Source organism: Leuresthes tenuis, unplaced genomic scaffold (genome assembly GCF_036924035.1).
Source record: "Leuresthes tenuis unplaced genomic scaffold, fLeuTen1.0.hap1 SCAF_5, whole genome shotgun sequence".
NCBI lineage: Eukaryota > Metazoa > Chordata > Actinopteri > Atheriniformes > Atherinopsidae > Leuresthes > Leuresthes tenuis.
In genome coordinates this window covers 30,299,290-30,543,082 of record NW_027325359.1, presented here as the reverse complement: position 1 = coordinate 30,543,082, position 243,793 = coordinate 30,299,290, and the positions used below count along the sequence as shown (strand labels likewise).

The window sequence follows — 243,793 nt, the reverse complement described above, 5'->3', positions numbered from 1 at the left end:
AGGTCCTTTTCCTGGTCCTTAAGTGGGAGGTAACAGCACACCCTGATTTTGGCAGGAGAAAAAAAATGCAGGAAGACTGCAGTCTGAGTGAAGTTCTTCATATATTTGAAATACACATATCACACATATAATGGCAGAATGTTGATGAAAGTAAAGAAACCTGTAAGAATAAGAGATCATCTTGGTATGACAGGTGTTTATTTAATTCAGTGCAATAACATTTCTATCTAAATACTGCCAATTCACAACAAAAGGACATCTCAAGCCATTAGAGGAACATAAGATAAGGTAAATTACTTATCATACGAATCGAAAACACTTTATGTCACCAAAAACTAACCTAAAACCTAAATAAATGCATGTAATCCCTCTGTTAGAGAAGCGTGCATTTTGTCAGATGGCTGCTGTTGTTATTGTGTCACTAGATGCCAGTGTTGAGTCACATTAAAACAGGCAGCACATAAAAGTTACTCTCTTAGCTTTCACTCCTATGTTGTTTGGCATTTTTGTTGTAGACTCTCACTCCCCCATCTCTTACCTGAGATACAATGAAGAAGTTCTCAGGTAAGTGAAGTGACAAAAAAACTTTACAGGTCTGCAAAGTTCATGCCCTGAAATCTAAATGATCCTGCTAATTATTGACATTACCTCCTCCTGGTATTTGGACACTTACAAGTGTATTTGGAGCAAAAACGTGTTTATGATCCCGTCTTTGTCTTCAGTTTAAGACCTCAGTAAGCCTGAATCAAAAGGATATAAACACATTATTATTTAATATGAAAACTATTTACTGTGACTGTTTATTGGTATTGTACTTTTTAAAAAGTAACTTAAAAATCAATGTCACAAACAATAGTTTGAATTGTCAGGGCGAAATCATTGATTCAAACTGACTATTGGGGAAGGAAACACGAGCGCACGAGTTACGAGGAGCTCGTGAAGGCATCGTGCCTATCACATGGCAGGTGATATAGTTGAGGGCGCTCGCGCTTTATTACGACGAACACACAGAGTACAGGCGAGAGACAACTGTACATACTGGTCGGACAAGCTTTCTGTGAGTCACCGCCATGCCTCCTCGATCTTTTGCGTCAACTTTATTTTAACGTGTCTTCCACGAGCAGAAATTGCAGGATTTGTCCCGATAACGCTTCAGAGGAGTCGCATATTGTAAGTAATATGACTGCGAAAAGCAAATTACAGTGGAAGTTTCTCTAATAGCTACTGTGGTTGGAAAAAGTCATTTGAATTTGAGAATTGTAATGCCGCGTTAAAAACAAACAAACAAACAAAAAAAAACAGGTTAATTGTTGCTGGATTTAAAGAAGCGCATCAGACAAGTTCATGAAGCTGCTTTTCGAACTGAATTATTGGCTATCCTTGAAATTTACTTGTGATATTAGAAATTTAAAGGCTGTTAAAGCTGCTTTCTGTCTCTTATTTGTGGGTAAGTTTGTGGTTGGGTGGCTATTGCGCACTAGGAGAAATTATGTGGGATTAGACTTAAAGCGTCCAAATCTGTAAATGTGGAGTTTATCCAGTCACTTTACGTTACATCGTTTAATTGGAAGTGATATTGTGTAACATCTTACTGGCACATATAGATATACTGCAGCAATTTTGGCTTGTGTACACCCTCCAGCAAAGAAAACATTGTACTTTTTATTGTGACGGCGGTGTTTCTCCGCTTGCTCAGTCATGTGCTGTCAGCTCGGAGCGATTAAATGATGTTTAGTCGCACTGACACATGCTGTGTTAATGCAGATCATCAATTTCTGACAGCATGTGTAAACGGAGGAGGGAGGGGGAGAAAGAGGGGCTGCTGATCTGCTAATAGCAGAATATCAAGGCTGATGTGTGGCTCCCCCCTGCTTAAGCATCTGCTGCATCTAATGTTGGAGATCGAGAACACACACACACACACACACACATCACAGAAGGCCGACTTGAGAGAGCTGAAGGAGCCTCCTCTCAGTGAATACAGCAGGCCGGTGCCTCTTTTCTGTTGCAAATCTCATTTAAAAGGGAGTGAGTTGAAAGGCATCATTGCCACTGACGACAGTGAATTCATTAATGCAGCTCCGCTGGCACTTGGGTGGCATTACCACTTAAAAATCAGAGGAAATAAAAAAACAAAAAAAACAAAAACAAAACTGGAGCCACGGTGAAGAGGCCATTGATTTAAAAAAAAATCCCTAAATGGTAAAAAAAAAAAATGGTAGTTATAAAAGCGTTTACTTTGACAGAAGCATTCAGCGGCCTGTGGAGTAGGTTTTATGACTGGGCCATCCATATGCAGGCGCAGTAGATTAGCAGATGATGGCACTCATCCCTGTGATCAAAGCAGCCTGTTTAATTCCAAGGGCGTTCATTTTCTCTGTAGCCGCACAGTATCAGATGATTGCTCTGCCATCTTAACTACTGTTGCTCCTCACAAGTGTAGTTCACTGGGGGTAATCCACTGGTGTTCACGACGAGGAGAGACGCAGAAAAAGATGGAGAGACGTTGGCGAGAGTAAGGCAGAGGGATAGCAGTGAGAGAGGGATGGTAAGAAAAGCAGAAGAAATAATCCTCTGTTTGCTAACAGAGTGGAAGAAAAGATGGAGACAAAAAGAGAAAATGAACAAAAAAATGAAATAGATATAGTTTATTTGAGGTTATCTATGGTTGGCTGTCAAGGGAGGAAAGGAAATTAGAAAACGGTGGCAGAGACTAGCCGAGGATAGATGCTGTAGTTCCACTGCTGCCTGAAAGGAAATAAAAGAAGAAGTCGGTGCTTCTTGGCTGTTATGGTTTCCAGGAGAATGAAGCAGAATACTGTGAAAGTGAAGAAAAGGATTTAACTTTGTGTCTTTCAGACCTCACTTTGCATACGCTATTTGACTGTCTGCCACTGTAACCCAGAGCAGAAGCGTGCAAGGGATGATTTAAAGCTTTTTACATGTGAGAAAAGAAAGCAGAGTGCTGGTGGGAAGGCCACCGGTGTGTAAAATTATACATAAAATAATGTATCATAGTGAAGTGTCGTGGAACTTTGCAGAAGCTTTTAATCCCCCTGTGGAGCGCTGTCACTGTGTTGCCTGAGCTGCCTGTGTGGGACTTCTGGAGATCACTGAAAAGAATAAACGAAGAGGGAGAATTAAAAGGTTCCACCTGATCCTGTAGAGGAGACTTAGTTGCATAGAATTTGTCCTTATGGGAACTGGCACTAAGGAAATGTTTGACCTGTAAAGTGAACTTTGAGTTGTCTCTGATCTGCCAGCTGTTTGGATTCAGAAAAGAGGAGGCGTTCTTCAACACAGCTAAAATAAATGTAGATATATTAATGTTCCAAACTGAGTGAAATGACTCAGAAATATCTAATAGACAGTGAAATTCTCTAAAAGCTCAGGAGAGGTGCTTCTGCGCTTCATTTCTTACCTCCCTTAGCAGAGGATGCACTGGATCATCCTTTAGGAAACGGAAGGAGATAATTCTGTCTCACAGTTCCTTGGAGCAGCAACATTTAAAGAGACACGGCTATTTTCATACAGTCATACTCTCTGGGATTCATGTAGATAAATGTGTTGTTGTGAGAAGTCAGACTTAACGCAGCTCGGTCTACAATCTACATCTTCATGCCTGCTTCTTTGTCAGGACACAAACGGTTATACTGTTAGGTATGAGGAAGGGATGGTGGAAGATGCAGATTTGAGGCCATTAATGTAAGGTTAAGAAAGGCAAGTTTGTTAAATTAAAAAACAAGGTGATTCCAAATGCTTTACAGAGACATTAAAACAGTATAAATAAAAAGCATGATTTAAAATTTAAACAAAAGGAAAGAAATAAGAACAATAGATCAAATCAGAACAATAAAGATAAGATTGAATAAAAATGTAATAAAATTATATATGAAAGATAAGAATAAATAAACTGATAAAAATGTAAACATTGATAAAATCAGTAGTTAAAATGATGACGTTTTGAAACTCAAGCTCATTTGGAGCTTTATTCAAATGCAGCTGAAAATAGATGAGGGTTTCAGCTGATCTGAGGCTTTCTGGGAGTTTGTTCCAGACATGTGGAGCATAGAAGCTGAATGCAGCTTCTCCATGTCTGGTTCTGACTCTGGGAACTGATAAAAAACCGGATCCAGATGACCTGAGGGGTCTGGAAGGTTCATACTGGGTCAGGAGGTCACGGGTGTATTTTGGTCCTTGACCATTCAGAGCTTTATAGACCAGCATCAGAACTTTAAAGTCTATCCTCTGATGGACAGGCAGCCAGGGTAAAAACCTCAGAGCTGGACTGATGTGGTCCACTTTTGTAAGAGTCCTGCACAGTGTTTTCCCATCATTGCACTTTTCTGCTTCTTTCCCACTTATAAGTTATTACTTTTCTACTTCTTTTTCACCACAAGTAGGACCGAAGGTTCATGGTCGAGTCTAAAAACACATTGTTAGACAATCTACAGCCTGACAGCTTATACATTCTACTGTGACATCACTACATTTTGGACACATGAACATACCTGTTACATGTTTTCTGGTGGCTGCTTAAAACCTTCTAATTTATCAACCAAACCACACAGGATGAAGTCTCATGTGTAGTTTTTGTGGTTCATCTTTTGAACAGTTGTTTTCTGCATTGCAGCTTAGTGTAAGTGGTGTTCAGATCCTCTTTGCATTGTTGTTTTATTTTTTTGTAAGAGGTTGTCGATTACCTAAAAGTACTTATTTGACCTCATGACGTCTTCCTTCGAGGTTGAATTAAAGACATTTTTACCTTGCATAGAGTGTAGAGCAGAGTCTTTCCACCCTGAGAGGTACAACTGCAGGCAAAATCCACTTGCTGCTGATTCTGAACTACTTTAGTGGTTATTTACTTTGTGTGAAACTAATATTAAGACTGAAAGACCTCCATAACATCAGATCAAATGTGACATGTGAGGTTGGTCCTGCAGAAGCGCGTTACGTTTGTTTCATGGTTGTAGTTATAGTCAATAACCAATATCCCATAGACGGTGACGTCACCCACTGGTAAGTGAACTGAAGTGTGAAGTTTGGCATTAGGTTGTCACCTTCTCAGTGAGTCCGCACCATTTATACGGCAGTGCAATGAGCACCTCACTGAGAACTGTGCACACCATTTAAACAGTGTATCAGCCGGCACATGGGCCACATGCACTGCTCAGATCTAATAGTGCAAGCAGCATCTTGACCCACTCCGATCATACGGTTGATACAAATATAGTTTATTGGATGCCAAACAACAAGATGATATCAAGTGCATGAATAAAATCAGTGACTCTGCTGAATATCTTTCATTCCAGGCTGTATATTACCAGCAGACTTGTATTATTTTTCTCTGTGGTACAAATCTTATCAATGATTAATGACAAAATAATCATTAATCACCTGCAGTAATTGTCATTACTTCCAGTCAGCTCATGCACTGGTGAAGACAAGAGGAAGGGACCTGTTTTTTAGATCTGGAAGTGACCGTATTTGGACAAAAAGGTGGAGTTGGGGAGTAATCCTTGAAAGCTTATTGATAGTATGTATGTATCATTGAGGATGAATATTTATAAAGAAAATGGCCCTCTGGCACACTGATCAGAAGGAGTGAGTCTATCAAATTAAACTTTCGTAACTTGGAGGAAAGTTTTATTTTCTTCTTTTTTAATGAGAGAAGATCATGTTGCTCCATCTTTTGCTGTTGGGTGGTACAGTTTCTTTAACACGAGCTGGTTGAGGTCCACGTCTGTCGCTGTATCTCAATGTATGAACGCCGCTTAGGCAACACATTTTCTAATGCAGCTAACTCGCATTTCGGCTCTGGTTGTATTTACTCATCTCACTGGAAGCCATTTGTTTGGATGGAATGGAGGGACATTAGCTGCGCTGTTAACATAAAAGTGGAGATAAAAGCTTCTGTTATTTAATTTAGTTTCCATCAGTTCTTGCTCTGCAAAAACAGGGAAAGACTATGACTGTTGAATGACGTAGGACTTTTAAAGCTGAGCCAGCACGCATCATAGTTAATGTCCACTTTTCTGCATTATTGAAAGTAAGAACTGACTTTCAAAGGTCAGTGTAAACACTGCACAGCCAAAGCTGGCAAAAAACAAGTTATTTTGTTAACCATATTCAAAATTCAGTATATAAGCTGATTAATAATTGAGTTACTTTGTCAGTATTTGGTGGTTTAGTTGCATCCACACTAACACCCACAACACACTTGGTTTTGCCCTGAGAACTGGGAATGTGAGCATCTCTGAAGACAAAAAATCTCAGTCTGACTTGTCAGAAACGATGTCAAACCAACCAGCTGAGGCGCAGAGGAGAGAGGAGGTGAAGATGGAGGGCGGTATGAGGATGATTAAAGGAATGAGGGGAGCAGAGAACCCATGAAAGTGGAAAACGCGGATGTACAGTTTGAGAAAAGAGAGTAAGCGATCAGTGCTGGATTATTAGTGAGCGGAATGAAGTGGGAGGACACTTTGACAGCAGAGTTGCATATTAAGGTAATTATTTGTGGATAGAAACACACATTGGAGCATCATTGTTTTCTTATTTCACACTGCATTGCAGAAGTGGTTGAAATCTCTTGTTAAACGTGCCACCATTCTGCAGCGAGTGAATTAGTCAAACTTTTAGAAGGTCTCTTTGACCATCGTCCTTTAGCATCCTCAGTGAATCACCACGCAGGAAGTTGTTACTTTAGGAAAAACGAGTTCAAAAATCAACTTGGTGTCCTACGTCAACATAAAGTGAGCATCTTCAGATGTTTGTATGATGACATATGCGTATCTTCTCATTTCTTTAAGTAGTCTTGAGGAATAGTTCTCCGAGCTTCTTGAAGGACATTCCAAAGCTCTTCTTCAGATCCAAACAGCTTGAATAAGGGAAACTGGACTTCTTCTTGGATCTTGAAAACATTTCACGTCTCATATGAAAGGCTTCTTCAGTTCTAAACTAGTTGGTGGGGAGTATCGGCTTATAAACAGTAGAGGGGCTGAACCACCCGACCAACGTGGGGGTTGTTTAAGTCATTCTTACCTATAAGCTGTTTACCTGACTGAATGAGCAAGTTTGAGTGAAATGAGTGAAAAAACAGCCGATATCTAAAGAAAACTGTTTGAGAGACCTTCATAAAGTCTGGAAAATGCTGCTCAAGACCACTTTAAAAGATTTAAAGATTGTCAGACTCATTGGAAGCAAATCATGAATAAATGAGGGGAGGATTAAGGCTTTTTACTCAATTTAACTCACTGATTAATCAGTTGTACAGAGTTAAATCTAATGGAGCTGGAACATTTCTGCAAACTCCAGCTGGTTTGGGAGAGAGATGGGTCTGACTTGGTGTTCAGGAAGAAGTGTTTGTTTGTGTTGTTTTCTTCTCAGTTAGTGTGAGGACAGTGGTGGGGGTCAGTGTCTCCTCTCACAACTTTCCTGTACCCTAACACTATCAGAGCTGTGTGGGCCTGTGCAAACTACAGCTGTTTTCACACATGCTTTAAATGTTCTAGATGTGTTCTGTAGAGGTGATGAAAACGCAACTATCCACAGTATTTGTTCCAAACTTGTGATTTTCCACCCAAACTGCCAGAAAAATGTATTGCAGACAATGTGCTTACGAAGCAGCTTTTTTTCCGTTTGCAGGTAAAAGTATTCTTCACTTGTTCGTATTATACATGCGTGTTAGGACACGTGTTGCACTGTTGTGACAAGTAGCTTCATCTGCCATTCTTGACATTTTGTAAACAAAACGGAGATTTCCAAACCTGCACTTATTGTGTCACAACCTGCCTCCTGGGCCCTCCCTTGTGATTCACACTGAGAGTGAAGCTGCCGAAGAAAAACTCCCAGAGGAAAGAATATGTGTGAAGAGCAACTGTAGAAAGAGTCGTTTGATAAATCTTCATTTGGAAATAACCCATGTTTGTTTTACATCTTTACCATATGATCATCAATAATAAGTTTGTTTTTTTTTAACAATATTTTGGATTTCTAGAGAAAATAACTTAGTTACAGTGTGGTAAGGATTTGTGTTCTGTTTGCATGAATTACTGGCTCTGTGCAATATTAAATTAATATCTGGGTGTTTTTTTTTTTCTTTTTTAAAGTGTGATTGGGAGTCACAGAGGGACAAATTTTCATCATCTTAAACCACCGAAACATTAAATGTCATAGGTTTGAGTGAAATCAGCTTCATATTTGAATCGGGATCAGACAGATGTTTACTTCTTCACTATTTTCTCAGCTGAAGAAGGTCCGTGTTGCCATCTGACGGGTCAGCCTATCCTGCCGCTGGTCAGCTGCAGGTCTAATTCCAAAATACCAGCACATTTAAATCTTTGCAAATAGAATGCTACAAGTCTGACGCAAATCCCGGTGGACACAGAAGTACCCCACTTTGAAAAAACTCAATTATCGCTTAAAGAAGCTAACTCAGTTTGATTATTATAAGATGTATGTAGATGCATTGCTGTCTTTTCCAAAAAAATGGTGTGTTTCTATCTCTGCTTCTGTGCAGTGCAGATATAATCCTTATCTCAGCTCAGCGAACACCAGTATGAATAATCACTCCAAGAAACCTGGCCAAAGTCAGCATTTTAGCTGGATTTTATTTCAGCGCATTATGTGTCGCAGCTCTATCTTCTGTACCGCCAGAGTTTCCGATACGTGCTGCTTATACTGCAAGGCTGACCTCTGTGCTCGATTGTACGATGAACTTTGCTTCACATCTTTGTGTTATTGTTTAAATCAGGATGCGTTCACAAACGCACAAAAGGAAGAGTCATTTTCTTAAAGGGTGTTGTGATTCGGTACAGTTTTTGTCTTCATGCGTCAATTATCAGGGAAATTATGGGTTGTCAATGCACAAAAAGAAGTTTAATATCAGGCCCTGTGACTTGTTTTTCTGGTTTAAATGTGTTGAGACTGTGGTTCACACGATGCTCCCTCAAAACAAAATGGGGGTGAAAGTCAAATATGTTTTTAGTCCAACCCAAACAGATGGAGTTTCGTTTGTGGCTGTGATGTGATGCACAGGATTGTGTCTGCCTTAAAAGACAAATACACACACATCCCATGCTTCTGCGACTGTAACATTATCCTGTAATGTGATCGGTCACTGCTCTCCTCCAGATAGCTTGTTTGGAGGTTGTGACTCTGTAACCTTAGTCTCCCGTAGTCAAGGCGCCGTCCTCTGATGTGTAGCACTTCACTGTTTCGCCCAGCTCAACAGGCTTGACGGTCATTGTGAAGATAGCAGTTCTTACCACCCAGGTTGTGTTTTCACACTCAGTGGAAAATCTTTCTTTTTCGCTTGAATTTGGAAGGAGGGGGATGACAGTTGACTGCACTCACAAGGCTGCTGGCCAGAATCAGTGAGCCTCACGTGAATCCGCTGCCAAAGCACAGACATTTCAAGGTGTCTGCTGGTTTGCTCCGTTGGGGCTCCAGAACCAGGTGGCACAGGCTTTTACCATCATTGTTAATTTAGAAGAAAGCCACACTTATTTTCTTGTGTGATCTTCCCCCTGAACAAGACATTTGGCTTTGCATTTTAACTGGAAAAGAAGTTGATTGATCAGTTTTTGGGGTCATTATACTTGTCATTAGGTGTCCGACACAGTCTGGGATGCTTCGCCAAGTCTGAGAATGAGCTTGTTTTTGCTAACAAGAGGCAAAATAAAATCAGCATTGATGTGCTTCTTTTTAAGCATTTTGATTTGTATTTATACTTATATTTTGAATCTAGCAGTCATTCTATTGAAAATACTGAAATATTCCAACAGCTTTCAAACATCTCTTGCTTAGGCCTTGGAATTAAAGTTCATCTGCATGTTGATGATGCTCTGACTTCTACTGTGGCGCACATGTAAGCTTATTGTTTTAATGTTTTTGGTTATTTGGCATTACATTTGGTGCCAGGAGGATAAATCTTACTGACTTTCATGATAGCCTTACACGAACTTTAGCAACACGAGAACCACTTTTTCATGTCTTGAGTGAAATACCCAGAAAAGTTTTGAGTAGATTTCCGTGAAATTTGGCACTCCCACTGATGCCCTCCTCAGGTTCATATTTAATTTGTGTTTAGTATTTATTTGGCTAACATTCATCATCAGTAAGTAATGCCCTGGGATATTTTCATGCACTTACCCAAATGAGCCAGTTATTGTTACCCTTTCCTCTTAGATTTAAAATTTCCGTTGCTGTTTGGTTAAATTAAGGCACTAAAACTACATGGTTTGGTTCAGGAAAACATCATGATTTGGGAGAAAATGTCTTCTTTCCGCACTGGTTGTCGAGCTTTTGGTCGTGGAGGGTTAGGTGACAGCGGGGGTCGTATCGGGGTTTTTGCAATGTACTTTTTGCTTGTATTAAAATAGTCATATTCAGATATTTATTATGAAACTCTATCAATATTTACCTTAGAAGCAACAAAATGTCTACTTTCCTCTCCCTCTTGCATTCAGCTCTATGTCAGCTGTCGAATTATCTCTGGTTTATTCTACTGCTAAGTGAAAGGACTGTGGTTTAGTAGTCCCTAATTAGCTGTCCCTAAATTTGGAGCGCTTTCCTATCATGATAATTATGGTAATGCAGGATACAAGGTGTTACTTCTCTGTGACAAGGAGGGGGACGGTCTGCCACAGGAAGAAATTAGGTGCTTTATTTGGAAAAAAAAAGAGAAAAGAAGTTGAAAGGGGCTAAAATGTTGGTAAAATGTTGATGTTGGTGACATTGTTCCTCCTGCACTTTATGTATTGATTCAGTTTAAGTGTATAAACTGAAACAAGTGTATTGAAAAATTAATCATTCATATACAGAAAGTAGCCGGACTAAAGCAAAGCTAATATTTTTAATGATGCACCTCACCAAAATAAGTTTTACAGTGAACGTTTGTGCCTTTTTTATCTAACAAACGTGGAGGAAAATGTTGTCACTTGTTACAAACTGTATATGTACAGACACACGCATAACGCACATGTCAAAGGAAACCCAGAAAAGTTCTGCAGCGGCCCGACAGCTCTGGTTGGAAACAGTCTACAAAAATAAAAGCTAGCTGCAGAGTTTCAGCTGTGGAAACTCTTGCAGTTGTGCTTTAATAGCTTACATTTTAGTATCATCTCAGTCTTAAAGGTACACGGTAGAGCCCTGCGCGGGACTGTTTTCTTCATCCCGCTAAATTTCTGACCACTACCGCCCGCACCCGCCCTACTGGTAGGAACTTCTGAGGCAAACGGATGCACGTCACTCGTAGCTCACATAGAAAAGTATGATTGGCTTGAAACTTGTCACATGGAAATGGAAATGCCTTCAGGGCTCACAGAAAAATCAGTTGCGACAGGCTGATTACAACAGATTAAAACCACACATTCAGAGAATGGTCAAATTATCATATATTTGGCCTTTTTGGGGATTATTGATCGTACATCGTACACAGGGCAAAATCATCATACAAATACGATAATTATCGTACACGTGACCTGGCAACACTGACTCCCGATTCCTTTTTTTTTTTTTTTGCCGCCCGCGCCTGCCCACAGCAAAGTTCATACAGCCCGCTCCCGCGAGATTTGAGTTGGGTCTCGCGGGACCCGACGGGACCCAAGCCCAATGCAGCCCTCTAATACACGGGTGAAAAAATATCATCCTGGGGACTGAATGTTTCCTGACCGTCCAATTTATGTCTCATTCACAGTGTTGAACAGAGACCAAACAAAATGCCACTTTTGCTCCCAACCTGCTGAAAACATTGTAGTGAAAGCCATTAACGGACACCTTAAATCTCATGTGTTTGCTTGGTTCAGTTCTTTATATTAGTTCTTTGATTAGACCTAAAATGTCATACCTGAAAAATAGCACATTTCACCATGAATTCGGCTCACAGTACCAATAATGAGCTCCAGTGCCAACTGCTGAAAAGGTAATTCTTACAAAATCAACTTTAGTGTTAAAGGTTCAGGTACTCATAATGTCTTATGCCTTTTTAGAAACTTCAGTGTTACTTTAATACTGTCCTTTGTCCACTTATTTTCTGCTATGAGACAATGAATTGCTACCTTGTCACAGTACTTAAGCAGCTAATTTAGATGAGGACTTAATTTGTGTTAATACATAACAACATGCTTTGGTATAAGTTCCTCTTTGTGGTAAATAGTTTTTCTCATAACAACCAGAAGAGGTGTTTTCCCTTTTTAATATCGGTGTGTGTATGGATGTAATTGCATGTACACACACCTGTCAACAGCCTTGAAGGTTCGTGTTTCAGTTTGTCCCATCATGCTTTGCTCTGTCATCTCATCAGCTTCACTGCATACGGCAGAATGAGTCCACAAGCTAACTGCGCAGTTTCCTATTGGCCTTTTCTGTTGCCAGCGAAGTGCTGATTGGTTAGTTGCAGCTGTCACACGAGGCTGAGTGTCTTTAACATGTATGTATTAAGTGGTGTTGACACGTTGTTTTTGCAGCTCTGGCTTGCTGACTCTGGTCTTCGAGGCCTTTGAGTGCTCTGCTGGTTGCTGCCCCCGAGGCCATGTCAGACCTTCAGAGCAACGTGGAAATGAAACACGAGCTTCCTACAGAGTGACAAAACTCTGCAGATGTTCTTCCAGGTGTTGCTCCAAAGGAACTCTTTACTCTTTTTTTTTCTTTTTTTTTCTTTTGTTCCAGGCCAACATTTGGACAGAGTCACGAAAGGAACGCACAAGACATGCTTTTGTATGGTCATCCAGCTTGTTATGTATTAGGGGAAAGAATTTGTGTAACCAGGCCACCATCCGGTGATTATTTAAGTAGTAAAAATAAACAAAAAAGAGCCTCAAACACCAGTCAGTTAAAAAGGAGAACAAATTGATCTTGTGTTGCATCTCGTCGAAGAGATGGGAAAGTTTTCCAAGAATGAACCACCACCCTGTCTCTGCTCAAAGTTTGTGTTATGCAGCTACTTTATGCATCTCATGGTTTGCTTTATCGCTGTTTGGGCTTGAATTGTTTGTGTGTGTGTGCTTCGTTGATGTGTTTTGGAAGCTGTTTCTGGAACCAAGCTAAACAGACACACCCTATTGTTTGTAAGGCCCTGTTTTTATGGCATTCAGATTAATGCCAGAAATGAGGAATGCACAGAAATGATGTAGTAATGAGGTTTGTGTTTTCTTGAACATGGTTCTAAGAATGTTGTGGCTAACTTTTCTCCTGCACACGGCTGCTTTACCGGCCCTAAAAAGAAAACACTGGGATGACACAAGTGACTCAGCTGACGCTGTAGAAGGATTAGTTTTAAAGCTAGAAAACTTCAGTGAGACAAGTGGTGCTCTGCATGAAGATCTAACATTATGCAACTACTTGAAGGCACTTTTTGCTTTTTAATGGTTTAAAAGCTTCTAAGAAACAGAAGTTGTTGTATATGAGGCTGCGAGTGGTTAATTTGGTTTTATATCTCACAAACAGTTGAGATCTTTGACATTCAGGGGATAGAGATTGTGTCACAGTTGTATGTAATGAAATTCTTGTTTGTACTGTGAATTTACTTATTTCTTGAGCCAGAGAGTCTCTAAATGGACTCATAAACCATAAGCAAACACCAGTAAGTAGCTCTTCCTACTGAATACACTCAAAATGTGTTTAACAGATAAGGGATCAAAAAGAGACTAACTCCAATCTTAAGAGGCACTGCGGTAGAGAAATATAACTAATGGAAGCTGTGATTATTTTTACACTCTATTCATTTGACAGAACTTGTTTATGGCGTATAGGCCAATATGCAGTTTCATAGTAAGCTGGTTTGCATCGATGCTCAGAAAACACGTTGCTAATACTATTCAAACTTTATCATTCACCAGAATGATGTGGTCCAGGGCTTGCTTCCATCACTCCTGGGACGCTGGATACTTTGAATTTTTTAAGCTAATATCCATGTGATGGTTCTTCTCTTCATGGAAAACTTCCTCGGTTTCGCCTGCAGGCAGGAAAACGACAAGGAGACAAAAACACTTAGGGTTAGTGCACCAGCAGCAATAACAGAAGTTACTTCAATAAAGGTGCTTCACACCTGCCAGCCACTGTTGCACACTGCATGCAACAGATCATTCAAACTGAATAAACCGCGCACACGGACTGTGCACATTAGCACCGCTGCTGCTTTGTGTGTCCATCCGTTGATTTAGTTCCGATTTGTGCTGCGTCTCACCTCGCAAAAAACGCCGAAACAAATTGTTACAGAAATGCCCCATAGAGCACATTCAGTCTCCTTCAGGTTAACGGCACGTCGGAAAGGAGCTGGAAGCATTGTGCCGCCACACTTGGGAATTTTACTTGCCTCATATTTCGAACTCAACTCAACCTCAGTGAGAATCCACCCACTAGAGACTTGAATGCCTGGAAAATCAAGTTGAGATTTGAAAGAAAAAGCTGGGGAGACTCAACTCTGTGGCTCATAAATATTGAAAAATGCTCAACTGAATGTGCAGCAGGTTGTACGTTTTGGAGCGCTGCTAAACTGTCCTGAATAATTACCAACAAAATGTTGGCAGTGTCGCCTTAAGCTAATGCATCATTTTAATTGATTCATATGATTTAAATGAGCTTTTCTCTTTTTAAATCATCATGTGCACACATTTAAAAGTATAACTCTAAGATTTCTCTAAAGAGCTCTCCAGAAATTTGAGCCTTGACTTGAACTTGGTCCAAAAGATAAAAATAGCGCTGGTTTATTATTGCAGATGCATATTTGTCTTGGAGTGCAAACGGCAAGCCCCATAAACACAATTTAGTTTTCAGAGAAAAGAAGTGCTAAATGAAAGCTTGCATTGGGTTACAGAAGCCAGATGGGGGAACACATGACTTGGGTTCCTTTGTGATGCAACAGTAGAACCAGACATAAAACAATGTGCCCTTTTTGTTTTTGCTCCTCTCCGTACCGTGGACCTCCATCAGGAAGATGTATTTTAATCTCTAGAGAATTTAACTTCTCTAATACATACATAATGTACTTTATCAAGCGTCACACATCAGCCACGCAGCTGGAACAAAATCATGCTCTGTTCATACAGCTGCAGGAGTCACGTTACAACCATTCTGCTCAATGAATTTACAACCAAATATTTAATCACCCCTTGAGTTGACAAGCCCGAGGTTTAAAATGTCATCAGGAAGAGGAACAATGCAGAACTTGAGAGCCGGCTGTGCTCACGTGACTCTTACAGTGTTCTGTCTGACCAGCCTGCTTTCACTGCTGCTGCTCTGCAGCACTCTGCATCTGTGTGTGAATGTGCGTGACAAGGCCTGACGACATCTCTTGTCCAAGTCATTTTTCCCTGGTCATCATGCTCGACACTCGCACAGCCAACATCATGCAAGATGCAAGCGTTGCCATGAACTACAAACCACCAAACTACTGAGCCAGCGAGCTCCTGTGTTGAGACGGAAGATCTAAACATAGTTTGTGTACAGATAAGCCCTGACTTTGGGCTTCATCAGACAGTTTGTCATTGTTCTATAGACATTATTTACTTAGAAAATATAGAACCTGTGTAAATAAAGAAAATGCAAAAACTATGGACTGCTTTTTTTTCTTCCCTGTGTAACTTGACTATTTTTTTTTAAAAAGGTGGCATGAATAACACATCAGGCAATACAAACTGTTGCAGGCCTCAGGACAATATACACGCTGCTCCCACGCGGTTCAGGAAGGGTTTAAAGTACATGAAATTGAATTCAAGGTGTTATCCTCCATGTTTCTCAGTTCTCAGGAGTTTAAAAGAACATGCCCTAACCTGTCAGTATTATTTGGCAGTATGAGAGCGATTAGGCGGGTTTAATGTTGTGGCTAATCGGTTTGTTTTTGCTCTTAATACTTGCATCGGTTACGGTGGTAGGAAGGAAAGAAATGGGTGAAAAACGGTTTCAGATGCACCGAGAGAAGGAAGGGGGAGAAGAGAGGTAGATTTTCAGGCTGAACTCAAGGACAGAACAGGGAGCATCCTCAAATGTCAGTGGTCCTGTCGCATTGATGTTAATTGCTGAAGAATCTGGTGTTTCTTGTTGGCTCAACGCACACACACATAGTTGTATTCACCCTGTGTGACAGCAGGGCCCGGGGGGCTTAGGTCTGGCCTCTAGCTGGTGACACTAATCCAAACAGGCTAAGCCAAATGAGGAGAACGGTAAACTCTCACACACCTCTTTCCCTCTTGCTGTTTGTGTGTGTCTTGTTCTCTTTTTTCTTCCTCTATGTTAATGTTTAACTGCACCTGTCAGCAGTACAGGTTCACAAGCACTCCTGCTTTTCCTGCCCTCAGCGGCTCTCAGATGACCCTCTGGAAGGTTTTAGTGATGTGCAACGTCAAAATTTTCAAGGCTCGAGATTTCCCACTTTGCAAAACACTGTCAGAAATATGACAAGTAGTTGCAACTTTATATTTAATCCTGACTTTCTCTCTCTGTGCTACTGGTAAGTCGAGGAGAAATGTTTGACTTGACCTTTTTCATTTTAAGTTTTGGTCAGGCAGTGGCTGCTATAATGTGTTACTCTTACATAACTGTAAGTACCTCTTCTTTTGAGTAGACTCATCATTTGCATACATTATGCATGCTTTGTCCAAAGCCTGTACTTATGCAAACACCCTGGGATGATGTTTCCAAGCTTCCGGTCTTGTTCGGCAAATTGGTGAACAAACTGCACATTTGCTTTACTTTAACTGTTACTTTTAACTGTCCAGCACAAAGTTTCCCTTATTTTCCCTTATATTTTACTTATAATCAATGGTCAACCTATCTTTCATTTGCATTAAGAGTAAAACTGTTGTACACACGTCTGTAGAAGATAGTCAGAATAGATTATTGAATTTGATTAGCAACAGGTTCTCAAAAACTGTTTTTTTATTTTATTTTGATGAATACGTCTTGAGTTCCAAGTTTAATGGGCCTCTTTACACTGCACAGAAGTTTGTTTTATATCAACATTAATCTCTCAGAGCTCTTTCCTCCAGTAGCAACGATGGTCCTGATAAATGCTTTGATACTTAAAGAAACACAAAAACTAAACTGTTTCTCTATTTAATCCTTGTTTTCCCTTTTAAATGAACACACTCACCAAACGAGTTCCTCTCGTTCTGTTAATCTTCTGAATTGAGGATTTTTCTCTGACTTGTTCATCTCCAAAGTAGTTAGCAGAGATGCAGTTAAGATGGAATAAGTTTGTGTTGTATTGCATGTCAATTTGAGTTTGTGCCGAGTCGTTTCTGTGTGTTGGATGAATTCAAACTGTTTTCTTTTCACAGTTCAACATGGCAGCTCTTCTTTCACATTGCTGTAGGTCGTTGCATGTTGTAGTCATTTCTCTCCCTTCTGCAGACGGGTTAGCTTACTTGTTCCTTAAAATTGCTGCTATACAGCTCTCGCTTGTGTTTAATGCTCAAAGTTTGTAGTTCAGTTGACAAACTGTTCAGGTCACAGAGAGAGCAACGTGCTACTTTTCTCTGCTGCATCGCGCTCATCTTCTAAACTTTAGTCCCACTGTCACCAAAAGGTTTGCCATCTGGAGCGCCGCCTTTTCCCTAATAAGGATAAGACTACTGAATTAAACTTTATTTGATTGTAAGTCAAGCATGTTTTGGTTTTCGTACGGCTTTCCAGACAAATCAAAGAATTTCCAGTTTCTCTGGAAATCCATGGTGGACATTTTTCATTGTTTTCTGATCATTTTTCAAAGATTTTTCTTGATTCATTGGAAAATACTTGCAGATTAACTAAAGTTGAAGCCTCTGTGAAAGTCGAGCTGATACAGATGTTCTCTTTTTGATGATTTAACGCTGAAATAGGGGATATTTCACAGTAAAGCAAGTTAATGTGATATTATGACAAGACCCTACACTGAACATTCACAACAAAAATATGCAGTCTTTTACCACTTAAAATATTAACCTAAATTCATATGTTTCACCTCTATTAGTTCGTATATCAAAATGATTTGCTTGCTTCAGTATGTTCTTTATTTGCTGTATTTTGCTAAAGTGTTCTGGAAATGACAAACTTGCAGAATTGTACATGTTTTTAAAACAATTATAATCCACTGTGTTGGGTGCCATGTTCACATTGCTGTGTTTTGAATCAAAACAGTAATACAGCAGCATTTATTCTGTTAATGTGTCCAGACTTACTGCTACTTTTGTCATGTTAAGCTGTTCTGGGTAATTTAGCCAAGCTTAGCTGGAAAGTTCATACTAATTAGTTCAGGGAAATTGTATTATGTGTCATAGTTACGGTCTTTGCTTTAATAATCATCCCAAATTGTTTCGTTTACACACTTTTATTTTTCCCCTCTACAGCCGCTCTGCCTCTGAGACATTTGTAGAGCACAAGCCACAATCTGGACTCAATTAGTTGTCAAAGCAACATCTTTAGCAGAGATTCTCTGGAGTTGGCACCAGGGAAATTAATCTGAAACGGAGTGTTTCGCTGACTTGTGGCCCAGTTGTGTGTCTGTGTGTCTCCATCCTCTTCTGATTACAGTAAGTCAGCTTGATGATTAGTAATAAGCTGTGCTTATGATACCAGTCAAAGTGTCTTACATCAATCCGCTCTGTGTCAACTCTTGTGAGCTCTGCTGTTTGCTTTTGTTGGAGGGCGCTCTGCCATGTGGGTGAAACCTTTTAACCCTGTCTCTTTATAGTTGATCTCGTCTTCACTTGGCTCTGACTCTTCTTCTCTGTCTTTCTATCTCTGTATTCTAATTTCTCTCATTGTATGAATAATGGTGTAGACTTGTTAGTGCTTATTCTAAAAATGGATTTCATTAGTCTGGAAAGTTGCCTAAAATCCAAAGTTTGGCAGTTAAATACCACTGGATAAATGGAGTTTTGGCCTTTTTGATGATGTGGAAACCTGTTCAGGGTGTAACCCGCCTGTTGCCCGATGGTGGCTGGATGGTCTCCTGCCCGTGACCCTGAATCAGGTTAAATGAGTTTAGAAAACTGGTGGGTTCTCACCTTCCCATTTGCTCTATTTCCATTTCCAAGTTTTTCATTAAACCTGCACTTAATGTAACGCAGCACAGAGACTCAAGCTAGGTTCACACTTCAGGCAAAAGTGGCCCAAATCTGATTTTTCTTTTTGCCCATTTGTGACCTATATCTGGACAGTCTGAGCAGCACAAATCAGACCCAGACCACCTTAAAATGTGGTCCTAAATCTGATGCATATTTGATGTTTTTCCTGTCGCATTTCATCCAATTTTTATGTCACTGAAGTGAGACGGGTGCCACAACTATGCACCAGAGGAGGCAGGATGTGGCAAAATCAAATGTAAACGATGGGCAAAACAAGCATGGCAGACACCATCACGCATCATTAAAATTTGTGCTTTCTTTTTTCTCGACCCTCTTCTTCCCTTTATCACTTGGTCATAATTTCATCAGCTCTGATTGTACAACAACTTCAGAACTGATGCACACACGCTGACATGTGGAGCCTCCATATTTCCTTATGTAAACACAGCGTGTTGCGTCTTCTTCTATGCTTGTGGGTCACTTTATGGCCGTAGACTGTTCAAACTGAGGGCGGTTGCATTTAAATTATAATATGAACAACCACGCAAAAAAAAAGCCTTTGGCTGTCTTGAATATTTTCATGGCCCCATAGGTTTATATTAAGCGATCATAGTTTATTATTTTATCTTAGTTTCTGAGAAGAAGCTGTTTTTCTTTTAATTTTGAAGCATGTATGGGTCTAAATACTGCAGTAGAGAAGTGCTTTTGGTGCACCTGCTATGGAAAGCAAGTTTGAAAGATAATTCCCTTCAGTGTTTGCTTACTTGACAGAATTTTAAGCCTTTTCTTTAAGATCTTTCTTGCTTAAAAAAGTAGTTTACCTCCAAAATTTTATATGCTCAAGCTTGTAGCATCTATTAAAGAACCAAATACTTTGCAACACGGCCCAGAAATGCTCCAGTATTTATGTGATGTACAGTGTTCTTGGTAGGAAAATTGAAGGACTTCTCCCTACTTTGAACCTGCGAGTTAAATTCAAGTCATTCATTACGCTGGCTTTTGACCATAAAAAAAGCTTCAGCTCACACAACAAAAAAAGGCACACTTCTTCTCCAGGTGTACTCCACTGATCTTTTCTGTTTGTTCCCTTGAGCGAGTTGTTACACTAATGATCTCTGCAGTCAGGCAGCTCAGCAACTGAGATGACAAGAATGTGGAGGTTAAAGATACCTGCCAGGTGTGAAGGTGGGCATACTGAATCAACAGCAGGCCTGTCAACTCTCCTTCAGGCTGCTGCTTTGAGTTAAAAGGTATACAGTCAAGGTTTATAACCATGTGACTGAAATTCCATGAAGATACTCTAATTAATGGCTGCTGAAGCACACCAGTCCAGAGTCCTACAGATCTGGGCATGTTTTACAGACATGTTAAAAGCTTATTCGTAACCACAACAAAGAGGCGAAAAGTGTGTGCCCACATCTACGAGTGGCTACGCAGTGTATTTTATAGGTATTCCCATCCATTCTCACAGTTTTCATAACAAAACTTGCTATTATGAACCTGTTCGTATACAATCAGAATGTTGACTGGGGTCTTTCAACTTTTAGGCTTTGCCTCTTGAATGTTCCTGGTGTACAAAAGATGTACTTATAAATATCAGGAAATCCCATTTCTAGCCAGGTGTTGATGTACATTCTCTAAAAATTCATTGGTATGTCACAAAGATCCCTGTTGAGACCAACATCCTTTGATTAAATATGATATTCACTTGCTGTACTCCTAATCCCATGGCTAGTGGAGGCAGCCATGTTGAATATGGTGCCTCTCAGGAGGGGTGTCTACATCGTCTAGATGGAGCAGTAACGTAGGTGCATACCCTCTATTTGGGTTCACCTGCTTCTCAGGGTTATCTACTTTAATGGGAAAAAGTGTAAATAATCAGTTTCTATTCTCCTGTTCTTTCCTTTTACACTTATTTTTGGTTTAGCTCAGGATGTTGACCAGTATCGGATGTGAATGACCAACTCACCATTAGCTCAGGATATTGCTTTCTTCTCTTTGCTGTTGTTACCTTTTATATAAGTTTACCCAACTTTTTATTTATACATTTGCCTCATTTTTGATATATTGATATATATATATTTTTGACAGTAAACACCACAAAGCTTCTGACAGCCAGGAAACGGATTCCAAATAATATTTAAATGTTGACACTGCAGCTTGTTAACCACATGATGATCACTGACTGGAAGTCATGTGATGTGTTGTGTTATGGCTCATTATCCTCACTCTGAGGATAAAATAGATTACAGCAATGAGCGCAGAAATCAACTGGACTGACCAGAACGCAGGCAAAGGAAAAAGACAGCTAATTTGAGCAAATTTCACCGAGAGAGCTGAGCAGAGTAGAACAGAGGTGAATAAAATGGGACAAAAAAGAGCAGAGAAGTTCAGTTCAGAGCAGAGCTGGGAGTCACAAACGAAAATATCCCAGCAGCCGTGAATCAGCCACAGTTCATAGATCGCACTCGTACATGAGAGCAGATAATCCAACCAGCGTTAAAATTCACAGACTTAGCTCTGAGGTTATGCTTTTGTGTAGCTTTTCTCTTTCTTATCGGTCTATGTGTGAGGCTGGCTGTGAGCATGAGAAGAGAAAAGCCTACTTATATTGACATGATCTTACTAAGAAAAAAAGTTATGCTTCTTACTGTCTTGATTAAGCAGTTACTGTACTATGTAGTAATGCCAGTGGAGGCTTAGCTGTCTCAGCAGTGAGGAAAGATGTGACATGATCTCTTTGTAATGGATTTTAATTCAGTACTTTGTCAAAAGCACATTGCTTGAGTGCTAATCTTCACATGGTTGACTCTAATGGAAAATCAAAACATTTACTTAGCTGTAAGCATAATCGCCATCATGTGGGCAACAGTTCGACTCTCAGTTTTCATCCTGCCTTAACTGGCTGTTTTAATCCCTTGAAAGTGCAGGTGACAGGTCATCATCTTTCCAACAATGTGTCGCATGTGCAGACACTCACACACGAGACCTGTGTTCATCAGATTCATGCAGAAAACTGCAAAGATCATTTTACCGTTCGGTGATCACAGCAGCTACAGTCGATACTAGGGCTGAGCGATTATATTGATACTGCGATATATATATATATATATATATATATATTGATGTTTTGTTTGTTTCCCGATAAAGTATCGATTTTTCAGCCGCAAGTATTGATTTTTAATTTATTTATTTTTTTAGCAAACTTCATTGAAAATTCAGACGTTACAATTAGTGAAAACACAGAACATTAACATAATACAAAACAATGCCAAGGGAGTCACGTTATACAAAACAGTGATAAATTGGTTCATAAAAATGTATATCAAGTGCATAGTTCAGTGGTTTTGAAGGCTTTTCTGTTTATAGAATGTAGGATTGTTGTAATGTATTCTTTGAGCTCAAAAATTAAAAAAGATGGTTTGTGATTAGAGAATTTGGATTTGTGAATATGGTATTTAGCAAGTAAAACAAGCAGGTTGATGATGTAATATTCACAACATAAACATGAGTCTGCGTACTCTGAAGACATGTTTGTGACATGTTTGTTTGTTTCCGTTTGTCTGGCGGTGTTGTCCTTCCGGTTCAAAGGACGGACCACCAGTCCAATCAGCAACGATTCATGTCAAATCACACTGTCCCTTTAAAATCTTTCAGAAAATGATGTGTATTAAATCGTATCGAATCGTTGGCTGAATGCCGTGTATCGTATCGTGAGATTTGTATGTCGCTACAGCCCTAGTCGACACCAGTAACAATTAAAACAGAAATTACGCCTCTTGGTCATCCACTCGTCCACTGATCAACATGTTCCCTTCAAAGACGTCCAACTACCCAGGATCCTGACAATCCAGTTCAGTAAGAAATTTAGCTCAAACAGTTGTTTCCTCAATATATTCCCACAGATTGCTGTTCCATAATTTTAAATGAACCAGCAGTAGTGCCTAATCAATCTTGTATTCTCTCCTATAAGTCAGTTTGACATTAAAACATTCTTGATACCGTGATTTCAAAACCTTGCTTTTGATTGACATCTAACTTGAGACAAAAAGAGCTTCCGTGTTGTGTCCACAGGCTACAATAGCCACCGCAAGCCTGTGTCACAACAAAGTGCATGGCCCATAACTGAGCTTAGGGGCAGCCGATGCATCAAACAGCCGACTCTGAAAATGTGGATGTACCGTTTGCACGTGTAACTTTAAATGACCAACGAGAAAAGTCCAGTGTAAAGCAATATAGCTGCAGCAAGTCCTTTGTATGTAACGGATAGTTTCCGAGGTTGGAAATAAAACTTGAGGCAACAACCTGGGGTGTGCTCGTGTGTTCAACAACGGGCAGGTGTTTACAAAAATAAAGTCGTACGTACATTTTTTTTTGTTTGTTTTCAATATCTGTCACTCTGTCCCAGTCATGGTTAAAGTGATTCTGGCTATTTGGGGAAAAAAAACATTTAGAGTTCTGGCTTTGAAAAGAGACCAAAATCAAGGATTTACTCTGTATGGTTCAGGAACAGCTCTCATTTTACTTTGGGTAGTAGGTCATAGATCGGCATTTGAGGAAAGTTTTGCTGGAATGAGAGAGGTTTAATCGACCAGATCTCAGAGAAATATGTGAAATAAGCACAATTACTTAAGCATTACATTGTACTGCCATGTAATGAGTTAAAATGACATGTTGTGCTCAGGTCACCGTGGAGCTACGAAGCAGGATGGTCTGATCGAATTACCAGGACTTCTTCCAATTAATGTAGCACGTAAAGAAGTCAGAAGAGCTTTTCACCTTCCTTAAAACTGGATTTGAACACATTTTGTCCCTAAACAAGGTAAAGTGGTGCTAAGAGGTTGCATCGTGGTGAGAAGTGATTCTGCTAACTCAGGATGTGCATATGCTCGCACACTAACTCTTTATTTTTATTCATTCCTAACCTTTATTTATGCAGGGAGACCATTTGAATACGACCTCTATTATTCGATGCTGCTAGGACGTATTAACAATAAAACTGAAAGTACAAACGGCAGTAAATCCGAATTCAGTGTGATGTTTTAGGTAATCTTAAACATAATGTCTTCCAACAGGTATTTAAACTTGTTCAATGGTATTAAGATAGCCATTTATTTAAATCCTTCCACTTCTGAGCTGCATAAAAGTAAAAGTGGATTAAAGTTTTGTACTGAAATGGTGGCTCCTAAGGTTGATATTATTATTGGATCCCAGTGAATTTTACTGTCTTTAAAGTGCCTCGAGGTGACATTTATTTTGATTAGGCACTGTATGAGTAAAACTTAATTGAACTGATATAATTCTGGAAACTACTACAGTGTGAATTGGATAAATAGTTCCGTTGAGATGTGATTAAACCAGTTTAATTATAGAAAATACAACAATTCGCTCTAAATCACCATTTATAAACCTAAGATCAGAATGATACGACACGTCGAGGGAAATTTACTCCATACAAGCTGATTTGGTATTTACTTTATTCTTATTTTGGAGGGTTGGACAGAAGATTAGGCTGATGCCTTAATTTGGTCACAATCAAATCTATGTTTTTGTCCAACTGATGTTCTATTTTAAGATCATCTCGAGCCTGGAGGTGAAAAAAGGAGGGGGGAGGAGACTGGGAGTGAAGCAGCAGACATACAATTTTGTTTTCTCTTCTTACATCCACAAACGGTAAATTGAACAGATCCCTTGATATGATTGTATACCGGCACTGGCAGATGTTTGATGTCATCACAGGGCATATTGGGTAATAGTTCTGAATGAGTATGTTGAAGCACTGGCCGGCTGACTGGACCAGTCTACCTACTGTTAAGTTCAGCATTAGCAGATGCTAATTGTTTTGGGGAGGCGAGGCAGTAGTGTTGATTTCTGAAAACAAATCTGCTTGGCCTGCAGGTTGCTGGATTAGAGGATCTTTAGTTAGAAGCTTATCCCACTTAAAGCAGGGGGCAGGGGGTGTTTGTATAGATTGTGTGTGTGATAAGGTTCTGCAGAAAGCTGCTGTCATTGTGTTGTCATTTAACTGCTCGGTCAAAACTACCCTGGAAACACGTTTGACTTGTTTGCTTAGTTGACAGTTTGCAGTGTAGTGAGTTGCAAATGTAGTTGGTTTCAGAAAGAGTTTCACAATTCATGCATCTGGAACCTGAAGGCTTTTTGACTGCTGTAGCTATGAAAGTAGATTTTTGTATAGAGTGCAACTGTAAACTGAAGGAAATCTCTTTGGCTCAGGAGGGAACTGTCGACACTGAGGCGGGTGTTGATGTGTGCAACAGGTCTCATAATGTCATGTTTGACAAACTAGTTTGTCAAGAGTGTAATCTTTATGGGAAAGGTGTGTCTGTTTTCTGACAACCAAACCATGAATGAGAAATCAAGGAACATGAACAGTGTAATTTAATCTTGGGAGGATGATTCTTGTGTCCAGAATCTAGATTAATTACGGTTTAACCACCGTCTATACTTGGTTGCTCTTTTTAACAACATATGAATGCAATTCACAAGTCACAAAGTCAAAAACTGAGATAGCAGCAAATGACTAGTTTTATGTGTGGAAATAGAGCAGTTTAAAGATAATCTGACGAGATAATGCAATCTCCTTCTATGTGTGTTCATTGTATTCTTTGCTCATGTGCTTTGTGTTATGGCAGTTGGTTTGCCTGCACAAACTTCCAGATTTGGATAAAACATCCTACAAAGAGAAGAATAAGACCAAAGTCAACTTTATTTTATCCAAGAAACAGAGATCTATGAGCTGTTTGGAGGATTTAAAGTTAGGTTGTACTATTGGATTTGGCTCTTGTTTTGCTCTAGATTAATATCATACACCTGAGATTAGTATGGTCAAAAGGAATGGAATTTATTCTGGAAGTCAAAGTGAACCTCATGTTTTGATAAGCATGTTTTCTCATGAAAATGGTCGATCTGTTGTATCTCTTTTATCTTTCAGTTGGTACCTCCTTTTGTTTTAGAGCCTCATTGTGACTCACTGTGTTCGGTAAATTTGAGTTTTCTTCTTTTAAGGATGCACTCACCATTATCCTCTCACAATTCTTTATTGGATCCATTTCCAAGCTGTTTCAACTTGAGACTCTGTAGAACTGGTTTCTTTGTGATGGCTCTCTGGCTCGTCATTATGTCAGTTTAAACCTCTCTTCCAGTACATGCCTGAACCTCCATCTTATGTATTCTGAATTTCTGTAGTGGAGCAGAGGGTAGTGATACAGTTTATCTACAAAGATCATCTGCAATCTGATGTCTTAATATCACTAGTTTAGTCAAAAAATATTTTTTGTTAATGCAATTTGCAGAGTTAAATTCAAGCTTGTCAATGTCAGCTTTATTTATATAGCACATTTAAAGGCCAATGGCCAGCCAAAGTGCTTTACAGGATAAAATAATCAGCAGCAATAAACAATACAAGAAAAAGTAGAACAACAAACAAGCAAAAACATTAAAGCAGTGAAAGGCAAACCGATAAAAGATCCAATACAGGCGACTCAGGGCTCTGGAGGGTCGATGCACATTTATAAGGTTGGATAAGTATTCTGGGGCCAGTCCATACAGAGATCAATTCTGTACCTAACCGGAAGCCAGTGAAGAGAGGAAAGCACCGGCGTTATATGCCCATGTTTCTTTGTCCTGGTTAGGAGACGGGCTGCTGCATTCTGCACAAGCTGTAGACGGTTTAGCTGCAATTAGCTGCAATAATCTAAACGCGAAGAGATAAAAGCATGCGTTACCTTTTCAAGATGAGCCCCTCTTAGATAGGGTTGGACTTTAGCTAGAAGCCGAAGATGAGAGAAACTAGCCTTAACCACAGAGCTCACCTGCTTGTCCAATTTAAACGCCCCATCGGTAATTACACCAAGGTTTCTGGCCTGGGAACCTATGTAAGGTACTAGTGGGCCAAGGGAGCTGGCAAGGACCTGGACCAGGTCAGGGCGAACAAATAGCACAATCTCTGTTTTGTTTTCATTTCATTTTAAGAAGTTTAGGTCCATCCATGTTTTAATGGCCGTCATGCAATTAAACACAGCATGAAGGGATTCCTTTAAGCTTCTCTCTTTAATCGACCAGATTAGAAGCCACTCTGGCTCGTGACTATTTAAACATCGTGGTCACAGCGTTTTTATTGGTCTGATTGGCTCCTGTAGTCCAGCCCCTTGATGTAAGCAGTTCTTTGTTCTGGTCCAGCACAGAGTTGAAGCTACTGTAGTACTAATTTCACAGGTTTTGAGACAGAGGTTTTATGGTCGAAACAGAAAAAGTTGGTTCGAAGTTTGGCTCCGTCTCTGAACCAGCACTGGTCTCTGAGTGTAGCCCACTCTGCATGAATTGGTGTACCCGCCCGGGTCAGGTGTCATGTTTACATCACAGCTGGTCAAAGCTGTAGGTTAAATATCCCAGACTACTGCGCTGCACTGTGCTGTTGGTGGGTTTTTACCCAGTGTCAAAGAGCGTAAGAAATGCATGGCTGAGGAACGTCAAAGTGAAAGCTGAAGCATGTTTAATATATTTAAAACCATCCCAGTAATCCATCCCAGGTCACCAGGAAACACTCAAACACAGCAACGACAACACACACCACCGTATTTCTACACTCATGGTTGTAGTTAATGTGCAGTTCAGCAGACAGTGGACAGGATTGTTGCACTTTGCAGCCTGTCCTCTCAGCTCTGTGCTGCAACAGGACAATAATCTCAGTATCAGCACCTTCACATACATGCAGTCTCACTATAAAACTGCAATTTCTCTTCTTGCACACTCTCACACATAGAGGACATAAAGGCGACGTTGTTCTGTTGAGGTCAACTGTTGTCACAGTGCTGTTAAACAGAGTCCGTCTGTCATAATGTGACTGAATGGCGCTCTCACCATCCGTCTCAAGAACACTGATAATATGGAGGCATTTGTAATGATAAACAATAGAATTACCATGCTTCTCTTAAACATAAACACGAGTACACCGAGGAAAGCTTTGGATTAGAAATCACGAGTCGTAGCATCAGCATGTGACTTTAATTCTGTAAACTGTGTTTTGTGTACTGTCAGCATCAGCCTTCATGATGAAGTCGGAGTTCTGCTAATGTAGATTAACGTTAGTCAGCTTTGTAGGGGGTTCATTCTCTCCAGGCGTCTGTACATTACATCACCATCCGTCCACTTGATTTGCACATTTTGACATCTGTTTGTCGGTAAGTCAGCATGACAGAGAGATGAAGGCCTTGAAGGAGCAATGACAGAGGAGGGATGACAGAAAGGAGGATTGGCAGGGTGAAAAGGAGGAAACTAGGAATTGCAGAAGTTTGAGGGGCAGCCAGAAGTAAAGATGACGGCTGAAGAGTCAATCCTGCTTCGAGGGATAAAGAATGCATGTGTGTGTTTTTATGAGCTGTTTCTGCATTTTCTCCTGGTTTTATGTTCACTTTGTTGTCTGACGGTGTTTAAAGAAAGAAAATGTTTCTATGTTGTATATTCACAAAAATAGAATAATTAGATTAACACTGTGATACATTGTAGGGAAATCCTCAAAATGTAACAATAGCATGACTTGTTGCATAAAACAGATTTTAATTTGATTCATATTAAAGGGACATATGAATATCAGTGGACTTTATGGTCCCCTGTTGGTGAGAAGTGACGAATGCAGCATCAGTAGAACCGAATGCTTGTCTTTTATTTTTAAAGGGACAGTTCACTCTAAATCAAATACTGATATTTTACCCCAGTCTGTGTTGAGTTTCTACAATTGTCCTCAAAGTTCCAAAAAATACATTTGAAAAATTCTATTTAGTGTCTTATTTTGACAGCGTTTTGCATCATGTGCATCTGTGCAATATAATAGCTCATGATTACCGAAAATATACTGATATCAGCACAAGAAGGCAGTTAAACACAAAAGGCGTGTATCTGAGGTATGCTGCCTGTTGCAGGCGGGTGCGCCTACATTTATAAAGTGAATAAACGATTATTACAATAAAATATTGAAATATGTTTAATATGATATTAATAGCCTATGATATTGAAATATTACCATGTTTAGTTGAGCTGTGATATTCAAACTGTTGTTTGCAAATTTAGCATTCGACTTTTTTCCCGCCATCTCTTTTGGTAAAATTCGGCCAAACTGCCGATGTCTTTGACATGGATGGTAGAGGAGGACTCACTGTAAATGAAACGCTCAAAATAAAAATAAATATTCAGCAAACCACCGGACATTGAATAACGTGGACGTTCTTCAATCTACCTGTCTCCAGCGGGTTAGGCTAATCCAAAATAGTGAAAACAAGGGGGGTGTTCTCTGAAGACAGACTGTGCTCTGAAAACATCCCCATTAGCACTTGGTGCTTTCCTCCTCGTGAAATTAACCATAGACTGTATGAAATTAACACGGTAAAAAATCGACCAATCAGAATTTTGGTCGACCAGTTGACTAGGACTTTACAAGCCTAGATTTAAAGTACACCCAGAGGAAAGAGGAGTGAGGAGGCTTGCTGGAGGAGCTAAAAACAAGGATAAATTGGTGGAGTTTCTGCTCATCATTCTCAACCCTGTAAATGCCATCTACCAGGTGTTTTGGCTTCATGTCAGTCAGTCACCTCCCAATTTCTCATACATCTAAAGGCATCTTTAAAAAAATCAATTAAAAGTAAAGAAAGTACAACTGTTGGAAATGGGATGAAAACACAAACCACGTCTAAAAAATAAACCAGATAAGCTTGAACGGTGTGTTCATATTTATGTATGAATGATGTACTTCCTGTAAAACTCCTCCTTGTGCTATTCCTGCAGTGTTGTGGTGTCATTTCTTTGGAGGCAAGGTCTCAGTTTAGGATGTAGAGCTAATTAAAATTGAATGTAAACCTTTTCCACAAACACCCTGAAATCTCATTTGACAGTAATGATTGATTACAGGCAGAAAAGAAGAAGTTCCTACATGAAACTGGCACCACAGAGTTGGTGCATCTCTGTGGCCTAACTGTCTGTTTAAGTAATCTGAGTCATTGGCTGGTCACTAACCTAAATGACGACATGTAACGTGGTATTGATGAAAAATGTCACCCTGCATCACTTTATCCGACTTTTGCTTCACTATAATATACAAAGTGAGACATGCTGCTGCCGCCATCAAATTCTAGATAAGTTCATATTTTTTCATGAAATAGGAAACTGTGACTCGTTTTCTATTGTGAACATCGTCCCAAGCTTTTTGGATTTAGGTTGCATGTTACAGTCACTCCTGCAAAACAAATGTGAGGGAATAAAATGAAAGAATTTCCACCTGTTTTTGTGTTTATTTAGTTTTTTCCTCCTGAGTATTAGATCTTCAAAGCCCATTGAAAGTTACTGAGCAAATGTGTTGCATTATGCGTATTGGATTACATCTCTACTGCTGCTTTATCTCGCCCCAGAGCAGCAGAGTGGCGTGCATAAAGCTGATGTGAGACCAAGGGGCCGTTTTTTAAAAGAATTAAAAAAGTTTTCTGTAAATCCCGCAGTTTCATCTGTTTACTAAACACCACGTTAAAATGAAATGTACAGTAAGGTGCTAATATACACAACTGTCATTTTCTCTTTTAAGATCAGAGTCTGATGCTTCCTGCCATCACCATGGAAACGGAGGCGAGTCACATGCTGGAAGCAGCACTGGAGCAGATGGACGACATCATTGCAGGTAAGAGCCACTGGCAGCAGGTATTGGCGCTGTACAATTAACTTAATATTAACACTGCATGCCGTATTGAAGACTATTCATTGATTTTTGGCAGGTACTGAGAGTTTTCTGGTGTCCTTTATGTATCAGTAGTAGTTGTAGCAGTAGCAGGTGGTGTTGTTATTCATCTCCTTCACATTCTTCTTCCTCTTCCTTCTTCTGCTGTGCCTTGGCCCAGTTTCAAATTGAATGTACACATGCAGGAGTAATTATACTCCCTACCATTTTATCTGGGCGTGTCAGTCCGACTTTTAATTTAAGTTGGTCAAATTTGAGTTGTTCTAACTTGTTTACATGCATTTTAAAAATCGTGCTTTAGTTGGGCTGACACAATAATTAGATTTTATTTCTGACGTCATGTCAGCAAAGTAAAATATGGTTGTATTATATTAGCCTCTGTCTCATGTGGGAAAATGAATATGTATTTCATACAGACAGAAGCTGCAATGATGTGTTCACTGTTGATTCATCTTTATTTTTAATCTATGGAAAGTTAGGAAATAGAAGAAGAACTTACAAAAGGTCAGGATCATGTCATCAGATTTTTCTTTTTGTCGGGTAAACTGAGGCTAAAACCTCAAAAGGAAGTGATGAAAAGCTTTCCACAAACTAATCAATGGATTCTTTCTGACTTTTGGGTCATTGTGGAATTTTATCGATGTTTCAGTCTACGATAAACCCAAGCCGAGAAAAATAAACAGAGTTAGAGTTATACAGTTAGATTGATTTAACATAACTAACCTCAAAAACCTGTAACTGCTTTAAAATGTATATGATTGGCTGATTTAAAGCATTTTAACTAGGAATCTAAACTAGGAATTATTGTCAGAATCAGAATCCGATAAGTAATCTTTGTCTATACCTACTGAAATTCATTGAAGTCCAACATCAGAGGAATGTCTGAAATCTCTTGTTTTATATCGTTTGGAGATAATATTGTGTGACAATACTTCACTGGAATGTCTGTTATTTATTTTTCAACATTTGGATTTAGAGCCACAGCATTTCATCAGATGTGACTAGCCTCTGGTAGTGTGTGAAAGAAGGTGAATGAGACACAAACGGCTGTGTAAAGCTCTACATTATTGCAATCATTATAACTGTCGTTTCTATTTGGGCCCATTTGTACTTGTTCCATGTCAGATTTCTTCAAACCAAAGTGTCGATCAAAGGATTAAAGGAAAGAGGTGGATTCATGACACAAGATAAACCAAGAGTATGTACATGTACTGCTTTACTTTAGGTGATCTCAATTAGTCTCAAAACATTGGTATTGAAATTATGATTATGATGATCATATGATGATCGGTGAAGACATATAATGCACAGTGTCAGGATAGTGAAAGTCATTTTGGTTTGGCTTCCACCTTCATGTTTGTTCATATGCTCTGGTTTTACTTCAGGCTTTACTCCCACGGTCAAATGGAAAATGTTAGATTGACTCAAACTTCAACAGCAGGTTAATAAGTGGCAAACTAGTGTGGTTCCCACTGTGACACTGGCTCATTTTCCGTGTGCTTTTGTACGTATAACTAGGGTTGTGTTTGCTGCAGTCCTTTCAGCCTTGAATAAACAGGATTTAACTAACAGCGGGGTGAAATATGGGACAACATCTGCAGCATCTGTGCAGTCACACAGAGGAAGATAAAGAGAGTTCCCTTAACTGAAGAGTTAAAATCTTTGCAGTTTTTGTTGTGTATGCACACAATGCACTGCTGCATTGAGTGTATTGTAACACCAGCCTCACAATTAGAGCTGAAACATTTTTCATGTTCCCGTATTTTTGGTGGTTCCAGTTTGTTCAGCATACATTATGTTAAACTGGCAGGTGAACTGATTTGGAGTGTTTCATTGCAGTTGAGTCCACAATCTTTTTTGCAGATTTTTCTAATGGCAGAAGTTTCCAGTTCGGGTTCACAGATGCCACCACCGCCGCTGCTGCTGTTTGTCAAAAATACGCTGAGCTCTGAGTGCTCTGAGTTTGCTATTCCGGCTCTCGCTGACCGCAGATAGAAATACATTAAAAATCCCATTAGCGATAACATCAGCCAATCACTAACAAGGAAATTAGAGCCACTTATCAACAGAATTTAGACATGTTGGTCATATTACATTCCATGATCAAGAGAGGTTTTTGGGTATGGATCTTGTGGGAATATAAACGAAAGCTTTCCACTTGTTTTTGATGTTTGTGTTCTTGTTAATAGAACCGAAGCAGTGCTTCCATTTACTGCTTCCATCTAGAGCAGTCACTCCAAGCCTATGTCAGACTTTTATGTAACATGATACCGATTGAAATCAACACTGAAATACAAACTCAAATGACCTCTTCCTCCGTTTCAGAGTTAAACTGCTGTATCTACATACTGTACCTCTAGAATTAGGGGTTTTAAAAGGCATGACGTTCAAGAGTAAGACGAGAATACAATCAATCACTGGCAGAAAACTGCTGCTGCATAACAAAACATTTAAGAGTTTTCTGGTGTTCCCATATTTCTCTTTCTTACCTGGATTTTATCTCAGAGGTTACTGAATACTGGATCCAATATTTACTTCATCTCAAGCTTTTCCAGTTGAGTTCAGTTATCTTACACCCATCAGTCACGACATTAGAACAACCCACCTGGTATTACATGCACTGTGTGTCCCTTTTGCTGCTGGAACATCACTAACCCATCATAGCATGGATACAGGTCAGCAACAGCATCTTGGAGTCTGGCTGAACAGTCTGAGAAAAACAAGAAAATCAGTTAATGCTGTTTGTGTGTATTTGCACATCTCTGTCCATGTTAACCTTAACCTCAACCAGCACAGCGATGTTTGCATTTGTCTCATTCTCTCTTGTTAAAGACCACAGATCTTTTGTGCAAGCTCTGTAAATTCATTGTTCAATCTTGTGTAGTTGCAATTCTCTGCCAGGTTAAATAGTCTTCATGTGTAGACTTCACATAATCCACATGTGTAGCTTTCGTCTCGGGCTTTGTTGATCAGAGGCTGTTGTAAGATATTTTTGCTGAAGTATTCATTTTGGACTTAATTTACAGTGCGAAAACATTGTATTATGTGGCTGTTTTTGAGAGCTGTGATTAGTTGAGTGGATCCAGATGTGTGTTAGTGTGAGCCTACAGTGTAAGTGTGAATGCCAGGGCAATTATCCAGGTGACACATGGACATTTTAGAAATTTTCAAGAGGACGTATGGCTATGATTAAATCCAGCTTTCCTAGCATTCTAAGCTCCATTCTAAGGTGTCCTTTAAATGTGCCGTTGACAGACTGTACAGATTCACTTCGCGGTTTTGCCACATTTCAGCTTAAAGAATGTTATTTTGATAAGTAATTGTCCACTCCTTCATTATGTTCTCTTAGGTTCGAAAGCAGCAGCGATGGAGTTTTCCAGCAGCATGTATGACCTGGGTTCTCCTGTCAGCGCTGGTCCGCTGCAGGTCGTTCAATTAGCTGAGGACCTCAAACTGGCTTTGGAGCTTCAGCCCAACCAGGAAGAGAGAGACGGCCTCAGAGCGCAGCTTCCAACGGAAACAGCACAGGCTCTCATCGACTGGCTTCAGAATGGAACTGTGAGTACATTGTGTGCTTTACTTTGACATTACAAGTAATTCCAGTGTTATAAAAGGTCATCCGCTGCCTAAGCAGTGTTTATAAACCAACCTGCAGTTATGTCAGATAGGCTTGTGACTCTTACATAAACTGCATAACATTAAGTGTGTAACGAGTTTGGTTCTAGCCTGTTTGATAACATTTTTGACATTTCCTGCTGTGAAATGCAGCTGAAAATGAGCATCATGAAGAATGTTTTCTTGTTGGAATGAAGCACTATTAGGTTTCCTCCCAAGTACAGAATATTTTTTTTTTTTTTTTTAAAAGCCAACTCTTCAGGTGCTTTTTTGGGATAATTGGTGCATGCTTGTACCATTTTAACGACATTTTTCGGACAGGCATATGAATTTCTGATGCAGAGCCTATCATTGTAATTTATCAGCGACATTGTAGTCACTGATAAATTGTTGGGCATTACAGAGGCATCACTCTCTTTTGGTCGAGGGATTCAGCAACACTCGCAGCTTAATTAGCCTAATTTTGCAATATTTATCATAAAATTGTCAGAATTTTGTTAGCGGAGGTGCTCTTTATTTCAGATGAGGCAGGGTTACTGCATTTTAAGGAAAGGTGGTGGTTTTAGTGACATAACATGCTGACTGTAACCATCTGAACTCTCTTGACTCATTTTCTGAGAAACTATGGTGAGGCAAAAAGCCTTCTCTGGAGACATTAGCTGCGTTTCCATCATGGTGAAGGTCATTTCCATCAGATTACACATTAGGCTAGTTTCCATTAACTGGCATGCTGTAAGAAAACTGCTGTCAGCGGGTGGTGGTGTTGGCTAGGCTGGTTGTAACAAACAGAGAAGTAATCCCAAACACAGGATTTTGTGATGCTGTCCAATTATTATATAGTGAGAATTTATGTACCTTGTATACAGTGTATGCAAAATATCTCACAATACACCATGAAAAGTAGTTTATGATCAATGGTCCCAATGAATCGATGCCAAAGTGCAAAATGCTGATAATCAAGTCAACATGCAGCTGCTCTTGCAAATGTAAGCAGTTTCCTGTTTACACTTTTAAGATATTTACCAGTTTCATAGCATTTGTAAATGCTAAATTAATATCACAATTATATATTATATATTAAAGTATATTAATGTTGTGTAAGCTAATAAATGATCTTTTTACTGCAGGCACAAGACAAATGCAGACGTTTTGGCACAAAAATAATGTGTCAACAGCTCAAAGTATTAAGCATTTTATTTATTTGGGGAAAAAAGCTCAAATATACTCTGTAAATAACTAGAATAGATCCCGGTATTTGTGCACATTAGTACTGGCCGGGTGCGTTGAGTTGTGTGACAGCAGGGATGTCAGTCACTGTGCAGAGATAATAAACTGAGCAGTGTGCTTAAGCGCTCTTTCATTATGAGCCCGCTGTCATCCTCCATTATCATCCTCTACATACAACTCCCTAAGTAGTCAGAAGGGAAACGGAGGATGAAAACACAAAGGAAAAACAGTCACATGGGCCATACATGAAAGGAAAAACTGAAAGAGGTCTTAAGGAATTCTTTTCAGCTGCGTATGCTGTGAGTATTCAACATGTTTGTTGTCAAGGGGCAGAAACAGATGATCAGTGGTGTGAGTAACAGTTAGTGCATCGGAACTGATTCACGCTGGGCATTTCCATTTCTCCTATCTAACCACAATTCTTCTTTAAAGGCACCTCAAACAAGAGTACAATCTTTTTGCACAACTGAGGAAGTTTTCTTGACTCTTGCTAAAGTGCAGCTTAACGACGTGCGTCAAAAAGCATTGATGGAAAGCAGCTTTGTGTTCGGTTTGTCTTCTCTGGGCTACTGTAGAAACATGGCAGTGCAAAACAACAGATTTAATGGACCTGCTCATGGTTTTGAGGTAACAAGAATGCAATCAGTCTTATTGTTTTGTTATTCTAAACTAATGAAGACATCTTATATTCCTTTACCTATACGCTACACTCAGAGTGTAGCGTATAGGTAAGCATACTCTAAGATATGCTCTACTAGTGGTACATATATGTGCATCTCAAGCAGCTTAGCTATGTTTTGTTTGAAATGAAAGTTGAATGCAACACATAAACTGAGATTGGAAAATAAAGCAATGGTATAATCTCCCTGTTAAAAAAAGCTAATTACTACTTGAATTGGTGTAGATCTCGACCTGCTAGATGGCGCCAGATACTACAGTTCATCCTGAAATGACGATGAATTTTGGCGCCAGATTATTCCAATGTGGACAAAACAGATGGACAGAGACAGCAATCTACAGAGCAACCCTGATCCAAGGGCGAAATAATAAAGGAAAACCTCTCAAATTTCCTCTCACATGGTATGATGCTCAGGGAACAATAACACGAGGTTAGAATGGCTGCCAGTTATTAGCAGACAGTTTTCTCGGATGATTTTTAAGGCTGACAGAGATGAAAAGAGTCCTTTTGTCTGGTATTTTGAATGGTCTCAAAGCTAAATTTAAAATATGTGGTGGCAAAACATTTAATATAATTTATCCTGTGTTAAATAAACCAAACTAATTGAACATATTCTACAGATAGGAGGCCTCGTTTACATATGAGGAAAAGATTCAATTCAAGTTTTCTTGGTTGATGTTTTTGGTGCTTGTTTGTAAAGACAGAAAAAAAGACAAATGGACTCAAAATATACTGAATATGTCTGGATAAACCAGCAAGACTATTCAACAGTAACATCCTCAGAGTCAGACAGATGGTTTATAAATAAGCTCATTTTAAATGTGCTGTGAAACTCACACAGTCCTAAGAGATTACACAGATCTGTTACAAACTGTACTGTACAAACTGAACAAAAGTTACATTTACTCCAACTCGGATCAGTATGGAATGCCTAAAAATGGACCAAAATATTCACTTTCATGTTCTGGAACTGGACAGCCTCTGAGACATGAAATCCAACTCGCAATATGTGAACACGAAGAACCGGGTGGTCTATGTTTAAAGGTTTGTTTTAGCTGGAAATGTTTCTTTCAGGGTCGGGGTTATTCACAACACATTAGCAAGTGGAGGCTGGACTCGTATGTTCATTCAGCAGTGAACAGAGCGCCGGTTCGGTTTTACTCCAGCATGAGTTGGCTTTCATTAGTGTGTCTTATAATTTCTCTCAAGGGGAAACGGAAACCTGAATCCTTTCTTATGTATTTGTTTCTTTAAGATTTCTTCATGTTTCCATATAGCATAGACATTATTTTATCATGAATAGACTGCCTGAGTCTTAAAACTAAATAGATGTTCAAGTAGAATTTCTTTTTAAGTAAAGCACAAATGTTTTGGGATTTTGTCTGAGGGACATCTCATAACTCTGAAGTAATCCATCATCTGGTGTTTTTTGCAGTGCAGGAGCGGCTGCAGTGGGTCAGACGGGGTTAGCTCAGAGGTCAGAGGGAGCACAGAGGAATTTGGATGCTGTGCTACAGAACAGCTATTCTCTGCTGCTCACATTTGGCACGTCTCTGTGAGGATGAACTCAGCGCTCACTTGTTTTCTATCCCAGTCTTACACTGTCATTCTGTTTTTTTACTTGCCTGCTTTCTTGGAGACAATAAAAAACATACACTGCATGGTCACCACCTGGAGTTGACTTAAAACCTCCCTGTTGAAAAGTACTGCAGTGATTAATTAATGGTTAGTTATTTAACCCATATTTATGCGGTTTGTAGCTTCTCGTTCCTTAAACAACCATGTCAAGTCAAATTATCGGTGTGCATCAAGCAACCAAAACAACAAATAAGACTGCTGAACTACTAAAACTGAATTAAGAACTGTCCGATGCATAATGAAAACCTGGAGGGATACTGGTGACGCTGGTATAGTCAGACCTTTATGTAGGACAGGGATGTCCAAAGTCGCTCCTCGAGGGCCGCTGTGGCTAAAACCTGCAGGACAACGGCCCTCGAGGACCAGATGTGGACATCCAATGATGTAGGAGAAAACAAACCTCTTTACAAGCACGTAGCACAACGCAGGATGGGCAGCTCTCCAGATCAAGACTCAGCATTTCACTTCTGAGGAGAAGGGGTACACATTTTAAACAGAGAAGACGGATGGAAGCCATCCGTGTTAAACTGGAAAAACAACTATAAACAGAGGAGGTGACCTTGGGTGTCACCTACCAAACCGTTAGAATCCAGCTTTGATTCTCCTCCTCAGACAGCTCCACGGCCATTCACACCTTGGATTTTGTTACCTAAATATGTTGGTCTGGCAAGTTAACAAAAAAAAAAAAAAAAAAAAACCTTCACAGGTGACAGTTGACCAAACAACCCAAATAATGGTCAGGTGAGTCGGTGACCTCAATGACTTTCAGAGTGTAAATGTTCTTTAAACGGCTGGTAAACTCCCCACCAGGCCGTTGTGAAATTGATTAAAAAAACCTAGAAACACCCAGATGTTGCATCAGTTTTAATGGATTATATTCATTCATCTTAAATTAATTTATCATATTTACACACTGTGATAATAGTAATGATGATAATTATAAAACCAATTATTCCACTGCAGTTTATTTGATTTATTACCATTTTTTTAAATACTTTTTACTAAATCACTTTAATGATTCTGTAACATCTGCAACATTTTGAGTTGGGACATTAATTAAAGTTAATTGAAAATCATGTGGAGATGAGCAATTTTGCAACTTGTTGTCCCACAGTGAGACTTAAATCTGCCTCATCACCGTCTTTCTAGCATTATTTTGCATTTAAACTGGAGCTACAGGTTTTTTTTTTGTTTTTTTTTGTTTTTAGTAAAGGAAATATGGAAGGGAACAAGTGGAGGGGGTTAGTGTGTGTTTTCCTCAGAGACACCATTTCAACTTGACCATTATCAACTTCCTGCCCTGAGTTCCCTCCCTCACACTGTCTGTCTGTCCTGTGTGGTCTCGCAGTCATTAGAACTTCTCTGTTTACGTCAACTTTTACCTCTTTTTCTCTTCACGCTTTCTTTCACCCTCTAGTGTTTCCTTCCCCACTCTCATACACTCTGCACACATGGGCACCCGCCCTTGACTCTCTAATGTGAGTCTGTTTTGTACATGTAAATGAGATCGTTTTGTACTTAAACACTCTCTGGCAGCAGGGCTGGATTTCTCAGGACTGTTACTGAAAGGTAAGATCAAACTGCTCCAACAAGCTGAAAGTATTTCTGGAAGTCTTCAGTGCGCTTTCTGCTGAAATCACTGACACACAGTTGTGCTGCTGGAGGTTGTTTGTTGCTGTTGCTGAGGTTTGTCCTGCAGAGGCTGCTGTTTTCTGCTCAGAGACCAGCTTTGAGTTGTACTTACAATGATGGAGACGGTAGAAGAGGCTGAAATGGGAGAGTGGATCTTAAATCTCACTCGGCGCTCCTGCATTGTTTCAACAGCAGATGTCTCACATGTTGCTCTCACTCGCTGGTTATCCCTCCCTCCTTTTTTGAGTATTATTTGGAATACTTTCTTGTTTCTTGGCCTCTCTTATTTCCTGCTATGTTCTACCATACAGTCTCAGTGTTCGAGTTCAGTGCACGAGATGCGGTTTTTTCTTTATTTTTCTGTAAAATGGACTTCATTGTGCTGGTGAGATGTCATACACAGCACATACCTGAAGTTTTAAATCTTTGCCTCTTCTTGAGCTATGTGTCTGATTTGTTTGAATTATTTGTTAATATTAAGTCTTTTTATGCCTCTTTTGAGAGTTGACAGAAGAGAGATGACGGGAAACAACTGTGATCGGGATTATAAGCAAGGCTCCAAAGCCTCGCTTGGACTTGGGATGTCTTTATTAGGAGATTAGTCTAAATCTACAGTAAAAATCAAACAACATACCTTTTTTACATCTCATGCAAACATTTTGAAAATTCAGCCTTCCTACAATTTAATCTTTGACGGTAGAATGAATCAGAACAGAAAAATGTCAAACTTGGGAATTTTTCCAAAGTGTTCTGCAAATCTTGCAGTTACATCAAATAAATAAACAAAATTAGTAGCTTTTCTCCTAATACAGTTTACTCCTATTGAACCAGCTGAATCACTGTCAGCATTAATTAAAGCCATTTTATTATGATATAACCACCTCTGGCGGTGCTTTTCCAGACATTCTGCCAACAGTTTGTGGGAGATGATATCAGTTTAAGAAATTCCTGATATCTCAGACTGAAAATGGAGTTCAGCGCAGAGAACATTCACATTCGTTCCACATTGAGACGTATAATTAAGGTTGTAACAGTGTTACAGGCTTGCTACATAATGTTCAGGAAAGGTCAGCTGGGGTTGGGTTAAGCAGCAGAAACTCTTACACAAAAGTAGGTCTGCGATTCGTGCTTGGATTTAGTGGTTGTAAAAAATCTGCTTTTAAAAGAAAACTCAACAACATTTATTTCTAGAAACAAATCCCCGTTAGACTGAATAATCCTCAAAAGCTCGGTCAACTGTTTCCAAAGGGACTGTGCAGAGGAAAGCTGCCCGTGCACACATTTCAAAAGCAAATAAACAAAAGCCTGGCAGATTATCAAGGCATCTAAAAAGTAAGCCAGGCTGCTCCCTCTTGTATTCTTCACGTTCACCTTCTCCTCCCTGCTGACCTAGAGGAACAGGATCAAAGATTCTCTGCAATTAGTGTGCACCCTGTGGGCTTCTCTTCAGGGAATACATAAGTGAAACACACACATTCACAGATGCACACATGTAACACACACAGGAAGTTGCAATGTCTTGTGACTGCTGCTCAGTACTACTGACCCAGAGATGTTGTCTTAAATGAGCTCGTGTTCCAAACTAAGTTGAACATTTGGTGCAGTGTGTGTGTGTTTTGGCTGTCGCTGTTGCAGCCAGGGCTCTGCAAAGTGAGACCTTACTGTTGTCGTGTGTCATGGTGCTCATCTACTTTTCATGCCTTCCTTTAGCATACATTGATCACAGATCCAAATGTATCCTCATGTAGTCATGTTTGCATGACGTTTTGAAGACTGAACAACATCTTTTAAAGGCGACCAATAAATGTCATGTCCAATACATTATATCCAATACAATTCACTCCTTAAAATAGTTTTGGTCTTCACTAGTTCCTCAAAGTTGTGATTGCAAAGAACAACCAGACAAAAACCTGAACCATTGTAGCTACCAGTCCAGTTAAATAGATGGTTAAATGAAGAGAAATGTTTCTGAAATGTTTGTCCATTTTTCTTTGGCCGATGTTTTAACATCACCTGTCAGTGTTTGCAATGGCAGCTGGGAAAACAGACCACAGCTGCGAACATGCATGTCACTCTGTGTGGCACATGGAGCTGTTTATGCCTAAAATTAAACTGAAGGAAACAATCTGTGGGCTCGCCCTTTGGTTCAGAATAAAGAACAAGATTAAACATCACTGTCAATGCAGTGGCTTAATTAAATGATTTAAAGCAACTGTAACCTGGCCTATAAAAGCATCCAGTTTGATGTGGTCAGAAGGCAATTTCTGGAGACATATTACTCCCTTTTTTCCCCCCTAAAGACTGACACAATTTCCTGAGGTATTCATGAAATGTCTGTGACATCGCTTTGGCCAAAATACCTCAGAACTGCAGCGCAACAGCTTCCTTTTTAATCAAAATAAAGCTTTCCTCCATCACATAACGGCTCCTTACACCCTTCAATCCCCAGTGTTTTGGTTACATTTATTTTAAAGGTTAGCATTAAGAAACCATTGCTCGTGCTCAGGAATAGATATTGAATTATAGAGATGTTTTGATGCAATAAATTGGATTATAATTGGCATGAATTGGACTATTTCTTTAAAGTGCTTTGAGATGACAGTTATTGTGATTTGGCGCAGTAGTATGTATATATGTATGTATGTATGTATATAAAAGAATGGATCGAATTAAGACCTGTTTTATAAATTGGCTTTTTCCCCCCTGATGTTTACATCGTGATGCTGCATGGACAAAATGTAAAATTGGGGAAACTCCCAACTGGAAAAAAAGATGAAGGAACACTAGTAAAAAACGTTTAATTTCCTTGTTGGGATAAAAACAAGCTCATTTCTTTCTTAAGGGATTATAAAGCTGCTTATGGATGGAAAAAATGCTGTTAAAAACAAAGCCCAAAAAGAGAAAAACAACTCATCCAGCACCGTAGCTACTACAATAAAAATGTGTGTATGTGAAGTGTTACAGGAGAGGACAAACATCATGTTTGCACCTCATGTACACGACCACGTGACAAAATGTGTCATTTAAGGTAATCAGATTTACACTAGAGAAAAAACTTGATGTGAATAGGCTCCAGTGTTATATTTGTTACTTGAGTGCATGCGTGTGAATGAACCTGTCATTCAGACAAATGGCTGGCATTGTTTTAGTGAACGCTTTCGTAAGATATACAGGAAATGGGAATCTGGGATAATGGGTTTAAACATGATCAGAACAGAGACACACAGATGGGGAGCAGAGACAGGAGAGTCCTGCAGACTGTGTTTGAAGTCTTCCAGCAACGTGACTTTAACTTAATTAAAAGAGAGCACAGAGAAAAGGGAGATAACCTGGTGTGTTTTCACATTTGAGCTTTGTTCGTGCCTCTGACATGAGATGGGCCAAGATTTAGGCACAAACAGATGACAGAGAAAGAAGGAAAAAAACAAAAAAAAACTCCCTCCACCCCCTTCCTTTCTGGACTCGGCCATTTGGCTGTAACACGGACTTCAGCAGAGAGAAGAAAGAAGAGGGGGGAAACTCGAGTGGGGAAAGAGAAGGGATAAATGAGAGTCCACTGAAAAGAAGGATTGAATTAGTTTGAAAGTGATTAACGTGGAGAGTAAAGAGGGAAAAGGGGAAGAAAACGGTGGTAGTCAAGAGGGAAAGCAAAGAGAAGTAGAGGAGGAGGAGGAGGGGGACGAAGCTGGGGGGAGTTGTCCCTCTTTGGAGGCAGAGATCGTAAAAGTCCTCCTCCACAGCTGTGACCATCGCAGACACACACTTGCATGACAGCACTCACATGCCACAGCAGTTTGTGACTCCATTCTTACTTTGTAAGTTGTAAACACACACACTCTCTCTCTCTCACACACACACACACACACGGTCTGACAGAGTCCGACAAAAGTGCCAGAAAACAGGCAGGGCAGCGATGGGCTGGGAGCATGGAGACTCCCATTGATTTCTACAGGCACTTCTCCTGGCTGAAAAAGGTGAGCTCTGAGGATTTGTCTCCTTTTATGTTTTTGACTTTCATGTCTGTCCATGTCGTGCATTCCTTCCCTCGGATTGATGGCAGGGAGGAGGGGTGCTGTTAGATGCAAGAGGGAAAAGCGCAGTTTAACGGGAAAGGGAAAACTCCTCTGTCCCTGTGAGATAAATGTTGATCTGCTTTAGATGCGTGTCATTGTCCTTCTCTTATTGTGTTATTTCCTGGCAACGGTCTATTTTCTGATGTAATTTCCCATAGCTCAAGAGCTAAACTGCTTCTCAAGTTATGGTGTTATTGAGGCATGCATCACAAGGATTGTGTTATCAGATTAGATGCATTATCCATCAGCTGATGGTTGTTAACAAAACAGTGGCTGATACTGCAGGATTTAATCAGAGATGCAAGAGTTCATCTGTGGTCAAAGCTAACTGATAGAAGAATAAGACTCTTAAGTTTGAACTGCGTGTTGCAATGTTATTTCGTGCAATCAGAGTTTTGTTGATATCAAGTGTCCGAAGTCTGCTGCTGTCTTTTTATTAAATGTCTTTTAAACTGACCTTTCATCCAACATCCACCAACAGTTGTGGATATTAGCAGTCCTCAGAAAAAGCACCGGTAGGAAATAAGTCAAATTATGCTTCACATGGATTAGATCAGAACAACAAATCTGATGTTTGGTTAAAGGTTTTGCTGTTTTCTTTCTTGCTGCTTACAGTGCTCATGTCCCTGAAAGTCTTTCTGTTTTAAAAAAAAAAACACTTATTCTGCTGCAGGCAGCACTTTCTGTCTCTAAATTGACCCACTTAGTTATTACCAAAATCTTCCTCCATCAGTCATCTTTTGCTACATTTCCGTTTCCCCAATATCTAATTTTTGGAGCCTGCGGAGCAGATTTGGTGCCGTTTCCAGCAAGGACTCAAAGATTGGACGTATGCTGACACATCAGATTAATAGAGTGAAGTTCTTAAAGACATCTCTGAGTGTTTTATGGCTGAGCTCTTCTGATTCAGTGGATGGATTTAGTGCCTCTAACTTGATAGAAATAGAAAGCACCAGTATAATTTGTCATAAAAACAAATCTGAGTGAGTTCTGCACATGTACAGTCATACACATGAGTTAGTTGTCTTGATGAAGAGGCCATAAAGACCCCTTCAATAACCAACAAAAATGTCAAGCGATCGTAAAACAAAACTATGCGGTTCAGGGCTGGAAACCAAAGCAATGACCTGCAGTGGTTCCGTCCCCGGGTGCTAGGTCAGTTTCAGGCCCAGAAATGTTCAAAACAAAAGTGAATTTACTTGAAAACTAGTCAGAAACACATAGTTTGAAGGTTCACAAACTTCTCTAGTGTTGCTTTAAGGAGTATTTTCTTATGATTAACATGAAGCAGCAGAGAATATGTAAACAAAAACAAAAAAAACCAGCTCTGTGATTCGTGGTTGTCGTACTGCACGATTAAACATGCAGATTAACAGTCATAAAGTGCCTGTATGTTTGTGTGTGATCCACTTATCACTGGTCGTGCATTTCTTGACACAATCATATTATGGACGCGTGTCTTTATTATGCTTACGAAAAGCATAAATCATTAAATTATAAGAGCAGCTTAAAGGACTTTGCATGTACAGCACTTCTCAGTAAGATTTGTTGGTACAAAAATATTAGTTTCTTCAAACTAATATTACTTTCATATAAATAAACACTTTAAAATCCAAGTGGAATGATGATCTTTAATGTGAAAAGGCGAGTTTGTTCTCCCTACGCCAGGGATTGCAATATAAACTACAAAGATAAGTTCGTGGAAGAAAATTGAGTGGACACGAAAAAGGCAGTTGCATCATCGATGGACCGTAGTTTACTTTGTTGAATGTGTTGAAGCTGAGATAACTCAGCACAACGTCTTTAAATCCTAATGTGTTACGTGTCAAACCATAATAAAAATAATCATGTGGTCTTTAAACAGGTCCTGGAATTGGCTAAATACAGCAGCACATGACTTCATAATTCATGAGAACAAAGCACAAGACTTCTGGAATAATGTCCTTTGGACAGACCAGACCAAAGTGGAGATGTTTGCTCATCATGCACAGCAGCACGTTTGGAGGAAACCAAACACAGCATATCAGCACAAACACCTCATACCAGCTGTCAAGCACGGTGGTGGAGGGCTGATGATGTGGGCTTGTTCTGCAGCCACAGGACCTGGGCACCTTGCAGTCATTGAGTCCACCATGAACTCCTCTGGATACCAAAGTATTCTAGAGTCAAATGTGAGGCCATCTGTCCCACAGCTAAAGCTTGTTTCTACATTTTGTCGTAGTTTTTGTTCATGAAATAAGGACACAGTGTCGCTGTTCTGTTCATCTGAGGTTGTATTTACCTCATTCTAACATCTGTTAGGGAGGATTTTTTAATGCTCCGATATGTAAAAACCTTAGAACTCAAAGTGGCATAACTTTTGCTAATCTTTACACCTCAACTCGATCATGAGGTTATTTATTTGTGTAAGACTGTGTGGAAACTCATGTTCAAGTCATGTTCATGTCCTTTAAAAACAGAGAAATTCAAGTGTGTTTGTTTGTACATTTTGCTTCTGGCAGAGTTAACTTGTATAGCTTTCCTTTATGGTTGAAATCAATCTTTTCCAATTCATAAAATGAATGCAGCATTACAAACAAATGCCATTATTTTACATGAACCTCGTCTGTGGAAACGGGCAACGAAGCTGGAGTTTGGAATATACAGAAAAAATCCAGAACTAAATTTCCCAAACCTGGTGGAAGTTATTCAGGGAATTGTTCCATTTTTCATTTGCATTGCTGTAAATGCAGCCTGTATTCAGTGGTTTCACCTCCATTTCCTGTAAAAGAAGTCTGCGTAAACTAGTTATCACATACTGCTCACACACGTCTGTGTTTGTCTTGTGGTTTTCATGAATGATAAGTTAGAACAGTGAACATCTGTGTGTATCATTAGTTATCCTGTTTATAGCACGCCACAGTGCTCTGTGATTAATTATGGGGAGAACATGCTACATTCTAAAGACAATCAATTAATCCTGAATGCCACTGAATCACCTTCAGATTCCCTTCCCACACTCTCTGGGGCTGTGGACTGTCAAGCTGTGCAGACATAAAATTGAATTGGACCAGCCTTTAAATTGGATTTAGAGACACAATGGTGTGACTAGAGACTGCCTCCGCTAATGTGTTGCACACACCGCTGCAGTGCAGCATCTAATAAACACACACTGCTGTTGTTTTAGGAGCAAAAAGGTAAAAATTTAAACACAAAATTATTAAATCTGGTTTTGGATGTGACCTCACTTTGAGTTTAAGTGAAAGTATAAATGGGTGTTTCGTACAGAAGTAAAATACAGGACACTTTGGAGCAGAGCAATGACACATTTTTTATTGAAATCATTAAAAGTAGGTGGTGTGCTGCATGTTGTCATAGATTCTTAGACACTGGGATCATTAAACTGTACTGTAGGAGTCCCACCCGCTCCTCTGACGTGCACGTTTACCCACACAAATGGTAAACCACATGTGCACATTATCACAGAGCAAGTCGAGCCCTTTATGATCAAAGGGTAAGGAACAATCAGGCGAGGTAGAACTGAACATAACAGCTTTACACACACCATTCCCACACTATATGTAAATGATTGTATGGACCAAAGTCAACCACAGTTGGGCCTCGTCCCAGTCCTAATTTTGGCTCTACACGTCCGTTCTGCAGAGGTAGAGTGCCCCTTTAAAGGAGTGATGGTCAGTTAGTCAACCAAATGGCCCCCAAAGTCCTGGTTGAAACACTACAGGGGACAACTCCTTGATCCCTAAAAGAAAAGGAGCACCTTGGGGTAGAGCCAAGGGGACTATTTGTGCTTTATTATTTTTTTTAGTAAACTTGTGATAATTAGCCACAGCTATTCATTAAGTCTGGCTGCTCTGCTTTTGTTGGAGGATCTTGCAGATGCATTTGCAGTCTGACGGTTTCAGTTCTTTTTAGTCTCGTTTATAATTAGTTTGTTTGTGCATGATTACAGAACTTACACCTGCAATCCATCACATTTAATCTCATTCTATGTCAATCTTGCATTCAGTGAAAATACGGCACACCACCTTTGTTGGTTTCACAGGCATGTTTGATTTTTAATAAAAGTTCAATGCTCACGCTACCACAGCTGTGGTTTTTTTTTTTAGAGCGAGCAAAGACATTATACATATAGAAAAACTGCTCAGAAACTAGTCTTAGTTCTTCCTAGACATACTTGGAGTAAGATGTTTAATCCTTCATGACCTCCACTAAATATTTAGTAATGATTCATCTGTTATGGTAATGCAGCATGTTCCCTTGTTTAGGTTTAGGTTTAGACTGAAGCATGTTTCTAAAAGCATTTCCACCTAATTTTCAGAGAAAGGGCTCGTAAAATAAAGTGAGTCATTATAGTTGGTCACCACAGGAAATGACACATACGTCCACAGTAGGAGTTCCCTTTGTTAGGAGCAAGTTCTGTAAGATTTCAATGGAAATACCCTAAGCATTTACAGCTTAGATACCAGCTAATTTCAGGGAGTTATTAAGAAATGACAGGATCTACAACAAGTTTGCATTGTTCACCCTAACTTTCCTCCTTTCACTCCATCTCCTTCCCTCCATTCTCAGAAACTCCTCAAAGCGATGACAGACGGATAGAAACAGACTGCCCTGGTTTCCTTTATCAGCCCATTCAAGTGCTGTTTCACCACTTTGAAATGGCCGTGTTTCTCTGCAGTCTGATGGAAAAATCTGATTACAGCAGATTTCCCACTGGAATGACATTCCAGAAGTCATGCTCTAACATAAATGCAAGCCTAAATTTTGAGTTAGCGAGACTTTTAGAAAGTCTGAAGAAAGGAAGACGGTCTGAGAGTTTCTGGTCCCGTTTTTCAGCACTCAGTTTACAGTCTGATAATAGGTTTAGTGCATCCATATGGTCACACCAGGTGGCCCAGTCTGTGTACATCCTCAGCTCTCAGACAAAAAGGCCTTAAAATCAGAGTGCAATTCTTAATGATCTGTCCGTGTTCTTAATAAACGAGAACAGAGCTGGTTTGTAAGTTTTGCTATACTGTGTAGAGGCAATCTTGGACTTGAAGCTTGTCCTGCCGTTCCCACAGTTGATCTTTATGCAGCATCTGATAAGAGATTAAGATAAAAGCTTGAAGCAGAGATGTTTACATTCCTTTTAAAACTGGGTCATAGCGGCGATAGCAGAAATGTCCATCTTCTTGCAAGAAACAGTTATATCTACATTGCACTAGATGGATATTTCAGGCACCAGGTTTTCTATTCTCTCCCAGACTTTCAAGCATATTTAAGATATGTTGTGGAATGGATTATCGGGGGGAGCAAATGATTGTCCCCCATAAATGCTGTTGTGGGTGTTTTTGTTCATTTAGGGCCAGCAGCAAAAACCTGCTTTGACTTATTATCACCTGAAGTATGAAGTCAGTATAGCGAACATGTTTGCCAACATTTCCCCTTTTACACGTCCAGCTAACGTGAAGCAACCTCACCTCTGATTTGGAGTGCTTCCACAGTTTAAACTCCTGAGGGACTTATTTAATTATATTCACCCGCATGTTGCTAACTTAATGTTTTCTGCCTCTTAATGATGTGCAGGTACCTGCCTGCTGCAGGAAATGTAAAGCAAATAGTTCTTACGGCTGAGGGAAAACGGTGTTGAGTGATCATTTTCTGATCCCTGGTTAATGTCTATTTTCTGTATTTATGATGCATCATATTTGTGTACCTTTCGAGCTTATTTAGTTTTTCTTTGGAGCATGAAAATAACTCTGTACACAAATTTCCTTCACTGTGCTTATTTGGCATGGAAAAGGATGTCATGTTCTGTACATTTAATGCATCTGGTTTAGAGAGTGATGTGTTCGCACTTCAGCTTAAAGGAAAGGCTAATCTTAGCTACTGCAGACCATGAACATTTGTAGTCTTGTGTGTAGTTTGCTAGAGTTGCAAACTAGAAATGTGAAGGGTTTTTCTCAGGTTTAAAGCTGAGAGAAGCAGAAAAACAATGTGTCCAGCACTAAGAGCATCTTAGTGAACAGAAAGAGTCCAGAAGTCAGGAGCTTTAGACACAGACATTCAAAAATGGCATAATCTGGCTCTTTACAGAGAGATGGAAACTATTCAGACAACTGTTCATTTGAAATTGCTCTGCGTGACTTTCATTGTCACTTCCTGAGTATTTGAACATATAATTTGCCTCAATAGCTGCAGGGAATTAAAAAGAAAGTGGCAAAAGCTCCAGTCCAAGAGGAAATCTCTCTTTACTGTGCATTTTCTATTAGAAAGCATTTTTCCTTTTTGACAGAGCCTGACACAGCCGATTCTCCCACTGAGACTTCAGAAATATATCCTTATCTGTTTACATGAGGGATGTTTTCTTTGACTGGATGGAAATGGAGTGATGGTGTGAAAGTGACTTTTTTTTTTTTTTTTACAAGCTTCAGTGACAGTGTGGGGCTATTTCTAGATAAATGGGACTCAGATGATGTTTAGTAAGTCTGTATCATGTGCTTTGTAATGTTAAAAAAGAGAAAAAGGGTGGTGAAGGAGCTCCTGACGCCGGAGTCGACAGTCTTTCCCAAAATAACCCTGAACGTTGAGTAAAAAGAAGATTATTGGGACACAGTTTTTTAAAGGTTGAATCTTCAATATTCTCACTCTTGTTTATTTATTCAGTTGATGGTAACAGGATGGTCAGTGGGAGTCCACTCCATAAGTGGCTGTTTAACACTTTGAAAGAAAGAGTGAAGCCCCAAAAGTAAAAATAAAATCACAGCTGTATGAAAGTCCTCTGAATGACAGGGGTCGTACAGAAAAGTCCCAGTTCTGACAACCATAAAATAAGACTGAATCGATTGATCCGATGCACCTGTTTTACACCTCCTGTGTGTCTTTAAGCTCCACGTTAATCTGTCGGTTTCTTTGTCCTTGGTTTGTCCAGGTGAACATCTGTTCTCCAGCCAACAATGAAACCTATCAAGAACGACTGCTTCGACTAGAGGGAGACAAGGAGTCTCTGGTGCTACAGGTCAGAGCTGACTTTTCCCCCTCATTTCACTCATAATAAACATTTTCTCCAGATTTTAAAAGTGATCCTGCATTGCAAAGTCAGTGTTTAAAAATCACAGATACACTCAGCTCTCAGTGTGCTTTTAACTTTTCTTTTTGTTTTACTTTGACTGCTTTTAGTGCTTCTAAAGACAGTTTATAGGAGCCAAATAACCCTTTCCTTTGACGATAGTTGTTCGAAAGTAAAAGCAAATCTGTTCAAGTTTCAATACCTGCTATGAGTAAATGAGCCATGCGTTTGTGTGAAAGTATTTTTGCCGCACTGGAAAAACATCACGGCTTCTGGTCTGTAATCCTGGGACTTGAGATGTTTTGTGTTGTTTCATAACAAAACGTGCCCGGACACCTTCAGATCGGTGCGAGCGTGAGTTCACTGGTGACTTCAACATCAAGGCTGCAGTGGTAAAGCAGATGATTATACGTCTCCGCACTGTGATGCCAACAGGTCGTCTCTGTTTTCAGATCAGTTTAATAGCTAGTTCAGACTGCTGTGACTTCCACGATCTGTCTTTAAATTCCTCATACTTAATTTGCTGTTATCAAGCTGCCCCTCAGGCTCTTTTTGCCTGCAGGAGTGTTTGTTTTACACTCCGCCTAACCCCATGTGCGTGGTTGTATTTTTTTTTTTCCATGTCTTGTACTATTGCACCACCCTCCTGGACGACCCTGGTCCATAAAGCTATTATAAGATCAACATCCCACCCCCCGTCCAGCTCTTATGCACACGCCTACTTGTTATGCTTATGTGACATCAGCCGTGATTGGTTGATATCCAAGGTGACCGGGGCTTCTTTTTCCTGACTGTGAATTTAATTGGCTGTTGACATGTGGTTTTTTGCTTACTTTCTCTTCACCTGCCGCTGCTTCAGGATTGAAGTGTAGTCTTTCTTCAGTGTGTGTGTTTGTGCCAGCAGATGCACAGTTTGTGGTTAGCAGCTAACTTCCCAGTAGCCCAGTAGAGAATTCTCACTTCTAGTTGTGTGTGGAGCTCAGAGAAGGTAAGAAACTATCATCTAAACTTCCTTTCCACAGCAGTACATATCACAGTCATGTTGTTTTGGTCTTCACTTAATTTTTGATATAAAGAAATGTACACACACATTGCAGATATACTGTGGCATTCGTATTCTTGGTGCTCGGCACACACAGGATCTCAGATGTAACTCATTCACATACTTGCTCATTCATTTACTCACTCGCTTGCGGTTCATTGTTAGGAAGGGCAGTCAGCTGGATCACTCACTCAGCAACGAAACATGTCCATGTCTTCTTTGTATTCTGGATTTTGATGCATGTTGCACTTAAAGGTTGGGGAGAAGTTGTTCTCAGTCAGTTGCTGTGAAACCTGATGTGGCTGCAGGGCTAAAAATCTGAGAAATTACAGCGAATCAGCTGTTGATGGAATCTAAGAGGACTTTTAGTGTGTGTGTGTGTGTGTGTGTGTGTTTTTGGCACGGGGTGAATGTGTTGTCAGGGTGATTATAGTAAATGTGAAATGCATTCCTGAGTGACAGGCTGTTGAGTAAATGTGTGCTGCTGTGGAGTGTAGGTATGCCATGATGATTGTGGGTATTTAGTGTAATTTTTAGTTTCTTGGGTTTCTTTTCCCGCATCAATTCATTGAACACTCTGTCTGCATGTCCTGATTGAGATTGTCTTTGATTATCTTTGTTTCCTACCAGGTGAGCGTCCTGACAGACCAGGTGGAGGCACAGGGGGAGAAAATCAGAGACCTGGAGAGTTCTTTGGAGGAGCACCGGCAGAAACTGGCCTCCACTGAGGAGATGCTGCAACAGGTAAATCACATCTGAAAATCTAAAGCTGTGCATTTGAACGCTTTTGACTTGGATAAAAAAAAATGTCAGAATGTTAAAAACTGCTGAATCAAATATCTGAACGATGCTATAGCGACCTGCAGCTGACTAATCGGCAACAATGCCACGAGGAGTGCTTTCTTCTTCCAAACACATCGTCTATCCTTGAGGTTGAACTGTAAAGCTGACAGCTATGTTGACATATATTTTTAAAAAAACACTTGGTGTGAGTTTATCTGAACAAGTCTCCTGCTTTTCTTCCTGTTTTGATTCATTTTTGGCCATTTAAGCAGTGGAATGAACAGTGTGGGTGTGAAATCAGTGTGGGTGCACCGAACAAATGAGGAGCCACTTAAAACTATGCTCCATATGAAATATTCCCTGACAAGAGTAAAGTCAGCTGTGATACCAGCAGAAGCAGAAAAGGTAACCATGTCCAGAAATACTGAAAAAACAAACAGCTTTATTTGGGCTGCACACAGCACAACACCGCAGTGTTTACTCATGAAACTTTCGAGGCAGCTGGATTCTCACAAGATCACAATCACGAAAGAATCCAGACCAGGCTTCAGGCTTTGTGTTTGTGGTTCAGTCCCAAAGATTCACACCAATCTGTGTCCTGTGCTGACGACTGTGGTAGGTTTTAGATGTTAATAGTGGAGGGAAGCAGTGAAAACAACTTTAAAGCTTGAATAAGCTGTAGAGTTCGTGTAGAAGATTGGAACAAATCGAATGGAAGCATTTACTGATCCAGAAGGCTAATGGCTGATTTTCTTTTCCTTCAATAAGGTCGATGATTATGGATGTGAGAGTGCTTTTATTCTGTTGAAATGCTTGTAGGATAAGTTATATCAGCACCATAGAACATAAAAAAGAGACAACACTGAAGGCTTTTCTGAGTGGACTTAATATTTTCACTCCTTTATAAACTGGCTTAAATTAGTATGAGGCTAGTCTGTTAAGATTAACATTTAGCCTCTTTCCAACCCTTTCCATTAACAATTTCAAGCATGATTGTGTATAAAACCATAGGATGCATTAGGATATTAACCGGATTTTATATTTATTCAGCCTTTCTGTACAGTCTCTTAATAAAAGATTTAATGTACTCACAATAGCAGCACTAATGCTCACCCGAAGATTTTCCACAGAAAAGGAATACGCTCTCTTACAGTGTTTCCCAGTCCTGGACTCACTGGACTTCCCTCCATCACATATGATTCAAATTAATTGATCACCTCATCAGCTTATCATCAAGTTCTGCAGAAGCCTGTTAATGACCCATTACCCTGAGCTAGGTGTGTTAATGCTGAATGACATCTGAAATATGCTGGGTAGTGCTTCACTGTTTGAATAAAAACCTAAAGAGCCTTAAAGATAGGTACACAAGTTCCAACTTGCAGACACCTAATCAACCATACTTCCATACATGCAAACACATGTAAACCAGAAACTCAAAGTAATGAAATGGAAAGCTAAGCTATAAAAATGAACGTTTGGTAGTCGTTTAAAAGGAACCACTGTTTCAGCTGGCCTGATCTGCTGAGGAAGGCTGTTCCAAAGTCTGGGCGCCACAACCTCAAAAGCTTGATCGCCTCTGGTTTTAAAGTGAGGGCATGAAACAATGAGCAGACCTCGATCAGACGATCTGAGAAGTCGACGGCAGTGATGAGGTCTCAGGAGCTCTGATATGTAAGCAGGGGCCTGTCCGCGTAAGCTGAAAGATGTCCAGCCTCTTCTGTTCAATAACTGAACATGAAAGTTGGGGCTGCGATTAATTATCTCCTTTCTTTAAAGATGGTCCAGCGTTTCGTATTTCCTAACCTTTCAAAACAGAAAAATGCTATTTGACCAGACCTGCCAGAAATCCAATCAATCAATGATTAAGTGTTGTAATCCCCTCAAACTGCATCCTTAAAGTATCTCCTCCCTAAAGGATTGTAGTGTTATTATCAGTAATATGACAACTCTGCTTCTGAGTGTTCACTTTATTTAAAGTTTGAGAGATGGAGTTTAGCATTTTAGCAACTAAATTACATTATTAAGACTTTGATGATAATTAAAAACAAAATTATATGAGCTGACTGACAAAAGTGCTACTTGATGTAGTGGTTTTAATTTTAATCTGACCTCAGTATGAGTGTTGTCAAACAGGATGTCCGTGTGAAGGAGCCGTTGAGGAGGTGTAAGCTGTGACTGTAAATGAATAAATAAAGGTGTGGTGGAGCGTTTTATTGAGTGTCCCAGTTTGACTTGACACAGCAGAACTCCTCTGACTCATATCCCCTTTTCAGTTGGGTGGTGTATGTGACACAGGCAGGTCAAAGCTTAACATTACTCAATGTTTTTTTTAAATGTTAGTATGTTTTATGGGTAAATTTAGACTAATCTTCTGATTAAGGTGACCTTTTGGGATAAAGAATCAGACCTTTTCGACTAGCAGTGTTGTCCCAGCTCGCTTAAGCAGCTGATGTAACCAATAGGTGAGAATTTTAAGGAAAAACCTAAACTGTTTACATCTACACCGAGGTAAACTGCTGGCTGTCATCCTGTGCATTTTTGTGGCATTGTTTGGATCCACTTGTCCACTTATGATGAAGAAAAAAAAACAGTGCCCCCATGTATTGGGTAGTATGTAAAGGATGAGAATAATATGCTATGGCCTTCGCAGTAACCTGAAATAATTGAACACCTATGGGAAATTCTAGACCAGCATGTTAGACACCATCATAATCAAAACACCTAATGGGTGAATATAGTTTTGGAAAACAACGTTCCATCCCTCAATTTTTAGTTTCAGAGACCTGTATAATAGTGTCAATGTGATCCCCAACATATTAAAGTCCCACTGCAGCAATTATTAACCCACTGAGAACACTTAAGTTCTCCAAATGTAGCATTTTAAAGTTTTTGCCATGAAAAAAAACCCTCTAATGGCCTTAAAATTGTTGTAATCTAGCCCCGCCCACATCTCCACCCGACATGAAATCGGTGATGCTCACTGAGCAGATGCTGTGTCAGAGATTTTTTTATTTTTTATGTTTATGTATTTAGCAGACGTTTTTATCCTAAGCGACTTACAAATTTTTATAACTGTTTAGTGACAAATGTAGCAACCTTTTGGAGAAACTTAAGCAACTTGAAATTAACAAAACTGCCAATATTGGCATCACGATTGATTGTCTGTTGTTTCTAAACAGAATAGTAGCAGGCAGGACACTGCTTTAACTTAAGTGGGTGGTGGTTATTTCAGATGATGTTCTGCTTATTAAATCAAGATTAATTTGTTAGAGCTGAGCAGCAATGCGTTCAAATGGATCACGGCCCAACAATTAGTCTCAATGAACCGCTTATATCAGTCTAAATTTAGACCCATTTTGCTCTCTGACAACGTGGAGAGAAATAAATGTGAGTGAGAGCAGATTTATTGAGAATTTGGCTGATTTGTAAGGATTACACGTGCGAACAGTGAGAAACGAACACATGTAGAGCGCTGGAACAAATGTCGTCTAGCTGTAATTTGTCACAGACTACATACAAAAGTACTTGAGCAAAAATATGTGATAAATAAGTTCATTATTCATAGTTTATGAAATAATTTCAGACACAAACTGATAAAAATAAAATCCTTAAATGTCTCAGAAACTGCATTTCATAAAAAAGATTCTCTGAAGAAATGTCTAAAATACACATTTGAATGGAATCCCAGTGTTGAAGCGCATTTCTTTACTTCTGCTGGGTCAACGTTGCCCCCCCACTGCAGACAACACATCCCACTTCTTCTTAACGGCCAGTATAAAGTCATGAGAATCACTAACTGTCTTCAAGTTGTTCCAGTTGTTTTTCGTGACGTCACCAATGAAGTAAACTCTTCAGTTCTGCCAGGCTGGGTAGAAAAAGATCACGACCCCGAGTGCCACAGAATCAGCCCTCTGTTTAGACTCCTCAACGGGCTCTTTGTCCTCCTTATCGTCAACACCGAGAATAAAAAAGGCCACATCTCAGAAAGTAAAAGCCCCACCAGGGCTGATGCGTTTCTGTTTTATAACACAGCAGTTAAAACGGTCTCCGATCATGTAGAAAACATGAAAAAAGATGTTAAAGGAATAAAAATAAAGTGCTTCTTGGTCATGTGGTCACAGCTGCTTTTTCAGTATGCAACATCTTAGACTGACGAGATTGCTTTGATTACAAGATTCATGACTTGTTTGTTTGAAGGCTTTTCCTGGCTTTAGCTGCACTGATTTGCAGCTGCTTTGCTGGCTTGGGATTGTGTGTTTGTGAAAAACATGCCCCCCCCCCCATATAGCTGTTAATGACCGCTGGTCAAATAACTAACGTGATATGAGATGTTTTGTAAAGAGAGTCGAAGGTGGGGTGTGGAGGCAGATAACGGTTGTTTGTGTCTGTGGTCTGGTATTCTGTTGTCTTTTCGTGAAATCTCCTCAGTCTTTCTGAGGATGACTGAAGGATTTAAAACGTGGCGACATGTCTGCTCCTGCAGCTCCTCCTTCTGTGTGTGGAGACACCTATCACAACACTGTTAGGAGGATAATCCTGGTTTAATCACATTGGGGACATGATGTGTCCATGATAAACGACTGTATCCCAGTTTGTGCATGCAGACTGCATGCTGTTTGTGTGGGCTTGTATTCAGTTTAGGGTGATTTGGAAACCTCTGCCCAAAGACCACAGATAGAAGATGTCCTAGTGCATTTACAGTCATGCTTCTTATTCATTTGCACCATCCCAGTTATTTACGCAGGTGCCTGAGATGTTTCCAGAGGTGGAGCCAGTAAATCTTTCACTGAGAGCCTTATCCTCATTAGGGTGGCACATAACTGATGTCTCACTCTTGTTTTTCCTGTGCGGATTGTAGTTTTTGGTTTAAAGTCATTTTTTATTACTTAAGTAATCTAGAACCCTTGGTTGAACAAATGAGATCAGGAGGAGTTTCTAATGTTAAGCTTTCTAGAATTAAATAATTTCGCAATTCTTTTATATGCCTGTTGTTTCGTCGTTGCAAATCTTTTGCTTTGGGCTCAGATGTGGGTTGGAACTGCAGTTTCTTTGGAGCATTAAAGTATTCTTTTGAATGTTTCTTTTCCCGAGTTTTGCTTTTAGTCTCTATAAAGCTGTTTGTTTGTGTAGCACTTTTTATTGAAACTAAATGTAGCACAAAGTCTGATTGTTAAAATAGAACTTTCTAGGTGCAGCTCCTAAATGCAGCCCTTTGAAGGACTTTTCTACCCGTTTTTAACCAAAGCAGTTCCAATACTGGTGTTACAGTCATTTTTAAGTTGATTCTAGCTAAGAAGCTGTTCAGTTTTCCACAGCCAGAGAGCCACAACCTCATTACGTAACTTTAAACATCTCTTCAATACATGTTTGACCTTCCCTGCACTTGAGGTGCAGTAAAGTGCAGGAAGAATTAACAGAATACAGAGTTTGTCTCATTTTTCTGGCAAATGAGAGCCTTGATATCACACGTTTATTTTATTAACAGCAGCTTGTATTTGTGAACGCCAGCTGGTGAGTAACTAAGATTTTTAACTGCTGACCTTATTAAAATACCTATTAAAAATGTCAATAAATGTAGCTGCAAACACTGTTTTAAAAGCTCTCACAGACATGCCTGACCAAATTCAAACACTAACCAGCAGGAAAATGAGAGAAACACTGAGCACATGTTGTCCCACTGCCTAATTTTTCTATTGTCCTCTCTTAAATTAGGCAGACGAAGTGCTATCGTGGTTCTGGAATTGCAAACATGGCAATGGCAACATTTTAGTTGGTTTGTGTCGGTAATCCCGCCCCAGCCCTCGATGGAAGCAGTTCTTTGCTCTGACCCAGCAAAGAGTTTGTCCCAGTGTAGCACCAGTGTTTGGGTGGTGGAGGTTGTGCTTTGGTGCTCGAAACAGAAAAAACTGGAACTGCTTTATGAAGTGACGACTTTCAAACGGTTAACTTTGCTGTCCTGAAACTGTTAAAGTCTTAATTTAACTTGACTTGTTGCACTGCATAGTATTTGTTGGGAAACCAGCATTCATAGGTCAAAATTTCATCACTTTTTTTCCCTTTATCTTCAAAGTGAGATGCTTCTGTTACCTCAGAGGCTACACAAATGAGCGTCAGCATTCAGAAACCCACACAAGATGTTTACATAAATTCCAGTTTCTTTCCCAGTTTCCAGCCAGAGAAATTGTGTTCTCATGTCCCAAATCATTCAATGAGAAAGAAAGAAAGAAGAAAACCTCTTCAGCCATGCAGCACAGCGCTTCAGGACTGCTGCTTGTCAGTTATACAGCAACTAATGTGATGTGAAATAGTCCTTAGTAAGCACACACACAGACACGCAAACATACAGTGTACAGTGAACTCATGCCAGTGGCGATCCACCCACATATGTAGTCATACCATGACTGCATGTCCCACGGTCGTCACTGAAGCTGCTCTACATGGTTTACAGTGTTATATTAGTGTCGTGTCACCCACAGCACACGTTCTCACGCATATGTGGGTAAAGTCACAGTCATTTTCTTTCAATGTCTCCACACATTCATCAGAAAAGTATCAGCTTAACGTTCTCAATCCAGGTCATCATGTAAGAGTTTAATGGTCCAGCAGTTTACTTAATGACTACATTTGAACTCATTTCTGCTTCCTGTTCACAAATCCAAAGTGCAAACATAAAGCACCAAAGATGCTGATATCAGAACCGTTTGAATTCGGTCTTTAATTTTGAATTTCTTTCCCCGTCTGAATAGATTTTTCTTGCATAATTGGACACGCATATAAAAATGTATGAGGAACTAATCTCAGATTATGTACGTAATAATACTCCCTTTTATTTCCAGCTTCATGTAAGGACGATTTAATCCAAATGCGTACGTTATGATTAATTTTGGCCGAGGAAAAGGGGGTCAGATTAAAAAACAACACATTCAGGTGGAAGAGTGGACTGAGAATGACTGAAAAAGCAGCTAATGTCCGAAGAAAAACTTTCAGAAAGTCTGGAAAATGATTGCTTATGACCATTTAAATAGAAACAATATATAAAGAATTGAGACTTTTGCACATTAATCTATGTTTTTGCTTCTTTTTTTACTAAATGCAATCAGAGCTGGGATTAACTACTCAGATGCCTCTGAATACTGTTCGGTAATTTCCAGGTGGTTATTTTATCAATGACATTCTTTTCTCCAGGTTCAGGCTCCCCTGTCTGTCACAGTTAGCCCAACTCCATTTTGGAGACGATTCCTTTTTTTAAAAAAAAAGATCTAGAAACGCTCTAATGGAGATGACAACTTGTCACGTGTTGCTCTCCTAATTAAGGGAAGGCAAATGTCGGGCAGCTGAGCTGTGATAAATTGCCTCTAAAGATTGCAGCTTATCCCTCTGAAAGTGACACCGGTGTTGGATTGCAAAGTGACAGTCAGCTGCTTTAACGAAGCAGATTTTGAGTGGTTGTGTGTGGCTGCTAAGCTGAGCTGGAGTGATTATAGGGTTTTAGTTGTCTGTCTGTCCGGTCGTGGTGTTGACTAAATTTGTTACCATATGCTGTTGCCACACAGGGAGGGTTGACATCTGTCTGTGATCAGAGAGTTGACTTCTATGGCTTTAATCTGGATAAGAAACATTAACACGAAATGTATTTGTAGTTTTTTGTTTTTAGGTGGATCTTTGCGTTTCTTTTTCTTTTACCACAGACATTGCAGATGATATCACGCGTCTTAATGAGATTAGTAATTGTGACTTTTCCAGTCAAGCAACCTGGCTGACACATTAAGGATGAACTGATATAACTTCTGTTATCCTCAGACTTGTGCATTGGTCCAATAATTTATCATTTATTTCTGAAACACTGGTGAGCTTTCCATCAGCTGTGCTAAACCTTGTGCTCAGCCTTGTCTGGTTAGTTCATGTCGACTTTTGTATTTAGCTCAAAGAATCCATGTGGCCAAATATAGTCCCATGTGGTCGTCAGGCTGCGGGCTTTGATGTTTGTTTCACGTTGTGTTGCATTACATTCAGGTCACATTAAGTGTGCTCCACTGGCTGTTGTATGATGTATTGAGTCTCCTTGTGTTGATATCTTGAGATTGTTGGTGCACAATTATCATAGTCACAACTGCAAATGGATGCATTCATGTGAAGCAGTAAGAGCTAAATCTGGTCAAACAATCGGTAAAGAAGCAAGTGTTTGGTGTGTCGGGATGTTTGAGATGTTTAATAGGAGGTTTTTCAGATGAGATCAGTTTCCAGTACATTCCTAAAGACAGAGAGGGACGTACCTCTGGTATGATTAAAGGGTATTTTTAAACCTAGACCTTATTTCTGGCATGAAATACGTTTATCTACTCACCGAGAACAGTTTGGTGAAAGTCGGCGTCCTTCGGAAGATATTTAGATTCCTCGAGATCCATATAACGGAGTGAATGGGACATAAACGATGTAGCCTCTAAATAAGGCATTATTTGTCTTTATTTCACCAATACTTGAAGACGAACGAACGAATGAATGAAAGCGTACTATTGCACTGTTAGCTCATAGCTGCTGTGTTATTGGTAGCTATCGGGGGGCTTATAGAGGGCTTTTTACACACTCGTCTACTGGGATGACGTCATCGACGTGCGCTGCTGCAGCACCGTTTATTTACTCCTTTCTCTGTGACAGTCGGCTAACTTCACACGAAGTTTGCTACTGATAGTTTTGTGCAACATGGCAGGATATTTATCAGATTTTGACGACGTGGATGACAACTTTGAGTAAGATGGACGTCCTTACCGGAGTGAATGAGCTGTGCTGCAGCGGCAGGCGTCGATGAAATTACCCAGTAAGCAAACTTTAGTGACCTGGGTTTAATTCTGGCAGCCATTTGAAGCTACTAGGGTTTAGTGAGTAGCAGAGTTAATTTTCTCTTTAATCATTCATGCATCATGAAGAAAAGTCCACAAACCACTTGTACTAATCGCACAAGCAAAGTCTGTTGATGATGAATGATCATTTTTGTTGTATTGGTATCATCTGTCTGGGAATGGAGAAAACAAAGGTGGTGATCTTGGTTCCTATTTGTCTTGAAGATCACCTCAAAAATCGTTGCACAATACGATCGTGCAACTTAAAGACGTAGTGTCATATTGAAATCTTTCCAAAGAGTGAGGCAGGTGAATTAATTTCACATTTTCTTAAAATAAGTGACATCGAACTCAGCGGTCTAATGCTTACCTTCACCAAGGCTGACTGGATACAGATCCAGATCAAGATTTAATGACTTCTAAGCTTGGCCACGCCTACTACTACTAAATCCATTCATAACTTTATTGGTAATCCTATTAACAATGAGCCAAGCTGACAAATTGGCAACCATAAAACCTGCATAGTGGAAGTAAGAATCACCAGATGGAAGGAAATGTCTTTTGATTAACATTTTTCTTTAGGTTTTCTTAAGGATGAATAAAGTAAGTGTTTGTTTGTTGTAGTTTAATAAATCGGGAATAAATATTTTTTTTTATATATAAAATGACCAAAAAGAGTGATGAAGGTCACTTGGCACCACTTGGATGTGATTTATGTGCAAAATGTTGGCAGATTCGTTAGATTAGAACAAGACGATTGATGTTAGAAGTTTCAGAGTCGATGCACAACAAGTCAAGTTCCAGTCCAGAAAAGAAGAAGTAGAATTGGAAGCAGTTTAGATGAGGATCTGAAAGTAAGTGAGAGTTGGTAAAGAGCTGTTAGTCAGAACCAAACATTCTTCATGTCACGCGGGTCCATGTTCTTTATCTTTTTCTTTTTTAGACATGCTTTCTTTTTCTCTCTCCCATACCAAAGAAGCAGAGGGATATATTAATAGAGTCAGCAGTGCGTCTGTAGTGTGTGTGAGTGTGTATATTTAGCTTCATGGGGTCTGGGTCCCCAGCCGGACTGCTCGGTTAGTGTGGGAAGAACATTGTGTTGAGTGGAGTCGCCTGCTTGCTTACTTCTCACTGCGTTGATCTCGGATATCTGCATGTATGACATTTTCTCTTTCTGTGGATTGTAAAAGCAGCTCCAGTGTTGTTTTCCCATGTATAGCATCCAATCCACTGAGTGTGTTTTTTTTTTATTTCCCAGGAGCTGATTAGCAGAACCTCTCTGGAGACTCAGAAGCTGGATCTGATGGATGAGGTGTCCTACCTCAAACTGAAGCTGGTCAGCATGGAGGAGAATCACAGCAACACACACCCGCAGGATCCCACAGACGCAAAGCAGAACAAAGCAGAGGTATGGGATGTCAACAAGCTGCCCGACTCATTCAAAGAGAGAAAAAACTGCTTCTTACTTTGGCGTAGCGATTAACGACGTAAGGTATTTCTTTTATTTAACATTTGCTAAGCAAAGATCCCTGATGCATTTACCTTTAAAAACAAAAAAGATTCATTACAATGTGCAAGCATAAAGCTGCAGAATTTACCTGTCTAAAAACACCAGCTCTACACCGTCAGTGTTGAACAACACACAACTGATGGTTTTAGTGTTGGACGACATGTCATATGTTGTCTTAACATGAGATCAAGATTACTATATTTCATTTAGTTATTCTTTTCACATCTTTGCGTGGATTATGTTTTTAAGGTCATTTTTTACATTTTCTGAAGTTGAGACTGCCGCTGAACAGATACGCAGCTAATTTAACTGATTACTTGGTAAGCTCAAGCTTTAAAGCCTTGTGTTTCACGTCACTATCTTGGTGTTTTTGAAACTGGAGGTTACTCCCGACAGGTGAATCTAACTGAGAACCGTTGAAACTTTACATAATGTTAGCAAATTGTAATGTAATCCAAATGTTATCATTGTTTTGTGAGTATTTACCATGCCGGTGTGAGCATGAAACACAAAGCACTGCAGATACACTAGTCTAATTCCTCTTTATTTAATATTTCTCAGCTCTGATGCTCTTTTGGGTGGGTTTATCCCTGTTTATATATTAGCACGCATGCTAAAAAAGTGGCTATTGTCATGTTTGTCCTGCTTTCAAAACAATAAATGGATTATTTAGGGATGCACGGGTCTGCTTTTGGGACTTTCAGGCATGCTTTATAAGGGTTTATGTAATTCATCTGTCTGACTTCTGTGCTTTTACTGTCTCAGAGCCAGAAAGGAACACTAACAACATTCACCACTGTCTTCTGTGGTCTCAGTTAGCCACCACAACCAAAATAGATTTTTTTTTCCCCGTACATGGAACAATCCCTTTTTAGTATTTTTGGACAGATTGAGAAAAAAGTTTTGGTCAAATGATATTCAGATGTGTGCATGTTTTAAAAAAAAAAAACAACTATAAGCCAGATCGTCCTTTTAACTCTTCCTGGTCTTTGTTCATGTTTTACAGCACTGTGACATGAGTTTCAGCTGCCTGTTCCAGGTTAAACAGGGATGTAATGCTCTGTGGATGTCGTTGCCATTTATGTGTAAATTCTAGCATTTCTCAAGCCTCTTCTTAAAAGGTTACAGCTGAAAGAAAACACTTGACCTCCTGTGTGGCAGCTAACGTCTCTCCCAGGAGTTGGCTGACAGAAACAACATTTAATGTGCAGAATGTAGTGTATGCAATGAAGGAAGTGGCACAAACTATCCTCATCTCCTGCCGGTGTGACTCACCTGTTCGTTGGTGGCAGATGGTCCCACTACGGAGGAGTGTGATTGGTGGAATGTGTGTTTGATGTTAACCGGGTCTGTCCACATGTCTGTTATCAGCCTGAAGGTTGTCAGCTGCTCACGGTGGAGGCAACAACTAATTAACGCACAAAAAACATCATAAGGAAAAAACAAATGATTACACAAAGGCTTTGGATGCTCCCCCTAACACACAACTATAATATGTAAAGTTAAATAAGCTCCTTTTTGTTTTTAAACTAAATCACAAAGCAGCTTAATAGGTTTGTCATGTTAGGAGCATTGGGAGAGCTGGTTTAATCAGACTGTGCATCGTGTTTAGTTGATCAGGTAATCCAACAACCCAACTAACCAGCTCACAGACATTTTCACACTTTAGGTCCTTCTGGTAATTACAGGAATAACAAGTTTTAAAATATAATATTATTACGAGATGAATTTTGATCAAATTTGTAGATAATAATGCACAAGATATCTAGCATATTCCAGTTTGCTGCCATTTTATTTACAAAAATACGTTGTTTTCCTGGTCAAGTGGACGGATAAAAATCATTGGAGGAACGGAGATGCTCTGTATTGGTTTGTGTGCCATTAGTCCCCTGAAGCACCTTTCACTCATGCACTGCTTTTTATGTCTCTGATGGCAACTGAACAGGTCTATGACCTGTGTAAATTCCCCCCTGGTGCTTTCCTGTAACATTTAGTGATGGTAATCTGACTAGATTGAACCTGGTAACTTATCTTTTTCAACACAGCACAAGTCTGAACTGCTGCAGGGACAGAAATGCACAGCAGTTGCAGTTCAGCGGAATTCTTCCTGTTCAAACCTTCCCCCTCTGTAGTCTTACCTAAAATTAGCAGCACTTAGTTGTTTTCTTTCACTCAATCTGATCCAAAAGAACCAGAGAAAACAGTTGAAAGCTTCTTCTTTTATATCAGTCAGTATGGCTGCAAATGTACGGTTGAGCTGAGCAGTGTTAGACTTAGTTGTTTGGACCACTTGTCAAAGTAAACATGCGTGGGAGTTATTAACTGAGGTATGTCCGACGTTGCGACACTGTGTACTGTGTGTGGGGGGGAGGGGTACATTCAAGACATTCTGCTGCTTCCAACTGTCTCCGTGTGAGTTCATCATATATGTACGCATAGCTGAATTCTCTCCACAGACGCTGTCTCTAAGTTACCTTATATTTTTCAGATGACACTGTGGTTATGAAAGCAGGATTTTATTAGAGCGGCGCAACAGTGTGGAAATCGGTTAACCAACCACAGGTTGACTCATAGTCTGAATGGGCTGATTTTCAGTCACAATTACAGCTGGCATGTTTACAATAAGTTTCGGTGCAATCTGTTGGTTTCCTTAGCTAGGATATTGTTTTTTGAATTGGCTCAATATGAATGAATTGGATTATTTTGAAATTAATTAATTGGATTTCATTGGATTATGATTACAATTAATTAAATTCCAATTTTCTTGAATTGGACTAAATTATTTAAGTGCCTTGAGATGACAATTGTAATTTGGCGCTATATAAATAAAACTGAATTGAATTGAATTTAGCTAAGAGCAGCTTTATTAGGAATTTAGCTGCATTAATATTTACAGTTTTTACAAAATTGTGCAAAAACAGGCCCATTTAAGTCTGGTTAAGTGTATTTATGTAGAGTTAGTCTGTGTTAGTCTGATTTTGTACGATTTCTGTCAGACTAACATGTCAGTATACATTTAAAAGTGCAGTTTTGGTCACACTAACTGAATAATTTGTTGTATTTGTCGTGTAAAGGTGCTGGCTGCCATCGTTTGCCATTGATGGCAGCTATCATTGCACTGATATGATTTTTTTTATGGTTAAACATAGACTTTGAAAAGTATGGGGAAGATGTGCTCACAGGAAGTTTTTCTCAACAGCTATTATTGTAGTACAACACTGACTGTTCAACATGCTTAAACATGTAGAAAAGGGATATTTTCACCAATTTCATTATGTTTTAAACAACCACTGCATGCTGATGTCAGACTGGGAATCTAATGCAGCAACAGGGCTTTTTCTTTAACAGGCACGTCTGACGAACGTTACAGTGGAAGTGACCGATTACTGTAGGTCTAAATGTTACGTATCCCATGTGAAAGAGGCTGTAATGTAAGTATAAACTACAGTGAATTTAATGAAGAGAAGGAACAAGCTTACGCTGTCAGATCGTGAGGAAGGAGATTGTTTCTAATACCTTCAAAGTTACTTCAGCAAGAGAAAAAGTGATGAAAGAGCGAGAGTGTATTTTAAGGGGTTCAGAGTGTTTATCGTCTGGTTCTTTGGGCCAAGCATAACAGAAGGAAAAACTGTTTTTGTTTTTTATGAGAAACTGTCGAAACCAAAACTGCAGCCTGTTGATACAGTTGTCACCTTTCAGGTTTGGTTTTCCCACTAAACCAATCAACAAATCACACACATGCAGGGCTTTCCCACAGCTCTTTGCCAGCACTAAGTCAAATGATACAGTAACATTCAAACTTTAATCAGGTGATGAAGGATCTGTCCAGCTGTCCTGAACCATCTGTCACCCAGATAATAAACAGAGATAGTGAAAACATGCCCCCACTCCATCCTAATGTGCTGGCAGAGGTAACAATGAAATGTGTTGCAGCTCTGAAACAAGCCAGAATGCATCAAACGGTCTCTCCAGACAGTTTCAACAACACCCTGCAGATGGCCTGCCACACTGACATCAAACTACATAAAATACCCTCCTTAAAAAGTGTTCACTACATCCTACGTGTTAGCCAGCTGATGCATTTGCCACATGAGCCAAGTACATTCTGCTGAAACTGTGCTGTATTTGACCTTTTATAGAGTTGTGTTCAGCTACAAAGGCGCATACTTTTGTGTAAAAACTGACATTTCAGTCCATATTGTCTGAAATTTGTGGGCTTGTGTGTTTTCTGCCTCTCAGATTGCACCCACACACAGTGTTTCATGTTAATGTTAAAGGGCTTTCAGCATTTTATCCGGTGATACTCCCAAAATGGATGATGATAAACTTCAGTACTATGTTTTTCCCTTCAGACTGGATGCACAGCAGCTGTCTTCCAACCTGTCAAGATGATCATATAGAGTGAAAGGCTTTGTGCAGTGTGTTTCTACATCAGTGACAGAAGAAGCAGTCAGACTAAGATCTTGTGTTTCTAACTGACAGAATACACAAATAATGACGCTTACGCAAATCTGCTCCAGCCAAGTCAAGATGAGCAGTCTTTGCTTGTCTTCACTAGTTTCTCTGTGTGCACTTTGTTCATTGTGACACCCAGCTGCTCCCCGCTGGCACGACAGACACCAAAGCTGCTCTCGAGATGAGATTTCTCTGTATGTGTGTAAAGCTATCAGAGGGAAAACCGGCCCGAACAAACACAATAGAGCATTTTTGACATGCAGGGGCCCATACTGTGCGCACACGTGGATAGTGTGATAAGCATCAGCAGACAGCGAAGCAGGAAAAGAATAAAAAGGAGGATGGAAAAGGAAGAAAGAGGTAACGTGAAAGATGGTTAGGACGGATAGGAAGATCAAAGTGTCGAGACAAAGTGAACATGCAGGAGATTCACAAATGCAAATCCTGTGGGATGAAACCGTCGGCGATGTCTGATGCTATGACCTGGTGACAGTAAAAAGGAGAGTAATCTCAGCAGTTGATTTCAGACTTTCTCATCCACTGCATCACATTTTAGAAATTAAACAACTGGCCACCTCATCTCATGATAATTATCTAATGACAAAGTTTAACTGGTAAAAAGGTGTCTGATCTGATGGAGGAGATTGACCATCCTTGTTGTTTCCCCCCCAAATTCTTTTAGAAGTAACTCAAGATGGTCTAAAACTCACTCGCACATTAAAGGAGAGTTTACCACTGAGCTGTTCCCACAAAGGTGGTCCCTTTATCAGATTTCAGACTCAAGGCCACCTGAGTCGTTATTTGTTGAGGTAATAAGTAGCAGTAGTTTTCTTGGACAGGCGTCCCTCAGCTTGAAGACCCCCCCACCACCACCTCCCACAAAACAACATAATTCCCCCCTCTGTGGTGTTTTCAGCTGCAGGTCATAAGGAGATGTTTTCACTGATCTTGTTAAGTAAAATCCAACATGTCCGACGTAGAGCTGTGGCGTTTTACTCTCGCCAGGTTAAGATGGGAGCTGACTGTGGTCTACGTTGTTGTAAGCTGTGTGTGTGTGTGTGCGGTTAGTAACAGCTGTGAGGCTCCGGTTGGCTGGCAGGAGGAATGACAAACATCCATTCTGAGCATTCCTGGGGGCCAAACACTTTCACCTCAGGAAACCACACACGCACACACTCAAACTCGTACCTTAAAATACTAAAACAGCTTTTCAGGAACAGGGGTTTCAGTTTGATTTTTTTTTAAAATTTAGTTTGACTTTACACGATGGTGTATTGTGACTTTTTTTTAAATAAATCAGTTACATGCTTGCTTCTGTTCCTGAATGTCTAAAAGTAGGGTGATGATTTGTGTCGAGACCAAACTTGGCTGGAATTCGCATTTACTTTTAAAGACTTTAGATTTAAAAGTGCGTCCGCCATCTATTTGCAACTCTTCAGAGGCTGGTATTATCTGGTAGCAGCCAGCAGCCGTTTGTGTGACGAAACAAACTACAAAACCTGTGAAAAATCCTCCTCAGCTAGAATTTTAAAGGCTTCCTCCGAATAAAAGTTTTCCTTGTCAACAAGCAGTCGATATTCATCGAAATTAGTCGACTACTTGTTATGATATGATCAGTGGCGTGCACAGACTTTTTGAAGGGTAGTGATGGAAAGAAAAAAAAAAGGGGCATATATAGTGCGTCCTCGCCACTGTAGAGGGCATTTTAACAGGTGTTTTGGCTCCTAAGAGGACATTTTAGCGAGTTTTGGTCCGCGAGAGGGCACTTTAACATGGTTTTGGCTCCCGAGGGGGCACTTGAGGGCACTTTAGCATACGTTTTTCAACAATTGGACCACAAGCAGGGGATGACAGCCCCCCTGCCCACCCCCCGTGCACGCCACTGGATATGATATATTCGGGGTTTTCCACACAGTGTTAGCTCCTCTTTCTGGATCAACATGACCAGGGTGAAGGACTGCTCCTTGAATTACACAGTCACCACCTACATTCAGCAACTTTTAGTTTTCAGACCCATTTAGCATGTTTTTCTCCCAAAAAAAAAGAACCTAACACTGTGTCAAATGTTTTAGAAAAGCCTGATTACTTTCCTTGTAAGACTTGAAGCACAGAGGGATACTTCTATCAGTGCATATGTAGTGATCATCAAACAAACCCGCTTCTAAGTTTAGGGGCAGCTAATTTGACCAAGTAAAACTCGACCACAGAATGCTCTGTGCGGCAGAATGAACAAGACCGTGAAAGGGTGAAAAATCAAATGAATATCAAAACTATCAGTTAAATAGGAATATTGGCAAAAAGTACCAACTTGTTCCAGCTCCCAATGAAAACTAAGATTTCCAAAGTTTAGTCGATCATTAAGAGGCCTTTTAACGATACAGATGCAATTACAATGAGTTGATTGATCTGGAAGCTGAGAGCTTCTTCTCAAGATCACAAGTTGACTATTCTATTATCTCAAGATAATATCGCTTGTTTTCACTTTTTTATATCTTGAGAAATCTACCTTTTGTTCTTAAAGTAACATGTTCACGACGCTGGTTAAAATACGTTTTCACCGGAGCAGCAGATTGAACTTACTGAGAGTGGAGCAGTAAAGAAGATGATAAAACTCTGGGATGATATAGCGGTGCTGCAGCAATTGTTATGAAGATTACATTTTAAATCCAAGATTAAATGTTCAATATTCAAGAGGCTTTTATTACCTTTGCAGAACATGAGGTGCATGAAAGGTCCCAGTGAGCAGCGATGAAATTATCTTTTATTTCAGTCTGTTTTTGAAAAATCAAAAATACAGTGAATTAAAAAATAAGAATATATGTAAAAGAGGTGCAAGTAGTTATATATGTGTTATATAATATGTGGTCAGGTATTGATGGTATGAGATAAAATATTCAGAATTACTGCACATAATACTTTTGTTGCAAATGAAAGGAGCAAAAGAAAAGGTAGAGGCATCTGTCTATAAATACGAGAGTTATTGGACGTGAAAGAGTCTTTAACATGTGGCAGAAGATGCCTTTAAAACAGCTTAAAAATGACAGTTGGTCCAAAACATACAGCCCATCTGTAACCCTCCGTGTCCAGTTTTAACTGACATGTTTGTGTCCTCAATGCTGTCTCCACTGACCCCCGAATAATCTGAAGCGAATGTATCCCTGGTGTCCCGACAGTTGTCACATGGCACCAGCGGAGGGAAGGGGTAGAAAGACTTGCATCGTCTTCATTTCCACACTTGAACACGTTATTCCAGCATTGTGACACACGAGGTCGCCACCACAACTCATTTTATACCACAAAATGTAATTATTGAGTTACCAGATTACATGAATGTAAAAAAGTATTTGTTGTTGTTTAGGAAAGTTACTTTGGTTCCCTCAGTGGTGTGTAATGGGTTGTTCAGTCCTGTTTTTTCCAGTACTCTCATCCTCAAATTCAGCAATTCCTTTTCTCTTTTGGTGTTTTTTTTTTTCCATTTTGCCACGATGAGAACATCCATTGCTCTGTACTGACTTGATTAACAAATAGGTCCGTGACTGATTCTCTTCTCAAACATAGATTTCATTTATTTCTCTTTTCTTCTCCTCATCTCACGTCTTCTGCCACCTGTCATTTGTCTTCCGTCCCTGCCAGTGTGTGGTAAATTTCATCAGTGAGCTCCAGGAGCAGATGTGCAAGTTTCAGGAGGAGATCAGCACTCGCATCCAGGAGAAACGGGCCCTCGAGGAGAAGGAGGCCCAGCAGGGGGAGCTCGGAGGACGCCCAGCTCAGGGCTGCAGTCCTCCAGTGGGGTTAGCGGCCTCAGAACTGAGCCTGTCTGGCCCCAATTCCTGGAAACACAAGGGAGGACAGACTGTGCACGTAGGGAGACTTGATGGATGAACTCGTCTTACCCTCCTTCCCCATCATTCCTTCTCTTCTTCTCCTCTCCCCTTTTAACCAGTCCACACACCACCCGGTATTTGGAATTTTCCACAGAATCAAACTAACAACCTCTCTTGTAGTGTGTGTGCAGAGTTTCTCTGTGTGTACTGCAGGATTTTGGGGTCATGTTCTGCTCTGGTTCTTGCAGAAATTAAGATTTTTGATTGGTTTTCCAAATGCTTCCACACATTTGAGGAGTTTACTGACTTATGCAGTACGATATTTGTGTCTGTTTGAGCATTGATGCTGAGATATCTTGCTCCTCAAGTATTTGGAACATATTTCAACCTGATTTGGGTTTGTCCTTTCAAATTTTTTTTTTTTTTTGGGGGGGGGGTGAGCATTGTGTTTTTATTGGACTTAATGTGGTTTGTTTGCATGACAGGTGTTCCTCCATTTACTAACAAAGTTTGTCTGCTTCCTCCTACTCTGATCAGGTGGATGGGTCATGTAACAATAAGTAATCGTTTACAATGTTTCCCTCAGACAGCGATAATGCTTTGCTGGCAGATTTGCAACCTGGACACCTTCCAGCTGTGTTCTGGGTTCATCCTTTTCCTGGCTCTTGATAACTGCACGCTGTGGTGTCTGTTTCAGGAGGATCATGTTTCCTATATTAACCACTGTTATGTCCAGCCCTGGAGACCTTTATAACTGCGCTGAATATGAACCTGATGTTTGAATACCCTCCCATTCATATTTTAGCATGCTTACAGTCCCGTGCTGTAGATAAACCTCCAGTTGATTCTGATATTTTGAGACGGTGAACTAATTTTCATTGATAAATCTGACATTTAACCAACTAAAAGTTACTGTGTTTTGGTTTGTCTGCAGGATTTGGTACAAGAAGTTAAGCAGCTAAGGGGCAAAGTGGAGGAGCTGGAGGGAGAGAGGAGCCAATTTGAGAGGAAACTCAGAGCCACCGAGGTATGCAGAGTAACTCTGAACCATTTACACACATCATATGTTGTGTGTTCTGCGAGGAAATGTAGGAAAAGGAACACATTTTTCCCTTATTATCATTGTCGCAGAGCTCAGCGATGGAAACGTGGCTGCGTGCTAATGTACAACGTGCATAGCTTTAGAAGAAAAACAGCTGCAGGGCTTGTGTGGTCTCATTAGACCAGATTTCTTTCAGAGCTTAGATATTAATGTAGGGTAATGTGGCCAATCTGAAAAAGAAACCCTGGAATGATGTAAAGGGACTGCAAACAGTAAAGTTTCTTCATGAACACGATCCCCGTTACAGGTTTTCACCGTAAAACACGGCATGTTAAAGAATGTTTCCAACAAACCGAACAGAAATGTTACAACAGTACATTTAGCAGAGTGTTCACATACTGTTAAAGAAACACATTTGGAGGAAATATCTCAAGTCTGCCAGGTTTTCAGAAAAGAAGTTGATACCCTGGAGGTTTCAATTAAAAGCAAACAAATAGTCCCACTTTTAAGGGTTTTCTTTTATGAGATGAAAAAATAAGACAGTCAGATTATATTTTCTGTATCTTTGGACAAAGCCAGACTAGTTGTTTGCTCATGCTTTAAATCTTAATATCAAACAAAGCTAAGTAGGCCACTAACTATGACATAGTCCACATGAACGTGGGTATTTTTACTTCCTCACTACACAGCATCATTAAAAAAAATAAAATAAATCTCCATCCATACAGAAATGCAAAGAACGATAAGAACAACAAAAAAAAATAACACAATTCCCTGTTTTATGGACCTAATATGGACATAACTACCCAAATCAAGTGTCTTGGTATTGCAAAAGCGGTTATGCATCATCTCCCCTCACCTGCTAAATAGTTCACTGCTCACATAACTTGTGGAGAGCATCATTAACTTATTACAGTTAGTGTTCCCCTCGGCTCGTTCAAAAGATTATCTTTTCACTTCATTACATAAGTAGCGAGATGTTTCTGGTCTCATCCGTGTTCCCGCAACTCACTGAGGAGACTGCGTTTCTAAATTAGAGTGCGTATGTATTCTCTTCATTACGGTAATATATTAAAGCAAGCTTTTCTATCCGTGAAGTTGAGAGGTTTTCCTTTTGTCGATACTCCCTCTTGAAAATAAATCACTAAAATGGTCTAACAAAAGGTCCTAAATGCTCAGGTTTCAGTAACCAAAGGAGCCTCCTCTTGGCACATGATTATGTTTAAGTTATCTGAGCATTCAGAGGGCCAACATAACAAGTATCTGACTGATGAAGAGGGAAAATATATTGTAAATGTGCTGACAGTTATGTCATTCTGCACTTTGTTCTCAAAGTTTATTTAACAGCTAGTTGTCCAACTGTGTCTTGTCCATATTTGGCTATGCTGATGGAAATATTAATTAATAATATTTTATTATATTAATATTAATATTAATTTTCTCATGCAAGTCTGTGCAAGTAACCAGGTCACAAGGTGTGAGCTCTAAAACGTTACAAATCATACACTCGAAAGCTGGTTTCTGTGTTCCTTATGTAAAACATTTCCACTTAGAAGTGGGACAAAAACTAATGAAAGTGCAGGAGTATAAAAGTAGAGTTTATTGCACGTGACAAAACTATTTTTAATCAAAAAGGTTGTATGAACAACTGAGGTGAGGTGAGAAAATTAAAAGGGCAGTTAAAGCAATTACCAACCTGCTCTGACCTGCAGTTGTCATGTTTTCATAGCAGAAGGTGATAAAGTGGTTAATTAGAGAAACATTTAGGCAGTCTGCCACATAATTTACTGTTATTGTCATTTAATTTCTATGCTTCTTACTGATTTAACCTTAAATGGCAGATTGTAAAGACTTGTTTCCTGTTGTGTGCATCTCTGTTAAGATACTGCTTTTAATAATTCTATCCACATGTCTAAATAACTTGAAGTGGTACGTTTAATTTTTTTAAAGTAAAGTGTTTTACATTGGTTAATTCAAAGGAAGTCAAACTGCTGTTTCTTCTTCTGTGTTTACAACGCTTCCTTCCTCCTCTCTTCCTCTCCGTATCCTCTCTTCTTCTATTAACCCCTCTCTGCGGCTTACTCTCTTCACTTGTTTTTCCGCTCTTCTTTTCTCTCCACATCTCTGACTCTCATCATTACCCTCTTCCTGTCTGCCTCTCTCTAGCTCTCTATCTCTTACTCTCTCCATGTGTGTTACCAGTCGCTCATGACCCAGCTGTCCAGCCTCAAGCTGACTGTGGAGCACACACAGCTGGAGAAGCAGCACTGGGAGGAGCGCTGGCGGAGCGCACAGGTGCCTCCTCTTCCTCCTGCTCTTCCTTCTTGTCGCTGCCCTGTGTTTGGTGTCTTTCCTCTGATTAGTACACTTCCTTTCCAACTCTGTCTCCACACGGCTCTCCATGTCTTCTTTCAAATTTTCTTATGTTAAGCATGCAGCGTTTCCTCTTTTCTGAGTCTGTTTTGCTTTTTGATGATCATGTCATGTGTGATCATACATCGTTAAGGTTTGTTTGACCATGCTTTCGTGTTTAGAAGCAGACACAAGCAGAATCTATTCTCCTGTTTCTTTTTTTTTTAGAATGGCTATTGTGTGTGCTTCAGCTTTTTGTGAGATCCTGCTGTTTTTCTGTCCTTTTTGCCTACCAACACATCATTATCACCAGAGGTACTGATGGATTCTTTCAACCTGGTGTCTTTAATTGTACTTTCATTATTCAAACTCAGTAATATTTGTTACCTTTAGTGCACCGAGATGATGTAAAAACATTTATGTCAGTGATATAGCCCTGCGGCTTTCTGTGACTCATTCTGTGACTTTGTCGCCTCTATTGTAGACTTAAAGGCTTTTATTGAAAAAGCAGCTGCAGGAGGTGTTAAGTTTGCATTTATATCCAAGTCTGTGCACACACCAGCAGCTTTGTTGCCCACCTGTGTCTGCTCCTTCCATATTAACAATACAATGGCTCAGTGAGCTTCAGAAAGCACATGCAAACAAACTGCATCACTGCAGTATAAGAAGAAGCTGCTCTATGGCCGTTTCCCAGTTGGTTTGTCTCCCGAGAAAAACACACGAGTTGCTGTCCAGACAAGCTTGACTTATTCTGGCCATGTGACCTTTTGTAAAGCGTGCACGTAAATGGAGGTCATGCTAATAAGTGCATTTAAGTGTGACTTTAGCTTACTGCGGTCGGCTTAATGGTTAGTCGGGTATTGAAGACAACAGTAAAGTCAGCTGCAGTTTTCAAGCTTAAGTGAGTTTGTTCAGTTCAATAATACAGTATTTTATTCATCTCCAAAAGGACAGTAATTAATGGCAGTATACTGTAAATAATAATGAGAAAAGATACTCATTATAAAGTGTCATTATGCAACTGAGCGCCTGGGAATATTGGCTACGACAAGATTTTAAGATGCAACACTTCAAAACCCTCAACAATGACTTATTTCCTTGCTTGTAATGAAAACTGTAGTGTTTGGTGCTCATGTGAACAGAAAATGAGAAAAATATGATATGTTACAGTCCTTGGGAGAGATTGAAGATCTGTGAATAAATACATATCACATTTCATGTTCAAGTCTTCAACCAATCTGGGAGGAGATGTTTGGTTTTCAGCCAAATCAGCCTGAAGAGGGCAACTGCAGAGTCTAACCTCCCCCGACTGCAGGCGCCATTCACCTGGCGAGGTTTTAATGTCATGTGACTTGTTGTGCACCTATTTACACACAGGAACTGGCAGGCGATTGGCTTCTTAAGGTTACTGTAAATAAATAACACGCAGCTCTGACTGAGGTTTAAAATTTCACAGAATAAATTCTGTGTTTATATCCACTAAAACTTAACTAAATTCAGACTGGTGACTGTCACTAAGCATGTTAACATGACTAATTGTGTTAGTCCTGTGAAAACCAGGCTTTTAAAATGCAAGTAAACATGTTAGTCTGACTGAAATCGCATGAAACTGAGCTTCTTAAAACCAAACTAACACACCCAGATAAAGCAGCTGGGGGGGACTGAGTCACTTTGCATGCATATGCTCTATTAACTACACTCAAATGGGTCCAGGCGCTCCACGTTAGCTCCAGAGTTTAACTATAAAGTGTAATAAACCTGCTCTCATTCACACATTTTTCTTTCTTTTGTCAGACGGCTAAACACGTCAGTAAATGTAACTGAAAATCATCCCATTAAGACCGTGTCACTCAGCTCTAACAAAAAACTCCCGATTTTATAACCACCATCTGACAAAAATCACCATTCAAATACATACGTGCAGTGAATTTGAAGAGATACATGTTCAAGTCATGTAGAAGTAACTGGAGCTGTTTAGTTATCTTAAGTGGTCTGAGATCCGTTGTTTGAGCGATGTTGTATTGAAATTCATGAATTGTTGAATTGTGTCTGTTTTTGCATTTGTAATCATTTTTTTCTGCTCATATTTGTCAGATCGATGAGGAAGCTTTTCCTTTTGCAGCACATGTTTTCTTAAGATTAAGACTCATTCAGACAGCGTTTAACAGAGATTAAAGTGGTTTAAAACATGCCACAATATATAATACCCCCACCCTTCTTTGCACTATACGCTGTTAATTAATAGGCAGTCGCAGTCTGATTCAGGGTAATTTTTGTGGGTATTTTTGCTATTTTTTTTTACAGATAAAGGTAAATATCCTAACTTTAACATTTATTCTTGAATTAGTTCACATATTTTTCTGCTTGGGCAAATTGTATTACCTCAGTGGAAGTGATGAGGGCTGGAAAAATGTTTCAGACACTCAAAGTGTGAACGAGCCCCAAGCGGTTAGTCACAAGGCCGTCGTGTCAGACCCATGAGCCGTAGACTCATGATGGAGGGACAATGATACCAGTGATACAGAGAGATTCTTTATCTCTTTTTCTGTTTCAGATACTTTGCCATTGGATACATTTTTGAGTGTTGTTGGGTCAAATGTTCTTTGTGCGAGTGTGGAGGAAGCTATGGTGGATGCTGGGTTAACTCTTTGTAAAGTAGGGGAGCCGATTCACACGAAAACACAATAAAACCACATGTGTTGGAAGGAGTTGTTTGGTGCTGATTTCTTCCTCTTAAAGAGAAGTTCTGCATGAATTGAATGGCTCATCAAGATTTGCATCTCCCTGCGTTCAGCCCATTAGTCTTTAGATTTAAGAACACTTTTAAGAGAATGAAACCAGCCCAGTTGCCTCAAACATACATTATCTAGATATTCAGTGACCTGGAAAATCAAACCAGCTCAATTGTCTAATTTGTTTTTCTCCACAGGCAGAAATCACAGAGCTGCAGCAGCTCTTGGCCTCCAAAGATGGTGAGATCGAGTGCCTGCAGACCCAGCTGCTGGCCAGAGGAGGCAGCGGCAATGACAGTGCAGAGAGAGGTATGCACGGCTGACAGTCTGACCAATCACATCAGATCCACGTCTGTCAGTGCAAATGTGTGACAGACAGCCAGCAATTCGCATGCCTGTCAGCTCTGATTACCGGAACATCTAATCAACATGTCCTTTTCTCCTCTGATATGTACTTTGTTTCTGACTCTCTGCTGCCCTCTGCTGTAGAGGAGGTGTATATCAAGCAGCTGATTAACAAATGTAAGGCATGTTGTGCTTGCTGTTGCTATTGGTCCAATTTCCAACTAAACTTCTCTCTAAATGTAGCTACTTGATACCTTGATTATCAGTTATTGTTATTCAACACTAAGGAAATTCTAAAATACCACTTTAAGTGTTTCAGCTGAGTAGTTTATTGATCTGGCTTTGTGTTTGGTTTGAGACTGGACCGCAACAAAGACTCGGTGTGTGTCTCTACAAAACATTTCAAAGTTCAGTAAGCCTCTGCATCCTTTCAAATCAAAACTCCAAGTTAAAAATATCAGTGTTTTTAACTCTAATAACTTATGTGAAACCTTAAAATACAACTTTTAGACATCAGAATTCCTACATTAAATGCAACATGCAGCTTCAGTGAGGCCAGTATGTTTAATATCCTGACAAGTAAAGGAGAAAAATAAATAAAAAAAAACAAAAAGGCTCATGGTGACATTTGTACAAGTATAATTTCACAGTTCCCCCGTGAGGATTTTTTTTCTCGGCTTCAAAGATTTGTTCATATATTAGCAACATTTGAGACATAAAGTGTCCTTCTTATTGGAAAGTTTCTTCTATCTTTTTATTTTTTCATGTACACAAGTAGCTCTTTTTAGCAGTGCTGTAATTTACGAGCTACCTGGAGCCAGTTGCACAGAACACTGAAGTCTTGTCCTTTAGTTTGCCTTCTGATAATCATGTAAATATGGAGGGTTTTCTCAGTATCTTAATCTTATACTTATATCATTTAAAGTTGGTGAAACTGTTGCACTAAAGACCTTTGCACAAGTAAACACAAGAAACCCAAAACCTCAAAGTTTATAGAGATAAATGAGGAGATCCAGAACATCCAGAGAGCTGAGTTTCATGACTGGATGCAAACCAATGACTGCAATTAAAGAGGAATTAATTTGGAATGATAAATTATGACAGTTTATGATTTAATCAATTTACAGTAGGAACTACTTTCCACATCTTTTCTCCAACTACATCACAATTAGGGATTGCCCGACAGTTTAATGCTACCACATCTTTCCGCTCTTTCTTATAGCTTGAATGTTCACTAGTCTGTGGTGTATTGCATCAGTAAATGAGTCTCAGTCACCCTCACCTGTCCTCACCTGTCTGTTGAACATCATGGAAAAGTTCCTGTCTACTTGAGAGGCAAGTGAGACAGCAGCACACTTCTCTGCTGCTTCCCAAAAGTGAGGATTTAGGCACCTGTAAAACATAAAACCAGTTCATTAACAGAAAGAAACATTCAGTAAAATAGAATTAATGAAAACATTTTATTTCATTAGTCAAAGTCAAAGTCATGCAAGTCCCTCAGCTGAGGAGAAATTAAGCCAAAAGTATCACTTAAATATGAAACTTAGTTTTGTGCAACTGGCCCTTTAATTGTAGGTAATGTGGTCATAGTGTCAGGTAATAACACAGTAGCCAATCAGTGCCATGTGACCTTTTAATTTGAGTCTTGTTTTTTGTATTCATTTAAAAGGTTTGTATAGACATTAAACATCACCCTCCTAAGTGGTTTGGAAGTTTACAACTTGAGGTGCAGGGCTCATGATCTCCTGACTTCTACTGCCTTGCTTGGTGCTCTATAGCCGCCTACATTTGTCATTATTTCAGTTCAAAAGCATCTCTTCGTTCCACAGTAGTTCCACTAAACACAATGAGTGTCTGCGTTTGAAAGGATGGTGGTTGTCATTGGGTGCAGGTTTGCTTTTGTGTTGTCGTGCATTTTCTGATGCGAGCCTCACTCGTCTTTTCTCAGCGATTGTGTGCCGCTGCTCACAGTTACTGTGCGTCATCTTGGAAAACAGCAGTGTTTGTCCCAGGTGACGGTGTGTGGGCATTTGTGCTGTCAGTATGCGTTTGTTTTGCCTGTTTATTTGCATTACCATGGCTGTCATCTCTGTCACCAACACTGCTCCAGGCACCCATCAGACCCTGTGATCACTTTTTAATTTCTCTTTTTCATTGTTAGACCAGGAATACCAGAGATTAAAGGTGGGGATGGAGTCTTTGTTAGCTTCAAATGATGAAAAGGTAAATTAAAATCATTCTTTTTCCACTACTACTCTAATTCTTTCCTTCCTTGATTTTCAAAAGCTCTGATGTTTGTGATTTGGTGATAACAGGATCGTCGGATAGAGGAGTTGACCATCCTGCTTGGTCAGTCCAGAAAGATGAGGGAGGTTATGTCGCTCACACAGGGTAAGAGTTGCATCTTTTTCCTTCGGTACGTCTTCATGGTAATAACAAAGAACAGGGAACCTCCCCCTTTATCTCCGTTTCTGTGTTTTACTGTTAATCAGTTTGTTTTCATCTGCCAGGGAGTAGTGAAGAGGAGCTGAGTGGCAGTTTGAAGCTCAGAGCCATCACACACAAAGCACACTCTGACATCATGAGATCAGAGGTGAAATTACACATCCTGTAAATATCTAAACATTTAATGTTCTTATTAATGAAGTTTTATGTTTTTTCTGTGCACAGATGTCATCAAGAGGATCTTCTCCACTTATGCTGTCCTCTTCTCCTTTTCAGAGAGAGCTGGATTTGAGGTACAAAACACACACACATGCGCACACACGCACACAGAACTTGATATCAATCAATTTCTTGTTCTGTTCTTTGTAGTTTCCAGAACTCTGTGGACACTTCGCTGGTGTCCACGGGCGACGCCAGTTTCTTAAATGGATCGTGGTAAGCATGTTCATTTAGACACGCATCAGATTCAAAGTGCATGTGAACATCCACGTGTTCAGACTGCAGTGCTGTGACAGACACGTTGAGTTTTATTTTTCCTTTTTTCCAGGCATCGACACCGGTTACTCTCCAGCAGCCTTGAAGAGTTGCAGAGTGGCTCTTTAGAAAAGGTAGGTTGGTTTTCACCGCCTCTGATTAACTCTGATCGTTACATTCTACTTAATCAAGTAAATTCTTTATCAAATCCGGCCTTCTACACCTACTTCTCTGATCCCAAAGTGTTCTAACTCATCTCTTTCTAACTTAACAGTAAAGTTCTTTCAACCTGTGTGATTACTAACATGTTAAATCTGTGTTTCCGTCTTCTTTCTTCTCTCCTGCATTCTTTTCGGCTTCAGGCTGTAGAGATCCAGCCAGCTGAAACTGAATCAGACGTAGGGGCAGAGGTACTGATCTGCTACGTGTTGACACCCAACCTATCGCTACATACTTCATATTTACACCTCACAGATCACTGGAACATATTTTGAAAAGAAAACCTTTCAAGATAAAGCTGTCAAACCCCTTCTAACTCTTAATAAACAATGACTTTAATGGGCGCACATGGCATCTACTTCTATATTTAAATCATTATCTTGCATTTGTATTTTTAGTGATTTTTAGTGACCAGTTAGAAAGATAAAATGAAGGTTCAGTCATCCATAATTAACCCAGTCCATGAAATACTACGTTGACCATGTTGCGAGTTTCTCCACATGAGCCCCTCTCCCAGACTTTCTGACTGTAGAGGACAGAGCTGATGGATATTTTTCCTCCATAAAAAGTCTAATCAGGGCAGATTTTTTTTTTGTCCCCTCCTCTAATCACACGTAGAAATCAAGTTAGGCTGCGAGTGATGTCTTATCCACATCTAACTTCATAAAAATAACAGATAAACAGATGTGGAAGTGAGATTATGCCTTTTAAAGCATAACTGAAAACTCCATTAAAGTAATTCGACCAATATGTAGCATAAACATCAATTTGAGTTATTATTAACCGATAACCAAGTGGATCTTCATCTCAGAGTCATGACAGACTAAAAAACATCTGAATTAATGGTGGATTTTGTTGATCTTATGAGACATTTTTGAGTGGCCTCAAACTTGAATTCATTTTTCTTTTTAAGGGAAAAAAACACTTCTTCCTTATTAATTACTACCTCCTTATTAAATACTAATCCCATTATAGACGATCTCTAAATACCAGCTAATTCTTTGGAAATTAGTGGGTAATTTGTGTATGAAATATTCCTTATAGGAACAGTTTTGCATCAGAGTGATACTGATGCAAAAGATTGAGTTTTTCTATTTATAAATTCAATAATAAGAATTGTGTATTAAGTCACTCCTGGAGCCAGATGCATAAAAACGCGTTGTTTTCATCAGATTTATAAAGCCAAGCATTGTTCTTCTTTTACAAATCATTGTGAAATCCTGTGAATGAACCTGATTTTCAGTTCCATAATTAGTCATTTACATATAAAAAGATCATCTGCACCAAAATGAAGAAAGGCGCGATAATGACAGCAGAACAGTTTTAACAATTGTGAAACACTCATTCTACTCATTTACATTCATTTAACAGGTGCTTTTTACACTGAGCAATATACATACTCGCTCGGCACGTTGACGAGGAAGCTGGAGATCAAATCAGTGAACTCCAGAGTGAAAGATGGCCACTCTGCTTCTTCAACCCTACTTCTGATTTCACATGAAATCAGTTTTATTTGGGTTTTATCCTTTGCAGCGGATCAGTGCAGTACAGTATACAGCTTTGTTTGGAGAAGGAAGTCTAAAGCAGGATATGAGCCAAGAATCAGAACAATCTTTAAATACTGGTTCTTGTTTTAAAGCCTCACGAGCACGGCCTTTCGACAGCATTCGGCACCCTTGGACCACTTGTTCCCAAGTTTACTCTGCCGCAGAGTTTTTACTTTATATTAAAGAAGAAAATCTTGCTTCTTTGTATTAGAGCCATATACTCTTTCTCTCCACAGATAGTCACACATAATCATGCCATGTCCATACACAAAAGGGCCAAGACCCACCTGAAGTGGCTGTCGGAAGTGCTTGGCATCAAAATTGCCTCCCAGCTGTTTCTCTCTGCTGGCCTTTCTCCAGTTATTCTTTCAGCGCCCCGCTGACTTTGATGCCTGGTCGGATTCTGGCATCATCAGACGTTCACCCTCCAAAGAACATTCTGTTACGCAACAGACCGAAAGGGCAATTCACATCGTTGCCCCTCATTTATTTTCTGAAAGACTTAAGAAACTCAGAACATCTCTGCAGTCACTGAGATTTGTATTAAAGCCACGAGTTGTCAGAGCCAGATAACTACTGAAGGCAAACGAATGACTTTTGTGAATTTAGAGAACATGACATGAAATTATTTGCATTGCAGTGCTTTAGTGGGATTAAGAATTGATGTGTTTTATGCTCTGCAGAACCCCCACATGGAGCTGAGTAAGTACCAGACTCTTCCAGGGAAGCTGCATAAAAAGAAGAATATAAAGAGTGAACCGAGGGCCGAGCTGAACGGCGAAGGAGGGGGAGAGGCAGCGTATTTATCTCCGGTGCAGCTCTCCCCTGCCAACAGCCACGAGAAGGACTACCGTCTGAGTGAGTTTCTAATTCTTTAAAGACATTTTATCATATCAAACTCCCACGTGTTCAGATGGAAACTACGGAAGCAAAGAGCAGCCTTTCTTGCAGTCGTTTATGTTGATGCCGTCACATCTCGTTTTAACAAGAAATCAGCCTTTTGTGAGGTTTGATTTCTCTAAATCAGAAAATGTCTGGTTGTCTCGTTGATACAAACTTCTAAAATATATTATTGCAGCTTCGACACTTCTTCGAGGATCTAAAATAAGGCATGTGTGTGTAAATTCTGTGGTGCAATGAGATGAGTTAGTGCCTGTTCTTCTTCAGCACATAACAAGAATTTAACAAACTCTGCTTAAGCCAGTAGCTGAAATGACTAAATATATAAAGCATTTATATTGTTAAAGAATTAAATTATCACTAAAAACAACTTAATGAACCTGTTATCACCACGAAACATGATTTTCATTAAACATGGCCGCTCTGGACTTCCGTAGAAAACACTTAGATGAGGTAATATTCAGCATTTTGTACTTTTCAGCGAGATGAAATGACCCGTCCCAGTCTTAATGATCAACACAACAAAGATCTGCATGATTTATTACTTTGGAGGTTTAAGCAAACGTTTTATATTTGGGCAACTACAGTTATTCAGTTTCTTGCCTGGAGTTGGATGGCAAGATTGATGTCACTCTTGTTTGTACCTGAAACATGAAGCGACTGCCTGTTAGCGTATCTTAGAGAGAGACTCTGAACAGAGGGAACAGCAGCTGGTTGGTTCTGTCCAAAAGTTTTAAAAAATCCACCCTCTGTACCTGCTAAAGCTCGCTGAGAGCCAAGAAAGAGCTGAGAAATTGGTCTGGACAGAGTCGAACTACCCGTTCCCACCTGTTTCCGGTCTTTATGCTAAGCTAGCATGCCCTGGGTGTGACACTGTAATTACAAACCAGTTTTGGTGGTATCAATCCTCCCGTTTTTCACTCTTAAATGATCCAAATTCTGTAAGTTCTACTTGCTGAATAACTCTTTGTCAACTAACTTTGCTTCAACTCCTTCCTTTTCTGTTCTCTTCTCTCCTCTTGTCTGCTTTGCTGTCGGATTGTTTTTGTTTTGGCGGCAGTTCGCTGCAGGAGTGCCAGCGCTCCGGCTTTAGGTACCGTATGCCCTCACAGAAACAACACGTTTCCAGAAGAATTGATTCAGTGCGCTAATGTTGCTGCTCTGAAGCGATACAAACACGCATTGTCTGACTAACAAAAACATCACGAATCTCCTGAACAAAACAAGCTTTTTTCTGTCTCAGTGAGGTCTCAGAGGTGAGCGGAGTCGGCCTATTTTCACTGAGAATGAGCAGCCCTAAAGCCAGGGTTGTTACGGCGCCCTCATGACTTTCTAAGATGAAGCCTGTTTTTCTCACATCAGCATTTGCTGAAACTAACACACTCCAAGCTAACAGGCATATAAGCACATAGCCACCCATTCAATGTGTACTGTTACAGAGCTGGAGCTTAAAGCGGAATCAGACAACTGAGAGGGCGAGAGTGGAAGCTTAAAGGATGCAAGCCCAAAAGTAAATAAACAGGAATGTGGCCGGACACTATTTTAAAAACCTTGATGTTACAATTACGAAAAAACAAAGACAAGGATAAGATCCTCCGACATGATAACCTGACTAAGCTGACTAAGACTATAAAAGAGTTATCCACCCTATCAGCAGCTGTTTCAAGTCTCGTGTGAGCATGCAGACTGAATCCTGCCAGACAACTGTAGATTTACAATCTGAACACATACACAGCGCTACTCTGAGGATAACGTGGCTGTGACTAATACTGCTTTTTTCTGCTTACTTCACTAACCTCGTCTGCCTTAGGATCGCCAGGAAAACATGACATCTATGATGTTGGTGGGTATTGCTCTAAACCCAAAAGTGTAGCATTCTCACCGCTGTGCTGAGAGGAGTGATGATACACAGAGTGCCATCCTCTGTCGAGCATCATGGCTTATTTTCATCTTATGCATTAGTATTTAGTGTTTTTGTGAGTTTCTTTGTGGCTCTTTTACATGTTACTGCATTCATTTGTCTCTTTAGTATTTTATTTGTTTTGGGTTTTTTTTTTTGCAAATGATCTGCATCTTTGTGGTCATTTTGCATCTCTGTTGTGTAGTTGTTTTATATCTTACCGTGTTTTCTTTCTTTGTTCTCATTTTGCACTTATAGTCATTTTCCTGTCTGTGATTGTTTTGTTTTTGGCTCTTTTTTTGTAGTTTTTCATTCATTTTTGTCATAGATTAGATTATTTTTGTTCTTTCTGACTTGTTTTCTCTTATGAAGATGAAATACATTTCTGGTTCACTTAATATTAAATGTTAACGATCATTTACAACCGGTGGTGTGGTTCAGGGGTGCCCAGTAACACCGATCAGTAGAGACAAAAGTCCCAAAGAATGCACTGTAGAGTACTTGTCAAAAACTATATGACATGTCTGACAGAAAGGATCAGAACAAAGAAAGGAAAGCCCACTTGTAGGAGCCCAATGCTAAATTTTTATTGTACCAATATTAATAACGTGATGGCATTAAGCTCCAACAGCCTGTTAAAGTGAAAATGATCCGCAGTCTGTCCTACAGGTCAGACCGTCTCCCTGAGCCCTCTGAAAGATATGACTTGAAATTATTTCCTTAATTAACCTGAAACGGGCCTGAAACTGGGCTGTTTTTATTAGTAGCACTTCCACAAGACTTTGATATTCATTCTACTGCCGTCTCTGCCTTCCCCCCCTGCACTGCAGAGCGCACTGTCAGCACTTTTCTGCGGGAGAAAACCGTTATGTTAACCATAAAAGATTCAGCGCTTTCAAGGGAGCAGTTTATTATTTAACAACTAAATGTCATTGCATGGCAGATAGGGTATCAATGTGAGACGATATATTCTCCAAACAAGTTTATCTCCATGATGGTTTTAAGTCAGAGCAGCTGATGCTCGTGTTTTCTGGTCCATTCCGAGCTAAAGAACATGTGTCCTCGTTGTGTTCACATCTGGCAGGGCGATCAGAGAAAATGGAGGAGTGCCTGCTGTCAGACCAGTCGCCACTGTCCTCTGGCGTGGACTCTGGTCAACAGTCCCCTGTTTCACCGGAGAACAGGAAGAACCACAGAGGCATTAAGAAACTTTGGGGGAAGTAAGTTTTGAAGCTGTACGATTCACATCGTGTGAGCTTCGTCATTCATCTTCCCGTCGCACACTCACAGTACTTGTCGCTCTTTCAGCTTTTCATATTCATTAGTATTTCTGTGGTCTCCAGGATTCGTCGTAGTCAGTCAGGCAGTCCTGTTCAGGTTAGTGACTCAGATCTGGGTGACTTCAAGAGGGGAGGCTTCAGAGCTACAGCTGGACCCCGACTGGCCTGTCCAGGCAAAACACGGTACGCTGATCCACCGTTTCTAACAAACAGAACGCTACCTGAACTGCCTGAAGATTACTGCTCCGCTCCCTGACAGCACATGATGATTGACATTCTGTATGTGGTTGTTTGGTCCAACTGTCTCATCCAAATCTTTTTTCATGGGTTTTCTTTGGTACGTGTCAGAGATCTGAAGATGCCATTTTCGAAGTGGAGCACAGAGCAGGTGTGCGACTGGCTTGAGGACATTGGACTCGGTCAGTACGGCTTCCTCGCTCGTCAATGGGTCAGCAGCGGTCAGACGCTGCTGTCGGCCACCCCGCATGACCTAGAGAAGGTACACACACGCCTCACAACTTGTTTTGTTATGATGCATCAGTCTGACTCCACTCAATCGGAAATGTTAGCAGAAATTATCTCCCATCCAGCCTGTCAGATATTTTTCAGTTCTACCTGTCTGATCAAAGTTGTCGTGTGTCTGTCTGTTTGATGTTTTGTAACGCCTGTCTCTGCTCATCAACCTGCTCTTTAGTTTCGCTCTCAGCACAGCTTCAAACGTTTTGTACGTCTCATCGCCATCATGTGAATAAGATAAATCACCTTGACTGTACCCTTTCTTTCTCTGAGGAACAGGTAGCAAAATTAAAGTCATTTCCCTTTGTCTGCAGGACCTGTCAATGAAGAATCCTCTGCACAGAAAGAAGCTCCAGTTGTCCATCAAGACGTTCTCCAGCACACAGCCAGAGAAATCTGCAGAGCTCGATTACATCTGGGTCACTCGTACGAAATTACACACATACGCTCACGGACAGAAATTCACCCCGATGGGTTTCTTCATGAAGTCTGCGCTGTGCTTTTATTCCAGGTTGGCTCGACGACATCGGCCTTCCTCAGTACAAAGACCAGTTTAATGAAGGGAGAGTGGATGGACAGATGCTGCAGTACCTCACTGTGGTGAGTTTGTCACCAATAATGAGAACCAACTGAAGAGCTCACGGATCTGAATCAGGATTCATTTATGAGCTTTCTGTGTCTTTGCCTTATTGCATCTTCACCCTGATTTGTTCTCTCCGTCGTAGAATGACTTGTTATTCCTCAAAGTGACCAGCCAGCTGCACCACCTCAGCATCAAGTGTGCCATTCACGTTCTCCATGTCAACAAATTCAACCCTAACTGCCTCAAACGCAGGCCAGGCACTGAGGTATTGTTTCACCAGAGCCCCGAGTGTGTGGAGATCTCCACTTCTCTTCTGTGTTTCTAAGAAAACTAAATATTTTATCATTAAAAAAAAAGCTTAAATGTGTGATTTAGAGTATAACTGACCATCGATTCATGTGTGTTTCAGTGCCAGTTCACTCCCAACGAGGTGGTGCAGTGGTCCAACCACAGAGTCATGGAGTGGCTGAGATCTGTGGACCTGGCAGAGTATGCACCCAACCTGAGAGGCAGCGGCGTGCACGGAGGGCTGATAGTGAGCATATTTATCATGCGCTTTATGGACCAAAAAATACTAAAAGTCTACCAAATAACTAAAAGCAATCATCTTCATTATGTGTTCTTCAATAGATTCTCGAACCTCGGTTTAACGCCGATACGTTGGCCATGTTGCTGAACATCTCCCCACAAAAAACACTACTCAGGCGCCACTTAACCACCAATTATAACAGCCTGGTGGGAGCACAGGCTCAGCGGGAGAAGAGGGAGTACACCGAGGCAGCGGGATACACCCCACTCAGCATCACAGCGAAAGTAAAGGTAAGAAAATACAAGAAAAGGAACCTTTATACAGCTCAAAGTAGCAGAGGTAGTAGTCGGAGACCACAAAATGCTTCGTTGTGAGAACACACACATACAGCTAACCCGTCCCGTGTCAGAGAAAGCACCTTAATCTGTGGGGAGACCTTGGTGTGTCAGCTCAGTTTAATCTGAGCCCTTCACTGTGTTTAAGCCTGTGAGAGCAGAGTGAATAAAGGACTGCTCTGCTTCTTCTTAGAGCTCTAAGACTCTGCCACCGCTGCAGCCTCAGCTCTAATTCCCTCTGTACTCTGCTGAGGAAAAATGGAAGAATAATCTACCCGAAAACACAATCCACACTTTCAGTTGACCCATTTATGACCTCGAACCCTCAGATCTTAAATTTCTTAAGCTCCATGTGCAGTAAATATTCACGTGGATGGTTTGCTAAATAAAAGACACAAAAGTAGATGTGCTTGTGTTTGGATATCCTCCCTCAGGGCCAGCAAGCTACCAAATGATATCCTATGCTGCTTTCTGATAATATCACTTTTGTCAGCAAGAGCGAGTTTAGAGAGAAGCTGCCTGGTATTCCTTATTACTCACAGTCTGTGCAGGTAGAAAAAGTCCAGATGTTAGAGTGTCACATACAGATGTTAACAATAGACCTATCACCTGGCAATAACACCTACACTGTATGGCTAATCAGCAGTTCAGGTACATGTAGAGCAAAACAAAGTGTGACGCAGTGTGAAAAAGAGTTTTCTTTTTTTCTTCTAATTGCAGCCAAAGAAGTTGGGCTTCTCTAACTTGACTCACCTCAGGAGGAGGCGGACGGATGAGTCCACGGACTACGTCTGTCCCATCGAGTCGTCTCAGTCAGCACCGTCTGCATTGAACGGGGTGCAGATGCGGCCGTACGCCGGCTTCAGAGGCCTGAGCCCCATCCTGGACCGTGAGCCTGCCAGGGACCAGGTGGGGCTCGAGGACAGCAAAGCTGACACGTCACCATGACAGCACCTGTGACCACAAGGCGACACTGTGTCAAAACAACCATGGACGACTATGTTGTCACGCTTTCCATCAGCCAATCAGCTGCTACTTTGCTTCCTTTGCTTGCAGCCCCATAATAACTCAGTCCATCCCTTCCCTGCTTCTTTAAACCCCGCCCATCAGCCCGACCCTGTGCCTTACTCTTGCAGAGACTCAGAGACACCCAGATGAACCCATCTGACTGATTTACACTCGGCTGCTCATCATGCTACAGGGTGCACTAAGACCATGACTCTAGCACACTTGAAGTACTTCGGTTTCACTTCCAGTCAGATGCCTAACTAACCCAACCTCAGCCACAAACCTGTGCCATGAACTAACCCATCACATCACGAGAGAACACAGACTCTCTCTGGAATTCTGTGACATCACTTCCTGTAATCCCTACAGTGTACGTGGGCATCTCTTACTGTATAGTATTAAGCCATTTGCATACCACCGGTAGATCATTTTGTATGTGAGAGTCAGCTATTGTATCAGTCGCACCTTTGATTTTTTTTTTTTTTACCAGTTTGAACACACTTCTGACATGACTGAGATGAGCTTGTGCAATATTTGCATAAAATTATGGAGGGATTTTATTTAATATTTATGTCACTGCAGAGCAAATGAGTCAGGAGCGTGTTTTGTTTGATACTTTAGGTGGTGATTTTTTTCACTGTTATTTTCATATTTGACTGTAATAGTATTTTTATAGCAAAACGTAATCTGCAAAAGGAAGCTCACCTGTCGTCATGTAAACGTCAAAGGATTTATCAAATCATTTAATAAACAAAATTATATGTGTGTAAAGTCGGCTTCTCTTTTTTTTCCTCACATAAAATTAATATCAGAGTAGAAGTGTAAAATGTGCTGTGTGTATTTATTCTGGCTCTGTTATGTAAAGAATAAAATGAGAAGATTGTAGACGACTCCCATGTGGACAACACGGTAACAAACTCCGCTGCTTTGTGGAGCCTCGAACAGCCGCATGTCTCAGTAACCCGCATCAACCACTAACCTGCTTTCATCATCACCATCCTCACCATCATGGTGGCTGTCATGGCTGCTTGTGAAGCCAGCTTCACCCTCGGCCGACCAGTTGGCTGCTGATCACCATGGCAACCCTGTTAAAGGTGACATGGAGGTGCATGTTTAGTTGAGTATGCAGCTGCATGTACAAACATCACACATTTGGTCAGCAAAGTAGGACATGACATTCATAGATGAATCTCGCAAGATTAAGAGACTCATTACGGTCTTACTGACAACACAGCATGTCTGTAATTGTGACGTTTAATAGTGTGTGTGTGTGTTGCAGATGGGGAATGCAGAGAGCACCATTTTGCAAATAGAAGCTTTGTCTGAAAGCATCAACAACCTCACAGTAAGCACCAACACACACAAGCTGATGGTTAATGCCTCATGCAGCTCACTGCTTGTTGTCTCTTCTAACACAAATTTGAGTTCCTCAAATGGAAAATGCTGATAAAACCCTGCATATATGTGTGGAAATGACAGTAGTAGTACAGCTACTGGTGTGAAGCATCCTGTGATTTTTTTAATAATAAAATTTCTTTATCTTCTGTTTGCTGAAGTCATTAAAGTAACTGAACCATGAGGCTTTGGATAACAACTATGTAATTCTGGGTCATCTTCGCTGCCCGAAGCTGCGTCTCCAGTGAAGCCTCAAGAGAATGTCACAAAACATTAGCTATGTTTTATTATTACGTGAAGAGTCTAATTTCAAAGTGAAATATCTGAATCATTTTAAACTTAAGTGCATCACATGGTGCATGCAGGACTGACTTGGGATCGGTTCTCCTTGTATCTGAAACCTCTATTTCAACTGTGTTGTCCAAACTAAAAATCCATATTTCATAAACCAGGTGTAATCTTGAGAAATCGTCATACGAGATAATAAATGATCTCATCTAAAAATCTCTTTTGGCCTAAATTAATTACAGTAAATTGAAATATTCTCAAAATCTATAAATTGATCCCAGCTCAGTTGCAGGCACCAGCTACCAAGCTCTTTAACCCATTCTGACATCCATGATGCTTTGCCTGCAGTACCTGCTCAGCCGCGATGAGATGCGGAAGGAGAGGCGGTCTCAGACGGCGCTGGTTTGAGGGACGATGATTCAACGCCGTTTGCTCACTAATGCTGTCAAAAACAAACGCAGAGACCCATCTCACACAAACTGTGCCTCAAACCTCCAGGCTAACACTGCAGCTTTGAGCCGGTTCCCTTCATCTCCTCCAGCCACTGATACCTCATGTATAAACGGAGGCCTTGGAAACAAATGGACTTGCAGATTGTGGATAACAACTAAGAGTGACTGCTGCTCAGATGCCCTAACAAGCTTCTTTCATGATCATACTGACCACTGTGCTGGTGGATCAAAGGGGAGAACATAATCAGATGAACTGTACCTCATTTAATGATAATATGCAAAGTAGTGCACATGAAAACTGGAGAAAAACATGGTTCGTAAGGACTTCAAGCACATTACAGATGGAGATTCAGCTATTTCTTAGGATGAGAGAGGCCACAAAGTACCGTAACGTGATGGAAACACAAACAGTCCAGTCATAGCCTTTCTTAACCTTATCTAGGTTTTATGAAGCGCTCTGCAATATCTTTCTCATTCACACAGACACTTGTAGATAAAATCATCCCACTCCCATTGCATTCCCCTGTGAAATGAGGGTAAAATCATTTAGCTGATGACTGTACGGCCCCTCTCATTGGACAGTGTATTTGCACTCTTTTCTGTATATGCAACACCTTATTTTTCTATCATCATAAATAAATATGTTGATTTTTATCAGTCATGAAACCTGTTGAAGTTTCTCAGAGGTGACACACTTTGAAAGGACTAAATGGCATCATTTTGAACCTAATTTCTTATATTCGAAGGAAATGCTCGTATTTAAAGGAACAAAGGCTCTGGTTTTCTCTTAATCTGTCTTAATTCATTATTTCACTTCTCTCATCTGTTGCACTTTTTTTCAGAATTGGCAGAGAGCTGTTTAGAGCACAGACTCACTTTTCATTTTTCAATCTCCAAAGGGAAACTTTTTTTGTTGTAGTATAACTGGAGGGAGGAAATTAAAGCAACACCAGAGAAGTTTGTGCGCTCCTGACTCATTTTGAAGTGCATTGACTTTTTGTTTGCACATTCCTGGGCCTGAAACTACCCTGGAGAGCCGGGGGGCTGAGATACCGCAGTTCACGACTTGGTTTCCAGCCCTGCACCACAACATTTTGCCTTTTGGTGGCATCTTTGTGGTGTTGCAACAAATTCCTGTGAATTTTTGTACATTTGCAAGGCATTTACAGAGATTTATTTTCACGACAGTGGTGTAACATCCCACAACTGCAAAACAGTTGCCAAATTCTCAAGTGTCACTGTATCTGCAGTCTCTGCATAGAGTCTCAAAGCCGTGTAGAGATATTAAAGTCCAGAATATGTTCCTGCAGCCATGTAACAGTGGAACACATGCTACTGCATTCCAGATATTCCCCTCGTCCTCTTCAGCGCTCCAAGCTCGTCCACTTAATTTGCCATTATCTAAAATCCCTCATCATGATCAAGTAAATCATTTACATAAACTTCCTCCAGCTTTCTCTCAGTTTAGCTCCTGCCTGTTATTTCTAGAGGTTTCCTCTTCAGTTTGTCTGAAATAATTAACTGGGTTTTTAACAAAGCTCTATCAGCTCTCTTTCCCTTTTTGTATGGTTACCCGTTATAACTGATGTTAAATAGAGCCAGCAAAAATCCTGTAAGCAGCATTCAAACCAGCGTAGAAAAGTTTCAAGAAGCCGTTTCTGTAAAAAAAACATTTACTGAATTCATTTTCATTTGTGAAATCCAATCAAATTGTAGCCAAGTTACATTTCTATGAGCCTGCTGGATATTTGGTAACATCACATCAGCTTTATACGTAAAGCCTAACAGATGCTGGATCTTTGGGGTCAACGTTGGAACCAAATCCTAGGATTATATAATACCAGTATTAATATTCTGGTATTCGATTGCCGTATATTCATATACATACTGTATGTTAATTGGTATTAACTCAAGCAGAAATGGCGTCATTGTTTAAATTTCAAATGATTAAAATTACCATGAAGACACTGTTTCTGACTCAGCACCACCGTCTGCTCAGCTGCGACGGGTAATCTTCTACATTTACTGACAGTTCTGCTGGTTTAGGAAACAAATCAACTTTGCTGCACATACATTTTCTAAATGTGCATCTTTCAAAGCATTTTGCAAAAAGAAAGCCATCATTGTAGCCTATGGTCAAAAGATATCTGAGATATGCAGGCCTATATTGCTCAGACCAACTGACCAAAACAATATAATAATGCTGCGCTTTAAGATTATTATCAAAGATTTTGTTAAACCTGCATCTGTTTGGCTCGTTTCCATTTAAAAGGCATTACTGCCTGTCATCTGACCCTCCTCCACCCCTCTCTTATCCACAGGCTCCAGTGCAGCACAGCTCGTAGGCATGTGTTAGAAGACTTGACCCCATCAGCTTCAGGAAGAAGATCATTTAAATGTATTTTTATAAGGTGTATGTATGAATGCACACATGCCAGGCTGGTACAGTTGGAGGAGACTGAAATCTTCAGAAAATAATAAAAATTAAACAAAGGTGTGGTGGCCCTGAATGGTAAACATAATGAGAAGAACCTAAGGCTAAAGCAAGAACAAACTGGATGAACTTACACACTGATATAGCAGACGTCTTTCAAGTAAACATCTATTCAACCTGACATAAAGACGAACCTGCAGGTCAGAATTTCAACACTTTCAAGACTGAAACTTTCCCACTAATCCGCTGAAGTAACTTTACAATAAACCTACACATCTGAAAAGCTTTAAGTTTACTAATCAAACCCTTCAGGCTTCCCCTGCAACTGCCAGTTAACTCATAACATCCTTTGTTGATTCACTTAGCTGCGAGTTGCAAACACCACACCCAGGCTGCTGTCCTCCTGCAGGAACTCCACTGATTAGAAAGTCCTCCTTATACTTCTAAAAGCCGTGCAGATGTTAGGACACCAAAGACCGAGCTTCACATATAGACAGACACGCATATACAGACGTTGTGTATCTCAGCAGGGCAGGAGACAAGAGAGGAAGACCGGTAGCGGAACTCCAGGGACGTCCAGACCCATCCTGGTGAGTATCTGCACTAATATTTAAAGATTCTTAAAGCTGTCAGACAGATGTTTTTTCCTTGTGTATTAATGCATTCATAGAGTCAAACTGGTAGATAGTTAATGTTTAAAACAGGTGTCGAAGTGATTCGTTGGCTGATTAAGGAAAAATGAATGAAAGGTGAAAATGCTAACATATGGTGGAGCTGTGGTTTTGTTTGTTCAACATGAGAAATTCCATCTTTTCAGTGTATCAGGGAGACAACCCTCTGATCTCCTTCCTTCCATCCATCACTCCACCATGGGCCAGAACATGAGCATACCCACTTCTAACCCCTTCCAGAACTCGAGCTTCTTCTCCTCTTTTAAAGACTATTCATTCAGACGACCCAACGACCAGGCATCTTCACCAAGCTGCACAGCCTCCCTGTCACCAAGGCCAACGATTTACCTCTTATCACCAGCTGCATCAGTCGTGCCTCAATGAGAACCCAGGAGTACCTCATCTTCAAAGACCCAGAGAACAAGCTCCACCCGAGTCCCAAAGTTTTAACTCAGGTAGCTTCTTTAATCATCAACACACCTGATCAATGAGTCTTCTTTTTGTGCGGTCATTTAACGTCCGTTCCTTTAACAGGTCTTCCTGATGACTTGCATCACTCAGAGCATCAACCTCAACATCCCAGACACATTCAACTGCACAGCCATGACGCCCGAGCAGCGCATCCTCTTGGGAGTTGACTGGGTTTGGGCCCTGCTGGAGAAGCCTAGCAAGAACCCTAAAATCCAGATAGCTGTGCGTGTTCTACACCTGCCTGAGTGGGAGGGATCTGGCGAGAGCTCAGCCACCTTAGAGGCGAGCAGTGACTCCATCCAGATTGCCCAGATGGAGTCCAGCAACAAGAGCATGTGCGAGAGGATGGTGAACTTCTGCACCTCCATCGGCAAGGACTGCTACGCCCTTTTCTTGTTCTTTGGAAAAAAAGACGACAAGCAGAATATCTACGGCGTCCTCAGCAACAACTTTGGGGCGGCCATTGGAAAATGTAGCAATATAGACAGAGCTTTCATCGAGAACTTCGTTAAAGGTTCAAAGTTTGATACACCACAAAAAATGATGCAGGCAATTGTAAGCAGGAAAAAAAGCGAAAACCTTACTCTCGTGATTAAATTCAGCTGAAGAAGCGGATGTGACGGCTGAATATTGAGGACAGCTAATACACTACGTTTACATTTAAAAAAATAACTTTTTGGTAAAAATGTTTATTTGAGCGTATAAAAATACTAATTAAAAGAAAAGGGATTCCTACTTTGACTTTTATCTCGCTGCATGAAACAAAGAGATCTTCTGTCTCGTCAACATTCATTCGTTAAGATTCATTTCTGATTTTCAGGCCTACGACCCAAAAAAGCTGTTCTGTCACTGAGAATACCGAGATAGGAAGAGTTTCAGGTTATTTCGCTCAAATCTGTCTGCAAACACGTCTTCAACAGCGCAAGGCTGTCGTTGCAGATTTCATTTCAAACACCTCAAAATGTGGTTTTTCATCGTTTTCTGGAAAACTACAAAGATCGAGCACTTTTCTGGATGGATTTTCTGCCATCACTGAAGTGGAAAAGACCTTCCTCCAAGGGCACTGACACCACAAACCATCGCCGAGCCTGGCTCTTGGACTGGGTGCCGACAGAAGTCCTTTTGGACTTCTTCTTTGATTCGGAGCAAACTCTGATGACAGTACATGTTCCTCGGAGCCCAAAGAACCTCCTCAAAGTGTGGCGATTCCAGCATTTTTGCCAGAGGTTGTACGCGATGCTGCTATTGTGTGTAAATTATATCCACTATTACAGTGTGATCGGTTTAACAATGTTCAATTTAAAATATCTAACAAGTTCAGAGGTTTAAAAAACACTTTATTGAGAAAAAAAACAAACAAAAAAAAAACCTTATTCGTATCATTTTGGTCGTAGGGAGAGATGTACACACGGTTAGTTTAGCACATTTAACGGAGATAAAGGCACCCAAAACTGTAATAAAATACACTGTAAAAAAATCTTTTTGATTAAATATTCAGTACCAAAAATATATTTAATATGTTCAGCTAATGTTTCCTTGACTTTGAGACCAATCTTTGTGGAGCTGCTGTTTCATCTTTTTCTAAAGTATTAACTAACAGATTAAACTTCTCGTCTTGAATGTCTAATTAAAAAAGGATCTATTTTTTCTGTTCAATTTCATGATTCAACATAACTACCCTCTTATCTGTAGTTATATAAGCTGGGAGGGGGAAAAGATTTCATGTGAGGTTAAAGAAAAGATCTGTTAGAATATTGTACAAATATCTCATTTAAAGGCCCATTTGAAAAAGTTAAACATCCCAGAAAAGAGATAATGACCAAGACTAAACCCGTTCATCATAGTTCATCCTTCACTTCTGTTTCTTTTTGGTCACTTTTACGCCCACACGTGCACACGGCGGTGTGGTCGTCGGGCTGAGGAACCAGCTCCATGTCGGCGTGCTGCGTCGGCCGCCCCGTCTGTCGCTCGGAGTACACGTGCAGCACCCTGTAGTAGTAACAGTACAGCCTGCTGGGCTGGAGCAGCTCTCTGGCCTCCGCCTGTCCGGCTCTGGACATCTCTTGTGCGTCAGCGTCATTTTCTTTGGCCCATTTGATTTTCTCTAAGAGGTCAGACAGGTTCCTCTTCACAGAAACATAGTGAGTTCCTGCCTTTAGACGGCTGTAGAAATGTTCATAATACTGAGAGTCCTGCTTCAGCACCAGGCTGTTCCCCAGCATCAGGTAAGGAAAACGATACGCTGCAACTGTTCCATCCACGTTCACCTGGTATTTGTACTACAAGAAGGTTAAAAAGTGTCACTTTCTTTATATACCGAGTTATGAAATGAGATTTATTTATTTACAAACTGCCACAAATATCTATGGTCATGATGAAGGTAAAAATCCTGCAGGACTGTACTCTGTACTGTGAAAAAACATAAATGTGCAAAAGCATCTGGATTCCCTCACCTTAAAGAAGTCAAAGAATCCAACGAGCGGTGCTTTGCCCACATGTTTCTCCCGGTCTCTGAAGAAGAACCACCCTGTGATGCCTGCGTCCAGCAGCTCTGGGTTGTTCTTGGACAGAGAGACCAGCTGAAGACGCTCCTCGCGACTGTCCCGACCACGGAAAAACGCCCGACCGGTTTTATTAACCCACGGAGGCCCTGATGGAAGGTAAACCCGGCGTTAACAGAAAAAGGTCCAGAAAGCTTTGAGTAACAGAATTTTTAAATGATCACACCTACAAATGAACACAGAACTGACACTAGTTTATAAAAGGAAAGCGAGGCCTAACAAGATGAGTACATTGTTTTTAAGTTTCAATTATTTCACTGCTGCCCGTTTATTTTCACACTTTCTGATTTTAAAATCTTCACAGACAAGCGAGGACCGTCAATTTAACAGAGAAAGTCACATCCCAAACTACATTCTCATGTGTTTCTTTGGAGAAAATAATATGATGATAATTCATTTTAGCTGCGATTCAATTTAAATCCCACTCAGGCCAGATCTGTGGAGTTCTATCTGAAGGTGCCTGGTGAAAACGGACGGCTGAAACACTTTGAATCCTTTTGTCTTAATAGCAGTTTGGAGAATCAAAAACTTTCCTGACAGACGAGTTTAAGTTAAAAACTACTCTGAGCGGGAATTTTTCACCTAATAAAACAACTCAAACATTAAAAATTTTGACACAGTTTGAGCGAGAGCTATATAGTGGATATTTAACTCCCAAAACATTCCAGGCTGCTGCACTGACTGATAATACGGACCAGGTCATGTGGCCAGAACCATTAATCTGTTTTCCATCATTCACCAGGTTCGTTACAGTGTACCCAGAGGATTAAGTTCCAGTTGTACACTTCTCTAAATGTAGCTTGTTACCAGCAGAACTTGTCCTGGTCATAGTTTAGATTAAGTTTCTTCGTGGCTGCGTGGAGCCATTGCAGGAAATGGGCTGAAGCATGTTCCTCGTGATCATTACTGTGCATTAAAAACAGACCTGCTAAAGAACCTGCTGGAGCCCAGTCGTGGATAGCCACAACACAACAATTCCAACTCCTCTTCTAACATGTTGTGGCACAAACTAAATCTTTCTATTCCCATAAAACTGTTGAGACATTTTCAGACCAACACAATCAGCGAAAAAGTGACAGAAGTCTTCAGCGTCTTTGGAATATTGCTGTGGCGAATGATGCCGTTCAACTTTGTGTCGTTTAGCAAACAGATCCGATCTGCATTTGAGGGGGAAAACGACCTAAAAGCAACCACTTCCTGTGTAATTTACTGCCTTCACTTCTACAATAGACGCTTCTCACAGTAGCTATTTTTGGGTCAAAGTCTATTACAGTGCAATGACTTTTAGAAACAGCAAACTCAACTCAACTCAACTCAAATCAGCTGTTAAAGCTGATAAATGAGGCCCGTGGGAAGTGAGTATTTAAGTGAGAGGAGAAAAACGTGGACTTCGCAGAAGGCAGTCTTAAAGTTTGATTGTCACGCGTCATCGTACACAAAACATTCAGCGTGGTTACGTGAACAACTGAGTCAAGGTTGGAGTTCAGCTGTGCGTTTAATTAGACCACCGTCCTTGTGCCAGAACACCCGCACAGAGGGGCGACCTGATGCCCCGTTCAGACATTCTGCTGCTTCCAACTTCCTCTGTGAGATCACCGTACATATAAATGCAGCCAAATTCACTGCATAGTTGTTTTAAGTTACAGTTTGTCAGATGACACAGCCATAAGTTTGTTTTTTTTAAAATCAGGATTTTATTAGAGCAGAGCGACACACTGGAAATTCTTCAAGCAACCACGAGTTGACATGTAGCTTTGATGGGTTGATTCTGGTGCTTAGTTTATACTCGTCGACGTGACGTCTTCATTGAGCATTCGAAGTTCTGCGTCGAGGGAACACGTTGCTCTGCACTTCACCGCCATGCAGGTAGGGGGGTGTGGCTGTGTGTTTGTGCGGTTTCAGGAGTTAAAGCCGAATCCTTTCTTTTTCTTCCAGTCACAGTTAACAACAGTAAACAACAAATGCTTAACTTGTACATGTTGAAGCGCAGGCGACAGAGAAGACGTTTGCGGAGGTGGTCTGTACGACCGGCCGAGGCTGGGAACGGGTGAATTTATAACCTGGATGAACAAATGCACTTTTAATGATTTCGAATGTCAGCGAGCTTCTTCGCCGTATACAGCCATTAAGAAAATTACGTTCTGAGCGGACCAATCGCAGCCCTTACGGCCCGCATCTCCGCGACGTGAGAATTTTTTGGAGGTGCACGTCAGCTTACGGTGTGGGCGTCACGTCATGACGGACAAGTATAAACTACGTTTTACTCCGCGTTCTGATAATGGAAATGGAAAAATATGCGAATGCGAGCAGCTTTACAGGAAATTCAGCTGTATTAATGTACAGTTTTTACAAATAAATGCAATTTTGTACGGAGACCCTGGGTCCATTTGAGTCCAGTGATCTGCACCCAAACCATATTACTGTTCTGGTTAGGAGAAGCTCGATTCCCGACAACTTCGGTGAGACTAACATGCTTACACGCGTTTAAAAACTCAGATTTAGGTTTGGCTAACAAAATAATATGCCAACTTATTGCTGGACTCAACAAGAGGTACAAAAGCAAACTGTTGAGGTCATGTTTCACTATCTGAAATATTTCCCTCTTTGTCATAAGAGCTTGAATAAGATTGAAGCTTATATGATTACCATGACCTGGATGATTGAGAATCTTCATCAGTGTCTCCCTCTTTGGTTAATGCCCCCCCACATACTCCTGTTTTATCAGCTCCTCACCCCTACATGCATAAATACACCAGATCAGCAGGCTTGTTGGGTTACGCTGTTGCCATCAGAGCTCTTTTGTAGCAACATTTAACCCTTTTTAGACTCTTTCAGCAACTTTTTGCTCAAGAAAGCATCAAGTGAAAAATTCAGGCTGCCGGTTCTTGCTGCAGGCAGAGAGAGGGATGAGCTCCAAACCTAGCACCTCGTAGAGGTTACAACTGATGAAACAAAGTGTCTTCAGCAGCCCGGCCACTGACAAAGATGTGAAAATGAGCGAGACCAGAAATATGAAGGCAGTACGTTTCTTATGTAATCATGTGTAATGTGGATCGAAGATGTTTTGCCACATGGGAAGCTTTGTAAAGCCGACCCAACAAGACTTTGTTCCAATAAACTGACAGCCGTCCACGATAAACACGCATCACTTCACTTCTACACGCAAAGCCTCACAGCGGCCGAGGAGGGTGGAAGTTACCCGTGTTGCCTTGAATAGACAGCAGGTCATTCGTGACGCCTCTCAAGGTCTCGAGGGTGGAGTGTGTGACCTCATAGGTTGGGAGGACAATGTCCCGTGTGTCTGTGGATCCACACCATGAGAGGATAGGAACAGGACCCTCCATTCTCGTCTCTAATGGCCAGTCGCCCACATTGATGAAAAACTCCACATCAGGCACCCTCACCTTCAGTAGCAGAACAAACGATTAGACTTTCTGGAACCAAATACTTTGTTTGGATAACAAAGACAGAACACATAACCTCACCTTCCTGGTTAGAGACAGCAGAATTTCATCAGAGAACATTTTGAAGTCGGTGTACTTTCCCAGCGTGCGCCGGTACACCTGGTTTTTGATGATGGCGTAGTGTATGAGTCCTCCTCGGTTAGAAAACCTGCGAAGCACCTCCTGTCTGAGATGCAGCAGGTCGACAGTGGGAAAAGACTTAAAGTCAGCCTGAATCTGTGGCTCCTCTGTGGGACACTGCATGACGCTCTGCCAGTGGGAAGCATCGGGATCAGGACAGTCACAGTATTCATGATAGACTGGGCCTGAGGAGTGAGGAATCACCGGGTTAGACACAGAAGAGAACAAGCACGAAGATCTCCAGTAACGGGATTAACACGCATCTCCTTTCATCTTAAATTCATTTTTGTGAAAAACATCAGCATCTTCCAAACTGTAAATAAATTCACCAGAAAACCTTTAAGTTTCACCATTTTTCCCTGTTAAAAGTCTTTGATTCTGTATAAACGGTCTAAAAATAGACGCTGAAGAATTGCAGACTTTAAAAGTGAAGAAAATCTGATGTTTAACATCTGCCTTGCGACAAACCTTGGATGGTGTAGGGTGATGTGGCAACAGCAGCATCTCTGTGGAGGACCTCGACCTTCAGGCCCTTCAGTGCAGAGCCGTACAGCCGGTACCTCATGAGGAAGGACCCGTCTCCTCTGTCCAGAGGAGGAGGGACGTGGATACGGAGGTGCTCCGTCTTGTCCAGTGGACCTATCTTCACTTTAAATGTGTCTTTACCTGAAAAGCACATGTAAACAGCATGATTAAATAACAAAGATGCACATTCAGTTCTACAGAGGGGGACCAGTGTTTCAGAATGATGAACATTAGCATTTACACTATCATACATGCATGCTTGTATTGTATAAATTGCACATGCATGTATATACACAAACTATTCTGCAAGCTAACTTAACGTAGCTCGTCAACGGTTACTTTGCAACGGTTAAACGTAGCTAGCTCGAGAAATCTCCTGAAAAGATTGAGATTTATGGTCCTGCTGAGGGTCTGCTCATGCAAAATCTTAGTATGAAAGTAGCAAACAAGTTCGCTCGTGCACATGTTTTATTACCCGGAGACATGGTCAGGTTTTCTCCTTTAGAATTGACCGCTTGAATAAAGAAATAGCGAACCGGAAGGACCGTGTCGTGATTCAGTCCTGGACCCCAGACGAGACATCTCTCCGGACTGATTCCTTCACAGTCAGTCACCGGTAAGTTTGTGCTAATGCATGCAACAAAAAGTATAAACTTCAGAAAAGCCTGGAGTAAGTCCAGGCTTCGTTTACACGCCATAGTTCCACAAGTCCCCTTTCCTAAAGACGTTTAGTTACTGAAAAATATATGTAAAGTTTTGATAGAAACTCCTACGACGACATGTTGGCGGATAGACACGCCCACTATTTGGTGTTGCATTCATTATAATCGGAAATTATATATGCGCACCTAAACGCTGCAAACAAATCAATAAATTATTATTTGACCTTGCCTGACAACATAAACAAAACAATGCCAATGGATACATTATTTTGGAAGCAAATAAATAAATAGAAGTACTATCAGTACCTAGACGGACAAGATAATTCTAGTGTGAGTGACTGAGGAACTATCCAGTTCCAGTTCCAACTATCCAGTTGCTTTACAGATAAATGTTCTTCATTGAACGGTTTACTGAAGTATTTTAGAAAATATTCCAATTCAAAGTGCTTAACTGAAACAAAAAAGGCCCTGTGACAGCATTTTGCCGCTGTAGCTGGCAAGATGCAGCAATACTGCAGCTGGTAATAGCTTTAATTCATTCAAACACCAACAGCCCAAACCTCAAAGTTATCAACATTTAAGTTATCGAAATAACTGAAAGGAGGGTTGAAAATAAAGATTGATAAAGCAAAAAAATAGATGGCATTTCTGTCACTTCAACAATCAAGTTACTGACCAATTACTTTGAGCTGGACTGGCATGCACAGCTAGTTACTTTTATAACAAAATGTGTTGCTTTATCAGCAGCAAAAACGTTTGTTTACAGCAGTCTTAATTTAGCAAGTATGTAAATAAACCAGGTAAATGTACTGAAAAATAATGTTTCTTTTAAAAATGTAGCAGAATTTAAAGTAGCATGGACTCTTACAATAAATATACCTCTATCTCCAAGTTTTCTAACTCCTATTGTTGTCTACTGCATTAATGTGAAAGTTAAGTTAAATAAATTAAACATTAATTAAACCACATACTTCTGATTAAATGCATAAGGCTCCAAGTTAATATTAGGTACACTTTCTCTGTTTGAGTGAACTTCAGAACGGAAGAAGCAAAGTGGGAGATTGCAGAAAAAGTATCATGTAGCACTTTTACATTTTTATTTCACAAAAAAACAGAATATCTGAGATGAGTGTACGTACGCATGATGGTGCACTTCAGTGTTGCAAGCATTCAAAATTACAGGCTTAACATCAATGATAAGTGACTGATGATACAGGGGATTGAACATCACTAGTAAGCAAAAATATTCTCCTTTTTGTGTCCCAGTTTTTCCAGATTTGGCAGGCAGGCGTTACGGATCATAGGTGCAGGCCCACAGAGGACGACGAGGACGTCAGTGGACGGCGCAGGGAGGTGGTCTTTGATCATGTCATAGGTCACGTATCCTGAACTGTAGCTCCACTCTAAAGGACCATACAAATGGGACAGAGTAAATAAACTCGTTTCCAATAAGATAACGGCTCTTAAGGGAGAAAACAATCAGAAATCAATCTCAGCTGACCTCTAAAAAACTTTTTCACACAATTTAGGTCATTTATATTAAAAAAAAAATATGTGTACAAACTTCTGTCCTTTATGTGGCAGAATTGATCAAAAGCAACATTGAAAATGGCTTATTAATCAGCAAAGACTTTCTTGGCTTCCTCTTGTTACTTCTGCTTTTAATACAACACATTACACACTTCCTTTCTGTCCTTTTTAATCTGTCTGCACACTGAGTCTAAAGAAAGAGAAGCCATGTGGTAAAAGGTGAAGATGACCCAAAGAGGATGTTGGCTCACAGATAAACTATGAGACCCTCAAAGAAATTAAATCATCAGTTTTAATCTTCAGGGCAAGATTAAGTTTGCCATTTGTCACAAGAAACACAAAGAGGTTTGCTAGTTTGTTCTTTCAGCCACAGATCGCCATCGCTCCCTTCGAGGTGACCGAACAATGACACCACTCATGAAGAACAAGCCAACTCCTTCAAGTGAGTAACAATCAAGGGTCGGTGTGTTCCTTTTCTGCCTGGAACTAATGAAGACACAACGAGACAAAATGCAAGCAGCGTTCAAAGGCCTTCAGAGCAGCTTGTGTAACACTATTAAGTTCATTAACTTCCTCTCACTTTAAAGATTATGCACGGCAAGACGGGAGCGTTTTGCTAAGCTACTGTAACACCTTGTTGGGAGCATCTCCCTCCTTGGCCTGCGGGGATTTTCCTTCAGCTGACGAGTCTTTGTTTGGTTTCTCACTCTGAATATTCAGGGTTGAACTCAATCCACCCGAGTTTGAAGATTTACTCAGCTTTATGTTGCCTGCCAGTCCACTAATACTCTTATGTGCACATCCTGTATGATAAAATTAGCCACGGTAAGCTGCGTACACTGTGGGACGTTATGAACACGCACAATTTAAAAGTAAAATACATCCATTCATTGCATTATTACACATTAAGTGGCAAACACAGCAATCAATTGCTTTAATTACATCCTACGACTCATCTGTGCAGTGTGATAGTTTGTAGATCTTGTAACTTAATGTTAAAGATTAGAGTTAAAGTTTTACTTGTGAATTTCTGCACATTCAAAGCTGGTATTAGATTAAAACCTTAAAATTATGCTAAAACCAAATACTGTAGTTCTGCTTGTTAGAGAAACTAGGTGCAGAGGTGCTACTTTATTTATGTTTTGTTGTGCTTTTTCTTTTTTATTTAATTGCCTAAAAACAGGTTCCAAATCTCCTTTTCTTACCAATTTATTAGTTTTAGGCACACGTTTCTCCATTATTTACTTTTGCCCTGAGATTTCTGACTGCAAACTTTCATTGTAAGAACATTCAGACTTTCTGTTTGGTTGATTTTATGTTGCTTCCCTAAAACTGAGGGAACTGTGTCATAACAAGGTGACACAATATCTTCTGCTTTCTGTAAACACCTGAGTTGTTTTAAGAAATTTCAAATTTCTTACCCAGACTTGTTTCGTGACGATGAGGAGAAATCTGGAAACCTCAGTTGTTGTTTTTTTTTTTACTGTCTGGAGATTTTCTTCTTCTTCATTCAGAGAACAAAACGTGCCAAGATTAAATCATTAAAGTTACCCTTAAATTGTTTATTTTGTCACCTGGGAGCTAAACTCACTTTGTCCAACATCCATCTTATCTGAAACATCTTTTTCTTCCACATAAACTCATCGCCGTCCCAGAAATTCCCTGAAGGCAGCGCTTTTACTTTTCATCCTTTTTTCTTTTAAAACCGCTGCGAGTTCACGGGACTCAGACACCCTTTCTGTTTTAAACACAACGCTTAGATCTATCTGAAAGAGCACTTATTTAACTCACATTTTATGCACCACATCCTCTTAAAAGCCAGAATTTCTGTTTTTCTGCTACTTGCTCTTAGAACTGTTGTCATGAGGTCCATGTATGCATTACACTGATACGTTATGGTCTTGCTTTGGCTAAACATTCTGCAGCGCAGCACAAGTGTTCACCGAGACCGTATCCACTGTTTAACACTCGATTTTAAAGGTTTTTGCTGATGAATCAAATATTGATACAGTTTTCACATGTTTCTGGACCTGACATGAGAAACATGCGAGTTAGAATATCAAAGCCCGACCATGAAACCAAAATAGAGGAGTCTTGTCTGTTTCAGTAAATTGGTTCAAATTTCTCACATTACACCTGTAAAATATGTCTTTTGCTGCAGTTTTTCATACTTAACATCACATTTCCAGCAGAATACACATTTTCTTTTTTAAACAAAACCCTCAGTTTGTTCTGTATGGATAAATATTTCACAATACAATTCAGTAGTAGATATGATATCTCACTCTGTGGCGGTTTGTCCAATGTGTACCAGAGCTTAACCTTGTCTGGATGGTTCTTCAGCACTTCCTCGAGCTCCTCCCGCAGTAAGATGTCCTTCTCAGTCTAGAACAGAGACAGTTAAACGAGTGGTTTCCATTTACGTGCATTTATTGCTTTAATCTGGGGAAACACAGCTGACCTGGTTAGCAAATATGAGAGAGCACTTGGTGTTGTCAGTGGGATCGGATGTGATACTTCGGATTAACTGCAGCATAGGAGTGATCCCTGAAAAGGTCAAAGACACGACATTAGATATCCAACTGAAAGGATGACTCGGAGGTAAAGTTTTCTCTCATTCTTCTACAAAGTAGAACAAAACTGTGCAGTTATAATTTGACGGTGAAAGAATATTTTCCAGCCTCCTTAATGTTAATGGGAATAGAAATGTAAATTAACCTGTTCCACCGGCGATCATTCCAACGTACTTAAACTTTTGAATGTTTGGCTCCAACTTCTTGTTGAGTCGGATGGAAAACTGACCTGCTCAGAGAAATTTTTTTTTTTAATTTAATTTTTATTTTTTAAATTGTATCACAGTGTCACCTGCTGGTGAGAGCAATGGAATTACAACAGAGTGTCTTTACTCTTACTTTTGCCCTGATACACCAGGAGCCCACTGGGTCCTCTGAAGTCAATGGTGTCTCCGATACTCATGTTGTCCAAGTACTGAGACATCTGTCCTCCATCTGGGTATAACGGGTGGGTGTTTTTGTAGTAGATCTGGAGAAGTTAAATAAAAATTCACAGTTTCATTCTGATTCTCCTTTTACCTCACGATTAATACTACACTGCAATCAAAACTATCTGCTCGCATCGCTGGTGTATTTGTAATGTGTTTTGGTGGTAATCTGCAAATATAACTGACTTTTATAACACCCAGATTACACATGAAGTAGAGAGAGATCGGCTATCTCCTATAATCGCTGTCCTGCACAATTTATACGCCGTTTCTTACTGGATGGCTGTGTGCAGTGGTTGTATCTTTGCTTTCTTGATTAGAGACGTTGCCTGCACGTTAAAAGGTCTCATATTAAAGTCAATAACAGACACAGATTGAATAAACACAGACACGTTTTCCAGTATTACTTTAATATGGGCGATTTTGCTTTGCGTTTTGTCTGGAAACTTCCATCAAGGAAAAAAAAACTAAATTGTAATTAAACAAACAGGCCCCAATTTAATAGTTTATAACTAGGGACGGGACTTTAACGCATTAATTAAGATGAATTAACTACGCAAAATGAACACGTTAACCGCATTTTAATCGCACTTATTTGCAACGTTTCTCACTGGATGAGCTTCAGGTATACCGTTTATACTGGAGCACCAACTAACGTTCATGAGTTCAGACAACAACAAACCACAGTGAACAATAGTTAACCATGAAAGAAGAAGCTGTTCCCGCACCGTGGACGGGAAATTGTGTTTTAAGAAACAGACGGATGGGGTGGTCGGTTCATCCCCAAACAGACGGATGGGGTGGTCGGTAGTGTAGTCGTGGGTTGTGCAGGCGCCCCGTGTGTAGAGGCTACAGTCCTCGCTGCGGTCGGCCCGGTTCGAATCCCGCATCGGATGGCCTTTTACCACGTGCCATTACCCCTCTCTCTGCTTTCTGTCTCTTTCTATCTGTCCTGTCCATTAAAAGGCATAAAACTAAATTATAAAAACAGAAGATGGATAGAAGCATCGATGAGAGCAAGGTTGTTTAAGTACCACCTTGAAAAAAAACAACAACAATGTTTTGTTGCTTAAGCTTATGTATTCAGTCATTATTCAATGGTGTACTAAAATCCATGTGAAAAAAATTGCTTCTCACTGTTCTCAGGTCAAATATTTATATGCGATTAATTTCGGTTAATTAATTGCAAAGCCTCTAATTAATTAGATATTATTATTTTTTAATTATTATTTTTTAAATCGAGTCCCGGCCCTATTTATAATTTATAGAAGGGATTTAGCGGCTTTATTAACCTTAAGTACAAGCACAAATCAGAGTAAAATACACATCTGACTGATCTACTGGTGAACGGACTGAATAGGTGAGAACAACACAGTAGTTTATCAAATCATCCCGAAATTCTTGGTACAGACCAACTATGAAAGTGTTCCGATTAATTTCTTGCGCATTAGTAAAGTGAACTACCTTAACCACGAGGTCAATAAATCCCTGGTCCTCATCACTGGAGACTGGAGTGTAGGGTCTGACCACCAGACAGCCGTTCACCTTGGCTGACAGGTACACGTGCTGACCTGGAACGGATGGAGAAATTCACGAGATGGCAACAAGCTTTTTTGAGCATCAGTTTCAAGACGACTTGGTGTAATAACGATGTTCAGTGATTCATTTTAACCTAAAACTTATCTGGTAATATTTCGGGTTTTGTGACTTACTGTCAGTGAAATCGTTTAGATGCATTCTCATGTTTCTATGAAGCTGCTGCTCAGATATGAGAGTGTAACTTTTACCTACTGGCAGTCCAAGGACATGAGCTGCAGAGGGAAGGCCAAACCGAAACTTCTTTGTGTCATGACTGATCTCCTGCACAGGGACACAGGTTTGAAGAAGGCTGAAAACACAGAAACGGTGCCATCCCTGCTGGCTTGCTCAGTAAAACTAGTCTTTCTTTAAACTAAGCAAACATGAGTGTTTTATTGCTCAAAGACATGTGCCTTAATGTATTCAGAAAACACAGAGCTTCAGAGCTGTTGCCTTTCTTTGTCAACTCCACTAATACAACCTGGTCAGACTTATGAAACGGGAACAAACTGAAAAGGAAAAACTTGAGCTTGCCTCTTAGAAATTAATCGTTTTCGAGCCTACAGTAACCACAATGCAACTCAATTTCAAAGCAGATCATTCAGAGTTTCAGTTCATGGGAGAAGCAAGCAGTCTCGTTTCCATCTTCACTACTGCAGGTCTTCTTTGATTTAAAGCTGTTCTCTGCAGCCTTGACTGCTAACATGAGGTAGACGGCTTACCCTGAAGCCACAAACGTACATTATATGTACTTTGTAATGTTCCACAAGTCGTATAAACAGACTTTATATGTAAAACTGCAAGAGTCGGTCTTTGTTAAATGACTTACAATAGTGTTTATGAATCTAAAATGAGATTATTTCACGTCACTGCTTCTTTAGTTGAGTTTTTCTAGCCACAAATGTAAGATTCCAGCAGTCCGTTAGAGGCTACATGGTTTCCCTCTGCATTGCATTTACAAGACAGCAGTAAAACATGGCATTGAACCATTTACACAAGATGGTTTATGTGGTTTACACTTGAAATTCTTTAAGCGTCTGAGTTTGTATGCAGCTCACCTCCTTGCTTATAAGGGGTAGTGGATATTTCACCATGGGGTCTTGGAGAGTGACAGGCCCCTTCTTTCTTTCTTTTGTAGATCTTCCCAGGAGGAAGTACAAAACAGTTACAACCACCACAAAAACAGCTAACAGCACCGGGATCATCTGCAGAACGAACAGCCCATTAAATGTGAACATAATGCACAGCTTTCATTGTCAGAAAATAATTTTTAGAAAGTGGAGCAAAGTTTGATGGAAATAAAGAACTAAATGAAATCTCACCGAGGCCATGGTTTAATTTGAGTGTCGTCCTCCACCCACAGCTACAGACTGTGATAACCTCTCATACTCGCACCCAGATGCACGCGCTTTAAGGGGTGTGGTTTACCGCTGGGGTAAAGGTGGCAGGTCCAAAGTTCCAATAGGAAGCCAGATATGATCATGATACATTGGACCGAGGTGGTGCTCAGGCAGTGAGCAGAGCCTTGAAATCGCACCACTAAGTGATATGAGAAAGGGGAGGAGAAAGAACTCACTGAGAGCCAATGTTCCTCACAACTGATCACAGGAAATGTTTCAAATGTGGCAGCAACCGGCCTCAAAAAAGTTGGGACAGGGGCAACAATAGGTTGGAAAAGTAAGTCTTACTGAAAAGAAACAGCTGCAGGAACATGTTGCAGCCAGTTAGGTCCATTGGCTAAAGGTCAGCAACATGAATGCATATAATAAGAGCATCTTAGAGAGGCAGAGTGTCTCAGTAAAGATGGGTCAAGGTACAGAAAAAACAGGAAAAAAATGTTGATTTCAGAATGTTGGTTGGTATAAAACTGAGAAGACTTTGTATTGTCCTTAATCTACAGTACATAATATCATCAAAAATAATCTGGAGACAACTCTCAGGCAGCGCTGCATTAGAAACAGACATGAAATCAAGGAAATCACTGCCCAGGAAATCACCACCTGCGAACACAGCTCACCGTAACATCCACAAACGCAGGTTAAAGCTCGATGATGCAAAGAAGAAGCCGTTTGTGACCATGATCCAGACACTGCCGTCTTTTCTTGAACAAATGTCATTTTAAACATGGCTTCGTAGTAGGAGAGTCCTGCAGTCAAAACCTTTCACCAGTTGAAACAGGAAAGGGGGCGGAGAGCGGTGGAGGACATGCAGCAAAGGGCCCCTGGCCGGGACTGGAACCTGGGAGCTCCTCCATCGAGCAGCTACAGCCTCTGCACGTGGGACGCCTGCTCAATCGGATGAGACAGTACCCCATCCGAAAACCTATGATGCATGATAAAACGTGTAGGACAGCAAAGAAGAGCAGCTAGAATCCTCAAACAACATTCCTCTCCTCAGTTCCCAGATGTTTATGGACTATTTTTAGGATAAGAGGAGATGCTACATGTGGGAAACATTGGCTCTGGCTCAACTACTTCAATATAGTGAGACTGCCCTGCTATAGGACCTCCTGCTATAGAACTATGTTCTATTGTGAAAACAGCATTAGTTTAGGAGACATACAACATTAAGATCAGATTTATTGTCCTCAGCTTTTAACCCAGCCAACCTGTTGAACACACACATGGAGACAGGTGCCATACACTGGAGCGGTGGGCAGCCAATCACAGCGCCCGGGGAGCATGGGGGTACGGTGCCTTGCTCAAGGGCACCTCGGCTGTGGCGGGGAGGCTGACTGACACCCCTCCAGCTGTCAGTTTCACCAATCTTTGAGTGGCAAGAGTGGGAATCGAACCACCAACCTTCCGGTTATTGGACGACTCTAACCACTGAGCCACAGTTACTTTAAAATGTTATACGATCCCTTTGCAGATCAGTCGAGCATTGTTCTGTTCTAGCCATGTTAAGCAACAACTTAACAGGAGGAAAGTGGATATGACCAGTTTTAGTGATAATTCTGTGTCAACTTGATCAACAATGGCCTAAAAAAGAAAACATTATACATATAGATTATAAAACCTGATGCAGCAAAAAGGTTCTTCAGTTCATAGTTTTACAGCTAAAGTTGTTTCCGAGTATCAAAACTAAAAATGTTCGATGCATACTGCAACTGTTTTACATACATTTTATTACTATTCTCACTCATCTACAAGTACAGTTCTACTGGAATATTGATCATTTAAATAAACACTGACTTCAAATAAATGTTGCTTGAGGACTTCAGTTCACGCATTTTGAGGTTATCGTACCTGCAAGTATTTGATTTTTAAAAAAAAGTGAAGAAACTCCAAACAAAACAACAGATCAACAAGATTTCACATCAGGAGTTTGTGTTAATCCATACAAGTTTTTTAAATGAACTCCCTAAATGCAAGCCTCATTGTGACTCAGAGGATTTATACTCTGGATCAAAATCATGAGTTCTAATCACAACCACGCAGAATATCTTATTTTTTCTCTAGGAGACTCACCTTTAAATTACTAGGTAAAGTCATTTCATTTGTGGCCAGTGTACACATAAATGACATCCTTTCTGGCACTGAATGAAGTGTAGGCCATCTAATCTTTACTAGTTTTCTATCAAGATGATTCCTATATCCTAAGTAATCTTTCTTATATCAGTGTGAAATGTGATAAATGACAAGTGAGCAGAGAAAAAGCTGCAAAGCAGCAACAAAATAGATAAATGACTGAAATGTCCAGCTTGTGTTTTCCCAGGTAGTACAACGACTACAAATATGATCAAGTTACAGTCCTTTTCCTGAGGATTCACCGCTGTAGTCGTAATCATCTGGGCCCCTGGTCATATGCAGTGTGGGACCCTCTGAGGCCTCGTGATCCACATCAGCCTGGTACAGCAGGGCTCTGCTGCTGGACTGCTGCACAGCTGGATCTACAATATATAAGTTAATTTAAACAGAGTATTGAAACATGTGGTAAACAATGTAAGAAGAGTCAGTAATTATATCAACCTCCATGCAGGCTGATTATAAACCCTTTTACAACTAGAGCTTCATGAGGACACCATGTGGTGTACTGAGGTGAAGTTTCTATAAACCTCCACTAGAGGGAGCCCTGATACTGCAAATGTACAGCAGTGTCTCTCCTGTACTGCAGTTTCACTGAGGTCAGCACCAAAAGTCAACCTTTTGAGTTGCTGAACATAATAAAGATACCATTTCCAGTGACATTAAACCACTGACGTATGGTCCGTTTATGTCACTGACATAAACAGGCCCGTGTTTGTTTTGTGTTGATGATACTGGTGATTGTGTTGATCGTCAGTAAGAAGCAGAGATGCATTTAAAAAAAAACAGGGCCAAGGATTGCAGCTCTCAAATTTTCGGAAATGCATCGAGGTCTTTTACCTTTCGTAACAGCTACGGTCTTAAGAAGGAAGGCAGTAGGCTTCTGTTGTGCTAAATTATGTGACTTGAAATAATATGTTTGTGGGGAACACACAGGCTTTGTCGCCAAAACATGCCAAAAGAAATGTCCAGTATGTGTTGCATCCACTAGCATCTTGACAGGCTTATAAAAGAGAAAACTACAGGGATTTTTGGCCTGGCAACAAATGCTTATTATACAGTTTTGTAGGTTAAAATCAATCAAAACAACCTCAAATACAATACACAATTTGTTGGTATTTAAGCATTTTTATGTGGACAAATTATTTCCCAAGATTAGAGTTTTCATCAATGCAAACTATGCCTCCATGTCGCCTGCACTCGTTCTGAATCACCTCACACCTCAGTGGGTGGAGCTTTCAGTTTAACAGACAGGGAAGAAGAGGTACAGAGGGTTAAAACTAGCTAAGCAACATCTTGGTCTCAAAGGCACTGGGTGCGGTGAGCATTAACCCTGGAGAAACAAAGAGAGAACTGACAGGTTTACAACACAAGTGCCAAAAGACAGAAGAAACAAGTGAGGAAATACACACAACACAAGTGTGAAGAAATGGGCCATAATCTGAATTTCAGAACGTCAGGGTAATGAAAAATATTGCCACTTGTATCATGTTTAAGCCTTCATGCTACAGTTTAACCTCAACTTAAAAAAGATGTTAAATTATTGAGAAGCAGGACACATTTGGCCCGTCTATTTTTACAAGAGAACTTAGTAGAAATTAGGTCAAACAGTCTTTCTATGAAAACACACAGCTGCACCCTCCGGTTCCTCAGGTCCTTTTGTCATTAGAGGTAACCTACTGAGGAGTTTTCCCTCGGGCATCATGACTAGCATAAACACTCTAAACAAACTATGATGTTGTACTTCTGTGCTGAATGACTAGCTAATACTTCACGTTGAGTGTGTGTGCTCACATTGCCCAGGTGCAGGTTTTTATGGCAAAGATGAGGATCTCACACCAAGATATTGAGCACAGAAAACTGATGTTTCGTTTCAGTATCCACTACCTAAACAAAGGGTGTTTCTAATATTGGAAGAATTCTGGAAATAGTTTGAACGTTTTCCAATTTCTTATATCTAATGGTCAAGGTCTAAATTCTCAAAAGAGAATAAAAAGGGAGCCTAGAGTGAAACCTCCCAGCTGTGTGGTTGGCACCTTTCTCCAACCCTCCCCCGTGGACACAAAGACTGGGTTACATTTCTGCAACGTTTTCAGAACATCGTGCAAACTCAACATTTAGTTGACAGGAAGTGTTTCCAGGAATGAACTGAGGCACAGGCAGTTAGGAAAACTAATAAAACAGTAATAAATCTCACAAAACAACCATTTATACTCCACATTTACTAAAATGGATAAGAAACAACGATACGTTCAACAATATCTTTGAAATGCAAGTGTCAGTGAACACGCGTCTCTTCATTACATATTGTTGAGTATGTCTCGTGTGTTTAGTTGTAACGCGAATGTTAAATGTCCCACTGCCATTCTAAATACCACTGACACAGCCTTGTTTGGCCCACTGGTGAAATACCATTCATTCATTCCACTGCAGAGTATTTTGGTGCCTTGCCAAAAGACTCTCCAGCAATAAAGGCAGAAGAGTTGATCATTTACTGTGTAAATTGTCCTCTTTCCCTGATAATATAAAAGTAGAGATGAAACAAACCATGAGATGTTTGTCCCTCCTCAGATGTTCCATCCTGATCATGCAGGTCTGTAGAAAATTAAAGGAGGATGTTTTCAGTTTTCTCGTTATTTTTGATTACAACAGTTTCCAAAAAGAGTGAAAATCTTAAGTCCTCACGCACCAACTCGGGTTGGATGGCTTTCTTTGTCTTCCCACAGGCTCAAAACATTGGAATATTCTTATTTATTGGCCTGCTCCCAAGTTATCTACAGACTTATATCAGCCAAAACCATAAACCTGTGCAGCAAGGTAACGTCCCGACAGGCAGCAGAAGGTAAACAATCTAATAACACGACAACACTTTACTGTAACACTTCTGTCACTCTGTGGCAGTATTATTCATTTAAGGACACAAAAAGTTCATGCTTAGGACTTAATTACATTTTTACAAAGTCACCTTTGTGTACTTCAGTTTGCTTGTTGCCATGATTACATATAAATCCAACATGTTACAACAAAACTTTATCACTTCCTAGTTGGGTTTAGCCAAGAGCATCATCATCATCATAGATTCACAGATGAATGCTTTGTTTTTATTCATCAATGCCAACTCTTTAACCGTTTGTACAGTACGTATGAGATTCTGTCATGACTTTATTCTTGCTATGATGCAGCAGCATGTAGTGATGAAATAAGGGAACATTTAAACCATAACTTATGGACTTTCTGTGAGAGTGTTGCACACATAGCATGGGCATACCAGTGGTCCTAATGAATGTTAGAGCAGCTCTGAAGCCCCTTTGTGTGACGCTGCTGTCTGACGTGAACTGAAGCACCATGAGGCTGCTGTAGGACAGGACAGGAGGAGGGACGCTGCCACCACACAGCAATGCTGAAGGGAATATAAAACAACAGAAGCAGGGAGAAGTTAAACGGCGAAACAGGCACTATCTGGTTTAATGCTATCTGGGTCATCCATCCCACCGATCTCCTCTGTTTCTTCAACATCTCCAAGGACAGTGAGGGAATCATAGAAACATCCCTCAGACTCCTCCAGGTCAAAGTCAGCAAAGTCCAGCTAGAATAGAAGCCTTAATTACTCAATCCTCCACGTGACATTATAATGAGCGTTCGGTGGATGAGTTTGAACATCACCTTAACAACGTGGCTCTGTGGAGCATAGATGACCCAGCGGAGGATGCAGTCATTACTGTAGGGTTGTGGGTAATTTGGGCTGTGGAGTGCAACCTGATCCTCGACTAGAACTACCATCCCACATCCTGATCGCACGCACGAACGCAGAGGGGAAACACAAACACAGGCGCACCAGACGTTACTTTACTTACAGAAGACGATCCTTCGTAACAACACACTTGTGTGGACACACAAAACAAAACACACATTATCAGCAGGCGGGTCTTGTGCCGTTTCCAGCTCATCTGCTTGTACAATGAGTTGCTACAGATCCACAGTCAACGTACAGAAAAGTTCAAACTGTGCATGACTTATTCACAGTGTGCATATAGTTCAGGCTGCAGAACAGAGAACTGAGTGGATACCACAGTGCCAAAGTGTTTGTGAGTGTTCGTAGTGCATGTTGTGCTTCCCACCAGGATGAGAGTGTCCCTTGACAGCACGGTGCCTGACTACAAAGCCACTTCCTGCTCTGTTAATGTCAGAGGAGAAGTGAAGAGTTGCATTCTGGGAATTCTGGAGAAGTACTGGACCTGGTAGAGCACGTCCGCAGAATATTCCTGAAAAATGAAAAAAAGACTATGAAAGTTGTTAAATGTTGCCTGTGTGTACAGATCTGTACCTCTGTTCAGTGTAGAGAAACCATTCTTTAGCATTAAGAGTTTTGTTGCTCTGTAGAACATCTAAAGGAGAAATTTCACCTTTTTTTAAATATATTTGGCTCTTTAATGTGCAAAATAAAAGGATTTAATTCATGTCTGTGATTAAGTACGTCACCAGAGTCGGGAACATAAAAAAGCGGGATTTCTTTATACCCTCCTTTTATTTCCAGTGTAGCTATGGACCCTGGAACTATACAACAGAGTTCCAAAAGAGATGCTTTACCCCCAAAACCCACCCTGGTAGGGAGGTAACACTTTTCAGATAACCTTCAGGATAGAGCTTGCAGTGCTGAACTTTTTCAATAGACAATAACAAATAAAATATGTTAACTTTGATATTTACTGCAGGAGCTGTTGTTTGAAATCAAACTAAGACATTCATTTCCAATTCAGTCAGCTGGGGAGACTCAGAGATGGCTCCTGCTGTTTTAAAAAAAATAAATAAATAAAAAATTTTAAAAAAGTATTTCACAGTAGTTTAAAGGCACAAACTAAAACACCCACATTAGCCGAAGGTCTGGTGGAACAGTCAAAGCATGTTACAGGACGAAGGAAAGATGATAATAAGAGAATGAGAGATAATATAGAATACTACATTAAAATTAAAGTTTGTAAATGAAAAAGGACATTTCATAACCCCTCAGAGACGATGGTCAGGTGTTTCCCGTGTTAAAGGAGATAATTAAGGAAGCTTTGGAGCTCCAGCTCTGGGTCATTTCACTTAGGAAGGAAGGACCCGATTCTCTACAGATGAAGGACACTTCCTGGTTTCCCTGCTTTGTGCTCAGCACGGCAGTTCAGATACTTTGACGAAGAGTGTCAGAGAGGAGCGACACACTTCAACGGACCCAATGTTCCAGTGTGTACCATTTACAACAGTCCAATGGCAGAAATGCAACACCCTTTCCATAACTAGCTGTAGAGCGGACCTTTCCAGTTTTCCATGGCCACTGGAGTTTTTTTCTATACGCTTAAAAGAGGACGATGAGGTAAGTGTCACCAACTTACACACTACACCTTTGTTTTGCCTCTCCTATCCTGTCTCTTAGACCTTAGCTTAGTGGTCAATGTAAAAGACCCAGAACAAAAATATTCTCCTTGGAAAAACATCCCAGGACTCCCAGGTAAGTTTTTTTTAAACTAACCCTTGTTTATGCACAGGTTGAATACTGACTTTCAAAAACAACTTTCCAGGTGTTGGTAGATGCAGGTTAGCCGTTTCCACCCACCATCAGTCTTTGGGCAAAGCTAAACTAACCACATTCTGGCCTTGAAAGCATGCGTAGTCAGAAATCAGAGAGACTCACAGGAAGGCAGGATGACACGATATCATTGAAAAGAAAACCACCAAAACTGGTAAATAGATAAACAGATCAATAAAATATCATGAAATTATAGTCAGTGGTTCACACAAACAAACCCAAACTAATGTTGGAAGAATGTGGGAGTACAGAGCAAATCACATCCACACAGCAAAGTTTTCTGCTGCTTTGAATGCTTTGAACTATCCCTTTAATCTGAAATCGCATTCCCTGAGCGGCTCTGCTGCTTCCAATTACTATTTACGCAACACCAGAGCACTTGTATTATTCATGTTGCCTCTCCTGTGGGGACAATAAGGAAGCACCCTTAACACAACTCTTTGTAGTGTTAAGAAATTAATCTCATGGTGCATTTCTTCACAAAGTGCTTTAATTTCAGATAAAAACATTTAAGTAAAAATGAATAAATACATGTGCAGAGAGCAATAAAATCCAGCTATAAATCATAGTGCAGAGTAACAAATTAACACAAATACGGAACAAGACTAAAAAAGATGCCAGTAAATGAGTTGGACTCAGCTCATTAAGCGGGGACATTAAAGAGGATGAAGTGGGGCCATAGTTGGGTGTCATGTCTGCTTTAGAGGTGGAAACACTCACCAACAGGCCTGTGGGTCCCTGCAGAAACAGTCAGCCGATCGTACTGACAATAGGAGTCATTCTCCAGGTCAAAAATATCAAACTCCAACACAATACTATAACCAGGAGGAACACTGAGACTCCACAAACACAACCTGTAGAGAGACCACACATGCAAGCTGACTCATAGATACTTTCATTTTCCTCCTTTAAATTCATACAATCCCAGCTAATTGATCTCTGAAACCACAAACGGAAAATATCGTGTTCATGGCGGTCACTTTACAGTCACAGCTGGTGTCACAGATTCTTTCTTCTTCTCTGAAGTGTCACTCACTGGTTGTCGTCATAGCGATCAGCAGGGTGGTGGGGATTTGTGATCACCCCGTCAGTGTCAGAAACATGCCCATCTCTCACGCTGCAGAGTCCTGACAAACACACACCCAAAACATCAAAGAAGCACGTGCATGTTGTGAAATATGGAGGAAGACGAGTTGCTGTGATGAGGAAGAAAAGACTCACTTGATGAAGCTGGTCCCTGCTGCTGCTCAGCTACAGCGAAAACAAAGTAGAATATGAACAGAAGATTTAAAAAAACTTAAAAAAATAAAAAACTATATTTTACCAGTATTATCATTTTCTGGTAGAAATGCACAAACAATTTATACCATAAAACATCAAAAAGCAAGTTTAATATAGACACAATACCACTTCTTAATAATCAGCTTAAAAATGTGTTAAGTCAGCTTCATTTTGATAACATTAAACAGTTCCACATTGAGCTAAATCAATGTTTCGTTATGAAACTGGAGTGACAACTCCAGTTTGTTGCCTCTTTTCATCACAACAAAGATAATGATAACCATAATTATGTATAAAGTGTGTATTGGAATCTCTATTCATCATTTAAAGGAATTTAAAATTCAATGAAAGCAACGTTGGTTACTGTTGCTGCACAACATGGATCAGTAGATCAAAAACTGTCCCTTTGAACTGGAGAGATGCCACTTTTCCAGCAATGGTTGGTGACAATTACAAAAACATCACTCATGTGTAGCGTTACGTCTTTCTGTGACGGTTGGGGAGCACGAGTGGTTCTACATTTACAGTCTAAAAAGACTCCTGGTTGCAAAAAAAGAAATAAATAAATTGTTACTTGATGAAGGTTTAGCACCAAAACACAGAAAAATAATGTTTTTCTGCAAATAAGATAATGTGCAGGAGTCAAAGACGGACTGTTGCCCCAAATAAACCAAGAGAAAGCAGAAAGAAAGGAGGACAGCGCTTAAAGAGGTGTTAAAGAGGTGTTTCCTCGCAATCACGCACCATCAGGCTTGTGTCTACACCACCTGCTTAGCCAATATGATCTCACAGTCAGAGTTAGAGTTTACATCATACTTGTCACAGGTTTCTGGTTAGCAATGTCAGGCGTTGAGTGGATCAACGCTCCATGTGTTAAAGAACTGACCTTTAAACTTAACTGGGCACATCTCTAAAGTATGATTAAGATAAAATGATCAATAAATGAGACAATAGATGAAACACATGTAATTTCAAACGGCTACCAAAGTAGTTAAATAATAATAAAACAAAGGTTAACTCGTCCATCCACTCTTAATTTACATGTAATTTACATGAGTTATTCTTTCATATGACACAATGAAGCAGGTTGCATTCTGTAATAATTAGGAATCTACAAATAGGCAATAAATTTAGTTGTGAGTTTGCCAACAGGCTTTTCAGCTCATATTTATCATCATTTGGTTTGGAAGTTTATTGGACATATTTAAAGCTTTGCTAAAGACCAATAATCCTGAAAGATTTTGAGCAACCTGCTAATCTAAATCTAAACAATTAGCATGTATATCTACTTCTAATCGATATTTAGCATTCCTTTTAACCGAACGCTTTCTTTAGAGTCACATTAACCTTCATCTTTCTCACTGAAGGTTCAGCAGCCAAACACCGTTTATGGTGTCAGCTGTTGCGTCACATTGTGATGAGAGCAGACATCAGTTTGTCTGGACGTGTGGGTGGAGGAAAAATGCTTTTATTGCAAAATGCTAATTTGCTCAAAGTGCTCAAACACTGTCAAACACATGCTGGTTTAAATTAAAAGATTTTACCAGATTTTTGCATCCAGTGAAACGTTGTAGAGACAAATCTTCACTCTTGATGCACATTCAAGCTACCGTCAAAAGAGGAAGGTCACCTTAGACCCCCCTCAAGATGCCAGTTTTTCCACTCCTTTTAGCCAAATAACTGACGTTATTGAGCTGTGGGGATTTTGCACCTCCCTACAGCTCAATAATTCAGTCATTTGTGGAGCAATTTAACCGTTTTGGGCCACAGTTACCGCTGTCAGCCTTATTTTCAGCTGCAGCAGGTTGCCAATTTCAGCAACGTAAAACCTGAAATGAAGAGGCCGTTTGCCCAGCACACATTAGCATAAAACAAGATCCTGAACACATTTGTTTTAAAAATAAACTTTAAATGAGAATATCATTTTTCCAGTTCATTTCTGCTTGCTCTTTGCCACCAACAGATCAACTTTAAGGGCCATATAAGGCCTGACCCTCTGGTATGTCAAGGAAAGTTCAGAAAAATGTCACTAGTCTACTTGTTGCATATCAAAAGATCATATAACTAAACCTGGACCTTAGATATACCCGATCCATAACAACACCAGACATCCAATACTTTAGTCTGGTCATCAGAAAGTAAGAGGAATCATCCAGCGCTGACACAAACTTAACCAGCAGATCTGCACAAATGCTGTGATTTTTACACCCTGACTGCAACAATCATCCTTGTTCACGTCATACTAACTGTACCGTGACCTACCCTCTCTCAGTTTTTGCTTGATCCAGGGTAGCAGCAGCCTGACGTCAGTAAAAATCCCTGGAGAACCTCTCCTGGAAGGGGGGCGGCGGCTGTTGTCTCCCCAGCTCCGACCGCAGCCTTTACCCCAGGAAGTTATGCCCACTGCCACCCAGTGACCGCTTCCTGACCCTACTGGACATACCAGAGGACCCCCCGAGTCTCCCTGGGGAGAGAAGTGTGGAGTGAAGACAAGAATAAAACGGTGAAAAACTAAATCTAAAGCTTGAGATGATAGAAAAACTGATTCCCAAACAAGCCAATCAGTCTGAACAGCTCTCACTCGCCCAGGCCGATGGGTTCTAAATCAAATGGAGGTTAACAATAAGAATCTATATGAACCTGGCAGGCATCTTTTCCTCCTCTCTCCTGCCCGGCACACAGAACTGTCGTGACTGGCTGAAGTCGACCCGTTCTCTGGCTCAAAAATGAACTTCTGACAGTCTGGAGGACATGTTTACATTTGGCCGGGTCCACCAAATTCACGTGAACCTCTCTGAGCACCGCAGAGAGATGACCCCCTACAGAAGGGTGGATTAGATTGACAATAACCTTGTGTAATAATAAAAACAGAAAAATGAGACGATTTACTCTTTCATGAAAAATATTAGGTCATCTTGAATTTGATGGCAGCAACGGGTCTCAAAAATGTTGGGACAGGTCCATGTTTACCACTGTGTGCATCCCTTGTTCATACACCAACAGACTATAAACATCTGGGATCTGAGGAGACCAGCTGCTGGCCCTTTGGGAGAGGAACGTTGTCTCATTCTTGTCTGATATAGGATTCTGGCCACTTTTATGAGGCACTAAATGTTTTCAGTTGGTGAGAACAGGGTGGGACCGGTTTTCAGCCTGGGAGTCTCAGAAAGCCAGCTCATTTACTTCTCTATCTGGAGGAAACTGAATGAATAAACAACGGTTTTACAGTTCCTACGACCCAGTAGTTTTGATTGGTGAAAGCTTGCTTCCCTTTCACTTCAGTCAACACAGCGTTCCCCTTTCTGCAGCTCGTTTTGTTCTTTCTCATGGTCGGTGACAATAGGGATCTACTTTTCAGTCCAGATTAGCACGGTGATCCCAAAGTTGAAGAGGAAGATCTCAAAGGGCTTCTTCCTGTTATTCACGAGCACCTTTATTGAGAAGCTTCTCGCACTGACAACCTCAATTAGTTGTGTAACTGTTGATTTTACAACTTTAACCAATAATTCATGAATAAAATGTTGAAACATTGATTTTTGAAGTGTAAAAAGTGATAGGAACCTTCTGAACATACAGACGTAGTTTAAAATCCATCTCATGTATGTGCATTTATTTTTTAAACTGGTATCCTACCTGTCCTCTCAGATTCCTCATCATTAATCTTCATTTTCAACAGCAACTGGGTTTTTGCTGTTCAAAGGCAACCAAAGAATTTGATGAATTTCTCCCTCATCGTACATGTTTAATCTGTCCCCTTCAAGTGACATTTGAAAAATAAAACATTAACTGTGGATTTGACCTTGCTTGGCAACATGCAAACAATGTGACAATCAATATTAAGTACCAGACTCATCATCCAGTCTTTACCAACCAGTTCTAGGATTCTTTGGGCAGCGTCACCCTCCACCACCTTTAGTTTTTCATACCCGCTTTTCAGCCAGAGCGTCCCTTACTTTTGCAGCCTTATGTTTCCCTGTCCCAATTTTTTTAGAGTAGTTTCTGCCATCTAATTCAAGATGAGGCAATACTTTCCAGTAAAATGTCTCACTTTTCAACATTTTATGCGTTTTCTATGTTCTATTGTAAATGTTGGTTTGTAAGACTTGCAAAACAGTTATTACACTTTTATTCACATTTGTCCCAATTTCTTAAGTGGAAAAATTACATATTACATACTTTCCTTTGTCCTGCCCCATCCACCAACAATGCAGCTGGTTTGAGGAAGGATATTCTCATCAGGCAAAGGTAGACATATCGGCTGAACATGAGCTCCTGTTAAAAAACAGCCACATGTCTGTGACGAAAATTGATCAGCAACCATCATTTTACCTAAGTGAATTGAAATAATCTGAGTGGAAACCTGCCCATTTGAATATGATGATCCAGCTCTACCAGAGCTATGTCATAGTGCATTGGCAAAACATGACTGTACTTCTCATGGACTGAGACAGACTTGATCAGGAAGACTTGCTCCTCTTTATCATCCACTCTCAGGTCAAACTCCCCCGCCAGGACCGTCACACCACTGAGGAACACCCTAAAGAGAAAAACATCAGTCAGTCTATTAAAATGTTCACTTGTGAAATGTTTCAGTATTGACCGATGTAAGAAGTGAACGTTTCTGTACTTTGAAACAGATCTGAAGCAGTGTGCCGCAGTCATTATCCAGCGCTCAGTCAGGATGGCTCCTGCACAAAAATGAGAACCTTTCTTCTGCAGTGAAACCTGAATATAGAAAGAAACATATTCATGATAACCTAAAGCTTTTATTTGATCAGCATTAATTACACTGACATTTATCTCCATTTCAATGCCCTCACTTATTACAAATATTATAGCTACAAATCAGCAAACAAGATAATATTTTAAAGCAGGAAAAGCTTCATGTCAGGGCCACCTATGAGCATTTTTAGCTTGTTAGCTAATAGCATCAGGCAAAGGGATTTAACTTGGAAACTTGTAGATTTAACTTGTTATATGAAGCTTAATGTACATTATCAGTGTTTGAAAATTAAATCCAATTCATGGTCTTATGCTAACAGAAAAACCCCAACACATAACATTAGCCTTTACAGTTAGCTAGCTCTATATTCACGGTTACCCTTTTTATGCTATGCAATGACCAACAGTTAGCTGGCATACCTAAATCTCATTATTATTTTGTTAAGACTGTATTAAAAACTGTTTAGTTCATTATTTCTAAATGCACATCAATTATAAATACTTCTTTATTTACTTTTTATTTACATTATTTACATTTAAGTCCAAATTAATAACAGCAGTTTTAACATTACTTCTTGTAAACCTTTACCAGTTTGGGTACTGATTTCTACTTTTAAGTGCAACATTAGTCAAGTTAGCTGTCTTTTATAGATACACATTTTATGACTAACTCAAGACATCATTTTCCCAGCTTCTAACTGTTACCAAGGAAAGATTAATTACAACAATTTAATCTGCAAACAAATATATTTAACTATTCAAGACAAGCAGCTCATGAAGTCAAACAGTCAATTACAGTTCATATGGGAATTACATGCATTCAAGTAAACTGGCAGGTTTCAACAAATAGACCTTTGTCTCAAAAAAATCTTGCACATATCCAACTGGGACAGTTGTGGCTCAACTGGTAGATCTGGTTGTGCACCAGTTGCAGGGTTCACAGCTTGAGCCCTGCCCCCTCTACATGCAGAGTTGACCATAGTTACCACCACTGTTGTGTGAACGGGTGAATGAAAAACACTCATTTCAGTTTTCTCTTCTGTAACTTTGAAAGATAAATTCTTGTTTTCAAACATTTATTTTTGCATTGAAATAAACCTTGCAACACAAACCAAATATACAACTGTGGGGGCTGAGTGAAATAATAAAACAGTCATCATTCAGTAGGGGCCTTGTTAACACTGTCACAGTGACTATAGTCTTTTTCAGATACACTGGAAAGAACAATTTGTACCAACAGCAAAAGTGGTACATTTGTGGTGAAAAGAACAAGTGGTGAGCCTGCAGGGATAGTGATAACTATCAGAGTTGAACATGCAAAGAGAGACAGGAACATCACAATTGTTGCTCAGCAGAAAATATGAAAAAAAAAAAAAATAAATAAATGAAAAAAAAAAAAGGGTAAATAACTGACCAGCCATGGGTGGGATCCATAAGCAGCCTCTGTCCCACCTACAACCCTTAGAGAGGGAACCATTGGACTCCACACCTGAGGGGCACTGCATTTTGGACCTGCAAGACAAAAAGACTTCTTGGAGCTCTAACAGCAATCCTCTGCTCTATCCGGTGTTGATCTTACAACTCACCTGACTGCGCAGCACAGACGCCAGTGCCTATCCAAAAACAGAACCAAAGCAGAAAAGAGCGCAGAGCAGCGTTGGGCCTCATCACCAAAACAGAAATCAAGAATGGGTCTCACTGCAGAGACAAAATGGTTTATAGAAACCTGTGTGCAAGTCTCACTGAGTTGGTAAAGTCAGTAAATGCTGGCGGTGATTGGAGAGTTCAAACGTCACACTAAAATTAAGAGGAATGCGGTCAAAGTGTTTGTAATCAAGGTCTGCCATTGTGTGGTGTGTAAAGCTTTATTCCTGCCATAATGACGCAAACAGAGGAGCTGCAATAAAAGCGTCAAAGGAAAGAGAAGGTCATGAATAGAAGACAGAGGATGTCACTGTTGCGTATGTGTTGCATAGTTTCAGATAAAGAGAACAGTAACTGTAACATCTAAGCTTATGGAATACAACTATGACTAATTCTAATAGTTTTGTTAGGTTTACAGCCATTACCGCCTCACTCATTTAAAGAGATTTATTGTCGGTGCCTGACAATACCGAAGGGTCTGACCTTTAAAGGAAAGCTTTATAAGATGGTGTGCAGCAAACTGAAGCCCCAAAACCTTCGTTTTCTGATGATTAAGCCGCTCTGAAAACAGTTTGAGTCGGTCAGACAGATCAAATCTGACCACACGATAGAAAAGTCATTTCACCTACCAGACAGCAGCTCCGTGGGAAGCATCAGTTTCTTTCAACCTTTATACACCCTGTTTGCAGACTAAACCTCAAATCTGCCTGCAGCCATATCCGAGAAGTGCAAAGGACTTTTTCTGCCCTCCCCATACTGGAAATTAGATAAGTTCATGAAACTTTGTTTTTGGTGTTTTTTGTTAGTGTTAGATGGTAGCAAATGTAATTCCTTAGGAAATGTACTCCGTTTTAATACCTGCACTTTAAATTTATAAAGTTTTTAACATGTTTTACATTTCAAATTTATTTTATTTTTTTTAAAACATAAAATTTCAGTTTAAGTCTTCAAGTTGTTTAAAGGTGTTTTTTTCCACCCGTGAGCAGTTGAAAGTGTATACAGTACTTTACAGGAGGATTTCCCCTTTATGATTCTTTATGCATCCATTCTGCTACATTCTAGAGGAGAAAAGTAAAACTCAAACAAAAGTAATGCCCACAGATAAAACATTTTTTTCTTCATGCTACTGGAAACAAAAATAACTCCACAGTGGCATCTAGTCACAGCATTTCATGAAATATACACGTTTTGACTGATCTAATGGGCATCACAGTCTGCATGTTGGGACTGGAGAGGTCGGAGGATAGTGCTGAACACTCATCTTGTCCCATCCTGACCATTCGTGTCTGAAAGTAACAATTTAGTTTTGGGTTTTTTTACGCACACAAACTAGCCTGATTGGTTAAGATTAGCGGATCAAAAATGGCATGAAGGGTTAGGAAAGCATCATGGCTTGCATTGAAAATGACCCTTAACATGTCCTTTTTCCAAACCCTTAGCTAAACACAAAACATGCAGGATGACTCAAATGAAAACACGGATACCTTTGTCAGCATGGAGGGGTTCCCGTTATGGGACTATTTCATGTTTTCCCGAGATATATACGGTGTGAAATATTACACACTTCTCTAATCAACTCATTTGGCTTTAGTTACTTTTTTAGTTATCAGTGTCACAGTTATCGGTAGCAACAGCTTTCCCAACAAAATATTTCCCTATTAAAAATAAATAAATAAAAATCCAGGTTAGAAGTAAGTATTCAGATGACAGGGCTATGAATGAATTAATTAATTGAACCAGGTAATTACCACTGCAGCAGCAGTAAAATGTTGCTGATACATGGGTGCTTGAATATTTATAATCTCATTTAATATGTTTCTATCAGAGGGACCAAACTAGCTTTAAAATCTTAACATTTTACTGTAAATACTAAATTACTTTTATTTTAACTGGAGTTTCCAAATCAGGATTTAGGATGTGAAAACTTCTTCCACGAAGGCTTCGACAACTCTGGAGGTTTACACACACACACACTAAAAAAAAAAAACAGTTTGTGGATGAGAGCTGCAAACATCGAGGAAAAAGTATGTTGAGCAAAATATGAATATATGAAGTCTGTTGTCTTTCCAGCAACAACCCCCTGGGTCGTTTGTTCATGTAAGCTGAACAAATATAACTATTGTATATAAAACCTTTAAGTGGTAAAGAGAGCTAATAATTAAGGTGATGGCAGCACTGTATAAATAAAAGGTAATTTAAGTCCTAACCAGGATACATTCCAACAAAGCCCTTAGAAACTGATTAACCAGGAAGTGACGTTGTGCGGACGCGTCACCTGGAAAGTCTATTCAAAATAATTAATTTAAACTCCAACTGCGATCTTTTTCTCTTACCCTAACCAAGGGATTTTATTTGCCGAGCCTAACCAGGAAGTAACAAAGCTGTTTTTCTTAAGTGTTGCCATGTTAACCCAGGAAGGACAAAAGGGTTGTATCAGGGTGTCAGTGTGCGAAACGCTTATACGAGTCATATTTACAGCCGAGGGGTAAAATTTAAATGTATGAACAAACTCATAGACTTGTTGGATTTTGAAGAGGAGAGATGACTTTCTGTGAGGACAGATTGTTTACTGCAGAATATACCGTACTGTAGGTCCTGCTGCATCGAATTAGAGGTGAATGGGAAAGGTGAGCCTCAACTACAACAGGAACATCTGCCTTTAATTACATTTATGAAGTTAAAGGCTGCAGGTTTTATTGGATTATCTTTGTTTGTACTTCCCAGCTCTTTTCAGCAATTTACGTCACCCTGATAGCGATGGAGGAGTCATCCAAGTGAAAGTGAAGTGAAAGCAATTCCACAAGCACTTATAAACTGGTTATAGACTGAATCACCATTTTGTTGGTAATAAAGTATCACAGTGGACAGCTACTGGCCATAATGGTCATTAACATTAATCTGTTTTATATGATCTCACTGGGGGATCCCACTCTAAGCCCTCTGAGCCCCCTTGTTCCTGTTTATACAGCCCAGTGAGCCCGACTTTCCTGGGTGTGCATGGTTGAACATGACTCAGTTCTTGGCATGGTTGCTGGGTCACAGTTGTCAGGGAGGTGTTGCCAGGCTTTTTGAGGAGGAGTTAAAAAAAAAATAAAAAAAAGATACTAAATGTTTTCCATACAGCATGGTCTGTTCTATCTATGGAAACATGAAAAGCTGTCAGCTGTCAACAGATCAAGTCAGGAGCCATTGTCTGTTGTGTTCATTCGTCTTGTTTGAGTAAAGCTCAAGAGGAACAATCAAAAGGTTTCTCCCTGTCAAATAAATCAAGATCAAGTATCAGAGCTGTTTGTATTAGACTCCCGACCATCTGTCAGTTATTAATGTTCATAAACTCTGAAGCTGGAGGCACTGTTAGTTCCATAGATATGCCAGAAAGACCACAATTACATTTACACAGAGAAGGCTGCTGAACAAATTGCCCATAAAAAGGTACATAATTAGGCTAATTAGTTCACAGTTTTGCTGTCAAATTTTTCCCCCCTCTCTGCAAGTCAAAATGTACAACTTGGACCTATTAAATGATTGTGTTTAAATTAATGTTAAAGTTTATCTTTTTTTTTTTTTTTTTTTTTTTTTTTTAAAGCTTTACCAACCAAAACTCGAGGGTTAAACGGCACATAAGCTTCCCACTCACTGCTGTGCCAGTTTTATTTGGCCTGTTTGATGGTGTTGTGGCTGGGAGACTTAAGTGGAACCAGGTATAACCATCAAAAATGTAAAAATGGTAAATATTTGGAGCAATGAAAAGTCCATTTTAGGTTTGCTTTAACACAAGCTTGTTTTAGAAAATCAAAAAATGGCTCAAGAAAACGTCATCATGATACAATTATAATTGAATAACGGTCATAATTTCCTCCACTGATATGTTACATATAGAATATTTGTACAACATAAAGAGTAGTTCACAGGACTGGTTTGTTGTTGTGCACGTTATCATTTTGACTGAATGCATCTTTATCCATTACAGGTAATATTTTTTGGCCATTTCCTGGCAGATTTCTGATTAGCAATCCAACATTTTAAATGTTTTCATGACAAAAGGCTCAAAAACTTGTACAAGCTCTACAGTTTAAAGGCTTTAAAAAGGTTATATACCTATGTTTTGCATATTATGAAAGGGGCAGAACTATAACAATGTAGAAAAATGCTTATAAGTTGCTGGTTGGGACAGGTGGATGTACAGGTTATGGTGCTTTTGGGAGAAGATGCAATGGAGGGAGCCGTTTGACTGCAGTGTGTTAAAGTGAGCCCATTAAACTATTTGTAACCCCGTCTGACCCAATACTGTCCGAAGATGATTCACTTTTTGACTTAGTTGGAGTTGAAATTATTTAAAAGTTGAGACAAAGCTCGTTTTAAGTCAGTTGATTCAGATCATCATTATCCCAATTATTTTATTATTGTACATTTTACATTATATCCTCATTAAAATCAATATCAAACTGTAATAAAAACTGAGGGGGTTTTCAATCTGAACCAATTTTGTGCAATTAATACAAGATTAAACTAATTTAAGTGTCATATCAGTGCTTTGTGTTTATTCGTAGTGCTGAGTCAAACAATTATAATTAATTTAAGTAAGAAATCTGAAATAATGTATTTTTATATATATATATATATAAAAATAAATATTAAATCTGAGTAGCTTCTTCATGGAGACATTCACCCATAAATGTGTAAAAGTGTGGCAATGACTTGATAAACAGTATCTTGAGCCGTTTCATAAACTAAAGACAATTTAAGATAATATTTGTTTGCAAATATACTTTATAGAGAACCCAGTTTTCTGGAAGCTGAGTTCAGTTTTAATCTCAACGAATCAAAATCTACACAACAACCAGACGGCAACATCTACAAGACTCCGTGTTTAATGAAGGGAGACTCGTAGTCTCGAGTATATGATTTGGTAACATCCTCCTACCTGCTGGGCAGCCGTGGCTCAGTGGTAAGAGTGGGTCGTCCTCAAAGATTGGTGAACTCACAGCTGGTGGGGTGGCGGTCCATCTCCTTTCCACAATGAGGTGACCGCACCCCCGTACCTTCCAACATCTGCTCCACGGGCGCCGTCAATGGCTGCCCACCGCTCCAGTGTTTATGGCATCTGTGTCCATGAGCGTGTGACCCTGTGCATGTGCGCCCAACAGGTGCCAACCTGGATCGGTTAAATACGGAGGAGTAATTCCGTGCATCTACATGACAATAAGGTTTCAACACCTTTGTTTGACTGCGGTCACTGAGCAAAGTGCACGTTCAGAGTCGCTTTGCTCAGTGACCACAAACAAACAGACGACCACATTTATGTGGACTGGCATATTGCTCGCCTCAGAACTAAATATACTCCAAAGTGTTGCATATGGCAACAAATCTGAAACCAGAACCAGAAGTTTCTAGAAATTGAAAACTGAGCCATCGAAAACGAGGACAGCCCAATCCTTCTGATCACGGCATTCAATTTAATCCTGAATGGCAGCATTAAATCTTAATGGAGCCCCTTTAATCTGGCTTCCAGATAGAGTGCTGGAAGTGGAGGACGGATGTGTTTATGCTCCACAGGAAACAGGTCAGCTGGACACATTGAGACTAATGGTTCATTTGTTTCAGCATCAATCTCGCCGTCACTCAGATGGTGAGCAAACCTTTTTCTCAGCAACAGTCAAAATGAAACCACTGGATCAGGAGGAGGATTAAGCAGTTTATTCTCTCTTTTTGGTTTACAAAAACAAAGGCACCCATTGATTTATTCTTTTGGAGTTTCACATTGAAAATGGCAAGAACTCCTTACCCACTCTCTCAAAGTGAACACTGTGGCCGGTGCTTATTACGCTGCTCAAAGTAGGAGCTATGGATCAGGAGTTAGCTCGGAAACAACAGATTAAAACAGAAAGAGGACATCAACAGTGTGTCTGAATGCAGTAAACACTCTAGTGCAGCTTAAGCATATGGACCCATACTATGTTGACCGTTTAAAAAGGAAAGTCGGCTTAATCTGTGAGGAATAACGTTGGAGAAATTTAAAAAAAAAAAACAAAACAAAAAAAACACCACTCCCACTTTGATGCAACAGATCAACACACCGGCCATCAAATCTGTAACAGGCAAGAGAAAAGCAGGAAACATTTCTACTGCAACAGGGAAAGCTGACTTTCTAAATGCGAGAAGCTTCTGTGAACCAACAAAACAGAACAACAAGAAATGAATAAAGAGAAAATGTTTTAAAAACCTGTAACAGGAAGTCTCTACATCTGCTTTCTGTCCCAGCGGCCTGATGTGGACTGATGTGGACTGGGACCAGCAGACAGGGATTCATGTGTTCACAACTGAACACGTGGACCAGGTTCTCACATGCTGGGATTAGACTGAAAGTTGGTATTTTGACATTCTGAAAGCTACACTTTTTCACTTCTTTGGCTGAGATTCTACCCCAGTGATGTCGAAACGTAGCAGGGAGCAGAAACTTTACACAGCTCAAGTTAAAGGGGACACAAAAATTAACTCCACCTCTTTGTTTTGTCCTTCCTCTGGAATTAGCTCATGTGTTTTTACCTCCGATTGTAGCTGGTTGTGGACGCGCATTCACGAGTACAACGATTATCAGATTATCAGAAAAATTACCGCCAACTGGAATCGACCTTGCAAACACAAATTCAGGCGACAGTTCGTGGAGCTGCTGAGTTCACAACTTATCACTTTACTGCGAGTGTTACTGCGAGGGATGAGACGCTAATCTGCATTTTCACAAATCACACAAGGAGCCAAAAGAGTAGAGTTGCATCTGGGGGTTATTTTCATGGGAAATCATGTAAAAAATGTGTTTAATTGATGTCTGAAGATGTTAAAAATGTAAATGTGCCAACTCCTTTCTGTCTTCTAATTTCCCAGAATTTTGTCTCCAAGAGATAATCAGGAACCCAGCAGATTCTCTGCCAAGTCTCCAGAATTTAAACAGCAAGTTAGCAGCTTCGGAGGTGGTTTTGCTACCTGTGACTAAAGTTTTTATGCAAAGCCAAGCTAACCAGCTCAATCTGATCATCTTATGGGCTTCTGACCATCCACATAATGATGTAGATACTGTGTGCAGTTATGTTTGATTAATAAATCATTGGTATGATTCAGTAAAGTGAAGATTCCTGATATCAGAAGTGAATAAAAACCACAATAAGGAAGCTTAAGCGGACATACAGTTGCCATTTTTCCACCCACATCACGTTGAAGATGTGTACGACAGCTGCCTTTCACAATCACAAAATGGAACTATAAAATGGAAATGACACAACAGCAGTTTAATCACTCAGCCGGCTAATAACCTATTAAAATTACAGGCGATAATAGCTTTTTAATAGCTCCAACTACACAGAAATGTGGTTCTTTACATTCACTCAGAAGGAAAAATGGGGATCTACACAGTAAAGAAAATGATAAGTTACTTTTAGCTCTGAACCTTAAGTTTAAATATCTGTATTTACCGTTTTTTTCTTTTTTTTCCAGTATTTACAGCAGCTGAAGCTGGTTCAGTGAGCTCCTCTTCTGTAAACTAGCAATGCAATGACATCTGCAGAAAAATACATCCGTTATCTTTTGAGTTCTACCTAAACAGAGCTGAAATAATTAGAAAACATACATCTGATTGCTCTCTTTCACATTAGAATATTGAGAAAAGTTCAGGCACAATTCAGGGCGGATGCGTCCACTTAGCACACAATGTTATGTACAATGACTCATCCTGTGAAAAATCCCACTCCACAACGACACCAGAACACAGACGGGGGTGAACGTGTAGGCGTTTGAAGTTACTAAGTCACTTGGAGAAGACGCATGCAAGCACAATCAAAGACCAACAAGCAGATACACCTTGCTTCTACAAAGCTAACGGGCTCAATCAACGGGGAAGGCAAACCCTGGACGTGCCCAACGAGACTGAATATGGCAGTTAGGGTTAATTCTTATAAAATCTAAATTCTGTAACAGGCAAAACTCGTTTTAAACCAAGAAAAAAAAAAATACAAGACAGAACCATTCAGGTACAGGTCTTACATACCTGTATAGATGATAAATGACCCGAATCACGCAACAGACTAGAACCTGCAAAAGTTACACAAACATGCACGACCTTGTAACAGAAGATTGATACAGTAACAGGAGCATTCACAGAGACGGGGGCTCGAGTTGGTGCTACTTAAAAAGTAGTGTACTTAAAGGAAACAAAGAACAGGAGCCATCACCTACATTTAAAATAATCAGTCGTGGAGAAACACTCAAAATAAGAGGTGACGCCATTTCTCTGCTGAACTGTCAGCTTTGACGGTCACAAATGACGTCTAAACACAAAAAGAAACCTGAAGAAGAAGTAGCTTTTGCCAGATCTGCTGATGCTATAATAATCTGTTTATAGGCACTCAGTAAAGCCATTACAATCCGTGTTGTGCTTGGTTGTAAGAAGGGAGCAGGCTGCTGCAGACTTACAGGAGTGCGTTACTGTTTAAAGTTTCTTTTTGTCCAGCAGGATTAGAGGAAAGAAGGCCAGTGAGGACTCCTGGTGGGCACGATTCAGCACAAGCAAGCCCCTTCCCGCTTTAACCGTTACAAAAAGCTGCCGGTGCAGCTGTCTTAATGGTTGAAATGGCTTTAGTCTTTGGGGGGGGTGTCAGGTCAGCGTATACCAGTCTGAAGAAGACCATTTAAAAAAAAAAAAAAAAAAAAAAAAAAAAAAAAAAAAAAAAAAGCTGCTGTCAGATGAAAGCCCTGCTTGGTAAACTTAAGCAAAGAAAAAAAATGCAGTTGGAGTGCTTGTTTTTTAACGCTTAAACACAGAAAACCTAAAAGAATGAAGCCTTGACCGAGTCAAAAGTGAGCTTAAGACTTCCGGAGCAGAGCATTATCCAATGCATAGTTTGCCAGAGGAGGCGGAAGGCGAGCAGAAGGGAGGTCCAGGAGGACCGGACCGGCTGGAGGTGAACAGAATGATGTGTTTTCTCTACGATTAGCTCAAGCGGGGTCAGTCCGAGTGATGTGTGCTGTGAGATATAACCTGCATTTCACAAAGTGCCAGAGATCAGGTGAGCGATGTGAGATCTGAGAGCGCCGCGGACTCCAGGCTCGTCCAGTAACTTATCTTTTTGTGTGCGTTCATGGTGTTTCATTTCATTCCTCAAGTGTTGGGGGGGTAAAAACCAGCACTTTGAGCACAGGCGCCTCTCATCATCCACAGCCAGCGTTTTCTTCATTTCTTCAGCCGCCCGCCTCACCACCCACCGCCGCTGTCCCGGGCTCATTATCTCATGGTGGAAGAAGCTCTGAAGTACGACAGGAACTTGAAGCAGAGGCTCACCACGAAGTACCAGATGTTTCGAGCCATCTGGGATCGAGCGATGAAGACACGCCAAATGAACACCACCAGGACGGTGTTGAAGGTGTAGCGGATATTCCTCAGCCTGGAGAAGGAAACCATGGACTTAAATCAGATCAGTAAAAATTTTCAACCTAAATCATCTCCTTCAAGTTTGCAGTTTCACTTCCTGTGTGCGAAGAAGAAGAAGAAGAAGCACTGTTTACTCTTATCAATCCAAACAACAGTTTGAAAGGATTAAACGGACAGTTGTAAAATATGTGTGATTAATAGAGGGATAAAGCAAAGTGCAACATCTAAGCAATGCTTTAGAGATTCATCTTCTATATGGTGACCTAGATTAACGAAAATCTGCCCGAATGAAGCTTGTTAAAGCTCATCACAAGAACCGAGTACACCTCAGCTCTATCCACAAATGAGTGATGACTCAGAAGAACGATACTGGCAAACTGGAAGAGACACAAATTATACTTGATATTTTAGACCCTCAAACTTGTGTAATGTAAAGTACTGAAATATTAATATGAGCAGTAATATTCATAATATTTCAGGCACGAGCTGGGACACTGTTTGGAAAGTTGCTTCAGCCCAACACAGCACAGTTAACGTGAAAAACAAGAAGAAATGCATGATGCAGATTTTAAATTAAAGGCGATCAATCTGAGATGAGGTAGTGAGAGCGACACCGAAGAGACTGAAGTGAGTGACGAAGTTCTGAAGCTGGTCAAATTTGGACTCTGAAAAAGATGACTGATGGTTTTAGTGCGCCGGAGGGAGATTAAGAAGGCGATCAATGATTTTTTCCTGACAGGCTACCGTTTTTTTTTTTTTTTTTTTTTTTTTTTTTTTTTTTTTAAAAACCAGCTGTGTTACAGGCATTGTTCGGAAAAAAAAAAAGCATTTGCAGTTTGTATTCGTTTATGTTAGCATACAAATTTAATTAAAAGTTTCAAAACCCTCACGTGTAACATCTTTCTGTGTAAAGATCTCATGTTACAATGTGGCGGCTTGTAATCTGGTGCGGCCTATACAAGTACAAAATGGATTTTCTTTTAAAGATTAGAGGGTGTGGCTTATATTCAGGTGCTCTATCGTCCAGAATTTATGAGTTTGGTACTATACCGTGTCCTCCTTCCTCATCTTGTATGTTAGTTTTTATCTTAAGTGTTGTATATTTGTAGTTTTTTAGTATCCATTTTTGAGTATATTTATTTTCTATATATTAATATCTAAATATTAGAAAAATATCGATTAAAAGAAAACCAACTGAACAGGAGACTATTGGAAACATGAAGCAGCTCCCTTGAAAGTTAACGTTTCAAACGTTACTGAGACGCTAATAGTTTGAAGAGCTGAGAAGTTCTTCATCCTCTTTATGCTAATTTACAGAAAGCTTCACTTTGATTTTCACTGAGCTTCTTTTTGCTGGAAGGGGTTTTTGTTGTTCTTCTTAATATATCCTGAAGGTGTTCCATTAGATTCATATCTTAAAGATCTCATTGTAAGATATTTTCCTAACAGAGCACTTCGCTCCCAAACTGCAGGTTTACTTGTTGTTCCCAGAGTTTCTAAAAGTAGAATGGGAGGTAGAGCCTTCAGTTATCAGGCCCCTCTCTTGTGGAATAAGCTGCCAGTAAATGTCCGGGAAGCAGACACCCTTTCCACTTTTAAGATTAGGCTTAAAACTTTCCTTTTTGATAAAGCTTATAGTTAGGGATGGCTCAGGTAATCCTGAAACATCCCATAGTTAAGCTGCTATAGGCTTAGACTGCTGGGGGACCTCATCTGTCACACCTTTCCTCACTTTGCTCTCTTTTTCCCCGTTTAATTTCTCAAATGATTTTATATACATGTGACATTATTGTGGTTATTAACTTGTGTTTCCCTGTTCCAGCAGGTATCCTTTGAATGGCGTTATGGTGTTTTTCCCCCCTCTTTTCCCTCTTTTCTGTCTTCTCAAACCCCAGCTGGTCGAGGCGGATGGCCACCCTTCCCGAGTCTGGTTCGGCCAGAGGTTTCTTCCCGAGTCTGGTTCGGCCAGAGGTTTCTTCCCGAGTCTGGTTCGGCCAGAGGTTTCTTCCCGAGTCTGGTTCGGCCAGAGGTTTCTTCCCGAGTCTGGTTCGGCCAGAGGTTTCTTCCCGAGTCTGGTTCGGCCAGAGGTTTCTTCCCGAGTCTGGTTCGGCCAGAGGTTTCTTCCCGAGTCTGGTTCGGCCAGAGGTTTCTTCCCGAGTCTGGTTCGGCCAGAGGTTTCTTCCCGAGTCTGGTTCGGCCAGAGGTTTCTTCCCGAGTCTGGTTCTGCCAGAGGTTTCTTCCCGAGTCTGGTTCTGCCAGAGGTTTCTTCCCGAGTCTGGTTCTGCCAGAGGTTTCTTCCCGAGTCTGGTTCTGCCAGAGGTTTCTTCCCGAGTCTGGTTCTGCCAGAGGTTTCTTCCCGAGTCTGGTTCTGCCAGAGGTTTCTTCCCGAGTCTGGTTCTGCCAGAGGTTTCTTCCCGAGTCTGGTTCTGCCAGAGGTTTCTTCCCGAGTCTGGTTCTGCCAGAGGTTTCTTCCCGAGTCTGGTTCTGCCAGAGGTTTCTTCCCGAGTCTGGTTCTGCCAGAGGTTTCTTCCCGAGTCTGGTTCTGCCAGAGGTTTCTTCCCGAGTCTGGTTCTGCCAGAGGTTTCTTCCCGAGTCTGGTTCTGCCAGAGGTTTCTTCCCGAGTCTGGTTCTGCCAGAGGTTTCTTCCCGAGTCTGGTTCTGCCAGAGGTTTCTTCCCGAGTCTGGTTCTGCCAGAGGTTTCTTCCCGAGTCTGGTTCTGCCAGAGGTTTCTTCCCGAGTCTGGTTCTGCCAGAGGTTTCTTCCCGAGTCTGGTTCTGCCAGAGGTTTCTTCCCGAGTCTGGTTCTGCCAGAGGTTTCTTCCCGAGTCTGGTTCTGCCAGAGGTTTCTTCCCGAGTCTGGTTCTGCCAGAGGTTTCTTCCCGAGTCTGGTTCTGCCAGAGGTTTCTTCCCGAGTCTGGTTCTGCCAGAGGTTTCTTCCCGAGTCTGGTTCTGCCAGAGGTTTCTTCCCGAGTCTGGTTCTGCCAGAGGTTTCTTCCCGAGTCTGGTTCTGCCAGAGGTTTCTTCCCGAGTCTGGTTCTGCCAGAGGTTTCTTCCCGAGTCTGGTTCTGCCAGAGGTTTCTTCCCGAGTCTGGTTCTGCCAGAGGTTTCTTCCCGAGTCTGGTTCTGCCAGAGGTTTCTTCCCGAGTCTGGTTCTGCCAGAGGTTTCTTCCCGAGTCTGGTTCTGCCAGAGGTTTCTTCCCGAGTCTGGTTCTGCCAGAGGTTTCTTCCCGAGTCTGGTTCTGCCAGAGGTTTCTTCCCGAGTCTGGTTCTGCCAGAGGTTTCTTCCCGAGTCTGGTTCTGCCAGAGGTTTCTTCCCGAGTCTGGTTCTGCCAGAGGTTTCTTCCCGAGTCTGGTTCTGCCAGAGGTTTCTTCCCGAGTCTGGTTCTGCCAGAGGTTTCTTCCCGAGTCTGGTTCTGCCAGAGGTTTCTTCCCGAGTCTGGTTCTGCCAGAGGTTTCTTCCCGAGTCTGGTTCTGCCAGAGGTTTCTTCCCGAGTCTGGTTCTGCCAGAGGTTTCTTCCCGAGTCTGGTTCTGCCAGAGGTTTCTTCCCGAGTCTGGTTCTGCCAGAGGTTTCTTCCCGAGTCTGGTTCTGCCAGAGGTTTCTTCCCGAGTCTGGTTCTGCCAGAGGTTTCTTCCCGAGTCTGGTTCTGCCAGAGGTTTCTTCCCGAGTCTGGTTCTGCCAGAGGTTTCTTCCCGAGTCTGGTTCTGCCAGAGGTTTCTTCCCGAGTCTGGTTCTGCCAGAGGTTTCTTCCCGAGTCTGGTTCTGCCAGAGGTTTCTTCCCGAGTCTGGTTCTGCCAGAGGTTTCTTCCCGAGTCTGGTTCTGCCAGAGGTTTCTTCCCGAGTCTGGTTCTGCCAGAGGTTTCTTCCCGAGTCTGGTTCTGCCAGAGGTTTCTTCCCGAGTCTGGTTCTGCCAGAGGTTTCTTCCCGAGTCTGGTTCTGCCAGAGGTTTCTTCCCGAGTCTGGTTCTGCCAGAGGTTTCTTCCCGAGTCTGGTTCTGCCAGAGGTTTCTTCCCGAGTCTGGTTCTGCCAGAGGTTTCTTCCCGAGTCTGGTTCTGCCAGAGGTTTCTTCCCGAGTCTGGTTCTGCCAGAGGTTTCTTCCCGAGTCTGGTTCTGCCAGAGGTTTCTTCCCGAGTCTGGTTCTGCCAGAGGTTTCTTCCCGAGTCTGGTTCTGCCAGAGGTTTCTTCCCGAGTCTGGTTCTGCCAGAGGTTTCTTCCCGAGTCTGGTTCTGCCAGAGGTTTCTTCCCGAGTCTGGTTCTGCCAGAGGTTTCTTCCCGAGTCTGGTTCTGCCAGAGGTTTCTTCCCGAGTCTGGTTCTGCCAGAGGTTTCTTCCCGAGTCTGGTTCTGCCAGAGGTTTCTTCCCGAGTCTGGTTCTGCCAGAGGTTTCTTCCCGAGTCTGGTTCTGCCAGAGGTTTCTTCCCGAGTCTGGTTCTGCCAGAGGTTTCTTCCCGAGTCTGGTTCTGCCAGAGGTTTCTTCCCGAGTCTGGTTCTGCCAGAGGTTTCTTCCCGAGTCTGGTTCTGCCAGAGGTTTCTTCCCGAGTCTGGTTCTGCCAGAGGTTTCTTCCCGAGTCTGGTTCTGCCAGAGGTTTCTTCCCGAGTCTGGTTCTGCCAGAGGTTTCTTCCCGAGTCTGGTTCTGCCAGAGGTTTCTTCCCGAGTCTGGTTCTGCCAGAGGTTTCTTCCCGAGTCTGGTTCTGCCAGAGGTTTCTTCCCGAGTCTGGTTCTGCCAGAGGTTTCTTCCCGAGTCTGGTTCTGCCAGAGGTTTCTTCCCGAGTCTGGTTCTGCCAGAGGTTTCTTCCCGAGTCTGGTTCTGCCAGAGGTTTCTTCCCGAGTCTGGTTCTGCCAGAGGTTTCTTCCCGAGTCTGGTTCTGCCAGAGGTTTCTTCCCGAGTCTGGTTCTGCCAGAGGTTTCTTCCCGAGTCTGGTTCTGCCAGAGGTTTCTTCCCGAGTCTGGTTCTGCCAGAGGTTTCTTCCCGAGTCTGGTTCTGCCAGAGGTTTCTTCCCGAGTCTGGTTCTGCCAGAGGTTTCTTCCCGAGTCTGGTTCTGCCAGAGGTTTCTTCCCGAGTCTGGTTCTGCCAGAGGTTTCTTCCCGAGTCTGGTTCTGCCAGAGGTTTCTTCCCGAGTCTGGTTCTGCCAGAGGTTTCTTCCCGAGTCTGGTTCTGCCAGAGGTTTCTTCCCGAGTCTGGTTCTGCCAGAGGTTTCTTCCCGAGTCTGGTTCTGCCAGAGGTTTCTTCCCGAGTCTGGTTCTGCCAGAGGTTTCTTCCCGAGTCTGGTTCTGCCAGAGGTTTCTTCCCGAGTCTGGTTCTGCCAGAGGTTTCTTCCCGAGTCTGGTTCTGCCAGAGGTTTCTTCCCGAGTCTGGTTCTGCCAGAGGTTTCTTCCCGAGTCTGGTTCTGCCAGAGGTTTCTTCCCGAGTCTGGTTCTGCCAGAGGTTTCTTCCCGAGTCTGGTTCTGCCAGAGGTTTCTTCCCGAGTCTGGTTCTGCCAGAGGTTTCTTCCCGAGTCTGGTTCTGCCAGAGGTTTCTTCCCGAGTCTGGTTCTGCCAGAGGTTTCTTCCCGAGTCTGGTTCTGCCAGAGGTTTCTTCCCGAGTCTGGTTCTGCCAGAGGTTTCTTCCCGAGTCTGGTTCTGCCAGAGGTTTCTTCCCGAGTCTGGTTCTGCCAGAGGTTTCTTCCCGAGTCTGGTTCTGCCAGAGGTTTCTTCCCGAGTCTGGTTCTGCCAGAGGTTTCTTCCCGAGTCTGGTTCTGCCAGAGGTTTCTTCCCGAGTCTGGTTCTGCCAGAGGTTTCTTCCCGAGTCTGGTTCTGCCAGAGGTTTCTTCCCGAGTCTGGTTCTGCCAGAGGTTTCTTCCCGAGTCTGGTTCTGCCAGAGGTTTCTTCCCGAGTCTGGTTCTGCCAGAGGTTTCTTCCCGAGTCTGGTTCTGCCAGAGGTTTCTTCCCGAGTCTGGTTCTGCCAGAGGTTTCTTCCCGAGTCTGGTTCTGCCAGAGGTTTCTTCCCGAGTCTGGTTCTGCCAGAGGTTTCTTCCCGAGTCTGGTTCTGCCAGAGGTTTCTTCCCGAGTCTGGTTCTGCCAGAGGTTTCTTCCCGAGTCTGGTTCTGCCAGAGGTTTCTTCCCGAGTCTGGTTCTGCCAGAGGTTTCTTCCCGAGTCTGGTTCTGCCAGAGGTTTCTTCCCGAGTCTGGTTCTGCCAGAGGTTTCTTCCCGAGTCTGGTTCTGCCAGAGGTTTCTTCCCGAGTCTGGTTCTGCCAGAGGTTTCTTCCCGAGTCTGGTTCTGCCAGAGGTTTCTTCCCGAGTCTGGTTCTGCCAGAGGTTTCTTCCCGAGTCTGGTTCTGCCAGAGGTTTCTTCCCGAGTCTGGTTCTGCCAGAGGTTTCTTCCCGAGTCTGGTTCTGCCAGAGGTTTCTTCCCGAGTCTGGTTCTGCCAGAGGTTTCTTCCCGAGTCTGGTTCTGCCAGAGGTTTCTTCCCGAGTCTGGTTCTGCCAGAGGTTTCTTCCCGAGTCTGGTTCTGCCAGAGGTTTCTTCCCGAGTCTGGTTCTGCCAGAGGTTTCTTCCCGAGTCTGGTTCTGCCAGAGGTTTCTTCCCGAGTCTGGTTCTGCCAGAGGTTTCTTCCCGAGTCTGGTTCTGCCAGAGGTTTCTTCCCGAGTCTGGTTCTGCCAGAGGTTTCTTCCCGAGTCTGGTTCTGCCAGAGGTTTCTTCCCGAGTCTGGTTCTGCCAGAGGTTTCTTCCCGAGTCTGGTTCTGCCAGAGGTTTCTTCCCGAGTCTGGTTCTGCCAGAGGTTTCTTCCCGAGTCTGGTTCTGCCAGAGGTTTCTTCCCGAGTCTGGTTCTGCCAGAGGTTTCTTCCCGAGTCTGGTTCTGCCAGAGGTTTCTTCCCGAGTCTGGTTCTGCCAGAGGTTTCTTCCCGAGTCTGGTTCTGCCAGAGGTTTCTTCCCGAGTCTGGTTCTGCCAGAGGTTTCTTCCCGAGTCTGGTTCTGCCAGAGGTTTCTTCCCGAGTCTGGTTCTGCCAGAGGTTTCTTCCCGAGTCTGGTTCTGCCAGAGGTTTCTTCCCGAGTCTGGTTCTGCCAGAGGTTTCTTCCCGAGTCTGGTTCTGCCAGAGGTTTCTTCCCGAGTCTGGTTCTGCCAGAGGTTTCTTCCCGAGTCTGGTTCTGCCAGAGGTTTCTTCCCGAGTCTGGTTCTGCCAGAGGTTTCTTCCCGAGTCTGGTTCTGCCAGAGGTTTCTTCCCGAGTCTGGTTCTGCCAGAGGTTTCTTCCCGAGTCTGGTTCTGCCAGAGGTTTCTTCCCGAGTCTGGTTCTGCCAGAGGTTTCTTCCCGAGTCTGGTTCTGCCAGAGGTTTCTTCCCGAGTCTGGTTCTGCCAGAGGTTTCTTCCCGAGTCTGGTTCTGCCAGAGGTTTCTTCCCGAGTCTGGTTCTGCCAGAGGTTTCTTCCCGAGTCTGGTTCTGCCAGAGGTTTCTTCCCGAGTCTGGTTCTGCCAGAGGTTTCTTCCCGAGTCTGGTTCTGCCAGAGGTTTCTTCCCGAGTCTGGTTCTGCCAGAGGTTTCTTCCCGAGTCTGGTTCTGCCAGAGGTTTCTTCCCGAGTCTGGTTCTGCCAGAGGTTTCTTCCCGAGTCTGGTTCTGCCAGAGGTTTCTTCCCGAGTCTGGTTCTGCCAGAGGTTTCTTCCCGAGTCTGGTTCTGCCAGAGGTTTCTTCCCGAGTCTGGTTCTGCCAGAGGTTTCTTCCCGAGTCTGGTTCTGCCAGAGGTTTCTTCCCGAGTCTGGTTCTGCCAGAGGTTTCTTCCCGAGTCTGGTTCTGCCAGAGGTTTCTTCCCGAGTCTGGTTCTGCCAGAGGTTTCTTCCCGAGTCTGGTTCTGCCAGAGGTTTCTTCCCGAGTCTGGTTCTGCCAGAGGTTTCTTCCCGAGTCTGGTTCTGCCAGAGGTTTCTTCCCGAGTCTGGTTCTGCCAGAGGTTTCTTCCCGAGTCTGGTTCTGCCAGAGGTTTCTTCCCGAGTCTGGTTCTGCCAGAGGTTTCTTCCCGAGTCTGGTTCTGCCAGAGGTTTCTTCCCGAGTCTGGTTCTGCCAGAGGTTTCTTCCCGAGTCTGGTTCTGCCAGAGGTTTCTTCCCGAGTCTGGTTCTGCCAGAGGTTTCTTCCCGAGTCTGGTTCTGCCAGAGGTTTCTTCCCGAGTCTGGTTCTGCCAGAGGTTTCTTCCCGAGTCTGGTTCTGCCAGAGGTTTCTTCCCGAGTCTGGTTCTGCCAGAGGTTTCTTCCCGAGTCTGGTTCTGCCAGAGGTTTCTTCCCGAGTCTGGTTCTGCCAGAGGTTTCTTCCCGAGTCTGGTTCTGCCAGAGGTTTCTTCCCGAGTCTGGTTCTGCCAGAGGTTTCTTCCCGAGTCTGGTTCTGCCAGAGGTTTCTTCCCGAGTCTGGTTCTGCCAGAGGTTTCTTCCCGAGTCTGGTTCTGCCAGAGGTTTCTTCCCGAGTCTGGTTCTGCCAGAGGTTTCTTCCCGAGTCTGGTTCTGCCAGAGGTTTCTTCCCGAGTCTGGTTCTGCCAGAGGTTTCTTCCCGAGTCTGGTTCTGCCAGAGGTTTCTTCCCGAGTCTGGTTCTGCCAGAGGTTTCTTCCCGAGTCTGGTTCTGCCAGAGGTTTCTTCCCGAGTCTGGTTCTGCCAGAGGTTTCTTCCCGAGTCTGGTTCTGCCAGAGGTTTCTTCCCGAGTCTGGTTCTGCCAGAGGTTTCTTCCCGAGTCTGGTTCTGCCAGAGGTTTCTTCCCGAGTCTGGTTCTGCCAGAGGTTTCTTCCCGAGTCTGGTTCTGCCAGAGGTTTCTTCCCGAGTCTGGTTCTGCCAGAGGTTTCTTCCCGAGTCTGGTTCTGCCAGAGGTTTCTTCCCGAGTCTGGTTCTGCCAGAGGTTTCTTCCCGAGTCTGGTTCTGCCAGAGGTTTCTTCCCGAGTCTGGTTCTGCCAGAGGTTTCTTCCCGAGTCTGGTTCTGCCAGAGGTTTCTTCCCGAGTCTGGTTCTGCCAGAGGTTTCTTCCCGAGTCTGGTTCTGCCAGAGGTTTCTTCCCGAGTCTGGTTCTGCCAGAGGTTTCTTCCCGAGTCTGGTTCTGCCAGAGGTTTCTTCCCGAGTCTGGTTCTGCCAGAGGTTTCTTCCCGAGTCTGGTTCTGCCAGAGGTTTCTTCCCGAGTCTGGTTCTGCCAGAGGTTTCTTCCCGAGTCTGGTTCTGCCAGAGGTTTCTTCCCGAGTCTGGTTCTGCCAGAGGTTTCTTCCCGAGTCTGGTTCTGCCAGAGGTTTCTTCCCGAGTCTGGTTCTGCCAGAGGTTTCTTCCCGAGTCTGGTTCTGCCAGAGGTTTCTTCCCGAGTCTGGTTCTGCCAGAGGTTTCTTCCCGAGTCTGGTTCTGCCAGAGGTTTCTTCCCGAGTCTGGTTCTGCCAGAGGTTTCTTCCCGAGTCTGGTTCTGCCAGAGGTTTCTTCCTGTTAAAAGGGAGTCGTTCCTTTCCACAGTCGCCACAGGCTCAGGACTGGAGATTGGACTGAAGACAAGTTTCGGTGCAATCTGTTGGTTTCCTTAGCTAGGATATTAAATTTTTAATTGGCTCTATATGAATTAATTGGATTATGATTACAATGAATTGAATTCCAATTGGCTTGAATTGGACTATATTATTTAAGTGCCTTGAGATGACAATTGTTGTAATCTGGCGCTATATAAATAAAATTGAATTGAATAGAATAAATTGAAGTTATTCAACATTCTTGACAAGGTCACAGTTCTGAGCTTTTCCTTCTTTATGAACACTCGTGAGAATGTGGCCACTCCTCCTCTCCCACATCTCTGGAGCCTGGGAGCCCAGTTCCAATGCAGTCACAACAGACTCGCTACATACTAATGTGACTCATTGTGGAGTCCAGTGCTGCTCTGTAGAGGGTCTGTTAATCAACAAATATCTTGGGAATCCACCAGTATTCTTTGGAAAACTCTCAAACAGAAATGGGAACTTCAGGCAGTGTTCCACACTGCTGTATATAAACTGAAAGATAAATCATTTAAAGTCGACTGTTAACATAAAAATTTACTCCAACATGCAGTCATGGCCTAACCCTGCAAATTTCAGATATTATACTTTCTGCTTTTGGTCACATTTGACTACATATTTAGTTCTTTGTGTGTCATTTTAAAATAAATTCAGCCTTGAAGTAGGAATCTCAGCCAGTGTCTTCTTCTGTATTTGCATCATTGAGGTGGTTTCTCTGAAATCACCACACATTTGTAGAGGACTTTCCTCCTGCACTTAAACACATGTGGTGATGTTGCATTGATGCAGATTGGGCGTCAGAGGGCTTTAGAAGGGAAACCTCCTTAAGGGCAGTTGTTATGGAACATTTACCTTCAGAACCTGGCCCCATATCATCGAAGTCCAACCATGTTAAACTGTGGCAGGCTTGGTCATAAGAAACAAAGCTGAATTTGTTTGCTTCAGACGGGATTTGGCTTGAATTTGGTGAATGAAAGCAACCTCAACATTCTCCATGCTGCTTTGCATGTTATTTGCCAGACTTTGTTGGGGTTTTTTCATTCTGCAGGTCCTTAACTGTGTTGGCTGTGATTGGTCAGATTTTCACAGATAACCCTCATCGCTTAGTCAGAAACACATGCACACCAGTCAGTTTTCCAGTTGGATCGTGCACATCGGTCTCCTTTTATTTAAGACGGCACAGGTTACTTTAGAAACTATATGTTCATAAAATTCAGCTTTTTAGAAAATCACTGGTGTTGTGGTAACTTGTGCGTCAGTCATCACAGGTGAAGTGAAGAGGAAGCTTCCTCTTGTTTTGGGATCATTTATTTTTTCCTTTTATTATTCATGACAGGAAATGTTCTACTGGCAGACCACGAGATGATGCCGTTCTTGAGATGATACAAATTTGCCATAAATTATGCTGTAAAGGGGTGCACCGACCTCATTCTGCCAGCAGATACAGATGTGGAAGCAAAGACCATTTTTGGTGCTTTTCTTACTTGTTGAGGTGTTTGCGTGCAGCAGGCAGCCCTGACAGCTCTTCGTTCAGGACATACTTTTTGGTGCCCATACAGTAACTTTCCATGTACTCTGCCCAGTGCAATTGACGCACATCGAAGTTAAACACCTGCAGGAAGAAAAACAAACACCATCAGTTCCTATCAGGAACGATTGCTGTAACCATTTTTTCTTCATTTTGATTGGATTTAACAGTTGTCTCCGTCACTCTGAGCAGTTTCAGCAACAGCTACCTTTCAGTGAGCTTAAGTCCCTGAATCTGACACTTGAGTTGACCAGCATGTCTTTAAGAAATGCAAATTCCTCCAGACAGTTATCCTGAACAATGTCTCTGTTCACTGCAGTCTGATGTCAGAGGTGAATGAATGACTCACTCGGCTGTCAGCAGCCTACTATCAGACATTAACACAGCGAGATGTAGATTTGTCTGCTGTGTGACAACACGGGCAACAAAGGGACAAAGTGTAACTGAAGCACAATACAGAGCCATGTTTAAAACAATGTCCTTTATACCTTCTTATCCTCGGGACTCATCTGGGCCAGCAGCATGGCCATGTTGTCTGTGTTCCACATCCAGGAGTGACTGGTAAAATACTCCAAGACCATCATGGCCTTGTGGAGGCGAGAGATAGTCTTCATCATCCTGTAACAAGCAACATGTAAGTGCCAGAAGGGAAAGAAGCTAAACTGATGAAGAGGAATGAGAAAAGGACAGTAGTGGGATGGCTCAGTGGTAATAGAGTGGGATAAAGAGGCGGTGAAATGAGGGGCACAGTAGGACATTGTGTCAGGGTGTTGGGAGCAGTGGCAGAAGTAAAGACTGTCGAAAAGGAACTCAACTCAATAACAGAGCAGAGTCAAATTCACTCTCTGTTTAAGATTTGACTAACAAATGGATGCACATATTTTAAATGGACATTTCAGATTGTGCCATGAGCATGACTTCAGAATTTAACGAAGAAGATTTTGATTATTTTAAGGTCACAATATGAGCAAAACAGTGCTATGAGTTTGTCTTCCTCTTGACTTTATCATTATTAAGCATTACAGGAAAATGCTTAGAGGCTTTACATTTGTACACTTTAAAATGACTTTACAAAGGCAGATTGAGCAGTTATTGTTTGCAAACAGCCTCCAAACTTGCCAGCTGCACTCCAACTCAACAGCAAGTCAGAGTTGGTTTTAAATGCTCAATAAACTACATCCCCACAGTGCATTTCTCGACTGGTTGACCACTCAACGCTTTTGAAATTAAATGTTTATACATTACGGTGTTTATATAATTAAATAATGACAATTCTACATTAAATACACCCATATTTGCTTTTTAACGTGAGCACCACGCTCCATCGTGGGCGTGATAAACGTACTTGCCCGTGTACTACACCCACAGGACACAACGCCACCACGATAAACACACTTATCTAAGTAAATGCAAGCGTATCTTGCTGTGGAGAAAAGAGTGGTTTGATTCGTCGTGGTCAGCCTCTTATGGGGAATTTATTGAACAGACCGTCACAGAGACATGTACATTTCAGCATACACGGAAATTCCTTTATAATCTCTTTATAACTTTCTATATCATTCAGTGTGTACGTGACCCAAACCCAATCTCTATTCGGCGCCTGCTGTCTGAGGACGCTACTGCATCCTCATCATTATCTAGACAGGGTTCATTCTGACCTCAACAACAGGTTATTCGAGCAGCATCAAGGTACAATATGTGGAGCAGTGTCAGGGCTCTGCTCTCCCACATAATTCCCCCTAAAAATCACTTATTAGTGTTTTAGCTACACCGTGCTTTTCCCTCCCTCTGTCACACATGGATGGAAGCGTCGGAGGCAATGTAGGGTTCAGCATGTTGCCCAAGGACAATTCAACGCTTGGTCAGAGGACGCCGGGATGTCATCTTCCTTCTGAGCTACTTCACACAAAAGTGTGGCAAGCTGCAGAACAAAGCAGCTTGAAAGAAGCGGAGCATAATTTATCATTCGTTTCACAGCCGTCGTGTTCTGCAGCACAATTGGCACGTCCACACACCTCAACACAACCCTACGGGAAAGCGCGCATCACTGGATTTGATGAGTAAATCCCTGCTTTTCAAAGGAACGCCCGTTTACAGATAGATCAGGGAAGACACAGCAATTTCAACTATTCATAGTCCTCACATCTGCACACGGTTACTGGATGAAGTCTGCTCACCTTCATCCAAAAGGTGGCACCCAGATTTGTTCCAAGCACAGCAAAATGAGAACAAACAAGGCAAATTATAACAGACGTTGGTGTCTCAGTGGTGAAATGCACATTTCTACTGGGTCACAAGACATGAGAAGGATTCTTTTAAAACAAGTCTGCCAGGTTTGCCTTTCATTCAAGTCATTAGAAAAGCTGCAAATAAAAAGATTTCAAACTTTCATAGCACTGTGTGAAGTCAGGCATGTCATTTCTGCCTTGTGGGCAGTGATTGATACAAATCAACAAAGACTAACTGGATTTAATTAGAGTATATGCCAGGAGGACGGACGGACAATATACTGGCAAACTGACCTATGACCCAAATGCTGCATAGGCCGATTCATTGTTCCACTCTTACATAAACAAGCGTTAACACAAATTTAATTTGATGAGTTTAATCAACACTATCGTCCTCCTGGTAACACAAGCAAATGCAGGAAACACATTCCATTTGTGTTAGTTTTGTCAAAGCTGGGAATTTGACCACCAGTTAAGATGTAGAGGTAGTTCGTGTGAGCATGTAAGGAAACAGTAATACGCACTATTACTGTTTAACTATTACTGCGGCTTAAAGAATCTGAGTCCGTCATTCAAGCAGCTTCTGAACTACACAGGAATCAACAGCCTCAATCCAACACTGGACCTGTGACATTTGAAACATTTACACTAACAGAGGCAGATTGAGAGGAGTCAGATTCTTTCAGCGAAGGGGAATGATTCAAAAAGATGAGACAAACATGCTTTGTTGACAGCTCAGGAAAGGGAGGGAAAGATATTTGCAAGTGGTGAAAAAACAGACTGGATTCACACCACTACAGAGTAAGTGAGCTACTACTGTAAGCCAAGCTAATTTCAGACAGCAGAACAGTGCGATAATGAAATCTGGGTGGCAATAATTGGGAATCAGAAAGACTTTGCATTGATCTGGGTGAGAAACATCTGCTGTCTGAAATACTGCTGACATAATGCGTAAACATGCAGTGGCGTTGCTTTCAGTGGGACGCAAAATGCCTCCAACTGAGCAGAAATTTCTGGATTGGCCAAGAAGTCCCGTGGTGCCCACTGATTTCCCTTGATTATGAGAGAAAAAGTTAGGGATCAGGAATGTTATGTTCAGAACATGGTTCACTCACAAAAAGGTGACTGGAGTCATCTTCTTTGATTAAATCTTTAAAACATGCTTGTGTAAAAATCAAATGGCATGACACAAAGTCCAGCTGATGCCATGAGGTCAAGCCAAGACACTGCAAGACACTTCTTCTGCCCTGGACCCATCCTCGTTTCCACAATCCCAGAAAAAGCACACAGGGTGGGAGGGTGGGGTTGTGGGAACATGAGGGAAAGGTGGGGGCTATGGCAGGAGGAGGGGGGCAGTTGCAACCTTACCGGGGCTTGCGGCCCATCAGCATGAGATAGCCGTCATAGAGCAGGGCGGGCAGCGTGTGGCTGACAGTGGTCCAGTATTGATTAGTAAAAGGGTTGGACCGCAGATTGACATTGGGCCTTCTGAAGGCCTGCTCTAAGGGATTGGTCTTGAAGGTCATGTTTATACAGTACTCTGTAGGGGAGAGATACATAAATTACGGGACAAGGAGGACAGAGGATGAGATGAAGAGGAACGTGTGTTCCTGCTCTTATTGATACAAAGCAAAGCGCAGGCCCTGTGTAACGGCTCAGCCTCTGCTAGCTCGTCATTAGCACCATCATGTGACACTAGATTCAGTCGTCACCGCTGGGATAACGCAGCAACTAGCAGAGAACTGTCAAGGGCCGACATCTGCTTACTTAAATCCACCTCAGTCCGTTTCTGAGCAGGACTGAGGTGAACGTAGCGCTAATGTTTTGGAAACCCAGCTGAAAATAAACAGACTAGCGAAATGTAAAGAGTGCAGAACCCATCATCGATCCTGTTCAGTTCAGGAGAGCGCTGGGTTATGCATTCTTCAAGTCAAACAAAACCGCACACAAGCATATTTTAAAAACATTAACAGCTACAATATGTTAGCCAACTACACTAAAAGAAAAGTGAAAGGATAAAGCAGCAGAGGTGTACAAGTGTGAGGGGGCTTTCGCCATTAGCAGCACAGGTACGGCACGTCTGAGTCGACGACAATGAGGTTACCTGGGCTCTCGTCCAATCAGCCTGAGGTACAGATCATAGAGGAAGGCCGGAGCCTTGTGGCTCACAGCGATCCAGTACTGATTGATTAGGTGATTGGATGTGAGATTAACATTGGGCCGACGGAAGGCCTGCTCAAGGGGGTTCCTCTTGAATGTGGATATTACATGGTACTCTAAGAAGAAAAGGTTGTTCAACACAGGGGATAAAAATGAGTAGTTTCAAGACTTCTTATACATTCTGGATTTAGTCCACAGCTGTTGGAGAAAAAGGCAATTTATTAAACTGAAAAATGTAAAACTTGACGCACTGAAGCCAACTGTAACAAAGTTTTATGCTGATTCAACCCACATTATGACCCATTTTTGGGGGTCAACTTTTGGGGTCATTTGTCAACTACAGCAGAAAAAAAAATGTAACAGGAAACCTTATCTTTTAGGTTAAAAGGCTGTATATTTTGCTTCTTAGTTCAAAATGGGTCCTTGAATGAGATTCCCACAAAATCCACAGCAGATCTTTGGTTGAAAAGTAGTAAGTGGGAAATTATTGTGGGAAACTGCTTGGAAAAGAGGAAACACTTTGAGGACATAAGTGCTTGGATGACCCATCTATCTACAGGCAAGCTTCAACCAGCCTGTGAAACGAAGTGGAACCAGTCGGTTACACCCAACTCCTGCCACAGCAAGCCAGGCAGAGTACATCTTCTTCACAGAGAAAAGCCTTCGCTGCCATATGTTCTCCTCTTTCAGGGAAGAAAAACTCTCCAGTTCTGATAACTGATCTCTAAAAGTTCTTCAGGAGCTGCTATGATTCAAGACAACTGGTATAAGATGAAATCTCAGACGTTGAGCAAGTCAACAGCTGCCTCAAAACCCTTTAATTTCACTTCGATATCATTGTGGAGCATTTAATGGAGAGTTTTAAATTAAAAAATTTAAAAAAAAAAAAAAAAAAAGAGGACAGATTTAGTTTATTCAATGTTTTTTCCAATAAAACAAATCCCGTCGACTATAGTTTGTTGCACTTAACTTTGAATTCTCAATTCAGACTCTGGAGTTTTATATTAGTAGCAGAAAAGGCTTCAGCAATGTCGCAGACTTCATTAAAGTCCAAATGGAGCTTCATTGTCATTAGAGCATCTCAGCCACTACAAGCTTTACCAGCAGGAAAGGTTCGGAAATTTGGATTAGACATTTACATGCCACCGTATTCCAGTTTCTTTTTGAGTGCTCTAATTAGGATAACCACGTTTCCACTTGGATTAGAGTTTAGCTTGGTTGATGTGTGTATATGTTAACTGTTGAACAGCCAGAGCTCTTTAAAAGCTCTGAGGATGGCTGAACTTTAGATGTTACAATTCAGACAGCAACAGGAAGTGACTTATGAACTACAATTTTAGTTCGGCCCTAAGCTTTTAACCTCAGGACACATTAGGTAGGCAGAAATCATTGGACTTGCAGTTAGCAGCCAGATATTTACTCTCAATCACAGCATTGTGAAAATGCATTAAAAAAATTATTAATCCCTTAAAAAGGGCCAGGATTGAGGTTGGAAAAATGCAAAAACAACATGCCGCTTGTAGTTAAAACTCTCAATTCTTCTGCTCTGAAGCAGTAACAGAACAAAAGCAGGTGCGGCAGGCAGTGGATCGGATTACAATCAGGGTATGTCATTAGAGGCCACAGCTTTAAGCTTCCAGTGTCAGGGGCTTTTATACAGGCTGTGTTCAGACGAGATTTAAAATGTCATACCGACTTCTCCCCATCGGAACGGGTTGATTCCACCAGTTGTGCAGTTGTAAACCATGAGGTTTTTCAGCCTGCGAGGGAGATGGGATATTTCAGAGCTTTAAAAGACAAGATCTCAATGCGAGTTAATCAGAAGATGCATGTGGGTGGTCCTCCAACCTGTTGCGCGTCTGTGATCCAGAGTACCAGGCTGCAGCCAGCGTGGCGTTGATGACCACATCTACTGGCACCAGGTCAGCCACAGCATCGTTGGACGCCCTCATCGTACGCAGGATTCCCTTCCCAGCCTGCACAGGGGCAGGGAGAAAGAATATTTATGGAACTCTTAATGAAGTCTTAACGAAAACAAAACCAAACTGTGACACAAAGGATGGCAAAATCTAACGTGCTGAATCTCTCAAGTGGAGCTTTGACAGTCTGGTAAAGGTGGCAGAGTACTCGGGGAAGTCTGTCACTTCAACAGCTGCAAGCTACAGGTGTTCATGCACTTCAAGATGTGGCCCACACTTTTCAACCCTTCCTGATACAGTAATGGCTTCATCATTCGTGACCAGACAGAACCTCAAACCTCTGCAAAAGACTTTATTCATACAACAAACTTTCACCACAACCAACCAGAGTGTTTCTCTCAGGACTTACTGCGATGAATATTCCACTAGGTCCATTGAAGTTGTCAATCCAGCCCTGAAATACAGTTTAGAAAAAGACATCTATTATCTGAAACAAATAACCGATTGACCAAATCCTTTGATAAATTACAAAAGAAACGATCATCAATCAACTATAAGTATCAACTCTAACTATTAATTCTAAGCCTAAAAGATGAAGCGTGTGCCTTTCAGAAAGATGTTCAAGAGCTGAAGAACTTTCCAGAGACTAGCCTGGTGCAAAGTCAAGCATCATTTCTTTACTCCAGATTCCTCAAATTCCAACTGCAGCTATTATCACGTTCGCTGCTCAGCTGCACAAGTGCGCCTGTGTGTGGAGAGCCAAGAAGTTTGGAGATTGAGATCTAAATTTGGATCTTGAGGAATGGTCACGACAGATCTGTTCTGACATGCAGAAAACATTTGCACTTGTTAAAAAAAGGACTTTGTAGGCTTGTTTTTCAGCCTCCTACACTGACAACTTGAACGCAAGGTCACCTTTTCAGCATCACCGTATCCTAAGAAATTAGATCACAGGTGACAGCTGAGGTGAATAACAGTGATTAGCTATACTGTGGCTGTAATGTTGAGGCTGATCGGTGCATATCTGAGCAGACAGAAACAAGGACAAACCCAGGCAACCGCATTTCTTAAGATGCATTTACTTTTTCTTAGTAAATTTTAAACGGTAACCAAAATCTAAATGAAATCCAACTTAAAATGATCCTCATGAATAAGCAGTGTAACACCAACAACAGCCTGTATTACTCACAGGGAAGGGATCATTCCAGCTGGCTCCAACTATGGAGGGTCTGACAATGGCTACGTTGAGGTCTCCGGCCTCCTGCAGCACCAGATATTCGGCCAAGGCTTTGGTGTAGGTGTAGGTGTTGGGACGCTCCCCAATCAGTTTGGGAGTGAGTGCCGTTACCAGATCGTCATCCATCCAGCTGGAACGCAAATAAATACCAGGTTTGTCTTTTATTTGCTACATTTCACTCATCCACCTTCAGCACTAAAACAGAGCGATGAAACCTGGACAACTGTGTGAAATAATGCTGAGTTTCTGCTCCCATTTGTCAACATGTAAAACAGGTTCTTAGTGTCAACATGGTCAGTGTTTCTGGTTCTTAGCTTATAGGTAACTGAAGCCGCTCGCTAAGCTCATAGAAAGGCTCATATTATACAACCTGTGGTTTAAATATTACATATGATGATCTAAAGATATAGCAAAGTCCATTTTCTTTTTGAAGATTTGGAAAGAACAGAGACAAATATAGGAAAACACGAAGGGCTTTAAATGTCATGGTGACGCATGTTTGAAACAAAAGCTTAAAGGAGCAGCTCGAGGTATGACCTGCAGTTTGTGTAAAACACATCACTCTGTACGATCTTTAACATTAAACCTGCACACCAAGCCTAAATCAAAGGTGGGACATATGGAAAAATACACCTGTGAAACGTTTAAATTCAGTTTCACTCCGGTCACTGTTTAACCAATAGATACAAACCAGAAGCCTCGAGCAACTCAGCCTCTCCAGCGGGTCCGTCTCCACTCTACATAATATTAAACTCCACTTCCTGCTTTGCTGCACAGACTCGTATGAAGTTCTCCGAAAGGTTTCATGCAACCTTACATACAATCCCTCAGAATCGTTGCACTAATCTCACTCTACAGATTTCTAATGCTTCACTAATCTAACTCAAACCCAGTGGCATTAGAGGTACGAGCAGCTGCTTATCATACAATCAGGCCAAAGCTGGCATGCTCAGGGGAATCACTTCTTGCTTTTAACGCTCATAGTAATCTGAAGAAATATTGAATCTGTGTCAAACACTGAACCATTATCCTGTGTCGCTATATTGCGATGAAAAGTTCATCTGGTCTTCTGAAACGGTTCAACTTACTCCAGAGCATCGATGAGTTTGCGGTAGTCTACGGGGGGAGGGTAGACTACTTCTTCAATGACCTCTCTGTCACAGTGGGCGTAGGCTGTGGAGATGTGAATAAAGATCTCCAGGTGCTTCATCCTGTGGGCCAGTGCCAGCATCTTCTGGGTGGCCAGGACATTCAGCTGCATTGCATCTCTGAGATGGGGAAGAAAGACAAGAGGTCAGAGAAGCTAAAGAAAAATGTGAGAAAATGCCTACTGATCCACTTTAGTGCAACACAATGACTGGAGAAAGCGCTGGTATAGCAGTCGTCATCTCATCCATTGAAAACCTAACCCACTAAAGCTTACTGCAAATCATGTTATGTCAAGTTTATTAAAAATGACGGAGGAACACATGTTTAAGCCTAGTCTGGGAACAATATCTGGCAGCTGCAGGGAGGCCAGATTGTACAGAGGACAAAACCAACACTGTGACTGATGAGCTGCACGAATGAACAAAAATCTAACTTTAAAAGTTATACAGAAACTTTCAAACTGGTTAAATGTCATTCAAAGTGCTCCCTGAGTGACTGACATGTGAAGAAACAAGAAACAAAGTGTTAAAAGTGAGACATTTCACTGTTTCATGACAAATATGAGCTCATCTTGAATTTGATTTTAACAAAGCTGGAATGATCTCAACAAAAGTAAAAACAGCTAAAGTTAATTGGGTTAATTAGGCAGCTAACTGGGTTAACTGGCAACAGGTCAGTTACACGACTGGATGTGAGAAGAGCACCTGAGAGACGCAGAGTCTCTCAGGGGTAAAGATGGCCAGAGGTTCAACAGTCACAACACTGCGTCAACAACCGTCCGACAAACTTCAGAATAACGTTCCTCAATGTGAACTTTGAATATTCCATCCTCAACAAGCAAAGGATTAAGAATCATGAATGCAGCGTCCTCCAGACTAAAGAGGAGAGGAACCTGGGATCTGACTTGTTGTCAGCTCTCAGTTCAAAGAAGGTACGCGGGTGCCTGTAGAACTGGCAACTTGCACATCTGGAAAGGCTTTATCAATTCTGGAAGGTATCTACAGGTTTTAGAGCAACATCTGCTCCCATCCAGATGACACCTTGAATATTTCAGCAGACAAGGTTTAACCAGCGTGGCTTCACAGTCGAAGAGACCGGGTGTTGCACCAACATTTAAAATACAACCCAGCTAGAATCCGCTATCAGACAAGAATGGGACCAAAAGGTCCAACAGCTGGCCTCCTCAGTTCCCAGATGAGTACAGATGTTGTGAAAAGAAGAGGGGATGCTACACAGTGGGAAACATAGACATGTCTCAGCTTTTTTGATACGTGTTGCTGGCATAAAACTCGAGATCAGCTCATATTTTTCATGAAATAGTAAAATGTCTCATGTGAATAAAAAGCCATTTTTAATTCACATTTTACACTGCAAACCAACTTTTTTTTGGATATGCAATTATAAACAGATCATTGAAATAAAAGTGAATACAGAGAATATAAAAAGTTAAGAGTAATTATATGTATTATATAGTGTAATTATATAATACCGTTCAAATTAAATGATAACCAATAGTTATACACGAAACAAAAATCTACAGAAAAATCATCAACTTCGAGATCTGAATTTCTATTTTTATGTGGATTTTTAGAAGAAATGTTGAAAAATAAAATACGTTGTGAGGAAGCTAAACATGTCCAAACGGCACTTAACTGATATAAATTAATTTTGATCTTATTTAAAATAAGCCAAATGTGCAAATTTGCTAAAAAAAAACTCCAAGCACACATTCTGTGAAGACGTTCACACAAAAAAGTTAAGTAGTCAGCTATTTGAATGCATTCAATTCGATGTGAAACTGCAGGAACTATGCAGCAAAGCTTCGAAAAGAAACCTTTTCTTTTCTTTTCTCACGCTGGGAACAAAATGTCTCTTTCAGGCTGCAAGCAGAGCTTAATCTGCAGCAATTTGTCAAAGCTGCATCTTTGGTTCAGCAGGAAGAAATGGAAGGCTTGCCAGGTGTTATGCATCTCTGTGTACTGCAAACAGTGGGCACAATCTGTCAACACTGCGCTTTCAGAGCCAAACCAAGAAAGACCCGTAAAGTTATACACACTCTCCTGCCCGGGGATCATTTATTGTAATGAGTGACAGCTCAGACCATCACCAGCTCTGGTGCACGCAGCAGAATGAAGGGAGAAGTGCTTACAGGTTTACTTTCAGGGGGAGAAAATTGAAGAAAATTGAGAAAAATCACTCACTTGAGCGGCTCGTTAAAGCGGATGGTGGCGGCGCAGTGGAAGACGATGTGAATGTTTTCAGTCAGGATGCTCTGATCCCCTTTGCTCAGATTCAGCTCTGGCTGTGTGAGGTCACTGTTCACTGCTATTATCTTCTCTGCGAAGCCTGGCTGCTCAGCTTGCAATCTTTCAAACAACTGAGAAAAAATATATATATATACACCATGGCTTTAGGACGAAAAACAGCAAGAACAGGTATAAATCCACCTCAGAGTCGCCTCACATCAGCAGCCTGTCGCACCAGCCGAGGGTATCATATTTAAAACACATCTGCACATTTATGAATAAAGCAGCCATACATGCTAGCTCAAAAATACATGTTAATCCCATTAAAAATAAAGAAAGTGAACTCTAGTACCCTGGTATTAATAACCCTGATCATGAGCCAGGCCTCATTCAGATTAAACCCCAAAAACTAAACCCACCCCCATGAAAACTGTCCCCTTATGCCTTAAAATAACCCAGATGTAACTCTGACTAACAGTCCTGAGAGCTTTAAAGTCAGTGAAATGATCATGAAACTAAATCTAGTCTTTGATAACAGCAGGAAGTATGTCAGTAGGGGTGTTAAGGGGATGGTTGAGGGTTTAAATGCTCATCTTTTAGTGTTAAAAGTCTTGTGACTGTGGACCTGTGGCCAATGAGAAGCTCATCATCTACCAGTTTCACAGAGAATTTATTGACCAATGCAATGGAAAATTAATTCTTATATGCATTGTAGTGAGTGTTACTGTGTATAACCTGCAAATGACCCGAGCTGCAAGGTACCGCCCTGTCCTGTTTTTCTTAAATTCCTCTTTACAATGGTGGGCTTGTTATAATGAGATAGCTGGGCTTCACTTTTGGACACTGTGCCTACTTCCTCGGAGAGGTAGAGATCTCGGCTGGATGTCGTGAAGAGGTTTTTCTTTCTTGCAGACTTTCACTGGTTGCTCTTTCAGAATGAACCAGATTGTTTTGTGTGCAGCTGAAGTTACTGCAGCTGAAGTCAGTTTTTTCCCCACCTAATCATAAACTCTTTCACCTGCATCAGCAGATCTTAGGATCAAACGTTCCCGTGAACAGCTCCTAACTGCACATTCGACATCTGGAATCGAAACAGACCCATCATCCTCTTGATTAAACATGAATTTGGGAACCTTCGAGTCTGAAAATAAAGTGACTAATCAAAAATGGCTCTAACTCCTGAACAGTTAAGTTGATATTTGTGTTATACCCCGTTAAAAAAAGCTGGAAGTCTTCACTTCAATTCACAGCCATCGCTGTGGTGCACAGAGGCAGATTCATAAAAGTCATTGCACTTGAAGACCTGATCACACTTGTTGCTGCTTCGGGGGAGGTGTACACATTTAAAGCTGTGAGGCGGAACCAGTTTCGAGTTCACATGCTTTCACACAGCAGGTGCAACAGGCTGCTTGGCAACTTTCTATCATTCCCAACACCACCCCAACAAACAAATCCATCAGATGGCACCATCCTCCACCTCTCACCTTGGAGTTAATCATGTCTGCAATTCGGGCCTTGGGGCTCTGCCCCGCTTTCGACCTGACCATCACATAGACGGCTCTGACCTCCGGGCAGGACCTCAGCAGCTTCTCCAGCAGCACCTTAAATCACAAACGAGCAGAGTAAATGACGATTTTCTTACTTGAGAACAAGTACAATGAAATAATATGATGCTTCTTCCTCTGTAGCATCCAAATACGTGAAAACTAAATAAACAGTCAAACCATGGCTGCTGCGACATGAAAGACTCGCCATGTCGTGCCTGTTGTAAAAAGCAAACTTAGATCCTCAGCTCAGTCAACAATTCAAGTGTCGGCGTTCTTCTTGCTTCACTTTAAGGTGAAATCAGAATATTTTTGTGCTAATGTTTAACTGGATGGTAAAGTACGCCAAGGACACTTCTTAAACTCCATCTCATGTTGGAGCCTGACAGAAATCCAAGCAGTGGCTCACATACTTGAGTTCAGTCATGTTCTATTTACTTTCAAATTAAAATCACTACTCCACCTTGCCCATGAAGCCTGTGGCGCCAGAGATCAGCACATTTTTCCCTGCATAGTATTCCGGGATGTTCACCATGATGTCTGCAGTCCCGTTTCAGTGACACTCCACCTGCACACACAAAAACACAAACTTTAAGACTTTAAGGTTAATAAAACCAGAGTAAAATGCAGATCTAAAAATCAACAACGTTGCACAGGAAAGGGAAGCTCCAGTACTTTAAGGATTGCTCAAGGTGGAGTGATCTTTATCAGCTGCACTCATTCAGGAACTTAAACGTATCAGGGAAAGAGGGACAAACTCAAGTCAGTTGAATAATGTCCTAAAACTAGTTTCTCGGTACAGACAGAACGAAAGCATAGAAACTCTTAAAAAAAAAAAGTACAAAATGTCCAAACTATAAAACACATGATTTCCTATGATCTTTAAATCATTCATTTATCCGTTTAAACATTCCAAGCCAGACAAATATTTTAGAGTCATACGACTATCACAAAATAACTGAATATTTCCTTGCTGGTGTTGAGGACCTCAGACAGGTTTTAAAACAGCACAAACTTGTTGGGCTGATAACAGCCTGTTCAGAAGATAAGTCCTCAGATCATTAACGCACCGTCTGTGGTGTGAATAAAACACATCACAGCACTTGTCCAAACAATGTAAAAGCCAAAACCGTCCTGTTGAAACGTGACAGATTAAAATACTGGATTTATTTCCACATTCCCAAACACCAATTTCCATTTGGACGTCTTCTGTATTTGGACCATAAGCAAGCTTGTGTTATGAAGACTCCTGTGAACAGATACAGAGCGCATACTGATCCTGTTTGTTCTGTTCTCAGGCTGAGACCCTGGAACATCTATTCATCCAGTGTCCTCGGCTGACACCGCTGTTGGACCTTTTAATATACAATAGCCAACAATTACCAAAAATATACCAATATCAGCACAAAAAAGGCAGTTCAAGGAAAGTTATCTTTATTCATAATAATAAATAAAATTGACAATTCCTTCTGCGATATCACGTTTGCCTTTGGATGATGGAGGAGGCTCAACATCCAGCGTGGTCTGGGTGTATCTGAGGGATGCTGCCTGTAGTTCTAAAACAAATAAACGACTATTAGACTAAAATATTGAAATATGTTTAATATGATATTAATTGAAATATGACCGTTTTTAGATGATACGCCATGTTTTAGTCGAGCTGTGATATGCAAACTGTTGTTCGCAAACTTTCCATTTGACTTTTTTTCTACTTTGGTAAAATTCGGCCACACTGCCGATGTCTTTGACATAGATGCTAAAGGAGGACTCACTGAAACGTTCAAAATAAAAATAAATATTCAGAAAACCACCGGATGTTGAATAACGTGGACGTTCAATCCAACCGTCTCAAGCGGGTTGGGCTAATCCAAAATAGTGAAAACAAGGGGGGTGTTCTCTGAAGACAGACTGTGCTCCGAAAACACCCCCATTAGTACTTGGTACTTTCCTCCTGATGAAATTAACCATAGACTGTATGAAATTAACACGGCAATCAATAAATAAATAAACAAGTATCGACCAATCAGAATTTTGGTCGACCCAGAATGTATCGACCAATAAGTCGACCAGTCGACTAGGACTTTACAGCCCTAGCTAAAAGAAAGACATGCATAGGCTGGTTAATCTCATACCTGGTTCTGCTCAGTTAGCCGTTTGGCTGACTAGCAGGAACCAGGCTCATGGTGCTGGCAGTTTGGAGCCTGTACAAGTTCTGGAGGGACTGTTGAAGGCCCGACTGAGAGTGGAACACTCTTATTTTCATCTAATGGACAATCTGGGGTCCTTCAGTCAGACGTGGGCTGTTGGTGGTGTTTTGTGCTCTATGGGTAGGGATCCGGGTTAACTCCAAGTTTCTGATAAAAGAAGATAATCTGGTTTGCTCTTTTTCTTTTAAGAAATCAAGTGAAGATGTGACCTGAACCGTTTGTGCTTCAAGTGGTCAATAAAAGGACTTTGAAAAACCATGAACACGTGATTGCTCCTTTGTTTCTCTGGTTCGCAGATGAGGACACAAAGATGGATGAAGTGTAGAAACATGCAGGACTTGCTTCCATTCATCCAAACAAAGCATCAGCATTCTCTGGCAAAGGTGCCATTTATGGTCTGACCAGCATCAGGAGGCCGAGTACTGATTATTGACATCTCAATTCATTTGTGCAATAACCATTCAAGCAGACAGTGCATGAGAGGATACAAAGACTGGGAGGTGCACAGGCAGCTGTAACAGCAACGCAGCTCCAGATTTTGGAGCCATCAAGCTTTACTCGCAATAGGAGCCGTGTGACGTGTGCGTGAAGCGTGCACCACTGAACAGTGCTGCGATACGACTGTGATGTTTCTGAAATCGTATGGATGTATAAGTGAAAGGATATGCCACAATTTCCTTCACCACACCGAAGACCAATAAGATTCTAGTGGGTAAAGGAATTTTTTTCAGCAGACTTCTTGACCTGAACACATTATCAAATGCATGCGTCGCCCATGGGATTAAGTTCATTGATAACAGTTCTTTTGGAACTGTAAGGAGCGTTTCAGACCCGATGGCGTGCATCCAAATCGAACTGGATGCAGATTACTTGGTGCATAGTTACGTCATGCTGTTGGGACGGCAAACCCAAACATGAGTGTACAGATAAGGGTGAAGGACACAGCAGCGAGGTAAGCAACCCCCAGCCCTCCCCCCTCAGACCCCTTACTCCACATCACCCAAGGTCTCCAAAAGAGGTCTCTATCCCAGCCAGGACTTCAGCGACCACCAGGAAACGCAGGGCACCCCCTCCTCTTACATCATCTGTCCTGGCAGAGCAGGGCACAAGGGGATGTGCAGGATGTGCAAGGATCAGCAGCAGAGTTCAAAACAAAGATTACATGCCATGATGCGTTCAGGGTCCCTGCTATAGTAGTCTTACTACTGACAGCTGTTATGAGAACAAGCTGGGACCCAGTAGGGTTCCTGTATTAGTTCGTAAAAGAAGGAATCGAAAACTGGCTGGGTGAATCTATCTAATCTGTTAACGGTACCAAGTACAACTCAGAATACAACAGAGACCAGAGTAAACTCCACAAAGCTCGCTCTACTTAATATTAGATCTCTGTCCAATCTCTGTCACTGTTAGTTAATGACTTCATAATTTAGATTTTCTTTTTCTGACAGAAACATGGTTAACAGAAAGCACAAGTGCTACTGTTCTTAATGAAACAGCGCCGCCAAATTTTAGTTTTATGGATAAATGCCGAAATGGGAGGAAAGGTGGGGGAGAAGCTGCCTTATTCAAAGATACATTCCAGTGTAAAGAGATCTCTTTTGGTGATTTCACTTCTTTTGAATATCTTTGTTTGTTTTATTTTAAAGGGTGTTCCTAAAATTCTGTTCTTAGTCATTTACAGATCTCCAGGACACTGTGCAAGTTTTATTGATGAATTTTCTGAATTATTGTCTGTTATCTCGACTGATTTTAACCATTTTATCTTGACCGGGGATTTTAACATTCACATAGACAATATGGCGGATGGTAAAGCGAATTAATTTTCTTCTGTGCTGGACATGTTTGGGTTGTGGCAACATGTAACAGAACCGACCCACCTTCGAGGTCACACTCTGGACCTGGTCATTTCTGAAGGTGTTGATATTTCTTCTGCTGTGGTAATTAATTTGGCCTCGTCTTTTATTTGATTTATTGATTATTCAGAATCTTCAAACAACCAGCTTCTCAGTTAAGAAGAGGTACATTAATGAGAAAACAAGTGCTCAGTTTAGGGAGGCCATAGCTATGTCACCAACAGTGAGCGCACAGTCAGCTGACGGACTGCTGGATCATTTCAACTTGAAAACTTTGAATGTAACGGAAGCTTACAAGAGCACCTTAAGCAAACAGAAAACACCATGGAGAAACACCACAACGGTCAAAAACCGGAAAACAGAACGCAGGAAAGCTGAACGTAAGTGGAGGAAAACAAAGCTTCAGATTCACTATGAGCTGTACAAACGAAGTCTGCGTAGTTAGAACAATGAGCTGTGCAAGGCCAGAGAGCTGCATTTATCTGAACTCAATAAGAATGCCAACAATTCTCCAACTCTGTTTGCCATGGTTGAAAAACTCAAATCCTTCTAAACAGGTAAACCCAGACATCCTCTCCACTGAGAAATGCAACGAATTTGCCAACTTTTTTCAGCAAAAAAAAAAAAAGAAAGTCATTTTATTTTTATTTATATTCTTTTACATATTTATAATGCTTTTTCCGCTCCCCGCTACAATGCTTTTATTTTATGTAAAGCACTTTGAATTGTTTTGTACATGAAATGTGCTATACAAATAAATTTGACTTTGGCCACTCATTTTTAAATCCATGATGTTAAATTCTTCACAAATTAAGCCAGAAGTCTTTCTGGTTGTAAATGTTAACAGTTAAAAAGTGTGTCCCAAGATATTCTAAAGTTTGTCTCCTGGTCTTTAAAACACTACATTCAAATGCTTTACTCCTTTGATTCAAAGCATCAAGACGCCCCCGGTCATCTGAGACGGGCTGTCTCTGCAACAAGATTAAGCCACTTTTAGTTTCTGTGCAATAAGCTTCCTTAACGTCAAAGCAAACTCCTTGCTTTTTTTTTTTTTTTTTTTTAATGTCTTAATGCGGTATATAAAGTGTATCTGCAGAATGACAACATGCAAACAGTAGATGAGAAACAACAAGGCAGATAAATGTGTCAGATAGTGAGATTATTCTTTGCTGCGTGCTGCTGAGGCCCCAAATGGAATCATATGGGTCTCACTGAAAGACTGTCTTCTTTCAAAGGCATCTGGTATCATCCTGTTGCTCTGTACAAAGACTTTATTCTTTCTGTGAAGATATCTAGTTTGACTAAAACTATGTTAGCTAGTCATTCAGACTGCCTACAGGAAGTTGTAACCAGTGTTTCTGAGCTGAGACTTGCCTCAGTTTTGACAGCATCGCTGCTCGTGTAGTTACAGTTAAACCAGTTACTCTGCTTTGCATAGTCAGACAAGGTAGCACAGCGCATGGAAACTGGGCACTGAAACTCAGGTATACGTTTCACACTGAACCCCTCACTTTTTTTCTTTTTTTTTTTCCAAGCCCCGTGCTCGCATTTGAACAGCAGAGCGCTGAATGTTAAAAGTGTTGTGTCAACATCAGCCTGAAGCCAAAATGGAAAAACTTCAAATGCTGCCAGTGAATTCTGCACTTGGACTGCTTCTGTTCCTGCACGGCAGACGATTAAAACATCTAAAATACATCATTTTATTAGTGAAAAAGGGGAGATTAATAGAGTATTTTATGCTGCTATGGCAACAGCTCTACTATGGCTGCGTGGGCTTTGTGACTCCTGTGGATCCAATCAGGGGACAGCTCTCTGTGGATCCCCCTCAGACTCTGGCCAACACTGCAGATGACTCGTTTGCTGCGTCGCATCATGCGCCAAGTAGCCAACTCCAGCTGTGCAAACGTCCAAGCTCTGCTGACACAACAGCCAAGCTGAACTCCAAGTAAAGGCAGCTCGTGAATGCACAGAGGGGGTACAGAAGACCTTTATGCTTTTCACTGCACAGTAATCAGAGTTGTTGTTAGAATATGTCCAGCTTTATCTCTTCAATGTTTAAAAGCATTAATCTCTCAGGGTGCGTATGGTCGGTTTACTCCACGTGAGGCAGGAGAAATGGCCAATAAGCCAGCCAATGAGCACAAATACAGAAGGGAAACAGAAGTGCCCACAAAATTCCTTTTGCAGACGGTCCAATACCGATCTCATCTAGCATTGTGCAAAAAAACTGCATGAAACTCAAACTCAGTTTGTAGTGGCACAGCAATCAGTACACTCAGGTGACTTTATGCAAAAGAAATGACTCCCAGCAGCATTTTCATACAGTAAAATGAACCACTGATGAATCAGTGTTTTCCATGGTAGTAAGTAAAGTAGTAAGTAAATACCAGGGGCAGAGGGGTGTGCTACAAAGGGAGCGTACAGCGTCACATTGATGCTCTCTTTAACATAACACTAAGGCACCTGACACTGACATCAACTGGATTGTGAGCGACTCTCAGCTGAGGGGAATCTGCTAATAACCCACCACCTCAGCACAAAGCTTAGATATAACAGAACTGTGTGAACCCAGCAGCCACAGCTACAAACTCTTTAAATCTGTTTAATTAGCGATGCAGAAAAAGACAAGATGATTGCATTTCAATTAGAAATGCACTGATTTTTCTTTTGGAAAATGTGCTTTTTTACTTCCTTTAAGAACTGAAATGAAAATTAGTTTGAACTGAAAATTCAACTGTGTTCAGAGCAAAACACAGACGATAAATAATTGAATATTTTTTCTCAAACTGCAGCAGGTTAAAGAGTCTCCTAAGTTCTTAAAAATGGAGAATTTCACGTTTCTAGATGGATTTGAACAAATACAGTTAATCTCCATTTAAGCACCATATTGTCCTGCAGGTTTTAGATGTTTCCCTGCTTCAACACACCTGATTCAGATTAAACGGATCTCTTCAAAAGACTTAAATTCTGCACAAACCAGCAAATGAGGCATGATTGATCCGAATCAGGTGCGTTGAAGCAGGGAAGCATCTAAAACCTGCCGGACTGCGGCCCTCGAGGACATCCCCGGTGTGGGCTAAAGGCTTGTTGGAACTTCAATGCTTCTTAGGCTGCTGTCCAGGCTTCCCTTGAAAAAGAGGTCATGGTATCTCAGCGGGACCGACCTGGTTAGATAAAGTATGCTTTCTACTACAAAATCATTAGCTACACAATGTTATGAGACATTCCTGTAGTTCCCTCGATCACTAGCTTTGTTAGAGGAGTAAAGTGCAGTTAATATAGCATCATAAGACTTCTCTGTTCAGTAAATCAAAGTTCATACAGAAGATAGAACTAGCATAGATAGATAGGCCTTCTTCAGTATCCAATGTTAAACTTACAAGATAGGAGGATGCCTCCCCCAGCACAGTGTCACACTTACTCATGCACACACTACTTCTTTTCTTATAGTATAGCCTCACGATATTTTTCAAACAAATATACAGTCAACCTTCATCAGTAAAGATGGTAACTCATTCCACCCACACACTTCTTCACCTGCCGTGCTGAAGGTCTCTGACAAGAATAAGAAGGACACTGCGTGAACGTGAAAGCCTCACAGTGGATTGTGTTTGCCGATTAATTTTCTAACTTTATAATCTAAAATACCCTCAGGCAAAAAAAGGAAACCCCTCCCACCACACTAAATCATATTCAAATACCAAAAGAGGGAAGAAGGGCACTTGTGGGATGCCAAATGTGGAACGACATGAGCTTAATGAATGAAATCCTCTGTGGAAAGGAAGTTTTATTAATGAGTTGTCATGGCTCATTAGCAAATTTACACAGCAGATGATTTGTGTCTCTTAGGTCACAGCTTAGTGCACTTAGATTCCTATTCTCATATCTGTCGACCTTGGAGATTTGGAAAATAATGAGAAGGTAAACAGGGTCAGCCCTCTGAGTTGTGCCATACCATACAATGCCCAGACTGTGGTTAGAGGTATATAACCGGTTCACAGCTGACCTCCTTCCACCATCTCCAATTTGTCTCAACTACGATCTTTCTAATTAACATCCTTTCAAAAATTTAGCCACATTTTACAAGACTCAGTGCTTTCAACACAGTTTGGTAAATCTTCACATGCAGATGGGTAGAACCAGTTCTTAATCAAACCAAAAACGCAAAGTAGAACCGTTACTGACTTGCTCCATGACACAATCTTGCCGAAAGAGCCAACTAATGCTGACTCAGTTTCACAGAGAGACGTCAGTGCTGCTGCAACAGTGAAAGAGGCCGTACAAGTTAAACAGGAAAGAAAGTACCCCCCCCAGAACTCTGACAAGGCAAACGACACTGCAAAAAGAAAGAAGAACGGTTAACTATGTGAGAATCTATGCGTCAAATAGGGAGAAGGTAAGGCATCCGCTACTGGACAAAGTTTGATACCAAACCGCTAATAATGTCGGCAGAGGACTAAAGATTCTCTACCTCGGTTACAAATTAACTGATCTGACACCACATAAAGGAAAGACTTGCGATTGTTTATATAGTTTTTCCAAACGGATGCAGAAGTGAGGAAAAGTGAATCTTAGTGTGGCTTTTTGGTGCTTCATCCTAAATTGAGAGGAGTGAGAAAACAAAAAGATAAATACTGTGCAGAGAAGTTTATACAAAGTTAAATGGCAGAAGAAGTTGTTCCCAAACCATCCCACATGCTCCCGGATCACCTCCAGCAGGTGGAATGGTTTGTCCCAGATGTTTTTAACGACACGGACAGAACGAGCAAACTGGATTTGATCCAGCCACCGAACGCCACAACAGAAAAGGCTCCGAGTCGAAAATCACACCAAGGCCTCACTGAGCAGGAAGGAGGCCTAACGGGGGCTCGGTTCGCCCTCAGAGCAACAATAAGCACCAAGACAAGTGGTCGCTTGGTGTAGTTACAGTCTCCTCTGAGTCTAGTGAGTCACAGACCACATCCTTGGCATTCATTCAGCCTGAACTCTGCAGGCTGAGGATGTCTGATCTACGCTCTCACCCAGGTGGCCATTGTACTGGCATTCCCCATCCTCCTGACAAGACTATGGGAGGATCCGAGGGAGCAGATGGTATCCTACGTTGTTGACATCTACAAATACAGTAACAGCTGCCATTGTCTGCTGACACTCACAGTAAACAAGGGTTTCAAAGCTCTCAGAAGCAAATTAACACTGTTACGGTGGTACAAACAAATGTCAAATGAAGCAACGGGAGAGAAATTTCCCTTCACAACCAACCGTCTGCAGACAGCTGTGCATCCCAGAGATGACCCGTCCCCCCCCAAAGGGAGGTCATCACCGTTTTTCTGCTGCTAGGGGGGGTGATCGCCAACGGGAAGGAACAGATGGCTTATGGAGTGAAAAAAATGATTTACAAGATGATCCTTTAGTCAACATGTGCTTAACACGACCAAAATATAGCCTGAGGTTTATTTTTCACGGTTTAACATACAGATATTGCTCTTTGATGCATACATTTAATGCAAATATCACTTGATTCGAACCGTATGTAGCCTTCTTTGAAAACTAAAGCATTAAATGACTTTACAAGTAAGGAGAGTATGTTTAAAACTGTCAAACATCTGACCTAGGTGCAGACTTTAGTGTGGCCATCTGAAAAACCGGTAGAAGCCTGCTGACATCCCGTAATCTTCCTTTGCAAAGATTTATATTTTAAATCGACAGTGTAAAACGACTTCCTTGCATGCAAACGTGTGTTGACCGATTAACTGGTTTCTTTGACTCTCATCTGGTCATCAAGCTGACAAATCCGTCAATTTCCGTCACCGGCTGAGTGATGGGGCATTTTTTGTTGCTATGCTGGACTGGTTTGCATCCATGTCCGTTTTATACTGCTGGATCTACTGGAACACATACGATATTTGAATAAGCTGTCAGCGATTTGGCCAGTAACCAGAGTATGATGCAAGGTCTGAGCTGTGATGTCAGAAATAAAACTGCAGGCACTGAGAATGGCTGCAGTGACAAAATAGCCGAAAATAACTCCAATACATCATTATTGCTTGTTCATCTGGTTTCAAACTCTCTTTCTCAGGAGCCTGAACAAGGTCTGAAGGAGAAAGCCGATACCCACCATTTTTGATACCGATCACTTGTGATTGGGCTTAAAGGTTTCCAGAATCAGCAGACACAAAGACAGCATGAAACATGTTGAACTTGCTTCCTAAACACCCCTCTAAAGTATACATTTTCTCTAGTAGACCTCTACAATTCAGCTCTGTCATCACGCGGCACAAACAGCCTCGACTCTACAGCAATAGGTCCACTTAAAGCTTTACCACATCTGGGCAGAGTTACTTCACATACACAAACCCGGGAATTCTTATTCTGGACTTAAACAACATTTTCTTCGACTTCTGCTCTTGCTAAAAGGTGGGACTTCCCTTCTCCATCTCAGTGATGTCATGTTTCTCTTTGTGATCAAAAGTTCCCAAATGAAAACGTAGCGCCGGCACGCTTCATGAGGAGGGGGATATGGTTCTGCTGGTGTGCAACGCTTACTGTAGACTAAACAAGTCAGCATAATGGTCAAAACGATACCTTTGGCACCACAGAACCTTCCTCTGTTTCAGTCCTACACGCCTCCTGGCAAACACCAACCAAAGCATCATGTGTAGGTCATTCAGTGACGCCGCCTTAGAGTTCAAACTGAACTGCATTATTCTCATACTGAACCCACACTCGGCTACAGACAGTTTTCATAATCAGGGACTGCTCATGACAGGCGTCTTGGATAAAAAGACAAAGCAGTTTTATCTTTTTTTTTTTTTTTTTTTTTTTTTTTTTAAAATCAGTACCGCAGGAACAGGAGCCTGCAGCCTGGAACAGTTTCATATACGCTGAACTCGCAGCGATTTTCCATTTTTATTAAGAGTTATTAACATTTTAACATAAAAGACTGGCGCCTTCTTCAATACACAAAGTCACAAACAGCACAAAGATCAGCCACAAATAAGAGTCAAAAGATCCACTAAACAACCATCAAGAGGCTAAACTGCTACAAAAGTGTGCAAAGCTACCGCAGTTAAAACACCAAATGATAGCAAAGAAACGACACCACCACAAGGATAAATAAGGCAACCATAAAACTATAAGAAAAAGAGGGCAACAACCAAAAAGAATTGCAAAACAACCTACAAAAAAACCTCAAAATGACCACAAATAACTGTAAAACAAACCAAGAGCCAAAAAGACACGAAACGACCACAAAAGCATTCAAATAACACAATAAGAGACTTAAAATGACGGCTTTTCATAGGTTAAAGATGAACAAAGTCACAGAGGAATATTTGGCTCTTTCAACCACTTTGTACTAAATAAGCTTTAAGATCTTTCATTCACCAAGCCTCAGTCTGTTCGTCATCCTGAGAGTCACCAACTTTCTTTTAAAATCCATTTAAAAATCTGTATCGCCTGTTGGACGTAAAAGCAATAATGCTTATGCCAAGGGAACAGTACAAAGAAATTACCACAGAAAACTCCATTTTCTCATTAGAAAAACTAACCGGTTCCCTCAACTAAGAACAACTCTGTGCAACATCATGAAATGAGCTCCAAGAGTCAGATTAAAACGACACAAATTAGGTTCTTTGTAGAGCTGGAGGTAACTAAAACTTTGGCAGGAGAAAAATGAGGTTCATATTTCCTCGTGCAGTCCCGTCTATAAATTGCGAGTTCCCATATGTGAGAAAACAGACACGAGCTGGGTGGAGTTATCTCACACATCGTTGCAAACAATGCAGATCTGGGGCAGAACACGACCTTTAAGAGAAGCTTTTCCAAGTATATCCCCAAACAGAGAACCGTTGTCCTTGAAAGGTGATCCGCCACGACTGAATAGAAGCTCACGTCTTATCTGCATAAGCTCGGCGATCTTAGGCCAGGACCAGCCGTGGTTTATGATCAAGTGTCTGTGAAAGAGCTACAATAGCGTACAGTCTGACAGGAAGTTGATCCCCGATGCTTCACGCTGAATAATTGATGTTACGCATTATAATGCCCAAAGTGAGCACCTGTGGCTGAGTTGCATTAGTTTGTAAGTAAACGAATAGACAAACGGTCTCAGAGGAGCAATTCATGTCCGCCTGAGTGCAATCTGGCATCAAACAAAACAAAAGCATGTTTTCCCTCTCTCTTGCTTCCAATACAAGCGATGACACATCGAAAACACAATAAAATGCTCAGCTATAGCGGTGGATGTTTCAGCAACAATAAGGACACGTCTCATGCATGTGTAACAGGCAGTGATGTCAACTTCCTGCCCATCTTTGGTCTGACAGCACTACATTTTTCCACGTGGCTCTTGCCGACTTGCATTACAGTTCAAACCGCCATCATGAGGGAGGTCATGAGATAGGCAGGAGCCGGTAAATTCAGAAAGTGTGCCCGCCTCGCTGTAACAGAGCAGACGTGAAAAGTCTTGAGCCAGCCCTCATTTCTATAGATTTTGCCAAACAAACAGGAAATAACTGGATCAATTTATTGAAATGTGTGCAAACACGAAAGGAAACACAGTTGGGTTTATATCATTTTAACAAGCTTGAAAGTCAATATCTGGTCGGAGCTCCTTTATTCTCCAACGCAGCCTGAACCCTCTGAGACAAGCTTTCTGTCATTTCTTTAAGTAGTCTTCAGGAATAGTTCTCCAGGCTTCTTGAAGGACATCCCAAAGCTCTTCTTTGGATGTTGGCTGCCTTTTGTTCCGTTCTCTGTCAGATGATCCCACACTGCTTCAATAATGTTGAGGTCCGGGCTCTGGGGAGGATTCATCCCTCCATAAGACCTGTTGCCACTGATTTTCGGTCCACTTCTTGTGTCATTTGGCACAGCTCAGCCTTTTCTCCCTGTTTCCCTTCCTTAAGAATGGCTTCTTGACAGCCACCCTTCCATGGAGACCATTTCTGATGAGGCTTGGGCCAACAGTAGATGGATCAGCTGAAGGTCCAGATGCATCTCTCAGGTCCTGTGTCAGGTCTTTGCTGGATTTTTTCCTCTTTCTTAAGGACATCACTTTCAGATACTGTCTATCTGCTGTAGATAGTTTTTTAGGCCTGACACTTCTTCTTTTGTCCTCCACTTGTCCAGTTTCCTCAAATGTTTTAAGGACAATTCAAATAAATGCGTCTTTGCAACAAGCTGCTTGTGATATAGTTTAAAATGGGTTCTTTGTCTGTTTTATGTAGACCCAACATTGTTTTGTCCCAAATGTTAGGTGCCTTTTTATAGTTGACAATTCAGAGATCAGTGTTAAGTAGCAAGGAGAGGACTGAAGATAAGCGAATAAGCAGTCAATGCCCAATAAAAATAAAGATAAATACTTTGGGAGACCTTCAGAAAGCCTGGAGAACTATTGCTCAAGGCTGCTTTAAAAGATTACAAGGAAGTCTGGCAATCTGTAGGCAGAATATAAAGAAATAAGGGGTGGATAAAGACTTTCACACTGCACTGAAAATCAGAACTACCAAATCTTAGGACAACTGGATATTAAAAATGATTCCACCATTAGCTTCTTAATATACAACACGATCACTGAAAATCGTTACAAGTTATATTTTTTTATTTAAGCAAGTAGAAAACAAATAGGGGAGCAGAAAAACAGACAGAAAACTGGATCCCGTGATTCTCATTACACACAGCTGCCTAACATCATTACGGCAACCAGCGCTCACCGTCCGCTTTCACAGTGGGCGACATTTAAACCCACACCGACTAATATTTGGCTCCGTAATGAGATTACCGCAAAGCCCGAGAGGGTGAAATTAAAAGCGATGCACCTCCGCTAAACTTTGCCACAAATTAAAATCGCCTCCAGCGCTACCAGAGCAGCTCATCTCCCTCGTTTAATGGTCAAACTGGGCAACAGAAGGGTGGAAAACCACCACCAAGAACTGGGATTACTGTTTAACACCGGAGCTTCTTAAAAGCTGTAGAGGCGCAACTGTCTGACAAGTAAGAAAGTCTAACTTGGTCCGCATATCTGCGTATTTCCGAAAGCAGCGTAATATTTTTGCCACCCCTCCCTCCTCTTGGCGCATCTCTTCCTACACGTTGAGCAGCCTGTAGCGCCGGCAGTTGGCGCTTTGAAAACCGGTCGTAAGCGACCCAGGCGCGGGTACAAGCGGCCCGCGGAGGCGATATAAAGTGCGTACGTACCCGAAATGTCGACGGTAACCCCCGGCTGGAGAACTTGGGAGTGTCGTGTTCGTAGAGGAAGGGCGGAGTGGCAGCGTGTACCGCTATTAGCGACAGAGTGGAGGCTCAGCAGGAAGCCAGAAGAATAAATTAACTGCCGTGACGTCAACGGGCAGCGGTCTCCACCACAGATAGAAAGAAAACCAAGAGGCATCACTCCTTCCCGTTTCACTCAGTCTGTGGTTTACCCTCTACATACATAAACCCAAACAATATAAACAAATTTAGCTCCAAACCTGCGGCGTTTTAAGAAGTTTAAGCGATGCACCTAAAAACGAGGAGTACCATATTTAAAATGGCTTCCAATTCATCAATGAAGAAATTTCATTGCTTTTTGGCATGTTGATTGGCACCTAGAGCACCATATTTTAAGTATTGTGTTTGGTCAAACTTGACCTGGTCTGTATACCAAAAAAGTAAACCAACTAACTTACTTTAAACAACCTCTATAAAAAATTACCCAGTCCAGATATTACAACTCTGAGGTTCTAGGTTTTTTAACTAGACCTGGTCTTCATGCCAAAAAGCTGTGAAAGTGCCCCCTTTTTTGCCTTTTCACAAACATAAAAAGATGTAATGTATTACATTACATTATGTTAGTAAGAGCTTTTACAATCTGAAGAATAGTTTCAATTTGTTCGGTCTACATTTTGTGCATTTTCTTTTCTGTAGGTGGTCTACATGCTAAATTTTTTTTAAAAAAGCCATTAAATGGCCCTTTTCTGAAAAACAGAAAGCTAACAGGGCTGGAGTTTCAGCTCCTTGTGGCTCTATCCACAGCAAGATAACGGTTGCCGTTTCTAGCAAAAAAATATATATATATTCAAACTGTATTCACACAAAAACATGCGTCTATTCAACACAAATCCTCATTTTACTCTTGAACGGTTTAAGAAAGCCGTGAAAGTTTGGTTTGTCAAACGTTACCTTTGTAACTTTCCCAATTTATCTACCAGAACATGAATTCAAACTCATAACATGCAAATCACAAACCTCCTTATTTACTGCAGTTTTGTTTTATTTTTGCATAACAGAGATCTCCATCGCACCATCAGCCTCATCATGAATATTTCGTGTGGGTGTGTGGTTGAGTAGTTTTGTGTTACTTCCAGATAGAATAAATAAAAGTTTGCCCTCTAGTGTTCAGTGCTTTGAACCCACGTGTCCACACGGACTCGGTCATATCAAAAACAGAGCATCACAGGTTCTCAATCAAAACTAAGTCTTTTATTTCTTTAACGTTATATAATACACACTCGTAGTAAGGCATAAATAATACACGGAGTGAAAGTGGTTTCCTGAAGCGACATCCTGCATTTGAAAGTGTTGATCAGCATGTGGATTGTTCTTTGGTCGTCTTTAAGGCGGCTTCCTCCACTTCAAGTCCTACTCTCCACACACGGATCCGCGGCTGTAAGAAAAGCGTCAGTTAATAACAAACAGACTTTCTGATTTAGGCTGTAAATGTGCGACTCCATGTTCGTCCTCACCCGTGAGGTTGGCACTGAAGGTTGTTGGCACATGGGCAGTGATCGCGAGGACCCTCCTGGTCCCAGGCCAGCATGTCCATCAGTAGGTTTGGGTGGCTCAAACAGGACTCCCCCTTCTCTGGTTTGGGGTTGCATACCGGAAACAAAAGCTCTGGTGGAAGCAGCAGAGAAAAATAAGAATGTCTAAAAATATCTTAATTTACAATCATTACTAATCCCAAACACTTAAACTAGTATAGAAAAAGAGAAGGTTTCTATTGAAGTCTTTGGAGGACAGCTTTAAGCATTTAGAACCAGCCACAAGCTGAATAATGAACATTTTACACAAGAATTTATTACTTTAAATCAACATCAGAGGCTTTACACAGACCGTATTATATGCTCAGATTATGGGTTTGAAAAGTAGAATATTTGATCTAAATACAGTTTCAACGTGTTAGTTTAGCTGAATTAGATAAAAAAAATCCGACTTAAATATGATGTTACAGTTTTACTTTTCAAGAAGTTTATTATTTCAGAGCAAACACTGTATTTGTGTACAAACTTGGTCCCAAAGCAGCAAACAAGCCCATGTTTGGAGGTTAGAGGGGTGATGGAGTCGGATCAGAGGGCTTTTGACCACGCTTTAGTCCACCTTCATACCATCGTTAGCCGATTCTAGTCTCCTGCGAGACGTGTGCGACTCCACTGTTTCTTTACTTCGGTACTCTTCTACTTGGTCAAGATGACGAAAAGATCACGGTTCGAGTTAAAATTCGCTGAAAGTCCTGAGTGTTCCTCTCATAGAGTCTCTGTGATGAGAAACCAAAGCTTTGGGAAACAAAACCGCACACAATACACACCTGGTGAACTTTTAGGTTTAAGTTTAATCCAATTACCCACGTTTCGAGGTTTTTGCCTCTCAGGCTTTTCTGAACGCATTAAAACCATAGATGTTTTTAGAAGGAATTTAACACATTTCAGAGGAACAGTGGATATGTCAGAAATTCAACCTCCTGATGAACATTTGGCTGGAAGAGTCTTTGTAGGTTCTTTATCTCTAAGGTGCAGGAAGCACTCATCCCAGCCTCTTTCAGCTGCTGGGGAAGTTCTGGCTCAGGTAGCTGATCGTTTATTTATTTTGGGCCTGTCCAGAAGCACTAACTCTCTGAAGAATTGACTGTACAGTATTTGGGATAGAAAGTTATTTTTCCATTGGGAACAACTGCTTTTTAGGGTTCCACAAACAAGCTTTGCAGGTAAGAAAGCAATTACAAAGAATTGGATCAAACCAGATGCGCCAACCATACACGACTGGTACGATATCATTAATATGGAAACAATCAGCCTTTCTTTGAGGTTTTAAATAAACACTGTTCCTGAGCTCAGAATCACATCTGTTTTAATGCACTGAAGATCATGGACATCTATTGGGAAAAATTATTTTAGTGTATCACATGTATTGGTTTCATAATCTGCAATGTCCCAGTTCCAAGTTTGTTGTCATGCGACCAGGTTGTTATCGTTCGCATGAGTGCTTGTAAGCTGTAAAGAATGTGACAAATGATGTCATTTCAGAGCTTATTTAGCTTGTTCCCACAGCAGTTTTTGATAAGTAGGAAGCAGCTTCAACAGGTGAAATAGTTGCCAAAGCAACTCCTGTGTTCTTGTTTTGAGAAGCTGCCTCAGACGACTGCGCTCCGAGCATCATTTTGATCTTTGCTGAATTGTATGTTCCTTGTTAACAACATTAAAAGCGCTTGAAACGTTTCACCTTACCAAATCCTCGTAATAATTCCAACCCTGACAATGTATACGTGACAATATTGATTTTTCGGACTACCAGAAATCGTTGTCTGCGAACACAGTTCATCCACCACTCTATCATGCAGAGATGACGCCACATGTGAACATGATCCACAAACACTGCTGTGTTCTCTTGTCCAAAGCTCATTGCATCAGTACCTTCAGAAGTGGCAACTTGCACATCTGGAAAGGCTTCAATGGTGAACGGTATATACAGGTTTTAGAGCAACATTCTTTTTCCAGGGAAGGCCTTGCATATTTCAGCAAGACCATGTTAAACCACATCCTGCATCTCTTCCAACAGCAGGGCTTCGTAGTGGAAGACTGACCGGCCTGCAGTCCAGACCTTTAACCAACAGAACTGCTGAACAGCTACAATCCTAACAGCTGGTCTCCTCAGTTCCCAGATGTTTACAGATGTTGCATTCTGTTTCCATTTGTTGTCAAACTGCTTCGTGAACTAAAGTAGCCACAAAACATTCTGGTGTGATACTGCATTTTAAATATTACATTCTGTTATTTCCAGGATGAAACTCACCTCGCTGAAAGGCGCAGCAGAGGTCTGACCTGCAGTCGCTCTGACCCTGACAGATAGTCCCCTCCGTCGCTCTGGTGGCGTTGACTGTACACTGGCCCCACACACACAGCTGATCTGAGCAACACTCCTCATCTTTAGTGCAGGGCTGTGTGGAGACGCACAGATGAGCAAAACAACCACATAAAGCACACATTTCTGCATTTCTGTACCAGCCTTTTCAGAAATCCTTCTTCCAGTCTGCAGCTTTGCAACATTTAATGTTACAGGTCATTTTGCAGCCCCTTTGCTTTGTAAACAAAGTTAAATTCATTGAAGATATTGAGCTGAAAGATTACCGTGTTCCTACATATGAGGAGAAATAAAGCTTTTACTGGTAGACTTACAGTACTTCCACATATTCAATATTTTCTGAAACATTTTACTAACAAACACCAATACTCTGTCATGATCCAAATAAGAAACAAGGGCAAGAGTACACTGTAAAGAGCTGCTTTAAGGCAAAGCTGACTCCGACTCAGGAGAGTGATGTAATACAAGCAATACAACCGAGTTTGATCACAATGATGTATGCATCACCTGCACAAGACAAAGCCGATGCAATCTACAGCGACATCGTGCAGAGGTTATCATTTCTACCATGTCCTGATGTATAAAACCTTTACGTTTACTGATATAGCAGTTTGCTTATAAGTGTTTCACGTTCATGCCCAGCTGCTGGACATAGAGCATATGATGCTAAGCAGGTAGCATACAGTCAGTTTGGGCTTTCAAGATAGAAACAACGCTTCCTGTAGCTTTCTTGGATGACCCTTAAGTCACGTGTGCCACTTCGGAGGAGTGTCTTGGGATAATTATCTGCGGGTTTGTCACCTCCAGTGAACAAAACATATTGATCAGTACAGCATGAGGGGAAGTGATGAACCCTCACCATATCTGTGGGTATGCAGGGGAGACATTTGGAGTTCTCAATCTCGTACAGGCAATATTTCAGGTCCCCACAGTCCTCGTCCACCATGCACTCCTGTGGGTTGAGAGATAACAGTTACACGCCCTCTCTGGAACATAATTAAGTACATGGAGTTAAAATGTGCATCGACAGATAATCATACAGAAATGCATTAGTCTAAAATAATCTAATTTGGCTACAGTGTCGAACCATCAGCACTCGGCTAAATACAATTACATTTGACTGCATCATGGTAACAGTTGTACATGACTCCATTACACCCCCACATGATAATGTGTTTGATTATTTCTGAGAATGAGTTACTGCCAGCTGGTCCGTCTCCATGGAAACTGATGGATAACATCTGTGACATCCGAATAAAACAGAAGGCCTTGGTCTCCTGGCTCATCTTTCCTTCTGTACTCTATCCTTGATTTCCAACCCGTCAGGTGGATCAAAACTTCTTTACACCCCCCTCTTCATCTCTGTGTGTGCCGCCTCGTAAAAAAAAAAAAAAAAATCAGCTAAATAAACAGAGCCAAGTCCTATAAACAACACGTGTTATTCAGGCTGGCTGAGGCTGCGGTTATCCTTTTGCCATCGAATATCATGCACTATGATATACAAGTGAAAGCTGCTTATCTGCCAACAGACATATCAGTTCTCTGCTGAGATCTTTGGAGAGAATCTACACACCGTGAAAGTGCCCAAACAGGGCGGCTACACCCACGAACACATACTTGCACAGAACAAGTCAGGACAGATGAGGATATGCTCCTCGACTGTTTCCGTCCTCAACGCCTGCAGGCTCTCTGGAAATCTTTTCCACTCAGTCATACATTTGATAACTCCAGTTCCTGGTTAATGCTCTCAAACTTTTGAAAGACTCAGGAAATATATTTAAAAACAAATACATGAAACATTCACAGGATCTTTAATTTGATCCTCTCTTTAATGTTGTCAACATGCACGTGTAAAGTTGTTCTTGTTGAAGAAAAGTTGAGGGTAGATCGAGGGTATCAAAACAAAAAAAGCTCAGCACCCGGCACGCATCTTAATTAATTCCAGATGAACACAGCTGCTATAAGTCCCAGGAGCAACTTCTACGTCTATGGAAACATTTTCCCCAAATTATTTGCAGAAAGAGTTTTATCACATCCACCTTTCGGTTCAGATTTTGTTCTTTTAGAGTTCCTGCGTCATTTGCTTAATCTTTCTTTGAGCATTCTTCAGACTTTCCTTCACATCAGGAGCAGAGTTGAGTAAAAAATAAAGTTCTCCTCCTTTATGCTCATCGTTACCACGTTTCCTTAAAACATCAAGTTAAGGAAAGATTCGTGAGCACTTTCTAAAAAAATAACCACATTTACACCAAACTATGACGTAGGTCTGTAGAAATGAAAACTAAAGCTGTTAAATATTCTACAAATAGCTAAATAAGTACTCTGCCTGATGAAAAAAAGAGCATCAAGGATGGGCCAGTGTTTCTTTAAGGGGATGAAGGAGGCACCGATGCTACTTTCATCCAGCTCCTATGGCTGCCACTGAGACACAGTTCATTTACTCAGGAACCTTCCTAAGCAAAGAACTACATGTATCTGAGATATTCGAGGCAACAATTTAGGTCTCGATCAAAAGTTGTTACACTCATTTGTTGTTATTTCCATTTGGAAGGCTGTGGATGTGTCTCACATTTCCACTGGTCACCCAGTTTTAGCTACAGGTCTAGTTTTCATCTATGTTTTGGCTCTGAAGCTGTAGGTGGAACTGCACCATCACAAAGTGGTGCTCCCAGTTAAATCCAGATGAGGGCAGCATGGAGCCATCTAAATAAACTGGCAATTTGCTGGTTACTCATTCAAAATGGATGCTCATTCAAAAACAAGAGTAAATCAACTGGACTCTAATTTATGAACAAGTATGGTGCGAAGGCCTCCATTTGTGGCCACCAAAAACAAAACATTACTGTGTGCTGCCCCACTTTGCATAAAAATAGACCAGCGATCCCCACATGAGGACCTATTTCTAGTAAACTACCCTCTGTTCAAGGACAATTCTCAAGTTTTATATAAAAAAAAAATAAATAAAAAAAAAAGTCCTTTTCATCTCAAATTACATCTCATGCTTGAATAAGCTTATTCATACTCGTAGGATTAACATGACCTGGATGACTGAGAATCTACTCCGACTAACGAAATCAGAGTTCTCTGAAGTCTAAAGTGAGACAAGTCTTAATGCCGGCTTGGCTGACACATAGGTTTGTAGAAAACCTTGTTAGCGACACTAAAATTGCTATTTTCACCACTTTATTGGCACATGTGATTGGAAACTGTCCAAACAAGGACAGTTAAAGCCTACTTCATTCGTCCTAGTTTCGTTAATACTTTAGTATTTTAATAAGCACAGAATACTTTATCATATTGATCCTAAACTGAGTGTTAAAACAGATTTACAGAAACCAATTAACTTTATTTTTCTTGAATAAGAAACCGATTTCACGACTTTGGATGTTGAGCTAACCTTCACGCACCTGTCCACACTCAGCAGCTCTGACTCCTCAAAGATGTGTGTAAGCTAATCGCCCGGCAAAGATGACAGAATCCACCAACATTAAGGATGTTCAGGTGTTTTATTTTTAGAAAATGCACACAGAACTACTTGAATGAACAGCCAAACACATTTTTGGTTAAATAGAAAATAACAGTAGTCGTTTGCACCTCTTCTGGGTTTGATAACAGTTTGGATACTTTAAGGACGTCACTAATGGGAAAACAGTTTATCAGCTTTGCAGGATGGAGCCTTGTCATCATTTTCAATATCCTCCATGCACGTTTAACTCAGACCGAGACCCAGATTGCTTGTGGTCATGTTACAGAGTTGATGTTCTTCCTGAAGAAACGTTTGAACTCTCTTTGCTCTGTAAAAAGATGCATCAGCATCCTGAAAAATGAGCTCCTTTTGACTGATGGAAGAGAATTTTAAATGTCCACCTGTACATTTACTGCAGAGGTGGTGGCTGCCACCTCCCCTGGTCCTTTACCTGACATCAACCTCAGATCAGTGATGGTGGAAGTGTGCTCGTTTTCTTCAGACAGCCATCTTTCTATGTTTCAGAGTTCCAGCATCATCTCTTTGTCCAAAGCAGACTGGTGATTCATCTCTGAATCTCACTTCCACCACAGTCCGTGACCTTGTTCTCTTCTCTTTAGGCGTCATTTTCAGACATATTGCTTTGAGTTTTCGGTCCCAACACTCGGACTTCTACGTTTCCCTTTTTACAACCTTCCCACTTTCTTTGCGCTTGCTCCAAATGTCAGACTCCGCTGACTGAACAACCGACTTGGATGAGTTTTATAACCCTTTCCACTGTCGGCTCTCTTGCTGGGTCATTGGGTCAGGTGTTACAGCTCATTCAGCTCTGTGAGCGTGCTTTTCTGGAGACTAATTTGCACATCTGCAGGTATTTGATTTAGAAAAGAAAATTACAAGACGATTCCGTAAGTTTCTTCAAGTATTCCTTCTAAAGCCAGAATGTTCAGTTATTAAATTACGAAAATAAAAATGCTGAATGAACATCCTCCAGAAGAATATAACACAAACTGACTGAGAAGTTGACATCTCAAAAGCTTTAACATTTCTCTGTAATTTCTCTATCGTTAAGCCAATAAATACCTTTTCTCTGGCTGCGTGTTCAGGAGGAAATATTTTAGCGACTTTAGCAGAAGAGGGGAGCTTCTGTAATCCATTGCGGCTTTCAGGCCTTTTTTTTTGCCTCTCTGGTATTTTTTTCCCCAGCAGCAAGCTCCATTAACACAACCACCATCTGTAGAGCTGCCAGGAAAGCATGAGATAAAAACCAGTTGTAAAGGAAAATAGCAAAACAGGCAGCAAAAAGCAGTAAATGCCTCAGTCTGAGCTGGCCTCCTGTCAAAGAAAACTATGAAAAGTATATGGTAGGACTCCTTCCTGGATGAGCTCACGTTTTATTCGATTATTTAAATAAATAGATGCAGCCACAGTTTTAAAGAGAACCTCACCTCTCCGTCTGTTAGGAGTGCATCTAAAGCTGAAATGTTTGGGTGCTCCAAACTATTCACACATCTTGAATCCTTGTCAAGACTGAAGGACAGCAATGAAACACCTTCATAAATTTGAGTTTGTGTTTCAGCCCAAAAAGCAAAATGGAGACTCAACACGGTGGGACCCAGACAACATGTTAAGCTGCTAAATACGCGACTACAGCTTCGTGCCAGAAGAACAGATTAAAACAGGTTTGCTGACAGAAAGGTTTTTGCCTTTTCCGTGAACCTGCCTCCAGCCACACCTGTGCCTCCATCTGGGCCCAGTTTCAAACTCTCAGACAATTGGTGCCGTTGTTCTGTAAATATTCGCAGAAGACGAAGACAGGCAAGACGAAGGACTCACGTGATTCACACTATTCCAGTGTCCAGAGACCTCCATATGGACGTGTGAGAGATGAGACTCCCCTGTTCTGTTGTCGGTTTCCTACAAACAACAACAAAAAAAAAGTGACAATGTGAAAGGGAAAGCGCGGCCATTTTTAAAAAGCCCGTGTTCCTGTTGGGCACATTAAGGCCTCGCAGCCCAACCCTGAACCCACTCAAGCATTTGTGCGAGCGCCCACCTTGTCAGTTCGATCCAGGACCTGAGTCCTGACTCCGTCTCTGCTCTTCGTCATGGTCCTCGTCTCATTGTGGTAGTTGGGGCGCAGATCCAGCGACGCTGATGAGAATTTCTCATTCTCTGTTTTCATCTGTTGGATTTATTGTGAGGATATACATGTAAATCTGATCCAAATGACCAAATGATTTTGAGCTGCATATTAAAAGGAAAGAATATAAATCCTGAGGTGGCCAACAGTTTGTGCTGCCTGAAATACACTTTCTCCATTTCTTGGAGGTCATGAAGGTAAATCCTTTCATTAATTCAGAAACGATCAAACAGAGACACTGACAGACCTTAGGCTTATAAGACTTCTTTCAATAAGAGTCAAATAACAGGCCTTAAGGTATTGAATTCTTCCAAGAGGCTCATCTGCTTGAAAAACTAAGCTGGGTGGGCCTAAGCCTCAGGGGTTAGTCTTTATTTGAACTGGCTGGACATTTTGAGCCACTGTTGTGATGAATAACAGGCCTATTAATGGTACTCTACAGGATGTGAACCAGCTTTAAAGTAGACATGGAAACTATGTGTAGTGTTGCAACACCCTCCTCAGCTTGGCAGTAAGCTGAGCACCAAAACAATCAAACATGATACTGTGGAAAAGCCTTCAGCCACCCCACATTTCTTGGTAGATTGCCATGGAAACAAGAAATAAGCAATTCGCTGAAACATGTCTAAACATGAAAGGAAATACAGTTAGTTTCTATAATTCGAACAAAAATGAATATTTGGTCTGAGCTCCTTTATTCTCCAACACAGCCTGAACCCTCTCAGACAAGCTTTCTGTCATTTCTTTAAGGAGTCTTCAGGAATAGTTCCCCAGGCTTCTTGAAGGACATCCCAAAGCTCTTCTTTGGATGTCGGCTGCCTTTTGCTCCATTCTCTGTCAGATGATCCCACACTGCTTCAATAATGTTGAGGTCCGGGCTCTGGGGAGGATTCATCCCTCCATAAGACCTGTTGCCACTGATTTTCAGTCCACTTCTTGTGTCATTTGGCATAGCTCAGCCTTTTCTCCCCGTTTTCCTTCCTGAAGAATGGCTTCTTGACAGCCACCCTTCCATGGAGACCATTTCTGATGAGGCTTGGGCCAACAGTAGATGGATCAGCTGAAGGTCCAGATGCATCTCTCAGGTCCTGTGTCAGGTCTTTGCAGGATTTTTTCCCTCTTTAAAGACATCACTTTCAGATCCTGTTAATCTGCTGTAGATATTTTTTTTAGGCCTGATATTTCTTGTCCAGTTTCCTCAAATGTTTTAAGGACACACAGCAGACCATGCTGAGATATGCAAAGTTTTCAGCTAATGGCTCTAGAGTCACCTTGTTGCAGCAAAACACATTCCTCTGAAAATGGTCCGGTACAAGGTCTGCACTGAAATTTATTGAAAAAGCAGCCAGGACCAAATAAAAACTTTGGATGACCGTCAGAGAGTCTGGAGAAGTATGGCTCAAGACCAAGTTAAAGCAAATTACATGAAAGTCTGACTCATAGGAAACAAAATATAAAGAAATGACGGGGAGCTCAAGACGTTTTATAAAATACAAAAATTAAACGTTTTCAGTACACTTGCTACAACACTGCCCTTTGTGAATGAATAAAATGTGACGCAGACCTGGTCCACCGCCTCGTCCAGGATGTGCTGAGTGTCCTCCATCAGCTCCTCCACCTCTCGGAACATATCGCTCAGACTGGCCGGGCCGCGGTCCAGGGTGTCCTGCAGGATCGCTGCCCCGCTCCGCGCCGGACCGCCGCTAACCCACAGCAAACACAACCCCCAGAGCCCCGACAGCAGCACGATACCGGACATCTTTCCTTGTCTCTCCAGCCAGACGCCGCCGACGGTCTGAGCAGAGCCGTGTGTGACGCACGAAGCGCGCGCAGCTGGGACCACTTTATGTGGAAAGTCTGAGGAGGAGTGGTCGTGGGTGTGGTGAGGGCCTTACTGACAGGAACCGATCGGGTTTAATGGCATGGAAAAGGTACAAAATGGCATTTGGTGTGTAAAATGTCCAAATCAACCGACTGGTTGTTTTTGAGACATTTAAAACAGTGAAAAGTGTGAAAAGAGATCAAAAGCAGCCAGATGAGCGCCAGATGTTATGGTAAATATATTTAATAATCGGGAACTCCGGGACAGGAAGGCAGCTAGTTGGCAGCTTTATAGAAGGTTTGCAGATGTTATTTGTTAATATAGAAATTATTTATCCCTTTTATCCTTCTGCGCATTTCAGTGAGACATGACTGCTTTCATCTCTCGGTCCTGTCAAACACCACCTGTTTCTTATTGCTCATTAGTCATCAGCCCTCTCCGGATATAATTCCTGTATCTCCAAATATTTGTATGACTTCATTAAAGTTCGGTTAAAGATTCATACTGACCCAAACCTTACATTTACCACCAGCTTCTAATCTTACAGCAAAAACCCTGTTTTAAACCCTTGTTTCATTGACATATATCATATTAAAAGACGAGTGCTGCTTGAGTTATGTAGGAAAATGCAAAGAAATATGACAATTTCTCCCAGTCTCTCCTCATTTCTAGACTTCTGACTTTATTTAGTTAAGTTTTATCTTCAACTCTCTCCATTTGGGTGTTTCACATCAATCTATTGTGACAGACCAGTTTTGCTCAGAAATGGTTTAGTTTTCAATGTATATGTGATGTACATGCAGCCAGTACTACGGCACATGACAATGACCATAAAAACAGTCTGTGTTAAGTTGAATGGAAGCTTTCATGTAGTCCTACAACATACAACTGGCTAAATCAGGGCATTTATTGCTATTTAATACCATTTAGTCTAATTTAGTTGGCGTCACTTCCTCAAATTGGGATAATTTAAGTGTTATTCAAGACTTAATTAATGGGTAACTTGAGCAAAACACGGCAACTTAAATGAACGTTCAATCTGTCCTTCTGATTATTTGTAGCACCTCTAATGCAGAGATCCCCCATCCTGGTCCTCAAGGCACACCGCCCTGCATGTTTTCCATGTTTCCCTGCTCCAGCACACCTGATTCAAATGAATGGGTCAGGTCTTTAAGCTCTGCAGAAGGAAAAATGTTGTGTAAGAACAGCCAGTAAAAGTCAGGGGAACACCAGTTCCACAGACGCCCTTTACAAGCCTCCTCTGTAGAGATGAAGCACAAATGAGATGGATGAGAGACCAAAAGGCTGTATTCATTCAGTTATTTGAGACCGCCTTCTTCTGAAGGCCATCAAGTTCTGATTTAATTCAACTAAATCTAAAAACCCTGTGTTTGATAGACTAAAATTATATTATTAGTACAGTCTGTGTACCATTTAAGGTGACAGACTAATTAAATAAATATCTTATTAAATACAGGGGAAAGCTGTGAAACCACATATTTCAAAAGGTTCACAAACACTGATAGTGTTTTAGGTAAAGAGAAAAGGCTGTTGGGAATGTTTGATTCCTTTCTTCTGTGGAAATGTTTTTGCCAAAACCTGACAGCTTTAAGTACTAAAGTATCCCTGGGTAGAGCAATATGGCCCCCTGCTGGTCATCATCATATTTTGTGTGAATCATTAAAGGCTGAATAGATTACTGGAGCCGATGTGAGCCCACTTTGATGTCACGTGAAGTGAATTTATTTGATTTGGGATTTAATTCAACATCATTCAAGCTGTTTTTTGTTTATTCCTGAATTGTTAATCGAGCTTGAAACTCTAAATGTAAAAAGATTAAGGACTGAGGCATGGTGAAATACTTTACATAATAATATAAATAACAGTTTGTTTATAGTGGGATTAATGAGGTTTTATTCAATTGATCAATTATCTGGTCACTTCTCCAAAGGTCAACAATGAGTTCAACCCTCATGGAGTTGGATGTTCCCCTGGTGGTTCCTCCTCTTCCTCACGCCTGAGGGAATTTTTGATGAAGCTGTCTCTGGATACCTTTGGGAGTTCTTTAGGACCAGACATTGATCCAGGAACTTGAATTCAGGAACAAATATGGAAGATCAGGGTTATCGGATTTGCTGCCCCAGTGGCGTTGGTGGGTGTCAGGGAAGGGGTGTGTTCATGAACACAACAGCTGGAAGTACAAACAAAGAGGCAGAGAACGTCATGGTGTTCACAGCTCAGATGAAGGACGTATTCTGCTTCCTTTAACAGGGAAAAAACATCCAAATACTTTGAGAGATGCTCAGATTGTCCCCCTCTAACGCGACAATACCTTCAAATTCAACAGTAGTTTTGTCATAAATATCTTAGCAGTACAATATTTTAGACACATGCACAACAGAGAAACTTTTTAATCATGAAAATCTTATAAAAAACAGGATTGAGCAGAAATCTACCTGTTTCCGCTCAACAAGCAGCTTACTGGTGCATTAAAGTGAATTTAAATGGCAGCCCTTTCATTAGTTAGGAGTTTAGGTGCTGCTAACCTGAAAAAGTAAAACTCTTAATGTGTAATTTTTCCCTCTGTTGTATTGAAAACGGTATGAAGCTTTTTTTGGTGTGTGTCAAGATTTAACTCCATTTAAACCTTATTCTCAACATATCCAGAGAACACAGAAAATACTAATTTAAACTGATGAAGGACTGAAACACGATGAAATGCCCAATACGAATGGCCACAATGTTGTTCTTGGGCATCAATAACACAATAGATACATACTGACAAGAGGCTTATTTGGGCTATTGTAACCTACTTCCTTTACTAAATCACCTTCGTGGGAAAATAAATACATATTCTACAAACTAAATAAAATATTAAATGTATTACAGAATGCAAATGTTTGAAATTGTTCTTGTTGTATTTCAGCCGAGATTAATTTACAAAACAAGCGGCCATTGGAGACTCTGGCATCCCAGTTTTTTCGGTCACCAATCGATTAGCAGCAGGACCGTTAGCCCAGAATAGCCTAGCATAGCAACACAAAGGCTAAACGTTTGAACTTTTATATATCAAAATGTGACAAATAAATAATTGTATTGTATTACTAATTAATCGCTTTGCTTTTATGATTTGTGCAAGGTAAATCCTGAGGATTTTGACGAAAAATAATAACCCATCTGAGAAAAAAAATCGGGGACATTTCAGCACCGCTGCAGTAATTATTCTGCAGTTTTAATCTCAGAGGATTTAAATTCCTTCTCAGCGTTTCGCGCCCTCTACCGACTGGTATGATTACTGCACTGATATAGCAACTACAAAATAAATGAAAAACTGCTTAGTCCCGTTTTAAAACACACTAAATATAATATATATATATACAACTGTTTCTAATCCTTATTTTTTACCCTCAACAGTTGCTGTCGCGTTTTGTGGGCGTGGTTAAACTTCGCGCCCTTTTGTTTTGTTGACGCGATGTTCTGTTTCCCTGATGTGATTGACGTCACATTGACGTAACCCCTGCTCGGGTGTATAGATATATATTTATACATATATATATATTGTCCATCGTTCTAAATTCTGTTTTCCTTGGACACAGAAACATTCGAGTTTGTGAGAGACAAACATTTATTTTCGCCAAAGCACAACTAGTAAAAGTTTATTAATCGTAACACACTACTTTCAATAATCACCATGAACGGAACAACGAGTTCACAGAATGAAACGGCCAACATGGTTAGACCATTGATTGAGTCATTTCTCAATGAAATGACACAAGACCAATGGGCGTGTTTGACAATCGGCATTCCTGACAAACACACCAGAGAATTTCTCGCAGAAATTTCAAATAATATTATAGATATTATTGTGGATTCCATGTTACAGAATCCAAAAGATAAATGTTTAACTTCTGCAGATGTGGAGGCCACTGTTGGTGACACGGTGCCCAAAACCTTTGCAGAGGTTCTGGGCGTATCGCAGGAAGTCTCCTCTGTAAGCTCAGAAAAATTTAACCATTTACTGGTGAAAGAGGTGGCGGAGAGAGTCGAGCGTTCCTCCTCCTCTGGAAAGGACCATGGAGACCCTAGAAGAAAATCTGGCTCCCGCAGAGCTGATATAGGATTGCAAGCATCGTTGATGATAAGAGATCTAATTTGCATGATGTGCAATATAAAAAACACTGAAGTGGCAGCGACTGAAGAAACAACTCAGAGCTGTTCATTTCACACACCAGGAGCTGAGGTGAAGATCAAAAAACATGAGCCCGCTCCTGAGACAGAAGAGCATTTTACGATTTCAGAAAAGAAGACTTTGGAAGAGAGAGCTTCTCCTGCTTCTCGTCAAACACCTAAAAAAAAAGGAATGGGAAGCAGGATCAAGAGCTTCTTTTTAAGAAAAATGTGCAAAGTCGCACCGATGGAGGACTCTGTTCCTGAAGAAAAGACCTCAGAGGTAACAACTGTGGACTATGAGGTAACACTTGTGGAGGATTTTATTGCCGAGGATTTTATTGCCGAGGATTCTGCTGACGAGGAATTATTCCCTCAGCAGCAGGAGTCATCAGAAGTCACTGCTGCTGAGGTCGTAAAGCCTGAGGCCGCAGATTCAGTCGGTGCCCTCCTATCTGAAGAACATGAACAGGAAGAAGAACGAAGAGCATACCTAGTCCTACTGGTTGGCTCACTTATTAAGAAGGCCAGTGACAAGTCAAAGCTGAGATGTTCTCCATCAGACTGTGATGCCATCAGTGAGCGACTTTTTATGAAAATCTGGACTGAGGTTAAGGGACAACATTTTGCAACAAACCGGGAGAGAACAAAAAAGTTCATCAAGATCATTTTTAAAAGTCTTTGCAAGCAATGGAGCTGTGCAGCAGACTCTGTGCTGCCTTTGATGAAGTTAGGAGACCCATTAGTGGACAACATCCTTGTCTCCTGTTTCAAAAAACACCTGAAACCCGACAAGGAACCCGGCATCACCAAAAGGTTGTTTTCTGCAAGCAAGGCCTTTATTAATTTATTCAAACCTAAAGAGAAGAATCCAGAGTCCACACAAACTGATGCCTGCCGTCAGTCTGTGGACACAAACATTCAGGCCGAGCTGATGCCGGAAGATGAAGCAGCCCCAGACTCTGACCAGGAACCTGTCTCCTCTCAGACTGGAGAGGTTCAAGAAGATCCAAGTTTAGTACCAGCAGCACAGTCACCACCCATCCCGCAGGTAAACACACCTGTAAGAATGACTTCAGTGGCTACCACTGGATCACAAGACAGTTGTAAAGGAGCCATATTACCAGAGGAAACAATCGAATCAGCTTTACAAAGACTTATTGAAAGAATCATTTTAAAGAATGTTAAGTCCTCAGTGAACATCTGGCCTCCAGAAGTTTTTGATTCCGTATCTGACCGGCTGTTCCAGAAGCTTTGGGCTGAAGTTGAGGGAGACATTCCGAATATCGACAAAAACAAAATTCCAAACCTGGACAAGGCCATTTTCAAGAAGCTATGTAAAATGTGGCACGGTCCAGACACTGTGCTGATTTTCATGAGTTTAGATGAACCCCTGATTGACCAAATAATTGTGTCCAACATCAAAACACACCTAAATGCTCTTTCCAAGAAATCTGACATCACAGAAAGGTTTTTCTTGTGCTTTGGAGGACCTCCATCATGCCCTCGATTATTTAGATAAAGCGATGAAATCCAGCCTCCAACCGGAGAGAAGAAGCCAATCCTGGATTTCTGTCTCTAATTTTTATTTCTCCGATTGGACGTTACTTGCACTGCTTCCATTAACCAAAACACTTCCATCCACCAAAGAAACAGTTTTATCTGTTACTATAAATTACAAATGAACGATACAACAATGTACAAAAAAAACCAACAAACATTTTTTAAAATCAATAAAAATGTAAAAACTATGTTTGATTTCTGCATTTTCTTTTCTCTCAGAACTGATGAAAATATCCAGCAAAGACTGAGATTTTATTCACTGCTTTTCATTTGAGTTCAACTAAAGTTTTGCATCAAATAAATAAAAGGTTAAAGGAGCAATTAAAACATTCTTGAAATATTTCATTTTAATTATCTTAAACAGTCAGAGAGTAACTTGAGTTATTTAGATAAAACCAATCCTCATGTCCACATTAGAGTGACAATATACACAGAAGTGAAGGGAATTATACTTAAGATGAAGAATTATACTTTAAGATGTATTTTAGATGATACAAGGAGACATTTTGGAGTGAAAAAATATTCAGCAGGTATTAAATATTTATTTGTTCAACTGGTTTGTTTCTGTTCTTAAAAAGAGTTCAATTTGTAAAGGTGAACAAAACTCTGACTTCAGTCATTATGACTTATGTTGGAGCTGTGTGAGATCAGCTGTGCTTTTTACTCTTTACACTGATTATCGCACAGATACACCAAGTCAATGTATTCGGCCGTATTTGGATGATACAGCTTTGATCGCTTTTAGTTAAGCGTCTCCAGCAGCACGAACATGGTGGGAATTAAATATTTGAGTGGAATGATTGCAATCCTCTTCACAATGACACAAAGAAACTGAATAAATTTGATCTGGTTCACCACTGTGCACTTTTGAAGTCTGTCTTGTTATTCATAATGAGAAAATCAGGCATTTTCATCTAATTACTTGGATATAATAATAGACCATCTGTTGTTATTATTATCTGCAAGAAGACAAAGCAAAGGATTGATTTATTTTGCAGGTTTTTCAGGCACATCCAACTGGGAGGAGGCCCCGAGGCAGACCATGAACTTGGTGGAGCTATTACATCTGGCTTGGGAACGCCTCGGGATCCTGTTGCCTCTGCAACCCGACCTCGGATAAGCGGAAGATAATGGATGGATGGAACATAAATGGAGTTGAGGTGTTGTTTTTGTAGCCTGGCAACAACTTTGCTGGAGAGTACACACACAGCCATGACAGGTAACACAGGTGTAAACATGGACAGCAACTCATAGCCAGCAGTTCAACATCTGGGAGGCAGAGATGCTCCTTCTCAATGACACATCCAGGATTACACCATGTATTGCTAACAAGCTCTGTAATCCTCCTCCTTTACTGTTATGTTTCTGTCTGTCGTAAAAGTGACAAGCTCTTGCTCAATTTTTGAGGGGTGAGTTGTTTTAGATGGCAAAATGTTATGTTATGTTTATGCATTTAGCAGACGCTTTTTTCCAAAGCAACTTACAGATAGGCAGGTAGGGTAAGGAGGTCTTGCCTAAGGACCCCTACTGGAGACAATACCTTTCATGCAGGGGATTTGAACTCACATCTTCCACACGAAAGGTGGCAATTATACCACGACACTATCCAGTCCCAAAATAATTTATTCAGCAGTTTTCAGCAAACGTTATGCTTCTACAAACTACTAATACAAGCAAATGACATTACCACATGTCCCTAAAATGTTTGTTTAAAATGGACAAATTAAATATGGTCAAAGTACATCTTTAGTACAAAGTACATCCTCAAATCCTGCTGCCCAGGATCATAGTCACGCTGTTCAGTCATTTTAGGAATAAATGTGCTCCGGTATTCTCAGTTGATAAGAAATAACAAGAATGTTAGCATTAGCACACCCCATTAGCTCCAAAACTGCTAGCTTCAGGCTGCAATACATGATGGTCCTAACTGATGTAGAGTACAGCTTCTGTACCATGGGATTATTTTGTTTCACAAAGCAAAAGCAACACGAAATTCCAGAAAAGCTAACACTGTTACGTTTGTCTGGAAGAAAACTAGGCTAACGGTAGCAGTCACCTCTTAGCCAAGTAAGCTAGCCCACCATCAGTTTGGTTGAACATGTTTCTTTTAGACCTCATGTTAGTGTGACATTTTACTGTGTTAAATGTATTTACACTTTGGGGAATTCGAAATTTGCTTTGCCTGTTAGGCTACGCTTTTTTCAAAGATAACATGTATAACCTATATTCATATGAGACTATGCTATAAAACGAAATGGTTCATTAAGCTATCCAGCTTTCACCAACAAGTCCTATATTTCATATGATTAAGTCTGTATACGATTAGATATTTTTACGTAACCCTTAACAATATAGATCTTACCAAAGACATCCCCAAATCATTCCTACATTTGGCCAAAAAGTGATTCTACGGAGAAATTCAACATCAATAATGCAAAAACTGTATTGTCAAGTACTAGATCATTTCATAAGCTCTTAACTCATAATTTACTTCTTAGTACACAATGACAAAGACATTCTTCATAAATTAGTCAATGATAGTAACCCCTTTACCAAATCCTTTAAATTAAGATTCATTCACAACATTTTCGATTAATTCTGAAACTCCGAAGAGGAGAGGAGAGGGGGAAAAGCCCAGAGAGTTGCTATGTCTGGCTCTCAACCAATGTTTCAGTTCACAAGATGTCAAGAAGTCCTTGATTGGGTCCCAGTCGGAGTCAACAATCGGGGAGAAGTAGTTCAGAGCGTCTCACAGCAGTGATTTCAGGAGAGTTGTTTCAGCAGCGGCCTTGGCCAAGGCCGTTGCCAGGAGAGCAGGAATGCAGATTAGATTATGATTGTTGGTTAGGGCAAGTAGTCGTTTTCAATGGACACGACTCACTCTGTTTGTCCATTCTGGTCACAAAAACGATCCATACACCTTGGAAAAGCCACCAGCTTCACCAAGATGTTTTCCATATTGCGGTTAATGACCACAGTCTGAGCACAAATATCTCTGCCCACCAATTCAAACATGCCGGACAGCTTTGGGCCTGTGACTGCTGTCTCCGACTTCCGAATTTTGCGATACACCAGGGCAATGCCTAATCCAATCAGCAGAAAGCCCGCTATCATGGTTCCGAATATGTATAGATCCTCCACGTCTTCAACGGAAAGACTCGACAGGCACACGACTCTCCACGTCTCCCAGGAGTCCCTCGTGTACCCAGCGGCAAACGTTCCGTCGGGACAGGTGGGTTCCCCTGGACCCGAGCTTCTTGTAGCAATGATTTTGTCAATTGCGTTTAGAGACCAGCTGATCAATTCCATGATTTAGTTTGAAAGCAATGCAGAGAGAGGCACTGAAGTTGAGACAGGACCGGACAAGACAAGAGAAGCAAGAGAGATATGGGAGAGGGCAGAATCAGGAGAGAGTAAAAATGCGGCCTCCTACGTTGAGAGCCAGGAGAAGAAGAAGACTGAGGTGTCTGTGGAAATTAATCAATGGACCAGGCTGCAGATTCACACACTGATCAACACATCGGAGGCAAAGCGTGGTTCTTCCTCAAACCCAAGAGAAATGTATGACACTGGGGGAAAAAATGAAGTCAGGGTGTTTTACTTCCAAAAAAGTGACATGTCAAAATTGTGGAAAGTCGGTGTACTGTGCGGTACTGTCTTACAGAACCCGGATAATGTGGCGCCAGGTTGTCATTTGTACAATTAAGTCCCTTAGAACTGAGGTCTGGATTAGAGCCCTGCGCGGGACTGTTTTCTTCATCCCGCTCCCGCTAAATTTCTGACCACTCCCGCCCGCACCCGGAAAACATTTAGAATTTATGCCCGCACAATAATAGAAATGCATTGATTCTGTGTCTTGTCCCGTCCCGCGGGAGAAAACACGTCATTTTATAGGCCGTTAATAAAGAGATTCATGGACAATTGAGAAACTTCTCCAAATGTCAGACTTGCCTTGCTTTGTCTTTGTGTTGTAAAGACCTTCTTTGAGCTTCCTTTCCACATCATTTATTGACATCCTGTCGCTAGGATACATCCCGACAGTGTTGCCAGGTGGGAAATGTAGTATTATTGTACCAGAGACATAAAATTATCGTATTTTGAGGGAAATTATCGTACACCTGTCTTAACTAAAATAACAAGTCTTTGATGCGCTATAGTCACTCGAGTGTTGAATCTAACAGGCACTCACGGCTTTGCATCAGCAGCCCCACAGTTGCGTTGAGCGGCGGCTGTAGCTCAGGAGGAAGAGCCCACCAATCGGAAGGTCGGTGGTTCGACCTTTGGCTTCCCTGGGCTACATGTCGAAGCGTCCTTGGACAAGACACTGAACCCCACGTTGCCTGAATGATTAGAATCTTAATAAGACTGTATGACTGTGTGTGAGTGGGGTGAATGCAGCATGTCGTGAAGCTCTTTGACTGGTCAGTTAGACTAGAAAAGCGCTATACAAGTCCATTTACCATTACCATTTAGGCTAAATGTCCTCATAAACAATGACGAGTGGGAACTAATGAGCCTAATCAAGCCTGGAGGCCACCTACTGTTAGGAACGTCTGAGGTAAACACATGCACGTCACTTGTAGCTCACATAGAAAAGTATGATTGGCTTGAATCTTGTCACATGGAAATGGAAATACCTTCAGGGTTCACAAAAAAATCCGACAGACAGTTGCGACAGGCTTTTACAACCGATTACAACCACACATTCACAGAATGGTCAAACGATCATATATTTAGCCTTTTTGGGGATTATTGATCATACATCGTACACAGGGCAAAATCATCATACAAATACGATAATTATCGTACACGAGACCTGGCAACACTGCGCCCGCGCCCGCCCGCAGCAAAGTTCATACAGCCCTCTCCCGCGAGATTTGAGTCCCGGCGGGACCCAATCCCAATGAAGCCGGTCCATAGTGCAATTATTGATTAATATGATTGGCAGATTGTCTATGATCAAGATTAAGTGTAACTGTGCCTTATTTATTGATTGTTTAACAGAAAATGGGTATTTTGAGTCTCGCACAATAACAAATATGATAGCACCTCAATGAATTCTGTCCTTCCAGAAACTTACATTCCACAGCTTTGAATAAGGTATTTGATATGATACCTTTTTAAGCCACCTGGGAATATGACAGTCTATCATAATTATGATTGTATGAGCACAGGGGTCGATCCTGTAACCCCTATTGTTCAATCTGTACATGTTCCCATTAGGCCAGCTAATACGCAGCTATAATGTGTCCTACCACAACTATGCAGATGACATCTATGTGTCACTGACGGCAGAAGAACACGGGCCTGTAGATACATTGTGTCTCTGCATCAAACAGATCAGTGTGTGGATGCAAAACAATTTTCTCCAGACAAAACTGAAATCATTGTCTGTGGCCCACAGAAACAAAGAGACAGTGTTATTGGTCACCTTGAGACTCTCTCTCTAAAACCTAATGATCAAGTTAGAAATCTAAGGGTAATATTGAACTCAGACCTGAACTTTAACAGTCAGATTTAATCAATAACATCAGCAGCTTTTTACCATCTAAAAAAACATCACCATAATCAAAGGAATAGTGTCTAAACCAGACTTAGAAAGACTAATCCATGCATTTGTCTCCAGCAGGTTGGACTGCTGTAACGGCCTGCTCACTGGGCTCTAAACGGGCTGTAAGACAGCTGCAGTACATCCAGAACGCTGCTGCTCGTGTCCTGACTAGAACCAGGAAATACGACCACATTAGTCCAGTGTTCAGGTCTCTGCTCTGGCTTCCTGTCGCTCAGAGAATAGACTTTAAAACAGCTCTGCTTGTGTACAAGTATCTTCATGGTCTAGTGCAAAAGTACATCTCTGACATGTTAGAGTCATATGAACCGACTTGAACTCTGAGAACCTCAGGGAGGGGTTTCCTGCTGGTGCCCAGAGTCAGGACTAAACAAGGTGAGGCTGCTTTTTATATTTATGCTCCTAAAATCTGGAACAGTCTTCCAGAAGATGTGAAACAGGCCTCAACTCTGACAATGTTTAAATCCAGGCTGAAAACAGTTCTATTTAGCTGTGCATATGACTCTCTTCACTTTTCATTCAATTGATTAATGATTATTTTCTGTTTTATGGAATTATTTTATTTGCCTTCTTGTGATTTTATGTATCTTTAAAGCACTTTGAATTGCCTTGTGTACGAATTGTGCTCTACAAATAAACTTGCCTTGCCACATGAAACACAATTGATGTCATTTATTCACTTGCTACTGTACTGTTTGCTACCAACAATCAATAAAATATAATTAATTTGATTTAAAGCATATTTGTGAGAGTGATCTTTTTTTTTTCAATGCCATTTATGCTTTTTACAGAACAATTGATATATTTAAGGATGGTTGAAGGCTGGTTAAAAGTAGTTAAATATTTCTGAAGCCGATTCTGATCTGTTTACATGCGCAAAATGATGTAATATTGTTTTACATGTGCTTATCTGTAAGTAATACGGCTGCTAAGTGCAGATTGAACTGAGGGCGAGGAGTCTTACAGGAGAAAGTTGGGAGAACAAACTCCAACAAAACAACATGAGGGAGGTGTGGAGTGGTCTGAGAACCATCGCTGGCCATGAAAAAAATAGTGGCCAGGGGATAGAAGGAGGCCACTGAGTTAAACTTGTTCTTTAACTCCTCTAACTCCTGATCCCTTACCATCTACCTCAACCTTATCTTACCTAATGTCTGCATCCGTGTTCCAAATCTTCAACAATCACAAAAACATTGAATGATATTACATAACTCATGCTTCATGCTTATAGCAGCAGTTTTATTGAACAAAGTGCATGAAATTGGGAACTTTAAAATAAACTACAGTGTAATACAACGTGTCATTAAACCTGGCTAAGAATGAAAATTCAAACTTTTTATTATACTAAGCTGCTGACATCAAAGCACTACAATTTAAAACTTGATTCAAATCTTTGTGCATACAATTTAAAACGATTTCAATCAACTGAAGTGAACCACAACACAGCAGTAAGTCAAATAGGATATTTTACACAGCAGTAAAGTTGTTTTTAACATGAAAAAAAATCACATTTATAAAAATATGAAACTATTTACAATTACTATGTACATATCATTTCTATATGTACAGTGAGTTCGTTCAGAATATTTACAGATTGTTAAGGCATATTTACATCTCAGTCCTTCAACTTGTCTACAGCAGAGGTGAAGTCTTCATCGCGAGCATAAACTCTGCTGTTCAGACCTTTTGATGAGGACATCATCTTTACGGGGCAGAATGTCTTTATCTTGTATCTTCTGTGTCCCTGTGTTGGTTGTTTGGTTGTTTTTAACTTCTTTAACAGATAAACTGTCGAAGTCGTTGGCAAAAACAATATCCAAATTTCGCTCGCACCGTCTCTTCGCTTTCTCTGATATGTGATTGGCTGCCTGGTGAGTCCGGCGAAGCTATTGGTAGTCTACAATCAAAGGTCAGTGGGCCACCTGATTGGTCGGTTGTCTACGGTGTCTTTATGGCTGCCTGGTGAGTCCGGCGAAGCTATTGGTAGTCTACGGTCAAAGGTCGGTGAGCCACCTGATTGGTCGGTTGTCTACGGTCGCTTTATGGCTGCCTGGTGAGTCCGGCGAAGCTATTGGTAGTCTACGGTCAAAGGCCAGTGGGCCACCTGATTGGTCGGTTGTCTACGGTGGCTTTGCACGACCGTAGAACGGATGGGTCTGCAGAGATGTTACCTGACTGTTTCCTGACTCTGGACAGGTACGGGTCCTGGATGGAGGGCAGGCTGACACCAATAAGTTTCTCTGCAGACCTAATTGTCCGTTACAGTCTGTTCTTTTCCTGTTTGGTTGCCAATCCAAACCAAGCAGGGATGGAGGAGCAGAGAATAGACTGAATGATGGCAAAGTAGAAGTGTTCCAGCAGCTCCTAAAGCAGGTTGAGCTTCATGAGCTGGAGCAGGAAGTCCTGGATGAGGCTGATGAGCCTCTGAAGCCCTACCTTGAAACAAAATAATATCTGTCCATAAGGGATGAATATACATATATATTCTGAATGGTCACTTATTGTAATCAATATACTTTGAAAACATCTCACCTTTATCACATCATTATAATTAGTTTATTACCACAAACATGTGAACATGTTGCTGTTGTATTACAAAGCTGTAATCTGAAGTGCTACCCTGAACATAACTGTACATAACATATCTGAAGTGATAAATCAGAGACTTGAACTTCTATATTTTTTATCTCAGTATACATTCAGTAGTATGTAGTTTTTAGGCTAGTAGTGAAAGATCAAGAAAACCTTATAATAATGTAAAATTGTTAAGTTTTGAGTTTTAATTCTCGATTTGAGGCTTAATGTTTTTTTCCTGAGAGGGGAAGTTAATCCTTTTTTTTATCTTCTGCCTGAGCAAACAGTGGGATTCAGACTGAGATCTCACCCCTTGTGCTGCCTTTCTGCAGAGTTTTCGGCCGGCAGCCATGTTAGTGGAGCGCTCAAAGGATTTTGGTCGAACCTGGAAGGTCTTTCGTTACTTTGCAGAAGATTGTGCTCTTCATTTCCCTTCAGTTTCACAGGAATTGGCAGACAGCGTTGATGATGTTGTCTGTGACAGCAGATACTCCGGATCAGAACCGTCCACTGGTGGAGAGGTACCATGTTTAATTGTACTCAATACAGACTTCAGTGATTAAATAATCATTAAAATGTTTTATTAAAACTTCCAGTTATTTGTATAATAACTAAAGACGATAAAACTCTGAAACAGTTTGTGTAAATCTGCAACAATTTTACATTTGTGCCATTTAAATTGTATGAACACATAAACAAATCTCACATTGAGATCAAGTTTGTTGTTTGTCCACTAGGTGGTGCTGAAAGCTCTGGACCCTGTCTTTGAAATAGAAAACCCGTATGCACCAAACATTCAAGGTGAGCATTCATAAACTTCATGGCAAAGTAAGAAGAACAGATTGAAAGTTATTAAATGATTACAAAATATAAGATATGTGATATACCTTCTCCTCAGATCTGATCAGTCTGACAAATATTCGGGTAAACTTCACGCATCTCTTCACACTTGGCGACACTCTGCTAGCGCGTCCCCCCGGGGATGAGCCGTACCGAAGTGCAATTATTGATTGATATGATTGGCTGATTGTCTACGGTCAAGATTACGTGTAATTGTGCCTTATTTATTGATTGTTTAACAGAAAATGGGTATTTTGAGTCTCACATAACAACAAATATGACAGCACTTCTATGAATTCTCTATAATGAATTAGTTTTCTAAAGACTTTTATAAAAATCATGAAAATATTGACTGCCTGCCTGTCCTGAATTCTGTCCTTCCAGAAACTTACATTCCACAGCTTTGAATAAGGTATTTGATATGATACCTTTTTAAGCCACCTGGGAATATGACAGTCTATCATAATTATGATTGTATGAGCACAGGGGTCAATCCTGTGACCCCTATTGTTCAATCTGTACATGCTCCCATTAGGCCAGCTAATACGCAGCTATAATGTGTCCTACCACAACTATGCAGATGACACTCAGACCTACGTGTCACTGACGGCAGAAGAACACGGGCCTGTAGATACATTGGGTCACTGCATCGAACAGATCAGTGTGTGGATGCAAAACTATTTTCTCCAGACAAAACTGAAATCATTGTGCAGCTTTTTACCATCTAAAAAAACATGGCCAGAATCAAAGGAATAGTGTCTAAACCAGACTTAGAAAGACTAATCCATGCATTTGTCTCCAGCAGGTTGGACTGCTGTAACGGCCTGCTCACTGGGCTCTAAACAGGCTGTAAGACAGCTGCAGTACATCCAGAACGCTGCTGCTCGTGTCCTGACTAGAACCAGGAAATACGACCACATTAGTCCAGTGTTCAGGTCTCTGCTCTGGCTTCCTGTCGCTCAGAGAATAGACTTTAAAACAGCTCTGCTTGTGTACAAGTCTCTTCATGGTCTAGCGCAAAAGTACATCTCTGACATGTTAGAGCCATATGGACCAACTTGAACTCTGAGAACCTCAGGGAGGGGTTTCCTGCTGGTGCCCAGAGTCAGGACTAAACAAGGTGAGGCTGCGTTTTAGTTTTATGCTCCTAAAATCTGGAACAGTCTTCCAGAAGATGTGAGACAGGCCTAAACTCTGACAATGTTTAAATCCAGGCTGAAAACAGTTTATTTAGCTGTGCATATGACTCACTTCACTTTTCATTCAATTGATTAATGGTTATTTTTTGTTTTATGGAATTATTTTTATTTGCCTTCTTGTGATTTTATGTAGCTTTAAAGCACTTTAAATTGCCTTGTGTACGAATTGTGCTCTACAAATAAACTTGCCTTGCCACATGAAACACAATTGATGTCATTTATTCACTTGCTACTGTACTGTTTGCTACCAACAATCAATAAAGTATAATTCATTTGATTTGAAGCATATTTGTGAGAGTGATCTTTTTTTTTCAATGCCATTTATGCTTTTTACAGAACAAATGATATATTTAAGGATGGTTGAAGGCTGGTTAAAAGCAGTTAAATATTTCTGAAGCCGATTCTGATCTGTTTACATGTGCAAAATGATGTAATATTGTTTTACATGCGCTTAGTTGGAGAAAGTTGGAGAGCAAACTCCAACAAAACAACATGAGGGAGGTGTGGAGTGGTCTGAGAACCATCGCTGGCCATGAAAAAAAGAGTGGCCAGGGGACAGAAGGAGGCCACTGAGTTAAACTTGTTCTTTAACCCCTCTAACTCCTGATCCCTTACCATCTACCTCAACCTTATCTTACCTTATGTCTGCATCTGTGTTCCAAATCTTCAACAATCACAAAAACATTGAATGATATTACAGAACTCATGCTTCATGCTTATAGCAGCAGTTTTATTGAACAAAGTGCATGAAATTGGGAACTTTAAAATAAACTACAGTGTCATTAAACCTGGCTAAGAATGAAAATTCAAACTTTTTATTATACTAAGCTGCTGACATCAAAGCACTAAAATTTAAAACTTGATTCAAATCTTTGTGTATTAAATGTAAAACGATTTCAATCAACTGAAGTGAACCACAACAGCAGAAAGTCAAATAGGATATTTTACACAGCAGTAAAGTTGTTTTGAACATGAAAAAAATCACGTTTATAAAAATATAAAACTATTTACAATTACTATGTACATATCATTTCTATATGTACAGTGAGTTTGTTCAGAATATTTACAGGTTGTTAAGGCATATTTACATCTAAGTCCTCCAACTTGTCTACAGCAGAGGTAAAGTCTTCATAGCTAGCATAAACTCTGTTGTTCAGACCTTTTGATGAGGACATCATCTTTACGGGGCAGAATGTCTTTCTCTTGTATCTTCTGTGTCCCTGTGTTGGTTGGGCACAGAGTGTACAGACTGGAATATTTTGCACCCTTGACAATTTGGCTCCAACTTCTAATGGATGCCCCTGGTGTTTGCGCTTGTAGTGCGTAGCTCTCGCCCAGGCTAAATGACCGCCAGTGCTGGGCAACGTGCCGGTGGTGTGTGTAGCAGGCGGTGTGGACGCAGTTGGAGGAGCTGTTGCAGGCGTATCGGCCGGCTTAGGGATCACCTGACGGGCAGGCATTGTGGTCTGTGTGGAGGGGCCTGCAATCGCAGAGGGAGCTGCTGATACAGAAGGGGAGGGCAAAGGGCTGGTGATAGCACAGGTGATGGGAAGGACTGATGTAGAGGGACCAGCTATCACAGGGGTCACCAGAATGGCAGGTATCGTGGGTCATAAAGAGCGCCCTGCAATCTTAAGGGCTGCTGTAGATGCAGACAGGGATCGTACAGGCCTGGTGATTGGCGAGGTGGCGGGGGTTTTTCTTATTAGCTGTGGCACTTTTAGGTGCGGCCGGGAGACGGGCATCGTTATGTCCGACCTTCCCTTCAAAACCTTTGTCCCGGCAGTGCTTGGTGTGGGCACATATTTCAGCTGGTAGTCTGGTGGAGGGAGGACTGTAGGCTGATGAGGGGCAGGATGAAGGTCTGTTGATGAGATGGAGGTGATCTTTGTGATGGTGGATGGTTGTTTCGTTGTCTTCATGTTGACAAGCCGCTCTTGGTGTTGGATGAAGTCCCGCACGGTCTTGACGTTTATTATAGGTAGGGGAATGCCAGCTTTGCAGACAACAGGGTCATCCACTAAAATTCGGTGCTGGACCCGCTCGTATGCCTTCAGGATGGTCGTCTTCTCCGGACTGCTGCGTGACCCATGAGGACAATGCAGCCACAAAAGTTTCACCAGTGTGTACATTAGCCTGTTGTGCTGAGCACTTATGTTTTGTTGTGCTGGTGCGTAGCGTTTGGCCATCTTTACTTTCTGTATCACAGCAGCATCAACAAGGTCGTCTCTTTTAGTGCGGCAGTACAGAGTGTTGCCCCAGTGCGTCCTGTACAGTTGATTGAACTGCTGAGGCTGCTTGTCGTGCTCCTCCACGGCAGTCCAGGCTTCCGGGATATTTCCTTCTTCTACACAAGCTTTAAATACTTTGCTACTGTTTTCACTGTTGTTTTAATGTCTAATTTAACTCCTGGCAAAGTGGAAACATTTGAAAACTCGTCTAACACTGGCTCATACGTAGCAGTTGAACAACTTTAACTCCTGGAATAAAATGTACATCCACATCAACAAACAAACAGCTACTCACAAAGACTGGAAGGTGAGCACTAGCAATTTCATTGCTGGAGAGCCGGATGTGGGGCAGCACAGCACTCAGCGCATTGTCACAGGTCTCCACAGCACTCTCGTAAGCCTCATCTGGCTCATCTGGATCATGCTGCCCAGGCTGAAGCACCTCCTCCTCTGGATCCGGCCCATCGTTCACGATGTCTGCGAGAGAAAAAGGGCCAGATTCTCCTGTACTCTGACTAAACAGGTATTCCAACCCGAGCAGCTCATTAGAGGGGACATCAGCGGGAGCCTGGAAGTTTTCCTCCACAGTCTCTCCGAACAGCTGCCGACAGCGGGTGTTGAGGCGGTCGATAAGTGGTGCAGAGTAGATTCTGTGGTGCCGTCCTTTTCCCCCCAAACACTGCATCAGAGCGGCGGTCAGAATTCCACCGTGCAATGCCACTTATCAGATAGACCTGATAGGGCCGGGCTGCGCAGTGGGGACCTGAACATCACAATAAAACACATGAGATGACTCACAGTGACACGTGTGACATTTTATAAATATCCACACTACACCTGTGCACCTGGGATCATGTTGGGCAAAGTTTTGTGGAATCCTTCCAGGCTGTTGTTGCCACGCAGACATTTGTAGTAGGGCACATCCACTTTGTTGATGGTCGTTGTACGCGCCACCCTATACATGTAGATGTCTGGAGGATCCTGGATGCACTCAAGGTGTCGCCGCTGCGCCGCCCACATCTCATCAATGGCCGCTGCAAATACAAATAACGTACAGACACACAAACCGATTGTTATGGAGACTTTTTTATGCCACACAACTAGTATTAATGTTGTAAGTTTTAGTGTCAGGTCTTTATACCAGGTGTCTTGAAGAGGCCGACTCCACTCTCATCCAGCCCCGCGGGGCCTTTCAGTTCCTCAATGGCCAGGTTGATGAGCCTAAATGTTTCCTGCGCCCCTTGTGTGACCCGTCGCACGTGATGTTTCAGCTGCTCCCTGGAAATAAAAAGGTGGATGACGTCCTCATCTGTCACAGCCTTCAGAGCTGTCGGGTCCTTGGCTCTGACAGCCTTGATGAGTAGCTCCATGTCTGCGCGGTTGTACACCAGCACCGCCCCAGCAAGAGCAGACTTGAACACTGCGTACTTGGAGTGAGACTCTGTGCGGACGGCTGCATCGAAACGGTGAATCCAGTGAAAGATGTCCAGATGCACAACCATTCCACTGTCCACCCAAGACTGGAACAAAGTCTCCACAGCTGTTGGGCCCTGTGCACGGCAACAGCCACGGTCCACATACAGGATGCTGGGGACAGGTTGGTTGGCCAGACGAAACCTCCATTACTCCACGGCACAAAGGTCCCAGCTTCTCTGTGGACTCCTCAATATGACAATATGTTTATAATAGGAAATATGTTCTGTATGCCACAATCTATGATTGCGTTTTGATTTACATACTTTCTTGGTGGAATCCATCTTTAGCACAGTGCCAAAAGTGGAGAGGATCTGGCTCCTGTAGTCCTGCACGTTGTCAGCCTCTGCCAGCAGGAAGGCGTGGCGCAGGAGCCGTGCAGACGGGAGATCTCTTGGAGGAGGCAGAGCCTGAAATGTGTGACCTACTGCAGAAACAATCCCTCCAGGTTTCACTAAGCTGTGTGGTGTACAGGTCTTTGCACTGAAGGTGCTTCTCCGTGTGATTTTCCTGTATCTGACGCCACACCTTGACCATAGTGTTCCCTTCGGTTCGGTCCCTCAGAAGACGCACAACATTCTTGTCCACACCACGCCTGTTAGTGGAGGAAAAATTTATAACTTTAGGTCGGTTCGAATAACTTCTTTAAAGACTGACACGTGCACACACGATGCTGAGTGTACTCACTTGCTAGTGAGGACGGCAGGGAACACAGCTTGATGTGCCTCGCTCAGTTGTGTTATAATAACAGGATCCCATGCAAGCCACCGACCTGTTGTGCCACCTTCTCCACCCCTGGCTGACTTTGTGCAAGGCCCACAGCACAGGACCTCCGTCAGCATCGTGTACCAGTTGGATACGTCACAAATGTGACGTACCTGGACTACAGATCAGGGAACAATATATAATAACAATAATGATAATAGCATATAACAATTTACAATCAAATCAATATGATTTTCAAGGAACTTTTCCTTTTACATGTTTAGATACAATGTAATCATTATTCAACCATGATGTTTTTACTCTAACACAGCTGAATTGAGTTATATCCGGGTGTGCTAGCCAGACTTGTACAGGTACACATTACGACCCTTTCCAACACACTCATCGCCACAAGGACACTTCAGGGAACATCTCCAGACTCCTACAGGGCGCCACGCAAAGACACGGCTGCGGAAAAAAAGGTGTGGTACAGGCAGAGCACCTCCGACGAAGCCTGGAGGTTCTGGAGGGGAAAACCACATGCGGTCTGACTTCATCACCCATCGCCTCTTGAGCACACCAGTGATGTCCTTGTAGATTTGAACGGCAGTGAAGAGACCTCTCTCTGTGTCCTCCTTTAGCCATGAGATGTCAGCTGCTGGAATGCCGTTTGGGTTTTCCCAAAGACGTACCCAGCCCTCTAACTCCACCTGTAACACGCACAACACGTACAAAGCAAAATTGTTTTTATCATTTGTAACATGCAATGATACACATGGAGCACAGTTTAAAGAAGCGTCTCACACTTATGTTTGCATTCACTGTAAATGTTACTTACAGGTGAGTCACTTAGAGGTGGTTTCAGTGGATAATCCTGGCCTTGGGACGCGGACGGGGCTTCAGTTGGCTGTGCAGCAGCCGGGATCCTGGATATGCGCTTCTTGTGTGGCAGCTTGGGTGGTGCGGTGGACTCTGGCTGCTTGGGTGGTGCGGTGGACTCAGGCAGCTTGGGCAGTGAAGAGGGGTGAAAAAGCCTTTGGAAAACACTGGACTCTGGCAGCTTGGGTGGTGCGGTGGACTCAGGCAGCTTGGGTGGTGCGGTGGACTCAGGCAGCTTGGGCAGTGAAGAGGGGTGAAAAAGCCTTTGGAAAACACTGGACTCTGGCAGCTTGGGTGGTGCGGTGGACTCAGGCAGCTTGGGCAGTGAAGAGGGGTGAAAAAGCCTTTGGAAAACACTGGACTCTGGCAGCTTGGGTGGTGCGGTGGACTCATGCAGCTTGGGTGGTGCGGTGGACTCAGGTAGCTTGGGCAGTGAAGAGGGGTGAAAAAGCCTTTGGAAAACACTGGACTCTGGCAGCTTGGGTGGTGCGGTGGACTCAGGCAGCTTGGGTGGTGCGGTGGACTCAGGCAGCTTGGGCAGTGAAGAGAGGTGAAAAAGCCTTTGGAAAACACTGGACTCTGGCAGCTTTACCTTGTCTCTGGGACCTGAATCTTGAGTCTTAGACTCCTGGGACTGGGTAGTCTAAAAATGTATCAAATTTTTATCTTATATTATGACTTATTTACATAAAACTACTTCATATAAATTTACTGATGTGTCTTACTTATGTTCCACAGACTCGCATGCAGCTACCATCTCAGCTTCATCACCAGGCCATAATGAAGGACTATACTTAGAGGTGCTTTCCTGCAGTTGCTGGACAATAAGGCAGTGTAACAATCAGAATGTATGATGTACCACGTTTCACTTACCAAACACAAACAAGCATACTTACAACACTAAACACTCACCTATTTGAGTATTTGTTATTTTCTGTGTAATTCTAACCTTTCTCTTTCTGAACACTTACTTTCTCCTTCTCATAAATATACTTTCTGAACCTCTTCATCGTCACACTTGTGATGTGGGTCACCGGTGTGTTCAACCACCTCCTCACTGAGCTGTAGGCCTTCTGTGCTCTGTCTCTCTCGCTGCCAGTGAACTGCTCTTGCTTTTTCTTGAATTTTCCATGCTGACTGTAGAGCTCCCACATCTCCTGAAAGCTGCTGTCCTCGAAGCCTTTCTGACCATAGATACACCTGTTGATGTTGGCCTCAAGGACATTGGAGACTTGTGGGAAGCTCTCTGCATACTCAGCGAGGAAGTCTTTCACTCACTGGTTCACTGCCTCTCCTCTCTTTTGTATGTTTGACTTCTCTACCCTGTGCTTGTCAATTATGATGGAACGATATATATTACCTTAATTCAAACAAGCATCATTTATATCATCTGACTGTGATAAACAGATTAGTAATTGAACCAAGAATGAAACAGATGTGTAAACATGCTACCAAATTTGTCTTAAATTTAAAATGCTTACGACTTCATGTAGTCCACATCGTTTGCCACAAGCCAGTGGAACGGTGCATTTTTGTATTGACCAAACGGCACTGGCAGCTTTCCCAGGCACTGCTGGTGGGATGGAGCAGTGACATCCTCCGCCTGAAGGAGCTTTTCTGCGTGGGCCAGGGCAGTGGCTTGGTTCAGCAGCTCCGGGGGAGGCGTGGGGAAGACCAGCCTTTTATCCCGATAAAGACGGGCCTCTTTGTTCGCCATCAGAATGGCCTGTTGCCGATTTTCAGGAGCATCTGGGTTGGCAATGCGGATTGTGGGGTTTGCCATCTAGATAGTTAAACAATGTTATTCTCCAAAGGGAAATTTATTGGAGCAGCAATTCCTATTAGCAGTAAAGTGGCATTACATCTTGGTATTAAATGTCTGTCTGCCTATCGAGATAAGATAAGAACTTTATTACTCTATTCATTTATCAGCGCTATTGAGAGGTTGTATTGCACTAGATAATGAATGCAATTGTACAAGGTAGAAATAATAATGATAACACTGAATAGAGTTAGTTAAATAGTTAAATAGTTAAATGGACGAGTGCAACTGTTGCAGGACTTACCTGTGCATGCAACCGTTCTGAATGTCAATGATCAAGATAAAAGTATGTAACAAAAAGCATAAATCTCCAGCTGAAAACATGAAACCTGCATACTTGAAATAATATTCCACTAGCGTGACCAACCCAAGTTGTTTATTAGGAGGAAATTTCATAAATGTCCTCAAAACCAATTTTTCTTAGTGTGCAGATTTCAGGTTTTTGTTTTTAGTTTTTTACAAACAAAATGGATTAAAATGTCTCTCTTCAATGAATATTTGGAAAATGCATATTCAAAACTTGTTTAAATCTCTTCCAGAAAACTTTTTGTTTTGATAATTTATTTTTAAAATAAAGATTTATTTAAATATATATATAATTCCAATTGACCATGTGCTTTGCAAATGTGCTTTTACATTTAAAGCTAATTTAAACTCGCTGTCATTGTCAGTTTAAAAAAAAAACAATTTTAGTCATAGAGGTGAACAAGCAAAGCTAACATATTGAAAGATTTCAAACATATTTTTATGTTGAATTGGAAATAAAACTTGTCAGTTTTACAATTAGCAACAAGCTGGGTTCAATTTAAGATGTATGCGCATGCGTTAATTGAAACACGTTGGTTCTGTCACGGGAGTAAAGAGTGATGAAGTGGCGGATGGCCCTTAGTGAGTTCATGTTTACTTAATATGCTGTACTTTTCTTTGAGATAAGAACGGCTATTGTGTTAACATTATAAATAACTACATATTGTTAAGTTGGTTTAATTTTTCGTCGCGCATTGCAAACGTTTCACGCAGCAGAGTAGTTGAGGTTAGCTAATTAAGCTAGCTTCGGTTTAATTAACCCCAACGGTTTGAAGGTCTGGACAGTTTCAACACGTTCATATTTCTCACTGTTGACCATTTTTGTCTAATTAAATTGAATGTTAACTTACTGTCTTAACAGCCTAATTAAGTTTGCTTACTGGGAGTGTCGGTTAGTTTTAATTGTTGGAGTGGTGGTGGTATTAAGGTTTTAGCTAACTGCCGTTAACTGTACATGTACGTAAGTTACCGTTGGTGTTTGGGTCATAGTTGTGGAGCTCCCTAAACGTTTAACTTTACTTTTTAGAAAGAATAGTTTTCAGTTTGACCACCTACAGTGCCGAGCAGGTGCGTTAGGGTATTTGCTGAGTAATTAATTCGGGAGCCGAGCATGAAGTGCGTTGGCTCTCTTCTCCATTAGAGGCCACCACAGGAGCGTTGTCAGTTTGGAGTCCGTATCGTAAAAACATTATTTTCCCTCGACTGCACTTGTCCCTTTACATTCGTTCGACTCATGAAGCTCAACTGACTATTTACTCGCACACATAAAGGTAATACACATATTGTAACGTATATGCGAGGAAAATTGAGTTTTTTCTATGTTTAAGTTTCGACGCTTCCTATTGGACTGAAGCGTACCACGTGTGCAGGAAGGGACTCGAAGCCGCATTTGTTGACAATTGTTAATTCAACTTACTCTTTCGAAACAACATCTGCGTTACAGGCGCAACGTTGTTCATCGTTAGTTTTTACTGTGACATAAATCATGTCGTATTCTATTTGATGTGTCTAACCGTGAGTTAGAATGACGTTGCGGAGAATGACTTGGTTTCCTCCGACCTATTTCTGGTATCGCTTCTCGGCCTTTTGGCTAAGATCAAGTGTAGTATCTGTTCTTATCAGTTTAATATCTGATACGTCCCCTACCCGGGGACCATATATTAAATTGATTTTTGGAATAGGGAGATGGAATAGGGGCTTGCTCCGTCCACTCCACGCATCGACCTGGTATTGCAGTATTTCCAGGAACGGTGCACCCCCTAAATAGTGTGAAAAATAATGAGATTTAAGCGTGTATGTTGTATTGTTTCTGGTGAATAAATGCATCTGTTATTTTGTCTTGGTTACCATTACTTGTTGTAAATATAAAGTATTTTTAATTAAGTTCTTTACCCTCTTCTGTGCTGGGCGTTACATTTTTTACTTTGATTCTCTGTTCCTGTTTCTGTCCTTACATTGCTACTCTTCCAAACTTCATCCAGGAAAAACTTCTAGTTTCTTGATTCCGTGCCTGGAACAAGCATGTGATCAACAGGGAGTGCATGATGTCATTTTACTAATTGGCGGAGCACACATTTTAAAGGTAAATGTAGGAAGTCAGAATTAAGATCGAGATGTGATTAATTGTGCAGCTCTATACACAGCCACCAACAAACAACCCACTACACACTGGGCTGTAGTTCTGCTTATATAAGATGCCAGATTCAAACAAGAATAGATCAGCATAAAAATGCCCCGTAGCTCCACTTTTATATTGTTTCAACTTTTCTTTTTGCCTTGTTTTTAAACTATATTTTTCCTGTTTTTAATCGAACAGAATATATTTAATTGGCACTATATTAGGTGTAGTGTATGTGAAAGTATTGTGTATTTAAAGTCAACATCAGGACCATCTGTAATGGATTATTTAAGTTTTTAATCCAAATAACTATTCAGACACATTTGTACACGGGTTCAGCATCTCTGTACATGAAAGACTGATATGAATCTGCTCCTTCTGGTGTAGCAACAACACCCCCCTCCTCAACTCTGAAGCTTTAACAATGAGCTCACAGCTCTGCTGTTCACTGTCTCTGCAGAAATGAACAGAGACGAGTGGAAGGTCTTCTGTGAAAGAGTCTTGTGTTTAAACTTAGCATCACAGCCTGAGTGTAATGCACAGTTCAAACGCATGAAGTTGTATTTAGATAATTGTCATAGAAATAACTGCAGTTAATAATTTCATAATTCACCTAAACTCTATAAAGAATAACAGCTGTTTATTGAAAGTAAAGACAGGAATGTAAATGGGAAATTAAATGTCTTTTGGGCTCCCTAAACAAAGACCAGGACAGATATGGCACGCTCACAGTTGGAGGCAGAAATTTAACAAGATGGCTCCATTAAAAGGTAGTAAACTCTATCAGTCTGTCACCTATCATACTGTGGAAAACTCGAAATAGGACATTTCTGTTGAGTTGATGTGATGATGCAAATATTATTACATTTGTCTGATAATTATGATTACATGATTGGCTAATTGTTACACATCTGTTTTACTCAGAGTACCTTTTTCCTTTTTTTTCAGACACAGAGGCAGAGAGAAAAATCTTCACAGAAATCGCATATGGACGTACACAAGGTGAGTAAGTGGTCGCTCAGTGAGTCCATCAGACATTTTCTGTCATATGAATGTGTCCACGTGTGTGCCAGAATATTAGACGGTGTATGTACTTGTGATGAGATTACATAGGATACATGTTTATACGGAGTGTAAACACAGCCTGTTGGTCGGGTTCAATAAATGTCAGAATTCATTCAGTCCTTTCCTCTAATGTACTTACACCCTGACAAACACAGTGCACAATGTGTATAAAATGCATTGCATGATTGCAGGGTTTCACAGGTAGTAAATACTAATAATGTACATATTTAGGCTACATTTTACATAAATTCTCCTTCAAAATTCTGCTGTTCACATTCATAGTCGTCTTATTGGTGCACAGACAGAGAAAGTGACTTCTGTCTCCCCCCACATCACTTTAAGTCACTGTTTGGTGTGTTGAAATATTTCTTTTTTTAATCACAGATTTGAGAAAGAATGTTTTGAGGCTTTTAATAAAAAATAATAATTTTCTGTATGGCAGCACTCGTACAATTTTATTCCCATCGTTCAACATCAATTCTCTGAAATAGATCATTTAATGTCTTTACTTTTGTTGAAATACCTCAGTGTCATTTTATAAAGTAGATCAACAGTCATGTGGCCAGTTTACTATGAACATTAAACCGAGGTTGTATGTGAAAGTATTGTGTATTTAAAGTTAACATCAGGACCATCTGTAATGGATGGATCAGATGTTTATTTCATGGTTGAATCCTGCAGTTACCTCCGTTCTCCACCAGAGACCGATAGAGCTTTGTAAGCTGGTGTGGTTTTACAGCCTGAAAAAAACATCTACATGACTTTTCTTTGTTTCTTCACACATGAAGACATAAAATCAGATGCCACATCATTTGGAACAATTCTTGTGGTTTTGATGTGTATTGTGGTAAGATCCCATTCATTATCATCCAGCCTGGTTCACACTCCACGACAGTAGGAGGCAGCAGCAGGACTGTCAGTATCCCCCCACCAGTAAACAAAGAAACAGGAAGTGGTTGCACAGTTAGCAGACAGAACATGTTTCTGTGTGTTTTTATACTTTCTCTGAATGTCAGATGTGAACAAAACAGTTTGTGATTGTAGTTTGATTCACTTAGTTTCACTTTAACTCTCTGTTGGGCTGTTAGTCATTTACAGACAGGCTGATTTATAAAACATGATGTATTTTTATAGCTTTTTGTGATCAAATACAGCAGTGCATTATAGGAAACATGAGCAGTCTTTTGTAGAAATAAAATGTTAATAATCTATCAGTCCACAGATCAGTTCCCTCTGTTTTCAGATGTTGTAGCATCATCCCAGCCTCTGTAGCCTCTGGTTTAGTTAGCTTATAGACTGTTAGCACCATCAGTGTTCTCAGTATGTGTGCGAGTCAGTCCCCCCTCAGTGATCTGTACAACTCATACTTACCTGGCAGGGGAGATACCATGATCATGAAGGTAGTTCACCCAGGGCGAGGCTCAGCCATTGCACTCCGGCTGTACTGACCTTTGCGAATTCCCCAAATGTGGGAATCTCGACTGCATAATTTCTGGTAGTGGGGGACTGCGTTCGCGCTCTCCCCTGATCAACTTGTTCAAAGAGAAGTATAAATTCTAACGTTTAATGATATACGAGTAGTATTGTGTATCTTCTGAGATTACATCAGTTTGAATCTGTTTTTTTTAAACATAATTGAATTTGGTGATATTGTGTCAAACACAAATGTCACATTAAAGCACTTAAAAAATAGTTTAATTCAAGTGTTCACACTGTTCAACCTTCTCAAAGAAAAGTTCAAATTAGTCTCAGTTTGGTATTTTTTTTACCATTTCATTCAGTTGTCAAAGCACCAAATCACAACTCATGTCACCACAAGGCACTTCAAAGAGACACTCCATGCTCTTTAAGCTCTACAGAAGGCTGATTACGACCTATTCGTGCACCTTCAGGACCGTGGTTGGGAAACACTGCAGTAGGAAACATTTTGAAACCAGAAAAAGTGAGAACCAAAATACTCAAACAAGAAACTTATTTAAAATCAGATGTTGAGTCGATGTGCAGCCATCATGTAAAGTTAAATTATGTTGAAAGTTAAATATACACCAAATAATTGACCTTAATTGTACCATTGTGGCCCTGTGATGGACTGGCGACCTGTCCAGGGTGTACCTGCCTTTCGCCCGATGACTGCTGGGATAGGCTCCAGGCCTATAATGATAATGTCACATGTTTGACATTTCACAAATATCCACACCACGATTGTGTACCTGGGATTATGTTAGGTAAAGCTTTGTGGAGTAAGACACACCCACCTTATTCATGTTAGTAAGTAAAGTTTATTTATAAAGCACCTTTCTCAGATAACAAATCACCAATAAGATAAAATGTAGACAATAAAATGTAGTAAAAGCAAAAGAAAATCTCATTTAAAGCTGTGCATCCCATAGTTGAACCAAACGTAGTAGAGTCCAGTTTGAACCAATCAGAAAGATATTGAGGAGCTTTACCATATTTAATACAAAGCGAGATTATAAAATCAGAGTTGTGTCTGTCACTTCCAGTTAATAATAAAAAGTAAAGAGTGCGTTGAAATAAAAGCATCTATAACCATCCAGTTACAACTTTGCCACCAGCTTTTTTTTTTTTTTAAACTTTGAAATATTCCCACAAGTGGAAAAAGCAGTTTGTTTGGAGCGATGGTCTGAAGACACTGACTGGTCAGATGCAACACCTTCATTTCTCAGTGTGGACTGGGAGCCTGAAGAGCCAGTTTGTTGCCTGGTTTGTGAGTCACTGTCAGGGACAATGATCCGACATTCTGTCTTATCTGGATCTGTTTTGTTTGACGTCTGGCCAGCAACTCGTTAAATGTGACAGTTTGTAATCTTTATGTTATCAGATATTGATTTATTCACTTATGTGACCTGGAGGAAGAATGTGTGGCTGCTGTGATTACACATGACATACAAACAATGTTCACTTTGTATTTCACATGATTAGCATTCATGTCATATTGACTTCTTGTTTGTCAGGTGTCTTCAAAGAGGCTGACTCTGTCATCCAGCCCATCAGGACCTTTCAGATCCTCAAGGGTCACGTGGATGAGCCTTAAAGTAAGTGTCCCGTGAGCATCTGCACGTGATGTAAAGGGACAAGATCCCGTCGGGTCCTTGGTCCTTAATGAGGAGCTCCAGGAATGTGTGGTACCTGGAGTGAGTCTTTGTGTGGATTGCTGCCCCCACTGTCCACCCAAGACTGGAACAAAGTCTCCACAGCTGTTGAGTACGTACAAGCCACGGTCCAAAACTGAATAACCACTCAGGTGAGCCTTTGCCTTCACCAGACGGCTTCTTCTCTACCTAAAAGAAACATCAAGATTGCATGATGCAATAGCTGTTGCATGTTAATGTTCGTAAAACTAAACCACACTGCAATATTTTCTGCTATTTACATTCTCTTTTGGTAGAATTTGGTAGAAATTTTTAGCACAGCGTGAAAAGTAGGGCTGCAACTAACGATTTTGATAGTCGACAAGTCATCAATTATTGAAACAATTAATCGACCAATCAGTTAATTACTAATTAAAACAATCCAAAACTGAAAAAGGATACATTCATGCCATATTTTATCTTGTCTTTTAACATTAACTGAAAATGCTAAGAAGAGTGCTGGCTGTAATGCACCAACAGTCAAATCAATACCAAAAAGTGAAAAAGAATACAGCAACTTTGGACTGTGAAGCGGAATAATACAATTTTAATGTTGCACTTTAATGTTAAAATCCAAGACAACTCCTCTTATTTATAGCTAGCAGGCTACGCTAACAAGCTAAATATCTTAACAGCGGAGCAATGTCAGTTTTCAATTTTTCCCACTTTTTTTTTTAATTCGTTCTTGATGGGTATCGTGTCAATTCTTACATTTGAACAAGAATTATATACTAAATTACAACATAAACAGTCAAACTACAGGGGCTTTACTCATGTTATTTATACACATTTGGTAAGGATTTTGGTATTTTCCACACACCTATTCAACCAAGATATTAACAAGGACCACAATCTCTGGGCAAATTGGCATGACCAAAACAGGTGTGTCACCGTTTCATCCTCCCGCTATTTGACCGAGAACACAGGGCACTTCCTGAGCAATTTTGTCTTTCCAGAAAGGTTCGTGGGCAGATGCTGGTGAGCGATAGACCAAGCCAGGTCCTTGTGTATATTTAGCTGGGATTTACTATTTGTTATTTCCTTGCCAGTTTACACCCAGTTTATCCTCTGTCAGTTTACCCAGCGGCGTCATCCTTGTTGGAATATGCCGCCATTTTTCCTGTTTTGGCTCTGGTTAAGTCTTTGGTTGAGGTTAGGAGCCGTGCAGATTGTAGCTCTCCTGGAGGAGGTGGAGCCAGGAATGAGTGCCTTGATGCAGCAACAATCCCTCCAGGTTTCGGTCATATGAAACAGGTCCTGACGCTAAAGGTACTCCTACGTGTGTGAACGTTACGGTCTGCGACACGCTGCTCAGTAAAGATGAAACATATGCAAGTTCTCTTTGTTTTGTTTTTTTTAAATTGGAAAAAAGGTTAATGGGGAAACGTCATACAGTACGAGATCATAAGCAGATTCTAAGTGTTATTAAAAAGTTGATGTCTGAACAGATAATATAATAATAAATTTGGTATTGTAAACGATACCAAAAAATATTTACAGTCACAATAATAAAAGCAATATAATAATTAAATTTAACATATTTGTAATGAAATTAATTGAGTGACTTCTTTAAAGGCTGATGGCTGATGATTTTCCTTTGATATAATCTAACAATTAGTTGAACTTATTTAAAATATTAATTTGAATCATTGTTATTTAATGTGTAATTCTAACCTTTCTCTTTCTGAACACTTACTTTCTCCTTCTCATAAATATACTTTCTGAACCTCTTCATCGTCACACTTGTGATGTGGGTCACCGGTGTGTTCAACCACCTCCTCACTGAGCTGGACGCCTTCAGTGCTCTGCCTCTCTCGCTGTCAGTGAACTGCTCTGACTTGTTCTTGAATTTTCCATGCCGAGTGTAGAGCTCCCACATCTCCTTTCTGTCCATAGATGCACCCGTCGACGTTGGCCTCAAGGAGAATGGAGACTTGTGGGAAGCTCTGCGTATTCGGTGAGGAAGTCTTTCACCCACTGGTTCACTGCCTCTCCTCGTTTATGGGGGTTTGTCTTCTCTACTCTGTGATTATCAGGTATGCTGGAATGATATACATTACTTTAATTCAAACAAGTATCATTTATATCATCCGACTGTGATAAACAGATTAGTAATGAACTAAAATGAAACAGACGTGTAAACATGCCACCAAATTTTTAAGCAAAGTCTTAAATTTAATGTGCTTACTACTTCACATTTTTTGTGTACTTGTACAGTAAAAGTAAAAATACTTAAATACGTACTTAATTAATACGTAAAATATGAGGAGGCGTTCACAAGTAATTTTTTCCAAGCCAAGTCTCTCGCCAACACCAAATCAAATTCTGACCTTAGAGCTGCACAATCCTCGTATGGAACAGTATACAAAAGGATCAGTTGTAGGTTATCTATTTCCGTTTATATTTTAAGCATTGAGGCCGCGCGGTGGTGTGGTCACAGCGAGAGGGTTCCGGGTTCGATCCCCACCTGGGGCCTTTCTGTGTGGAGTTTGCATGTTCTCCCCGTGTATGCGTGGGTTCTCTCCGGGTACTCCGGCTTCCTCCCACCGTCCAAAAAACATGCACGTTAGGTTAATTGGTGACTCTAAAAATTGTCCTTAGGAGTGAGTGTGAGCGTGTGTGGTTGTTTGTCTCTATGTGGCCCTGTGATGGACTGGCGACCTGTCCAGGGTGTACCCCACCTTTCGCCCGATGACTGCTGGGATAGGCTCCAGCCCCCCCGCGCGACCCGACTGACGGTATAGAAAATGGATGGATTTTAAGCATTTAATTATATAAATTTGTTTACTATAATTATTCATCTTATTTTAATCATTTTTATTTTCTCTTGCGTGCATTTGTCTCCAGTTTTTGTCTTAAATTGTTCTTTGTTTTTAATCCTTTTTTTTTTTCTAAACTATTGTTTACTTCACTTGTTCCGTCTTGTTTATTATTATAATCAGTCAGTCAACCTGCTGTAAACCACTTTGAACTAGTGATGTCAGTCGCGAACGAGTCGGCTCTTTTAAGTGAACGATGGGACCAGCTCACGGCCGTCCGCGAGCCGTCTTTTAGTTTTACTTTTCGCTTTTGGAAAAGTACCTGTGGGCACTGCGGGCGTTGGCGACAGGTGTCACCTGCATGCTGTGCAACCAATCGTGAGGATTGACAAGGATCATACCACCAAGCAACGTCAGTCCCCTCTGAAAGGATCTTTTCTACAACAGAGCAGATGATAACAGAGAGAAGAAACCGGATCAGCTGAGGCACTTCGCTTTTTCAAAAAAATAAGAAGTTAGATGTTGGTGGTTAGTTCATAGCGACACCTAAAACTGGCGCTCCCGGTGGACTCACCATTGTCATATCTGATGTTGAAGATGCTCTCTTTGTACATGGCGCATGCGTGACGGTGTCAGGGCCACAGATCAAACACAAATGAAAAAGACGAATGACAGCTAAATAACGACAATAAAATAACATGAAATAACGGTTTTTCACGAGTCTTGGGTAAGTTGAAGTCACAGTTTAATGCGACTTCAACTCAAGTCCAAGTCCCCATCTCTGGTGTGGATATATATACACATAAACATATATATATAGCTGTTAAAATGCAAATTTATACATCTAGAGCTTACAGTTAAAAACAAATCTAAATAAGGTAATTAATATTTGATTTATGTAGAAATTTAACTTAGTTTAGCTGCAGGCAGATGGCTTTGCCAGTCAGAGCCCTTAAACACCAACTAGCAATTAAGGGAAACCATCATCTTAAATAAAAACGTTACGTGAAGTTATTAGTCTGCTTCATTTCTTATGTGTAAGATGCCAGTTTTAAGTACTGTCCCTGAGTAGAGCAATATGGCCGCCTGCTGGTCATCATCATAGTTTGTAAGAGCTGCTGATTTGTTTTACATACACCTTGGCATTAAAGAATTTCCAAATGACTTTACAACAAGATAAATAAGAAAATGTATTCCATGTTTGCCTTTTAAATGCTTAATAGATTAATGTAGCCTATGTGAACCCACTTTGATGATTTATTTATTTCGAACATGCAAAAAAAAGGAACAATATTAGTCTGAGACAACAGAAAAAGAAATACAAACGGTATCATTATTAAAAACACTGAAAATAATATTTCCATATCCGAAAAGGAGTGGGAGGAAGTACAAACTTGTTTAATCCCCGTGTCTATAAATTATTTTAATTAATCACTTTCCATTAATATAGTTATAATACACAACATTCAAAACAATACGAAAAAGAATCTGTGACATGAATCTGCATCAAGTTTATTCTACATATAGATGTGTACTTCTACCAGGGGTCGCGTTAACTGAATATTTTCCGTCGTTGACAGTTTTTTTAAAACGTGATGGAAAAAAACCTGAAGGCCATCTGTCATTTTGACAGATTGCAATTCACACCGCTGACCACTTGGTGGCGAGTGAGCATATTAATCAGCTGTTGTCTCTCTTGATGCATGAACTCATTGGCTTCACAAGGAAAAATGTCACGGCAGCCAAGTGTCCGAATTTTCTTCAAAAACCCAATAACGATGACTGTGTTGAGAAAAGAGGGACTGATGCAGTGGAAGATGAAGGACAAACAAGTAATCGAGGACAGATCACTTGAGACATTTGATTACGCACAAGTGGACACGTAATTCAAGTCCATGCAGACCAGGAGGAAAGTGTGAGACTGCGTTCAGGCCACAGCAGGCGAACTGTTCAGATTTTAGTGTAATCGTTTCATTTCATTGTTCATATGTAGCTACTGGGGCCACAGTCAGTGTGGTGTGGATTCTCTGTTCAGCTCGTTCGGACTGAATATTAATTAAAAATGAATGAAAATGAAATGCTATTGAAACATATGTCATTATTATCATTTTTAAAATGAAAGCGACGGGTAAAAATAGATTAAGACGGGATTTTTATGACCCTGTCAGTGAAAATGACGGACAATGAAAAAGTCTGGCGCAACCTCTGATCAAAAGTGCTGTTTTTTCTGTATATAGATGTGTACTTACACACACAAACTGAAGGTAACACAGAAAATAAATGAAATAGGTAACAATAAATACCTGGTGACAGTCGGACATCTTCATTCTTGTACTTTGTAAAAGTCATCTCTCTGTACCACTTTTTAAACTGGTTTAGGTTTGGACATTCCTTCAGTTCCACATGCAAACTGTTCCATAGCTTCACTCCACATATAGACACAGAAACTTCTTCTTGTCGTATGCACAGTCAGAGTCTTGTAAGTAAATGTTCCCCCATAAATTATAACCCTCTTCCCTTTCAGTGATTCATTTTTGAAGATTTCTTGGCTTTGCTTTAAATATTACTTGTGCTGTCTGTATTCCAGAAGATCTTTCAATTTTAATAGTTTTGATTGTAAGAATAATGGATTTGTATGATCCCTATATCCTGCCCCATGAATGATCCGTACGGCTTTCTTTTGCAGAATAATCCAACCAAGGCTTCTATCGAGTCAGAGAAGAATCCAGAGTCCACACAAACAGATGCCTGCCGTCAGTCTGTGGACCCAAACACTCAGGACAAGCTGATGCTGGGAGATGAAGCAGCACCAGACTCTGACCGGGAACCTGTCTCCTCTTTGAGTCCATCTGTGAACGGCTGTTCCAGAAAGTTTGGGCTGAAGTTGATTTACAGATGGTTACGGAGGAGTTAAGGAAGCCTGCAGTCTGGCACCGACAGGGCTGACGTGGGATTTCAAGCACCCTCAATGATAAAAGATCTCATAGGCAAGATGTACCAAATAAGCAACACTGAAAAGAGAACAAATACTGAAATCCCCATCCCATTGGGATTCAAAGAGAAGAAAAAGGATCCCACTGAGGTGGCAGCAACTGAAGAAGTAAAGCAGAGCTGTCCACCTAAGACACCAGGAGCTGATGGGAAAATCAGAAACCATGAGCCAGCTCCTGAGTATGAACAAGGACCTGTGTCATCTTTTAAAGCTCTCTCAATATTACAAAATACTAAAAATACTAAAAACACCAAACAAATAAACAAACGAATAATATCATAGAAAGTATTGTGGATGCAAAAAATAAAAGTTTAACTTCTGCAGATGTGGAGGCCACTGTTGGTGACACGGTGCCCAAAACCTTTGCAAACATTTAACCATTTACTGGTCAAAGAGGTGGCGGAGAGAGTCGAGCATTCCTCCTCTGGAAAGGACCACGGAGACCCTGGTAGCAAATCTGGCTCCCGCAGAGCTGATATGATATTGCAAGCATCCTTAGTGACAAGAGATCTCATCTGCAAGATGTGCAATATCAGAAACACTGAGGTGGCAGCGACTGAAGAAACAACTCAGAGCTGTTCACTTCACACACCAGGAGCTGAGGAGAAGATCAAAAACATGAGCCCGCCCCTGAGAAAGAAGAGCATTTTACGATGATTTCAGAAAAGAAGACTTTGGAAGAGAGAGCGTCTCCTGCTCCTCGTCAGAAACCAAAAAACAAAGGACTGGGAAGCAGGATCAAGAGCTTCTTTTTAAGAAAAATGTGCAAAGTCACACCGATGGAGGACTCTGTTCCTGAAGAACAGACCTCAGAGGTAACAACTGTGGACTATGAGGTAACACTTGTGGAGGATTTTATTGCCGAGGATTCTGTTGACGAGGAATTATTCCCTCAGCAGCAGGAGTCATCAGAAGTCACTGCTGCTGAGGTCGTAAAGCCTGAGGCCGCAGATTCAGTCGGTGCCCTCCTATCTGAAGAACATGAACAGGAAGAAGAACGAAGAGCATACCTAGTCCTACTGGTTGGCTCACTTATTAAGAAGGCCAGTGACAAGTCAAAGCTGAGATGTTCTCCATCAGACTGTGATGCCATCAGTGAGCGACTTTTTATGAAAATCTGGACTGAGGTTAAGGGACAACATTTTGCAACAAACCGGGAGAGAACAAAAAAGTCAATCAAGATCATTTTTAAAAGTCTTTGCAAGCAATGGAGCTGTGCAGCAGACTCTGTGCTGCCTATGAAGTTAGGAGACCCATTAGTGGACAACATCCTTGTCTCCTGTTTCAAAAAACACCTGAAACCCGACAAGAAACCCGGCATCACCAAAAGATTGTTTTCTGAAACTGTAAAGAACAAGAATTACCAGAAGAAACATCCAAACCAACTGTGCAGCTACTTATTGACAGATTAATTCTACATATGGGTCTGAACTCAGAGAACAGAAGTCTTTGATTCCATCTGTGAGCGGCTGTTCCAGAATGTTTGGGCTGAAGTTGATAAACAGTAGAAGAAGACAGATGGTTCAGGAGGAGTTAAGGAAACCTTGAACAGAGGTGTTCTCGGGTATCACCTTCCCAGCACCAACTGTGCAGCCTGGACACTCAGAGACTGTCTCCTCCCTGGATGGAGCTTTTCAGGGTGTCATGACGGATGCAGAACACAACAAGACTTTGGAAGAGAGAGTTTCTCCAGCTCCTCGTCCAAAATTAAAGAGAAAAAGACTTCTTTTTGAAAAGATTTCTCCTGCTGTGGTACCAGTGCAGTCACCAGCTGTACCTGAGATCTTTGTTCCTCAGCAGCAATCAGGAGAGATCACACCTGTGGAGGACTTTGTATGTATGAAATGGACTAATTTGGAATTTAATAATAGGATTTGATTGGATTGTGATTGTACTACAATGAACTGGAGTCTAACTGGTGCCTAATAAAGTGCCTTGAGATGACATTTGTTGTAATTTGGTGCCGTATAAATAAAATAAAACTGTATGGAGGACTTTGTACCTGAGGAACAGGAACAAAATCCAAAAGAAACTAAACTCAGTGTGCTGAATCATCATTATCAGCAAGTCCTCCAATGAACCAGCTTAAATTTTACAGTACAAATGACCTGTTTCTGTGAGGTTCTCAGTAAGCCCCTCATCCACCTGTTAATTCAGGGTTTCACAGCTAAAATCAGTCTGAATCATAAAAACTGTCCACTGGGGAGCTTCAGGTCTACGAGACAGTAAGGCAGCAACATCTGCAAACTTCACTTACTTTGCTTATGACCATCAAGGGTCAGTCAACCTTATTACCATCTACTGATTCAGTCTCTACCACCACCTCACCGTCTTCATCACAGAACACCGGAGGCTTGAGTTCAGTGCTGAGATCAATGAAGACAATCTACAGGACACACCCTGCTCCTCCTGGATTTCCAGCTGGTCACTTCTCCAAAGGTCAACAATGAGTTCAACCCTCATGGAGTTGGATGTTCCCCTGGTGGTTCCTCCTCTTCCTCACGCCTGAGGGAATCTTTGATGAAGCTGTCCCTGGATACCTTTGGGAGTTCTTTAGGAGCAGACATTGATCCAGGAACTTGACGTCAGGAACAAATATGGAAGATCAGGGTCATCGGATTTGCTGCCCCAGTGGCGTTGGTGGGTGTCAGGGAAGGGGTGTGTTCATGAACACAACAGCTGGAAGTACAAACAAAGAGGCAGAGAACGTCATGGTGTTCACAGCTCAGATGAAGGACATATTCTGCTTCCTTTAACAGGGAAAAAAAATCCAAATACTTTCAGAGATACTTAGATTGTTCCCCTCTAAAGTTACAATACCTTCAAATTCCACAGTAATGCTGTCATAAAGAGGGTTGTCAGAGAAAATAGACTCTAAGATACTTATCAAAAATGAAAATGACTGTCTGATTAGATATCTGTTACAACAATATCGATACCGACGGAGCCGTCTTTGCCACAGCTTAAAACAGCTCCCCTCACAGGCTGTGTTTAAAACACTGAACTGGTTGCTGTCCCAGCACAGAACTGACATCATTTTTATTGTTCTGAAACCTTCAGACCATTTCGTCCTCAGCATGACAGTATTTTAGATACAGGCACACCAAAGAGACATTTTAACCATCGTCACATATCTTATAAAAACCAGGAAGGAGCAGGAATCTACCCGTGTCTGCTCAGCAAGCAGCTTACTGTCTCTTTGCTCGGCCATTTAATCTGGAGTGTATTTTTCAAAAGAAATGAGCATTTTCACCTGTGACAAAACACCGTATTCCCCCCACCCCCTTTCTCCTCATAAGCGGTTGTTGTGTTTGGTTAATCCTGTGAGCAGGAATGACCTCCTGTACTGTTCTGTGCTGCAGCAGAGCTGAAGGAGCCTCTGATTGAAGGCACTTTGTTGTTGCATCACTGCTTTATATAGAGGGTGTGCAGTATTGTCCAGTACGTTCATCAAGCTGTGCAGCATTCTTCATTTTTTTGCAATCAGATCCAGAGCAGGCCCTGGCACAGAACCAGCCTTCTTTAAGAGTTTCTGAGTCTCTGGCTCTGATCCTGCTGCCCCAACAGATGGCTGCAAAGCAGACTGCACGCTCCACCTCAGACATGTCAAAAATATTCAACATTCTGGTGAAGACATAGAAAAACCCAAGTTTCCTGAAGAAATACCGTCTGCTCTGTCCCATCTTGTAGACAGCCTCAGGATTGCATTTCCAGTCCAGTCTGCTGTCCAGGTGAACCCCCAGGTATCTGTATTCCCACACCACCTCTTCACCTTGAACAGACAGAGTTTAGTTGACTCCTGGTCCTCCTAAAATCCACTTTTACCTCTTTTGTCTTGTTTATATTCAAGATGAGGTGATTGTTCCCACAACAGGCCACAAGGTAGTCGACCAGTTAGTTCCCTGTACTCAGCCTCTTGTCCATCACTAATAAACCCAACAACTGCAGAGTCATCAGAGTATTTCTGGAAATGACAGGACTGAATTGTAGTGGAGGTCTGAGGTGTACAAAGTGAAGACAAATGGTGAGAGTACAGTGAAAAAAAAAATTAGATATATTACCGAATACAAGTGTTTGAAATTACTCTTGTTGTATTTCAGCTGAGATAAATTTAAAAAACAAGCGGCCATTGGAGACTGGCATCCCAGTTTTTTCAGTCACCAACCGATTAGCAGCATTAGCCTAGTATAGCCTAGCATAACAACGCAAAGGCTAAACGTTTGAACTTGTAATACATCAAAATGTGACAAATCAAAAACTGTGTAGTATTACTAATGATTCGCTTTGCTTTTATGATTCGTGTGAGGTAAATCCTGAGGATTTTGACGAATAATAATAACCCATCTGTGAAAAAAAAGAGGTCGGTAACGTTTCAGCACCGCTGCAGTATTTATTCTGCATTTTTAATCTCAGAGGATTTAAATTCCTCCTCAGCGTTTCGCGCCCTCTACTGACTGATATGATTACTGCACTGATATGGAAACTACGAAATACATTAATAGCTGCTTAGTCCCGTTTTAAAACACACTATATAAATATACAGATATACATACAACTGTTTCTAATCCTTTTTTTTACCCTCAATAGTTGCTGTCGCATTTTGTGGGCGTGGTTAAATTCGCGCCCCTTTTTTTTTTTTTTAATTAACTTGACGCGCTGTTCTGTTCCTCTGATGTGATTGACGTCACATTGACGTAACCCCTGCTCGGGTGTATAGATATATATTGATACACACATATACATATTGTCCATCGTTCTAAATTCTTTTTTCCTTGGACACAGAAACATTCGAGAAACAACTAGTAAAAGTTTATTAATCGTAACACACTACTTTCAACAATCACTATGAACGGAACAACGAGTTCACAGAAAGAAACCGCCAACATGGTTAGATCATTGATTGAGTCATTTCTCAATGTAATGACACAAGACCAATGGGCGTGTTTGACAATAGGAATTCCTGACAAACACACCAGAGAATTTCTCGCAGAAATTTCAAATAATATCATAGATATTATTGTGGATTCCATGTTACAGAATCCAAAAGATAAATGTTTAACTTCTGCAGATGTGGAGGCCACTGTTGGTGACACGGTGCCCAAAACCTTTGCAGAGGTTCTGGGCGTATCGCAGGACGTCTCCTCTGTAAGCTCAGAAAAATTTAACCATTTACTGGTCAAAGAGGTGGCGGAGAGAGTCGAGCGTTCCTCCTCCTCTGGAAAGGACCATGGAGACCCGAGTAGAAAATCTGGCTCCCGCAGAGCTGATATAGGATTCCAAGCATCGTTGATGATAAGAGATCTAATTGGCAAGATGTGCAATATAAAAAACACTGAGGTGGCAGCGACTGAAGAAACAACTCAGAGCTGTTCACTTCACACACCAGGAGCTGAGGAGAAGATCAAAAAACATGAGCCCGCTCCTGAGAAAGAAGAGCATTTTACAATGATTCCAGAAAAGAAGACTTTGGAAGAGAGAGCGTCTCCTGCTCCTCGTCAGAAACCTAAAAACAAAGGACTGGGAAGCAGAATCAAGAGCTTCTTTTTAAGAAAAATGTGCAAAGTCGCACCGATGGAGGACTCTGTTCCTGAAGAACAGACCTCAGAGGTAACAACTGTGGACTATGAGGTAACACTTGTGGAGGATTTTATTGCCGAGGATTCTGTTGACGAGGAATTATTCCCTCAGCAGCAGGAGTCATCAGAAGTCACTGCTGCTGAGGTCGTAAAGCCTGAGGCCGCAGATTCAGTCGGTGCCCTCCTATCTGAAGAACATGAACAGGAAGAAGAACGAAGAGCATACCTAGTCCTACTGGTTGGCTCACTTATTAAGAAGGCCAGTGACAAGTCAAAGCTGAGATGTTCTCCATCAGACTGTGATGCCATCAGTGAGCGACTTTTTATGAAAATCTGGACTGAGGTTAAGGGACAACATTTTGCAACAAACCAGGAGAGAACAAAAAGGTTCATCAAGATCATTTTTAAAAGTCTTTGCAAGCAATGGAGCTGTGCAGCAGACTCTGTGCTGCCTTTGATGAAGTTAGGAGACCCATTAGTGGACAACATCCTTGTCTCCTGTTTCAAAAAACACCTGAAACCCGACAAGGAACCTGGCATCACCAAAAGGTTGTTTTCTGCAAGCAAGGCCTTTATTAATTTATTCAAACCTAAAGAGAAGAATCCAGAGTCCACACAAACTGATGCCTGCCGTCAGTCTGTGGACACAAACATTCAGGACGAGCTGATGCCGGAAGATGAAGCAGCCCCAGACTCTGACCGGGAACCTGTCTCCTCTCAGACTGGAGAGGTTCAAGAAGATCCAAGTTTAGTACCAGCAGCACAGTCACCACCCATCCCGCAGGTAAACACACCTGTAAGAATGACTTCAGTGGCTACCACTGGATCACAAGACAGTTGTAAAGGAGCCATATTACCAGAGGAAACAATCGAATCAGCTTTACAAAGACTTATTGAAAGAATCATTTTAAAGAATGTTAAGTCCTCAGTGAACATCTGGCCTCCAGAAGTTTTTGATTCCGTATCTGACCGGCTGTTCCAGAAGCTTTGGGCTGAAGTTGAGGGAGACATTCCGAATATCGACAAAAACAAAATTCCAAACCTGGACAAGGCCATTTTCAAAAGGCTATGTAAAATGTGGCACGGTCCAGACACTGTGCTGATTTTCATGAGTTTAGATGAACCCCTGATTGACCAAATAATTGTGTCCAACATCAAAACACACCTAAATGCTCTTTCCAAGAAATCTGACATCACAGAAAGGTTTTTCTTGTGCTTTGGAGGACCTCCATCATGCCCTCGATTATTTAGATAAAGCGATGAAATCCAGCCTCCAACCGGAGAGAAGAAGCCAATCCTGGATTTCTGTCTCTAATTTTTATTTCTCCGATTGGACGTTACTTGCACTGCTACCATTAATCAAAACACTTCCATCCACCAAAGAAACAGTTTTATCTGTTACTATAAATTACAAATGAACGATACAACAATGTACAAAAAAAACAACAAACATTTTTTAAAATCAATAAAAATGTAAAAACTATGTTCGATTTCTGCATTTTCTTTTCTCTCAGAACTGATGAAATTATCCAGCAAAGACTGAGATTTTATTCACTGCTTTTCATTTGAGTTCAACTAAAGTTTTGCATCAAATAAATAAAAAGATAAATGAGCAATTAAAACATCTCTTGAAATATTTCATTTTAATTATCTTAAACAGTCAGAGAGTAACTTGAGTTATTTAGATAAAACCAATCCTCATGTCCACATTAGAGTGACAATATACACAGAAGTGAAGGGAATTATACTTAAGATGAAGAATTATACTTTAAGATGTATTTTAGATGATACAAGGAGACATTTTGGAGTGAAAAAATATTCAGCAGGTATTAAATATTTATTTGTTCAACTGGTTTGTTTCTGTTCTTAAAAAGAGTTCAATTTGTAAAGGTGAACAAAACTCTGACTTCAGTCATTATGACTTATGTTGGAGCTGTGTGAGATCAGCTGTGCTTTTTACTCTTTACACTGATTATCGCACAGATACACCAAGTCAATGTATTCGGCCGTATTTGGATGATACAGCTTTGATCGCTTTTAGTTAAGCGTCTCCAGCAGCACGAACATGGTGGGAATTAAATATTTGAGTGGAATGATTGCAATCCTCTTCACAATGACACAAAGAAACTGAATAAATTTGATCTGGTTCACCACTGTGCACTTTTGAAGTCTGTCTTGTTATTCATAATGAGAAAATCAGGCATTTTCATCTAATTACTTGGGTATAATAATAGACCATCTGTTATTATTATTATTATCTGCAAGAAGACAAAGCAAAGGATTGATTTATTTTGCAGGTTTTTCAGGCACATCCAACTGGGAGGAGGCCCCGAGGCAGACCATGAACTTGGTGGAGCTATTACATCTGGCTTGGGAACGCCTCGGGATCCTGTTGCCTCTGCAACCCGACCTCGGATAAGCGGAAGATAATGGATGGATGGAACATAAATGGAGTTGAGGTGTTGTTTTTGTAGCCTGGCAACAACTTTGCTGGAGAGTACACACACAGCCATGACAGGTAACACAGGTGTAAACATGGACAGCAACTCATAGCCAGCAGTTCAACATCTGGGAGGCAGAGATGCTCCTTCTCAATGACACATCCAGGATTACACCATGTATTGCTAACAAGCTCTGTAATCCTCCTCCTTTACTGTTATGTTTCTGTCTGTCGTAAAAGTGACAAGCTCTTGCTCAATTTTTGAGGGGTGAGTTGTTTTAGATGGCAAAATGTTATGTTATGTTTATGCATTTAGCAGACGCTTTTTTCCAAAGCAACTTACAGATAGGCAGGTAGGGTAAGGAGGTCTTGCCTAAGGACCCCTACTGGAGACAATACCTTTCATGCAGGGGATTTGAACTCAGATCTTCCACACGAAAGGTGGCAATTATACCACGACACTATCCAGTCCCAAAATAATTTATTCAGCAGTTTTCAGCAAACGTTATGCTTCTACAAACTACTAATACAAGCAAATGACATTACCACATGTCCCTAAAATGTTTAATGTTTAAAATGGACAAATTAAATATGGTCAAAGTACATCTTTAGTACAAAGTACAAAGTACATCCTCAAATCCTGCTGCCCAGGATCATAGTCACGCTGTTCAGTCATTTTAGGAATAAATGTGCTCCGGTATTCTCAGTTGATAAGAAATAACAAGAATGTTAGCATTAGCACACCCCGTTAGCTCCAAAACTGCTAGCTTCAGGCTGCAATACATGATGGTCCTAACTGATGTAGAGTACAGCTTCTGTACCATGGGATTATTTTGTTTCACAAAGCAAAAGCAACACGAAATTCCAGAAAAGCTAACACTGTTACGTTTGTCTGGAAGAAAACTAGGCTAACGGTAGCAGTCACCTCTTAGCCAAGTAAGCTAGCCCACCATCAGTTTGGTTGAACATGTTTCTTTTAGACCTCATGTTAGTGTGACATTTTACTGTGTTAAATGTATTTACACTTTGGGGAATTCGAAATTTGCTTTGCCTGTTAGGCTACGCTTTTTTCAAAGATAACATGTATAACCTATATTCATATGAGACTATGCTATAAAACGAAATGGTTCATTAAGCTATCCAGCTTTCACCAACAAGTCCTATATTTCATATGATTAAGTCTGTATACGATTAGATATTTTTACGTAACCCTTAACAATATAGATCTTACCAAAGACATCCCCAAATCATTCCTACATTTGGCCAAAAAGTGATTCTACGGAGAAATTCAACATCAATAATGCAAAAACTGTATTGTCAAGTACTAGATCATTTCATAAGCTCTTAACTCATAATTTACTTCTTAGTACACAATGACAAAGACATTCTTCATAAATTAGTCAATGATAGTAACCCCTTTACCAAATCCTTTAAATTAAGATTCATTCACAACATTTTCGATTAATTCTGAAACTCCGAAGAGGAGAGGAGAGGGGGAAAAGCCCAGAGAGTTGCTATGTCTGGCTCTCAACCAATGTTTCAGTTCACAAGATGTCAAGAAGTCCTTGATTGGGTCCCAGTCGGAGTCAACAATTGGGGAGAAGTAGTTCAGAGCGTCTCACAGCAGTGATTTCAGGAGAGTTGTTTCAGCAGCGGCCTTGGCCAAGGCCGTTGCCAGGAGAGCAGGAATGCAGATTAGATTATGATTGTTGGTTAGGGCAAGTAGTCGTTTTCAATGGACACGACTCACTCTGTTTGTCCATTCTGGTCACAAAAACGATCCATACACCTTGGCAAAGCCACCAGCTTCACCAAGATGTTTTCCATATTGCGGTTAATGACCACAGTCTGAGCACAAATAGCTCTGCCCACCAATTCAAACATGCCGGACAGCTTTGGGCCTGTGACTGCTGTCTCCGACTTCCGAATTTTGCGATACACCAGGGCAATGCCTAATCCAATCAGCAGAAAGCCCGTTATCATGGTTCCGAATATGTATAGATCCTCCACGTCTTCAACGGAAAGACTCGACAGGCACACGACTCTCCACGTCTCCCAGGAGTCCCTCGTGTACCCAGTGGCAAACGTTCCGTCGGGACAGGTGGGTTCCCCTGGACCCGAGCTTCTTGTAGCAATGATTTTGTCAATTGCGTTTAGAGACCAGCTGATCAATTCCATGATTTAGTTTGAAAGCAATGCAGAGAGAGGCACTGAAGTTGAGACAGGACCGGACAAGACAAGAGAAGCAGGAGAGATATAGGAGAGGGCAGAATCAGGAGAGAGTAAAAATGCGGCCTCCTTCGTTGAGAGCCAGGAGAAGAAGAAGACTGAGGTGTCTGTGGAAATTAATCAATGGACCAGGCTGCAGATTCACACACTGATCAACACATCGGAGGCAAAGCGTGGTTCTTCCTCAAACCCAAGAGAAATGTATGACACTGGGGGAAAAAATTAAGTCAGGGTGTTTTACTTCCAAAAAAGTGACATGTCAAAATTGTGAAAAATCAGTGTAATGTGGGGTACTGTCTTACAGAACCCGGATAATGTGGCGCCCGGTTGTCATTTGTACAATTAAGTCCCTTAGAACTGAGGTCTGGATTAGAGCCCTGCGCGGGACTGTTTTCTTCATCCCGCTCCAGCTAAATTTCTGACCACTCCCGCCCGCACCCGGAAAACATTTAGAATTTATGCCCGCACAATAATAGAAATGCATTGATTCTGTGTCTTGTCCCATCCCGCGGGAGAAAACACGTCATTTTATAGGCCGTTAAAAAAGGGATTCATGGACAATTGAGAAACTTCTCCAAATGTCAGACTTGCCTTGCTTTGTCTTTGTGTTGTAAAGACCTTCTTTGAGCTTCCTCTCCACATCATTTATTGACATCCTGTCGCTAGGATACATCCCGACAGTGTTGCCAAGTGGGAAATGTAGTATTATTGTACCAGAGACATAAAATTATCGTACACCTGTCTTAACTAAAATAACGAGTCTTTGATGCGCTATAGTCACTCGAGTGTTGAATCTAACAGGCACTCACGGCTTTGCATCAGCAGCCCCACAGTTGTGTTGAGGGGCGGCTGTAGCTCAGGAGGAAGAGCCCACCAATCGGGAGGTTGGTGGTTCGACTTTGGCTTCCCTGGGCTACATTTCGAAGCGTCCTTGGACAAGACACTGAACCCCACGTTGCCTAAATGATTAGAATCTTAATAATGAATCTTAAGACGTGCTGTATGACTGTGTGTGAGTGGGGTGAATGCAGCATGTAGTGAAGCGCTTTGACTGGTCAGTTAGACTAGAAAAGCGCTGTACAAGTCCATTTACCATTACCATTTAGGCTAAATGTCCCCGTAAACAATGACGAGTGGGAACTAATGAGCCTAATCAGGCCTGGAGGCCACCTACTGTTAGGAACGTCTGAGGCGAACGCATGCACGTCACTCGTAGCCCACATAGAAAAGTATGATTGGCTTGAATCTTGTCACATGGAAATGAAAATACCTTCAGGGTTCACAAAAAAATCCGACAGACAGTTGCGACAGGCTTTTACAACCGATTACAACCACACATTCACAGAATGGTCAAATTATCATATATTTAGCCTTTTTGGGGATTATTGATCATACATCGTACACAGGGAAAAATCATCATACAAATACGATAATTATCGTACACGAGACCTGGCAACACTGCGCCCGCGCCCGCCCGCAGCAAAGTTCATACAGCCCCCTCCCGCGAGATTTGAGTCCCGGCGGGACCCAATCCCAATGAAGCCGGTCCATAGTGCAATTATTGATTAATATGATTGGCAGATTGTCTATGATCAAGATTATGTGTAACTGTGCCTTATTTATTGATTGTTTAACAGAAAATGGGTATTTTTAGTCTCGCACAATAACAAATATGATAGCACCTCAATGAATTCTGTCCTTCCAGAAACTTACATTCCACAGCTTTGAATAAGGTATTTGATATGATACCTTTTTAAGCCACCTGGGAATATGACAGTCTATCATAATTATGATTGTATGAGCACAGGGGTCGATCCTGTAACCACTATTGTTCAATCTGTACATGTTCCCATTAGGCCAGCTAATACGCAGCTATAATGTGTCCTACCACAACTATGCAGATGACACTCAGATCTATGTGTCACTGACGGCAGAAGAACACGGGCCTGTAGATACACTGTGTCTCTGCATCGAACAGATCAGTGTGTGGATGCAAAACAATTTTCTCCAGACAAAACTGAAATCATTGTCTGTGGCCCACAGAAACAAAGAGACAGTGTTATCGGTCACCTTGAGACTCTCTCTCTAAAACCTAATGATCAAGTTAGAAATCTAGGGGTTATATTGAACTCAGACTTGAACTTTAACAGTCAGATTTAATCAATAACATCAGCAGCTTTTTACCATCTAAAAAAACATCACCGGAATAAAAGGAATAGTGTCTAAACCAGACTTAGAAAGACTAATCCATGCATTTGTCTCCAGCAGGTTGGACTGCTGTAACGGCCTGCTCACTGGGCTCTAAACGGGCTGTAAGACAGCTGCAGTACATCCAGAACGCTGCTGCTCGTGTCCTGACTAGAACCAGGAAATACGACCACATTAGTCCAGTGTTCAGGTCTCTGCTCTGGCTTCCTGTCGCTCAGAGAATAGACTTTAAAACAGCTCTGCTTGTGTACAAGTCTCTTCATGGTCTAGTGCAAAAGTACATCTCTGACATGTTAGAGTCATATGAACCGACTAGAACTCTGAGAACCTCAGGGAGGGGTTTCCTGCTGGTGCCCAGAGTCAGGACTAAACAAGGTGAGGCTGCGTTTTAGTTTTATGCTCCTAAAATCTGGAACAGTCTTCCAGAAGATGTGAGACAGGCCTCAACTCTGACAATGTTTAAATCCAGGCTGAAAAGTTTTATTTAGCTGTGCATATGACTCTCTTCACTTTTCATTCAATTGATTAATGATTATTTTTTGTTTTATGGAATTATTTTATTTGCCTTCTTGTGATTTTATGTATCTTTAAAGCACTTTGAATTGCCTTGTGTACGAATTGTGCTCTACAAATAAACTTGCCTTGCCACATGAAACACAATTGATGTCATTTATTCACTTGCTACTGTACTGTTTGCTACCAACAATCAATAAAATATAATTCATTTGATTTGAAGAATATTTGTGAGAGTGATCTTTTTTTTTTCAATGCCATTTATGCTTTTTACAGAACAATTGATATATTTAAGGATGGTTGAAGGCTGGTTAAAAGTAGTTAAATATTTCTGAAGCCGATTCTGATCTGTTTACATGTGCAAAATGATGTAATATTGTTTTACATGTGCTTATCTATAAGTAATACGGCTGCTAAGTGCAGATTGAACTGAGGGCAAGGAGTCTTACAGGAGAAAGTTGGGAGAACAAACTCCAACAAAACAACATGAGGGAGGTGTGGAGTGGTCTGAGAACCATCGCTGGCCATGAAAAAAAGAGTGGCCAGGGAATAGAAGGAGGCCACTGAGTTAAACTTGTTCTTTAACCCCTCTAACTCCTGATCCCTTACCATCTACCTCAACCTTATCTTACCTTATGTCTGCATCTGTGTTCCAAATCTTCAACAATCACAAAAACATTGAATTATATTACAGAACTCATGCTTCATGCTTATAGCAGCAGTTTTATTGAACAAAGTGCATGAAATTGGGAACTTTAAAATAAACTACAGTGTAATACAAATTGTCATTAAACCTGGCTAAGAATGAAAATTCAAACGTTTTATTATACTAAGCTGCTGACATCAAAGCACTACAATTTAAAACTTGATTCAAATCTTTCGTATTAAATGTAAAACGATTTCAATCAACTGAAGTGAACCACAACACAGCAGTAAGTCAAATAGGATATTTTACACAGCAGTAAAGTTGTTTTGAACATGAAAAAAATCACGTTTATAAAAATATAAAACTATTCACAATTACTATGTACATATAATTTCTATATGTACAGTGAGTTCGTTCAGAATATTTACAGATTGTTAAGGCATATTTACATCTCAGTCCTTCAACTTGTCTACAGCAGAGGTGAAGTCTTCATAGCTAGCATAAACTCTGTTGTTCAGACCTTTTGATGAGGACATCATCTTTACGGGGCAGAATGTCTTTCTCTTGTATCTTCTGTGTCCCTGTGTTGGTTGGGCACAGAGTGTACAGACTGGAATATTTTGCACCCTTGACAATTTGGCTCCAACTTCTAATAGATGCCCCTGGTGCTTGCGCTTGTACTGCGTAGCTCTCGCCCAGGCTAATGGGCAACGTGCCGGTGGTGTGTGTAGCAGGCGGTGTGGACGCAGTTGGAGGAGCTGTTGCAGGCGTATCGGCCGGCTTAGGGATCACCTGACGGGCAGCCATTGTGGTCTGTGTGGAGGGGCCTGCAATCGCAGAGGGAGCTGCTGATACAGAAGGGGAGGGCAAAGGGCTGGTGATAGCACAGGTGACGAGAAGGACTGATGTAGAGGGACCAGCTATCACAGGGGTCACCAGAATGGCAGGTAATATGGGTCGTAAAGAGCGCCCTGCAATCTTAAGGGCTGCTGTAGATGCAGACAGGGATCGTACAGGCCTGGTGATTGGCGAGGTGGCGGGGGTTTTTCTTATTAGCTGTGGCACTTTTAGGTGCGGCCGGGAGACGGGCATCGTTATGTCCGACCTTCCCTTCAAAACCTTTGTCCCGGCAGTGCTTGGTGTGGGCACATATTTCAGCTGGTAGTCTGGTGGAGGGAGGACTGTAGGCTGATGAGGGGCAGGATGAAGGTCTGTTGATGAGATGGAGGTGATCTTTGTGATGGTGGATGGTTGTCTCGTTGTCTTCATGTTGACAAGCCGCTCTTGGTGTTGGATGAAGTCCCGCACGGTCTTGACGTTTATTATAGGTAGGGGAATGCCAGCTTTGCAGAGAACATGCTCATCCACTAAAATTCGGTGCTGGACCCGCTCGTATGCCTTCAGGATGGTCGTCTTCTCCGGACTGCTGCGTGACCCATGAGGACAATGCAGCCACAAAAGTTTCACCAGTGTGTACATTAGCCTGTTGTGCTGAGCACTTATGTTTTGTTGTGCTGGTGCGTAGCGTTTGGCCATCTTTACTTTCTGTATCACAGCAGCATCAACAAGGTCGTCTCTTTTAGTGCGGCAGTACAGAGTGTTGCTCCAGTGCATTGTGTACAGTTGATTGAACTGCTGAGGCTGCTTGTCGTGCTCCTCCACGGCAGTCCAGGCTTCCGGGATATTTCCTTCTTCTACACAAGCTTTAAATACTTTGCTACTGTTGCTTTGTGAGTTGCTACTCACAAAGACTGGAAGGTGAACACTAGCAATTTCATTGCTGGAGAGCCGGGTGTGGGGCAGCACAGCACTCAGCGCATTGTCACAGGTCTCCACATCACTCTCGTAAGCCTCATCTGGCTCATCTAGATCATGATGCCCAGGCTGAAGCACCTCCTCCTCTGGATCCGGCCCATCGTTCACGATGTCTGCGAGAGAAAAAGGGCCCGATTCTCCTGTACTCTGACTAAACAGGTATTCCAACCCGAGCAGCTCATTAGAGGGGACATAAGCGGGAGCCTGGAAGTTTTCATCCACAGTCTCTCCGAACAACTGCCGACAGCGGGTGTTGAGGCGGTCGATAAGTGGTGCAGAGTAGATTCTGTGGTGCCGTCCTTTTCCCCCCAAACACTGCATCAGAGCAGCGGTCAGAATTCCACCGTGCAATGCCACTTATCAGATAGACCTGATAGGGCCGGGCACCGCAGTGGGGACCTGAACATCACAATAAAACACATGAGATGACTCACAGTGACACGTGTGACATTTTATAAATATCCACACTACACCTGTGCACCTGGGATCATGTTGGGCAAAGTTTTGTGGAATCCTTCCAGGCTGTTGTTGCCACGCAGACATTTGTAGTAGGGCACATCCACTTTGATGGTCGTTGTACGCGCCACCCTATACATGTAGATGTCTGGAGGATCCTGGATGCACTCCAGGTGTCGCCGCTGCGCCGCCCACATCTCATCAATGGCCCGCTGCAAATACAAATAACGTACAGACACACAAACCGATTGTTATGTAGACTTTTTTTATGCCACCCAACTAGTATTAATGTTGTAAGTTTTAGTGTCAGGTCTTTATACCAGGTGTCTTGAAGAGGCCGACTCCACTTTCATCCAGCCCCGCGGGGCCTTTCAGTTCCTCAATGGCCAGGTTGATGAGCCTAAACGTTTCCTGCGCCCCTTGTGTGACCCGTCGCACGTGATGTTTCAGCTGCTCCCTGGAAATAAAAAGGTGGATGATGTCCTCATCTGTCACAGCCTTCAAAGCTGTCGGGTCCTTGGCTCTGACAGCCTTGATGAGTAGCTCCATGTCTGCGCGGTTGTACGCCAGCACCGCCCCAGCAAGTGCAGACTTGAACACTGCGTACTTGGAGTGAGACTCTGTGCGGACGGCTGCATCGAAACGGTGAATCCAGTGAAAGATGTCCAGACGCACAACCATTCCACTGTCCACCCAAGACTGGAACAAAGTCTCCACAGCTGTTGGGCCCTGTGCACAGCAACACCCACGGTCCACATACAGGATGCTGGGGACAGGTTGGTTGGCCAGACGAAACCTCCATTACTCCACGGCACATAGGTCCCAGCTTCTCTGTGGACTCCTCAATATGACAATATGTTTATAATAGGAAATATGTTCTGTATGCCACAATCTGTGATTGCGTTTTGATTTACATACTTTCTTGGTGGAATCCATCTTTAGCACAGTGCCAAAAGTGGAGAGGATCTGGCTCCTGTAGTCCTGCACGTTGTCAGCCTCTGCCAGCAGGAAGGCGTGGCGCAGGAGCCGTGCAGACGGGAGATCTCTTGGAGGAGGCAGAGCCTGAAATGTGTGACCTACTGCAGAAACAATCCCTCCAGGTTTCACTAAGCTGTGTGGTGTACAGGTCTTTGCACTGAAGGTGCTTCTCCGTGTGGTTTTCCTGTATCTGACGCCACACCTTGACCATAGTGTTCCCTTCGGTTCGGTCCCTCAGAAGACGCACAACATTCTTGTCCACACCACGCCTGTTAGTGGAGGAAAAATTTATAACTTTAGGTCGGTTCGAATAACTTCTTTAAAGACTGACACGTGCACACACGATGCTGAGTGTACTCACTTGCTAGTGAGGACGGCAGGGAACACAGCTTGATGTGCCTCGCTCAGTTGTGTTATAATAACAGGATCCCATGCAAGCCACCGACCTGTTGTGCCACCTTCTCCACCCCTGGCTGACTTTGTGCAAGGCCCACAGCACAGGACCTCCGTCAGCATCGTGTACCAGTTGGATACGTCACAAATGTGACGTACCTGGACTACAGATCAGGGAACAATATATAATAACAATAATGATAATAGCATATAACAATTTACAATCAAATCAATATGATTTTCAAAGAACTTTTCCTTTTACATGTTTAGATGCAATGTAATCATTATTCAACCATGATGTTTTTACTCTAACACAGCTGAATTGAGTTATATCCGGGTGTGGTAGCCAGACTTGTACAGGTACACATTACGACCCTTTCCAACACACTCATCGCCACGAGGACACTTCAGGGAACATCTCCAGACTCCTACAGGGCGCCACGCAAAGACACGGCTGCGGAAAAACAGGTGTGGTACAGGCAGAGCACCTCCGACGAAGCCTGGAGGTTCTGGAGGGGAAAACCACATGCGGTCTGACTTCATCACCCGTCGCCTCTTGAGCACACCAGTGATGTCCTTGTAGAGGTGAACGGCAGTGAAGAGACCTCTCTCTGTGTCCTCCTTTAGCCATGAGATGTCAGCTGCTGGAATGCCGTTTGGGTTTTCCCAAAGACGTACCCAGCCCTCTAACTCCACCTGTAACACGCACAACACGTACAAAGCAAAATTGTTTTTATCATTTGTAACATGCAATGATACACATGGAGCACAGTTTAAAGAAGCGTCTCACACTTATGTTTGCATTCACTGTAAATGTTACTTACAGGTGAGTCACTTAGAGGTGGTTTCAGTGGATAATCCTGGCCTTGGGACGCGGACGGGGCTTCAGTTGGCTGTGCAGCAGCCGGGATCCTGGATATGCGCTTCTTGTGTGGCAGCTTGGGTGGTGCGGTGGACTCTGGCAGCTTGGGTGGTACGGTGGACTCAGGCAGCTTGGGCAGTGAAGAGGGGTGAAAAAGCCTTTGGAAAACACTGGACTCTGGCAGCTTGGGTGGTGCGGTGGACTCAGGTAGCTTGGGTGGTGCGGTGGACTCAGGCAGCTTGAGCAGTGAAGAGGGGTGAAAAAGCCTTTGGAAAACACTGGACTCTGGCAGCTTGACCTTGTCTCTGGGACCTCAATCTTGAGTCTTAGACTCTTGGGACTGGGTAGAGTCTAAAAATGTATCAAATTTTTTATCTTATATTATGACTTATTTACATAAAACTACTTCATATAAATTTACTGATGTGTCTTACTTATGTTCCACAGACTCGCATGCAGCTACCATCTCAGCTTCATCACCGAGCCATAATGAAGGACTATACTTAGAGGTGCTTTCCTGCAGTTGCTGGACAATAAGGCAGTGTAACAATCAGAATGTATGATGTACCACGTTTCACTTACCAAACACAAACAAGCATACTTACAACACTAAACACTCACCTATTTGAGTATTTGTTATTTTCTGTGTAATTCTAACCTTTCTCTTTCTGAACACTTACTTTCTCCTTCTCATAAATATACTTTCTGAACCTCTTCATCGTCACACTTGTGATGTGGGTCACCGGTGTGTTCAACCACCTCCTCACTGAGCTGTAGGCCTTCTGTGCTCTGTCTCTCTCGCTGCCAGTGAACTGCTCTTGCTTTTTCTTTAATCTTCCATGCTGACTGTAGAGCTCCCACATCTCCTGAAAGCTGCTGTCCTCAAAGCCTTTCTGACCATAGATACACCTGTTGATGTTGGCCTCAAGGACATTGGAGACTTGTGGGAAGCTCTCTGCATACTCAGCGAGGAAGTCTTTCACTCACTGGTTCACTGCCTCTCCTCTCTTTTGTGTGTTTGACTTCTCTACCCTGTGCTTGTCAATTATGATGGAATGATATATATTACCTTAATTCAAACAAGCATCATTTATATCAACTGACTGTGACAAACAGATTAGTAATTGAACCAAGAATTAAACAGATGTGTAAACATGCTACCAAATTTGTCTTAAATTTAAAATGCTTACGACTTCATGTAGCCCACATCGTTTGCCACAAGCCAGTGGAACGGTGCATTTTTGTATTGACCAAACGGCACTGGCAGCTTTCCCAGGCACTGCTGGCGGGATGGAGCAGTGACACCCTCCGCCTGAAGGAGCTTTTCTGCGTGGGCCAGGGCAGTGGCTTTGTTCAGCAGCTCCGGGGGAGGCGTGGGGAAGACCAGCCTTTTATCCCAATAAAGACGGGCCTCTTTGCTCGCCATCAGAATGGCCTGTTGCCGATTTTCAGGAGCATCTGGGTTGGCAATGCGGATTGTGGGGTTTGCCATCTAGATAGTTAAACAATGTTATTCTCCAAAGGGAAATTTATTGGAGCAGCAATTCATATTAGCAGTAAAGTGGCATTACATCTTGGTATTAAATGTCTGTCTGCCTATCGAGATAAGATAAGAACTTTATTACTCTATTCATTTATCAGCGCTATTGAGAGGTTGTATTGCACTAGATAATGAATGCAATTGTACAAGGTAGAAATAATAATGATAACACTGAATAGAGTTAGTTAAATAGTTAAATAGTTAAATGGACGAGTGCAACTGTTGCAGGACTTACCTGTGCATGCAACCGTTCTGAATGTCAATGATCAAGATGAAAGTATGTAACAAAAAGCATACATCTCCAGCTGAAAACATGAAACCTGCATACTTGAAATAATATTCCACTAGCGTGACCAACCCAAGTTGGTTATTAGGAGGAAATTTCATAAATGTCCTCAAAACCAATTTTTCTTAGTGTGCAGATTTCAGGTTTTTGTTTTTAGTTTTTTTACAAACAAAATGGATTAAAATGTCTCTCTTCAATGAATATTTGGAAAATGCATATTCAAAACTTGTTTAAATCTCTTCCAGAAAACTTTTTGTTTTGATAATTTATTTTTAAAATAAAGATTTATTTAAATATATATATAATTCCAATTGACCATGTGCTTTGCAAATGTGCTTTTAGTCATAGAGGTGAACAAGCAAAGCTAACATATTGAAAGATTTCAAACATATTTTATGTTGAATTGGAAATAAAACGTCTCAGTTTGACAATTAGCAACAAACTGGGTTCAATTTAAGATGTATGCGCATGCGTTAATTGAAACAGGGTGGAGGAGCTGGTGGGATGCTCGCGAGATTTCGGTGCGGAAGGATAGTTTGGTGGAGTGCGGTAAATTCAAAAACAACACGAGAGAAAAAAAGTGAAATAAGGAGTGTTTAACATCATCACTAGAGTATAGAAGGTAGGTAGAAAAGTAACTTACGGAGAGTAGAGTGGGGGATATCGGCCGACGGCCTGTACAGGTCCGGTAGCGATATCCTAGCGCTACTTTTGGTAAGCGGGTGTAAAATGGAGGGGGATAGAGAGAGTTGTAACAATACGGAGATGAGTGAAGAGGAGTTTGAGATTGATAAAGAGGGTGGTGAGTGGGAGCAAGTAGGGAGAGGAGGAAGGGGTAAAGGGGAAAGTGGGAGAAAGAGAAAGAAAGAAGATAAAGATAGCGTTGAAGACACGGAGAGTGAGGGACAGGAAGATGAGGAAAGGAATAGGAAGAAGGGAAACCTTAATGTTGTAGTGAGATTTGAAGGTGAAGGGGGAGTTAAAAAAATGGATCCATTAAAAATTACAAAAATAATCAGAACACAAGTAGGGGAAGTCAAATACGCTAAAGTGTTAGGAGATGGAAACTTGCTAATCGGGTGCAACACAGATACACAAGTGGAAAAAGCTCGGAAAATGGTGAGTGTAGGAAAAATGAAAGTTACAAAAACGGTGAGAGTTGGAGAGCAGAGAAGTTTTGGATGTAAGGGAGTGATAACAGGGGTTCCCCTTGGAATCAGTATGAAAGTTGTAATAGAAAACATGAGAGTAAGAAATACGACAGTTAAAGATGTTAAAAGAATGACAAGAGGGCCTGAGAAAAAAGAATCAGAAACAGTGGTTATAGAGTTCGATGCAAAAACTATCCCAAAAGAAATTTATTTTGGATTTATGAAGTATAGTGTTAGAGAATTTGTCCCAAAACCAATGAGGTGCTTTAACTGTCAAGAGTACGGACATATTGCTAGCAGGTGCACAGGGAAAAGAAGGTGTGCAAGGTGTGGAGGGGATCATGAATATGGGAAATGTGGGACAGGTGTGAAACCAAAATGCTGTAACTGTGGAGGAGAACATAGTGTAGCATACTGGGGATGTGAGGTTATGAAGAAAGAGATAACAGTGCAGCGGATGAAAGTGAATGAGAAAATATCGTATGCTGAAGCTGCCAGGAGAGCGGGAAAGGAGGATGATAAGCAGAAGCATAGAGAGAAACAAGTGGTGACGGATGTTGGGCAAGAAATTGAAAAGAAAATGGTGGAGGAGAAAAAAAGATTGGTGACATTTGTAGCAGGGGTCATAAATGCGACTGCAGATGTTAAATCTAAAACCGAAAGAATACAAATCATAGTCAAAGCAGCAGTGCATCATCTGGGTATGAGAGGGATACGATGGGAAGAAGTGAGAGACGAGTTAAGTGTTCAGGCCAGTCAAGATTCATCATGTATTGGATAGTATTAATAATAATGATAATCCTTCAATGGAATGCAAGAAGTCTAATTGCTAATGGTCAGGAATTTAAACAATTCATATATAGTCAGCAGGAAAAACCAGACATATTGTGCATACAGGAATCATGGTTAAAACCAAATTTAGATTTTATTATCACAGGATACGTGGCAGTCAGAAGGGACAGGGAAGAAGGGGTAGGAGGTGGGTGTGTCACGTTTGTTAAAGAGGGCATTCCTTACAGGGTTATCGATATAGGAGTTGAGATGGAGACTATTATAATAGAAATATGGATAGGGAAGAGAAAGTTGGCAATAATAAATTTTTATAACCCATGCAGGAAGTTGGATATAAAGAAACTGGAAGAAATGGGGGGCAAGAGCAATGGAAATACAGTGTGGTGTGGAGATTTTAATGCTCATAATACATTGTGGGGGAGTGAGAAAAATGACAGTAATGGAGAAATAGTAGAAGAAATGTTAGATGGACAGAATCTGGTTTGTGTGAATGATGGAAGAGGGACAAGGATAGATGTAAATACTGGGAAGGAGTCGGCTATAGACCTGACAATAGTGACGAATGTATTAGCACCACTGTGTGACTGGAATGTGTATCAAAAAGGGACCATAGGAAGTGATCACTACCCTATATATGATAAAATAAATATAGAGACAGTACAGGACACGGAGAGAGTAGGGGGAAGATGGATCTTAGAAAAAGCGAATTGGATAGAGTTTACAAAGGAAAGTGAAAAAAATCTGGATCGGGTTAGTGATAACGTGGAGGTGGAAATGATGGAGAGAGACATAAAGCAGGGGATTATATCAGCAGCAGACAGATGTATACCTAAAAGTTCAGGGAGAAAGAAAAACAAGTTAGTACCATGGTGGGATGAAAAATGTAAACAAGCAATAAAAAGTAGAAATAAAGCGTTTAAATTAGTTAAAAGGTACCATAACTTTCAACACATGATTCAATATAAGCAAGCACAAGCAATGGTAAGGAAAACAATAAGACAAGCAAAGAGGTCGTATTGGAGGAAATTTTGTGGATCGATTGGGAGCAAAACTAAGATAGGAGAAGTATGGGGAATGTTGAGGAAAATGGGTGGGGATAGGAAGGATTGGACTTATCCAGTCCTGAGTTCTGGAGAGGAAGTGGCTATAACTAATAAAGAAAAGGCGGAATTAATGGTTAAAACTTTTGTTGCGGTGCACAGTTCAAATAATTTAACTGAGGAGGGAAGAAATGGAAGGAAGAAAAAGAGAGACGAATACAGGGAGGTGTTAATAAGAAAAGAAAGTAGAGAAAACGAAATAGATGTACCATTTACAATTAGAGAAATGAAACGAGCAATAGAGAATACAAGAAGGAGTGCGCCAGGCAAAGATGGGATATGTTACACTATGATCAAACATTTAAGTGAGGGGGGATTAACAAAGATATTAACATTATTCAATAAAGTCTGGAAAGAGGGGAAAGTACCACGAAGTTGGAAGGAGGCAATAATAGTACCAATTAGGAAGCCGGGGAAAGATCATAGTAAGACAATAAATTACAGGCCCATAGCACTAACATCCCATATAGGTAAGATAATGGAAAGAATGATAAATGAAAGAATGATGTATTATATAGAAATAAGGGGATTGGTAACTAGACATCAGAGTGGGTTTAGAAGAGGTCGGAGCACTATTGATCCAGTAGTATGCATTGAAGATGATATAAGAAAAGCACAAGTAAATAGAGAAACAGTGGCAGCAGTGTTTTTTGATGTGGAAAAGGCATATGACATGTTGTGGAGAGAGGGATTGCTAATTAAAATGCATCGAATGGGAATTGAGGGAAACATGTTTAACTGGACTATGGATTTTTTAAATGAAAGAGTTATACAAGTTAAAATAGGGTCAGAGGTGTCAGAGAGCTATGTGGTAGAGAATGGCACACCGCAGGGGAGTGTGATAAGTCCAACGCTATTTACAATAATGATAAACGATATATTCGACAGTGTACCAGCAGGAATGGGAAGATCTTTGTTTGCAGATGATGGGGCGTTATGGAAGAGGGGAGGCAACATAGATCACATAGTTAAGAAACTACAGGAAGGGATAAATCAAGTGGAGAAATGGGGAGAAGAGTGGGGTTTTAAATTTTCAGTGGAGAAAAGTAAAGTAATGTTCTTCTCAAAAAAGAAAATTAGTGAAAATAAAAAGTTAAACTTGTACAGAAAGAACTTAGAGAGAGTAAGCAGCTTTCGATTCTTAGGAATGATAATGGATTCTAGATTAACATGGAGGGAGCATGTGAAGGGAATTGTAGAGAGAAGTAAGAAAGTATTGAATATTATGAGGTGTTTGGCTGGGTTAGAGTGGGGTGCTGATTTTACAGCATTAAAATATATATACATAGCATTAATAAGGTCTAGAATAGATTACGGTTGTGTGGGATATGGATCGGCAGCAAAATCAGTCCTCTCGCAAATAGATATAATTCAAGCCAGAGCATTAAGAACTTGTCTCGGAGCAATAAAAACAGCACCAATATGTTCACTACAGGTTGAAGCAGGAGAAATGCCACTAGGGCTCAGAAGAAAACAGCTAATAGCCAACTACTGGATAAATTTAAAAGGACACAAAGAAGAACATCCAGCAAAGACAGTTCTGGAGATGTGCTGGGAAAAGGGGAAGGAGGAAAAAACGAGTTTTGGGTGGGTCAGTGAGGGTTTAGCAGAACAACTAAAAATACAACATGTGGAATTCAGCCCAACA

The 243,793-nt window shown here is 41.2% G+C and overlaps 7 protein-coding genes and 2 non-coding genes across 13 annotated transcripts; 4 read left to right on the top strand and 5 right to left on the bottom strand.

The window, feature by feature from the left end:
• Nucleotides 1-999: 999 nt before the first annotated feature.
• ppfibp2b (PPFIA binding protein 2b) lies at nt 1,000-94,863 on the top strand. 4 transcript variants are annotated; one of them, XM_072386615.1, is made up of 30 exons: nt 1,000-1,170; nt 30,631-30,723; nt 34,130-34,338; nt 50,558-50,644; nt 52,368-52,481; nt 62,616-62,765; nt 70,956-71,183; nt 72,081-72,173; nt 77,470-77,581; nt 79,779-79,840; nt 79,933-80,008; nt 80,128-80,210; nt 80,288-80,355; nt 80,432-80,497; nt 80,610-80,670; nt 82,986-83,160; nt 84,263-84,295; nt 85,013-85,045; nt 86,187-86,322; nt 86,446-86,565; nt 86,731-86,881; nt 87,213-87,324; nt 87,410-87,498; nt 87,624-87,746; nt 87,891-88,016; nt 88,112-88,300; nt 89,066-89,254; nt 90,633-90,698; nt 94,450-94,512; nt 94,740-94,863. In XM_072386615.1, exons 2-30 carry the CDS (start codon nt 30,642-30,644, stop codon nt 94,761-94,763), a joined length of 3,120 nt encoding a protein of 1,039 aa, XP_072242716.1. In that variant the 5' UTR covers nt 1,000-1,170; nt 30,631-30,641; the 3' UTR covers nt 94,764-94,863. The 4 variants fall into 4 exon arrangements, with proteins under 4 accessions (XP_072242716.1, XP_072242717.1, XP_072242718.1 ...); XM_072386616.1 differs by having other exon boundaries at nt 1,000-1,174; nt 94,453-94,512; XM_072386618.1 differs by lacking the exons at nt 1,000-1,170; nt 30,631-30,723; nt 34,130-34,338 and adding an exon at nt 42,970-43,545.
• An 82-nt stretch (nt 94,864-94,945) lies between these two features.
• rep15 (RAB15 effector protein) lies at nt 94,946-96,449 on the top strand. The gene is made up of 2 exons (XM_072386620.1): nt 94,946-95,048; nt 95,128-96,449. Exons 1-2 carry the CDS (start codon nt 94,974-94,976, stop codon nt 95,668-95,670), a joined length of 618 nt encoding a protein of 205 aa, XP_072242721.1. The 5' UTR covers nt 94,946-94,973; the 3' UTR covers nt 95,671-96,449.
• An 11-nt stretch (nt 96,450-96,460) lies between these two features.
• poglut3 (protein O-glucosyltransferase 3) lies at nt 96,461-102,517 on the bottom strand. Its single transcript, XM_072386619.1, has 6 exons — nt 102,210-102,517; nt 101,678-101,875; nt 101,111-101,394; nt 100,825-101,029; nt 97,518-97,714; nt 96,461-97,343 (listed from the first exon to the last, which is right to left on the bottom strand). The coding sequence occupies exons 1-6, from the start codon at nt 102,430-102,432 to the stop codon at nt 96,903-96,905; spliced, it is 1,548 nt and encodes a 515-aa protein (XP_072242720.1). The 5' UTR covers nt 102,433-102,517; the 3' UTR covers nt 96,461-96,902.
• A 962-nt stretch (nt 102,518-103,479) lies between these two features.
• cyb5r2 (cytochrome b5 reductase 2) lies at nt 103,480-119,182 on the bottom strand. The gene is made up of 10 exons (XM_072386614.1): nt 119,172-119,182; nt 109,828-109,849; nt 109,564-109,710; nt 108,715-108,787; nt 108,392-108,498; nt 106,839-106,968; nt 106,645-106,728; nt 106,388-106,473; nt 106,212-106,311; nt 103,480-103,799 (listed from the first exon to the last, which is right to left on the bottom strand). The coding sequence occupies exons 2-10, from the start codon at nt 109,834-109,836 to the stop codon at nt 103,627-103,629; spliced, it is 909 nt and encodes a 302-aa protein (XP_072242715.1). The 5' UTR covers nt 109,837-109,849; nt 119,172-119,182; the 3' UTR covers nt 103,480-103,626.
• LOC140306743 (ovochymase-2) lies at nt 112,001-122,546 on the bottom strand. Its single transcript, XM_072385336.1, has 12 exons — nt 122,513-122,546; nt 121,520-121,698; nt 121,142-121,343; nt 118,820-118,849; nt 118,635-118,725; nt 118,319-118,452; nt 116,151-116,294; nt 115,696-115,820; nt 115,525-115,618; nt 115,301-115,432; nt 114,580-114,627; nt 112,001-112,397 (listed from the first exon to the last, which is right to left on the bottom strand). Exons 1-12 carry the CDS (start codon nt 122,544-122,546, stop codon nt 112,252-112,254), a joined length of 1,359 nt encoding a protein of 452 aa, XP_072241437.1. The 3' UTR covers nt 112,001-112,251.
• Nucleotides 122,547-132,642: 10,096 nt separating this feature from the next.
• Nucleotides 132,643-172,507, bottom strand: far1 (fatty acyl CoA reductase 1). 2 transcript variants are annotated; one of them, XM_072386612.1, is made up of 13 exons: nt 172,394-172,507; nt 158,603-158,707; nt 158,080-158,196; nt 156,551-156,726; nt 154,289-154,468; nt 153,153-153,330; nt 152,373-152,417; nt 151,893-152,020; nt 151,737-151,804; nt 149,989-150,160; nt 146,145-146,274; nt 145,613-145,740; nt 132,643-134,676 (listed from the first exon to the last, which is right to left on the bottom strand). In XM_072386612.1, exons 2-13 carry the CDS (start codon nt 158,672-158,674, stop codon nt 134,517-134,519), a joined length of 1,554 nt encoding a protein of 517 aa, XP_072242713.1. In that variant the 5' UTR covers nt 158,675-158,707; nt 172,394-172,507; the 3' UTR covers nt 132,643-134,516. The 2 variants fall into 2 exon arrangements, with proteins under 2 accessions (XP_072242713.1, XP_072242714.1); XM_072386613.1 differs by lacking the exon at nt 149,989-150,160 and adding an exon at nt 149,253-149,424.
• A 1,130-nt stretch (nt 172,508-173,637) lies between these two features.
• dkk3b (dickkopf WNT signaling pathway inhibitor 3b) lies at nt 173,638-183,751 on the bottom strand. Its single transcript, XM_072386611.1, has 7 exons — nt 183,488-183,751; nt 181,837-181,965; nt 181,617-181,697; nt 177,174-177,266; nt 176,246-176,390; nt 173,923-174,073; nt 173,638-173,843 (listed from the first exon to the last, which is right to left on the bottom strand). The coding sequence occupies exons 1-7, from the start codon at nt 183,680-183,682 to the stop codon at nt 173,819-173,821; spliced, it is 819 nt and encodes a 272-aa protein (XP_072242712.1). The 5' UTR covers nt 183,683-183,751; the 3' UTR covers nt 173,638-173,818.
• A 24,893-nt stretch (nt 183,752-208,644) lies between these two features.
• LOC140307872 (U2 spliceosomal RNA) lies at nt 208,645-208,835 on the top strand. Its single transcript, XR_011915897.1, has one exon. It is a non-coding gene; the product is annotated as a U2 spliceosomal RNA (small nuclear RNA).
• A 2,785-nt stretch (nt 208,836-211,620) lies between these two features.
• LOC140308331 (U1 spliceosomal RNA) lies at nt 211,621-211,784 on the top strand. The gene has a single exon (XR_011916289.1). It is a non-coding gene; the product is annotated as a U1 spliceosomal RNA (small nuclear RNA).
• Nucleotides 211,785-243,793: the final 32,009 nt, after the last annotated feature.

Excerpts from the sequence above, each read along its gene's own strand:
- ppfibp2b (XM_072386615.1), top strand. The coding sequence starts at position 30,642 with ATGCTTCCTGCCATCACCATGGAAACGGAGGCGAGTCACATGCTGGAA. Across the intron at positions 86,882-87,212 it reads CCCCGCATGACCTAGAGAAG|GACCTGTCAATGAAGAATCC; the intron begins GTACACACACGC and ends CTTTGTCTGCAG. Across the intron at positions 87,747-87,890 it reads AACGCAGGCCAGGCACTGAG|TGCCAGTTCACTCCCAACGA; the intron begins GTATTGTTTCAC and ends TGTGTGTTTCAG.
- rep15 (XM_072386620.1), top strand. The coding sequence starts at position 94,974 with ATGAGAACCCAGGAGTACCTCATCTTCAAAGACCCAGAGAACAAGCTC. Across the intron at positions 95,049-95,127 it reads GTCCCAAAGTTTTAACTCAG|GTCTTCCTGATGACTTGCAT; the intron begins GTAGCTTCTTTA and ends TTCCTTTAACAG.
- poglut3 (XM_072386619.1), bottom strand. The coding sequence starts at position 102,432 with ATGGCGTGTAAACGAAGCCTGGACTTACTCCAGGCTTTTCTGAAGTTT. Across the intron at positions 101,395-101,677 it reads ATCACCCTACACCATCCAAG|GCCCAGTCTATCATGAATAC; the intron begins GTTTGTCGCAAG and ends CTCACTCCTCAG. Across the intron at positions 97,715-100,824 it reads GTCTATTCAAGGCAACACGG|GGCCTCCGTGGGTTAATAAA; the intron begins GTAACTTCCACC and ends ACCTTCCATCAG.
- cyb5r2 (XM_072386614.1), bottom strand. Across the intron at positions 108,788-109,563 it reads TACCCCTTATAAGCAAGGAG|GAGATCAGTCATGACACAAA; the intron begins GTGAGCTGCATA and ends GTCCCTGTGCAG. Across the intron at positions 106,474-106,644 it reads AATGATCGCCGGTGGAACAG|GGATCACTCCTATGCTGCAG; the intron begins GTTAATTTACAT and ends TGACCTTTTCAG.
- LOC140306743 (XM_072385336.1), bottom strand. The coding sequence starts at position 122,546 with ATGAAGATTAATGATGAGGAATCTGAGAGGACAG. Across the intron at positions 115,821-116,150 it reads CAAGGGACACTCTCATCCTG|GATGTGGGATGGTAGTTCTA; the intron begins GTGGGAAGCACA and ends GCGTGCGATCAG. Across the intron at positions 114,628-115,300 it reads AACATTCATTAGGACCACTG|ACCTGCATGATCAGGATGGA; the intron begins GTATGCCCATGC and ends AATTTTCTACAG.
- far1 (XM_072386612.1), bottom strand. The coding sequence starts at position 158,674 with ATGGTGAACATCCCGGAATACTATGCAGGGAAAAATGTGCTGATCTCT. Across the intron at positions 151,805-151,892 it reads GGATCACAGACGCGCAACAG|GCTGAAAAACCTCATGGTTT; the intron begins GTTGGAGGACCA and ends TCTCCCTCGCAG. Across the intron at positions 150,161-151,736 it reads GTTCCGATGGGGAGAAGTCG|AGTACCATGTAATATCCACA; the intron begins GTATGACATTTT and ends TTTTCTTCTTAG.
- dkk3b (XM_072386611.1), bottom strand. The coding sequence starts at position 183,682 with ATGTCCGGTATCGTGCTGCTGTCGGGGCTCTGGGGGTTGTGTTTGCTG. Across the intron at positions 181,966-183,487 it reads TGGACGAGGCGGTGGACCAG|ATGAAAACAGAGAATGAGAA; the intron begins GTCTGCGTCACA and ends TAAATCCAACAG. Across the intron at positions 181,698-181,836 it reads TCCTGGATCGAACTGACAAG|GAAACCGACAACAGAACAGG; the intron begins GTGGGCGCTCGC and ends TGTTGTTTGTAG.